This window comes from Stegodyphus dumicola, chromosome 4 (genome assembly GCF_044657685.1).
Source record: "Stegodyphus dumicola isolate Sdum_Otavi_A_Nest chromosome 4, ASM4465768v1".
In the NCBI taxonomy this organism is placed as follows: domain Eukaryota; kingdom Metazoa; phylum Arthropoda; class Arachnida; order Araneae; family Eresidae; genus Stegodyphus; species Stegodyphus dumicola.
In genome coordinates, this window is record NC_140771.1 from 117,847,023 (window position 1) to 118,078,753 (window position 231,731).

General features: G+C 32.4%; 4 protein-coding genes and 3 long non-coding RNA genes across 11 annotated transcripts; 2 read left to right on the forward strand and 5 right to left on the reverse strand.

The window, feature by feature from the left end:
* Positions 1-23,023: 23,023 nt before the first annotated feature.
* On the reverse strand, positions 23,024-82,217 carry LOC118195822 (uncharacterized). The gene is made up of 3 exons (XM_035367158.2): positions 82,053-82,217; positions 57,112-57,281; positions 23,024-44,606 (listed from the first exon to the last, which is right to left on the reverse strand). The coding sequence occupies exon 3, from the start codon at positions 44,536-44,538 to the stop codon at positions 39,553-39,555; it is 4,986 nt and encodes a 1,661-aa protein (XP_035223049.1). The 5' UTR covers positions 44,539-44,606; positions 57,112-57,281; positions 82,053-82,217; the 3' UTR covers positions 23,024-39,552.
* A 21,903-nt stretch (positions 82,218-104,120) lies between these two features.
* On the forward strand, positions 104,121-120,877 carry LOC118198126 (uncharacterized). Of its 4 annotated transcripts, none has more exons than XR_015040752.1 (2): positions 104,121-104,237; positions 119,775-120,877. It is a non-coding gene; the product is annotated as an uncharacterized LOC118198126 (long non-coding RNA). The 4 variants fall into 4 exon arrangements; XR_015040753.1 differs by having other exon boundaries at positions 104,208-104,231; XR_015040751.1 differs by having other exon boundaries at positions 104,225-104,361.
* Positions 120,878-128,129: 7,252 nt separating this feature from the next.
* On the reverse strand, positions 128,130-141,070 carry LOC118185862 (uncharacterized). 2 transcript variants are annotated; one of them, XM_085815370.1, is made up of 3 exons: positions 140,590-141,070; positions 140,027-140,188; positions 136,314-139,744 (listed from the first exon to the last, which is right to left on the reverse strand). In XM_085815370.1, the coding sequence occupies exons 1-3, from the start codon at positions 140,602-140,604 to the stop codon at positions 137,198-137,200; spliced, it is 2,724 nt and encodes a 907-aa protein (XP_085671496.1). In that variant the 5' UTR covers positions 140,605-141,070; the 3' UTR covers positions 136,314-137,197. The 2 variants fall into 2 exon arrangements, 1 of the variants encoding a protein (XP_085671496.1); XR_015040754.1 differs by lacking the exon at positions 136,314-139,744 and adding an exon at positions 128,130-128,262 and having other exon boundaries at positions 140,027-141,070.
* A 2,011-nt stretch (positions 141,071-143,081) lies between these two features.
* On the reverse strand, positions 143,082-148,299 carry LOC146997655 (uncharacterized). The gene has a single exon (XM_085815372.1). The coding sequence runs from the start codon at positions 148,297-148,299 to the stop codon at positions 147,592-147,594; it is 708 nt and encodes a 235-aa protein (XP_085671498.1). The 3' UTR covers positions 143,082-147,591.
* A 1,071-nt stretch (positions 148,300-149,370) lies between these two features.
* Positions 149,371-152,608, reverse strand: LOC146997656 (uncharacterized). The gene is made up of 4 exons (XM_085815371.1): positions 152,178-152,608; positions 151,692-151,799; positions 150,996-151,183; positions 149,371-149,903 (listed from the first exon to the last, which is right to left on the reverse strand). Exons 1-4 carry the CDS (start codon positions 152,270-152,272, stop codon positions 149,371-149,373), a joined length of 924 nt encoding a protein of 307 aa, XP_085671497.1. The 5' UTR covers positions 152,273-152,608.
* Positions 152,609-177,569: 24,961 nt separating this feature from the next.
* On the forward strand, positions 177,570-179,629 carry LOC146997657 (uncharacterized). Its single transcript, XR_015040755.1, has 2 exons — positions 177,570-177,855; positions 178,714-179,629. It is a non-coding gene; the product is annotated as an uncharacterized LOC146997657 (long non-coding RNA).
* Positions 179,630-183,080: 3,451 nt separating this feature from the next.
* On the reverse strand, positions 183,081-184,351 carry LOC146997658 (uncharacterized). Its single transcript, XR_015040512.1, has 2 exons — positions 184,112-184,351; positions 183,081-183,253 (listed from the first exon to the last, which is right to left on the reverse strand). It is a non-coding gene; the product is annotated as an uncharacterized LOC146997658 (long non-coding RNA).
* Positions 184,352-231,731: the final 47,380 nt, after the last annotated feature.

Sequence of the window (231,731 nt, forward strand, 5' to 3'; positions counted from 1 at the left end):
TGAATTCTTCTGTATTTCCTTCACTCTGTTCTGAACGAATGGCTTCCACCTTTTCACATCACTTCTAATCCAGTGTAACGTTATACTAGAATCGGTCCACATATATACAATTAAATCAATGTCCCGAAGTTTCTTTTGAATGTAATTTGACAAGCGCGAGCCTATCAAAGCACCCATCAATTCCAATCTGGGAAGTGATAATTTTTTTCAAAGGTGCTACTCGTGATTTTGATGTAATGAAAATTGTATGAATGACTCCATTTTTCGAATAACGAAAATACAGAACAGCCCCATAGGCCTTCTGACTCGCATCTGTGAAACAGTGTAACTGTAAACCATCCTTTATATCCCTTTTCCCAGCACCTGCAAACTGATGTCTTGGTATTTCTTAACTAGAAATATGAGCTAATTCATCACACCAGCTTTGCCAATTCTTTCTGAGATTTTCTGGTATTTCAGTGTCCCATGCTATCTTTTGTTCCCATAAATCTTGTAATAAAATCCTAGCTTGAATGGTGTATGGATTTAAAAACCCCAGTGGATCAAAGAAACGTCCTACAAATCTCAAGATTTCCCTTTTAGTTGGTATGTTATCTATCCTTTTGGCATCTTTTACCAACTCTTCAATTTCTATCAAAAATGTATCATTTGACCTATTCCATATGTATCCCAATACTTTAGAACAAGTCGAATCGTGTGAAAAATCTTCTTCATTCCATACCCTTTGTAAATTCGTTTCATTCGTTTTCCACTTCCGCATGTTAAATCCACCTTCTTTCAGTATGCGTTTAATATGTTTCGATTCCTCGAATGTTTCTGATTCTTCATCTGCTCTAGCGATTAAATCGTCAACATACATATTTTCAGTTAGCATGGAAAATACGTTCGGATACTGTAACTTGTATTTGTCAGCGAGCACATTAAGAGTTGTTCTGAGAAGAAACGGACTAGATGTTGCTCCAAAAATTACCCTTGTCATACGAAGAGCCTTTATTTTGGTTCCATTTAATTCACCATCGTTCCATAGAAACTTGACTGCGTTTCTGTCTTCATCAGCAAGAGAAATCTGCAAAAATGCTTGTTCGATGTCAGCTGTAAACGCAATTCGATTTTGACGGAACTTAAGGAGCAATTCCAGTATGTCTGGACACATCTTGGGATCTGAATGTAAACAGTCATTTAATGACAAACAATTCTCCGCATGTGACGAAGCGTCAAAAACCACACGGAGTTTTGTAGTTTCCTTGTTTTCTCTTATAACGGCTTGATGCGGCATAAAATACGTTTTTGGTCCAATTTCAATGTTAGTCTCTTCGGCGATTCCTTCTTTTAAGTACCTATCAATTACTTCGCGATATCTGTCATAGAACTGTTGATTATTCTGAAATCTACGACTTAAACTCTTAAATCTAATTTTAGCAATCTCCAGATTATCTCCTAGCTCATTTGAATTATGATTCCAAGGAAGGCGCACCATATAACGATTGTTTTCAAATTTCACAGATTTTTTGAAATTATCGAAAACTAAACTATCGTCTAATTCGAGTTCCTTATCCGAATCATAATTTATCCCCATAGAATCGAGCTCCCAGAGATTCTTCAGCAAACTAGACAGTGATTCGTTCTGTGTATCTTTATTATTATGAACCACAACCATCGTATTCACATTAGTTTGTGAAACTCTGTAAGCCCTTTCGGTTCCACTAATGGTCCACCCCAATTTTGTTTCAACCGCTACTAAGGAATTAGACAATCTGTGAACCTTACCCGTAACTATCTTCCAATAAAAATACGCTCCTATCAACAAAGAAATTTTCGGCGGTTTATTCCCTGGTCCCCATTCATCGGAAAGTTGCATGCCCTGTTTTTAATAAGATTAACTATTTCATTTCTAGGGGAATGAATATGTGATCCATTAATGACAGGAATAATTAAAGCTTCTATTTTGATTTCATATCGATTCTTCGAATTACGCAAAATGAGCCTGGTTTTTTTAACATTCTGCGCTTCAGACGTCGTGCAGCCGAAAGAGAATATTTTTATTTTTTCTTCTCCAATAACGGAAAGTTTTAATTTCTTACAGATGTCCTCTCTAATAAATGTTCGCTGCGATCCTAAATCAAACAACAAGCGAACACTTTGCTGGCGCCAATAGCCTGTGTTTATAATTTCAGCTCGTGCTGTCAGAAGAAATGAGTTATTTGCTGTTGCGCAATCGGAAACAGAAGAGACTACTGCCCCTTGGACGGGACTCTTGTCTGACGCATCCATTTCGTCTGAATGTATCAATGTATGATGTCGCCGATCGCAAATACCACAAGTTAGTTTCGATTTGCACATCCTAGCTAAATGGCGTCTTTTGAGGCACCTGAAACAAGAACCCCTTCGCCTTAACGCATCCTTTTTCTCTGGCACAGTTCTTTGACATGATTCTGACGTATGATTTTCAGAACAGAATAAACAGCTATTAGATAGTGATGCGTTTAACGCTACCGCTGAAGAAATTCTACCCTTATTATAATCCCGATTTCTTTCGCTGTCTCGAAAACGTTCTCCAAACTGCCGCTTCTTTTCAAAATGGGATTTCTTTTCAGGGACTTCAGAATCTGTTCGCTTAATTAAAAATCCTGTACGTTCTCGACTTTCTATTTCTTTTCTTAGAAAATTGAGCAAATTCGTAATTTTTGTCTGATTATTATCTTCATATTTCCTATTAAATTCTAGTGCTAAATCATTCGGAATCACCTTTATTAATATCGGATACAATAAGGTACTGTACGAATCCGGTAAAATATTACACGATTCTAATTCTCTAATTTGTACTTCACAACGATCATATAATTTTCGAAGTGCTGTCACATCGCAAGACCTTTTAACCGGAGTCAGAGTTAATAAATTGTTCATATGGGTATCGATTATGAGTTCTTTGCGTCCGAAACGATCTTTTAATATTTTCACAGCCTTTTCGTAATTCTCTGCTGTTAACGTCAACCCTTGTATTGCAGTTTCTGCATCGGAAGTAAGAATTGACTTTAAATAGTTAAATTTATCTACTGCATGCAGACTTTCGTTTTCGTCTACAGCTGTCTCAAATCGTGCCCAAAACCCGGGCCAACTGCACACGTCTTTTCCCGAAAATGTTTCCAGGGCCAATTTCGGGAGTTTTTGTTTTGCGATTCAGTGACATTTCCACATGAAGTAGAATTAACGCTATGTGGATTAGTATCTAAATATCTTTTCGCGCGTAATTTCCAAATAATAATTTTACTTTTATACTCTTCTCTACACATTATTTCATCTTCTAAATTTGCTACATCAATTAAAGTTTCAATACCATTATCCGATAAGATTAGTTCTTCTTCTTTACTAAGTAACTGAGCAACCGTTTCTTCAATTACATTTTTATCCCCCTCATTAGCAATTTCTGTTTCTATCTTATTTATTAGCCTCGTAACTACTGTTCTTATAGCAGATCGTTTCTTTTTTAATTTGTCTAAATCCATGTTTTTGCTTAAGCAAAATCTATGAATCAATTCAGTTCAAATTCAACCCAATGGCCCCACGTTGGGCGCCACAATATTATTATTTTATATTCTTTATCTTACTTCTAACTAATTAATCAAGGTAAAACAAAACTGCTTACCTTGTTCCAATGGGTTCGGCCAGGGCCACTGGATGAATTCTTCTCTGTGTTGTGCATCTGCAAAATCTTGAGAGGGATAATCCATAAATGATAAACTTTCTTAACACAAACATATTTAATGAAGACGCAAACGGTTACAGAATATTTACATAATGAAAGGTTTAAATGTTCGCACGACGCAGCGTGCGACTTCTCAGTTCCGAGTTCTCGTGATCTCTAGCGAGAGTTCATAGTTCGAGATGACGTCACTCAGCCATCGGATCTCAGAGTTGAGTTGCAACACACCCATGCAGCCAGCCCGTTCGCGGGACTCGAACCTCGGACCGAACTACCAGTGTTCAGTGACTTTACCGCTCGGCCGCTGGTGGGCTACAAACACTTAAGACATTATCATATAAGGGCACAGTCCCGCACCTTCTAGCCAGCCATATGACCAAAAACTAGGACTGGCCAATATAACAATGAACGAAGACCAGCGGTCCGACCGTGCTCGTCGTTTAAAAGAAAAAACAGCTGAAATCCAAAATCTGAGTCTCAGGGCCTAATTCCAGTTGTATTCTTTGTTCGTATTTATAATATTCATTATTGTCTTTGCAAAATCTTTCAAATTTTGAATAGCTCCTTTTAAAATCTTCCTTATTCTTTCTATATTTCTCTCTTGCACTCTGGGTAAGCGTACATTTACTCATAGCAGCACTCAAGACATACTACACCTCAACGAAAAACCTTCCATACGTAAATGTTCTAGACTTAGCCGTCCAGCCGGTATAGTGGTTGGTGACACTGACTGTCGTAGCAATAGGCTCAGATTCGAATACCGGAGAAGGCGTAGTTATAACTGTTCGTCCTCTCATATGACGCAATGGTGGCCACCTCATGGACCTTATAAGAAATAGACTAACCCAGTGGGCGGGGCGTGCGTCACACACATGTCGGGAAGCGAGAGTAGGGACGATTTAGTTTATCGTAACATTGAAACATATGGCGTTTGTATCACATAACTCTTTTTAATTATTAAATGTGATACGTTGTATAAATGATGAGATAATAAAAATCACAGTTTTTGCTAATAAGATTTTATATATCTCATGAAACCACTTTTTAGTGCATTTTGAGTATCTTTTTACTGCATTTTGAGCATAAGCGTAATTCTTGTCTAAACATCATTACTTTGATAAAACGGTAAAAACTCTAAACAAAAAATTTATGAATTTACTTTTGCCTACAAATAAAGTAAACTTAAGTAAGATTGATAGTACATGATGCTATGAAACAAATAAGGTAAAATTAAACAAGATTTGGTAATTTTTTTTTAATTTTGTGAACATTTTCAGGCAGTAGTAGCAAATATTTATCATTTCAAATGTTTATAAAAACCAAGGATTGTTTTATTTATTTTTTCTGTTTTCAAAATTATTATGGTATTAAAAGATGATCATTTATGACAATATTAATAACTCATAAAATTCGGAGCATAAACTTTTCTGAGTGTAATGAAAATTTTTTTAAAAATTCGCAGTAAATAAAAAAATCTTATGCGGAACTAGAAATAAATTTTTAAAAATAATTACTATAAAATACAAGATATTATATGTCCAATCTTAAATTTTTATTAATGCGCCTAAAGTAACCTTGTAATTTTATATATCTGTAAATACTTTAAGCAGAATGACTATACATCCATAAATACATATGTATGAAAGTAAACAATTTAGGATATTTGTTGCATTGAAAAATTCGCTTACTTCGTTTTTTATTTCAAATATTTGTGAAAACAAGATTATATCTATTTATCTATTAATGTAAATACACACACCTATATATATATATTTAGAGAGAGAAAGGAAGAGAAACAGATAATATGGTTTATTGATGCTTAAATAAAATTAATTTAGTAAATCTGCTTCGAATATTTTTTCTCTGTTTAGATTCATTGTAACATGCAACTGCATGATGCATTCTGATTTTTAAATATTGAAATATCACTGCTTTAATTAATTTAATCAGGTGGTTTTTATCTGGCTCATTATCATAAATATGGTCTTGAAGAGAAGGAAATATATGTGTTCCTACGTTTTTAAGACTTTTAGAGTCATGAAATTTATAATATTTTTTTATTTAATTTAAACTCCTTTTCAGTCAAAATTATTTCTGCATTTTTGCAGATCATTCGGACATCACTGGAAGGAGAAGTCAAACCTTTACATTTATAATATTTGAAACCTAGCAAACCATCATATGGTTCTGTTGAAACTAAAGCTGAGAAACAGATATTACATTTTACTTTATAAGCTAAGCTTTTAATAACAAAACCAGCTATATAAGATGTATACTTTTCGTTCTGAAATATTCTTATTTTTGACTAGTTATAATGTTAGGAATTAAAATTTGCCTATAATTTAAAAAAGCAGCAACAAATTATAAATTTTAAAGAGAAACTTTCAAAAATTCATTTTTAGGCATTTTAGTATTTAGCTATAGTTTAGTATTAGTTATAGTTTTAGTAATTGTAAGAGAAAATCACTTGGTTGAATTTTTCTGTTAGTTCAGATTTAAAATATTATTTTCTAAAAGAAGAAGTTATAAATTCGCTTACATCAAAGGAATAGCTAAAAATATATACAAGCCTGAAAGCATGCAACAGCTTTATAATTATTTAGAACGTTAATTATCCTTGAAAAACATGCTAAGTATTTAAAAAGCAATCTCAGTGTCAAAAATAAAAATATTTAAAAATTCTTACTTGTGAAATGAGGCACTACCACCAGCTTTTTCGTGACAATTGTAGGCGCTGCAATAGCCAACCATTGCTAATTTCTGGAAGTCGTCCCTACTCCTCCGGATGTGATCAAGGTGACAGCCGGGAACGCGCCAGACAAGGGAGGAAACGCAATTGGGTTAGTCTATTTCTTATAAGGTCCATGGGCCACCTAGACTAACCCAATGGGAGGAGCGCGCGTCACCCACATGTCCGCAAGAAGGAGTAGGGACGATCTGGCTTACCTTAACATTGAAACCTATGGCGTTTGTATCACATAACTGTTTTTAATTATTAAATGTTATGCGTTGTATAAGTGAAGAGATTTTGAAAATCACAGTTTTTTCAAATAAAGATTCAGTATATCTCTTTAAAGCACTTTTTTACTACATTTTGCGCATTTTTTTCACGCTTAATTCTTGTATAAACATCTTTATGTTGATAAATTGGTAAAAACCCTAAACACAAAATTTATGAACTTACTTACAAATAAAGTAAAATTAGATAAGATTGATAGTAAATGATGCTTTGAAACAAATATGGTAAAATTAAAGACGATCTGGTATATTGTGGAATACCCCCCTGGTGGGACCGGGAACAACGAGCATAGACCATGCGTAAATGTCAATTTCCTCGTCGGATGAGTCACGATTTCTCCTTCATTACGTCGATGGTCGTGTCAAGCTACGCTTTCCAGGCGAATGGTTGCTCCTCCTTGTACAGCAGGTAGGTACACAGGCTGGTAGTGGCGGCATTATGTTTTCATGGGCGGCTCTAAGACTCTTAGTTGTGGTGCAGGCATGAAAGCTACGGACTATCTGAATATAACTGCGGATTAGTTGCATCCTTACCTGACGTCTATCTTCCCAACTGGAAATGGATTCTTCGAGCAGGATAGCGCCCCATATCACAAGGCTCGAATTGTGTCGGAGTGGTTCGAGAAACAAAGGGATGAATTCCAGTTAATGTCCTGGCCACCTGATTCGCTGAATTTTAACGTGATAGAGCGCATTTGGGATGTCATGGAGCGGCAGCTCATAGCTCAACCACCACCATGTCGGAATATCTCGACTTTGCGTGACCGCTGCTTACACATTTGGTATAACCTGTCTCCCGTACTTTCCGCACTGGAGATAAAACTGTTATTTTGCGTACAGTGCTCTCTCTGAACTCGTTGAGTTTGTTAATCAAAAATTCGTTAAAGTTTTACAAAATATGAAATAGATTAAAACAAATTCGAAATTCAGCCGTCCAGATGCCCATGTTCGGGTGGAGGATTACATTATTCAAAATTTGATGGCTCTAGATACTGTCGTTTTTGTCACAGTGCGAGAAACATACAGATTCTTCATTATTTAATTTCTTTAAATATAATACAGGGCGATAATATTTGGTAACAACAATTTGCAAGGAGATACGGACATTTACAGTAAAACATCGCAAAATGCAGCTTCGAAACTAACAGCCTTTCTAGGCTACCGCCCCTTTGGGCTAATCAATTAAATTAACAGTAAATAAAAAAAAATCTTATGCAGAACTAAAAATAAATTAGAAAAATAATCACTATAAAATACAAACAAAATTAATTATTACGGTTAAATACAATTTTAATATTAGAATTAAATGCATAAAAATTATTAAGGAGTCAAAAGTGTTTATCACTATGATGTATTATGAAATATAATTGAAATAAAATTCCTTTATAGAAATTGTGCTATAATATTCATCTATAATTTTAAAAAAGCAGCACAATTTAGAATTTTAAACAAAACTTTCAAAAATTCGTTTTTAAATATTTTAGTATTTTTTACTTATTTACACCAATAAAAAGCATAAAAATTGCAAAAGAAAATTGCTTGTTTGAAATTTTCTATTAGTTCAGATTTAAAATATTATTTTCTAATAGAAATAGTTACAAATTTCCTTACAGCATAGGAAAAGCTAAAAAAAATCTCCAGCCCTGAAAGCATGCAATAGCTTTATAATTATTTGGAACGTTAGTTATGCTTCATAAATATGCTAATTTTTTTAAATGAATCTCAATTTGAAAAATAAAAATATGGAGAAATTCTAATTTGTGAAATGAGGCGCTACAACCAGCTTTTTCTTGACAATTATACACGCTGCAACAGGCACTGTTAAATTTCACTGTTAAATTTCTGCAAGTCGTCCCTACTCCTTCGGATGTGATCAAGGTGACAGCCGTGAACGCCTCAGATGAGGGAGAAAACCCATTTGGGTTAGTCTATTTCTTATAAGGTGCATGGGCACGTATCTCTGACGTCATCTGCCTTGTTTGTTTACATTATAGTTATACATAATTCACGTGATCTCCGAGGTCACCGGAATGTATTTCATTTCACGTAATATGTATGTGCGTGTAAGTATTTACATTTTAATGAATAGGCATTCAGCCAAAAAGCAGAAAAATGAATTTTTGTTTAAAGCTGCTCAGAGATTTTTTTTATCAAGGTTTTTAACTAATTAAGTTTCCAAATATTATTCACTCCAATGCAACGTTCTGCGAACAACTATTTTTTTTTAACGGTCATAAACTAGTAGTAGGTGCTATATCAAGATGCAAATTTCAAGAAGATCCGATTTCCAGGGCTGTTCCTAGACGCGGGCGGCCCGGATTCTCGCGACAGCACGCCTAAATATTTTTTAATTCATTTTACGTACTTCTTATACAATTTGGCTTATGTAAGTACTTAGTCAGTACGAAATAAAAATTTTATTAATCTTTGAGCTTTTTTTTTTAATTTGGCGGGCGGCAATCAGAAAAGTACGCGGGCAGCCAATTGCCTAGGAACGGCCCTGCCGATTTCAGCACAGGTCTCACATGACTATGTATTTATATGCATGCTGATCTTTTTTTATATTTGTAAGCAAAATTCTGATCATATGTTACCTTTATTAAAGATACACGACATAACACAAAACATATCGGAATATGTACATTAGCTCACTCTCATTACTTCATGCACAGAAAATTATAATTAGTCAAAAAGCATGAAAAGATATAATCAAGAAAGCTAAACGTATATTAAAATACAAAATAAATATTCCATTGCAAAACAGACATATAAGAGAGAAAAATTAAACACGTAATGTAAAAAATTAATAACTACGGCAGTAATTTTTCGCAAAAATAAAAGACCAAAATTAAGAGCACTATCACGAGGAAATCGCTAAATGTTCATACGGAATTCATTTATTTCTACCATTTCACAGCCTAGCAACATACAATAACATTCCTGGGGGGGGCGAAGAATCTAGGAGATAAGAAGCAAATAATTTATCCATATTTAATTTTGAAGGGGGGGGGGAATACGACTTCCTCAGAGTAATGTTCATATATTCATCCTCCCCCGCCAAAGAAGTAAATGTTTCTTTTAGCATAAAATAACCATAAATAAGATTGATAATGGATTCAAATGTACAGAATAAAAAATGTAGGTTCTTAGTTTTGGCCTGGTACCGAATATTTACAAAGCAGTCAAATTTTGGAAATTTACTAATGTCGTTATATGAGATCAAGATTGGCATAACAGACAACCTTTTGATGTACTTACTATATTGCACATAACAGATTTTCTTCATTGAGAAACAACATTCTCTCTTATTCCGGAATTCTTACAAAATTTGAGGGACTCAGGTTCGAAATTCTGATATAAAGTATGGAAAAAATTATTTTCCAATATATTTTTTTCGCATGCAATCATGCATGGATGATATTACTGAATGTATTTAAATACACAAAATAATTCAGAAATTTGCAAGAAAAATTTAAAAATACTAGGAAAAAATCTGAAATTCACGCCGCGATAAACAAATTGTTTGACAGTAATTAAATTACTTTCAGCAGCACAGTATAACTAAGGATTCCTGGTACTTAGATGATACCAGAACCACCTTAATAGAACTATCAGTTACTAAAATATAGAATAGTTACTAGAAACAGCAAATTTTTAGAATGTGCCAAACTCTGGAAACTATGCGCATAATGATACTTCAGTTAAGCAACGTCGTCATTTTTGTATGCGTTAAATTTTGCAGTATTCCAAGTTTCAACAGTTTATATAAACAAATCGATTTTTTTGGGAGGGGTCGTCCTAAACTTAATTTTAAAATGCGTGCTTCTGGATTTTGCCAGCAATGGAACAAACTTCGGCAAAATTTTTGCGGTAATACAGAACTTTGCTGCAAAATTTACAAAGGGAACAACGAAGAGATGCATTTGGTAGATAGCCGATTTACTAAATATACTGTTCATAAGGAATAGTTTTATTCCTACAGAGGCCATATATGTATAGTTACTGCAAGTTAAATTTCGTTCATACAAATAGTAAGGTTTTTTTTTTTTTTTTTTTTTTTTTTACCACCAAAGGGAAACATATATATCCAAAGGTAGAAATTCTTGCTTATGGCTTGTGGTGTAGTGTTAATGCTTCAACGGTATGGTGTTGAACTCCAATGAAAACGATAATGACGGAACACCACATGAAAATGTTATTGATCGCCCCCAAAAAATGGCTACATACAATTCAGAAGAAATCATAAAGATCCTCTCATAAAGAAATTTTTCTTGACTATGGAAGGAAAAATTCTAAATACATTTCACTGCTTTCAAAACACAAGTGGTAACCATTTAAGTGATAATAGAGAAGCCAGTTACATTACCCTGCACTTATTTTTAGATAACATAATCGCACAAATACAACAAAAATAATTTAAACTACTCCTAATGTGTGCCTTATACAAAGCATATTCCTCAAATTTTACACAATGCTAATACTTAAGATAAAACATTTAATTCTAAAAATTTTTTTCAAAATGAAACACACAATGCAAACAATTTTGAATCTACACAAATATAATTCCAAAACTCTACAAAAATCATTTCCCCCCATTTTCATTACTTTTTACCTTATTTGTATCCACTAGTGATATTCAGTCACTAGACTAGGGCACGACTCAAGCCGTCTGCATTACCGTGTAGTTTGTCTGGCCTATGAACAATTTCAAAGTTGAACTGTTGAAGACACAATGGCCAGCGAGTCAAACGAGAATTTGATCCCTTCATTTTGTTCAAAAAAGTCAAAGGATTATGATCCGTCTGGATATGAATTTTTGTCCGTTTAAGTAATGACTTAGTTTCTTCAGTCCATAAATAATGACCGCTAGTTCTCTTTCAATGGTGCTACACTGTCTACCAATAAGTATTTGGACACCTGTGATAGAAAAGAAAAACTAACTTTATTCAAAATCAATAGTTGGTAGGACCTCCACGAGAGGTAATTACAGCGTGGACCCTCCGCGGCATACTTTCCACAAGTCATTGTATGACAGCTAGTGGTATTTTCTTCCACTCGGCTTCGATAAGACATAGAAGTTCCTTCACCGATTTTGCACGGGTAGTGCACCCCTGAATTCGGCGATGCAACTCGTCCCAGAGGTTCTCGATAGGATTCAGGTCTGGACTCTGGGCAGGCCACTCCATTCGATGAACTCCATTGGCACCATACCAAGCCTTGGTTAACGTCGAAACATGACAACTGGCATTGTCGTCCTGAAAGTAACAGGGGTCCATCCCGTAAAACTGCCACAACGTAGGAAGCACATTGTCATCCAAAATAGTGCCAAAATAGTGCAGTAGGCATCGGAGTTGAGCTTACCATGAATGGGAACCAAGGGCCCCAGCCCATACCAGGAGAAACACCCCCAGACCATAATTCCACCTTCGCCGAACTTGACTGTTGGCACAATGCATTCTGGTAGGAGACGTTTTCCAGGTAGACGCCAGACCCTGCCATCCGAGCGGTAAAGGGTGAACCTTGATTCGTCACTCCAAAGAACCCCTTTCCACTGATCTACGGTCCAATTTCAATGTGCTTTGCACCACATTAACCGAGCAGCGCGGTTGGACTTTCTGATCAATGGCTTATCGGCAGCAGCACGACGATGGAAAACAAGCAGATGTGCTTCCTTTCGGATGGTATTCATTGAAACAATACTCCCGGATACCTGTTGAAACTCCTCGCGGATGAGGGCTATCGGTTGGGTGCGGTTCTTCCGAATTTCTCTGAACAGCACTCGTTGGTATCTAACCCCCAGTTTCGTTGGTCTGCCGACTCGGGGCATATTCCGACAATCACCCCTCACCTTCCAATTCTTAATCACATAGGCCACTGTCGATATTGGGTACTTCAGATCGCTAGATATGTCCCTTAAGGATCGGCCACATTTGTGATACCCGATAATTATACCTTTCTCGAAATCAGAGAGCTCCGAACTGCGAGGCATCTTGCATGCGACTAAAGCCGATGCTGTTTCCTACACGATATATACCGGCGGAGTCTGTGGCGTACCTTGGGACCGCAGATATCGTCATTTGCATAGGTGTCCAAATACTTATTGGTAGTCAGTGTATAATTTCGCTCCGCTTTAGTAAACTTTTTGCTAAGATACAGTATAGGGTGTTCCTTCATATCCTGAATTTGAGACAACACAATACCCGCACCATATAAGCTGGCATCTGTCTGCACAATAAATTCTTTAGAATAATCTGGTGCAAATAAAACCTTTTTACTAGTTTGGTCTTCAGTTTATTGAAAGCCTCGTCGCACTCTTTTGCCCAAATCACTTTTTTGCTTTTCCCCTTCAAAGCATCTGTCAAAGGTGCCGCAATACGGGCGTAGTCTTTTATGTACCTTGCATAGTAGCCCACAGTACCAAGGTAGCTACGTATCTGTGTTTTAGTAGTGGGGATCAGAAAATCTCTGATTGTTTGAATCTTGGCCTCACTAGGCCACCTTTTCCCAGACCCTACTTCATGACCCAGAAATTTCACATGGTCTTGTGCGAATTTGCATTTCGAGGGCTTAACAGTCAATTTAGCCTCCTGAAGGCGACCTAAAACCACATCCAAATCCTTCATATGCCTGTCTCAAGTCGGCGAAAAGACTGCGATGTCGTCAATATATGGTAGAACAAAATTGTCCAGCCCTCCTAAAACTTGAGCGATCAATTTACAAAAATAGAAAGGCGCATTTAAAAGCCCAAACATCATTTTCTTCGGGATGAAAGATCTAAAAGGCGTCACAAATGCGGCATACCTCCGTGCACGCTCTGTGAGTGGTATCTGGAAGTATCCTTTGGTTAGATCCATGATTGTGATAAATGGAGCTGCGCTGACTTTTTCTACCACTTCTTCAATATTGGGAAGAGGGTGTGTGTGTGTGTGATTACGGCAAAGCCTCGAGGGCTATCTGCCTAAGGGGAGGGATGCCTTCGTGGAGGACTTTCTAAGGGAAACTGGCTCGTATACACGTTACACATGGGGAAAACCACGAAAACGCCCATGCAGCCAGCCCGTTCGCGGGATTCGAACCTCGGACCGAACTACCAGTGTTCAGCGACTTTACCGCTCGGCCGCTGATGGGCCTATTGGGAAGAGGGAAAAATTCGGTCATAGTTTTTGAATTTAATTTTCTGTAGTCTATACAAGGACGAGGATCCTTACCTGGGACCTCTACTAAGATCATAGGTGAAGCATAATCAGATTGTCCGACTTCTATGACTCCTAACTCAAGCAACCGCCTAATTTCTTCTTTTAGGATGTCGGTTTGTCTCGCCGACATTCGGTAAGGCCTGACTCTAACCGGAGTCTCATCCAACAATTTAATATCCATTTCGACCAAAAACGTACAGCCGGGGTCGGACGAAAACACCGCTCAATACTTCCTTATAACTTCTTGGAATTTTCCTATTTCCTCTGCCGAAGCTCTTTCTTCTAGCTTACTATCTCCAACTATTTTCCAAAAATCTACCTGAGTTGGATCAGCCAAGGGATAAGGAATATACAGTTCTCCCTCAATATCTTCCATTACCTCCTCCATCACAAGATTCACTCGGGGCGGTGATAATAAGGTTTCATCAAATTTACGTGATAAATGGTGTCACTGCTACGCTTACCCGGAATCTCTACCGTATAACTGGTTTCGGAAATCACACTAGTTACTTTACCTGGCTCTATCCAGTTCAGAGCCATTTTGTATGGTTTAGACGTGGCTAAAACAAGCACGAGATCTCCGACCTTAAACCTTCTCGTAACAGCGTTGCGATCATACCAGAGTTTCCTTTACTCCGACACTCTATTTCATCCTCTCTACAGCCAGCTCCTGACACTTCTTTAATCTGTCTATTAAGTCTAGAACATACTCGACCACAGTGGGGTCAAAACTTTCTTCCTCTAGCCAGTTTTCATACACAATCGTTTGAGGCATTCTCAAATTTTTTGCATGTACTAACTCGCAGGGACTAAAACCTGTGCTCTCATGGCTAACAGTTCTGAGGGCGCATGGCAAACATTCTTCCCAGTCCTTCCCGCTTTCCAAGCACAAAGCCTTCAATACCCTTTTCAAGGTGGAATGCAACCTTTCATCGGAATTGCTTTGAGGGTGATACACAGAGGAATGATACATCTTAATTACGAACTTGCTAAAAAACTCAGATGTAAGTTCACTGGTAAACGATCTACCCAAATCACACTGAATTTCCTTAGGGTAACCTGATCTACAAAAGATTTGTATCAAGGCTTGATCACACATTTAGAGTTTAAATTCTGTACAGGAATGGCATCTGGAAGCAACACAAATAGACGTAATTAAGTATTTATTTTCACGCGAACTAGGGATCAGAGGTCCTACTGCATCAATATTTAATCTGCTAAACACTTCTGATATAACAGGCACAATCTTCACAGGGGCTTTCTTTTTATCCTTATTGTGACCTACACGCTGACAAATATCGCACCTCCTCACAAATTCTTCAATTTCCTGGTAGCAATTAGGCCAAAAATAGTGTGTAAAAACTCTATCCTTGGTTTTTGTTACCCCTAAATGACCAGAGATTTCCTCGTGGCATAACTTCAAGATCCCTTTCCTAAAAACGAGAGGCACACACAGCTGACGCTTATCTTCCCTTTTTTTAGAACCTGCCACTCTGAATAGTCTTTCCTTGACTATTATAAACTCTTTTTTCATTTTCACTTTCCCCTTTCTTCCACAGGATCGCTAAACTAGCGCAAGTTTTTTGTGCTTCCAAGAATTCTGCTGGCGAAACATCCGCAAGGATAGACCTTTCTTCTAAACTGATGTCTGCAATTTTAATTGCCTCCTCCGTATTACTGGTTAACTTCCTTTCTTCCGAATGCTCGCTCTCTCTTAAACTCCTGCGCGCATGCACCTGACTACGAGTCTCCACAGCATTCAAGAGAACCGGTCGTTCCCTAATTTCCTCAATAAACTGTGCAGTTTTATTCCCTAACAAATAGTACTCTTTATCTAACTCTACCGGAGTAACCGCTGCCTTTGTGGTGACCACACCAAAATCACCTTCAATGGTGACTTTCGCCAAAGGTAAACATTTACATTCTGTGCCCAAAGGCTGTTTCACCCATACAGTTTCCCCTACTAAGTCACTAGTATTAATCCAAGTACTATTACACAGATCTATACCAGCTCCACTATCTCTCAGATATTCTCTCTCTATCCCATTAATTACTGCTTTCTTGAAATACGGCTCAAAACATTTTCCTCAACTCTCCGTTCCTATATTATTCACCAGATTAGCCTTATTCTTTTCCAGCGACGGACAGTTAGGTCGGATATGTCCTTCCTTTCCACATTGGTAACACCTTATTTTCCGCTGTTTCTCGAAGCCTGCTTCATTGAAAACTTGCTTTTTTTAAGGAGCCTCCACTTTTCTATGCTCCTCTGATGTAATTCTTTGATGACCACTACTTTTCTGATTATAGCTACAGTTAGAATTTATATACCGCTCTCTATCTTTCTCAAATGGTTTCTTTAACCCCGCTCTCTGTTCTAACTTCCTCGTATCTCTTCGCAAAGCTTCATACTTGTCGCATTTCTCTGCTAAAATAAAAGCTGTTTTAAATTCTTCCCAATTGTCTAAGTAGTGCTCTCTTATTTCTAGAGGGACTCGCCGCCTAATTTGCTCAGTGAGCATAAGTTCCTTAAGACTTTCAAAATCTTGAACTTCTACTGAATCCAACCAATTCTCTAAATACACTCTCAATTCATACACTAAATCCACCCATAACATTCCGTTTTTTCTAGAATGTTCTTCAAATTTTGTTTTTAGTGCCCAAGAACTAAGCTTGAATCTCTATATGAGTAATTTCTTAACATGCTGATAATCATTCCCTTTATCCGCTGGTTCTTTCACTATTAACAGGGCTACATCGTGAGGTAATAAAGGAATTATTTGCGAGACCCAATCAATCTCATTAACGTTCTCTTTTTGAGCTTGTTTCTCAAATAGCATAAAGAATAATGAAATATCTATATTATTCGGTTCAAAACGCGGTACTAGATCTTTCAAATTAACCTTTTTTTTCTCTAGATTGTTCAACTTTCGAAACCGTGGAAGCTAGGCTATTAGTCTGAACCACATTCATCAGTTTTAACCTTTCCAATTCAAAAACTAGCTCCCGTTCCCGTTCCGCTCTCTCTTGTTCACGTTCCCGCTCTGCTCTCTCTTGTTCACGTTCCCGTTCTGCTCTCTCTTGTTCACGTTCCCGATTTGCTCTCTCTTGTTCACGTTCCCGCTTTGCTCTCTCTTGTTCACGTTCCCGTTCTGCTCTCTCTTGTTCGGCTATTTCTTCTGCTTTTCTCTGCTCAGCCGCAGCCCAAATTCTTGCCGCGTATTCTTTCGCAGCTTCTTCTTCATAGTCCTCGGCATTTAGAATAGCCTGCCTAATTTCTCTTACTCTATTTGCCTGAGATACATTTGTTTCAAACTCCTCCGCTAACTCCAATAGCAGAGCTTTAGTAAATTTCCTCATAAACTCACCCATTATGGAAAATTAAAGAAAAATAACCTACCCCAAAATACAATAACACAAAAACAACAACAGGTCTATCTCTCCAAAACTGAATAATTCCCTAACAATTCTGAACACAAATTGCCTTACAACACTTAATGATAATACCTATGCCTACATACAAAGCGTATATAAAAAAATGCTAATGCAACCTTTTCCTGCTCTATATCAACTATATAAATATTGTCCTCTAACTCTGGACTGATTTAAAAACTTAATTTTTCTAAAGCACACCGCTACAATACTTCATACAATTTAAACAGTTACTAAAACAATAGAACAAACAATTTAATTTCAATTAGCAACAGTAACCACAAGCTTAACTTTCAATAACCACCAGAAAACTTTTGATCCCCAAGAACAGAAATATATCCAAAATAAACCTAGTCTCGAATAACTGGCATAACTTCTCCAAAATCACAAAAATGGTACTCACCAATTTTGAAGACGCCTTCAATTGACTCTCCTGGCACTACTCGGATATTCTTCCGGGAAATTTCACTATTTTGCGGCACTAGATCACGCTTCCTCCAGCGTTCCCTTCTGACACACTGTCACTTGTCAATGAAGAGGCTTCACCACGCGAACTGTCCTTGCACGCAAAATTAGATCGCTCTTGAAGAGAAGAAAGTCTTGACTGTTCACATAAAACTCCAGTTCACAGGCGAAAATGTCCGTTCCTAAATTTACTCTCAGGAACAATCCTTAAAACTGTCACCAACTTTTAATATTTACTGCTGTGGTGTAGTGTTAATGCTTCAACGGTATGGTGTTGAACTCCATTGAAAACGCTAAGGACGGAACACCACATGAAAATTTTATTGAACGCCCCCCTCCCCCAAAAAGGCTACATACAATTCAGAAGAGAAAAACCTAAATCTTTTTTCTTAAAATCAAATTCTATACATTTTACGTGCGAGAGCAATTCGTGGCTCTCGAGCTTGCGTTTTTAACATTGCCAACGATTTAATTATTTTAATAAAGACTATTTTAACAACTACTGAAAACGTATTTGTAAGTTAAAAAACAATAATTTTCAGCTTATGCTCACGAGACATCCTTGTCCATATTAATCTTCAGTCTCTTCTTCTTTTATGTGACCTTATCACAGGCTTTTTCTGGAGTTAATTTATGGATATTTTCGTTTGATGATCCAACAATAGTCAGTTATCATATGTACATGCCATTTACCTTGCTACGGGTGCCTCTATAACCTTCAAATGGAACCGCTCACCCTGCTCATCTTTGACTGCACCAAAATTTTCCGGGAACGCGAGGTTCAAGTCCCTGCAGTTCTTGTTCAGTTTTTAAAAAATCTAAAAACAAATTAAGAATTAAGTATTTTATTTCTTTAATTGTCATGCAATCCTTATCTAATAATTAAAATTCGTATTTTAAATTGATAAAATGCGTTTTCTTTTCATGTGTTGATAATGTTTGCCGACTTGTTTGTTTCTTAACTATCAGTATTTATCATATTACATACTTGCCAACCTACGACACTAAAAAATCAGAAGAATTTTTTAAGAAATCAGGAGATTTTTCACAATGTTAAAAAGACTTTTTAAATGATAAAAATATAGTTTTTAATAACGAATTAACTTTAAATAGTTACTAATTCTTAAATGCAAGCAACACAAAAATACCTTACATATAAAAAACATTTTTATTACTTGCATCGTTTAAGGGAAAAAAAAAAAAAAAAAAAATCTGAAATGTTTCAGATTTTAAATTACGTCCAAAGGGGCGTTTTTTAACATTTTGTGTGTTATCTTTCTTTATTAAATATCATGTTCCTCGCACTTAAACCATAAGATCCAGTGCAACAGCAATATCGCAAAATAGTTTTAAAACGAGCATATCTTTAGAATTTCCGATACAGAGACTCACGCGCTGGAGATAAAAATGTTTTTTCTGCACAACGTTGCCATTGCTCGCTTTGAAATCCTTGAGTTTGTTAATCAAAAATTCGTCAAAGTTTTAAAAAATAGGAAATCGATCATAAAACAAATTTCAAATTTGGTCTTCCATATGCTCATATTCGTTGGAGGATTACGTTATTTCAAATTTCAAATTTGGTCTTCCACATGCTCATATTCGTTGGAGGATTACGTTATTCAAAATTCGATGACTCTGTGTACCGTTGTTTTATCACAATACGAGAAATATACATACATTTATGCAGATTTTTCATTATTTAATTTCTTCAAATATAATGCAGGACTCTAACATTTTGTGGCAACAGTTTGAAAAGTGAACCGACATTTATGAGTCCGACGCAAAATGCCAAAACGAAACTAATAGTCCTTCGGGATTCAAATCCCTTTGGACTAAAAAGACACTTTAATCAGTTTTCGTACAAATGTTATGAACAGTGGCAGATTTTGCTTTTGTTAAGAGAGAAACTTCATAATTTTGTTCATAGCAATTGCCACGCAGGCCTGCTTTCGCTAATAAAAGTTTTTCTAATGCGTCATCACTAATATTAGTTATGCAGCTGTTGGAACTATATCAATTTTTCCTTCCTTTTAGAACTCCTTTCAAGATAATAATAAATATCAACAATCTGTTTATCCACATTTATTGGTAAAGATGCTGCCCCCTTTTCACCTTTTCAGCTGCTGAATTTAAGAGGTGACAGGTGCACCTCATAATCTGCAAATCTGAATTTTCCTTTCTTAAGATGCCTGCAACAACAGTTTTCAAGCCTATTATTACTGGTGCATTATCGGCACCAAGTGATAAGCAAATTATCCAGAGGGACTGCATTTTCTTTTAAAGTTTTAATAATTAGCTGCGCTATATTAAAGTCTGTCGAATGTCCTTCTAAAGTGGGGACAGAAAGTAAACTTCACTTAATTTCTGAAGACTCTGGATTAAAAAAAAGAAACAACAATTGGATAGTTTTAAATCGGTATTATTGCTTCCATTCGTAGAGGCAGGACGGAGCTGTTTTAATGCAATGAATAACTAAAGATTTATTTTTCAAACCCATTTCTTTAACAATTGCACCTGTTTTGGTCCTTGCACTTGAGTATTTCTTAGCGATTTCGCTATCGGGAAACATTTTTCTAAATAAAGCTGCAGCGTGATCCGATGCATTCAGTGGCAGGTTGTGCTCCAGTAAAAAGGAAGGGAACAGACATTCTGCAATAATAACTTTTCGGTTCTTCGTTTCCGAAGAAAAATTTAATTTTTCGTTTTTTTCAAAACAACTCATGTTGTCTTTGTGTTTTTGTGTACGCACATGTTTGAGAACATCCGCCCTTCCACCACGCGAAATCGAAAAACCGCAACGACAGACGGTACACAACGCAAATTTATTACATTTCCTTGAGGAAATAATGGAAGGAAAGTCAACTGTGTACGAGTTTTGAAACGTACACGAGTATTTCAGCTTTCTCACAGACATAACAAAGATGATCATTTCTAAAACTATTTTCCGAAGGCACGTGTACTCACACAACTCTGGACAAGATGAACGAAATAGCTAAAGAACATACAACTAACAGCTTTGAGCTTGCTTTGTGCTCATTGACCGATATATGCCAGATGACACGCAGTGGAGCTCGATGCCCATTGGAGAACTGGAGAACGACGTTTCTGGATACGTATGCTCTCACTCACAAAGCAGAAATTCTCATCTGATTCGCAAGGTTTTGCTTTAGTTATAATCTAGATAAAATTCAATTGCTTTCAGACGTCAAAAATCACTTTTTTTTTTTTTTTTGTTGTTGTTCATATAACGAAGTATTAAGGAGACGTAGACGATGATTTTAGCAAAAATCGACCAAAAATTGGGAAATAAAAACTTTATATGATAATATTCTTCGGTTTTAACTCTATCGTCTACAAAAACCCGCTTTTGTGTAAAATTATTTTTAAAGAAGTTATTAGCGTTTGAATACGCTTGTTTACCATTTTTGTGATGTCAATAAAAGGGTAAACAAGCATTTCAGAAACATTATTTTAATTTACACGACAATATTTTTACTGTTAGTAAGATATAAATATGTAAGGTTATGAAGACTGCAATTTCGTTTCGCGGATGAGTTACCCAGACATTCTAAATACCCAACAGATATCGTATCATTTTTTTTTTTTTTGAAAGTGTAGCATTGCTAAAAATATGAAACCTAAATCTCATTCAATGATGAAAAACAAATCAACAGTAACTGTTTTATCCAAAATATTGTAGGTGTATCAATGACTAGCCAGTAATCAGCTTTTAGCATGATCCATATCTGAAAAAATACAAAACACTAACGAGAGTTCACAAAGCGACATTTGGAAGAACTGCCCGAAGGAAACATTTGTATTGAAAACAGACTCAGCTGTTATCACAGCAATTAGTGACTTCAATTTTGAGTGTTTAAATATTTTGGGTATGGAACATAAAGATATAAATTCATGTTCAATATCTATTGGACAGAGGCAAGATAAATGTCGTATACATCAAAGCAAAAAGAGGAGTTCGACTGGATACAAGAAAAGATGAATTACCAAAAAAACTATGTAAGCTAGGTAAACATAATAAAAACGTAAATGAGGAAGGTGAAACATATGGTGCAGGACGTTTTTAAAGTGATTCTTAGTTTTAAAAAAAAGTATTTGGATGAATTTAGTGAAAGTGTCCGAGAAAATTTCTAAAATAATATTAAGTATTTCTTGCCATTCTACGATTTTATTAGTAAAAACATTCTTTATGCATACGTAAAATAATGTTAAAATATTTTATATTAAATAAAATTATATATTAGGACATGTTAAGAAGTAAATATTATAAGTAAGCGTAAAAAAATTTAAAAATGCATTTTTCTCACAATGAAATTTTCGCGATTATTACATCTTCAAAATGCTCCATGCGCTTTATTTTATGTTCAAAATGACTATAATTTCTAATTTAGATTCCCATTTATACATGTAACAAAAATTAGTATGCATTTTTGAATGCGATTTCATTGAGAGGATAAAAGTCCAATTAAAGTGTATTAAAGTGGGAAAGTTTGTCCAAAATTCAGGTATATGTGAAAGAAATATTAATTAAAAACTAACATTTTATGAAAATTCACTAATTGATACCAAGTTGTGTTTGCAATGCATTTTTAATAAAAATAAAGCAAAAATAACAAGAAACGGAAAAAAATTAAGTCGCGTGGAGCATTTTGAAAAAATTCAAAAGAAATTTGAAAAAAAAATTAAATTGCAATGATCCAGAAACTTTTTTCAAAGATATTTGATATAATTATTGTAAAATATACATGCATGCAAAATTTCATAATTCTATGACAATAATTTTAAAAAAAAGTATTTGAACGTCCACTGTCCCCTTAAGCCAAGTTCCATAAAAATCGTGACAAATTTTAAGAATAAAAAAAGTCGGGAAAAATATATTGTAAATCGGGTTGGCGGGTGATTGGTTGAAAATCGGTAGTCTCCAGCCTAAATCGGGAGAGTTGGCAACTCTACATATATAAATACCGATAGTTAAGAAACCTCTTTAAAAAAATTCGGGAAAACCACCAACTTGCAAACGGGAAGTAACTTTTACCTTTTCATCTGTAAAAAATTTCCAAACTGCGCCAAGGTGGTTCTTAAATACATAAGTATTGGGTTCCTTATCCCTCCTTTTTTGAGATACTTATATTTAGAACTTTCAGCAATAATGTATAAATAATACAGCATAATACTATATATACAGTAAACAATGAAATACGGTGAAAGTGATATTAACAGTTTATTTTACAAACAAAAATTGTGAAGTATGAAGTATTTACACTGCAATGCTGTTATTTAAGCACATAACATATTTTGGCATCTTCAACATAAAAAAGCTGATTCTAATCACATCAAAGTTCTAGGATTTCAAATAATCACACATGCAATTAAAATGTAGTATGAAAAAATTAAATCTAACACTCATTGCAAACATATAATCTCCATCCAAATCAACATATATGTAACATTTCTTAAATATTTTACAATGCGAGGAGAATAACAGATTGAAGTATATTGAGTAAAATACAAACACGAATATTTAACAATACCAGGCGCTTTTACGCATAATTTTATACTAAAAGGTATTCCTGAGAAACATACAGTATATTATTAGAAGTTAGCTCAACAGTTATTTACAATCCAAACGTAAGGGAATAAAATTAGCAGTTCACTATTAGAAAAAAGCAAGGTTAAACATTACAGTACATTAGTTCTGAACATCTTTGAACAGAGATAAGGACATTCCTCCGTTATAAACTTAAAGGAATCTTCATGAGGTCTAACACTTGTTACATCAGACCATATAACTGACCATACGAGATAGGTTACACTTAAGAAAAATCAAGACAATAATAAATGATTAAGAATTATCTAAACTCTCTATTAGTTTCGATAACGGTTCTAAAAAACCCCAAAATACATATATTTTTGAGGTTCCAAAACACATATATTCATTAGCTCCGAAAACCCAGCTTAGGACACATTTCCTGAATCCCTCAACTCTTGAATTACACACGACAATGTAATTCGACTTCCGATAGCGGACAAGAAAAACTGTCGATTTAGAAATTTTCCTCGAGATCGATCACTTGAAAGATTACAAGAAAGCATGAACTGTTTCCCTTTTCTGAAAAGAAAGTATGGAATTCTGGAAAATAAAGGTACGCCGGGCAAACGAGCACTTGGAGATTTGCATGATCAGAATGGCAATGAAAAGAATTCCTAAAACATAAAAAATGGAATTTCATCATTAATCGCTTCAATCTCCAATACTGAACAGCATAATACCATCGAAGAAAATTTTTTCGCAGATTTAGCTACGTTTAGACTAATCACTAGACAAAAAAAAGACTAATGCATTATATTCTATGATGTATTTGTTCTGAATAGAAAATGTATTAGGAAGATAGAGACAGGAATTCTAAGAAATTTGAGACATGAATCTGGTTTCAAACGATTGATACTATGAATAATATCAACACTATAGTAAAAGATTGCGTTGGTAATGCAGATGTGAAATTTCAACTCTTTCTCTATAATCTGTGAAAAGAATGCATATGGCGATGACTAGCTTTTTGCGTTTTTACTTAATTTTGGACAATTTGTATTGAGGTTCCAGTCTATCCCAAGATCATATCATGTGCTTCTTAACGCGTAACACATATTCTTTTTCTTTTGTTAACGTTTATGTGAATAATTGAGTCTAGTTTTACAATTTGATTATATACAATAGTATCTAAATGCAAAAGAATGAAATTAAAATGAACAATTGAAATAATCGATGCTGCAGGGAAGAAAACGAAGCCCTGTGGAAAAAAAATATTCAGGACAATTTTTAATCCATCTTTCTCAGAAAAAAATGGTTACATAATTAACTTTATTTATTAATATCAAAATAAGCCAAGAGGATCACCCTTCTTTTTAATATTTAATTCGCGATACAAGTCAAAATTCTGATGCTTTCATATGCAATGACAACAAACATACATCTGAAGATCTGCTTGAAAGATCATTTATAGAATCACAAACCAATAAGGTCATTTATTTTGAGTCTGGATAGATTCCTCCATTCAAGAATACGTGCAGTGTGACACGGAAATTGTATTAAGTGTTCATGCTCTAGAGATCTGTTAATTTTTTAGTATTTTAATCCATTTGTCGGGTTTAAATGTAATCATTTGAAAATACGTAATATACCCAAAAATTTATTTTAAAAAAAATTTAAAGAAAAATGGAGAGAACATACAGTTGAAACTTCTAAGCAAAGGAACAGTTAGGTTAGGCTAGGTTATCTGAATATGGCAAAGCACACAAGGCCTATCTGCCTAAAAGGCTTGATGCCTTCGTGGAGGGCTTTCTACGGCAAACTGGCTTGCATTCTCGTAACACATGCAGAAAACTACAAATATCAATGATGCAACTAACTCTTTCGCCCGAATTCAAACCCAGCCTGAGCTACCAGCACTCAGCAGTCTTACTGCTCAGTCAATGGAGGGGTTAAAGGAACAGAAAAATGTAAAATCAAATAAAACTCATTTTGAAGCAATTTAAACTTATTATTATTGGCCATGTTTAAACACTGCAGCAAATGCATTAAACATTGTTCAGAAATATGTTACAGAAGAAACCATTTCTCTAATTTGACTACAGAATTCAAATGTTGCCAGCATAGAAAGTAATATACAAAAATATTTAGTACCTATATTTGTTTGATAACTACATTTGTACAATAAAACAAACAGCAGCAGATACTGCAAAGAATTTTACTGCAATTTCAAATGCTTAGTGATCTAAATGTATAACTGAAGTTGAACAAAATTCAGTTCTTGACTTTTTATGTAAAATTAGAGTTAAAAATGCGTTTAGAAATTTTTCAGTATAAAAAAAAAAATTACTTGTGCCGATATATTAATGACTACTTTGAGTTACCAGAAATCTTTTTACAAGCTAAAGAGTAATAATGCTTAAATAGCATTTTATAAAATCACCTACCATTCAGTGATGTCAATAGTTTTTATTAACGACAGTTAAACCTCCAATTTTCCACTTACAAAACTGTTTAAATATGCAAGACTGCGCATTAATTTTTTATGCCTGCATTATACATGGTAGGATCCAGAATTTCAGGGGATCGATGTATAGAATGCAATGTATGGCAGACCTATTCACTGAATGAATTAACAGCCTAATTGCCCGATACTGCCAAAAAATTTTAGCATGTTATGCCATATAGTTCTTCAGCATTCTGAGCTAAGTGTTTGTGGTGATTCATGAAAAAATACATTTGTAAAGCAGCACATGATCATTATGCTCTTCATATGCTTGGACCCTAATGGAAATCTACAAATGTTGAAGTAAGTTTATATATAAATATACTCTTGCCTCATTGCTTAGAATTACAGCAGTCTCACATTTTGTTTAGATACACAGAAGACAAAAAATATAATGACTATTCAGTGGTATGAAATGGTAAAATAAGCAATGGATGCTAAGAACACTACAAAAACATACAACTAACACATACATAATAATCCCACAAAATAATCATACTCTGAAAAAAAATGCATATATTTATTCAAAATGCCTTTTTATTTTACATAATAGGTTATTCAAAATGTTTAACCAAATGTCAAAACATTAAATTGCACAATAACAGTGACAATATATGAATGAAAAACTGCCCACTTTTACATCTGAGTATTCTGTGTGAACACGTTTAGTTACTTAAACAATGTCAAAACAATAATCATAATAATTCATGCATATCCTCCATTGCTGTTTCCATACAGCATCCTTTAATTTGTTATCTTTATGCCATTTGGATGTTATCCTTCACCTATGTTTTGTAACAATGATATTTTAAAGTCACACTGACTTATGGGCAAAAATACAAGAATGACAAGAACGCAACACTTTTAACACCCCAAAAAGAAAAAGCTCCATGCTATAAAGATCTGATAAATAGGAGGGCCAGCTAATAAATATCTAATATTTAGATCTATTGAGACTTATCCAGCAGAAGAAGCAATGTGCTAAGAAAACACGAAAATGTATAAAATTTTGGCAATATTTTGAAACCTTAAAATTCCTTTTGGTCCGATGTATATATCAAACAAAAAAATGGGGGGGGGAGGGTGGATTGATACACAGTTAAATGATATAGAATTACACTCATCAGATACCAGATCCAATTTTGTTAACAACTTTATACTGCGCTTTAATAACTTAGCACTTTGTTTTAACAACCTTGACCCTGAAAGAGTAGTAAAAAGAGGATGATCATACAAAGAAACTTTATAACATTTAGCATGAAGTGTAATTTAAGTATCCCAGCAGATCAAGGATAATTTTATCAAACATTTCATAAACATTTGTAAATGAGTGAAGTAATTACACAGTTATATGTTTAATCTCATTATCTTCTACATTACATAGATTTCAGGATATAAAATTAAACTAGCGGCAAGCCTGCCAGATGAGCAGGCTACGGCAAAAGCAATATTTATAAGTTTTATGTACTGAAAAACTAAAAATAAAATGAACTATTAATTTAATGTAGGGGTCTTCGGGTAGCCAGCTGAAGGCATTTTAGTGACCCCACATTTAAATTTGATGAAGACTTGAAGAATTTGAACAAATTTTAATTTCAAGAAATTGCCTTTTCAGCTTTTTGTAGTATAAAAACTTTTTTCTCTTATTCTTGATATTTACAACATTTTATTGACATGCTTAATATTATTTGAGATAAAATTTTCTGAAAATGACGAATTTTTCAAAAGTTTCACTTTATCTCATGTAATTTATCTTATGTAACATGTGTTCCAACTGAAATTCAATTAGAATTTATAGATTTACAGTGCGACTCTGCAGCAAGTTTCTTGAAAATCCTACATTAATTGCTTTTTATTCGAAGTACGTGACCGAAGACAAGTATCCAGGAATTCCTAAACATGGACTTTTCAAGTCTTCTGTCTTTGGCAGTACCTACATATGTGAACAGCTTTTTAGTAAAACGAAAATCCTAAAATGAAAAACAAGAACATGGCTAATAGACAGACATTTGGAGGAAACTTTATGAATTGCAACAATGCAGATTAAACCGGATATCGAAGCTTTAGTCAGGCAAAACAATGCCAAATTTCACATTAAAACTAAAGTAACTTCCATATCCTGCCAGTAATGTAAGTTTTTTTCTTCTTTTTTCTATTGTAAATGCATTTTGTAACATTTGTTCTGTACAATCATCTTTATACTTTTTTTATAGTTTAAAAATGTTTTAAAACATTTTGTTTTCCATTTAACTTTTAGGAAATGTATATGCATGCAAATCTGTAACACTATCTCTTCACTTAGAATCAATTGTAGTCTTGCAAAGCAAACTTCCCTTTTTTATTTAAATTTGCTGACTACACTATTTTTTGACACAATGTGGCCTACGGATCTTTGCGAATTTATTGATGTGGCCCTCGGGCGTGAAAGGTTGAAGACCCCTACTTTAATGCATTGTATAAAAGGTTGCTAGCTGAGACTAAAGCAAAATTTATGAGTTCTATGTATACCTGAAAAAGAAAGTCCATAAAAACATTTCAATATGAATGAAGATAGTTCATTTTTTATAAGCAACAACTAATTCATAAATAATTTTTTGTTGCCAAACCAGAAAACAAAAGCTTTGGATACTGCAGGTTAATTAATATGTATATGTTTTACATCATGATTTAAATTTAATGCAATATAAAAACTTTTTCTCAATACCAATAAAAGAATTAACGTGGCAATAACACAACTTGTCAGTTATCTTGATCTGAAACAAAAAAGTTATCAAAAGCAGCTATTTATTTAAAATGCTGATGCTGACAAAACATTTTCGACATACAATGATGTCACGTGAAATCGCATGCTTTTTTCAAAGGCAGAACATGACCTTATATAATAATAATATTGGGTCAGTCCATAAATTAATGTGCATTTTTTGTTAAATTTTTAAATAATATAAAAAAAAAACACAATTTAACATTTTAATATCAATTATATATTTTCCTCCATTATCTACAAAGTCTTGCCATCTTACAGGCAGCTTTTTTATGCTATTGCTGTAGAAAGACTCTGGTTTAGATGCAAAAAATACTTGAAAGTTCATTGTGTACATCCTGTTTAGAATTTAATTTTTTTCCCAGTAAAAAATTTTGTAAGGCATGAAATAAGTGAAAATCACTTGGGGCAATATCTGGGGGGAGAGTAAACAGGATGAGGCAAAAGCTCCCAATTAAATTCACTAATTCTTTGCAGCGTAGTTCGAGCCGTATGGGGTCGAGCATTATCATGATGAAACAACACTTTCTTGATATTCACCAATCATGGGTATTTTTTGATCAATTCTGGGTTTAGATGGCAAAGTTATTCACTATAAACTCCTGAATTAATCGTTTGATTTGGTTCTAACAGTTCAAAATGTCCTGAACGGGGTCCATCATCAATGCTGCTTTTTCCAACTTTAAATTCTTTAAACCATTTCTGGGAAGTCCTTACATTAATAGTGTGTTCACCATGTACACTATTAATTTCTATCGCTGCAAACCTGGCAGATTCACTACACGAAAATAAAAAATGTAGCACAGCACATTTGTACTGATTATCTATATCAGTGTGTCTTAACCTTTCTAGCGAGTCGCACCCCATTGAATCAGAAAATATATCTCCCGCACCCCATTGAAAAATGTGTTTTAATTTTTTTAGTCTAGAAAAATACACTTTTTGCGAAACTTATTGTTTACTGAAAAACATTGTACATTTTATATAAGTACAAAACAATATTATTTTTATTAATGACTAGTCTGTTGTTGTTTGTTCATTATTATACTGGCGAAGCAAGGTTCCTTTTTTGAAAAACATACGCGTAAGTCATCACTTGCATTTAAGCGATTTCTCGCTTTAGATTTTATATGCAAAAGCGATGAAAATCCCATTTCACACAAGTAGGCGGTAGCAAAGGGTAAGAGTAACTGCAGTGCTCCGTTTGCCAACTCTGGGTAACGTTGTAACTGTGAACACCAGAATTGTTGCAATTCTAATTGTTCGAATTCCATTTGAACATGTCCACTTCCTTGCATATCAATAAGTTGATCTTTTTTCAGATCACTATCATCCATCAAATTTAAGTCAAATAGAAATGGATCCAGTAACCATCTCTGAGTTTTGGTAATATTTCCGGTAGAAAAGTATCCCTTGAATGATTCGCTCAATCGTCACAAATGTATTACAATGTCGGGTAAAATTGTATTCTTTTCATTTTTCGCAATAACAGAATCAAGCAAGGGAAAGTTTGCAAAATTCCCCTTTTCTACTCGACGTATCCAAATTTCTAATTTTGCGATAAATGAAGATAATTTTTCACTAGATATTATTATATTTATACCAAATCCTTGCATTGATAGACTCAATTCATTTAAATGGCTAAATATGTCTGCTAAGTAGGCCAGTCTCAGCATTGCATCATTACTCTCAAAATCATTTACTAAATAACAGTTTTGACTAGTCAGTAATTGAATAATTTCCTCACGCAATTCAAAAACTCTGTTAAGCATGCGACCCTTAGATAACCATCGTATTCCGGTGTGATATAGGAGCACAGATCAGCACCGATTTCTTCGCAAAATGCACGAAATATGCGATGATTAAGCGCTCGCCCTCGGATGTATTATACTACATTTACTGCTGTAGTTAGATGTTTTTTTAAACTTTCTGGCAATGCTTTCGACGCAAGTGCATGCCGTGCAATGCGTTATTATAACTTCCGGTAATACTCTTTTCATGTGTGAAAAAAATCCTGAATTTTTGCCTAACATTGCTGGGGCTCCATCAGTGCATATTGAGCCAATCACATTCATTGGTAATTGATACTTAGTAAAAAAATCTTTGATGCGATTGAAAATATCAATTCCTCAAGTATTCACCACCAGTGGCTCACAAAATAGAAATTCTTCTATCACCTCTTTTTCCTTCACATATCTGACAAATACCAAAAGTTGGCTACAATTATCAACATCAGTTGACTCATCCAGTTGCATGCTTATTTTTAGTGGACTGATTTTTATGTCTTCAATTACTTGCATTAAAACATCTTCACTGAGATCTTGTATTCGCGATCGTATAATATCATTCGATAATGGAATCTGTTGAATTTTTTTATGTGCTTCTGAATCTAAATCTGTTTTAGCAATAATTAAAGCAGAAGGTTTAATCAACTCTTCTGCGATCGTGTGAGGTTTCTTTCTTTTCTTTTCTTTTTTTTTTTTTTTTGTGCACATAAATACGCCACATGATATGACGCTTCTAATAAAGGTTTTTGAATTGCTGGTCTGCACAATTTTAGGATATTTCCACTGGTATCAAACCAAGCCTTCTTTGACTGCAAGCTGTTCATGCTATGTGCTTTTTCGCCACCATGCACATTGTTGAAATGCTGTAATAACTTTGATGGTTTGAGATTGCTGTTTGAAAATATTTTGGAACACAAGATGCATTGCGGTCGTTGCATGCCATCTTTTTTGGTTGTGCAGGTAAATCCATTACCGGCATACTTATCGTTCCATTGTCGTTTTGTTGACATAGTGGGGTTCACTATAATAGATTTAATTATTTAGAAATAATGTAATATAATATATATAATGGTCTTATGTTTGTAATATCACTGAATTCTATTCGGCTTGAACGAGCAATTAAGAATGTATTAGTCTCAAGAGGTTTCTGGACAAGTCAGAATACACAATACACATGTCGCAGACACCATAGTTGACTCAACCTAACACAGGCGCAGTAGATGCAGATACAAATCTGTGAATCCGTAGATTTCATTGGAGTAGCACATGTTGAACTCAGCGCAAGCGCAAGCTGGGATAACGTTCTTCGCTTGTATCGTGGCTTCGTGGTTTCTCGAAGGTCACGCTTGTATTCCCACAAAGTTTTTCTTTTACTTTTCTCCGTCACCTAGCTGCCTGTTCGCGTTCGTTTGTAGCGTTTCATGCCTTTTCATCGTGTAGTGTATACACCCATCGGCACCGGCTCTTTCCTGTGTCTTTTGCCGATAAGTGAGCTAGGTGCTACCAATTTTTACGAGCTTCAGTATTGGGGACACTATTGCAGTTTTCAAATATTTTATTATAAGAAATTTAATAAATGATATTTAATAATTTTTATGGTTAGGTAGGGGCTTCTCCCGCACCCCCAAAAATACATTCCCGCACCCCCGGTCAAGAACCACTGATCTATATACATCTTCTATGGTACTAAAATGCGTTCGATATTTACGAAAGTTGGTAATGAACTGAATAACATGTTAGTCAAACGGTGACAGTTAGTCAAACGAGGACAGTTTCAACAGGTTCAAAATTGTATTGTTTTAGTAAATGCGTCATAGTGAATTCCACGCATATTCTTAATGCGCACAAACTTATGGACTGATCCGTTATATTTAATATTTGGCATTGCTATTTTTATTTCATATTTTGCAAAACTTACAATTTTTTTTATTTACAATCTCTATGATTTGAAAGCAAGCAGTGGCAAGACTTTTCGAAATAAAACAATTTTTATCTCCAGCATGCAAGACTATTGCCACTCGAAAAATGAGGGTGAAAATTAGTGTTTTCAGAGTTTTTAATTAATATCTCAGCTGATTAAAATCATATGAAGATGAAAATGGTCAAAATGGCTTCCCACAAATCTTTGGAATCCAAGAGCAGCTCTCTTCAAACCCAACTCCCTACCATTCCGGAGAAGATAATGCCACAAACAGAGAGACAGACGCACACAGATTTTAATAGTACAGACTACCAGGCTACAGTCAAAGCAAAATTTGTAAATTCTATGTACCTCTGAAAAGCAAATGTATGAAAACATTTCAGTATGAAAGAAATTAGTTCATTCTTTCCAAGCAACAACCAATTCGTAAATAATTTGTTCACTGCCGAAACAGGAAACAAAAACTTTTGACACTTCAGGTTAATATGTATGATGTCATTTTATTACTTACTCGCTTAGTGCTTGTTTTACCTGTACCGAGCATGTCTGTATGAATCAACTCATAGTGGGCTTCTGCAAAGAGCTTTGTCTAACAAAAGCCACTACAAGATAATTCGTAAGACCCTTTTTTCTTTAAAAAAAAAAAAAAAAAAAAAAAAAAAAACTGTAAACATTTTAATGCTTTTTATGAATCATAATTAGTATTTTTAATAATATAATATGATTAAATCAATTTGGTGTCTCGGACCGGAATTCGTGGCAGTCAACATGTTAAAGTCGTACGAAGAAGAAGAAGAAAAGTGGCAGTCAACGTGTTAAAGTCGTACGAAGATGAAAATGGTCGAAATGGCGTCCCGCGAGTTTTTGGAATCCGAGGGTAATTCTCTCAGTGGACAGTGGGGAGTAAACTGAACTCCCCACTGTTCCGGAGGAGATGATGCCATAAACAAACAGACGCACACAGATTTTAATAGTATAGATCAGTATTCTAATTTTATTTCATGAAAAGCATCTACACTTTTTATTATGCGCACAAATGTAATAAATTCAATATATTTAAAGCACAAAACTAAATGTACATGAAAATACCTTCTATTTAATATTGAACATTATACTTACTGATCCTGATCTTAATAAGAGTTGTTTTTTGTAACAAATAAGTGTGCCCTACTTTTCAGCAGTATGCTCTTTAAACACTCTTCATCTATAACAAAGTTTTCAAGGCGTACTTTGCTGTCATAAACTATTTTGTTATATTTATTTTATTTATTATTTAATTATTATATTTACTTTATTTCTGGATAAATTTAGTTTCCACGTGCACTTGCAAGTATTATATATAAAGTATGTTTTTACCAACTAAAAGGCATTTACAGATTTATAAAACATTTGTTGTGCATTTAAATAGTTTAAAATGTTTATCACAGCTCTGATTCTCAAACTGTGAAATTTGTAGAGTACAGGTATTTTACCTTTGAGATGAAAATATAATAAACATCTCTCCTGCTAACAGCCATCAAAAATGAAGTACTCTCATGCATTTTAGATGTGAGGATCATAATTTTCAAATCATTATACCAACTGCTTACTGGAAAAATCAACATTTAGAATATCTTGACAGACCTTGTTTGTTATATTAAAACTAAAGTTAAATCCTTTTAATTCTCCTAATGCATTTAGAACAAATATTACAGACTCTCAATATATATAAAACTCTTACCTAAAATAAGTTATTTTCTTCTGAAAATATTTTGATGCCCATATTCAAAATAATGAATCATTTCCTTACCTCTGTTATACTTAAAATTAATTAAAATAATAGCTAGGTTAGAAATGAATGACTTCTGAACATATTACAATAAATTTACGATGTGCTGATGTTTTGTAACCCATAATATGTTTTAGTTAATATTTAAAAACACACATTGGAAATATTAAATGGGTGTTGCAAAACACTAGTTATATTTGTTTCAAGTTATCTTTGTAAAACATTTAGCAAACACCAAGGTCAAATATAAGATTAAGTACTTACGGAAAATCTCGTCGACCATGTTTGCCTATTAAAGAAAAGAAGCCAAACTACGTGATTTTTCACCAAAAAAATGTCGTCTTCAAACACGCTGGGCTTGGTGTAGCCTTGATTACACATGTTATTATTCTTGAGTAAAGACTCCTTTTCCCCCTCTATCACGCACTTTCAAACGAAAAAAAAAAAAAAAATGAGTAAAATTTGGGACCTCTCTACTTACAGAAGAGCATGCTGTTGAACATTTCCAAAGTTATGGAATCTCACAGGCCTCAAAAAATTCTGTTAATAGCCACGAAATGGCACTTTATTTAAAAACTGAGAAGCAATGGCGTTGGAACATTAAGGCTCGTGCAAAGCGAGTGTCAATTCGAAAGGGAACGTGATTTGAGGGAAAACCTAGCGAAAATAACTGCTTTTACAGTATATCTCCTTAATAAAAAATAATGGATATTTTTAATAAAAAATTAAATATAAATAAATGATAATATAATAAATTTGAAAGAAAAATAGGAATAGAACGTTTTTTCTTGTATTTAGAAAATGAGTTTTTTTTGGGGGGGAGGGTTGGCAACATTTCTTATGGTCGACAGGATTTTTCTTAAGTACCTAAGATTACACACATTAGAAATATTGTTTTTGGTATGTATTTTTAAAAATGTCAGTCAAGTTAATAAAAATACAGTGGGTTTCATATAAAGCAGCAAGTTCAAAAAGCAATAAGTTTTCAATGATATCACTGACATTTTCAGCACATTCTAAAGATGGTCTTATCACAGTCAAAGGAATACATAAACATGTAAAAAAGACTAGTTAACAAAAATGATTAATAATAAAAGTAAATTTTGTTAATTTTGCCATAGGCTTCGAAAAAGAACCTCATGATTCCTTACTCTCTATTGTCACTAGATGGACAACACTAGATAAAATTACCATCTGCAAGGTAAAATGAACACTGTGCTAAAAGATGGCAAGGACAGCTTTATTACCTCCCATTCTAGCTGTTGATTAACAAAATTTAACTTGAATTTTTTTATACTTCAGATGAATAACTTGTGTGCGATAATTAGGTTTATATATAACACAGTACTAACTAACGTTCTTTGACAAAAATCAGATTTTTCTAAATGGCATGCATTGATTAGTTACTGTAATTAAATTGTATACCTGAAGTTGTACTTTAACACCAAGTTATGTCATATTTACATATACAGGGTAAACTCTGCATATGTAGGACTCAAAATTTTGGATCTGTAATGTTAACAAATATGACTGAAATTCAACAATATTTCCCTTTTAATTAAATTTTCCTACCTTCATTCTTTAGGCTTTAAGAAAATCACAGATAATTTATCTAATTTGTTTTGGAAAACTTTAAAGCAATTCTTGCCAATTTTTTTGGAAAAAAAAAAAAAAAAATCTTTGAATCATAATTTATAAAAACTCACACAGCAATGAAAGATGCTGTGTGATATAGTAGATAAGTAGATATTTTTCTAGATATACTAAAAAACATTTTTATTTAAAAGTTTTGGAAATATACTGAGAAGTTTTTGAAATATAAATATAGATTTAAGCATTAAAAACAAATGACAAAATATTAAAATTTAATGGAAAATAAAAATGCTGAAACACCAAAAGTGAACCATGTGCTACTTTGCTATACCTGAGATTTACCTTTCCACACTACTTTAATTCAACTCCATTAGTTATTGCAATCTCAATGGATTGAATTTTGCAAATCCCCCCTTTATTTAAAATGGGGATTATCATACACTTATTTATTTGGATTCTTTTAACTTAAAGAAGATGCTACAAATTATCTTGGAAAATTAGAGCATTACTAATAATTTTTTTTTAACTTTACTTGAGGAAATATGTAAATTATGCTTCCACTAATATATCACCTGCATTTTACTTATCTTTTCAACTAAAATAAGAATGTCCCCCTTTTCTCACTTGTATGAATTTTTAAATATAAGTCTTCAAATAAATACTTCATTTTTTTCCTTTACCATGTTTTGTGAGTTTTGAATGAGTACTGTTGCTCCAGGCACTTGATTCTGAAACCATTTGCAGTTTAAAAACATACAACAGAAAAAACATCTTGTGCATATATTTGCTTGCTTTATACTGTCAAATAAAAAGACAAATAAATATTTTGCAAAAAAAACAACAACCAAACTAAAAATTTAAGAAAAAAAAAAAAAAAAAAAAGACAGAGAAAATAGCAATAAGTAAGCCAACAAAGCATTAAAAACTGCTTTCGTAAAGCTGAGCCACGTACTAATCATGGTAATCAAGTAATGGTAATGAAAAAGCAATGATGAATTTTGCCAAAACTGAGTAGTGTGGAGAATCAAGAAATCTCATTTTAGTGGATCGCCATAAAGCAAAACTGATACTAAAAAAGTTAAAAATTTCTGAGAAACATTAGGATCCATCAAGAATGCAGATGATGAAAATGGGAAAAAAAAAAAAAAAAAAAAAAAAAAAGGAAAGTACCAAGCTTTACTGGGATATACAGAGCTTTATAAAAAAACTAAGTTTTTTCCCAAGGTGAGGTTTCCCAAGGTTCCATCAATTGAGAAGAACTGTGATACTTTTTTGTCTCGAAAATTCTTTTTGAACTGAGTAAAATTCAGCTAAAAAGTAAGGATAATGTTATTATTATTATTATTACTATTATTATTTGTTTGTTAAAAAGTAATTCTTTTAATGTAGGATATTCATGTTGACAGTAATAAGTGATATTTGTGTATGATATATAACAGACTCCCTGATTAATTATTTCCCTGCATTCATCTTCTTTGCCCATCTATTTGAAAAACAATAAAAGGATATAACAATAAGACTATGATGGAATATGAAATCAAATACAGAGTTTATGAATATTTAAAGCATGAAATTTGATTTCAGACATATTAATTTACATTTCACACATAATTATTGATTAAATATTGTCACTGCTAAACACATATGCAGTCTAAACTGTAAAAGTTAACTGATAATGTTCCTATTCATAAAGTATAAAAAGAACAAATAATTATTCTGTAGATAACTATTACATAAGGAAATGCATATAATATAAAATCTTAAACAAATATTTGTTTGTTTTGGTGATTGCTTTTACTTACTTGAAAGCTACATATATTTTAAAAAGTTTCCTTTTCCATCGACTCACTTTCATTAAACATTAAATTCTAATTCTGTCTTTCACAGATCAGCATGATTTTAAGTATCACATTTTTTTAAATAAATAAATGATTTTCAGTTAATTTCTTTTCAGTGCAAAATAAATATTTCTTCAGCATTTTAAAAATGTGCAAATTAAAAAAAAAAAAAAAAAAACACTAAATTTCCCCTAAATAACAGAAATGCTGCAATTAAAATGCACAATAATTAAACCAATTTACTTAACATAACATATACTCAACCACTGAAAAAGAGGTGGAAATGTGAGGACTAACATTAATTAGAAATTCAACTGAAATTATTTTCATCAAAACAAAAATAACCGAAAATTTGCTCACGATTTTATAAAAGTTGATACATAACCATAATTTGAAATGTAGACTCAATCTATTGGGTGGCTGGGTAGAGGTAATTGGCATGTCTTTTCAGAAAATCTGATTCAGTGTCAAAATATACCTATTATCAAAGTGATACATATAAATCTAATGTACTCGACCCTTCCAGACATGAAATAATGCATTTAAATGTGTTTTTTTATCAGTCAACTAGAATTGGAGAAAAGTGTTCGTTTTTCATTTTACTTACATATTTCTTTCAGCAGAGTACATAAGCATGTAATTATTAAACATTTTTGCAATTTTTACACAAGCACATTTTTAGCTCTGTTACACTTTTTTGAACACATCATTCCTACGAAAAGCTTCTCCCTCAATTTTATATAAAATACTACATGCTAAGATTAAAAAAATAATTTTCATACTAAAAGCAGATGCATAAAATAAAAATTTAAAATCATTTAAGACCAGGTAATTTCACAATAGAATATACATATAGTCAGCTATGTAAATGCTTTTACGTTATCCTTACAACAGTTTTTCAAAGAGCATGAACAAATTTTACAAATAACAAAATGATACTTACAATGCAAAATATAATACAGTCAAAAGTCTTTAATCCAGATGTCCATAATCCAGAATAATCAATAGTTCAGACCTCACAGCTACAACCTTTCTGCACATGCGTTGATGCATGCGCATAATACCTTTACGCATGGGCATATGCGTCTACGCATGCGCATTTAATGTATAACGGATGGTATAAGCTAAACTAAAATTATCTATTTCAGTTAATGTTGCAGATTGCGTTATTCCTTAATCTTCTAATTGAATCCGACTTATTATTTTTTGTAGACAGAGCTATTTTATAAAAGTAAGCTTGAGCTTTCGATTATGTCAAAAAGAATTTCCAATTCTGGAGCTACCAAAGGATATACAAAGCGAAAGCATGTTTTGATGTCCATCAAACAAAAAATGAATAAAGGCATATCCTTTGTTTCTCTAACCATTCCGAAATTTGTTTATCAATTTCACGCTGCTCTGCGGGGGAGGGGGAGGAATGAACTGGAAGTTGATCTGTCAGCACTATCCTTATCTTCAGCGCAGATATTTTTATATTATTCGGCTTATAATTCCTTACTAAATGTACATCTCGATGTACTCAGTCTTTGATATGATTTAAATCAAATTCCTCGTCATTATAAATATCACGAATACACATCAAATAGTTTTCTGGTTGCAATTTTCTAATTTCGACTATGTGTAATGTATGCTTTACGCATGCGCGCGTTGAAAGAAATGTTTAATAAAGTAAACAAATAAATATTAAGCTTTTTTTTGTAAATTTTGATACTCTTTAGATCATAATTGCTCTTTTTTCATAAATTACGGTTTCATATTTTTAATTTTATATTTTCTGCATGCCATCTTACCAGATTTAAATTGATGATCTATAATCTGGAAAAACCGATAATCCGGAATCGCCAAAGTCCCGACGAGTTCGGATTAAAGACTTTTAACTGTAATATATTTATTTTGACAATCATTACGGACAAAGGTTAAAAAATTGCACATCTGCAATTAAGTATTTATAAAATATCTTTAAAAATAGTTGTAATACTATACATATAGATAAAGGATTTAATATGAATAATCACATCAATTTTATCATCTTTTATGAATACGCTTATGCCGTTCCAGCTCCTTTAGAGATAAATATATTCTCTCACAAAAGTAACACAGATAGCCTATTGCCCTTTTACCAGGACATGTATGGTAAAATAATCCTTTTGCACTATGTACATATTTACCACACTGAAAGCAGGTAAATTTTTCCCTCCTACATAAAACTTCATGATAATCATTTTCAGGTGGAGATAATAAAGCTGAATTATCAGCTTTTGTCTTATATGTATTATAATCAATAATCCTGTTATTTTCATGCTTGCTTCTAAAATGATTATCAACATTTCCCTGGATGTTTCCTCTCACTGTTTGTTTATCAAAGTTTACTGGCATATTTTTATCATGTACAAATAGTGTTTTATTCATCCTGCTTGAATTTCTCTTAATGATGTTGTTTCTGGCTGAAGTTTCTAGGACACTATCACAATCTCTACTAAAAAATAAACTATGTGGTTTCAGTTCTTCCATTTCAAAAGAATTAAAAGGTTTATGGTACTCTGCCATAAAATTATTCATTGAACAAGTCCTACTTTTTTTTGTATTTTGTACTGAAGATGTAATCCTTAATCTTTTATATTTTGTTTGAAAAGGACCTGGTTTTGCATCAGAAAGACTAGTACTCTCGCTTTCTTCAGTCTTTTTGATGTTGGTCTTTAAACTCTTGTTATGTGCTGTTTTTGACTGATTCATATGAACAGGTACAAAAGTTTTCCGATAACCACGTTCATACTGATTTTTATCATATTCATTTTTAAAATGGTTTTCTTTAACCCTTTCCTTTACATTCCTGAGGATGTCACTACTACTGTTATACTCAATGTCATTTGTCCTAGACTTACATTTTGCATCTACAGAAATTGTTTCTCTTCCATCTCTTCTGTCCAAGACAGAACTTTCAAGGTGCGCAGAGCATTTTCCAGTTTTTTCCTCCAAAGTAAAGAGATTGACATTATCACTTATTGCCATACCATTTTTTCTCAATTCTCCTCTTGTATTTAAATTTTGCTCTTTTAAGTCTTCACATATGCTTTCATTGCACATCAAAGTCTTTTTGCAATTTTTTTTATTTTCATGATATGTTTCATTGCATTCACTTTTAAATTGATATTTTTTGCATCGTTCCCAGTTCTTCATGGAAGAATCACAATTATTAATTTTATTTGGATTACAGTTTGTCCTGGTAGAAATATCTTTATTTAAACCTACTTCCAACAAAGGTTCTTCACGGTACTCCAAACCCTGTTTGATTTCTCTCCCTGCCTTATACTGTTCAATATTATCAATCATATCATTTTTGCTCAAATCTTCTCCAGTGTTTGCAATATTCATAGTTTCCTTTTCTTCACAGATGGTTTTAACAAATGGTAAAGCCTTTTTGAATTTATTTTTATAGTTTGTTTCAGCATACTCAGATTGGCACTTTCTGCTTTCTCCAGATGCCTTATTATTATATTTAACTCTTCTTTGACTAGGTTTCAATTTATTTGAAAATAGTTTACTTATATTAGTTTTTATTACATGTTTTGAATGGCATTTCATATCTTCTCCTCCAGGTTTGCAATTCGAACTGTAAATACCTAGTTTTAACATGTTCTTATTTTCTTTATCTATCATATCTTTATGGCTCATTCTTTTCTTATCTTCCACAGTAGCTAATGAAGTATTACAAGTTGAATGAGCTTTTTTGAAAATACTCAGCTGATTAGTATTATTGATATTTGATTTAAGACTTTTCATTACTTTCTTTTCAGTTTTACTTTTATGTTTATCCTCAAAATTGTTTTGACATTCTTCAAGTTTCATTTTCTCAAGAACTACAACACAAGGTTTTATAGAATATCTTTTTAATAAAGATGATACATATTTTTCATCTAGCTCTTCTAATGAAACATGCTTATTGTATTTATCACTATCACATTCAACTACCATGAAAGAATCAGAACTGATTTCATGTACCTTATCTTCACCACATACTTTTGATGAAATTTTATTAAACTTAACAATATCATTCTGCACAATTTCTTTATTATCATTGCCTTCACATTTAGCTGACATGAAAGAATTTATTTCATGTACATTGTCATCTCCCCTTACTTCAGTTAAAATTGCATTACATCTAGGAGTGCAATTCTGTTTAAGTTCTTTGGACTGATTAGCTTTCAAACTATTAAAACAAACACCCTTAGCTGATGTTTTCTTTTTCAGTTTCCCATTTTTCACATCACATCTTTCTTTTTTTTCTAAAAATGATTTCCTAATTTTTAACTTTTCATCCTTACTTAAAGGAAAAGTATGAATTCTGTATTTGTTACAAGTCTGTTTTTGTGACACTTTTTCCTCATTAAATTTTCTGGATTCTTTGCCATACACTTTTCTTCCCAAGATTTTATCACTTTGACATTTTTTAATATCATTATCACAGTCACTAATATCAGAAATATTTTCTGAGGTTTTATCATAATGACATTCTTTAACATCACTATCACATTCACTAGTCTCACTTATTTCAATGATTTCAATATCACCTCTAAAACCTCTTTTTCTAAGTTGAAATCTAAATGGTGCTTCTTGCATTACAGGTTCATATTTTTTCTTATCTAAGTTTCTTCTATTTTGTTTCTTTCTGGACTTTAAAATGCTACATTCTGCATTCTTTTTAAATTTGCCACTTTCTGGAGCACTAATTTGAAGTTTCTTTTTATATCTAGGATACCCTATCTCAGCTTTACATTCACTTCCATTCTTATTGCATTCAGTTATGTCCACATCTGACTCACTACAAGATTCAATGACTTCAGTGCTTTTACGAAGAACTTCTGGTTTTAATTTAAAACATCCTTTTGTAGAAACAAACATATTACATTTTTTTCTTGCTCCTACTGGCAGAGTATGTTTTTTTCTCATTTGCTTTCTTTTGAATTCGTAATTAGATTTTGCATTATTTGTCTTAATTTTTGTCTTTAAATAATGCATATTATTTTTATTTTTCTCACCATTTGCTTTGCAACAAGAGCTAAAATTATCTTGATATTCTGATACCTGCATGGTATATAATGATAATGGAAGTTTAAGCAGGGGTACACTACAAGGTTTCAAACCATATTTATTTTCCATTATCTGCAGCTCTTTATCATTTTCATATGAGATAGAAATTTTAGCATTATCTAATGCATAATTATTAATTTTTTTATTTCCCAAAACAGTAGAACCTGAATACAAATTAAAGCCAGTTTTGTTGAATCTTATCTTATCATTACGAACATTTTTGGAAATTAAATTTGAAGTGAAGTTTAAAACTTTTTTACTATTATTAGGTATAAACTTATCTTTTGTTTCTTTTCTAATGCAGTTAATCTTGATCATTCCTTCACTTTCGTATTTTCTGAAATAAGGTTCATATTCTTGGTATTCTGTAGTTTTATTACTTTCCAGAGATAATTTATTTCCTTTTGCATGTGTGTTACTTAATATTATCATATCAGTTTTTTCTTTATGTTTTAAAATATTTTGTTTTTCAAGATGTGTGCCATCAGAAGGCACATGAACATCATTAAATCTCAATTTAGTTTCAGTAATGAAAGCTGATTGTTTAGCACTCAAAATATCTTTTTCAAATTCTAAAATTTTATTATGTTTTCTTTGGGAAAAATTCCTATATTTTTTAGAACTGCTTATCCTCATTCTTTGCTTCTGATTAGTTGTTTTGTCTCCTTTGGTATGGTTTTGTCTCCTTTGCTCACTTTCAGAAATTTCACAAAGGCTAAATGAATTATCTCCATTTTTGATATTTTTAGTATGACATTTCTTTTTTAGCACCATTTTTGACATTTCTATTTGTTTTCTTCTTGCAGAGTTCACAAACAAAGCATCTCTGTTTCCTTCTGATTCACTGTTTTCAGAATATATTTCTTTCTCATGTTCATTTTGCAGACTATCAAAATCAATTACATTAGATGGTTTTGAAGAACAAGAAAATGCTTTCCCCTTTATTGAAAATGAACTGATTTCTGAATGACACTCACTGAAACAATTATTATTTTGAAACTTTTTATATCCCCCTTTGATGTTAGCATTCTTTGTATCATCAAATGAATTTCCAGTCTGTATAGAGGACAAATTATCATGTTCAATACAATTTGAATTATCCGATATTAGCGCTTTTTTCCCTCTATTCAGACATTCTGAAATAAGGCAACCATCTACATTCATTTTGTTCACAACTACACTACACTGCTTCAAACTATAATATTTTGAAGGATTTTTAAAATGTTCACGGAAAATTCTATTTTTGGTAGATATATTCAATGTGTCTGGAGTATTTAAGTAATCACTTTCTGATGAGACTGAAGTAAAACATGCATTACTATTTCTCTCAATGGCTGAAGAATTATCTACATTATTCTGTTTTGTAAATGAGAATGGCCTGCAATCCTCTTCACTGTCTAGATCAAATGGCTTCCTATTTTCACTAATCTCTGAAGACTCCTTGTCATAAAGAAATGATACTTGATTTTCGTTTTCAACAGCAAAATTTGTAGCACAATTATCTAAATAACGCTCAATCATTTCAAGCTTCATTCCATCCATATCTGTCCTTGTATCAAAGCTTGAGCATGATGATGAATTTAATGGATCTGAAATGTTCTCGTTGAAGTCTACTGTATCTCTCTGGTAGACATACTTTTCCAGATCAATTCTAGGTATAGAAACAGAGCATGGCTGAATAAATGAAGAATTTTCATGTGTTTCTATATTTGCCAGCACAGTTTTCTGTTGTACATCTGTATTCCAAGACATTGCCTTACTTACACTAGATGAGTGGTCAGACACTTCACATCTCTCATTTTCTTTGCTTGTAATTGGAACTACACATTCAGGATTTAAAGAGTATTCTTTGTAAATGGATAACTCAGAACATCCAGAATCACTTTTCAGTAATGAATAAAACTTTGCTTCTGAAATCTTCATATTTATTTTCTTTTAATCTCAGTTTCTTATTTTTGTGGATAATATGTATCCAGAACTGCATTAAAACCCTAGGAATAATAAAAATAATTAAAATTCTGATGATTTAATAAAATATTTTTGCAATAAAACTTTACTTAACAAAAGCAAAGTGTCATTAGTTTAGTATATGTGATTACAGCAAAGCCTACAGGGCTATCTGCCAAAGGGAAGGAATGCCTTCATGGGGGACTTTTTAAGGGAAACTGGCTCATATTCACATTACACATGGAGAAAATCACGAAAACACCCATGCAGCCAGCCTGTTCACGGGATTTCAACCTTGGACTGAACTACCAGTATCCAGTGACTTTACCGCTCAGCTGCTGGTGGGTCTCAAAGTCTCATTGAAAGAAAAAGGTAAATATTTAACATTTTTTTCAATATGTGTTTGAACAAATGGTTATTAGTTTATTTATTACTACCTTACACTTATTAACATGAAATTTATTTAATTAATATGAAAAAGACTTCAAAGGAAAATTTCTAATTTATACTTTTTTAGACATTTTACAATATCAAACTGAAATTTAAAAAATTTTTAATGATCACAAACAGCCATTAGATACATAATCCTCTAATTGACCATTAGACATGCTTAGCATCCATTGTTTTTTATTTATGAAATTTAACTAAAAATTATTCATGATAAGAAATATTTCAATGATTTGCATAAAAGTTGTATTTAATAGATTTGACACAATTTCCATTAGAACATATATCATAACATATATTTAAGAATCCATTTCAGGCGTTTAATAGTCCAAAATTAAACCAACATGAAATAGACAGAGTACCATCATAGTAATATATTGGTTGTAAAGCATCACAGAAAATTTAAGCAAGAATTAACAGACAAAATAAAATTTACGTAATGATTAGAAGTCATTAAAAATCCCTTTGCTTAACTGCATACAATTTTATATTTGCTTATAATTTGTGGCAGAACAAATATTTCACTTTTATTCTAAAATAGTGGTGGGTGTACTCCAACTGCCGAATGAAAAATCCCCCCTTGTTGTCTCATAGTCCAACTGCGCGAATAAAAATTTCTTCCCCCCGTTTCCTACAGGGTTACAATTTTACTTTTCAAAGCCAATAGTAGCCAAGAGGAAAATAAAAATAAAGAAATAGAATTACATGTCACAATCACAAGAACAAGTAAAGAATATTTAACAAGCAGACTAATTACTTGAATAACAGTAATAAATACGAGAGCTAACAAAAAAATAAATAAATAAAATAAAAGGTATTAGTAAAACATACATATTAGCATAACAAACATCTTTCATTAATTACAATACTAAAGCAAGGAGTATTATAATAATATCATAAATTAAATAATTATAAAGCATACCAATTATATTTTTTATAAATGACATCAATAATAGTCATGATGTCTGAACTAGACTGGAAAATTTAGTATAGCTCACTGGCGTGCAAAAGATTATTCCGTATCGAAGTGTGCTAGAAATATTTTTTGTTAATTAAAGTAATCATGTAAATGTTTGCAGAAATTAATAGTTAAATTAAAAAAAAAAAAAAGCTTAGCATGAAATCTATTATAACAACATTAGTATGCATCTGGAACTCTAATGTATAAATTGTAAATAAATTTAAATTATTATAAGAAGCTTTTTCTAAAATTTATCTAGAAGAAAGAATTAGATAAACGGTACTGCAAATTAATATAATCAATCAGGCCTCAATAAATAAAAACTTATTTTTTAAACAAAAATTTAAAATTTTGATGCAAAAGTTTGTGTAATATACTTTGAAATATCTGATTAACATTAGCGGGTCGTTTTAATTTATACTTTTTACTTCCTTGTAAATGAAGTATTGGTAATCACGAAAAATTTTGGGTACCATATTTCAACGAAAATATCCATTTTTGACCGCTATCAAATGCAATTTAATGATGTTTTTGCGTGACATCTGTATGTAAGGACAGAATAAAGTACTCTATTTCCCCAAATGAATTATAAAACTGATTTACAATGGATTTAGAATAAATTATTAGAATAGATTTTCCCATGGTGTCTGTACGTATGTATGTATCTCTCATAACTCAAAAACGAGCAGCCTCAAAATGCTGAAATTTTGTAGCATTGCTATAACATGTAGATGTGCACCTCCCTATTTTTGGTTGCAATCGGCCACACCAAAAGTATATGAATATATATATATATATATGTAAAATATGAAAAAATAGGATGGCTTTGCTCTATGCGAATCAGCAACCTTTAATTAACTTTCTGCAATTCAGGATCTTTCCCTTAGACCAGTACTTTCCAGAATATTCAAGCTTATTATATAACTGGGAGATTTCTGGGATTAAGAAACTCGGGTTGAACTACGAATGTTTAGTGTCTTTTCCGCTTGATTATAAGACCTTTTGAAATTAGGCTGAACAATATATTAAAGAAAATAGAAGATACAGCACACGTAAGAACAAAAGTGGGCTGAATTAGAGATTTACATGTTTGGTGAATGAGTTAAACTTATCTGTATGTCATTACGAAATATTAGGAATGTAGCATAAAAGCATCAGCTAAGAAGGCAATGACAATCTAAATAATTGTAATCTAAATGTATAACATTATCAATATCTGCTATTAATTTCAATATTGCTGAAAAAAATATAAATGAATTCTATTAGAAATTACATGAACTCCTCGTATTATAAATTACAACAGTTAGAAATATTATTAGCATAATTTAGCGACCATCTTTGTTAACAAATAATTTCAAATAATTAATTTTACAAATAATTCAGCACAAAACCAGGTTGGAAAATGAGCTGCGTGCTGAAGATTAAACTTTACCAAGGTGTTAGAAACATCTTCTGTTAACTAGAGTTATGATACAAGAATTTGCAAAAATGATCATTTAAATATAAATTGGCACAAATGCAATACAAAATATATAAATTCTACATACATGAAAACTTGAATACAGTGCAATAATATGTGGAAAAGGAATGGATTAAATGGGAACTGAAAATCTCAAGATATGAATATAAGGGAGTTCGATTTTTTTGGTTAATTTTGAAAATTCTGCAGCCGCTCATAATTATGAATTTATTAACTAAATATGCATTATAAATTAAATGTATGCCAAAGTACATCAGGTAGAGTAACTGGAAAACAGAATAAATATTTAAACGTTTTTAGTATTAAAATATGAAATTTGTAAGAAAGTTAAAAATGACTAAAATCGAAAGCCTACCAAGGCAATATATTGCAATAATATTACTGTGAATTTAGAACCACTTAAGAAATCCAATTTTTAGATTTAATAAAGAGAGTTGTTTAAATTAAATTAGAACTGTTTACCTAAAATGGTAAATTTGAAAGTTAAAACCATTCTGCTATCTAAGAAGATTTGTTAATATTTATCTAGACAAGAAACTTATTTAAGGTGCGCTACAAATCCGATATTTGATAGGTTGATTATGTATCAGTTTTGTGTATGTCATTAATTATCAATTTTATTATTCGAAACTGATATATGTACAGCGACTAAAATCTACAACTTGGAAAGTTTTTAATTCTTACAGGGAATAAAATAGATCTGGCTCATCATTCTTTTAAGCATCATAAAACTTTAAAATGAGTGTAAAAGAAATTCATTTTTACTTTAGCACATGCTTGACTTTAAATTAATATTTGTTTTGTACGCACAATTATTACAATATTGATAAACGAAAATAGAGGCTTGCAGTCTCAATAAAATGTCTCATTGATGGCGATAAATGATTTTTTGTAGCGCCCAATCTTCTTGGTAAAGAAACAGGGGACAGAAAAGATCGCATAGTTCTTGGATTAGATAAGAGGGGGGATGGGATCTTTGATCAAATTTTCTGCAGTTCGTACCCTACCATAGTGGTCAATCTGCTGAAAGAAAAATTTTCTTTAATAAAATAAAAACAGATTAACTTTTTTGAAACCTTAGAAATTAAGACACAGAAAAATGTCAGTAATATTTATTAGAAATACCCTGTTATGCAAACTAACTGGAATCAAACTGCTATTACATAATGATAAAGTAAAATTACATGGTGGGAAATAATGCACATCAGTATTTATCATAAAACCAGGCTTTGAGACTGCTAAGGCTTGCACTGTCTTTTTGAAATATTAAAGAAATTATTAAAGCTTCAGAGCAATCACTGTGTTTCTCTGGTTGAATTTTATTAATAAATATTTCTCCCAACAAGAATGTCTTTTCAATTTTTTCTTCGTAATAACTGAGTTTAGACCATGAGCTCAATCAAGGGAACTCAATACTGCAAAATGAAAATCGAATGCTCTAAAATGCCCTTGCCAATTAAATTTATCACTAGTAGTAAGCAGTTTTATCAGATAATTATTAATCACTTGTTTATTTTGCTCTCAAATGCCGAGACACCAAAAAAAATGAATAAAAGATTTAGTATGGTCATAAAACTTTAATGCATCATTCAACCTTTAATAATTCAACGGAAGAAGCAGAAAAGCCATGGGAGCAGATTTGAAATGCAGTTTCTTGATTTTTACTACATATGGAGTTAGCTCTATGCACAATTTATTATTTTCTATTTTTTTCTGATTTATGGCCTTCTTTTAAGCTTATTATGGCCCCACTATGATTTGGGTAACTCAAGTAAGCAATAGAAGTCATTTTTAATTAATACCGATATTCATTAATACATAGATTTTTTTTCTTTTTTCCCCTTTCAACCAGCGCTAACCTAACAAAATTGCATGAAAAGCTGAACACAATTAAATGACTCTGAAAAGTATGCTCTCTGATGTTTATCAATCATTAAGTCTCTCTGGGAATCAATGAAATTTTAAAAGGATATCAGGGAGTCGATAGCTGAACGTGCACTGAAAAATGATTGGAATAATGAAAATCCCATTGATTACAAAACAAATTTATGAATAAAATTGAGAATTAATTGTTTATTGATATAAAGCTGTATTACATAATAAGGAAGAAGTCATATAAAATAAACATTTGAAAAAACACGCAAAAAAATAATTTAACACATTTAAAAATCAATATTTTTAATGCATAAATTTATGGAAAAATTACAATATAAAAAAGTAAAATGCAGGGACACAAGAAAACATACACCCCCCCTCCAAATATATATAAAGAATGCAAAACTTCCTCAGAAAATATATTTCTATATACAAACTGCTTGCAAATTAGGTAGGAGAAAAATTATTTTTGTTTCCAAGACACAGAAAACTTGAATGCACTAATATGGCTCATAAAATTGCTGAACTACATCTGACCTTGATATTATAACATAAAAAGAGTTGACTGCACTAAAGGAGGATGTTCAAGCAGAAGTCTCATTCAAAATGTTAAGTTTTGGAATTTAAAAGTACATTTTAGATAAACACAAAATTTACTATTCTAAATACAGACATAAAAATTAAATCAGCACTACAAAATTTTTCATACACTTCTATAAATCATAAATTTGTGGCTTAGAACTCTCCTTTAATTTGTTGCATTTTGTAAAGGGCAATTTTAAAACTTATTAGCAATAGAGCCATTTTTGGAACTTACGAGTATTATTCTATTGAGGGAGAACACCTATCTTAAATATTTTGTGAAAAATTATTTCATTCACCTGTAACTTTAACATGAATAACACTCAGTTTAGACTCTTTCTACACTGTGAGATGCAGAGACTTTAAAGTCATAAATCATTAAATTCAGACAAATTTTATCATTAGCTGTATGGAAATAAAAATATGTGAACATTTACTAAGCCATGAATAACTACATTTATAAACACTGTTTGTTCTTAACCTGCAGCTGGAATGTTCAGATATATTTTAACTGCAGCAGTGAATAATACACTAGTATTGCAAACCTTCTCTTACCTCTGTAACTGTGACTTTAACAGACTATAAGTTTTGATTTCAAAATGTAGCCATATCTTTGAGTAAGTAACATATTTTGTAAAATGTTCTAAAACGTGCTTCAAAATTAGATCACTGTTGTAAATTCTGATGGATTTTAGATTTAAACAAAGAAGATATTTGCCATCTACAAACTCATTTACAGATAATGGAAGAAGAAACTTGAAGGTGAGTATTTGCGATTCCTTTATTGGACATTTTAGAATAACCAATGTATCTACTGCACCAAGTGTACCATGTACAGAAGATTATTCCTACACTTTCATTTATTATTGTTACATTATGCAAAATAAACTGATGCTTTATTTTTCCTCATAACTATTCTTTCATTCATTACAGAAGTTTTAGGAATAATAAAAATTTTGAAATTTAAGAATAAACTGCTCAGGGCACATTAATCATTGTTAAATAAAGATATAATATGCTCTGTAATTATATACACAATATTTTTTTATATTTGTAAACTGTAAGGCTTTAACCCACCAGTGCACGTGTTTGGTCTGTGAGACCAACACAAATGCGCTTTTTATTATTTCAGACAGATGACAGCATTCTGTACTGATGATGTTCCATCTACCTACCTATCTTTAGTACATCATTTAGCATGTGCATTGCCAACAAAGCTCATTATTTCATGCAGGAGTTATTTCATCGTATTAATAGTTTTGGGTCTGTGAGACCGAATCCGCCCAAATATGTTTTTTCAAAATTTTATTTTATTTTACTAAATTTTAGAATTTAAACAATTGTTTAGTATTCAATTCTGTTTTATGTAATTGGAGAACTTCACGAAAATTTAAATCTGAATAAGCCTTATGATCTGGCCACAGCACTACCTTTGTTTGAGGAGTTTGTTCGAATTCCAAGATGATATGACTTTAGTTTCATATGTACCACAGCAGGGTACAACAGTGATCCTCTTGTCATCCATGCATCATGGTGACACAATTGACAAAAGTATGGATGACAAGAAGAAACCTGAAATCATAACTTTTTGTAATGAAACAAAAGGTGGTGTTGAAGTGGCATTTTATTATGTTGTTCAAAACACGAAAAATTGATCAATGGTCATTTTTATGCCCTTGCAGCTTAGCCTTTATGCCTAGCCTTAGCCCTAGTCTATGCAGCAGCTTATAATTAGTATTTAATTTTTTAAATCAAATGCACCTGATAAGGCTGAAGCCAAAAACAGAAGAACATTTTTAAAAAACTTACGTTCAATTTGACAGAAGACCATGTAAAAGAAAGAGCAATGTCAAAAAATATTCCAAGGAACATACATATTGCTGCACAAAAATTGTCAGGAATAGTTATAGAGTTGGAACATTGAAATGAAACCATAAAAAGGCGATAATGTGCCCACTATAAGGACAGAAAACTCAATACATGTGTTAGCAGTGCAAAATATACCTTTGTTTAAAGCACACTGGTTTTTTTATAATTAATGTAAAAATTGAATATGAATCATCATTTTGAGTCAGCTATTCATCAACAATAGAAAATACCTTTATCCAAATGCTCATCTTATTTTAAATATCTTGTTTTGTGTTAAAGTTCACTATAACGGCTAAAAAAATACCTTTGTTGAGAAAAAAGTTTACAAAAATATAAAAATTTATTTTCTTGATCTATTTTAGGATTTTAGTGTCATAAATATGTGTAACTAAGATAAAGTTGCTTTAACTTAAAAATGATGTGAGTACAATATATCTGATGTAAAGTATATTGGGTCTTACAGACCCAACCCGTACACTTACAGCATTTTTTCCTACCTACGCCACTCACGGGTTAAAGGCAGATGTTTAGATCAGAGTTTCCCAAACTTTTTCAGTATGTGGCACACTTACAGCTTGATTATTTTTTCATACCGTCCCTGTTACAATATTTCTACCATAAAGTTAATTAGGCACAGAAATAAAAACAACATTTTAGTGAAAAAGTGTGTCAATTTTAATTGATAAGAAACCATACAAATAAAAGAAACCTTCAATAACAAGAAAATTAAGCTTTGCATAAACAGAATGTTGCAAAGGGAATGAGGATCCTTAAAGTTGAATATTCAATTTTAATAGAAATCCAAAACCTCTAATTAAACTCTCTTCATCTTGAGAATGAAAAGGATCTTTGATCAACATAAATTTCTCTAATATTCTCTTCAGCAAAGTATTTAGCAAAGTAATATTCTCTTCAGCAAAGTATCAGATTTTAATGAGTTTCCCCACTATCACAAATATTGTCTGCGCAATACAGTTTGCATTACCGTGTTTAATCATATTTTGTTAAACAATTTTTGGCATTTGAATGAAACAGACTTGCTTTAGAACACTGTGTTGTGAAATTTGAAAAAAAATATTGTTATCATTAAGTACAACGTGGCTGAAACGGAATTATCTCGCTACCAGATTAGAACAATTATTTACTTCCAGTTCTGTTACAAAAAGTCAGCTACAGAATTTTCCCAAATCATGCATATAGCTTCAGTAACTGAAAATTCAAAAATAAGGACTATAACATTCAAGAAGCAGAGAGCTCTAGCCATCCTAATGATGTTGATGAGGCCCGCCTGCGAGAACCTGTGGAAGAAGATCAGTATGCATCCACTCGAGAGCTTGCTAAGGAGCTAGACATTAGTGCCATGTGTATTAAGGTGTGTTCAGACATGGGCGTAAAGCGCATAGAGACATAGTCATAAGGGCATAAAATACGGGAGACCTGTTCACACCTGCGAGAACGAGGTGTAAGCAGTGGCCAATGAGAGAAGCTAAATTTGCACATGCTTGGAATGTCTACAACTTTCCTGCGCTGTTCTCCTGCTCAATTGATTTCCCGCGTTCGCTCTGCTTGTTTTTTTCATTGTGTCATGGCTTTTTCAGCTCGCCACAAAGTTTTACTGGCTCAACAGAATGATCTTTTATCTGCCCTTCTCATTAGCCAAGAGACAACGGAAGAAGGTAAAAAACTAAAATGAACAAAATGGTCGAGAGAGATTTTTTTGAAAGACCAATACTTGGTTGGCACATATATTTCTGTGCAAAGCAGTATGGAATATTTCTGCATTGTACTGTAGTACTCTCTATACTATAAACATACACATGCATAATTATATATATAAAACAACCTTCTTCAAATTTTATATATAATTTCTCTTAGGAGAAATATGATATTCTAAATATGCCTAATTAAAAAAAATCTTGAGGATAACTAACAGATAGCCTGTATATAATATTTTTCCATTTCGCAGGTGTGAAAGCAGTTAAGCTAAAAACAGTACTTACCATACATTATTATTATTATTATTAATTTTCAATCAAAAGGAACATGTTTCTATGACAGTGAAACATGTGTGCTTAGCACTCCTTATTCACTGTCCCTGTCGATCACTTATAGTAGTTTGCTCCACTACTAGTATCAATTATCACTAGTACTAGTATCCCACAAATGGTCACAATAACCAGCAACCACAACTAGTACAATACTAGGAAACGTTCACCCAACAATGTATTTTATGCTCAATCATTAAATACATTTTGCAGTGTTGCCAGCTGTTTGTATACACTTATTTCTAATAATTTGCATGTATAAGCCGCACCCCTGAATTTAATTTCAACATATGCTGTCATTTCTATTTACGACCAAATCTCAAAAGTAATTTCACATTGACAAATTTTAGGTACCCAAGTCTTCAAATACATCAAAATTATAAAGATTCATACCTTATCCAGAAATTTCTACCAGAGAAATAGCATGACTTTAATGATCAAAATTCCATTCAAATGATAGTAATAAAGAGTGGATAATAATAACAAATACTATTCATTAAATTATAGTCCATGTTATGAATTATGTGTGCTATTTAGTTTCATTAAAAGTAAATTCCTTTCATGGAGAACATAATTAAAAAACAGAACAGAACTTCAACAGGAGAGAAAACTGTCTAGACTCTTGACTGTTTTAAGGATACTTCACTACATTTTTTCTTTCTTGGAATTCATAAGAGCATTTTCTCAAAAGATTAATCTTTTATTATTTATACAAAGCTTACACCATTGAATTGACTATTGTGACTATTCTTAAATAAGTGAAAATAATTTTTTTTCTTTTTTTTTAAGTAATATTTTTACTGTTTAAGAAAAACAGCAGATTCTTGATATTGATTTGATGTTTTAGTAAAATTAATTCATGAAGTTTGTTTGGAAAGAAAATCAGCATTTGAAGCAAATAGCAGTACAATATTTCCAGCTTTTTTAATAAATTTATTCTTAAATACAAAAATAATTAAACAGGAAAAAAATATTTAAAATTATAGACAGAAAGAAAGTAATATTAATAATTTACACAGAAAAAATAAAATTTTTGCAAGCATGCATTTTTTAAAGAATTTTCATAATAAAATGAAAAATATTGGATGGGATCAATCACCTACAGGATCATACACAGCATGCATAATCCTGAGCTTAACTTTCGCTTTACAAGTTTCATCTATATTTTTCAATATAAATTGAAAAACTCATTAAAAAATGCATGTCATCATCGTAGATTTCTTGCGAGATCAACCCTTTATTTCGTTCGGATACGATGAACCTTACCATATTAAAAAAAAACTTCGCCTTCGATGTGACAGGGAAATCGCCTAAAGAAAGCCGCTTTGTTTTAGCTTCGCTCTGATTGGTCAACGCTTATCCCAAACTCAGCGTAAAGTTGAAAACTTGGAACCCTATGCCACGAACCTTAAACCAGATTCTGTGACGTAGCAGTGACTGGTTGCCTTGGCAACAGAGGTCGGCTTTAACCACTTATGCCCTTTACGCCCTCGTCTGAACGGGGCCTTAGTTGCACTATGCATCATATAAACTTGATGTACAAGTTCAATCACTGGGTGCCGGATGAGCTGACTCAAGCAGATAAGGACAGACACGTTCAGGCCTGCACTAATCTGCTCGAATATACAATGCAAGAACAAAATTTTTAACTGGATTGTCACTTGTAATGAAAAGTGTATTTACCTTTAACAATACAGGCCAAAAAGGGGCTTGGTCGGCACCCAGTGAGCTCATCAGCACCATCGCAAAGCACAATTCGACTAATAAAAAGATCATGCATTGTATCTGGTGGCATTGCCGAGGTATTATCTACAAAAAGTATCTGGAAACAAAGAAAACCCTCGACAGTAAGATGTACAGCGAGATGCTAGTCCGGGTTGAAGCTGCTATCAAGGAAAAACTTTGAACTTACATTTTTCCTTGATACTGAAATTTTTTCCTCTACTGACATCCTGCCAGTGCAAAAATGTAATGTTCCATCAAGATATGCAAAACCACATGTGTCTGCATTCACTGGCTGGACTCTGTATGGACTCAAATGGGATCTTTTGTCACACCCAACATACAGCCTCGATAATGCTCCTTTGGACTTCTACCTTTTTTCACACCAGCAGCAACGTCTTGCTGGTGCTATCTTTAAGGATTTTCAGATATGGAAGAAGGACAAGGTCAAAAAATTAAACGTGAATGATGAATGAAGGCTTGGATGATCTGATAACATCAGTGGACACTGAAAGCAGTGATAATGAAAAAGATAAAGCACCTTTAATTTAGAGGATGTAAAAAAAAAAAGAGAACACAAATTGTCTGATTTTGCAATGGAAATCAAACCAAACAAAAAGCAGAAGCTGTAGTGTGATAACTATCTTGGAAACATTCACACATGATTGCAGACTTATCTTTTAATGACATTCAAATATCGCCAATTAAAGATTTGCTTTTCCCTAGTTCAGTAAAAGGACACATGCCACTGCAATAACAGCTAGACCAAGAATATTAAACCATGACTGACCAAGAATTATATGGGTGACCTTGTATCTTTCTTTACCCCCTCCTTTTTTTTTTTTTTTTTTTTCTATTATTTTAACCCACACTAAAATTATCTTTTTAATATATACTCATAAGAATAGGAAGATAACATAGTTTTTATTTTTATATCATACTTTTAACAATTTATTAAATTTTAGAAAACAGTTTCATTCTTATTACCTTTCACTTATTAACTCTCATGCTTTAGGAAATACGTTATGAAACCAGCTTCAGTTGTCACATACTATAAAATATTCTTAACTGTATAAAAATTATTCCTGAAACTTTGGTTATAATGAAACATTTACCATTAATTATTTAGAAATTGCTGGCTTAACCTTTTGAGGCCGGGGCTTTGGTAGCAGTAAAAGCTACCAAAAGACGGGAAATCTTGAACCGAACGCTTTCCCCCCTTTAAGAAATCACCTCCTATTTGCAACAAAGATTCTTGTGTAGTTTAATGGATTCTCAGAGGGGTGCATCTATGTTGCAAAAGGGAGATCTTTGAAAGAGATAAGTGGTTGAAAACCCAGAGACGTCAAATTTGACATTTCACCCCACTTTTCGGCCTGTAAAATGGGGGAAAAAGACATGGCCATTAAAGTGGACAACCCCGTCCATTCAAACAGGGAATACAACTGCCAATATATTGGCCATCCGTATACAAAAGGTTAAATAAAATATGACATTTTAAGCAGTTTATTTTTAAAAACAGGAATATGATATAAATATGTTTTAATTTTCAGCAGAATGACTGTTACCTGTTCCAGCTACATAGTAAAGATTTGAGCTTATCCTAGAAAGAACATCAGCAGATAGCAGTCCGATGAGAGAATATCAGCCCATCACAATTCTGTGCTTTCATACATGATTACTTTCATCTTTTCAGATATTTTTATCTCAAAAAGAAAATTTTTCAATTCTCGACTGCCTGAAAAAAAATTTAAATAATTAATTCACAATTTACTAATTTATAGCTGAAATAAAAATATATTAAAAGAAATTCAAAGCATTATGAAAAAGGCTAAAACGTGTAACATTCTTTAGAAGTATACTCACATCAAAAATGAATTGAATTTTGGTACAATAAAATAAAAGCAATCCTAGTAAATGATTCATACTCCTTTATCTTAAGTTATATTCTTCTTAACTCTCAAATTATAATTCTTATTCAAAAAACTTACAAAACTTCAGATGTGAGCAAAATAATACATTCTTAACTGAAAAATGATAAACAAGCTCTGAAAAATAATCATAAAATGAATCTAACTACTTTACACTTTTGACCAAAGCAGACAAGCATTTATCATATAAACCAAAAGGGGAAAAAAAAAAAAATTAGGAACATTGGATAACAAAATTTAAGTTAAAAAATAATTTTAAAAAAATTATAAATTTAAAATCTACAATATCCAAAACAGAAAACACTTTACAGACAACTCACATTTTTTGTACCTCCAATTTACAAACTAGAGTGGTACCTTTGAATAAGTTGCAAAGGATCCTAGGATGTGTTCGAGATCCTATGATGTATACTGAACAAACTTTTTCAATAAGAAATAAATGGAAACTAATTAATACATTAAATAAAAAAACTATTATAATTATTATATGTTGTTTAATGCTAAAAGAAAAATGATCTGTTGTTTAATACTAAAATACAAATGCAGTGAGTGAAATGTATGCTTACATACGAGGGCAGTCCGATAAGTACTTAGCCTACAAAAGATAGACGAAAATTTTGGAAAAGTGGCAATTTATTTCTCGACATAGTCTCCTTTCAACTCGATACACTTGACCCAGCAATGCTCCAACTTCTTTAACCCGTCTGAAAAATACGTTTTCTGGAGGTCTGCAAAGTAGGTATCCGTGTCGGCAATAACCTCCTCATTCGACTCTAATTTCTCCCGGCGAGTGACTTTTTCAAGTTTGGAAACTAAAAGAAGTCACACGGGGCCAAATCTGGAGAATACGGTGGATGGGGCAGCTGTTCGTAGCCTAATGCAACCAATTTGGCCGCGGCGATGGCGGAGGTGTGAGCTGGTGCGTTGTCATGATGGAAGAGCACTTTTTTCTTTGCCAAATGGGGCATTTTTTCTGCAATTCGAGGTCGAATCGGCCCAATAGTTCTGCATAGTAGAGCCCTGTGACCGTTTTGGCCTTCTCCAGGTAGTCGATGTAGATCACACCTTGTGAATCCCAGAAAACGGTGGCCATCACCTCTTCGGCCGATAGGACAGTCTTCGCCTTCTTCGGAGCACATTCGCCAGGTAAAGTCCACTGTTTCGACTGTTCCTTGGTCTCTGGTGAGTACCCGTGAACCTATGTTTTGTCAACGGTCACGAAACGACGCAGAAACTCCTTTGGATTGCGTTTAAACAGTATCAAACATTGCTCTGAAGTGGTCTCAAGGATGCGCTTGTTGTCGGGAGTGAGCAAACGCGACACCTATCGAGCTGACAGCTTTCTCATGCCCAATATTTCATGCAGGATATGACCCACGCGGTCTTTTGAGATGCCTACTGTCTCAGCTATCTCGCGCACCTTCAATCGGCAGTCTGCCAATGAGATCAAGGACTTTTGTCACGTTATCCTCCGTGGTAGTCGTTTTTGGGGCACCTGGGCATGGCTCATCAAAAACTGTCGTGCGACCACGTTGAAACTCGTTAAACCAATTTTTGACGGTCGCCATTGAAGGAGAAGAGTCACCGTACACAGCATCCAAGCGCTCTTTGATTTCACTGCGCGATTTCCCTTCCAAAAACAAGAATGGAATCACTGACCGATATTGCTCTTTTTCCATTTTCTAAAACCCGCGGACACGCCCGCTTCTACATGCGGTCAAAGCAAAACTGCAAATCCAATATGGCTGAAATTTTGACAGTAGCCATCTACAAGGATGTACTCCTCAAATTAATGAATTAAAAAAAAAAGTCTGTGAAAAAATGCAAAATCACTAGAAAAATTCAGAGTTATAGTGTAGGTTATTTACAAAATAGTAGCAACAGGCAAACTGAAACTCATGAGGAATTGTAGCATTATCTCAAGAAGTAAACAAGTGTAGTGTGCATAGTCATGACTCATCAAACTTGAGTTATATTCCAAACAAATATTATATACCAAAAAAAAAAAATTTTTTTTTGCGTCATAACAAGATGTATGCCAAGTTAAACATATTTCAAAGTAGACATATACCAAGGTCTACAGTACAGTGTTAATCCCATTATGTATTCTACAGAACCAATTTCCATACTTTTTTGTAAATTAAAATTAAATTTTATCATTATATAATTATTCATCTCATTTTATTATTTCTTTTTGAACACCAAAAATTAAGGTATGGAAAAACGAGACTTCTCACATTTAAGTGATAAAATTAAATTTCTTAAATCTTTAGATTCTTAAGATGATGAAGAAAGTTGGCCAGAGTTTACCTCCACATTCAAAACGGATATGGTTTTTAGCTATTAAGGTAGTTTAAAATGGATTTATTTTTTGAAAAATGATTGCATTAGCAGATAGAATACTATAGAAATAGTATGTATTAGCATCTAAGCAATAGAGTAAGGAGCATGTACTATACTCCAACAATGAATGCATTAAGAGATCATAGAATGCATTAGCATCTAAGTAATACAGTATAAAGTATGCACTATACTCTAGCAAGGAATTTTTATTTGTATGAAAATTCAGAAGTATATTCTTTCTTTACTTCGAATATTTTGAATTTCTAACTGCATTAAGTAAAAGAGAGGAGCAAGTGCTTTCCAGTGAATGATAAGAAAAGTGTAAAATACGTGGATGCTTATATCTTGAGTAAGACTAAAATTGTCAAAAATTATGAGATGGATCAGCATGGAATTTCACTGACAAACAAAAGTTTTTTTTTCCCCTTTTTAATTACTAGTAAATGAAACTGAATGCAAAGTGCATTTTTAATGTTATTTCTATACAAGCTATCGGTTTTAAATTTCTTAGCAGTCTGTAAAAGTTAATGAATTTCACAAGCTACTGTACAAGGCTGCTACAAAAGATAATAAAATCAAAAATGACCAAGAGGGTAATTTAATGACAAAATATCATAACGATTTGTCATTTTTCTAAATAATTACTATTTTTCTTATGCATTTCTTCCACTTCTACAGCAAATTCTTGATTCCATCGGAAAAACATTTCTTTGATTTTTACTTAAATCAGTATCATTTCTCAGAATCCCTCAGCTGTTAGATACATTTTAATTTGTCGAATTAGTTTGGACAGTGCAGAACATGCCATAGAGTTCTAAGGCTCAGGTGCGGTGCAAGTTGTGTCAGGCTTCTGGGCTAAAAAGCCTCATCCTGCGTATAATGCCGTAAGACATGGCTTCCTTAACATAACATGGCAAAGTTCTTAAATGAGAATAAATCTCGTGAAAAGCATTGATGAGCCCTGCGCATATACGTATCTTCGAGTCAGTTACTTCCCATGTCTGGAGATATTTCAAGCAATAATGTCATTGCAATGGTCGCAATAGTGCATATCTTAGATGTCCCAGGCTACCTTTATGGCTGCAGGGCAAAGGAGGATGATGGTAGAAGTTCTCCGGTGACTTGGGTGGAGCTACTGGGTCACGTGGTCCAACTGTGTACCTGGAAAATGAGTGCTTAATCTTGCTAATCAAGAATTGGTCAGAGGGCGGGGCAAGTGCAAATTTTACGTATCATAGTAGGTTGATTTAATAACAAGAACAAAATATTAAATATTACAATAAAATATCTGCAGTAAAAAGATCTAGGAGTGAAATAATTTGGCTGGCCTAAACATCTATTGAGATATATATATATGTATATATATATATATATATATATATATATATTAACTAAGAGTAAAAAAAAAGGCAAGTTAACTGGGAAAAGTAAAGTGATTCAGGGCTAAAAGAGATCACAATTCTATCTGATGATTCAAACAATAAATTAATTTAAGTGCCGGAGTCTGTTCTGGATCTTTTTCTATTTCCGTCGTCTGCATAGTCATAATTCATACTTGGGATAGAACGGTTATCAACTTTCTCAATATTTCTAAAAAAATTTTCGGCAATTTTGGCTATGCATACATTAATTTTTTCTACATTAAGTTCTTCATATATAGCATTATTTCTAATATACCAGGGGCAATTCGCCATTCTTCTCAGCGTGACATTCTGATTCTGCTGAATTTTTTTCATTTTTGAATCACAAACAAAACCCTAGACCGGGCAGGCGTAAGTTATGATGGGACGTAGCAAGGATTAGTATACATGAATTTTATTTTGAAGAGATAAAACGGAGTTTCGGGCAATTAAGGAGTTGAGTAATGCTTTAGTACCCCGAAACTTACTCAAAGTATATGTTAAGCGTGGGGTCCAAGTGAGTCTTTGGTCTAAAATGACACCAAGGTATTTTACTTGCTTGGCCCAGGGGATGCTGATATCATACATTTTTACCATGATGTCTAGGTCTATGTTTCTTCGGATGATGAAATAGACAGCTTCAGATTTTTCGACGTTGATCTTAATTTTGCATTTAATCATCCAGGACTCTAGTGCATGGATGTGTAGTGTTTGTACGACTGCGACCATAGACGCGTTTTGGTGGAGGATCGCAGTATCATCTGCATATAATGATTGCTAGTGTAGTGAGTGAGTTGTGTGGGATGTCATTCGTATAAATTTAAAATAAGGTAGGCAAAAGCAAGCTTCCTTGTGGCAAGCCAGCAAGAGTTACTTTCCGTGTAGAGTGGATATTATAATGAACGACAAATGTTCTATCACTGAGATAGGAATTAATGAGGTTTGTGATGTAATCTGGGAAACCCAGAGTGATTAATTTACATGTGAGCCTCTGTAACCAAACATAGTCAAAAGCTTTCAAAATATCGATAAAGAGGGCTCCAGTAATGAGTTTATTCTTTAAGCCTTCGGCGATCATCTCTGTCACTCCGTAGAGTTCGTGTGTGGTAGAATGTTTCTGTCTGAAATCATATTGTTCTCGGATGAGGATGTTGTTGTCCTGAAGAAAATTTTGAATTCTTTTTAGGATCACAGCTTCAGCAATCTTACTGAGCACGGAGAGAAGACTTATTGGCCTATATGATGCGCCGAGGGTGGGATCTTTTCCCGGCTTCAGTATCGTCGAGCCATAGAGTTCTAAATGAATATCCTCTCAGAACTACTATAACTGTTTCACCACACATGAGATAATTTATACGGTGCCCAGTTCATAAATAAAGGGACAATTTTGTTGATATTTTAAAATTCCATTAGAAAATTTTAGCCACTGAAATTACTGGTGCTAGTTTTGATAAATTTATTTGTCAAATAATCTAAAAGTTTGAGTTCAAATTTACATTTTTTATGTTATATTTGTAACATGCATCTGTTGATTATATAATTAAATAAAGAGCGATCTGTAATTATCTAATTAAACAGGGAGCAATTTGTGCATTCAAATTTCTGTTGTAGTGGTTGATTGGAAGTTTGGCAGGATCTCTGCAACTTTTGCAGTAGATGGGAATATATGCAAGCACTGAATTTTGTATCTTGAATTGCAAATGGATATGGATTCAGACATGCATTTTTTAAACAACAGCACAATAGTAAAATACAGTCAAAAGTCGTTAATCCGGACTCGTAGGGACTTCGGCAATTCCGGATTACAGATCATCAGTTTAAATCTGGTAAGATGGTATGCAGAAATTATACAATTAAAAATATGAAACCGTAATTTATGAAATAAAGAACAATTATGATCTAAAGAGTATCAAAATTTACAAAAAAAAAAAAAAAAAAAAAAAAAATATTAATATTTATTTGTTTACTTTATTAAATATTTCTTTCAATGTAAGTTGTTTAAGTTGCTTCGTTTTTTATGTGATAATACTTTCTCTTTAATTCTCTAAACAGATATAATTTCTTGTTCAGTTACAAAAATCCGCCGTTCAAGTCCTATAATTGCTGTGTCGAGAATACCAACTAATTTGTCAATCGAAATTTTTTCGTTTTCAATAACCTCTGTGTCACTTTCTTCGCTATCAGAAGCGAATTATAAGATGAGGAATTTGATTTAAATCATATCAAAGACGGAGTACATCGAGATGAAATACTACATTTAGTAAGGAATTATAAGCCAAATAAAATAAAAACATCTGCGCTGAAGATAAGGATAGTGCTGACAGATCAACTTCCAATTCATTGCGCGCCGCGTCGTTTCCCTCCCCCCGCAGAGCAGCGTGAAATTGATAAACATATTTCGGAATGATTAGATAATCAAAGGATATGCCTTTATCCATTTTTTTGCAGCAATTCCACTTTTTGTTTAATAGACTTCGAAACATACTTTCACTTTGTAGATCCTTTACATATTAGTAAATATATATCAAAATTCTATTTGACATAATCGAAAGTTCAAGCTTACTTTTATAAAATTACTCTAACAGTCTGCAAAAAATAATAAGCTGGATCCAATTTGAAGATTAAGGAACAACGCAATCTGCAACATTAACTGAATTAGATAATTTTAACTTAGCTTATACTTGTTGGCTTTAGTTTTCCACATGCAAATTTTGATCGGAGGTCAATCGGCGGTAAGCTAACGTGGTTGCCGCTGATTGGCCGATGACGTCAAGATCGGCGGGTTGGCCAAGTATTATATATATGTACGCCAGTATCGACGAATGTTCTTGTTCTCTTGTCTTATTATGAGTTAGCATAATGCTAGTTTTCTTTCACTCAATGATTTTAAATGTAAAGGCTACAGTGTTAGCTTATTTTATTTACGGAATAAAGCATGAATTTTATTTAGATTAGTCTTAGCTTTATCTAAGGGAAGCAAAATATGCTTTGCCTTTTATCACCACTGCCAACAATACTGTCCGTTATATATTATACGCGCATTCCTAAACGTATTTTGCGCACACGCATATTTTCAGCCGTAAAGGTCTTACGCGCATGCGTCAACACGACGCATGCGCAGAAAGTTTGTAGCTTTGAGGTCCGGATTATGGGTATCCGAATTAACGACTTTTGACTGTATAAAGGCATGAAATTAAGCCTGCCATTACCAACTCATCAGGAACTAATAAAATTTCTATTGAGTAGTGCATAACTCCTCTATAGCTCAAGCTTCTTATTGTTAACACATTAACACATTAAGCAGCATTTGTATCCGAATATGCACAGCAGTATTAGCTAACAGGTTACTTGCATTAGTTTGGATACTGTGACATGCATTCAAATTTGGATGAATGTATCCAAATAGAAACAAATTCTATGTATTAATGAATTAAGTAATGGTTTTAGGTGGCCCCCAGTGGTACATAAAACTTCAGTGAACAATAGTTGCTTCTCTCCTCACTGACATAAATAAAGGGAAAATTACTACATCTATGATTGAATCATGATATTGCTTTGAAATTGATGGAATGGGCAATTTATGTTGTAACACAATCATCTTAGTAAAAGTTACAAAATTTTCAGAATGTGCCAAACTCTAGCAACTAAACATTCTTCTGGCAACCATGCTCATAATAATTCTTCATTCAAGCAATGCCACCATTTTCATATGCATTCCTTTTTGTTGTTAGTGTTTTATTTTTTTAATGTATCGTGATACATATTTAATAATTAAAATATGTTGATAAGGTTTACCGACTTACAATAAGTGTCGATAATCTTTCTTAAAAAAAAATGGGCACTTTCAAAACTCACTGAATAACAAGACTTTAACACACCAAATAAAAAATGACAACGGTTATCATTTTATGAGTGGAATAGCCAAACATCATTACTAGATAAACATTCTAACAAGTTCAAATAAGTCTACACTCATATTCAAGGAAATACAATACTCCAATAGAATTTTTTGTCCATACTTACTTATCTACACATACTAATATAAACTAATTATAGTCTAAATAACAGACATAAAAATAATATGATTTTACAATTATATTTTAAAGAATATTTATTAAATGTTTATTAAAAAAATAATACAGTACGAAGTTTGAAACCCAGATTTCCAATATCCTGAATGATCTAATAAATAAATAAATAAAATATAACAAACTTCCTATCCCCTTACATGCACAAGTCTAGGAATGAAGAAAATAATAACAGAAGGAAGCAGCTGTGTGTAAATGGGAATTTTGTCCCTAACTGAGATTCCTGCCTGTCACTTTCAAACATTTGCTGGCTAGGGAGTTACATGGAAGTCAACAGAAATGAATTGATTGACTTGTACTAATGTTAGATAGTACCACACTTTTGGCCTTAGAGTGGCTGGGGGTGGTAAGGACTAGGTTATGTTTTTTAACCATCTGGTGCAATCTATGGAAGTCTTTAAATTCTAAAAATTTTGCTACCCCTGAACTCTACTGCCCACTGCCTCTCTTAAACTGCAAAAATTCTGCCATCACTAATTTTTGCTGCTTGATACCTCTCTCAGTTTTAAAACTTTTGCCACTGCCCCTCAATTCTGATGCCTGGGGCAGACTACTAGTTGCACTTGCTTCAGTGCTGGCCATGTAGGAGAGCTGGTATTCTACCTGATCTAAACAATAAGCCCTAATGTTGCCATGTCTACAGGTCATCTTACTAAATTTAAATTGATGATCTAAAAATGCAGAACTGTTGAAGTCAGTACACTTTGTATCACAGAGGCCAAAAACCAACCATTTTTTTCATATGGTGGCACTCAGTGTGTTAAATCTTTCTCAGTTTAGAGAATGGCAATACAATCTGCTGAAAAATAAGATGGAAGTTCAAAAAAATAAAATCACTGAACATATTTTTTTTAATTTACACTAAACCTACTTTTGTAATTTACATTATGAGATATTTTATTCTCTATATAAAACTGCTGAAAAAATGATTAAATTCTTAGAAACATTTTTCTATTAATTATAATATTGACTTCTTCTGTTTCTAACTGCCTTTAGTTAGAAACACAAGGGTTTGTACACATTTCTGCACACAGAAATTAAGTACTTTTAAGGACCATTAATGAAAAAAATTAAGGACCTATAAGCAGATGGGAACTGAATAAGTTCAATTAAAAATATCTATGCGGAAGTTCAGTTTTGTAATACCATCCTGAAAATAAAATAGATCCATAAGTAGGATGCATTATTATTAAACATAATTATTAATAACTGAGAATAATATAAACTTAATGAAATTTATCAAGTAGCATTAAATATTTTACATTCATAATAATTGAACATATTTGAAAGATGATAAGTGACATTTTATTTAGGTTTTACTAACGGTTAGCTTTACGTTGACTTTTTTTAATGTCTCATTTTGTCACATACTTGCTCAGTCAGGTTTAGTAAATAGTAAGTAGATTTCATGTCAAATGGCATAGCTTAAAATGGAAAGTAAAATCACAATCAGCATGATTCAAAACAAAAGACTGACTGTTGTTGCCGTTTCTGTTTGCCTAGAGAGCAACCAGCTGATCAGAACAAACCTGAAAGGGCTGATATAAGCACAGTTCGCAAGTTTTGAAAGTTAGCTGGGCTCTGTCAGACACAGTTTATGTTGTAGCTTCTTTAGAGTTCCAGGGGTTGTATCTCAGTTAATATACTTTAAGGTCCTAATAATCCACTAAAGCACCAGAGGTGATAAGTTGCTTTCATTATTTTAAGTCTCATTAGATGCGAAGAATAGGTTTTACATGAATTGTAACATTTTGGTGTTTTATCTTAGTGACCATGATAAGCATTAATGAAAGGCAATAACTCTCTTTAAAATACAGAGATAATTTTTAAGGGTAACCAGTTAGTTATAAGTAATTAAATTAGGTATTAAATAACCTTAGTCATTATGCATTTACATGGGCACTATTAAATTTTATTTACTTTTAACAATATTTGTTAAAAATCCCTATTAAAATCACAATCTAATAAAGTTTAGCAGTTTAAATACATGTAACTTATGACATTGATTCTTAAACGATATTAGGATAATTAAGCATTAAAAGATACAAAATATTTATCTTTTGTACGAAACAACATTCGACAAAATATTTATGCGTCTTTTTAATTTGAAGCCTTCCCAGACATTCTGGCTAATTTATTTCAATTTCCTTTTCTTTAAGTAACTTTTATAACAGTTAGAACTTACTCTCAATACGCAAGACAATGTTCTCACTAGTTTCTGCGTGTTTTATCTCCTAACCTGTCAATTTCTCCAAAATGTACCTCTATGAGGGTTTACTTGATCTGGTAAAAGCTAAACAATCCAAAACCCTCCAGACAGACGTGAAGCAAATTATGTCTGAAAGCAACTACAACAAAGTGAAGCAAACTATGTCTGAAAGTAACTACAGTGTCAGACAAAGGTTTAACTACTAAGCTTCTTATTTAAAAAGAACTTGGAACATAAAGGCGTGTTTTTATGCTAACAAAATCAATTACAGCTCATGGTAATGTAATTAAACAAGAAGTATCAAATTCAAACTAAAAATATGGACTAGTGATCAAAGTACAATTTAATTTAATTTTAAGCAGGCTCAGTAACTCTATCGTCATAAAAAATTCAAATGTTGGCAGCGATAATGTAAAAAAGAATACCGTATTTGACGGCATATAAGACGCACCCTTATTTAGACGGGCACACACAAGGAAAAAGAGTTTCAATAGCGTGGTTTCTTTTAGTTCTCGCGTTTTGTAAAAGCCAAATAAACAATTATTGAATGCAATTACCTTCACGTATAAGACGCAGGTAACATTTTTTAGACCAAATTTAGGAAAAAAAGTGCGTCTTATATGCCATCAAATATGGTAATTACAAATTATCAGAGCTGCTGGCAGGAACTAATGCAGGGAGCAAGTGGAGGTCAGAAGCACACTCTTGTCTTACACTCCAAAAACTTCAATTTAAAACCTGTCTAATTAACTTGCATTCTGGTGAGAAAATATGGGAAATTATAGTAAAGGTTGAAATTAAAAACAACTGGATAATTTACATAATAATATCTGTACATATCTTTGAAGAATAATTTCCCTTTCTCTTAATGTATTCAGTTTCTTTCTTCCATGTTTCCTTTTCATTTTAGAATTTTTGGATTTAATTAAAGATTTCTGTTATTCTAGAAACACTAAATGCATTTAGAATGCATAGAGAAAGCTTCTAATTTCATTTCTATAGTAATATGAACATTCAGAAGAAATATGAAATATATATGGTAAGGTCGGGTTGCAGAGCTGATGCGGCAGAATTTTTAGAATTTAGTGACACATCGAGTAACAAAATCTAGAAATGTCAAAAATTTAGAATAGGCATTGGAAGCAGAATTTAGAAAGGCACCAGGCAGCAGAATTTAGGATCACAGAGATTGCATCAGGTGGGAAAATACCTAGTGCCATCCCTGTGTATGATGCATTAAGACATACAGTCGAAAGTCCATAATCCGGAATGATCTATAATCCGGACCTCAATGCTATAAACTTTCTGCACATATGTCAATGCATAATGCGTTAACGCATGTGCATAATATCTTTATGCATGCGCATATGTGTCTACACATGCGCACAATACGTTTATGCATGCACATTTAATGTATAACAGATGGTATAAGCTACACTAAAATTATCTATTTCAGTTAATGTTGCAGATTGCGTTATTCCTTAATTTTCTAATTGAATCCGGCTTATTATTTTCTGCAGACTGTTAGAGCAATTTTATAAAAATAAGCTTGAGCTTTCGATTATGTCAAAAAGAATTTCTGATTCTGGAGCTACCAAAGGATATACAAAGCGAAAGCATGTTTCAATGTCCATCAAACAAAAAGTGGAATTGCTGCAAAAAATGGATAAAGGCATATCCTTTGTTTCTCTAACCATTCTGAAATTTGTTTATCAATTTCACGCTGCTATGCCGGGGGGGGGGGATGATGCAACGTGCAATGAACTGGAAGTTGATCTGTCAGCACTATCCTTATCTTCAGGGCAGATGTTTTTATTTTATTCGGCTTATATCTCCTTACCAAATGTAGTATTTCATCTTGACGTACTCCGTCTTTGATATAATGTTAATCAAATTCCTCGTCATTATAAATATCACGAATACACATCAAATAGTTTTCTGGTTGCAATTTTCTAATTTTGACTATGCGTAATGTATGCTTTACGCATGCGCGCGTTTAAAGAAATGTTTAAATAAAGTAAACAAATAAAGGGTAGAGTAGACTTTAAGGTACCCCTTGTATTATGGCGAAGTTGTCGTTTGATTTGTCTCCAAGTTGTTGTTTCATTTATGGTAGCCTGAGTAGTTGAATGTTGTGGAAACCCTATTGTGACGTAATCGGGTGCAAGATTCTGAGAAATTTTGAATCATGGGATGTTTTGTAAGCGTTTTTGTGGTGTGTGTTGGTTTGATTCTTTAGACAGTAGAATGGCCGAATGTAGTAAGATTAATTTGAAGTTTCTGTACAATTTGGAGCGAAAAGGAACAAGAGCTTTAATCGACTGGTGTGTAAATGAAGGTTTACTTAGTAGCAATTATAAGTGTCCTGTATATAGGAAGGATATGCGTCTAGTAGAACGTAAAAACCGTTTAGATGGATTTGAATGGGTTTGTAGGAAGAAAAGTTCAGATGGTCACTATGTGAAGCATTCGATCAGAAAGAGTACCTGGTTTGAAAAATGACATTTGAGTATGATTGGTATTTTGATTTTTACGTGGTTCTGGGTGTACGAAGCGAACTTGAAAATCATGGTAAGTGAATATTTGCTTTTGGTATTGCTTAAATGTATAACATGTTTTTCCTTTTTTATGTTATTTTATTGTTTGGTTTAAAATGTATTTTACTGAGATTATGTATTTTTTGTTTGCCTATATTGTAGAATTTGGTGCTCCTTTGACTTTTTAAGTGAAAATATATCGATGTGTACATGGACAAAGTAAAGGGAGTGCGCAATTTAAGTTTGTGCAATTCTGGGATTTTTTTTTAAGTGAAAATAAGTCGATGTGTACGTGGATAAAGTTAAAAGAGTGTGCCATGCCTTTTTTGTGCAATTCGGGGATTTTTTTAAAAGTGAAAATAGGTCGACATGTACATGGATAAAGTCAAAGGAGTGCGCAATGCCATTTTTGTGCAATTCGAGGATTTTTTTTAACGTGAAAATAAGTCGATGTGTACATGGATACCGAGTTTGTGCAATTATTTGTCTTGTTATTTTGGCTTTGTGTAGCGCCGATTTTTGATGCAAAAATCGCCGCTTCGCAAGCCAAAATAACGAGTCAAAGAATTGCAGAAAATCGGTGTCCATGTACCGCCCCAAATCACCAAGTTTAGCCAAGGGGTACCCTAAACTATACTTTTACTCAAATAAATATTAAGCTTTTTTTTTTTTTTTTTTTTTTTTTTAATTTTGATACTCTTTAGATCATAATTGCTTTTTATTTCATAAATTACGGTTTCATATTTTTAATTTTATAATTTCTGCATGCCATCTTACCAGATATAAACTGATGATCTATAATCCAGAAAAACCTTAAATCCAGAACCTTAAGTCCCGACGAGTCCGGATTAAAGACTTTTGACTGTATTAGATGAATCATTTAAATTGTCAGTTTTCAATTTCTTTATTAAAAAAAAATTATTTTCTATAAGGCCCGTCCATATGATAAGATTAGAAGCATTTTTGAAATTTTCCATGCCTGTGTCTAGTGAAAAGTAGAGAAAATAAAGGGAAGATAAAAAAGTTAAGAGAAAGTTTCTAGTATCAGAAGTAAAACATTCAACTATTATGTTTTCATTGTTCTTCCAGACACTCTCTAAAAAGTACGAAATTATGTATTGATACCATGGAGACATTTTTCATTTTGTCACATTTTTCTGGAATCTTCTAGAATCGTGGATCTATAAATCTTGCCTTCAAATCTTTCTAAACTTTCCAAGCTGCAATGCCTAAAATCCTAAACAAAAATTACCCCTACCATTTCGGTAACAGCAAAAAGCCAGAAATATTTTGAGGAAAAAAAAAAAAAAAAATCAGAGTAAAGGAGTGTAAAATTAATTTTATAGAGAAAACTGACGCATAGTCTGAGACAATTACATGGGAACACTCTTAGCATGAAAAAATAAAAAAAGACATTTTTAATTAATTACATAGCTATTTTGCTAAGAACTTCGTAAATTGTGCTTTATAAGCATTATACCTTGCTTATTTTTCAAATACAAAATATTGTATGATAAGTGGCCAAAATGGACCTTTATTATATGACAGCAAAACAATAAAAATGCTTGTAGAGACATTAGGTATTTTTTTAGAAGCAGGCAAGATGAAAAATTAGCAATGCCTTCACCGGGAATTGAACCACGGACCTCTGAAATACTGGCCCTGCATGCAGAACCACTACACCACGAAGGCATGCTAGGAAGGCGGGAGAAATACCTTATATACTTTATTTTAATGTTATTTTTTAAATATAATTACAACATATTACCATTACTTTAATGAAATTTATCAATGTTACAATGTTCTGGTAAAATCGTCAAAAAATTCCCAAATCTCGGAATTAAAATTTTTTTATAGGAACTGATCTTAAAATCGCCAAAATGTTGATAAGTCACCAAATTTAGAGCATTTTAATAAAAGAATTCACATCCCCAAAAGCAAAAAGTTGCTTAAGAGCTCTTCACTAAAAAAAATTAAATAATTTCGAAATGCTTGTTTCACTTCTTACTCAGAAACTATATCCTACCATTTATAGGAACACATAGGAACAAATTATAACCCATGAATGCATTCACCCATTCAAAATATAATGATATTTGTCAGCAAATGGCCAGAAATATTCCTCCAGAATGCTAATTCACACTCAAAATGGCAGTCATAAAAACAGACTGAAATTTCAGATGATTAAAATTAAGGACCTTCTGCCGATTTCGGCCGAAATTAAGGACTTTTAAGGAACAAAAATTGATTCCAAAAAACTTAAGGACTTTTAAGGACTCTTAAGCACCGTACGAACACTGCTTTAGATTAAGAGTAATACTGGACCATGGATGTCATTTTCAGATTAATCAGAAAACTGTTATATTTTAATTTACTGCATCTTATTGTAAACTTTGAAAAAACTAATGCGTAGCTTTCTCTATAACAGACAGTAAAATGAAGTGCTACACTACCATGTAAAAATAGATTTGAAAATGCTATGATTGAAAAACACAATACAACCGAAAATAATACCTGCACTGCATTACTGGTGTTAAATCTGTGACATGTTTTCATAAATTTAACAGAGTATCTTGATCACCAAGTTTGTTCAGTTTTACTGCGCAAAAAAAGAAAATAATAATAATAATAATAATATAACCTGTTTATGAACAATTACACCGAAGTGACAAAAATCATGGGATAGCAATATGCAAATATATAGATGGCAGTAGTATCGCGTAGAAAATGTATAAACGCAAAGTGCTTTGGCAGGGCTTTCATTTGTGTTCAAGTTATTCATGTGAAGAGGCTTTGACGTGATTATGGCCGCATGACGAGAATTAACAGACTTTGAACGTGGAATGGTAGTTGGAGCTAGACGCATGGGTCATTCCATTTCAGATATCGTTAGGGAATTCAACATTCCGAGATCCACAGTGTCAAGAGTGTGCCGAGAGTATCTAATTTCAGGCATAACATCCCACCATGGACAGCGCAGTGGCCGACCACCTGCACTTAACGACCGAGACCAGCGACGTCTGCGTAGAGTTGTCAATGTTCACAAAAAGCAACACTGCGTCAAATAACCGCAGAAATCAATGTGGGACGTACGAGGGAAGTGTCCGATAGGACTGCGGCAAAATTTGTCTTCCTTGGGCTATGCCAGCAGAAGACCGACTCGAGTGCCTTTACTGACATCACGACATCGTCTGCAGTGACTCTCGTGGGCTCGTGAGCATATCGGTTGGTTCCTAAACGAATGGAAAACCGTGGCTTGGTCCTTGGTCAGATGAGTTACGATTTCAGTTGGTCTATAGAATGGACGTCTATAGAGGCAGCATGGCTCAATATTCCTGCAGCGGACTTCCAACGACTTGTTGAGTCCATGCCACGTCGAGTTGCTGCACTTCGCCGGGCAAAAGGAGGACCGACAAAATATTAGGAGGTATCCCATGACTTTTGTCACTTCAGTGTATATCTTCTGTTAAATGATGGTGCCAATGTGAAAAGTTACAAAAGGATACGCCTTACATGGCCTAGGAATTTTCCTTCCATTTTTCAGCTCTACTTTTAAAACTACACACACATGCTGAGTCTTAAAAATGGATAAAAAGAGATGGAGTACTAAAATAGCAAATGTAAAGTGAAGGCAAGGAGAAACGGAAAAGAAAGAAAATTTTAAAAATATCTTTACAGACAACAATATAATTTTGCACAAGAAGAAAATAATCTAGATAATTCATTTACAGTTTTGATGACACTAAAACATGAATTACACTCAAAGGAGAAATCTACAGTTTTGATGACACTAAATAATGAATTACACTCAAAGGAGAAATCTACAATTCACATGGAGTATAGCTTATTCAGAATCTGATTATTCTGCTAATGTATTTTTAAAAGAATCTGATTTAGTAAATTTGAATGACCAAACAATTTAGTGTCTCATAAAATTTTGGTACTTTTCTTCTTCAACATGCTTGGCAAGAAATGAACAGCTCTGATGGCTTAACAAAATGTGACTCGTTGCCAAATATCGCAAACATTCACATAAGAGTGATGAAACCATCTTACAACCATAATTTACTTTCAGTTCTGTTGCAAAACGTCAGCTACAGAATGTTACCAATCATGTGTATAGCTTTAGGTACTAACGCTGTATCACACGACACCGTGAAGGTTTAGTACCGAAAGTTCAAAAACAAGAACTATGACATTCAAGAAGCAGAACACTCTGGCCGGCCTACTGATGTTTATGAGGCTCAACCTGAAAGAACTTGTGGAAGAAGATCAGTATGCAACCACTCGAGAGCTTGCTTGGGCCGGAGCCTACAGGTGCCCGGCACCGGTACTTCTTAGTTTTTGGGACATATTCTAATTCTAATCGGAGTGCACGGGAGCCCTAAATAAGAAGGCTACAGCACTTTTTTTATGTAACTGAACAATTACTGCAGTAAAAATTTGATCTAGAAAATTTTATTTTTTGCAATAAAATTATATAAAAAAATTCTTATTTTATTTTATCTTTTTACATGTTATTTAATTTTAATTACTTTAATCTTTAATTATTAGATATGTAAATAACAATAAATTAATTATGAATTAATTAAATACTAATTTACAAGTATTAATTATTAATATCAATTAATTAATTTGATGCTCATTAAAAATTTAATTTTTAAATTGTTAATGATTTTAATAGTTATTTTATTTATTTTTTTACTCTTTCCTGACGGTCTACCACAGAGCTCAAGCACTTCTACTTTTAGAACTTGAGCCCTGACGTAAACGTTAATGTCATGACCATTAGTCGCGCTATGCATCACATAACCTTGACATACAAGTTGCTGCATGAGCTGACTCAAGTAGATAAGAACAGATGTGTTAGGGCTTGCATCAGCACAAAAATGGGCTGATCTTTGGAATATGGTAACAGGTAGTTTGGCGACATTTTGGAGGCAATAAATATTACTACCTAGGACTTTGGGAATAATGTGAGAAGTACTCAGTTCCGATTATGCATTATTTTGTGTGAGGGAAATGAGAGATCATGAGATATGTCATGTGACATTAATGGACGAATCACTGTTCTTTAATCGGAAAAGGGGGTAAATTCGTAAAAATATCTGCTGTACAGCATTAGTTTCATTCTATGTTCTGTGAAACAGTGTTGTTTAATATTTGGATCCCATGGCCATATATAAAGTAAATCCGAAATTTTTATTGCGTTTATGTGTAATTGAAAAGAACTGCTTAATTGTGGATAAGTATGAATGTCCAACATGTGGGTATGAAATGAGATTGTGTGAAAGGAAGGATATTACCGATAAGTTTGAATGGCGGTGCAAGAAATCTGGTGAAAATGGACATTTTGTGATCCCCCATGCACTCAAGATTCTGTAGAAGATTAGATGAGTTAGTATTTTTAATTATTTGAGGATATTATTTTTATGCATTGTTCTAAATGTAAAGAGTAAATAAATTAATATGGTATTATTGGAAAATTGTTATTAGCAATGATTTAGTTTAAAGTTATTAGGATTGTAAGCTAATTTTTATTAATTTAATGTATGTGCTTATTTATATTTTAAGTAGTGTTTTTTAATTTAATTATATTTTAATTTAATGATCGTGAATTTGAGAGTTATATGTTTGTAGTATTTTGGAATACGTTTGAGTAGAAGTAAATGTGCATGGAAAGAATTTAAGTATTTGACACTAAGTATTTGAAACCGTTTTTAATGTTTCCGTTAGAAATTGGTAGGTGAGGTTTATAATAGATAATTTAGTGGGAAAAGTTTTGGGATATTTTATTTATTTTATACGTGCAAATGTTCATCCTTGGAAAGGGTATATACTTTTTCGCGATCAGGTAATTTCATATATGTCCTTTTTACCGAATTTAAAGATTCACAAAATTTTCATGCATTTTCGTGAAATTTTTCTAATTTATGAGAAAAAAGCAGTATACATGGATATAGTGAAGAGTGTGCGCGATGCCATTTTTGTGCAATTCTGGGATTTTTTTTAAGTAAAAATAAGTCGACGCATACATGGTTTAATTATATTTTAATTAAATTATAGTTATTTTGTGAATTATATGTTTGTAGCAATTTTGTATACGTTTCAGTGGAAGTAAACGTGCATGGAAATAATTTAAATATTTGAGACTAAGTATTTGTAACCATTTTTAATGTTTTGTTATAGATTCGTTGGTGACGTTTATAATAGATAATTTAGAGGTAAAAGTTTTTGGATATTTTATTTATTTTATACGTGCAAATGTTCATCTTTGGAACGGGTATATACTTTTTCGCGATCAGGTAATTTCATGTATGTCCTTTTTACCGAATTTAAAGATTCACAAAATTTTCATGCATTTTCGTGAAATTTTTCTAATTTATGAGAAAAAAGCAGTGTACATGGATATAGTGAAGAGTGTGCACAATGCCATTTTTGTGCAATTCTGGGATTTTTTTAAGTAAAAATAAGTCAACGTGTACATGGTTGAATTATATTTTAATTAAATGATAGTTATTTTGTGAATTATATGTTTGTAGCAATTTGGTATACGTTTGAGTGGAAGTAAACGTGCATGGAAATAATTTAAATATTTGACACTAAGTATTTATAACCATTTTTAATGTTTTGTTATGAATTCGTTGGCGACGTTTATAATAGATAATTTAGAGGTAAAAGTTTTTGGATATTTTATTTATATTATACGTGGAAATGTTCATCCTTGGATAGGGTATATAATTTTTCGCTATCAGGTAATTTCATATATGTGCTTTTTCCGAGTTTAAAGATTCACAAAATTTTCCTGTATTTTCGTGCAAATTTTTGTAATTTACGAGAAAATAGTAGTTTAGATGGATAAAGTCAAGAGAGTGTGCAATGCCATTTTTGTGCAATTCTGGGATGTTTTTTTTTAAGTAAAAATAAGTCGACATGTACATGGTTACTGTGTATGTGCCATTTTGGAAAACGCGGCAAGGAGTTTGCGATTCTGCACTTTTTCCCAATTTTGCAGTTAATATTTGTCATGATTAAGCAGTTTTGTTCCATAAAATTTCTAGCATAAGTGTAATTCGGCTAGTAGATTGTTGGAAAAAGTGTTGAGTAAATAAAAAGAAAAGAAACATGTATTTACTTCGTGAAGACAAAATGGCGGTGAAAAAAAAAACAGAGGGTTACTGTAGCAGAGCTGGTCGCCAAATTTTCGCCAAGTTACCATAATCCAAAGATAAACCCAAAAATGAATATCTGCTCGTATATCAACGCAAGTACAAAATTCTGGACTGGATTGCAGCTTGCTATGAAAAGTGGATTTACTTCAACAACACAGGCCGAAAAGAGGGTTGCTTTGTGCCTAGTGAGCCCATCAGCAGCAACTCAAAGTGCAATTTGACTAAAAAAAAACCTCGACATTAAAATGTACAGCGAGATACTAGTCTGTGTTGACACTATCAAAGAAAAACTTCGAACTGAGTTCTGGCACAAAAAGATAATGTTTCATCAAGATAATACAAGACCACAAGTGTCCACATTCACTGGCTGGACTCTGTATGAACTTGAATACATGTATGCATATGCAAACACTCATATACAGGGTGTTTCAAAACTTATTATTTAAACATCGTGGGTAGGTAGGAAAGACATTAGGGAACTGATTTCACATAGGAATTCGGTCCACAAATGTACACTGTGTGTACCCAAACAGTATACAGCTCACCTGACCACTTCCGCTGTCATTAGTGGTCAAGCTGACTTACTAGTGATAAGATGAACCGTTTTACGCATCAAGAACTAGCAGATATGCATCTTGCATATGGGGCAGCTGGCGAAAGCGGCCACCGAGCTAGACAAGATTACGAAGACCTACACCCCAACAGAAGAATACGGCAGTATCAAATGTTTGCGTGTGTGCCTCGCAATGCAAACATGGGTTCACTGCACAGCAACACGCAGGGTACAGGAAGAAGACGACTGAAGCGGACTGTCTACATCGCAAAACAAGTCCTACAGTCCATCGAAGACAATCAAAATACCAGCACACGAGTTTTGCTCAGCAGCTGGGGGCCTCTCACTCAGCAGTGTGGTGAATACTGCATGAGGAACATGTGCATCCTAACCATCTACAAAGGGTGCAGTTACTGCACAGCATCCTAATAATTATCCGAAGCATGCGAAATTTGCACAATGGTTCATGCAGAAAGGTGCCACGAACCCCAGTTTTCCAGCTTCTGTCCTTTTTACAAATGAAGCTTCATTCACTCATGAAGGTGTGTTCAATACACACAGTTCACATGTGTGGACTTACAACAACCCACATGGTATGAGAATGTGCAACATCATTTTGCCATAAAGGTGTTGGCTGGAATCATTGGTGACCTTACTTGCTATTGTTTGTTAGGACCTTACTTGCTACTCCCCGATTTGAATGGCAGGAAATACCCAGTCTCTCTTGCGATAGTGTAACCGACAATTTAGGGCGCATATCTGCCGAGATATGTGGTATCAACATGACAGGGCTTCAGCCCATAGCATAACTGATGTGCATGAATACCTGAACCGAACATTTGAAGCTTAATGGATAGGTAGAGGTGGACTGAATACTTGGCACCCAGGTCACTTGATTTATCGCCCATGGATTTCTTTTCATGGGGGGGGACATGAAAGAACATGTGTACGAGACTCCCATCGGTAGTGAAATGGACCTTGTTCCACGAACAGTGTCCACCACAGAAACTGTCCGTGATATGCCCGGTGTTTTTGAAAATGTTCAGAGGTCAATGCAACGGCACTGTGAATCCAGTGTTTGTGTAAATGGTCACAATTTTGAGCACCTACCTGTGAACCTTTACTTTACCTTATTGGAATAAAGGTCACACTGTTACCACTCAACTGTAGTGTTTCCTTGTGTTAACATTACTTGTCCATTTTGTTCATGTAGATGGCATTTGCAGACAAACATTCCTTTGTGAAATCGATTTCCTGATGTCTTACTTACCTCCTCACAACATTTGAAGGACAAGTTTTGAAACATCCGGTATGCATACACATATATAAATGCACACATGAATTTCTGAAGAACAGAAACTGAAAAATACCAAAACAGAGCAGTACTTGACAGAAACAGTAAACAGAAATAACTACAAAATTTGATAATAGAAAAGAACCAAAAAATGTTCCTTCTTGTTTTAGTATATAACTAGAACAAAAAGGAACATTTTTGGAAGAAAAAGCTGAAACACATGTTGAAATTTACTATAAATGAAGAATAGAAACTTGATTTAAAAAATAAAACCCTTGATGAAAAAAATTTTCGGTACTTTTCCGTTTCGCCGACGCAAATCTCGCCAAGCAGACTTTATTGGCGACAACATACATTATACACACAAAAAATATTAAAAAAATGTTAGTCCTAAGAATTCTTTTTTTGAAGGCATAAACATTTTAATATCGCTTAAAATTTTATAAAAAGTCAATGAATAAAGACAATAAATTTGTAAAAAGACATTAATTTAAGAATTTATTATGCTTTCATGGTTCAACATCCTGTTTCGCCGGTTCATATCACGTGACCCCAAGCGATCTCATCTCACGTATACTACTCTACAAAAATATAATGCTCTCAGTAATTATCTACATTAATTTCAAGTTAAATCTTAATTTGGAACACAAGTTTAAATGCAAGAAATACTTCAATTCGTACGAATAGCTTACTCAGAAATTATATAAAACTGTAGTGCTTTACTTCGCTAATGCATTCTCATTAGAATTGATGAATTTAACCCTTGACTTTACCTTTTCTATATTTTCGGCTTCGGGTAAGCGCTGTGATTGCATCCTAATTGATTTAATTGCCGAAAATGGCCTTAGACATAAAACTGAACTATCTGAATGAGGCGTAAAAGGTTACCAGCGAGAATATTCCATTTGGCATCGGTTGTACCATTATTGGCGACTTTATCGCTTGCGCCGGCAAAACGGAAAAGTACCAAATTTTCTACTGATTAGGAGAGGAAATTAAATATTTTCCTACGGATATTGACTGCAAGCATTAGATGTATTGCATTAGTTCAGGAGTAGCTATAAACATTAGAGAAGTAAATAAAACAGTTTTCACATGGCCATTTCAAATTATTTCCTTGGACCTACAGATAAATTAATTATTTCTATGAATAAATGAAAAAGAAACCTAAGCATATCATCTTGAAAAAGATACTCATAAATAAAAGTTAAATGGAAATCTTTACCAGTACTATGAAAGAAATGAAAATTTAATATGCAAGTGCCAAAAACATTATCCATAATTATGCCTATATGGTCAAAATTGCACACAGGATACTAATGAGCAAGATTTCATTTCACGTATATCAATATTGTTACTCATTTTACACAAAAGAGTATCAGGGTAACAGGAAAATTTAACACATTTGATTGGATAATGCGAATCAAATGTGAAATTATTCCCTAATTTCCATTATTTGTGAAAAAATAATGTGCTTGATAAGCTTAATAAATAAGTGAGAGGAAATATGCAAAATAAACAAAAAATAAACTTTAATTTTAAAAACTGCAGTCAAACATTTCTGAAGAAAATAAAGGGCATATTTCTTTAATAATCTGCAATTTCTTTAGGCACTGATTGAAGATGTATAAAATAGTAACAACAATTAAGCTATTAAAATTTTTACCAATAGTACCACTGTAATAATATATTATGCAAAATATAAATAAATAATACAAAATCAAAAGATTTTGATGTAATTGCATGTCTGTTTATTTTAGCATAAACAAAACAAAATGAATAGTTGCAACATGCCTACAAAAAGGTTCATAGCAATGACATTTACGAGTAATTATAGCATTTTAGGCATTGTTTACACTTACTGACTTCTTCACCAGCTATGGGTTTACTAGATTACGACAAAGCATTTTAGCGCTCTGGCGTCCGTAGAGGAATGCTTATAATGAAGACTTTCTAAAGGGAAATGGTTTGTACTGACATTACACTTGGGATTAATCATGAAAACTGCTATGTTGCCAGTGGGACTTGGTCTAATTTACACCACACATGAGAAAAATTCTGAAAATACTCATGTACCCAAAAAATTAAAAATTAAAATTGCTATCCAAATCACAAGCAAACATGCAAAACAGGAGTCAGACATATCAGCCACTTGTATTGCAAAGTAAACATCTATATTTTGCCAACAATATTCTAAAATCAATAAAATAGCATTGCTAAAAGTTTACAATTGGGTGCCCCTTGTTTTTTGGCGCCAGAATGGCGTAATTTCAAGATGGCCGCTACACAAAACCACACAAACTCTGTGTCCATGTACACATCGATCTGTTTTCACTTAAAAAAAAATCGCAGAATTACACAACTTAAGCATTGGGTTTATTCCTAGTATCCGGTGCACACGGGATTTGGCTACTTTTGGCGACTTTATGATGAGCAGTAAAAACGGGACATGTACGATGAGTAATAAACAGGTCATTCAAAGAATATATATAGTTATATATAGTATATATTATGTATGTACACACATAGTATATAGTGTATAGTATATAGACGTTCTTTGCATCATTTTTGGTGTTGGCGATAATTTTCAAAATCGCGACGTTCTTTGAATCATTTTTGGTGTTGGCAATAATTTTCAAAATCACGCCAAGGCTGCACCGTATACTAGGATTTTACCAAGCATTGCACACTGCCTTAAATTTGTCCATGTACACATCAATCTATTTCCATTTAAAAAAAAAAATCAGGAAGCTAAAACAAAGTTAAAACTATTATGGTAACCAGAAATGAAGTTTATTTAAAAAAAAATGTCGCTAATCGAAGGCGAACCCAATTCTACACTACAGCTATAACATTTTTTACTATAATATAAATAATATTTAGAATATAGATAACAATAAAATGCAAAATATAATTAACATATAGGTGAATAGTTTACATTTAAACTTCAGTCTCTAAGACAAGAAACATAAGAAATCCTACCGTTTTCAACATGCATAGAGGTTTTTTCCAAAAAATACGCGTATATTTTATAGGAAGTCTGAGACTTTGTTAATGTTGTAAACAGAGAAATTTATCAACACACGTTCTAACACATAAAAAATAATAATATCAAAATTCGCACGACTACGACATCCCAATTCAAGGAATTCGTTGTTGACAGGTTATCTTCACGAGAAAAAAGGGGAGGAAAATGGGAGGAGTTACGAGATTCTCTGGGTTGCATGAAGATCTACTAATAACTTTCTCGCCAAGTAATTTGGCGTCATCGGCTCATTCTCATTTCTGGAACTGTGGGTGAAGAGTGGTCTGTTTTTGATCCGTAAGTATGCTAAAATTCTACTATAAATTTTTAATACCTTGTTTTCCAAATTTACACATTTTGCTTGATTAATTTGAAGTTGTTTGTTTTTAGATGTGCGCAATGGCAAATTTCAGGTTATTCGTCAAATAACCAAAGTTTCTATTTCTCTGGTAAGTGTTTGCTTTAATCTTATATTTATTATTAAATATTAAAAGTAATTTTTGCATGCGTATATTTTTTCATGCTCATTTTCTGTTTTATGTGCTGGTAGATTTCTGGCCGATTACCGTGTTTTTAGATAAATGCGCCATTTTCATTTAGGTCGTGTAGAGATTACTGTTTCCATTTTTTTTAAGTAACCACGAAAATTCTAACACATGTAAAAGCTTTACTAGTAAACTTTTGATTGAGGATATTTCAAGTAAATGTGCCATTTTTACTGAATTTGTGTAGAAGTTGCTCGTTATGCCTTTTTTGAGCCAATATGTTAATTAGTTGTATTCTTTTAATGTGTTGTTTTGCAGATTAATGCAGTTTATTTGACAGATGTGTAATGCTCTTTGTTGAAAAATGCATTAGAACCAATGATGGTAAGATCTTGGCCTAGGAAATTGGTAAAATATTACCTGCTCTTAATTACTGAATCATATTGTAGGATAAAATCTGCTGTTTATGTATGAAAATTTGTACTTTATCTCTGATTATGTGGCCCAGAATTTCATTATTAATGATCGATTCATTAAAATTACTATTTTTAATTGTCTACTTTGTTTTGTGTTGCTGCTGCTCATTCTGCATTTTTTTTTTTTGAGTAGATATAAAAAATTAATTCTTGTTTTTTATTTTTTTTCCCTCAATGTCTCTTTTTATTGTGCTGGTAAATTTTTGAGAAAGTTTTTAGTAAATGCACCGTTTTTACTTAGTTTGCGTAAAAATTGTTCTTCTTTATGCCTCTTTTGAATAAATATGTCAATTCTTGTTTGTATTATTTAATATCTTGGTTTGCATATTAACACAGTTTATTTGACAGATTGAGATGCGATTTGTTGAGAATATTCATTAAAACTAATGCGGGTAAGATCTTGGCCTAACAGATTGGTAAAAGATTTTCTGATTACTGAATTTTTTATTATATTCTAGGTTAAAATTCTGCCTTTTACGTGTAAAAATTTTTATTTTATCTGATTATGTGCCAAATTTAATGATCCAAGAAAAATGCCATTTCTGTGTGTAGCTGGTTCGTTGTTGCTGTTCGTCATGCAGTTCTGTATAGGTTTGAAAATTTATTCTTACATGTGTATTTTTCTCATCCATTTTTGCTGGGCTCTTTTCCTGTGAATATTATTTTTATTTAGTCTATATAGAATTTGCTCTTTCTACCTTTTTTGAATAAGTATGATAATTAGTTCTTGTTTGTGTTATTTTAATGCCCAACAATTCACTTTCGAATGTTTGTTAATTATAGAAGCTAATTTTACTTTTTGCTTGCAGTTTTTAACTCTGTACCTTTTATCCAGACATAAGTAACATCTGCCTTTTCATTTCTAAACTTAAAATATCGCAGTCGGGAAAAGGTTTCAATTCAAAAGGTAGTGGCTTTTCTAATTGCAAGAATTTCTCTTCAGAATTATAATTAACATAGGCTGTGCATTCTCTGCTAAGTATTTCATTTCTCGAAAAGTCTGGTAGACCTTTTAAATCTCAATTTTAATCTTTAATTTTTTGGATATAATTAAGAACGAATTCATTTGGAAGAAATTTAAAAAATAAAGCCATTAAAATATTTCTGTATAAATCAGTATGGTACTTTTCTGTTTCGCCAGCGCAAATCTCGCCAAGCGCACTTTATTGGCGACAACACATAATACACAAAAATTGTCAAAAAATGTTGGTTCTAAGATTTTTTTTATTTTAAAGGCATAAACATTTTAATATTGTTTAAAGTTTTGTAAAAAGACAATAAATTTTTTAAAAAACATTAAGAATTTACTATGCTTTCATGGTACAACATCCTGATTCGCAGGTTCGTATCACGTGAACCCAAGTGATCTCATTTCACGTAATTCTTTGCTCAAACTACGCTACAAAAATCTAATTCTCTCAATGATTCAGTAATTATCTACAATAATTTCAAGTTACATTTTAATATGGAATACAAGTTTAAATGCAAGTATTATTTCAGTTCGTATGAAGCTTACTTAAGAATTATGTAAAACCCAGTACTTTACTTCGCTAGTGCATTCTCATTAGAATTGATGAATTTAACTTTTCTATATTTTCGCCTTTGCTGAGCTGTGTGATTGCATCCTAATTGACTTAAATACCGCGAATGGCATTAGGGCATAAAATTGAACTTTCTGGTAAAAATTCTATGTAATTGTATGCCAGTATTGAAAGAAACAGTGGCGTAGCTAGGGTGGGGCAAGAAGGGACATCTGTCCCCGGGCGCAGCATCCAGGGGGCACCAAATTAATGCTACGAAATTTTTTAATGAATGTTTTGCATTCTTGACACATAGAAAAGGGCGTAAATTCTTCAGTTGTCCCCGGGCGCTGGAATCCTAGCTACGCCACTGGAAAGAAACAATCAATCTGATAAAAAAAATGGCTGCAATGTGTTTTGAAGATGAGCGTAAAAAGTTACCAGCGGAGATATTCCGTTTGGCATCTGTTGTACCATTTTTGGCGAAGCATCTTTACTTTCTCCCAAAAGTCTTGCTATTTTTCAGATTTCAAATTTGACTTCTGTTTCTTATTTTGCAGGTTAACATGCTTTATTTGATTGCATAGAAGTTAACTTTTCGTAAAAAGGCCTTAATTATAGTATCATTATTGGTAAATTCAAGGCTTAAACAGATTGGTGAAATGTTTGACCTTAACTACTGAATTCTGCTAATTATATGGGATATGTCCATAATTTAAATTTTTTCGTAGTAAATCGATCAATTGGAACAAAATGTGAAATGAATTTATTAAAGAATATGTCACTTGCTGTATTCATAAATTTCCAGCCATGTGTATCATTTAATAATTATTTGTTTTTAGTATAAAAAAAGTAGTAGCAGATGGTCCTACCAATTTGAATAAATATGGAATTTAGTTTTTAATAGTTTTATTTATTTCATGTAATTTATTATATTAAAGTATAAAGGCTATGCTCGTAGATTTTCTAGTAAAGGCAAGTTTCCAATAAATACCAGTTTTTATTTGAGTATGGTGGTTGAGCTATTTATCCAGCATTTTTTTAGTATGAAGACTAATCATACTAAAAAAATTTGAGCATTTCTTTCAAGTAAAAATCAGTGTGTTGTAGCTGTGCCAGTATCATTCTGCATAATGACGAAAGTTCATTAAATATGTTAGTGACGTTTAAGTGTTGGTTTTGATTATCATGCAATACTGAAACTAAATTCAGAATTTCATTATTGACAAAATTTTTTTTTTTTTTTTTTAATTCTGGGTATGAATTTCTGAGCATGTGTGTAAATTTTAAGTCATTCTGGATTTTCTTTCATTTGATTAATTCGTTAAACTTGCTGTTATTTATAAAAAATTTTCCTATTGAACTTTACCTTTCGTTTTAGTGGCACAGGTGATAATAGATTTTTAACCCCCCCAAAGTGAAAATTTCCAAGTGTGGCTATAGAGAGTATGCTCAAGTTCATAAAATAACTTAGTTTTTCTTTATCATCACCTTTCTGTTCGAGAAGCTTTTCTGCAGCATACAGTGACCATCCCTTTTCTATTATAAGAATGCAGTCAAAAGTCTTTAATCTGGACGTCCATAATCCGAAATGATCTGGACCTCAAAGCTACAAACTTTCTGCGCATGCGCGTTTAATGTATAACGGACGGTATAAGCTAAGCTAAAATTATCTAATTATCTATTTCAGTTAATGTTGCAGATTGCGTTGTTCCTTAATCTTCTATATGGATCCGGCTTATTATTTTTTGTGGACTGTTAGAGCAATTTTATAAAAGTAAGCTTGAACTTTAGATTATGTCAAAAAGAATTTCTGATTCTGGAGCTGCCAAAGAATCTACAAAGTGAAAGCATGTTTTGATGTCCATCAAACAAAAAGTGGAATTGCTGCAAAAAAAATTATAAATGCCTTTGTTTCTCTAACCATTCCAAAATCTGTTTATCAATTTTACATCTCTCTGCGGGGGGGGGGGGGGGGACATCACAGCGCACAATGAACTGGAAGTTGATCTGTCAGCACTATCCTTATATTCAGGGCCGATGTTTTTATTTTATTTGGCTTATAATTCCTTACTAAATGTAGTATTTCATCTCAATGTACTCAGTTTTTGATTATGATTTAATCAAATTTCTCGTCATTATATTACGGATACACATCAAATAGTTTTCTAATTTCGATTATGCGTAATGTATTCTTTACGCATGCGCTTTGAAAGAAATGTTTAATAAAGTAAACAAATAAATAATTTTTTATTGTATATTTTAATACCCTTTAGATCATAATTGCTCTTTTTTTCATAAATTAAGTTTTCATATTTTTAATTTTGTTTTCTTCATGCCATCTTACCAGATTTAAATTGATGATCTGTAGTACGGAATCGCCGAAGTCCCGACGAGTCCGGATTAAAGACTTTTGAGTGTAGTAATTTTAGAAATTTATCTGAATGTCTCCTGTGGACTTTCATTTAATAGATAACTAAAGCCAGTATGGAAATTAGGACATTTTGATATTGAAGAACAATTCATTGCTGTCTACTCTCCTTTTTTTAATTTTTAGTCTTAACAAAGGAAAATGTTTCTCAGAAATAAATGGAATGTATTTAATTAATTAAACTTAAATTAGGCAAATTCCATTCCCTCAATCTCTAATGATTTTCAGAATTTTTAAATTCTTTTTCGTTTGGTCAGAGTTGTCTTAATCTGTAGTCATTTCTAAATTTTTATATGAAGATTTAAAAAATGGAATTAGCCAAATAATATAAGAATTAAATGCTAATATATTTTACAACAGAATTGAATTTCAAATAGTTCAAAAATCTAGTCCATGTAAATTTGAACTGAATTTTAATTTGATTTTTCTATTAAATCATTACATTTATTTAGGCGCCTAGAATGTGAACATGGTAAATAAAATGGCAAGTACCCATTCCTCAGTATATTTTGGTGGGGGAAAACTTCTGAAATTTATGTCCAGTTTGTAGTACTATTATTCAGTTAACTTCGTATTTGTTTAGGAATTTCACAGGGTGGGTGATCTTCTGTGCAAGATACTGAGAAAATTTTGATATTCTTTATGCTAAGAATAATTTCAAGAATTAATACATTTCAGTTTTTTTTTATATGATAGACTGATTATTCAAAGTAATATACACCAAGGTCACCTTGGATGATCAAGAGCTTGTATCATACATGCATATTAACTGTTATAGGATAGCTATGGACTTTGGTCCTTCAAATTGTTTTATTAATATATATACAGTATTTAAAGAATGACAAAAGGGTGGAATGTAGTAAATAAAACATTTTTGCTTCTGATAGAAGTGTACAACTGTCTGAAAAATGTAACAGCCATCATTAAAATTCAACATCATTTGAAAGATCTTTCTTAAGTATAGTACATACTTTTAAAAAATGAAACTGTATATATGAATTTTTGAAATAATGTAACATATTAAAAGAAGATAAATTATGTATTGAAATGAATTATGCATTCAGTATTCCAATAAATTTTCCATTTTATACATTCTTAAATCAATATAAGAATTATCAGTATTTTTAAAATCATTAGTGTATGTGTTTTAGGAAAACTTTGGTTTAAATTCAGGCTTAGATACTAAGAGTTCTGTTTTATGAAGCATAAGTATCTAATATTTGTTTTGCAATTAAGTTGAACTCAAATCATTAAATGTGAATGACATAATAGAAAAAAATCAGTTATTTTAATGACTGTAATGATGATATGTTATCTCTTATCACAAGAAAATACTTGGTATTTTATTTCAAGAAAAAAAAAAACCAGCTGGGATGTTCTGTGGAGCAAGGTTTTTAAATTTTTAAATCCTGTTCCTAGAGCAGACTTGCTAGTTCTTGGTTGTAGGTAAAGTTCAAATGGTATTTTAAGAACCTGAGGTTTAAAAAAAGGGGGGAATAAATAAAGGTTTATTTTTTATAGAAAAATTCATTTATATTTCAGTAGTAGTTATATTTTGTGGCTATTCATTGAAAGAAATGTAAGCTTTTTTTTCTAAATTTTGATACGGATTAGATCATAATTGCTCTTTATTCCATAAATTACGGTTTCATATTTTTAATTGTATATTTTCTGCATGCCATCATACCAGATTTAAACTGATGATCTATAATCCGGAATCGCCAAAGTCCCGACGAGTCCGGATTACGGACTTTATACTGTATAACAGACTTATAAAGGGCCCCATATCTCAAATAGCTTAGGACCTTATTAAATCTAAATATGGTTCTGCATACTGTTAAGCACGAAGTTGGAAGCAAAGTGGTTTGTATATTTCTCGCTGCTTCTGGAATGGGAAATTTACCTTTGTAGGTTTTTTTTTTATTTTAAACAGCTTTCCTGTTTTTTTGTCTTTGCTTTTTGTTTCCCACCTACAACTCCCTACCAAAATGAATTTTCAAAATCCCGTTTTATATAAACGAGGTGGAACCAGTATTTAATAAGAAGTCTCGGGGAAAAATAATGACCACGTCAATTTTTTTTCTTCTACGGAAGTTACTTCCGTGGAAGAGCTTAGTAATGCATGTCTTCCTTTCTGGCCATGTCATTGCTTTAAGCTAAATCTTACTACGTTCAGCCGTATTGTTATGTGGCTGTTAATATTTGCCAGTGAGGTTTAATTAAGGGCCAACTCTGTTAGTTATTTCTGTACAGCTTTTTCTAGTTTTTAGTTAGTTAGCATTAGTTTCTTATTTTCTATCTTAAGTTAAAGCCCAAGTGGAGACTTCATGTAAGCCCAGGATTGGCCAACTATAAATGGTCTCAAGTTAAATAAAAGGATATTTAAACCCTACTTTTGACTTGTCGCTTTAGACTTTTAAGAAGTCAATGAATAGTCGCTACACAATTCTCAAGTATTCTAGATACCAAAGGCAGCCAATTTTATTAGAATCTTGTATCATTTATAGTGGAAAATTATATAGATCAGTATATAACTATTATGAAAATTTGAAAGCATCTGCAAGAAAATTGGAATGCAAAATACATTCATGTTTTATCAGGATAATGATTCTAAACATGCAGCCCTAAATGTTCACATGTGGTTTTCATACAACTGTCCGGAAGTTATCACAACTTCTTCCTTCATTTAGTCTTCAGACTTAAATCAATTTGAACATGTATGAATGGAACAACAGTTACTCAAAAAATATAGATAAATGCATGTGAAAAGTGTAACTTTAGCTAAAAGATATCTAACCATTATGAGTATTGAATGTCCCGTTATTTTATTTATTTATTTATTTATTTATTTTTTTTTTTTTTGACTCTTTCGTCAAAGTATTCGAATACTTATATGTTTCATTTTGAAAACATTTTGAATATCTTTTTTTAACCAAAAACGATTAGACTATTTTTTTTTTCAAAATAATGAACAATAGTACATGTGAAAGAAAAGTCATTCTACTGATTATTATTAACTGATATTTGGAAATAAAATCAAAGAATGCAAGTGTTACAAAATTAATTTCATAGGTTTTTTTATAATTTCATGAGTTAAAACTGATATTTTAAATTTAAAAATACAAAAACATGAATATTTGTCTTATTCAAAACATGTTTGTAAGTGCAAGTATATATCTTTAAATGGCTGGCAGTTACATAAGGCATAAGAACTTTTAAAGACATACGATATGTTAGACTTCATATCTTAAAATAATTTACATTAATGTCATAGTAGAAAAACAATTTGACTGCATTATATGTGATTTCTTTATGGTAATTAAAGAAAATTACACCACATGTGCTCTTTCCCACCTTTCCACCTTATTTTGCAAATAAATTGAGCAGAACGTAATTTTTTTTTTTTTTTTTTTTTTTTGCCACATGATACCTTCGGCTCTATCTAGTAATGCTGAAGTGGCACTTGTAGTAGTTCATTCAGGAGAAGGAAAATCTCGTAGAAGATTGAAGGGGGAAAATTGATCGCAATCAGGCATACTGGTGGTCCTGGTACGTACGATGAGACAACAGTTCAGTGATTTTTAACACAAGTTGATTTTTATGTTATAATGTAACCTGCTTGTAAACAAGATTTTTCTGGAGCACAAAATAAATATAACAGTACAGAAGGGCTATTAAGTCCCAGAAGTATGTTTTTCATTCAATCTTAGCCATTTGGTTAGGTGAACGGATCAACAGATTATCATGGAGAGAGAGGAGGCCTTTCAGAAGGACCGAGGAATGGTGTTTAAATCATACTATAGAATTACGTCCATCTAATCTTATGCTTATTATGCAAAAACTAGAGGAAGAATATTACTCCCTTAGAGATGTTCCCAATCAGTCCGAGGAATAATTAGCTTATCTTAATGATCTCAAAAATCAAATCGCAGCACTAAGCCAGTACATTATTGAACTCAAACTGAGGATGAACCCACTAATTACTCCCAGCTACTATGGAAACTAATAAATCTACCGAATCTACTAACGCTAAAATTAAGCGTAAGAAAAACATAACGGATAAAGAAGGTTTTACACCACCTCGCATAACACATAAACGCACTCTTTCAAACGCAGAGGTTAATGAGCCAGCACAGAAAAACAAATTCCAGGAATTAAATCTCGAAGACAATATCGATTCTACTAACGAGCAGGGTGATTTTATCCACCCTCCCACTGTCCTAGCCGACTTTGCAGGCGACTGGGACAAATTAAAAGATGCTATTGAAGAAAAGTTACAAATCAAAAAATTCCGCGTAAATTTATCCGGTGGAACTCTTACCATCAGAGTTTACGACTCTGAACATTACAGAATGCTCACTGATTTTTTAGATAAACTTGAACTTCCCTACCATACTTTTAAAATGAACATCGAGAAACTGCCAAAGACTGCTGATATTGAACGTATCAAATCTGAAATAAAAGAAATGGAAATACCCATTCAAAAAAACCGTTAAATCACTCATGTTATTGAGAGGAAAATTATCCATTTACCTGTATACTTAGCTGAATGCACCCGCAATAAAGAAGGTAAAGCTATATATGACATAAAGAAATTAAGAGGACTCGACGTGTTCGTGGAAATCTTACAAATCTCGCCCTGGCCCCATGCAATGCCATAAGTGCCAGCGGTACGGGCATACACGGGATCGCCGCAAATACAAAGCATGCTGTTTAAAATGTGAAAACCTCACGAGACCTATACTTGCTCCCAAACAAAAAATGATAAAGATAAACCTCCAGTCTGTGCCCTCTGCGGAGCAGATCACATTTCTTCTTTTAAAGGTTGCCCTGAGCACCCATTTAATATACAGAAACAGATTGAAGAAATTAAAGCCAAAATAGAAGCGACGAAGAATCAATTCCATTACGACAAAAACGAATTCCAGGCGCTCAATCCGAAGGACATCCTTAAACGTAGTCCTGCCTGGCAACAATCATCCAGAGATGAAAACCAACCGAAAGGATCAAAAACTAGCCAATTAGGATTTTATAAGAGGTTAAAGTTACAAATTACAGATTTCTTCTAAAAATTTAAAAATGCTAAAGGAATATTTGAAAAATTAGAGGTCGGCATGGCCGTTTTTGATTATCTGTCAAATATTGATTATGAATTTTAAGCCGATTCATAATATTCCTAATCTTATTTTAGCTACCAAAAGCTTTATAAAAATTAATTTCTTCAATGCTAACGGTATCCGTAAGCAACAACCTCAGCTCATCTCTTACCTCCAAAAATAACTTTTACAGGTCCTTAGGGAATAAATAAACATGTAGTGGTAAAGGCCTTTGGGTTGAACACCACTTAACGAATGATGATCTCCGATCTCCAAAAACATGACACTGATGTCATGTTAGTCAATGAAACACATCTTCGAGCTTGTGACAGATTCAGAATTCATGGCTATCAGAGAGGATAGACCCCACAACAGAGGAGGCGAAAATGCTATCATAATTAAAAGCCATAATAAAGCCTCTAAATTATCAAAAAACGTAAAGCCAAGGCTTTGATAATATCTCAAATGAAGGGTTACAGGCACTGCCTAACAGATGTATAGTACTTATCACCAATATTTTCAACGCATGCATTCGTCACTGCTATTTTCCCTCTCAGTAGAAGCATTCAATAATTATTAACATCTTGAAACCTGGAAAAGACCTTAAATATGCCAAAAATTATAGACCTATCAGCCTGGTACCGGCTCTCTGCAAAGTTTTTGAACGTGTCATCAGTACAAGACTTACCAAATTGGCATTGATAGGAACCAATTTGGTTTCCTAAAGGGACACTGTACTACTCATCAGATACTCCACCCGGTAGAATTTATCGCCCAAGAATTTAGAAAAAAGAATGGTGTAGCAGCATGCTTTCTCGATTTTGAGAAGGCATTTGACCGAGTCTGGCATGCTTGGCTTACTCCACAAATTGTCAAATTTCCTTCTGCCTAATAGCTTCATTAAACTTACCTACTCTTATCTCTACTGTCGCACGTTTTAAGTAAAGATGTGGAGAAATTCTCTCATCAAGAAAGAGATTTTCCGAGGCGTCCCTCAAGGGTCTGTTTTAGGACCGAAATATTTTAATATTTTTATAAATGACATGCCTGTACCACTACACTCAAGTATTTATAAATATGCGGACAATACAGTTATCTTAACCAGCTCTAGAAATCCACAAAATGGTCTTGACAAACTCCAAATGCAAGCTAATCTAATCAACAAATACTGTGAAATTTGGAAAATTAAACTTAACGCAGATAAATGTTGGGTTGTTTTATATCGCAGATACAGAAAAAATTTTCCAGTTAATTCCAATATTAAAATAGATAATTCACCTGTTCCAGTAGCAAGCTCATATAAATACCTAAGAGTGTACGTCGACAAAGCTTTAAATTTCAAGGACCATATCCAGTATACCATCAATAAAGCTAATGCAGCATTTATGTCTCTTTATTACCTGCTTGGAAGGAAATCTAAATTAAATCTGAATACTAAGAGAAATCTTTATATCACTCTCATCAGACCAATTCTACTCTATGCAGTTCCTGCAGGGGCAACTGCCAGATAAACTGAACGCTAAAAAAAAAAAAAAAAAAAGTCTTACCTAATAAGATTCTTCGTAGCATAACAAGTGCCCCTTGGTTTGTGCGGAACGCACAAATCCATAAGAATTTAAATATTCTCCCGATTATGATCAAATACTAACTACAGCACAAAACTTCTTTGAAAAACTGAAAAACTCACAATACCTAGCCATTAAAGAACCCACAGATAAAACACCGCGAACTATACATCATAATGCATTATGGTGGTAGTGTACAGTGTATATCTTTTATTTCTACTTATTTTACGTATCTTATTACTCTTTATTAATCAAGATCAGTTTACGTTATGCACAAAGCTTATGGACTTTGATTGCAACTTATATTTCTTACTTATTATTTTCATTTAACCAAGAATTTATTTAGTACTGTGTAGTGTTTTAAAGCAAAGACTTTGCTTTCAGAGAAAATTTTAGTTTTCGGTCTTATGACTCCTTCACTCGCTATTGGCCACCTCGCATCACGTGGTGTTTACTGTGCAACTTTAAAGAAATTAATTTTCTAACATGATTATTTAATTTTACTGTAACCAAATTGTGTTTCTGAAGAATAAGGACATTATTAAATCTTCAAATTCACCTTTTTTTTGGAACTCTACAGACTTATTTGGGCTACAATGAACCTCTGGTTGAGGCGATACCCCCATTTTAATGGATAATAAAGAGCGAAATAATGATATATTTCATTGGGGACTCGCATGCCATGGCTGAAGCCATGGCAGCGGTATTATAAATATAACAAACTTGCTAATACTTCACGGACATAATTGATGTTTTCTAAAATCAAAGTTTTTTAGGGTACTTAAAAAGAATCTTTATTTAACACGTGGGTGTGTAATCTTTATTTACCACAGTGCCACAGCAAAATCTGGTAAAATAGTCTGTCGGATCATTTTTTTTAATTCTAGTGGTTTCGTGTCTCCTTTATCCTAAAAATCAGTTCAGTACTTAATCCAAATATATTTTTATGAATATTTAATAAAAAGATAAACAGATAACAGGTTTTAAACCATAAATTTATTACATTTCAGTTCATTGTAAATTAACACTAGAGTTCTATGTCTCAATAGGAAAAATTGGTAAAATTAGACAAATACTGTATTACAATACAAATAATAAAACATAATACATAACTAAAAATAAATAACTTAGTGAAAGTGTAAACATCTTAAAAAATATCGCTAGTCTTGTATTCTTTCAATAAACAACACAATCCCATTTAATTATAACTTTGTTGTTTTACTTCATAAATAATGATTACTTATTGCAGCAAAATCTATATTAAAATCAGATAATAATCTATGAAAAAAAGCTTCCAGAAGCCGAAACCAAGAATACGAACAACTTTCTGAATGTAGAAATAATTTTAACCATATAAATTGATCCATTTGTGAAGCACCGATGACTCACACAGCTTTAAACAATACAAAATTTGAGTCACACTCGATGAGCATGGCTCCCAAAAAGTAAGGCCGCTTTGAATCATCGATGATGTACATGGCAGTCAATGTGTTAAAGTGCATGTAAAAACTCAATTACTAAAATAAAATAATTTTATAGCTAATCGTGCATAGTTTAATATCTGTACAGCTTAAAAAGAACTGTGTAAACTGTTTCATTTGACTTATGAATAATTTAGTGGGCAGTTTTTTTATTACGCACATCGGTGCTACATAAACTGCCATAAAAAATCAGCTAGAATAAGCTAATGTTTGGTCTTCATGACAGCTGGACGTGCTAGTCATGAGAACAGGCAAAGGCCAAATGCGATAATTCTTTATATCATGACCTGCATTCTCAAATATAATTTTTTAAAACTGTTTTCGATAATTCGAATAATGTTATATACCAAGTTCGCAATGCCAAAAATGAAAAAAGTGGCAAGCATATTAAAAAAATGTGTTTAAATTATAGCGATTTAAAAATCTAGTTAACTGATAAATGTACGAATTATTTAAAATTTATAAAAAGTATTGTCAGTCTGTTATTGAACAGTTACATTATTTATTATATTTGTGAGACGAAAATGCATAGTTTCTAGAGATTCTTAGATTCAATAACGGTAACTGTTAAAAGTTAGCTTTAAAAAAAAATGTGGATATTGTCTTTAAATATGATTAAAAAAATGGCATAACATTTGCATCATATTCAAATATCCCACGAAATAATTTTAAAAAAGTTTCCCTTTATTTAATTAACAGGGCATAACATGAAATCATTCACAAATATTCAAACGTGATGAAATCGTTCATCACCTTATTTGTGACGGAATAAAACAAAATGCAGTAAACTCTCTAGTTGCGTCCATCTCTGAAAAGAACAAAATATGTCTAAGACTAATATCGGTACTGAAAATCACTTTCGCACGAGATCGAAATCATATGGAACCTTGAGAAGTAGAGAGGATCACCTCAAAAACAGGTAAGGTCCTGAATACTGTTAATTTTTAAAAAAGTTGAAATAACTTAATTTTTTAGAACTATCCTGAAACTGAAAGCGAAACTAACGATATATTATTTCAGTTAGGTGTTGCGTTGTTTAGAATAAAGACATAAATATAGGAGAACTTCATTAATGTTTCTTAAACTTTTTATTTACACAGGAGTTCATCTGTCAAATTTATTGTAAATCACTTAAAATTGCTGAATATGAATTATTTTAAAATTACGCTTTGAATATACATTTATAACAGAGAAAGGAATGTGACATTCCAAGTCATTTTATGTCTCATGATTATCAATAAAGCTCTAAATAAACATCGGTAAAATAAATTAACATCTCTTTAAGATCTAATATGAGGTACGGTCTTTTCTACAGCCAGACAGGTCGTGTATCGTGACGGCATACTAGACAGGACGCAGATGAAGAGCCCCTATGGCAGTCGGTCTCATTCCTGCAACAAGACAGTTTTCAACTCCAGGATAGTTCTTGGAGGGGGGAAAATTGCCCTCTTAAGAGCGTCCCAGACATGCTTTATAGGGATATATTATTTCAGTTAGGTGTTGCGTTGTTTAGCCAGGTGGCAAATATCCTCACTTTCCAGGTTACTGTTGACCAGCTGAGCCCTATGTGGACGAGCTTTGTCATCCATTAACAGGAACACCGGACCAACTGCGCTCCTGAAACATACGATCTAAGATTGCCTCACTATACCTCATAGAAATCAGAAAGCCTTTGTCAAACACATGAAGAGGGTGTGGGGCTGTTCAGCATAATACCTACCCAACTATTACACCTCCACCACCGTAATGATCCTTTCCCGTGATGAGGGGAGGGATGGTATCGTGTTCCAGGCTCTTTCCAGATGCAGACACAATAAGAATCAATGGCCAGGCATATCTCGGCTCGTATAAAAAGCACGCACTGAAGTCTGTGTATTGAAGTGAGCGGAACGCAAATAGCAGGTCTTTTGGCATACAGCCCTATCTCATGAAGCCTTCAGACAACTGTAAACCGTGAAACTCGGATTTCACCGGCAGCATATAGCTCAGGTGAGAGTTGTGAATCTGTAGCAGTTCTGTGTCGCAGCGCTGAAAGAGGCAAATAGTGAGCTTCAATTGTCGTGGATTTTGGTCAGCTTTGGACCTTGGTTGTGGATCTTGGTCGAACTTTTCAAAGTCCTGAAACTGTTTCCATAAATTGCTGACGACACTGGGTGTCACATTGAGCTCTTTAACTACCTGCGCTTCTGATTGATCTGGCGACAATCTACCGTTAATCGCCGAGCGTGGCTTTGAAACAGACATGCAACTAACTGGCTTTTACCCGAATCTGGGCGAACTCTTCTAGGCCATTGGCTTTATACATACACACCGTAATCGGCAGAACTCTATAGCAAATTACTGTGGCTACCATTGCATTTAACTCTTTGATTCCATCGCAGAAGTGGACGCTAGTACGAACTGGTGATAAAAAATTTTCCAACATGTAGATAGGTGATTTACTGTAAAGTGGTGCCAACTAGTGGTTATAGAACACATGAAATGGAGGGATGAAAAAATCCTCGAAGTCTCTGATATACACAGCAAAGGGGCAATGAAATAAGAATACAAATGAAGTGTAACATAATTTAGATATTGAAAAAGGAGATTTCAAATATACACAAATATATACAGGTGCAATCACAATGCAGAATAATATCCAGTATTGTAATGAATTGTTGAAAACCCCTCGTGCGCTGACATTCTTTTCATGATCATAGCTCCGCAGATACGCACATGTACGATTACGTATTCGACTCTGAATATTTGCATAATTCTTTGGCGGCATAATTAGTACCTTAGATTCAAAACCTTTCTTAAAAATAAACATAATTTGCAAATTCTCTTAATTTTGCCCACGAGTGACTTAATGAAAAGTTCATTGAATTAAATTCAGTAATTTTTTTAAATTCCCTGTGCTATAGTCATTAAGTTTGTCAATTAAAGATGCAAAAATATCATTTCAAACAATTAATAGTAATCAAAGTGTGACATAATTCATGAAATTTTTCATTAAATCAGGATATTGTCAAGTCGAGCTTATTTTTACTTAATCATATTTTAGGAAAATGCTGAAACTTTAGTGTATGTTTCCAAACTGCCCAGGTCTTTTATGCATGCAAATAAAAATATTGTTTTTCTTTTTTTTATTTTAATATAAGATAAATTTTCCCTATTTCATACACTTCAGATCAAATTAATAAAATAAATTGTTAATTCAAAGTCTGGAGCTTAATCAAATGACAATTCTCTTTCAGTATTGTCAGTGTATGGTGTCTAAAACACAGGACTAGTCACCTGGTGAAGTACAGGTGACATAATTTTTAGAATTCAGAAAGTTACTTGATGGCAAAATCTTGAAGATATATAGATTATATTGGGAAGCCAGCCAAAACATTCTCTTCCTTTTTTAAACCTCTTGCTACTGAACAAGGACCAAAATTCTTATGCATATATGACATGTTCTTGTATTGCCTTCTTTATAGAACTTAATAAATTTTAAAACAAATTGCAGTTATATTCCTTTGAAGAATTCTATCTCTTAATTATTATAAAAATCAAAATTAAATAAAGATATAAAAAAGGATGCTCATTATTTTTGAAGTTTTAATGTGAAAGATAAAATAAATATTACACTACACTGAATTATAACTTCTGAAAACTGGCAATTACAGTCAAAAGTTCTTAATTCGGACACCCATAAACGGACCTCAAAACTAAAAACTTTCTGCGCATGCGTCGCGTTTACGCATGCGCATAGGCGTTTACGCGTGCGCGTAAGACCTTTACGGCTGCGAATATACATGTGCGCATGCGCATAATACGTTTACGCATGCCCGTTTAATGTATAAAGGACGGTAGAAGCTAAAATTATCTAATTATCTATTTCAGTTAATGTTGCAGATTGCGTTGTTCTTTAATCTTCGAATTGTATCCGGCTTATGATTTTTTGCAGACTGTTAGAGCAATTTTATAAAAGTAAGCTTAAACTTCCGATTATGTCTGATATATATTTACTAATATGTAAAGGATCTACAAAGTGAAAGTATGTTTCGAAGTCCATTAAACAGAAAGTGGAATTGCTGCAAAAAATGGATAAAGACATATCCTTTGATTATCTAATCATTCCGAAATATGTTTATCAATTTCACGCTGCGCTGCGGGGGAAGGGAAACGACACGGCGCGCAATGAATTGAAAGTTGATTTGTCAGCACTATCCTTATCTTCAGGGCAGATGTTTTTATTTTATTTGGCTTATAATTCTTTACTAAATGTAGTATTTCATCTCGATGTACTCGGTCTTTGATATGATTTAAATCAAGTTCCTAGTCATTATAATTCGCTTCCGATAGTGAAGAAAGTGACTCAGAGGTTATTGATTTGATATTTGAAACGAAAAAATTTCGATTGACAAATTAGTCGGTATTCTAGACACAGCAATTGTAGGACTTGAACAGCGGAACTTTGTAACTAAACAAGAAATTATGTCTGTTTAATAGAATTAAAGAGAAAGTATTATCACATGAAACGAAGCAAATTAAACAACTTACATTGAAAGAAATGTTTAATAAAATAAACAAATAAATATTTAGCTTTTTCGTTTTGTAAATTTTGATACCCTTTAGATCATAATTCCTCTTTATTTCATAAATTATTTCATAAATTCAAAATTTCATATTTTTAATTTTATAATTTCTGCATGCCATCTTACCAGATTTAAACTGATGATCTATAATCCGGAAAAATCGATAATCCGGAATCGCCGAAGTCCCGACGAGTCCGGATTAACGATTTTTGACTGTATTATGCAGCAAGGATGATAAATACTTCAATAGAATAACAAAATGTAGCCCAATGAAGATTCAAGAAAAGATTAAGAAATGCTCATGTTTTTTATTACATTGCTCCTTAAGCTAAAAAAAATTTAGAACTACCGCGAGTGATTTGTTTTCTCATAAGCTCAAGATTTGATTATCTCTGAAAACAATCATCTTGCAGAGGTAAAATGGCAGTATCGAATAATTCTAGTGAATCTAAAGTAAAATTAAATAAGTTTTGTACACACACTGCAGTTAAAAAAAAAAGTTGTGGTTGGATAAAAATGCACTTGAGTTACATATGCGGCATTAAACTGACATTTCAAGTTTAATAATTAAACGCAAAAACAAATTTAGATGGAAAAATCAAAATTTTATGCATGCACACACACACACAGGAGGGAGGGTAAAGATGAAACTTATTTGTTTATTTTTATTAACAACAATTTATCCTTGCACTGTAATACATAAAAATTATAACTATCTCTGCCATATTCACTAAATGGAAAAAATGAATAAAAGTTTAGATTAGGATATTTGAATACAGCAAAGAACATGAGGGCTATCTGCCTCCCCTAAGGAAAAATGGCTCACATTTACGTTACACACAGGAAAAAACTATACAGCCAGTACTTTCACCTATGATCAAACTTCCAGCATTCAGCAGTCTTAACTACTCAGCTACATGTGGGACTAAGTCAATAATCAGAATTAATATTTAGATATTCTATGACTTGAACCTAAGTATAATATATAGTGTTCATTAAAATGTTTTAGGTAAATCTAATAAAAAAAAAAAAAAATTTTAAATGTTTCATTTACTGATATTTTATGTATAAAATATATGTCTTCTAGAAAAATTTTAATTGCTTAGATAAGGAGAAGTCTTTTGAGTAAAAAAAATCAGTATGTTGGGGTTCTCCATCCACACATTAATAGTTCAAAGCACATTGAAATCATTAGAAATGGGCTAGCCGTAAAGGTGGTTTTTGGTTTTTCTGGATCTTAAATAGAATACCAGCCATAAAGGTAATTTTTATCTTTAGATAGTTAAGTCGCTTTTTCATAATCATTAAATGCTATGTTACAGAAATTTAGGTCAGTTATCTAATTTGTGATTATATTGCTCAAATGTGTAAAACTTAGTTAAAATTTTGATGTAAGCACAACATCAAGATACCACACTATCTTGAACTTTTAATTATATCAGTCTTTGGAAGTTTTAAGGTATTTAATTTTTAAATGTGTGAGTAGTAAACTAATACATATCCATGTCATAATACATTTTAAGCTAATAATGAAATGCAAGATCATCACAAAGAAATTGGATTATTTTTATAATTTAACTCAGAAACATTAAATCATTATTTAGCATTTTAATGTACATTTTTGAATAAGAAACTTGATTATACACAGATCTAATGCTTTTTTAGAATGAATTATAAATAATTGAGGACATCAGCATCTCCTCAGCTGGAAATGTAACCAAAATTAACGAAACCACAGCACTAACAATTCTGTTATTAAATCAGCTATTAAATAACAAATATAATTACTAATTTTTCAATAATTTAAAGTGATTATAAAAATATTTCACATTATAATATAAATGTTTCTTCCTACAAAATGGTAAAAGCATTAAAATTATTGACTAGCTTTTGAACAATTAAGTACTATGTGACGTTATTAGATTATTTTGAAGCAGGAGGTGTGAAAAATATGCAATGTTCTCACAGGAACCCTGGAACTCTCGACTATGCATCGAGTCTGTTTTCAATTACACCATGAAGACATGTGGAAGGACAGGAGAAAATACTTTATAACTATCTTACAAGTAAATGATCAACAAACATTTTGAAAGGAACAGAATACATCTACAAAGACAAACTATTAGGACAAACTGGTAATATTTGAGTTGATCTTCATTACTAAAACAACCTTAAAATACAAGTTCTAGTAACCCAGTACAAACATTAAATCATTATTTACCATCTTAATGTACATTTTTTAAAAAGAAAATTAACTATACAGAGATCTAATGCTTCCTTAGAATGAATTATAAATAGCTAAGGATGTCAGCATTTTCTCGCCTAGCAGAGGAACCTATAAATTCAAGAAATCAGTGTTACCTACTCTGCTATTAAATCAGTTGCATGTTAAAGTTTTAATCTTTAATTTGCACAGATTTAATCAATATATATACTAATTTTTCAATAACTGGAATAAAATCTTTAAATCTGTTTATTTTTATGGAGTCAATCAACAGTTTATTTTTGTATTTCTTATATCAAGTGCTCAGAAAATATCCAGTACGATCATTATGTATTAGTTTCTATACTATATTAACTTATCAGTTGTATTTTGCTGTTTAACTTGAAGCGAAAAATTAAAATCAATGATAATTAGCTTTTAGTTGCCTTTCATTTTTTAATTAATCTCAAATCAAACATAGCTCAGTTTGCTTTATAAATGAAGCTAGCTATTCAACAGAAAATTCTTCAGCAAAGCATGTGAGTGCTATTTGTCAAAAGGGAGGAGTACTTTTGTGGAGGACTTTATAGAGGAAACTGGTTGGTATCCAAGTTACACATTGGAAATTTGCAAAAATGCTCATGTAGCCAACCCTTTCGATTGGAATCCAACTCAGGTCAAACTATTAGTATTCAGTAACTTTACTGCTTGGCCACTGATGGGATCCAAATCAAACATATGTTTAGTTATTAAAATGAGCTATTGAACAGAAAATTCTAAAAGAAACGATAATTACTTATCCAAACAAAAGTAACATAAATTTATCCAAACCATTTTAATTTGCTAATTAAAGGATATTTAAACAGTTTATTTATAATTTGAAACCATGCAATATGATTTCTTAATTTTTTACAAGGTTTAACCATATACAACATGATACACCATTTACTTATTATTAACTAATTGTATGAGGTGCATAGAAATTTGATGAAAATCTCAATTATAAAGTATAATTTACATATCACAATGACAAGTTTACATAAGTAGTTGAATCAAGGATATTTTGTTGTTGCATATCTGTTACAATATAAAAACAGGATCAAATTAAATTAAGATAAATTAAAATTATTAAACATTTATTTTTATACTTGTTTTGTGTTATAAAAACCTGCTGAAATCGGTGTAGAGTAATAGCTATTTTGATTATTCACAATTTACGAATTTTATTTGAGAAAAGATAACGTAAGTTCAAAATTATAAAAGAACAATCTAACTATGAGATGATAGAAAATAAAATTAGGACTAATATTTTGAAACTACATTTGTTCAAAGATTAATAAACCATGCTTCATATCGAAAGACATTTGATGATCCTGATAAAATCTTAATTCAGGAAATACTGAAAAATTATTTCAGTGATACGAATTATTGTTATAGTATTAAGTGATTAAAAAATATTTCAGAGTATACTGTAAATGCTTCTCCTTATAAAATAGCGTTTAATACGTTAAAGCATTAAAATTAGTGATTAGCTTATGGAAAATTTCTGTCTGCATACGAACAACAAAGAACAAAAAATTTCAGTAAAGAACAAAGAAAATGCGCGAAGATCCCAAAATCACGACAAATTGGCGACATTTCAGTTGCTCTTCATTACTATGACAAACATAAAGTTCTTCTTCTAGTAACCCGGAGACAAAACTCTTCATCTGAACGTCATGCGTGATTGACATTCATTATAACCAATGAGAGGGTGCCATTTAGTAGGAGGAGCGAGAAGAGGTCCGGTTAATAACGTGTCCCCAATTCAAAGCATCAATACCGTTGCTTGATTATTTAACCAAAATGAATCTAACTCCGAGCCACGAATGTGACTGCCTAGGGCAGGAGTCGGCAACCTTTTGAGTTGGAAGAGTCAGAAATTACAATTTACAAAATTTCAAAGGTTTTAAAGACCCACAAAATTTTTTTATTGCCAACAATAAATAGTACTCGCATAAGTAAAGTTTTTGATAAAAAAACTAATCTATTTATTCATAAGAAAAAATATCTATTTATTCATATATAAATAGTGTTTTTCACAACAAATTAGATAATATATATAGGGCATTATTAGATAATTACTTATTATTTAAGTAAAAAATTAAAACAATTAAACATTTACTTAACCAACACTAACTTGTACTTCAATAACAAACAATTGGAGAACAGCAGTGGTTGCGAATCTGTCTGATATCTGAAGGAGGCTTACCCGGATATTTACCGGCCTCAGGGCAAATACTCTCGACACACGAGTGCTATTGACGAATGAAGGGTTATTGTAATTGGCTATTTATCGCCGTACTGGTTATTTTTTGTTATCATACTTTTACGTATGTTGTAATTGCCATGTGAATGGGTTTGGGGAAGTTTTTATAAAATGTTTACGACTCTTCTCTTTAGTGGTATAGTTTGTAGCAAGAACTTAAGATTATCATTATTACTAATCAGTAATTGCATTAAAACTAATCAGTCTGCTCAAAAAATGCATTAGATATGTGATTTTACTCATGCATTATTTCTTCGTACATACACAAATAGAAATATATATTTCTGGCATATATGTATATAATATTTGGAGTCTGCAGTAGTTTTTAAATGCATGAAATTTATGAAATCAGATTGAAATCTGTGTTATATTTTATTATCTATTTAATGGAGAGATACTTATTTATTACTGATTTAATGGAGAGATACGTTTTATTATATTACGTTTTTATTGTCAAGTGGAGTAATCTTTGAAATATTATAAAAACTGTATAATGGATTGTTTTGCTAAGCAAGTTTTTTCCGAACGCTCTGTTAACTCTTTGTTGAATATGTCCACTGTATTATGAAAAGAAACCTGACATTGTATTAAAAACATATTTCCCTAAAAGATTTAAGGAAGGCAATTATTATTCATTTTCTCAAATATTTGTTTTTATATATTATGTAATGAATGTGGAATATTTATGATTGCAACCTTTGAAATCAATCAAAAATAAATATTTAGGTCAAAAGAATTGTGTATGTAAAAAAACTTGTCCACATATATATTTTCATGTTAACAGAATTTGTTTTTATATATAATGAACAATTATGTGAGTTCATCAATGCAGGGATTCCTTATTGATTTCTACAATATTTGTCCTTGCAATCGTAAAACTGCATATTTGCAAAAAGTATAGATATATTTTCTTTGAAAATAAAAGTAAGACTGTTAAGTAGTGTCTTAGATATCAATTGTTTTATCTTTATTTAAAAATTAAGGCGTAATCGGCAAATTACTGAGAAAATTTAGATGACTAAAAACTAAAGAATTTTGAATGCAAGAATGTTAGATAATTTTAGATATAGATTTTATTGCTTATTACTATATTTAACTACACTTATTAATGCAGCTTATGTAAAATTTACTGTTTCTGTTTAAAAAGTTGTTCTTTTTTACATCCTTTCACTTTTATGAAGAAAGTTGGAAAGCAGAATTATGGTGCAACATTTATTTCATATAATGCCTGCTGAAAAGTAGGACCAATTATGATGTAACAGGAAAAACAAGGAAACCAACAGTTTTAAGGAAGTATCTGCAGATATCAATTTTAACAGCTAGTATCCTAAACATTAGTCAAAGTGTAACAAATTTTTAACTTTTTGACCCATTTGGGCACCTAAATTATAGACATAGTGATCTTATAGATTCAAATAATTAGATATTAATAAGTGGTCTTCAACCTGTCTCCTATATCTTGCACAACCAGATATTTCACAACTCACTTTACATTTTCACTGCCATCTCCTTTACAGTTTCCAATGGACTCATTTTTTTACACGGAATATACATGTACTTCTATCTACATAATCTATGTATTCATCATATGATTGTTTCTTTTATTTATGTTTTATTTCTTAAGAAATTGATATGATTTTAAAAAAGGACAACATTTATATTATAAGAAAATGATTTAATGAAGGTGACCCTTTTCTTTTTACAATGAAAAAGAGGACAAAAAGCGAACAAAGCAGGACATTTGCGTCTTTACAAAATTTTTTTAAAGCAGTCACACGAACCGTAAAACGACTAAAATACAAATAAATTGTTGTTATTATTACTTCTACATCAATTGGCATGGCAGATGATACCATGTTTATTGCATTTGACAAAATATATGTATTACAACCTATGCCTAGTGTTTTCTTTTAGAGTAAATCTGGTAATTTTTCATAGACATTATTTACTCCTTTTGCATCTTTTCCCACCAAAATTTGTATTTGTATTATCTGCTGTTAGTGCAACAACTTTATATTTCAAATTGTTTTCATTTATTACTCTGTATAGATGGTTCACCAAAATTTCTTCGCCCTCAATAGACTTTAAATTAAAAATTTTTATGTGAGTGCCATTGTTAACATTATAATATCTTACTATTATTGGATACAATTTTGTTTCATTATGATTCGATGCCTCAGATAAAACTGTTACAAATACTGCATTTTTCAAGTCTTCTGCAAGTATATTGTCACAATTATTATACTCAGAGTATAATAATTATACAGTGAAAGGAAATTTGTATTTGCATCAGATGTAAATGCGAACTATAATATTATAGACACATTAAAATAAACAAAGTAAAGTGCGCAAAAGTGTGAGGTGCATGACAAGTGTGGCTGCGTGACGTTTTGATATGCCCAGAATGTGTTGTCTGTGCATTTTATAATCATGTTTCTTTGAATTGCACCATCACATGACCATTGACGTGTAACATTTCGAAGCAGCATCTTTAACTAATACAGAGATAAACAGATTAGTTGTAAAATATTGAAAAGGAAGACAGTTGGGAGGACACTTCTTGAAGAAGGACAGAGTCTACCAAATGAGGACAATTGGTCTCCTTGCATGGTGGTTCACATGTAACATTCTTTTCATTGTTACCTCCTGGGGCATAGCTAGAGGGGAGTGAGGGTGGACATCTGTCCCTTGCCCCCCCCCAAGGGGAGCCAAACTGATGTTACTAAATTTTAAAATTAAATATTTTCCGTTCTTAGCAAACAAAAGGGCATGCGAAAACTTCAGCTGGGCACTGAAAACCTTACCTATGACTTTGGTTACATTATCAGCTTTAAGATTTTCCCCAGGCAGATTATTATAATTCTCATACTGTCTTCGGACTAGTTGTAAGACATTTTAGCTCTGCGTATTCCTAAACATTCATGATTTCATTTGGATAAAATTTTCGCGGTGAATCATTTCCATAAGTTTCTTCAGAGTATCAGGTATGAGTCAACATTTCAGACATTAGCATCATATTCTGAAACATAAGCACAGAAGCTAACCATACAGAAATAAATGCCAATGATGATTTAATAGTTGTCCTTTTTAAAAAAAAAAAAAAAAAAAGTATTCTATATAATATCCTTTAATAAAGGTTAGTTTTTCTATATAAATTCACCTTAGCTGCTTCATTACGTTTTACCATTTTGTCTTATTAAAGATTTTACAGCAGTGCTGTTCTTTTGCAAAGTGGAGATCTGTATTAAATTTCTATTTTTTTAGATATGTACTGTTAAATATAATTTAACAGAAATTCAATTATCCTTCATCCTCTCAACATCAGTTTTTACTATTCACTTATATATTCTGATGGACAGAATGAAACCCCTAAAAGGCGAAAAATAAAAATAAGTAATAATAATAAAAAAAGGATTTACAATAAACCATATTGTGATAAATATGATTATTTTGTCATTTTATTTATAATAGAGGAATAAATTACTATTTTAAAAACAAAACAGTACTATGGAGTAAAATTACATAGAAAAAAATTTCCATAAAAAATGACAAATGGTCAAATCAATAGTCATGTTTTTCCTGAATATATATAAACCTTCATATCCAGCATGTAAAATTTTAATAGAAATGTCTATCCAGCAGTAAGAAATAGTATTGACCTAAAATGGCAAGGATGAGTCATGTTAAAGATGTTTGATATTTATTGTATTTTGTGTAACGATTGTAAGTTATATATTTCTTAAATGCAACTGACTTATATCATAAGAGCTTGCTTTTATTTGCATAAAGGCACAAATCCACATACTATTGGAATTTCACTTTGCCAAACAAATTCAAATTTTACACGTACATCCATTTTGATGTTTTCAATGAAAGCAAAAATACCAATCTGCAGTTTGAAAAATTAATCTGGAAATTTAATTATGATCTGTACATTACTTATAATAAGTATAACAAAAGTTAACATATAACACATATGAAATTTTATTATTGTACAAAATCTTTGGTAAAACAATTTTGGAAACTTCTGAAAGTTAATAGTAATTCTGAGAACATAAAAAAGCTTTATTATTGGGCATTAGTAATAGTTATTTTCTTGTTTGAGCAATCTAAAAGCTATTAAAAGAAACAGAAATTGAAAAATCATCAGGAATCATGTATGGTCATCTTAGGGAGATTTTATTACATTTAATATAACTTATGTAATAGTTTACTATTTATATATGTATATGTGCTATTTCATCACTGTGTGCTAACATAAGTTGTCAATAACAATTATTAAATGCAGTGGTTTGTGAAATGGGCAGAAGTTTTGATTTTACTGCTTACTTATTTATAATTATTGATCATTTTTAACAGTTACAGTGAAATCATTGGGGCAACCACTTCCTGAAAATGAGTAATGTTTCTGAGATCATAAATCAAACTTCACAGAATTCGTTTTTAAATATTAAGCTTTAAATATCTCTATAAGATGATGGATTCCATGAAAGATAAGAGCCATGGATGCCCTTCTTGCAGAGATTTCACTGTGTAGATATTTAGTTATTGCTATTTCATTACTCATTATTTGCTTCTGCTCTCTCACATAAACTATATGCATGATGCTTAAAAGATTTTCAGAAATATGTTTAATAAAAATTTATAATTTTAATCCAATACAGTCAAAAGTCGTTAATCCGGACTCGTCGGGACTTCGGCGATTCCGGATTATAGATCGTAAGTTTAAATCTCGTAAGATGGCATGCAGAAATTATAAAATTAAAAATATGAAACCGTAATTTATGAAATAAAGAACAATTATGATCTAAAGGGTATCAAAATTTGCAAAAAGAAAAAGCTTAATATTTATTTGTTTACTTTATTAAACATTTCTTTCAATGTAAGTTGTTTAAGTTTTGCTTCGTTTCATGTGATAATACTTTCTCTTTAATTCTATTAAACAGACATAATTTCAGTTACAAAGTTCCGCCGTTCAAGTCCTATAATTGCTGTGTCAAGAATACCGACTAATTTGTCAATCGAAATTTTTTTGTTTTCAATAACCTCTGTCACTTTTCTTCGCTATCGGAAGCGAATTATAATGACGAGGAACTTGTTTTAAATCATATCAAAGACGAAGCATATCGAGATGAAATACTACATTTGGTAAGGAATTATAAGCCAAATAAAATAAAAACATCTGCGCTGAAGATAAGGATAGTGCTGACAAATCAACTTCCAATTCATTACGCGCCCGCCGCCGAGCAGCATGAAATTGATAAACAGATTTTCGATTTCAAAACATACTTTCGCTTTAGATCCTTTACATATTAACAAATATATATCGGAAATTCTATTTGATATAATCGAAAGTTTAAGCTTACTTTTATAAAATTGCTCTTACAGTCTGCAAAAAATAATAAGCCGGATGCAATTCGAAAATTAAGGAACAACGCAATTATCAACATTAACTGAAATAGATAATTATTTAGCTTATACGTCCATTATACATAAAATGCGCGCGCGAAAACGTATTCTGCACTTGCGCACACTCATATGCGCAGTCGTAAAAGGTCTTACGCGCACGCGTGAACGCCTCTGCGCATGTGTCAACGCGGCGCATGCGCAGAAAGTTTTTAGTTTTGATGTCCGGATTATAGATCATTCCGAATTAACGACTTTTGACTGTAGTATATATTATTACATTTTTTTTCACATTTCAGAAATGTTTAATATGGAATTTTTATTTACTTTCTCAAGGGGGAAAAAAAAAACTTAGCATCATGATGTGTTAATGAAATAAACATCCTGAATTTTTTATTCATACATAATTTGTCAATGCATGATCTCATAAAAAAGTTCTCAGATTTAATATTTAAAAATTATGGAAATTTTTAACTTTTTTTAAAATAAAAATTCTTGTTTTTAATGTAATGAATCTCATTGCTAATGTTGGAAATAAAGATAAAATTGTACCTAACAGATGGGAGATTTCACTGATATGAAGTTATGGCATTAAAAAATTATTCCTGTTAGCATAGAGCTTCTGATAATAGTATTCAGACTTACTAATACTATTTCTAATATCTAATAGTTTGAAAAGACAATAGAACTTTGTTAATTCAAAATTTGTGATAATTTAAATTTAGATATCTCTTTCCCTGATGAGTTGTTTTAAAAATGTATACTAACTTTTCTTCATAAATCAAACATAACTTTGATAATTCAAAATTTGTGATAATTTAAATTCCTCTTTCCCTGATGAGTTTGTAGAGCCATTAAGTTATTTTAAAACAAGAGACATGAAAAATTAGCAATGCCCTCTCCGGGAATCGAACCACGGACCTCTCGAAGACCCGCCAAGCATGCAGACCAATACACCACGAAGGCACGCTAAGAAGGTGGGAGAAATATGTTATATACTCCCCCTTTTAAAGGGCACTGTTGATTAATCACCAAACTCTAGTGGTGGAGAATCGTCATCAACCATCATTTTTAGTTCAGGCGGCACTATAGAGATATTGTTTCTTTCTTTTTTTTTTTCTTTTCTTTTCTTTTCTTTTTTTTTTTTTAATGCAGTAGAAGTAAAAAATTAGCGACGCCTTCACAGGGAATCAAACCACGGACCTCTGGAATACGCGCCCAGCGTGCTGACCACTACACTACGAAAGCATGCTAAGAAGCTGGGAGAATTACCTTATACACTTCCCCTTTTAAAAGGTGACTGAGGTTTTATGGGACCCACTCGCCAAATCCTGGGTGTGGAGAATCATCATCCACCACTCTTTTAGTTTGAGTGCCACTTTAGAGACATTATGTATTTTTTTGGAAGCAGAAAAGATGAAAAATGAGCAATGCTCTCGCCGGGAATCCAACAACGGACCTCTGGAATACGCGCCTAGTGTGTACATCATGAAGGCATGCCAAGAAAGTCGGAGAAATACCTTAAAAGTTTTATCAAAAATGGATACTAACTTTTCTTAATAAGTCAAATTTCCTTGGGTGCTGTAATCAAAATTTCAATCAAATTTTCAATTTACTCAAAATTCAGAATTTTGAGTAAGTTTATTTTTCCCCCTACTTTTTCCTATTTATCCTAAATTCATAGAAGTTGTTCAAACTTCTCAGGAGATTCTAATCAATTGAAACCTGGAATGTTAACAAATATGTAGAAGTCTTCGGTAAAAAATGAACTTCCCCTTTTCGTCCTGACAAGCAAATGAAATATTGTAACATGAATACAAGTCTGTATCTCAAAAATCGTCCAGAAAAGCATCCGTTCTCTTAGCAGATGTTCCTTACACACTTTGCTTTAAGTTAATTGAAACAAAATCTACCGTGGTATGTAATTTAAGTTCTTCGAAGGCAGTGTTTTGTCAATATTCAAATTTTTTACACATAACAGTAATATTTGTAATAAATATTTAGAGATATCATGTATCATACAGCATTATTTATTAGGAAAGAACACAATTCTTGGTTTAAGGATGCTAGCATATGAGAACACTGCAGCTTGGTTTCTTGATCAATGCTATATCTTTTGGTACCTCTAAATTTTAATAATAAATTATTAGTGCTATGTAACTCTTGATTACCTTGGCATTAATTAAATCACACTGTTTCCTTTGCTTGGTCCTAATACTTATATAATGTGCCGTATGTGACTTCAGAAAAAAACCCAAGCTGTTGTCAAACTAAAATGAGAAGCAATGATATAAGAAGCATGATTGCCAGTGCCCAACTTAGCCTAAATGGGGACTTTACCAAAAACTTTTTTGGGACCCTCCTATGCTTTACTGCTTCAAACACGCGAACTTTTTAGATATATTTAAATTTTTATAGTAATAAACTTTCTAGTCGATTAAGGGCCCTTCTGTGATGTGGGGGCCTGGGGCAACTGCCCCGTATGCCCTTGCCTTAGTCAGGATCTGATGATTACATAACCTACAAAGTACATATTTGAGGACTATATTTCCCACCTATTTGAGTCCCTACTGTCATACTTTGCTTTCTTCCTTGAAATTGGTATTATACTGCTAGCTGCTAAACTTGCTATACCATGACTGCGGCAAAATGTCAAATTTGCCTAAAGTACTACATGGTGGGATGTGCAAATAGTTAATGATGAGCATTCTAGCGCATGCACACAAAGCAGGTATGAATAACATCTGTATTGTGTATAATTGTAAAGTCACACCGCGATTTTCATTTAGAAATCACAACTGAACATCGGTCGTTTGAGTATTACGCCTACATATTATAAACGAAAAACTCCTACCAGCACCTGTCAGAAATCGACTGCTCGAGGATTGGAGGGTTTATCGGTCCACTAGCGCCTAGAGGACAGCCATTTTGTCTCGGCTTTTGCGGGATTGTACAATGACTTCACGTGCCCTGAGTCAGGAATTTGGCTCCTCATGTTCAGGACTACGAGTGTCTGCACAGACCGCGCTATGACGTCTGCAGCACCACGAACTGTTAGGACTGCGACCGTTATTGCGGTTTTCAATTGATGATGCAGCAGAGACAGACGTACGTACCAGTAGATTGACGAACGACAATATTGGACACAAGAGTACCACCACATCCTCTTTGTAGAGGTTCTGCTTCAACATCATGATGAAACTCGGTTCTGCGTCAGCCATCATGATGGACGTATCCATATATGGAAGTGTAGCAATTTTAACGCCCAAAAGCAGAGTACTTTAACCATCAGCTGTGTGCATTTAGAAAAATTATATGATCATCATGAAACATGCAAGAGGAATGAGAATACAGAAATGAAAATACGATGGAAGCCTATGAGTCTACGCTTAGTCACCATGCATAATTGGTCTCAAATTGATTGAAGAGCATACTTCGGAACACAAACTACACTCTTTTGCAAAAAATCCAAGCACCATGAAGGAAGTGGTTGTTTTTGATGAAATTGAATATATGTATAACTCATACACAGGTAATAAACTGATTAAAAGGTAAAAGTTATAGTACCTGTTCATGGCTCACAATCACCCATTGAGTGTTCAAGTTAGTAGTTGGTCGAACCGCCTCTGGCGGCAATGCATGCTTTAATTCGTCGAGGCAAGGAATGGTAGAGGTTCCTAATGTCATCCTGCGACACATTCTGCCAAGCATTCATCAGTTGTCGCTACAGATCTGCAATATTTTGTTCTGCCCGAATCTGGCGGCCTACCATGCCATAAAGATTAAAATAGTTCAGACCCGGCAATAAGCCATACAGCATTGAATGCGGTGACACCAAAGGGTGTCTAAAAACTATTTAGCGATCACTCAGCCCGAGTCAGACCTTGGTAGTATCATTACGAATCCCTACCGCGCCTGAGCGCGCACTGAACAGAACGGTGCTTGTAGTTCTGTGAAGGCCGCTAATTTTCTCCATATTCCACTCCCAACGTATGCGCAGAATAAGTGAGCAGCGTGGGGGAGGTCAGGTCCGATTAACTCGCATAAGTAGAGCAGCCAACTCATGCATTGCCGTCTCTTCCCTACGTCGACGAAGGACCCACGGAGAGGGACTGATAAACATGGCCCAAGATCCCTAAAAGTGAACTCCTGACGATTGAAAAAAAGACAACTGTAAAAGAGACAACTATTCACTGACGGCAATGAAATTATGCTCTCAGAAAACAGCTATTAGCACTACAGCTTACCACAATATCGCTGCCGATCACATTCACTCAGGACCAGGTTCGGAGCCTGTGCAGCCGTACCGGGCGGTAGCACTTAGAGAAGACAAATTTTTTAGAATTTAGGGAGGCACTGGGCGGCAGAAGTTAAGACAGCAAAGACTGCACCGTGGGGCAAAGAACCTACCATTGGCCCTGCATACACTCCTTCATTGATGCTATTCCACCAGATGCTAATGTTAACTTTCAAGAGAACGATAGTCACCGTGCATAATTGATCTCATATTGGCTGAAGAGCATATTTCCAAACATAAATAGTGCCAACTCAATTCTTTGGTTTCAATCCTATAAGCACTTTCAGAAACAAAATTGAAACATAATTTCGAAACTTGATGACAAGAGTTTTTAATTGTTGATCAGGTTTATGCGCGTTGTCAAATGGTTGCAACTGTCGTCCTAACACGCCTCATGCATATCACTTTTGGGAAAAAACTGAAGATCTGGCAAGCAAAAGGGACGTTGTAATATTAAACAGACATTCCTTGGAGGCGTTGGCCGCATGCAGCTGGCTATTATCTTGCTCAAGGATGATCGCTGACAAATGCCATAGTTTTGGCAATACAGAAGTTGGCAGGATCTTGTCCATAAATCATTGGGCTCTTAAAGTGCTGCGAAAGTTCAGTACAAATTTGGTTATTATAGAATTTGGCTGCCTAGATAATAATGCCAGTATATACAGAGGTATGGTTGTTTTACGGTGACAAAGGGTACACAGCTCACTGGGACTTCTATGCTGAATTAAGGTAAGCCAATCTTCTTTCACGTATGAATCCCAAGCTAACGAAAATCATAATTCATCGCAGAACATGATCCAGTTCTAACCCGATACATTCGAAAATTATCAGCCGCAACACCAGAATAAACGTTGCTCTCAATGCCCCCTCTCCGGGGATCTACGTCGGAAAATCGGGAAGCTACTGTCTAAGATCTATACATAAGCAGTTTCGGCCACGTATAATCAGTCTTTACAGGACTAGAACCTACGTTCATTCAGAGAATGTTTCAGGACCATATGGCATCATTCAGGACCTGCAGGGACCATATGGCACCATTCAGAACCTGCAGGGACCATATGGCACTGTCTTGTCTGCCTATTGACTGTAGGTCGCAACATGATTAGATATGAGGCGTTTTCATTGGGTCATTGGCTCTTCGGTCCTCTGGTGCACTTAGTAGATGGAACAACATATCAAATATAATCATTGAAACAGGACTGGTACCCAGCTGGAACTATTATTGACTGAGCGTTATCTTTCGTCCAATGTTATACATATAAAGTCCGTAGGAGACCGCGTGAGTTACGTCTGCCTGAATGGTCTCCTGCAGATCTGAGGATTTTTTCTGAAAGTTAATCCAGGGCAGGAGCTCGTCTCCAGTGTTCTATTCTGCTCTCCATGCCTAGGAGTTATGGATATTGCAACAGACGCCAAAAATTCAAACCACCTTTCCTTACAACACTGTTTTTTAAAACTACACGTCTAGAGTATGTAGGTAAGTGATGCTGAATGGTAGAAGCTTTCAACTAATTTGCAGTAACTCTTGCTATCCCACGATCCTTCCCAGAAACTGCCATTCTAGCTCTGCGTCTGTCCTTTTGGTGATTCTGAATGCCTTATTGTAATACTTAGTAACAATACAGTTCTAACTGTATTACACTCTTGTCAGAATTCTGGTTCTCAGGTCAGACGATGCATCAGTAAGATCAGTCCGTTCCCATGAAAGTGGTAATGCAGTCACTGTCGAATTTATTCATTTGGATTATATTGAGTATTCGGATACATTCTCATTAGCTAATGCAAACAAAACTGTTAAATAAGTAGTCAAAGTCATAGAACGTTGACACGTTAGTCGATATGCTTAACTGAATAAACCTTGCTCAGGCAGTTTTAAGTAAGACAAGAGAAGGCTTATATAAGCACACTGTTTTTTCGGGAAATGAGCTTGTCCTCACCTACACTGCTGGCCATTAAAATTGCAACACCAGGAAGGAATGATGCGACGAACGGTAAAAGCACGTGAAAGGAAGAAGAGATTTGGTATGCAAATGGATTAGAATTTAAGCGCATGCAAGGAGGGAGAAAAGACATCTGACGTATTGCATAAAAAAAGTTGTATAGTGGATTTCTCATTCGGAACGCGCTTTGTACGGCCAGAGTTTTCTCAGAATATCGTGTTATGCCTCAAATATTAAGACGAAATTCTTACCAGCAAGAGTCGGAATATGGTAGAGGCAGGATTGTTTCCCATAGAGAGTGTGGATTATCGTTCCGCGATATCGCCCGTCGCACTGCTCGACATCCAATCACTGTCATGCGAATATATAATCAATGGGTTGCTGAGGGTCATACTGAACGGCATGCAGGATCTCAACGCCGTCTCCTGACTAACGCTCGAGAGGACAGACATATTGTGAGGTTAGCCTTGAAAAAAACCGCACAAACACATAACGAACCATTAGTTAGGAAATGGGTATGTTTGCAGTACGCCGAGTATCCGCTCGTACGGTGCTTCGACATTTGCAGCAGAGCAGTGCTTAAATTGCACCGGAGCCCAGTTCTGGTACTTCTCAGTTTTCAAGATAAATTACAATTCTAGCCGGAGTGCACCGGAGCCCTAAATAAGAAGGCTGCGGCAATTCTTTTATGTAACTGAATAACAATTTCCGTAGAAATTTTAACTCGAAAATTTTATTTTTAGCAATAAAATTATATTAAAAATCGCTTATGACATTTTAATTTGTCGCTTTACAATTATTTTAGTTTTAATTATTTCAATAAATAATAATTAATTATCTAATAATTATCAATTAAATTATAATGAATTATATAATAATTGTTAATTGAATAAAATCTATAAACTTTAATTAAATAGCTATTAATTAATTTGATTATAATTAACTGTTTAATTTTAAAATTATTAATGAGTTTAATAGTCATTTAATTTATTTATTTACTTTTATTGCTCTTTGCTGGTGGTCTTCCATAGGGCTCCGGCACTTATAATTTTAAAATTTAAGCCCTGCAGCGGAGTGAACTATCAACACGATGACCGCTACTTTGGCTTCCCTTGAAAATGCAGCATAGAGAGAGACAGTGATTCTGGTGCACCAAACGACAAAGCTGGATAAAAGAATGTCACAATGTTGTCTTTTCAGACATGTCCTTGTTCAGCGTGTGATATTCTGATGGCCGTATATGTGTCTGGAGGCAGCGAGGAGACTGCACGTCGTATGCCATACATATCTTTTTGCAATAAATATCTTTTTTGTATTTGCTTTTCTTCACAGTGTTGCTATTTTAATGGCCAACAGTGTACTACTGAAGTGTTCCTAACTGAAACATGTTTCGTTGAAAACTGCGTCTCGCCTAGCTAGCGAGATAATTTTATACTTAAACGAAAATGTTTCGTTTGAAGCACTGTTTCTCGTTTGATTTCTATAAAGAACCGGTTTTCGCATAAGTCAACTGATCAAACAAAGATTATATATTCGACGTTGTATGCATAGACGTTCTTTCTGCACCTTCCCACGCATTGACTGTATTCTCAAATTGCACATAAATTCTTCTAACACTACATTTCCTGAATGTTTACGCCAGCCCAGAAATTTTACGAGTCATTCATTTTAAGTAATATAGTCTGCTTCTTATTCGATCTATTATTTTTCTTCCAGTCTTTTTTAAATTGCTAATTCTTCATCGATTTAATACATAGCACTGTTGATTTATGTCATAGTGAATGAACTTCATTGCGTTTTTCTGTGATTACATTTCGCTTATTTTGTGACATTGCATCCCCTTTTTTTTACCAGAAACAATGAACTGTTTGTGTTTTCTGAAATATTAATGCTAGATAATTCATTGCTATGCAGCAACTTGATCAATATGGTTCAGAAGAACCGACTCACTTGTGCCAAGATTCGAACTTCAAATAAGCTATTTTTTTACTGTTATGCTTAAGTACATTAAGGACACTTGAAATCTGTCAGTCCAAAAGTGCTCTGATGTGGATGATAGAAAGCAAACAAAAGGTGTAAACCACAGGAATCTGTCTTTTCGGGTTTTATGTATCGAATCTAAGAAATAATTACCTATACTGCTGCAACATAAACACCACAAGTAACAGGTATAAAGTTGCACTATTATGAATATTCAAGATCTTTCCGCATGTAAAGACTCAGAATAAGTTAACACCACACTTATTGATATGTATAATGTATAATATAGGCAAATGATAATCTCCTTTTCATTGAGTTAGAATGTCATACAATAAAGAGTCCATGTTTAAAAGCATCTAGCTAATTTCCTGGTCTTAATCCCATATCAAGTAGAGTTATACCTGACTTACCTCGATATTTCATCTCGATATGCTCCGTCTTTGATATGATTTAAAACAAGTTCCTCGTCATTATAATTCGCTTCCGATAGCGAAGAAAAGTGACAGAGGTTATTGAAAACAAAAAAATTTCGATTGACAAATTAGTCGGTGTTCTTGACACAGCAATTATAGGACTTGAACGGCGGAACTTTGTAACTGAACAAGAAATTATGTCTGTTTAATAGAATTAAAGAGAAAGTATTATCACATGAAACGAAGCAAAACTTAAACAACTTACATTGAAAGAAATGTTTAATAAAGTAAACAAATAAATATTAAGCTTTTTCTTTTTGCAAATTTTGATACCCTTTAGATCATAATTGTTCTTTATTTCATAAATTACGGTTTCATATTTTTAATTTTAGAATATCTGCATGCCATCTTACGAGATTTAAACTGATGATCTATAATCTGGAAAAATCGATAATCCGGAATCGCCGAAGTCCCGACGAGTCCGGATTAACGACTTTTGACTGTACTCAGTTACTTCTCAAGTTCCCAAAGTTTCTATTTTGTATTTCAATTGTGTTTCTTAAAATGTTCATCATTATTTAAGATTTTGTATCCTGCAATTACATGGCATAGTGTAGTAGTGTAGAAAGAACATATTACATGGCATAGTGTAGTAGTGTAGAAAAAAGACAAATTCCATAATGTCTTCTTTCTGCACAATCTAACTCTAATATTTCTATTTATGCAATAATTGTATGGACTCTTTCTGGATAGTACTACATGTTCAGCTCAAGTAATATTTGCTCTTCACATTATTCACAGTGAATAAGCACAAATCAATCTACTAATATACCCGTGTGGTGACCGGGTGTGAAAGAATAGTCCCAATGTAGCTCATACATGTCGTAAAAGGCGACTAAAATGGGTACCCAGCGTCTGGGGGTATAGCCGGGCACCCTGCCCCTGGGGATTATATCAGGGAACTGGTCCTCCAGGTTGGGGGTTGGGTGTGGGGCTAACTACCCCACCCCATAAAAAATCTCACTGTTAAGAAATCCAAAGATAGAATTAGCCGGACTGCTTCTACTGGAAAACGACTTGGAAATGGCCTAGGGACTTTTCGTTTTGGAACATGAAAAATAAGCAAACAGACTAAAAGTTTGAAATGTTATTGAAATAATTAAATAAAGAATGATGAAGTGTGACTGCAAGGGACGTCCGGTATCCTTTTCTGTCATTGCACTTTTCCTGACATGATAAGGCTCTACCACGTACACTTTGGTAACGAGGCTTGGAAACCTCGGCTAACACCTTGTTGTTTATTAAAAAGAAAAAGAGACATACAGCAATAACTATATTTCATAATAATAATTTTGACCCAAGCTCTATAAATATATTATGATATTAATTTATAAGTCTTTACAAAGTTATATACATAGGTCTTTATAACATTTCACCTGTATAATAGTTATATGATATATGATTTTAAAGACTAAAAAATAAATTTGTTCTGTTTTTTCTTTCTTTGTTTCAGGTATTCATAACGAAGAAAGGAGTGTTTTTATCATGAAATGGCTCTCAGGTGTAAAAATGCATAGGATATATCTTAGTTTATTGAAGTTAAAAATTGGTGCTTTGTGGACTAAAAAATATGTGCAATATCCATTGTCACACCACTCTGTTCAAGAATATCGATCAGTCCTGAATGATAAAGAAAATGATTAACAAAGGAATATCTAGAACTTGATTGTGTGCATGATTTAATTCCAAATATAAGTATTGGAATAATTCATCCTCCTTATTTTCAACAAAAACTCTTCATTTGGTAATATACATTTGTGCTTATCAGTGTGGTGTCTTGTGTAACAAATCGTCAGTATTATAAAATAGATGGAAAGATCTTTGATTATTGCAAGAGCTTTATGTGCTGAAGAAGTAAAAAAATGTCCCAGATAATTGTGGATATTATGAAACTGAGTATCATAAGAATGGAAAAATATTTCTTAAACAAATTACCTTGTGATGCATGTAATGGGTATGTTTATTTTATTTCATATAACTGTAAATTTAATTATTGATAATAAGCAAACTTTTTTTTTTTTTCTTCCCTAAAATGCCATTGGTGTATTGTCATTATTCTATATTGACATGTATTCTCTTACATTTATCATTGAAACCAGAGATTTTATAATAGAATATGGGAAACTTGTGTTGAAGGCCTGTTGATTGAAATACAAGTGACCATTACATCTTTGGAATTTGCATTCTCATTGCCAATTTTGAAAAGACATTCTTTTACATTTTCTTAAAAAAGTTAACATTCTAATGACTTTAGAAGTAAACATTGGCGACTTCATATGAACCAGTCTCTTGGCGAGTTTAGCAAAAAATTTGCCGATGGCTTCCCCATAACAGAACTGTACTGGATTCTATACCTGAATATTGCATTAAAAGGAGAGAAAACCATTTATTATGAAGATAATAAATGATTCATATTACGAATGTTCATTTCTTATAATGATCGAGTTTTATGTTCTTGCATTGTATTTCTTTTGTGTCAACGCAGAATAAATTGTGTCGGATTTCAGTTATAATGATATGTGTAAAGATGCTGTAATAAAATTTGTTATAAATGTACTGTTGTGTATTTTTCTTTAGCAGTTGAATTTATGAAAATTTGTATTATTTTCTAACAAATAAAATTTTATATTTTAATATAAATCCATCTATGGACATTACAACAGATATTATATTCTGGAAAATAATTTATTATGCCTTTTCAAAACTAAGTTTAAAATGAAAACAAACTTGAATGCATAATAATTTTTAATGAATAAATAAAATGGGAAATATGAAAAGTGTTCTGACATGTCACATTAAGACTGCAATCAAATAAAGAATTCTTTATACGTGCATTGGTTTTTGTTTACAATTTGCATAGTCTTGATCTAAATTCATTTTAAAAAATTTGGTGTCATGATGAGTAGTGATTTTAGGTAAAAGTTTACAGTTGGGTGTCCATTGTATTTTGGCGATTCTTTTTTGACACTAAGATTGGCGTCAGGAAGGCACAATTTCAAAATGGCCGCTATACAAAACCAAAATAAGAAGTCAAAGAATCGCACAAGTCCACCAGTGGGCAAGCGGTAAAAGCCGCTAAACACTGGTAGTTCGGTCCAGGGTTTGAATCCCGGCAAATGGGCTGGCTGCATGGGCGTTTTCGTGGCTTTCCCCATGTGTAACTTGGATATGAGCCAGTTTACCTTAAAAAGACCTCGGTTTAATCCTAGTATCCGGTGCACACAGGATTTGGCTACTTTTGGCGACTTTATGATGAGCAGTAAAAACTATATGTCCATATAGTTTTTACTGCTCATCATGGGACATATAGTATCATCATGGGACATATAGTATAAGTAGTAAACGCGTCATTCAAAGAATATATATAGTTATACATAGCATATACTATGTATATAGTGTATAGTATATACATAGACGTTCTTTGGGTCATTTTTGGTGTTGGCGATAAGTTTCAAAATCGCACCAAGGCTGCACCGTATACTAGGATTTTAAAAGTTTAATCCTAGTATCTGGTGCACAAGGGATTTGGCTACTTTTGCCCACTTTATGATGAGCAGTAAACGGGACATATACGATGAGTAGTTAAACAGGTCATTTTGATGTTGGCGATAATTTTCAAAATTGCACCAAGGCTGCACCGTATACTAGGATTTTAGCAAGACCTCCACGGGGCATTCCTCCTTTTCCTGTAGTGCCTAAAGGCGGAGCATGTAATAAGTAAAAGGAAAAAAAAGAATTGCACGAACTCTGTGTCCATGTACACATCGATATGTTTTCACTTAAAAAAGCATCCTAGAATTGCACAAACTAGGCATTGTGCACTGCCTTAAATTTGTCCATGTACACATCAATCTATTTTCATTTAAATAAGGAAGCTAAAACAAAGTTAAAACTATCATGGTAACCTGAAGAAAGGTTTCACTGCCAAAATTTAAAAAAAAAAATGTCGCTAATCAAAGGGGCACCCAATTCTACACTAGAGCCTGATTTTATTTTCTTAATATATATATATAATGTTTAAAAACTGATATCATTTTTACTTTAAACAATATTCCCGAAAATATATGCTCTCTTTTGTGAAATGTTTACTTTATAATCTGTGCAAAATATTACCATAAATAAAAAAAACTTAATTATTTCTTAAATATAAAGTAATTAAATATTTTTATTATCCCTATGATTATAAGAATTATAACTGAAAGGGCATAAACAAAAACACAATTAAAGGAAATGCAGTACTGAAAGTTTCTGGTTAGCGAATAATTTGCAACAGAGCAAGCCATTACAATACTATAAGAATTGATTAGTAAGGTAAACATTAGTTGAGCATTCTTCCACAGTAGCAATAAATTTTTCATTTATAATTCTTAAAACACGCCAAAACAGATTCACGATTGGTGCCTCTGATTTAAGGTCACACAAAAGTAAATTTGATTTAGCAGACCAAGAGATATTCCATGTCAAATTTACGAGAAAGATCTTCACCAATGTTAAGCTTATTATCTAATATTCATAACAGTTTGGTTAGCTGACTATCACAAAGCTCAAAAGTGCTATCTGCTCATGGTGAAGGACTTTCTAATGAGAACTGGCTTGTATTCACTTTATACGCAAAAAAAAACCAACCATGCAGACAGCATGTTCAGAAAAAGAACAGAAAATGTACTCTTAGTAACCTTAACCATTCAGCTACTCGTGGGTATAACTATTGTTCTAAGAGATAAGCAACAATTTTTCAGCAATAACTAATGTACTTTTTCACAGACAGAACTGAACAGTAAAAACTTCTTAAACTGTCGATTCAGATTCTAATTTAGTTTCTTCCTTTTAAAAGCAGGAGCTTCAAAACTTTCCTCATGCTGCTTTTTATTTTGAATAAGCCTCTTGAAAAAAAAAAAAAAATTCCATGTACAATCAAACATTTTATGATCTTTGTTTTGATATTGTAACAGGAGGGAATATTTACCTCATCTGATTTTGCATATTTATAAATTCTTCGTCCATAGTTATATTTCCACATATTATTTTGTCTTGAAAATTTTGAATTATTTTTTCACATAGAAAGCATAATTTAAAAATTTCAGGAGGACTTTTAAATCCCCCCTAAATTTGCAAAATTAATTAATTAATACTGCTAATTAAAACATATTTCCTGTTCACACATTGAAAATAAATTTAAAGTAACTATAGTTAGAAATACAACATGAAGGTTTACTATAACATAAAAGCATGATAATAGGATCAAAATGATGCATAGAATATTTAAATTAATACTTCTTCAAAATGCCTAGACAAATACACAATTTATTTATCTTAATATAACGAAAAACCTAAATAATTTATAATTTAGATCATAACTATGTATCCAATTTTTAACAAAGGTGCAAACCAACAGGTTTGGTGACAATACATCAAAATATAGCATGCGACTTTAAATTACCAATCGTAGAGTAAAATTGAAACACGAAAAGTCATATCACATTTCTAACCAAGCACAAAATTTACATGAAATGTAGTGTACAATTTTACAAACGATAATAAAAGAAACATCACAAACAGTATCGGCTATAATTTACTGCACAAACACACACACATTCCGCAGTTTATTTTGTATTTATAAAATCATTTGATCATTAATAAATGATAGTTAAACGAAAATGCACGTTTTAAAGAAATACGAAGAGTAATTTATTCTAACATTCTATGAGAAAATTCGATGCTGAACTTACCTCAAAAACATGCTTCTGAGACCGGAATCCATTGATTTTGACGAGAATTAATTATCCATTTTCTTCATCTTTCTTCATTTTTGGCGAAACGTCCTAAACTTATTTTTTGAATGATTGGAACAATTTGATGCAACACATCCACCCATATTTGTCAAAATTAAGTCGGAATCGACCAACAAATATGTCAACAAAAGGACACTGTAAAATAGCGATAGCAACAAGCACGCTTCGTTCGTTACAACGGACGACGCATCAAATCCCCGATGACCACAACTTGTGACGTCACAAAACCGCCATTTGGCTTGTAGTAGAGTCGGTGTTGACCAAACACACTATTCAGCAGCACAATTCTTTCTAAGGCTCCTATATACCAGGCTGAATCATCAGGCATTCGCTATCCCAAGTGGGAGATCAAATGGCGGCTGTGTAGTTACGGTGCAACAATTTTTTGTGTTTTTTTTTGTGTAAAATAGGCGGATGTGCAGCTATTAATTGTTCAAATCATTCACGGAAAGGTCATACATTGGTAAAATTTCCTAAAAATGAAGAAAGAAGAAAAATATGGGTAAATAATTGCCGAAGAGACAATTGGAAACCTGGTCCAAGCGCTGAAATTTGCTTAGTAAGTATAATGTTAATTACGCCTTGATTTACAGTTTATATCTTCTCTGATGTTTATAATGTGTAAGTAAAGTGAAATTCTTGTGTACAATAACCTAAGTATCTGCTAATTTCTGTAATAATAGCTATAATTAAATTAGTCTAGGGTTAATGTACCCGTCGCCAAACATCGCCAATGTGGATGTTTTGAATGTGGAAAAGAAATTTCTCTTCTAATATAAAGCGCAAATTTTGTTTTCCTGTGCTAATTGTGGAAATTATACTAATGTAACATGAAAATCATTAGCATATTGAAATTTATTAAAAAACAAATCATAATTTGGAAAGTCAAGATAAAATCTGAATGTTTGCTAAAGATATATGTAACATTATACTATAGTTGCAATATCGTTGGAATGATATATAATTTTTTTCTTTATTTTATAATCACTATTGTTAAAAAGTTAGATGAGTTTTTTATGCACGGTGCCCACTAATGTTTCTTGGTTAAAATAACTTCCAGAATTTTGACATTGACATCTGAAGTCAATAGAATAAATTGAATAGTATGAGACAAAATATATATAATCTGACTTCAATAATTGCAAGTACCATATATTTATAATCACAGTATTATACAATTTGGCAATGGAGTAAAGATTTAGAAATGAATGCAGAACATTCAAATAAGCACAGAAAACTTGTGAAACTGCATGTGTATTTTTCAAAAATAATTGTAGTGTTTTTAATGCATGTGTAGTGTTTAATGCATGCATAACAATCAAATAAATCTGCCTATAATGATGAATTTCAAAGGCCAAGCCAAAATCCTTTCATGAATTTGATACTTCTAAAGAATGTGATCTCGTCAAATTAAATCCTCATGACATTGATAAACAGTTATTACTGATATGTGTTACAAAGCAGATTTTTATACATGATAAATAATATTTTCTGAAGCGTTATTTTGTGTTGTCATCTCTAAATAAGAAATTGCCTACAAATTCAGAAAGCTACTGAACTACGTTCTAGAGTTTTTAATAACTTTAATTGGATATGTCTGTGGGGATGTAATTTAAAAAATTGTCGTTTAAACTGGCCTTGATGCTTTTTAAAATGCATGTTGGCACTGTGCTTCGAAATTAGGCCTATGTTTTGAATGATTAGAGAATTAAAAATTAAATATTTCAATTAAAGCAATAAACATTACTACAATTATAACAAGAATCATAGTCTGCTCTAATTATAAATGTATTTATCGGCCTAGTATCTTAAAAGTTGGGTGAAGTGAACTCATATTTTCTTATCTATTGTAAGAGCACTATAGCAAGAAATATAAAGTTTTATTTTAGTTGTTTTTAATTTTATAGCAAAACACTACTTCATTTAATTTTTGGATAATGTTCTAAAGAACACTTTAAATTATAGGCAAAAAATAAATATTGGATAATTAAATTCTGCCCAAGCTTACAAGGTGCTGCTGCTGATATGTTAGACATGGTTTGTTTATTGTTTCAGTTTTTTATAATACTGGGCCTAATTTAATTACCTGCATATTTATTTATTGCCTATACTTACTTACAGTTCATGCTTGCTGCCTTTGGCACAACCTCACTGTGTGAAACACTTTTCTCACATTTCTTTCGTGTGGTTTGTTTTTTGTACTTTTATTTATTTTGTATACTTTTTTTTATTACTTTATGTATTTACAGGATCATTTTGAGGAATCTCAATTTGAGTCACTATGCAAAGATAGTTAAAAACTAAGAAAAACTGCAGTACCAACACTCTTTAGCATTCCAAATCCACCACCATCTGTAACTGACAAGAGGATAAGAGAAGTAAGATGTCCTAAGCCAAATACTGAAGTGGTAAATTATTTAATATTCTCCAAAAAAATTGTTGAAAAAATCATTGTTATTACAAATATATTAATTCAGTCAACCATTGTTTAAAAAAATAATCACAGCATAACATGTTTACTATTTCTTTTTGAATTTAGGAAACTCTACCTGCTTCAAATGAAGAGTTGTTAAAAAAAAATAGAATTCCTTGAGCAACAGCTTCAAGAAAAAGATGCAAAATTGACATCATTTTTGTCCGATAAGCAAGTAGGAACCCTTGCTGTGCAGTCAAAAAGGAACTGGTCAGAAAAGTCCATTATAAAAGGACTGAAGATGCGATTTGCTTTGAGCAAACATGGATATAATTACCTCAGAAGTACTGGATATCCAGCACCATCGTACAGTACCTTGAACAGGAGGATTAGGGACATAAAAATTAATTTCGGCATTTTAGAAAATTTGTTTTTTTTCCTCAAGACAAAAGTTCATTCATTGGATGCTCTTGATAGGAACTGCTGCCTTTTAGTTGACGAAATGGAAATAGCTTCATATCAAGATTTTGATACATCGTCTAAGTCATTCATTGGAAATGTTACGTTAGGAAGCTAACGTAACATTTCCAATGAATTAACAGGGCATTACACTATTGTAATGCTTAGAGGCCTTAAAACATCATGGAAACAGATTGTTGCCAATGAATTAACAGGGCCTTCAACATCAGGTTCTGACATGAAAGATCTAATTCATAGAACTGTAGTAGCAGCTACAGAAATAGGTTTAACTGTAAGAGCCTCTGTTTCAGATATGGGAAGCAATAACAGAGCAATGTGGTCGTCATTGGATGTGTCTGTCTCTAGGAGAGATAGGAAGACAAATTACAACATTGGAGGACCTGATGTTTTCATTCACAGTATTGCAGATGTACCACATCTCATTAAAAATATGAGAAATACATTTCTTTCAAGTATTATAATATTACCAGAGGAATTTCGCCACCAGCATGCCTTGCCATCGAGGATAGTATCTTCAGTGTATGTGAAACGACTCTGGTCAAGTGAGATAGAAGCAGATGCTGCCCTGAGATCTCTACATCACTTGAACAGAGTTCATCTCTTCCCAACACACTTTTCCTCGATGAATGGGGCATCTGCTGTGCAATTGTTTTCTGTAAAAACAGCTGCTGCTATTGAAAAAGCAGGTATTTTACACCAAGTTGCAAAAGAAGCATTAACTTCTGCAAGGTGGCTGAGACTTGTAGCAGAATGGTTTACAATTATGACTACAAGGCATCCAAAAAAAGGCATCACTATCAAAAATCAAGATGAGAAATTTAATATTTTATTGAAATTCATTCATGTGACTGAAACTTTTCAGTTTGGGAAAGCATGGAAGCCATTTCAAACTGGCATTATTATGAGCACATTGAGTGTTGTGAAACTCTCAAAAGAATTATTTTCCGAGGGGTTTACATTTTTCTTACCAGGCAGGTTGACACAAGATGCGCTGGAAAATGCCTTTTCACAGATTAGACGAAAGTTGGGTGCAAAGCCTACTGCTTTGCAAGCCAAGAGAGCACTGAAATTAGTGTGCCTATCACAGTTCATTTCAGATATCAATAATCCAAATTATTATTCTGAAAGTGACCACAGCCTCTTTGATGCTTCTGAATTAGAGGTTGCTATCAGAAAGGAGGTCTTGCATCCTATCTCCAATTCTGTAGTGCCATCTACCTCTTCTGCAGTGGCAGTGAAACGTCGCTTGCCCCCAGCTGTGGAAGAAAATGATATACATTACATCGCAGGAGCCATATATAATAAGTTGTTGAAAAAAAAAAGCATATGTGAAAATTGTAAAACAGCTATGACCATTTCAGAGGACATGCTGGAACCTGACATACCCGAGCATCGCACAATTCTTACAAAACATAGCAATAAAGGTGGACTGAAGGTCATCTCTTCAGGAATGTATCAAATATGTAGGGAAGCTGAACGAGAATTTCAAAAATGTAAAGATGTACTCCTTCGTTTACAATCAGCCATCACAAAAGAATTAGTTGAAAGAATAATTGATAAATGTACGCATGTGGCCATGCCAGAATGCTGTAATCTTAAGAAAGTAATTATTGATAATTTTTTTATTACTAGATGCAAAGGCCTTACACAGCATCTTATCAACAAAAGAGCCCATAACGTTTCATATTCATCAGCATCGGCCAATAAGAAACAAAAAGTAAAATAATTTTAGAAGGTATGTATGTTTTATATTAAATAATTTATGTGTTTTATGTAATATGTATTACTTTTTCCTAGGCTACGAGTATATAAATTTCTGTGTTTGATGTTATATATGTTACTTTCTGCTAGGCTATGAGTATATTATTATGGTATTATTTCTTGTTTCTAATATATAGAAATATAGCATATTTTCCAGTATAAAATTTCAGTTCAGTTTTACTTAAAAGTATGGGAAAGCAGATTTGTTTCATGCATGATCTTTATAATACTGGTATGAAATGAATGAATTTTAATCTGTAAACAATTTTTTGTTAATATTGAAATGTGTTTCCTTGGGTACATTTTTAGGCACTTGTGGATCATGTCAGACAACATGCAATAGAAAAAAGATGTCCGTGTGCATAAATTTTTCATTGTGTTACTTCATTTTATCTAAATTTCAAGGATAATTCTTTTCATTTTTATATGGCATGTTATTAGTATAAAGGCTAGTGAAAATAAATTGGTATGTGTATCTTTTTTTGAAGTGTAATGCTTAAATAAAAAGATGGTGTGTGTTTCTTCATTTAAATAAAATTTCAAAGATAGTATTTTTCAGCGTTGTACTGTTTGTTATTTCTCAATGTAAAGGGTAACAAGGGGAAAAAAACTGGTATGGTACATCTGTTTTTTAAGCATGATAATTTTATTTATTTCTTTATTGATGCATATATATAGAGAGAGAGAAGGTATTTGGTCCAACTGAAGTTATAATAAATCTAATTTTACTAGATCTCTCCCTCCCCTCAGGTGTAGAAAATTTTCAAGTGCAGAAAGTTTATTTGCAGAATTAATTCATTTCTGATAAACTTATTATCATTAATTTTTTATATACCATGTTATTAAGTTACACGTACCACTACTGTGTAATAAACTTGTATTTAGGGCAAAAAATTAACTGTTTTGCAGCTGGTGACTAATATCATATGCTTCTAAGAATATTACTTTAACTTTTTCCATAATTTTTGTATTTCAGGAACATGAAACTGTTATTTTGATATACTTAAATAATAAAAGTGTGTATCTGAATCAATTAATGGATACAAATATTTTACAGTTATTTTTAGAAGATATTTGCCATATCGCTTCTAATAATTCATAAAGTATGTTAAAATATAGGTAAATAATTTGGTGCAGAATTCAAATTTAAGGTTTAAAATATAGTGAATCATAAGACTAAATGATTTTTATTGTCATGATTTGCCTGGGCTTAAGAATGTACTTTTCGCCCGGTGGAAATTGTCATCAAACTGTCCTGAACAGGCTTTTTGTTGATAATAACTTCCAGGCTTATCAGTACCTCCTTTTGAGTGGAGGGTATACAAATATAGTACCCAATTTAAATTACATTGTGATTGTAATAATATTGTGGTATTAAATAAGTGATTATAATTACAATTTAGATAATTGCTTTGTAATTATATTACATTGTATCTGTGAACTCTTAATTTCATTACTTTATGCAATTATGTTGTAAGTGCATAATCTAATTGCAATAATATAATCTATTCACAATTACAAAATAATTATAAATGCAGTTACATCTTAAATAGAGGCCATTTTAATACTTTTAAATTTTTGCAAGATAACTTCCCATTAAGGTTCATTTGGAGGAAACTATGCAAATACTAAAAAAGAAGTTATGTTAAATTTACATATTTTGTACAGTAGTTTCTTGTTATAATGCTGTTCAATATATCTTCAATACTTTTGTAAATTTAACGACATTCTTTGCAATTACTGTGGGGCTTTAAAAAGAAGTTTCTTAGTTATGCTTTCTAATAAGAATGTGTTAAAAATTAAGTATTATGTATAATAACTAACAATTAAAAAAACTTGACTGCATGAAAATGCTGTTGCTGTGTAAAATAAAAAATAAGCTTTCTTTTATGCTTTGAAATGAATTACATGTGGTTAAGTCGTCCTTTTACAATTTAAGAATGTGGTTAACACACATTCTTAAATTGGACAGGTTTTATCTAAATTATTAGTATAAAATATATAAACTATGAATTATTTTGTAACATAACTCAAATTACAAAATTCATTCTATATACGTTCAAATTTATTATCTTTTATGGAATAACTGTTTTTTAATTTAGGTAAAAATTGGATTTTTAGAAGTATTACAAATACAATGCAACACAAAGGTGATCTGATTGGAGAGGAAGGACTTTTTGTTACGGTTTCTAGTTCGTATTTATATTACATTTGGTGAAAGTCATCCAAAACACAGAATGCTGTACTTTCTTCTTCCATATATGTTATGAAATATTTCACACATTTAAAAGAAAGTGTTTCTTCAGAGTCTTGCACAATTATTTCCATATACCTCAGACTAAAATGACAACATATTCTTAAGTTATTTTTTTAGTATGAATTTACAGTGTTTTTATGGAAATTTTTGTTAAAATGTCATTAAGATAAATTTATTTGCACACTCTACGCTTTAACTATTTCCCCATTTGACACTATTGAAAGTTTTTATTCATATCTTATTTATTTTAGTCTGCTAACGAAACTGAAACATCTAAAGAATAAGTTATTTTGAATATGTTTACAAAATATATGCGAAATTTTTATTTAAGTGAAAACGTCTATATACTATTCGAGAATTAATTAATTATCCGAAAAGTTTATGTGCGCTGAATGCAGCGCGTCTATAAAATAAATCTTTAAAAAAAAAAACAGCAGACATTCAGCCAGCGTGTGCGATAAACGCGCCAAAATTGGTAGCGCGTTCCCTCCCTCGCCAAGAGAGAAAAGTTGGTGATTCAGCCTGGTTTAGAGGAGCCTTAATTCTTTCGAAAGCGCGCCGTAGTAGCAAAAGGCGTCTTGCCAGGTGAAACTAGTCGATATTTCCGTGACGTCAAAAATTCGAAAAGTGGGGTAGGGTTTGGAACACAGCCAACTCTATAATGGCCTTGAAGCGTAAAAGTCACGTGATCGAGATGGTCGATGTGTTTTTGTGGTAGTGTGTGGTTGTGAACTCGTGGTCGTAGATTTTTTGGATGTATATTTTGCTGTTAAGTGATTTTAAATCACTAACGCTAAGGTAAATAATATTTTTATCTATACTTCGTTTTATACTTTTTTAATTTTTAGATTTATTTGGGAAAATTTGTAGCTGTTCTCAATCCTATTCAAGTATTTCGTTTTAACATAACATCGAATACATTAGTTTGGACGTTTCGCATAGTGTTGTTTTGAATATTTGTTTGGAATAGTACATTAGGAATTCCTTATTTTGATTATTTCTTTCTAATAGCATATTTAACATTCTGTTCCAATAAAAGAAACTTTATCACCACAAACATTTCAGGCATTAATAACAACTACAGATGCATTCATTCAATTGATTCCATGTTTGTTTCAAAAGTATGAAGCTGAATACATATTGTTAGGAAAATTTCAAACTGATGCTCCTGAATCACGTTTTGAAATGTATCGGCAAATGTCAGGTTCAGATTATTAAGTAAATGACCTACAACTATTAGAAAATGAGAAGAAACTTCGTTTTATAATTTAGTCATCAAATATGACTGTCCCTTTTACTAGATTATGATAAGGATTCTATCTTTACTTTTGCGAATATTAATTGATTATTCAAATTTACTAATTAATGATTTTTTTTATAGAAAATGTTTCTTCTGATATTTTAGCAGTGCTAGTTTATGTTTCAGGTTATGATGCCATGAAAAAATTAAGGGTGATAAAATGCAATGTTTGCCAGGACTTGTTGTAAAGTATTCATTCAGTAGATACAGCAGATGATATTTTTGGTTTTCTTAAAGAATTAGATAAGGGGGAAATTAAAAATTTTACATCTGAAGTTACTCTATTAAAATCTTCAATTGTCTATTTCTTATTTGGTGAAATTCTTAAAAACATGGAAAATGCATTTCTTATGCCAGGAAAGCAAATGGATATTTTATATAAGTTATCTTGCATACAGTTATTACACTATACAGTTACTTTAATTTAACAGCTTCTTGCACTTGTGGAATGAATTTACAAACTCGGTTAGAAAACATGTTTGATAATTTGCAAAATAATGTTAAATAATTATACAAAATATAAAAATGACAAAATTAATATAAAATGTTCATATAAAAATGTTAAAAAAATTAATTAATTTCAGTTAATAACTCAATTGTTTATTTTGATTTATGCTTTGTTTCTGCATAGATATGTAGCATGTATGTATATGATACAGCTCCAAATTTTATGAATTTATTTTTAATAGTGGAATAGGCCTGTAATTTGGGGAAATACTTAAAAATAAAAACCAAGCCTAATCACTTATCTCTTGGATAGTTTGGAAAAAGTGATTCAACATAAAATTGGAACTGGTACAAATAGATGGTTGTCCTTTTTTATGAATGCAATTAGCATTTAGCTCTTTGAAATTATCTTGAAAGATTTATTTATAGTATAACGTGCATGTAATTTCATCTTTATATTCAAATTTTCTAGCATTTAAGGAATTTTAATTCATTTCCCTGTTTCAATAAAATTGAGATATGCAGATTTTATTAGTGAATGGAGTGAAGAGAGATGACTATGGGTATTTGACTTCTAAAAATTTATATAGCTGATGCGATGGTAGCGGCATGGAGTTTTACAAAATAATTTTTCCCTTAATATTTGTTGGCTTAATCCTAGTATACGGTGCACATGAGAGTTAAGAGACTAATAAGCGCGCCAATTGTGGTAACCAAGCCGATTTTGCCTGCTCTGGAGGAGAGTGCATTTGGGAGCATTTTCGCGCATGCTCATTAAATATTTTAAAATGAGAAGTTTTGATTGGTGCAGATGGAAGAGAAGAATTATTTCAAACCATTGTTTGAAGTTCCGTTAATCTGTCTTCCGCTGAACTGAATGAGAAAGGATAACGTATGTTCAGGTAAAATTTATTTATCTTTTATTTTTTGTATTTTTTAAAATAACAGTAGTGGTTCCGCCCAGTTTCTGATTGGTTAATATTTTTTAATTAATCGGTTTTTGGTCAGATACTGAATATGATTTTAGTTTGATAACGTCTTCTATTCTACAGTTCGAGTTTCTAGTATGAAAATCTAAAATTTGCATCCATAAATCTATTGAATTCCCCCCTTATGTGGATTTTATATTATTTTGGCAATAAATTTGATTCAAATTACATAAATGAATTTCATTTTTATCAAAATTACATAAATAAAGTTCGCATGTGGTGATTCTCAATGATATTTTTAGTTACATAAACGAAGTACAAATTGTTAAAAAAATTATTGAAGATATACATTTTTACCGCCTGTAAAAATATTGCACTGTGAAAAATTTAATGTAAATCATACGACCTACTCACGTTTATTAATTTTACTTATATTTATTTTAAGACAAACTACTATTTTCGGTAAAATTTAACTCTGGGATTATGGTAAAGCGAAAGAGATCGACTATTTTGATCACGTGACCTTCCGAAACTGATTTCGCTTCAAGGTCATGATACAGTCGGCTGTGTGCTAATTTCTGGAAGACGTCCCTACTCCTCCGGATGTAATCAATGTGACAGCCTTGGATCTTGGATCATATCTTTACTGCTGGCTTTAGCTACTAGGAGCTCTTACCAGTATATTATCATTTTACCATAGGCCATAAAGTTAAAAATTTAAGAGGTGTATTTAAAATACACCGTGCCCGAAGGCGAGATCAATAAATGAGAGAACTCATAAAATAAGTTTTGCTAAATTGCATAGCATGGGTGATTATATCCGTAAATGGTGGCGAGAAGCCAAATGAAAGTCTAAGCTTCTGCGTGAGTCAAGAAGAGCAGGAACACGTGATCAGCGTCCGGCATTTAGATTGGTCGAGGAGTCAGAGTTCGAAAAATGAAGTTTTTGTAGTTTTTGGCAATAAATAAAGTTCGAACATAGTAAAAGCAACATCTATTTGTGAATTTAAGAGTCTTATGTCTTTTGAAACACTTGAAAATCTTCTAAACTTGCGATATAATCATTAAATGAATAGGAAACTGTAAAAGGCGAAAATGAGGTCATGTAGCTCACTAGGGCTAATGAGTGAGAGTAAGCACTTGGTGTTACCACGAACTTTGATTTTAAAACACACGATACGAAATAGTAAAAATAAAAAGTAAAAATCTTGGTTAAATAAGTAGTAAAACGAAGAATTCATCGATGAAAAATAAAGTCCTAATTTTGCAAAGTTCATCTTTCTTGAATAGTAACTGCAAAGGAATAGTAAATTTTTTTTTTAATATACATTATATACACTACCACCACTTAGAATTGTGGTGGATCGTTCGAGGTCTTTTCACTACGTTCTCAATAGTAGGGTCATAGTCTGTAAGCGATTTAATAGCTTCATAAGGAGAATTTCTCATATCTTCAAAGAAGTTGTGTGCATAAATTAGGATTTGGTCGTGAATTGGATTGATATCCAGGTCTTTGTGAATTTGAGAATTTCGCACGAACCAGGATGCGTTCACTATGCTACGTAAGATTTTGTTTTGAAGTACATTTAATTTTTGTCTGTCTATTTTTCGGGCAGTAGCCCAGGCTGGAACTGCATAGAGGATTATTGGTCGAATAAGTGAGATGTAGATATTTTTCTTGGTACGGAGGTTTAACTTAGAGTTTCTTCCAATTAATGAGTAGAGAGCAATGAAAGCAGCGTTAGCCTTATTTGTAACATATTGAATATGATCTTTGAAATTTAGGGTTTTGTCAATATAGACACCTAAATATTTATAGGAGTTGGCAACAGGAATATCTTGGTTATTGAGTTGGATATTTATATTCACTGGGATATTTTTTCTGTATCTGCGAAAGAGAACTACGCAGCATTTATCAGTATTTAGTTTGATTTTCCAGTCTTGACAAAATTTGTTAATAATGTTGACTTGGAGCTGAAGTTTCTCTAAAGCATTATTTGGACTTCGTGAACTATGTGACAGCCGCGAACTCGCCAGACAAGGGACAGACAGACAAAGTAGACAGATGTCTTGTTTTACACCCGCTAAGTCTTTCTGCACCGATGGGCGAAAAATCAAGCATAAGTGCGAAGGAAAGGTATATAGAAAGAGGGGCAATTTCGTATTTGAGGAGAGTAAAAAGGAACTTCGTACATTTTGTACGAGTTCAAAAGGCCAGAAAGAAAAGATGGGACAAAATAAAATTTAAATTAAATGGCCCAAAAATAATAGAGGGGAAAAAAAAGGGCCTATAGAAAGAAAAGGAAAAGAAGTAGAAAATACCCTAAAATACGATTGTGTCCATGAGTGTAGTTAAGGAGTTCATCTTCAAAAATTTTCGTGTCTTTAAGAAGCAAACTTTAGCTAAGTTAAAAAAATAAATAAATGAATGAATGAATGAATTCCTACATGGTAATGTGTATGCCGTTATCTTGAGACCTAACAAGAAAAGACATATATCATCACAGAGATGTACATAATATTTTAACTAAAGTAACATTAAATATTACCGTTCCCAAAAAATTCATGTATATTTCATAAAAACAGTAATTGACAAAATCATAAATCCATACACAGTGTGAGAGCATTTCAGCAAAAATAAATTACACAGTTTATTTTTCTTAAATATTAGTTAAATATAAAATTAATTTATTAATTTAACCATTGTAATTTATTATAGGACAACTTTAACAAATTCCGTCACACTGTATTTTTATTTGCTCATAATTCTAAGTTTGAGACCTGAAAAAAAAAAAAAAAGTCGGGGATCTTAGTTACAAAAATCACAATCTATACTCATCGATGGTCAAGAGATCCCCATTTTTTCCCTCTCAAGAAATGCCTAAGCACGAAGAGGTAAGACTTTTGACTGTATAAAGAAAATTTTAAATAATATAAAATCTTCAGTAATGCCAAAAACTTGGTTAAATAACTAAATAAGCAAATAATATCTACAAGTCCAGAATAAATTATGATATTTAGCATTTAAATGTATAATAAATGTGCTTCTTAAATCTCAGCTGCTCAGCAACGATGACACGTAGATATTTAGCAAAGGCACTTGTAAATACAATATAGAAATTTCAGGACCTTGAGAAGTAACTTAGTATAAAGCAAATTAAAAATTATATAAAATCTTGAGTAATATTAAAAACTTGGTTAAATAAGCAAAGAATAATATATACAAGTCCAAAATAAATTTTTGCATAAAGCAATTTAAATGTATAACAAACATGCTTCTTAAATCTCAGCTGCTCACCAAAGATGACACGTAGATATTTAGCAAAGATGCAGTTTGAGAGAACTTTAAAATTTACTTTTAAAGACAGCATCAATGTTACTTTGCAAGTGTCTGAAGTTTTCTTTTTTTTTTTCTTTATTGGACTTAATATCGTCATTTTTCCTATTGCAAAGATTCTTGAGCATGATATTTGTTGATATCCAAATTATCAGTTTGCTTATACTTTCACTTGTATGACCATTATCACAAATAATATCATTTCTTTTAATTCTAAAATTTTAAAAGTCAAATTTGCAACAATTTTCCTCTGATTTTGTTCCAACAAAAAATCTTCATATTCTTCACTACACAGCTTATTTACAATTAAATAATTATACATAATTATATTTACAATAAATGGTTTTGGCCACCTGAGTCCACCACGATCAAGATTCTTTATAAGATCATACGTTTGATCATGATTAACTGTGGAATTTATTGTAATGTTTTGTTTGCAGGTACAGCATTTTACTTTCTTTAAAACTGCATGACAACAGTAACCACCCAAATAAGTCAGAACTGGCAGATGGCTACTAATGCCCTTCACATCACTCTCCGTAATATTTAATGATGGGTAATATACTGTATTATCTAATTCTATAATATCATGAAGATTATCATCATATTCAAATGATGTTAAAGGGACAGTAGTATTTTTAATAATCAATTCTAACTTAATACTTGATTGTATTCTTAATTTTTTTTCACATTCTAATAACTGTCTCATTGAAATATGATACTGAGAACCAGAAAGTTGTCTGTATTTACCAAACCGGGCTTCAAGAGCATCAGTCTGAATTTTTCCTGGAAGTATATATTTCATTCCAAGCTCTTCAACACAATATCTAGTCAACTCCAGTATACCATAAGTAGTTTGTTTGAGAGCTGCATGAGTTTCTTTTGTAAGCATGCCTGTTGAACATTTCATTGATTCCCATGCATCTAACCAGTTAAGAAACTGATTGAGGAAAATAACTTTTGGATCAGAATCATCTGCTGTTAATGTCTTCATAAATTCACTCTTTTGATGTATACCTTTAAACATAGTTTTAACATTCATAATATCCCACCATTTGCATATTATGGATATAAACTCAGATGTATCTGAATAGTGTGGTATTTCATGCAAAGGACCCAAATGAATCAGACCTTCAATAGTAAATTTATTGAAAATCTTAAGAACCAGTTTAATGTTTTGTTTCTCTAAATTAGAAGGTGAAAGACTTTTTAGAGTTAAACCATTAGAAAATGTAATCAGTTGGTCATTTTCAATTTCATGTAGCTTTCTCAAAGACATAAACGAAGCAGTTTTGAAGTGCTTCTTTGAAAGATCTTCAATATTTGGAAAAAACATACATGTACCAGGATTTTTCTGGTTCAGCCAATTGTTCCTTATATTTTTAAATAAATAAACTGCATCTATTATGTAGAAAAGAGGCTTATTCCCATTCAATGGATGTTTGTAAACAAATGAATTACGTGGTGGATTTGAAAACAAACTCATGGCTTTTCTATTTATTGCATTGTTGTCTGTAATAACACAAATAACAATAATTCCCATATTTTCAAGACCTCTAATCACTTTTTTAATTACATAATGTAATGTTTCAAAATTTATTGTGTTAACAGGCATAATATGTACTACCTCTTTGAATGAAGATTCCAAACTGGATATCATAAAAGCAAATGCACTGGTTGCCGGACTGGAAGAATCAAATGCAGCCCCAACGACAGAGCCTCCTTTGTAATCAAAATATGGCTGAACATAAATTTCATCTACCAAAAGAATCACTTTTCTTTCTCGATCCTCAAGGAAAGTTACACGATTTTTTATATATTTTAAAAAATTTTCATCAATTGTTTCATTACATGGTGACAATACTAAATTGCTACAAATTTTTTTTAAAGTTGAAGGATGAGGCATAATAATACTGCCACTATCCCTTAAAAATTTATATGCATGTGGTGATATAGTATTTAACAAGCATGCTAACACTAGTACATCAGGATTGTATCTAAAATTATTTTTAGGGCAAAGTAAAAGATTCATCTGGTCTTGCAAAAATTTAATAATGCTCTCATTTTTGTCGTTAGAGATAGTTTGCAGTAATTCATTAATTATATCAATTGTTATGGTTAATTTTGAATTTAACTCTTTGGTTTGAAGATTAGCCAATTTATCTAAAACAGTCCTAATTTCATTAAAATTTGTAACTTTATGTGGGAATGTGTAAGGAGATAATTGCATAATAGATTTTTCTTTAATAAATACAGACATTTCTTGATTGTCATTCACAACTACAGAATAATCAATTGATGGCCCAGGACTAAAAACAATATGAATAAAGCAAACAGTTGAGGTATCTGGAACTGTGTATACATGCCAAAATGCTGATATTCCATAGCGATCAATACATGACAAAATATCATTAGAACAATTAATTTTCAAATCATTATTATACATTTCATATTCTTTAAGGCTTTCACGCAATGCTTTCTGTAAATTATGGCACTCGCGGGCAGTTTTTTTTGCATCAGGATCTTCACGTACAATGTTGCTACTTTTTGAACTGTATACAGATGGATAGTCCTTAGATATTGATGGCACTGTATTTTCTTTTAATCTACACACCTGAAGTGGAGCAGAAATTAAAATTCCATTCTTAGAATCAAATGCTGAAGCTTCAACTTTAAAATCACTTTCCTTGAAATGCAATTCACAAACCTTTAGAGAAAATTATATATTAAAAAAAAAAAAAAAAAAAAAACATTATGTTAATAGTAATAGTTTAAAAATCAGAGGGTTCATTCTGAGCATTTGTAGTAAAGAATATTCATTTCACAGATAGAACCAGAGAATATTTGCAGTGATTAAAGCTCTATTTCAATTCTTTATTTCTGTATATCCTGGTTTATGTAACAAAATATTATCATTTAAAAATTTCTGAATGAACCCTTATATGTAATTAGAATCTACACTATTAATTAATAACTCTACTTTACTTACCTTTGAACTCTTTTTGGGTGAAAAGTCTTTCCGTTGGATTGCAGAAAGCCACTCTCTCTTCAAATCTTCATTTTTTAGGAAAGGGGAATACAGACACTTTTGGTCCTGTTGGGTAGTTTCCCTTACATAATGGCACACAGCATCTACCCGGCATTTTAATAACTGAAATGTTTTTATTTAAATTAATATATAAAAGGGAGTAAATAGTTATGTATAAAATATAAATTAATTATTTTTAAATATAAAAGGGAGTAAATAGTTATAGTGTATAGCTAATGGCATGTAAAATTTTAAGAATAAGCTGTGTTAGCTTATATTATAACATCAAATTTATACAGGTCCATAAAAAAATGTTTTATTCTGAAACAGATCAGGTAATATAACTATGCGAAGCCCGTTTATTCTACGATGGGCTGACACAACATTATTCAAAAAGAAATTATACATAGCACAGCAGCCTTGTCTCTACCAGAAATAACACATGTATACTAGAACATACGCCTAAAAACGTTGATATAATTAGAAAAATATAACTTTACAGAAGTAAAGTAATGTATTCTTACCTCTCTAAAATACATCCAACATTAAAACCATAAAAATATCAAAGTATTCTGCTTCAGCGTTCGCACAACGTAAGAAGCTTCAGCAATCAGCAAAGAGCCACTGCATGTGTTCCGAAGTTTATTATGACCAGAAGTCGTGACGTCACACGAATTTTCGAACCGCGCGCTTAGGCTTGAAGTAGAGTCGGTGTTGGTTTGGTGCTAATTGTGAGATTTTCGCAATTTAAATTATTATGAGTGGGAGTTTACGCAAAATCTTTAGTGAATAGTTATTGTTTATCGCCGTAGTGTATTTGAGGAAAGAGGGGAATAATTCACTGCTGATGTATACATTAACAGTATGAAAAATCTGGAAGGTGATACTCGGTAATAAATGTGCTGCATTTCATCGCAAAATTCAGCGACGCCAGTAAAACAAACGAAAGGGTTCGAAAAACTTATCGATATCTGAAGCCACTATACAAAAATTGTATGTGTGCCAATACAGCAATTTAAATTTAAAAAAAAAAATAATAATAAATTGCAGAAAACTTCAGATCAAGGAATAAGAAAGAATTGCAGTGCCTCTATGTGCTTAAAAACTACGAAGCATTCTGCAGACTTTCGTGCCAAAATCAAGGTTGACAAATAGATTAATACATTTTATTGTTTCTTTTAGTGTTTATATTTCAAAATTATTAAAATAAGTTGAACAGTTGTTTAATTGTTTAAAACAGCAATAAAGTTCATTTATAAAGATATACAAGGAACTTCATAATTCATTGCTTTGGTGAACAACTGAAATTTACTAAATTACCTAACTTTATAACATTAAATATCTTCGTAACTGTGGTATTATGCTCTGTTTTATCAGAGTCGTAGCTAGGGTTTTCAGCGCCCAGGGACAACTAAAGATTTCGCGCCCCCTACTGCTTTCCAAGGATGGAAAACATTTAATTCTAAAATGTCGTAACATCAGTTTGGCGCCCCTTGGATTCTGCGCCCGGGGACAGATCCCCCCTCTAGCTACGCCCCTGTGTTTTATAAAAGCTTAAGTACTTCTAAAAGCTAACTACTAACTAAAAGCTTAGCTACTTACTATTCATTTGTTATACATTAAAATATTTTCTGATTTATTTACTAAATGCGTAATCAGTTATCAGGATTACTAAATGTATTAAGAATTTCCATACATGCTTGTGCAGTGTGAATGCATGTTTGTGTAATGAACTTTGATTTTCATGAACGAAAAAGAAATACAATCTCCGAATAAGTACTTTTTTGTTTTCCAGTTCCTGTGTTTAGCTGTAAAAGTAAATTCACTTCAAATATGTGTCTGTGCAATTTTGACGATGTAAATACTGAAATGTATGTATAGTAAAAACTCAACAAAAAAAAAAAAAAAAAAAAATATCAGAAAGCTCTTGAAATTTTGGATAGCCGAGCATATAAAAAGTGAAATATTGTAATAAGTGAATGGAAGAATAAACTACTAGTCTAAAATCATAAAAACAGTTCATCTTATTTGTATCAACTTGACTATCAAAAGCCAATATTTAATATTACGCACGATTTTGAAAAAAAAAAAAAAAAATGTGTGCTGCTGATCTTTGGAATATGATAACGGGTGATTTTTACAATGGTTGTTATGTGGATTAAGACTGCAAGTTGAGACTTTAAATATGAACAATAGTAATCTGAAAATTTGAAGTAGTAATTTTATATCCAACAATCTCTGCCAAATAACTTCATGTTTTAAGTAATTAAAAAATATATTTTTAACCACTTATTATTAATTTTATAAAGTACATTCTATAATTTAAATTTTATTTACTTTCATCTATTTTTAATGTTTCCATTATAAATTTCATACTATGTACTTTTTTAAGATTTCATAGTTGCTAATTAAACCAAAGAAACTCTAGGGGAAAAGAAGGCAAGCTCTCGTAGACACAATGTAAACCAGTTGGCTCGCCCTCAGGCAAATTTCGAATCCAAGTCAGTATGCGGTGAAGCAAACACGCAGGGTGTAGTCGAGGCGGAAAATCGATCTTACTTTAAACGCTCGTGAAGCAGAAAGCGTAAATCTTTTATTTGATAATTAGCTTTTACTATTTTTTTTTTTTTTTTTTTTTGAAAATTTTGCTTTGCAGTATATGATTTTTTTATTTTACATCCACTTTTTTCGTTTCATAATTATTCATATTAATACTTAAATATTTCATAAATGGTTACTATTAGTTTAATACTCGTTTAATTACGGCTTTAAAATGATTTAATTTTAAATGCCATGTAGTACGTATGTACGCAATTTAATAAATGTAATGTTTGTTATTGCACATGACAGAATTACTGAGATATGGCAAAGCACACAAAGGCTATATATTTAATAGTCTGAAATACATATCAACCGTTAGCAATTTTAAAATAAATAAATGATGCACTCTTCAATACAATTTTATTAAAGATTTTTGCTTATTCAGCTTGAAAGAAATAAAGACAACACATATAAATTAAGATATTAAAAAATTTATTTACACAAAATTTCATACTAAGATACACAATTATCAAATCACTATGACATAATATATAACAAGCAAATGTATGATTTTTCATACAATCGCTGATAAAATCTTTTTCCCTCTTTTGTTTCAAATAAGTTTTCTCTGAGCTAACTTTTAAAGATATATCAATTAACACAGTATAACAATAATTAGATGACATTATTTTCGTGTTTTTTAAGAATAATACATTTTAAAATTTTATTGTAATTTATGTGTTTTATTAGAAATTCTTTTTTCTACTATTTAAACAAAAAATTTGGTAAAATATTCATAAATTTTTGTTTTAGAGATATATAAAATTTTAGATTTACCATACAGAAAAAATAGCAAAGACAAAAAAAGGAGAGAAACCATTAAAGCTATGCTAAGAATGTATACTAACATACATTCTTAGCATAGCTTTAATGGCAGAAACTACAACAATAATATATCTTTTAGAAATCAAATTATTCTGAAATTTAAATACTTAGATCTCACACAGGTCATATTTCTGTAAATTAGTAATTTTCATAAAATAATAAACTCTGTAATACCCAATGTTTAGGAGCACATATTAGAGATTAAGAGATAATAGTTAAAAAATAACTTCTATATAATAACAAACAATCTATGTTAGTTCTTTAAGAAACATTCAATATCTGACTGAAAATTTTAGATTCAGTCAATATTGTTTTGGAAACAATCTGAATTTGTCACTTATGGCTACTAAAAACAGTTTTGAGAGAATGTGAAAATTTTGGGATTATTTTCCATATTAAATTCATTGTTTGCTTTCCCCCCAAAAAAGGAGGGGGTGGCAAATTTGAAAAGAAAATATATTTTACAAAAAGAAAAGCAAACTAAATCATTCTGTACCAATGATAATAATGCATGATGTTAAAGCACCATTATTCAATGCTTACAGCAATGCTGCAAATTTTCATAAAAATGTCAATAAATATATCTTTTAACGTGCTGAATGCAGGAATCTTAAAACTGCACATTTGTAAGAGTATGAGAAAAATCATCAACTGAGGGGTCTGAGCAGTATAATGCATTTCCATTCATCAAATCACAAATAAAAGCATCTACATGGAAAACAATATCTTAATATATTATCCATAAAAAATGGCTTGGTATGCATTTTGTATTAAGATAATTTTCAAATGATTTGCATAACTAGTAAAAGAAGGAAATTTTTATTATAAAATCTCAAATAATGGAATCTTTTTGTATAGAATGAGATACTGTAGCAATAAATTTCCTATTATGCACTTCACAAAGTATTTCATATTGAAAGGAAAAGAAGTAAGATATGTGATAAGATTATTCTTTGTTTACCAATCCTAAAATGTAACTTAAAAACTATCTGAAAACCTCTGCACATTTTTATATTAGTTCAAAGACTTTCCTGTTCATCATGCTTTAGAATTTGTGAGAAATACTGCTTAAGATAATTCTAACTTTATAAGGTAATAAGCAAATGGTTATTTATAATTTATTCAGTGATTAATTTAGCAGTTTTAAAAGAACACATGAAGCGGTGTAACAATAATTAAAATACTACATTTCCAAAGAAGACATACAAATATTACTTTCAAATCACTGCATAGTAGGTGCCACTTAATGTGATCATGTTTTTTCATATCTATTTTCATAATATTAGCAAAATAATAACATTAATTTTAAAAAAGCACTTCAGAATGAAAATGGAATTTAACTAATTTAATTAAAAAATATCAAGAACACAAGTATTTTCACAGCATTTTAATTAGAAAATGCAAAAATGTGTTTGTGAACTGCTCATAATGTTCTTGGATATTATTTTACTGCTTCTGTACACGTAATCTTAAAATTAAAAATGCATCTTTTGTTTGAAGACTGCCAGTGTAAAATTAAGCAAAAATGCAACCATTATTTGCCATCAGTGTTTTCAGGATTTTTTTTGGGGGGGGGGGGGGAGTGGCTTCTGAAAAAGAAAGGATTTATGTGTGATTGTTCTTAAAATCAATAGAGTTTCTCATAGGATACATCAAACTAAAGTTGTTGTTTTTTTAAACCTGATTTTAAATAAATGACTAAAGTTGAAATCAAGGTGTTTGGAAACCTAATCTCACACTTCGCAACATTTCCGTGTCACCAGACAATTTTTTAAAATCTATTTTAATCTAATTTGGCAATGTTAAATTTTAAAAATCCATTCTGTATGAATCTGGACATATTAACTAAATTGTTGATCACAATAAACAATATTAACTGAATTGTTGATCACGATAAACAAAGTATTTTCCAAGTTTTCATATACAAATGAGTGAGACTTCACCACATCGATGACAATATCCAATTAATAACATTAACCATGACCACAATAAGCAGCGTCTACTGTATTCTTTTAAGTTACATAATGCACTTTTTTATCTCTCTATACTTTGTATATAGCTATAAATTACATGTCTAAATACGTTGAAAAAAAAACTTGAGAAGAAAATACAGAGCAGGATGCAATGTTAGCAAATACAGCATTCAGAATTTTTTTCACATGTAAATTTAAAAAAAATAAATAAATAAATAAACATTGTTATTGTCAAAATTTATTAGCATAACACAGCTCAATACATAGTGGAACCTCAGGTTACAAATATGTTTCACGATGAACAAATTTCCTAACCAAAAAAAAGAACTGTCTCGAAAGACAAACATACAAGCTATCAATAAATGAATTTCCTACATGTTTTGAGGTCACTTCTAACAAAAATGAGCAGTTTTAATATTCTCTATTATTCAATTTTCATGGACAAAGCCTTGTAATACATAACTAATGAAACAACGAATTCAATCTAGAAGAAATTATTACCAGAGATTTTGAAGAAGTTGACAGTTAAGGATTTTACTGTTTCTATATAATGCCTAAATCCTTTGACGCGCGGTGGTCGTGCCCTGAAACCACCAATTTTGGAATTTTTTTTTTTCTTCTTTCCGAAATTTTTGAATGAAAATTGATTTATTACTGATCTTTTACCAGAGAGTTTTCTCTGACCTCAACACACTTGCTCCCCAAGCTAGTATTGTGATTTTATAAATTATTTCCTGTGGTTTAAATTTAATGTAAATATACTTTGCTATAATAAAAATTGAAATCGCTTAAAGTTTTATTTAAATTAAAAATATTTTCTGAATATTTTGGGATGAAATATGAATAAAATAAGTATGAATGGGAAACGAATGATCCGTACCAAAGCCAAAAAGACCAAGCCCTCCCCATTAACATAAAAAACCACAAACGTCATCTGATGAAAAGAAACTAAATAACACTGGACATATACCAGTGAAATTTAGATCCAGGCAGTGTATACTTTGCAGCACAAGGAAGAAACCTCATAGAAGATACATGTGTGAAACATGGAATGTGAGTCTATGCATGTACCAAAAAGACAAAACATGCTTTGAACAGTGTCACAATTTTTTTTTTCTTTGAAATTTAACAACAAAAACACTGATTATTTTTTTAATCCTTATTTTACTGAGTTTTTTTACTCATTTAGCCAAACGTCCTTATTATGTAGGTACTTATATTTTCACTGCTACAGAAAAATTACATAAATGTTTATTTTTTAAATTTTTCTGACGATTTACCTTGTAAAATAATGTTAAAAAATTATATATAATGCAATTCTTACATACATTTTTTTTTTTTTTTAAATTCGTAATTTTCTATTAATTCAGGATATTTGTTAAGTTTGCGGGAGTATAATGGAAAAGTAACCCTTTTTTCTATCAGCAAGATTTATTTCTATTTCATTTTAAAGATTAATAACAATATTTCTTCCCTTTTCATTTCTCATTATCTTGTAATTATATCACCAACTCTTTTTAATACATGTATATTTCTCTACTACTGAACTAGTTTCTTTCTAGTTTAGATTTAATGATTTGCACTGGTTTTTCAATTGTAAACTGGTGCAAATGTTACCAATGCAAAAGTTTAAAATCTGCAATCATCTGAGGCGAAGGAATGAATCAATAATATATTTTACAGAAGTTCCTAAAGGAGAATTAGGTTTGGTTTACAAAGATTTCAGATGACCTCTAGGAACAAACTATATCCGTTAACTGAGGTTTCACTGTACTTACAGACAATTTAGATACTGAAGTTACATTTGAAGATACACACATAAATCCAAATTTCATATATATACATAAATAGAAATTTCATATATATACAGAGAGAGAGAGAATTAAATTACATGAACTTTTGTAAAATTCAACAAATTACATTACATTACAAAAACATTAAAATCCAACAAATAGTAATATAGCAAAAATACAAAATCAAAAACTTCTCACACATACTCCTTACATTAATATATTTTTCTTACAAATAATACATATAATATATACAAATAAGACTTTTTAGTGTAATTTAATAATTTTTTTCTTTCCTCTACGTCTGTTTTTCAAGCTGTTATTTATACTTTTCAGCTTATAATATAAGCTGAGCATATGAACTGACAATATATTCCCACATTTTTACTGCATGATAATGGCATGTAAGCCATTCATGATCAATTAGTTTCAGTTGGGATATAATTTTGGATTTCACATCTTTTTGGCTACATATTTTATCAAACAAAGTTACAAATTTTTCACCCATCTCACAAACAGTAAATGTAAACTGTTGTGAGGGATAACACAATCCATTTTTCACTACATCAAATTCTTTAAAATACAAAAAGTAAGTGTGTTCACCCAAAGATTTATCAACAAGAAGAATATTCTTACATAAAGTGCAAGGAAATTGCTTCAATGCCCTTCCAGCAATATATCCAGCAACATAAGCTGCTGAATTTTGTGAAAATACATTATATGATGTACTTGCAATACAAGTACTAGTATCAGAATTTTCATTTGCTACCAATAAGGGATCATCAAAGTCAATTTCCATATCATTTACATCACTGCCATTTCCAGGCTCAGTGTTATCGATAACTGTCAGCAACTCTGTAGGTATCAAAACTGTATCGTTATCAGGTTCACAGTTTGATAGCTTACTTGTGCTTATGATATTCTGTGCCATTAGTATTCTCATCCTCTGTTGAAAATCATATGCAGTTGGATGGTCATTATTTCCACCTCTGCGTCTAACAACAGAGAAAAAATTTTCCAAGGCATCTTGGGTGAAACGACACATTAATACAAATGGTACATCTTCCAACAGAACTGGAATTAACTGCTGAACTGCTGATAGTGTTAATTTCCAGCCAAATATACTTGGGAAAGATATTTTTTTTCTGTTTGAAATTCAATGCCTTTGATGAAATCCATCTTTTCCTTCCAGGTTTTTAAGTGAATCGATGACTTGGTAACTCCTGCAAGAAAAGGATTAGAGTGCTTAAGTGTTCTACTGTTCAAACTGTCAAATAAATGTCAAACTGTCAAATAAAATATTTATGTTTGAACAGAAATCTGCTGTAAGACTAGCCGATGCGGGTAAGCCATTTAGTGCACTAAGGTAACACAGGCCTGAAGCCACAGAATGACTGAAGACCTGAGCTGCTAATTTTACACTCATAGCACTAAGGCAATCCACATTTACATGGCAGTCTGTTAATTTCGGAACACATCTGTGAGGCATTTTACGATCAAATTCCCACAAAGATACAATGTGGTTCCAACTAGCAATTTTGCCACCCTGAAATTTAACATCATACTTTCTAAAATTATTTCGCAAGCACTTCAAAAGGTGAGGCACATCAAAAAGTGTGAATACCTTTTTGTCTTGACATATAATATATGGTCTTTCTTCTGTGACTTTCATAAATTTTTTGTAACAAACTACATTGTTTGCACCACCATCACAAACAACAGCCACAGGTATCAAACCACAATCAAATAATTTTGATAGGGCTTCCATGACCAAAGTACACAACATAAAACATGGAGTAGTGTGAGAAGAAAAAAAATAGCCAATGACCTGTTTCCACTTTTTACACAGCCCACGGACCATAAAAACAAGACCATGAGTTGCATATTCGGGAAACATTTTTAGTTCAGTGTAGGAACCATAATTTTCAAATCCAACAATGTAATCACTTTTCTTATCATAAGATAAGCTTTGCTTTAAAGTGATTTCATCGAAGGATAAGATGCAATACCTGTCATGGATTTTCAGTTTGCTAGCAACTAATTTTATGGCATTGAGCACAGCAACTGAAAATCCAGGTTCCATTTTTATACCAGATACAGCTTTCAATAATGTAGGCTAGCTGGGCAAATGCAAAAAAGCCTTCAGTGTATTATATGATTTTGGACTACTAAGATAGATCTGAAGGCACAAATTTTTATCCATCAGTGACCATCTTCGTCCGTATTTTGACACATTTGATGCTTTTATTTGTGATTTTATAAAAGTGAAAACTGCAGAACTAACTAATGAGCTAATCAGCTGGAGTGCCTTTTCGACTCCAGCTTTGTTTGCTTTCCTTTTTGCTGAATGTTTTCGTTTTAAATATGCCAGCTTATGACTTAACTGCCTTATTTTTAAAGATTTTGGTGTTAAATTTTTGTTGCATTTTAATCTTTTTGGTGTCTCGGTGATATTATTTAGTTCTAGGGAGTGCTGGTGTGAACCAAGTTCTAGAGAGCCAGAATCTGTTTGTGAAGTGCCAGAATCTGTTTCTGCCAAAGGACTTGAATTATCATCGATATTGATTGCATGCTGCTGCAATTTCGAGCACAACTTCATAGACAGCTGATGAACATTTACAACTCTGTCGTTTCTGGACAGCTCATCAGCTAGGAAGGAAAAAGAAAATTTATATATATATAACAAGACTAATGCATAATAATTCATAATATAATCATTATCAATTAATTATTTTATGAATATTTCATCTCTAAACAAATAAATATTTAACTAACCTTTAACACGGTTTGACATTTAGTTTTAAGAAAAGAAGTTTTGGTTAATCTTCGGATTATGGTAACTTGGCGATTTTTTGGCGAACAACCCTGCTAGTTTTTTTTTTTTTTTTTTGGACGCCATTTTGTTTTGACAAAGTAAAGGTTTTTTTTTTTTTTTTTTTCTTTTTTTTTACTACTCAACATTTTTTTCCAACAATTTGCTAGCCGAATTACGCTTATGCTAGAACTTTTATGGAACAAAAGTGCTTAATCATCACGAAGATTAGGTGCGAAATTGGGAGAAAGTGCAGAATCGCCCACTGCTTGCAGCGTTAAGAATTGCACATACATGGTATCATCCATGTATACGTCGATCTATTTTGACTTAAAAAAACATCCCAGAATTGCACAAAAATGGCATTGCGTACACTCTTGACTTTATCCATTTACACTGCTAAAGTCCTAGCTAGTAAACTTTATCGCTTTACCAAAATGTCGCCAAACTACCAGTTACCATATTCCAAAGATTAGCCGAAATTTTAATTTTATTTTTAATTATTGTTAATTTCATTTATCCTGAGTTTGTAAATCTGATTCAAAGCCTAAAATTATACTTTGCGTAAATATATTCTGCTATATCATATTCTAAGAACATTCTGCTATATCCATAAAGGATTTACTAAGGAAAATTTAATGGATTTTAAAAAAGGGTTACTTTACATTCTCTCATACCAAAATTGACTATGTAAGAAACAGCAGAAGAGTCCTTTCATAATAAATAAGTTATATTATTTATGTAAACAAATGAAATTTCTGTGGGAGATTAAACTAAATTATCCTTCAGAAAAAGATTTATCACTCTTTTTAAAGACAGCAGACTACTCTCTTTCTAAGATAACATAGTAAGTTGTTGATCAGTACAATATATAAGAGGTTAAATTTTTAAAAATTTTTTAAATATATAAACTTGAAATTAATGCATACCTGTTTCACCAAATTTTGTTGGTTTAGCACTCGAATGCAAAAAATGCTTCTTAGTTGTGGAATATGCATTGTCTTCAAAATGTGCGGAACAAAGACGACTTCGATATAAAAGAGAAGGTGGCTTCTTTAATATTTCCTTGTCACGTCCAATCAAGTAAATTCTACATGCTTCAAGCCATTGTGCTGATCTATTAAAGTTAAAACAACATGAAATTTACACCTACTTTACACAGGGAACACTAGTTTTAAGCATTCATTTAAAATGTAACTTATTACTGTGCAAAACAAATACATATTTTAGTTTTTCCAGAAATTTGACATGTAGATAACATTTAAGTACTAATTTATGTACAAAAAAATTAATATTTATGCATTTTACTCAAACTAATGTTAAATTTTTAAGCATTCTGCTTAGGAAAAAATTCATTTTACCTGATGCATATATTCAACTAATGCTTCTACGATTTTGTAATATTTACATAAATATTTTATTACTATTGTATATATAATTAGGCTAAACAGATAAGGTAACATTGAATATCACACAAAGTATGTTAATGAATATAACGTTTTCATTTGAAAAGGAATAATTTTTTTAAATAACAGAAAGTTAAAAAAATTTCTTCATCTGTCATACTGTACTTATTTTCATGCATTTTAAATACTTATAACTTAAAATAAAAATAAAATTTTTACCTCTCTGGATTTTTAGGAAACCGAAAGAATTTTCTTTCAGGAAAATACCAAGAATTGGCATTACACACCACAGAACGCACATAAGCCTTTGGTGAAGGATCATTTAACCTAAATGAATTATTATTATAAAGATTTAAATCACATCAGTACAGAATATATAAAAATTGAATATAAAAATAAAATATGGATATTTAATAATTAATTTACAGAATACATTTAAGTTACAAGGTTGAAATAAAATAAAAAAGAGCCAATGAATATCATGACACCAGAATTATGCAGCTAATTTACTTTAATAATTTTATTTTTAAAACTGGAAAAATTATTAAAAAATTAATTTAAAAAATAATTAAAAATTGGGATAATATTGCAGTTCTTAGTAGCAAAAAAATGCTATCTGTGAATAGTTTATTATAAAGATTCTTTGATTATAAATAATGCTCAATGTATAGAATTAGAAAATATCATGAACTAAAAAATTGATACCTGGTTAAACGAAAATAGAAGTTGCAATATACATTACATATAACTGCAGGAAAGATCGGATATGAAGAACTGAAATAATTTTCATTAGCAATCATAGTAAATCATCCATGATTGCTTGATTTTATCCTCGCAATTATATACAAATATACTAATTTGCGTAAAAAGCTTTGATAGAGATTTTTCGAAATACTTCTGATTTCTTTAACAGTAGGAATTATAATTTTTCAATAAAATGTTCCAATGAAACTTTTAACTTTTTTAATGCCAACTTAATTAATAATTGTTCATTACATGATATTTGATTACCATCCCAAGTTATGGAATGGATTTGAACATAACTCTGGTAATTAAAAAATAATTCTACTATGAAAAGGTATAAGAATTAAATATTTTGGTAAAAGCGCAGAATAGGCTGCATCAAGTTCAGTATGAGGAGCTGGGTGACGTCATTAAATGGGTGGGACTAAGCTTATGACGTCACAATGTAGTCTCGCATTTACACTACGTGTACTTTCTATTTTCTCTTAAAAATAACAATAATAAATTGTTTATTATTGTAAATTAATATCAAATTCTTTACTTTTAATTTACATTTATAACATTTAAGTTTAGGCGTTACTGATAATAAGTATAATAAATCGTTTATAAAATTACCATGATACAGTGAGCGAATTCTAGGAAGTGTCTACCCGTACGACGTCGGACGGCTAGCTCAAACATGGTAAAAATTCTAAACGTACGACTGGTTGCGCAGAGACCATCTGCGCATGAACATGCCTCCAATGTGCCATGCAATCGAGCGCCATTTTGTTCTCGAACGTGGTGGGATGTTGTTTGTAGTGGTGAGTATACAAGTGTTATCTATTGTTCCAAATTTTAAGTTGAAATTCAAATAAATTAAAATTCTAATGCTTTTTACACTTAAATGAATAGTATTTTTTAAATTTAATTGTCTTTTTGATTAATTTTAATCATTATTTTTTTTCTTGCACAGACCGCAATTATAGGCATAATTCGTTTTCTGCTGAATGTATAGGTAAGAATTATTTTTGATTTTGTAAATATTTAATTAACTTTGAATACAAAATTATTTATGAATTGTATATAGTTTATTGGTTTGTGTGTGCAGTTAAAAGGAAGAAAAAAATTCGTGTCGTTTATGTACTTATTCACCCATTTTTCTTTAAATACTGCGAAATGTAATATATTCTTGTATTTCTGTGTTCTTTTGAACAAATATACTCATTTTTTCATGTTCTCTTTGATATCGTATTAATAGTAATGTTAAATATCTGGCTGAGCAAATATTTTGGTTATCTGCGCTCAACTTTCCAGACGTTATTGGAAATCAGCTTTAATAATGCATCTAGTTGAACATGCTTAGCCAGAAACATTAACATATTAACTTCAGCCGAGCTAGAGCGTGTAATATTAATACCAAAAGCCTAACATTCTATGTACACTTATTGTAAGCAATTCTAGTATTATTCTGTTATTTGTAGCGAAATTAAAAATTGCAGCAAGAAGCAGTAGCTTTTGCTGTGATGGTTGTTTTGTTATTCAGCCCAGTTAATGTTCTCTTGCCTGTATGCAGCGTGGTGTGGGTGTGATGTGACTATTCTCATTCTTGATTGTAAGGTAAAATTAAAATTTATAATCCATTATTTGCTTAAATGAATAGGTTTTCAATTGTAATTATTTATGTTAATTCATTTTTTTAAAGCAAACTGGTAAATGCGATCTTTTCCCCTGAATTTCTGCATGTATAGGTTAGTAAAAACTACATTTGTAATTATTTAATTTCGGTACAAAATGTGTATTAAATGTATATAATTTGTGTGTATTATTAAATTTCAAAATGTAGTTGCAGATTAAATAATTACATGGTTCTGCTCGATTCAGGATAAGAAATGAATATGGTGTACTTCAAAGGTATTCTTTCAATGCTGTGCGCATAACTCTGTTTTCTTATTCAACCGTAATTGTATGGTGTGGCAGTGATATTGATGTGCCTTTTGTTGTTGTTGTTGCTTATGTACTTATTTATACAAATTTCTTATTACATTCTGTGAACAAATTTATAATTTTGTTGTTGTTATTGGATGAGCATTGGTGCTAAATGTCTAGCTGAACAAATTAATATTTTTCTTAATATCAGCAAATATTTCAGTTATGTGTTCATTTGGCAGCATTTACTGCAAACCAGTTTTAATGTTGCTTCTACTTAACCAGAAACATTAACATCGAAGTTGAGCCAAAGTATGTTTTGCCAAGAAGCTAATGTGTGCTATTTTTTATGAGATTCTGGCCATGTCTAACCATATGCTTTTGCAGTGCCTTTCTTATTTTTTTGTCTGCCATGGTCCATATGATTTGTTTTTAGGATTACAGTATTTTTAAATTGTTAAACTTGTACTCATCTTCAAACATGTCTTTTCACAACAGCAATATAATAAAACTAGATATTACGGTCCAGATTGGCGAGTTTTAAAAAAATTGCCAAGTCGCCAAATCGGTTGTTTTCATGTGTTTTAGAAAATCGCTAACTCATCGCCGGTTACAAATTTGAATTAATTTTGTAAACATGCAAAAATATCTAGAACAGGACTTTAAGGAAAACAATGAAAAATCACCGACTGCTTGGTGCGTTTTTAAGAATTACACATCCTCGGTATCCATGTACACATCGACCAATTTTTTACTTGAAGAAACATCTTAGAATTGCACAACTGTAGAGTCGTAGGCGAGAAGTTGAGTATGCAGCTAAAATCATAGAATGAATGTCAGTTTGTGTTTGCTTCACTGTGTTTCAACAGGTCTTGTGTTAAGTTGGCATTAAGGTAAAAAATTACAAGAAGAAAGGTTCAATGTAACCTTTGTATGTATTTATGGGATTTTGTCTTTGTAAGACAATGATTACCACATCAACAAATACATTTTAAACTATAGGAAAGCTCGTTCTAATTAATTTATTGAAAAAAGTGGAAAATGAGGGAAATATTTTTAATAAATTTCAGCACTGTAAAGTGGGGTGGAAATATAGTAGTAATCCATCATTGGCAGGTCTTCGATAAAGCAACATGCATCATAATAATCATCTTTATGACTAAAGGTAAGAATCAGCCACAGTGCAAAAAAAAAAAAAAATCCCTATTCTGATTTGACATTCAAAGTTAAAATATGCATCAGATGATTGTATAGTTCATTAATGCCATATATTTTGTTAATTTCACAAAACTGGATCAAATTATTTCGTAACAGTAGTATATAAATTTCATAAAGTTGCCAGCTGGAATGTCCTCTGGAGCAGGATTTTAAATTTTCTTTTCTGTTTCAAGGGCAAACTTGCTAGCAAATTCCAATCTGTGTAATTATGGCATATATTAACCCATTAAATGCTGTGGTGCTCATTTGGTTATTATAACCAGTCAAAAGTCTTTAATTTGGACTCTTCAGCGATTTCGGATTATCGGTTTTTTTTGTATTATAGCTCATCAGTTTAAATCTTTTAAGATGGCATGCAGAAATTATAAAATTAAAAATATGAAATAAAGAGCAATTATGATCTAAAGGGTATCAAAATTTACAAAAAAAAAAGTTTAATATTTATTTGTTTACTTTAATAAACTTTTCTTTCAACGTGCGCATGTGTAAAGCATACATTACACATGGTTGAAATTAGAAAATTGCAACCAGAAAACTATTTCATGTGTGTTTGTGATATTTATAATGATGAATTTGATTTAAATCATATCAAATACGGAGTACATCGAGATGAAATACTGCATTTAGTGAGGAATTATAAGCCAAATAAAATAAAAACATCTGCCCTGAAGATGAGGATAGTGCTGACAGATCAACTTCCAGTTCATTGTGCGCTGCAACGTACCCCCTCCTCTCCCGCAGAGCAGCGCGAAATTGATAAACGGATTTCGGAATGGTTAGAGAAACAAATCACCTCTCTGTCACTTTCTTCATGCCTTTAACCATTTTTTGCAGCAATTCCACTTTTTGTTTCATGGACATCAAAACATGCTTTCGCTTGTAAATCCTTTGATATCTCCACAATCGGAAACTCTTTTTGACATAATCGAAAGTTCAAGCTTACTTTTTATAAAATTGCTCTAACAGTCTGCAAAAAATAATAAGCCGGATCCAATTAGAAGAATAAGGAACAACGCGATCTGCAACATTAACTGAAATAGATAATTTTAGCTTAGCTTATACCGTCCATTATACATTAAACGCATATGCGCATGCGTTTAAGCATGTGCAGAAAGTTTGTAGCTTTGAGGTCCGGATTATAGATCATTCCAGATTAAAGACTTTTGACTGTACTTTAAGCCACCTAGTAACACCATCTAGCTATCTCGGAGGGGAAAAAAGGCAACATTCAACTCATCCACTGAATGTCATTTGTAGAAAACCTAAAGTGATCACTACCTATACGCTCTTATGCTGAGCTCATGTTCATTTCCACATTCCACTCTCCTCTTATCACAAAAGTGAAACGTGTGTTTTGAAAACGGATTAGACATAGTGGATTGAGGCTAATTTTGGTCATTGTGATTTTACTATATTATTAGTGAGTGTTGATTAAAGCGGTTATTTACTTCTATCAACAGTCCCTGCTAGACGGGACTTTCCTGAGAAACAAGTTTTTGGTAGCACTGGTTTAAATGGGAGGATTCTTAGAAAAAAAAGAATCCCACCTAGCTACAGAAACAATGTAGCGGCTATGTGATATTTCTTCAAACCTCGCCAAAAATGTTTCAGCTGAAATTCTGTCCAGGGTAGAAATGAACCAATCAGATGAAAGTTCTGCTTCTGAAGGATCACGTGGTCCCAATCTGAGCGATAATCAATTATTGTTTGGCGTTGTCTTTGTAGTAAGTGAAAATGGTAACCTAGCTACACGGGTTTTCTGGAAATGTGCGGGTTCTGAGAATTGCCCCTTTCGTCATCCAGTTCAGCGATAATGTAATTTTAAAAATTAGATAATGCTTTTTTTTTTTTTTTTTTGGTCAGTGTAATTTGTATAGATGATGGACACAAATTCATAAAGCCGCATTTGGAGATTACAGTTGATACTGAGTAGAATTTCAACAAGCATTTTATGATTGCATTGTACAAGAAAAGGCTTGAGAAAAGCTTTGAAAGAATTTAAAGATAATATGGGATTCCCAGAACCTCTGTAATTCTGCCTTTGAAGATGATGGCAATGATTTTATAAACGTGGAGCTTCCTCTACAGCAGGTTGATGGAGTTTTCTGATGATGGACTAGAGGCAGAATGAGGCATTGCTAGGAGTGACAAGTGTTATTTAAGATTCTGTGCTTAGCAATGAATCATTATGGGCATTTCAATAGAGATTAAAAATTGTCTTCAGTTAGTCATTTATCTTCAGTAACATACGAGAGGATGCTGTAGACACACTAATGTTTGTGAAAAATGCAACACCGTAAAGGAATTGTCGGAAATGAATGAAATTTATTCCGCATATTACCGATAGTGATACAAGTAAACGATCACATTTAAAAAAAAAAAAAAAAAACGAAAGTTGGAAAATCAGTACTTTGGGTTTCTGTCATGCTGAGCGAGAGCCTGTACACATCGTGGCATTGAATCGTATAGGTTCTGAATGTAATCCTGGGGAATGGCTTTGACTTGATGTGAAAGTTCAGTTTCAGTGTGTGGCCCACTAGTTGTACGTGTGAGTCGCTGCCCGATGAAATCCTAGGCATGCTGATTGAGCAACATATCTGGGGAAGATGCAAAACCTGTTGTACCTTAAAGAAGGCTTGTGCACGGGCATTTTTTTCCCCTAAAATATAGTGCCTGGAATGCATCAAATAATGCATACTCTGTCATCATTATACTCCAGATTGTAGCAAGATTTGTTGGAGAAAGCAACTTGTTGCCACAGAGCACGCCACGCACTGAGTTGCAGTGCTCACTGAAGTCGGAGGCATATGTTACTCAGCGACAGGGCAATCCTGCGTAGAGGAACCCTTGCATGCAGTTCATGTTGCAGCAGACAGCGACGAACACTTGTAACCGTGCTCCAATATTGTACTAACATACGAGAGGATGCTCTACAATCCATCACAGCCATGCAGATGAGGTGTTTGTCATCCTGTGCTGTTGTGTGCCCCATTGCCAGGATTTCACCTTGTTTGGTTCTCGCTGTCCATTTCTTCCAAACATGCATCACTGTTGTGGCATTGTGCTGCGTGCGGGCTGTGATTGTTTGATATGAAAGTCCACCCTCTTGCATACAGACGATGTGGCCTCGTTCAAACTTGTTGGTATGGCATCCTCTGCTGTTGACGAGGCATACTGAGCACAAATTAAATGTTCACTGCAGACGGAGGATGATAAACAGATTTCATCACAACTTTACAGTCCTTTACAACTGCTAGTTCTCGTTTCATGCGTGTATAATCCCTTTGTAATTCTAATCATTTGTATGTCTTAACTCACATTACATTTCATGTAAGTTTGGTTCAAAGTGCATAATTCCTTCATGGTTGTGATTTTCACAAACATTAGTGTATATTAGGTAGTCCTAACTAAAAAAGCATCTTGAAATAAAAGTATGCAGTTGTCCAGATCAAATGTTTATTTTACAGAAAAATATAAACAGCTAATGCATACATGCATTGTTTTTATAGGATTCTGATCATACCTGAATAATAATTTTTCACTAAGTTGTATTTTACAATAATTCTTTCAAATAAGTAACAGTTACTTATCCATTATTTTAATTAAAAGAATTTTGTATATATTTTTGTTCTTATCAACTAATGAAAGGGATGTATATGTATTAATTTTATAAAATTCATGTGAATGTATGCAAATAAATTGTTTATAAATGTCACATAAGTTTATACCTCCTTAAACCACTTTCATGTGAAACAGAAGCCTTATTCATAACAATATAATTAAACATACCAAGGTATAATTTTATTAAGACCCTGAGTTACATCAGTATGAACTTATGATGGAACTATTGGAACAATACTCATCATGAGTTGAGGATTACTTATAATTTGTCAGTAGGCATGTATGAAAATGGGTTTTGTAATTAATATTGAATGTATAACTTTTTCTTTTCATATAAATACAGAAGGATATCATGTCTTCAGATAATGTATTACAAGAGGCTGTTGTGTGCCAGTGGACAAGCTGGTGAGAAGCTGAACACTAATAGCTTGAATCCTGGTGAATGGACTGCCTGCATAAGCATCGTCATGATTTTTCCACGTGTAATATGAATGCAAGCCAGTTTGCCTTAAAGCATTCCTTCTTGGAAAATATCTTCTAATGTTTCATCACAAAAATCAGCCAAAAACTGTTTCTCATGATTTGAAAAATACGTATAAAGGAAGTCAAATTTAATTGATAAATTGTGCATGCTGAGATTGTATACTATATCATATACATTTTTTTAATATATTTTCTGTATCTCTAATGTTGAGAATTTTGATGTTTTAATTTAACCCTGAATAAAATGTTAAGTACTATAAGCAAAGTAAGCAGTTTTGTATTTGATGTCAGAACAATAATTTTTTTATTTTATACTTGTATATTTTTGCTTATGATTGGAATTTTAGTACAAATTATTTTGGCATGATGTGGCCTGTTCTCATTTAAAATGCATTTTGTATTTTTTTTTTTCTTCTGTTATTTGCATTATAATAGTTTGGCCATAACAACTATGGATGCTAAATCAACATGTATGGGAATAACTGTATTAAATTTTGAGAAAACCTTTAGGTGTCATTTATTATAAAGGTTGAGATGATTGTTTTTATAAATTCATTCATTCTTATCTATTTAAGAATTATCATTTAACATAAAAATATGAAAAAGAATAATATATTATAATACTAAATAAAATATACTTTTATATATATATATATCCAAGCTCACTATATGCGCACTCAAAGAGATACATTTCTTTTTTGTGATGTATGTGATGATAATTTACTGTTAAGTATCTTAAGTTGTTCATAAATAGTGCTCATTTTTCATAATGCACCAAACAAACCTCACATAATTAATTTAATAAAATATTATTGCAGAGACATATTTTTGAAACTGACATTAGTCCTCTATCCGTCCGTCCCATAGGGATAACTATGGGGCAGATTCCTACTGTCATCTACAATATGCCCAAGCCCTTTCCCAATGACAGTTGCTTCTCAATACCCGTATTTTACAATTAAATTCATGAACCTGATCTGGCTTAGTTTCATATCAGGGGAATTAAAAAAGCAAACTAATTCATTACTTAAAACCATTTTTCTCCAACTAGCTGGATGATTATGTGATTGGTGTGCATGGATGGTAATGTGAAAGGATATGATTAGATTTCTTCTAGGTCATAACAGTTTTTAATAATGAAAAGCTCTTGTTCTTTTTTCTTTAAATTCTTGTTTTTTTTTTTTTTATATCAATGCACACTTTTTTAAAAGCAAACTGAATTAACTGGATGATCACTACAAGTTTCTTGACATATTTAAAAGTAAAATATTGTATCTACATTCATTTTGAATAAATTGTTATTACTATAGTCTGCAATCATTGAGTTCATTTTAAGATTATTTGTCCTTTTTTTGTTTGTGGAATAGGCGGCTGTATTTTTTAGATTTTCTGTTTATTTAGCCAGTTTTCTATATAATGGCTATTATAAAATATAATTTATGTTAGCCATTATATAGAAATTTATGTGCCCTGTTTTAAAAATTATGTATATCTTAATTTAAGTTTGTCTCATGTCAGATGAACAATGCTGCTAGTCTGGTTGAGAAATTAAGAAAGTCTGACCATTCCATGAAAAATCTTTTAGAACAGCTCACTGATTAAAATACATATACACACCAATTAACTGTGCTCATCAAAAGTGCTGTATTATTTAATGCTTCTTCTGATGAGCAAAATTCAAAGCATTATTTCTCTTGTTTCCTGTGTATGAAGTTTGTAGCAAAATGGAATTATTATTTTTTTAAATTTCATTCAATGATATCACTATTTTTATATGTCTGATAATGATCTACTGCATAAGTAATATCTATATGCAAACATAAACCAAAATCTTGCTTTAGAAGAATACCCACCGGTGTCGGTTCTCGAATAGATAAGACACAGAATACTGGTGATACAATTTAGGTTTGAATTCTATCAAATGGGTTAGCTACATCTCTGTTTTTACAGTTTTCCCTATGTTTAATATGAATACAAGTCAGTTTCATTCAAAAAGTGCTCAAAGAAGGGCATCTCTTCTTTTAAGCAGATGCCCCTCAGGACCTTTGCCATAAAAATTCAACAGCTGAGCATGTACTAAAAGATAACATAGTATACAAAAGTCCATTTTATAACTTTCAAATGAAGTGGTCGATTTAAATTTAACATCTGGTGCTATAGCAATATATGAGACTTGGGTAAACAGCCAGTTGATATGGTCTAAGGAACAGGGTTTTTAATTTTATTTTCTTTTCGTATAGCAAACTAGCTTGCCTATGCATATATGCAAGTCTAATTTATTTTTTACAAAAGATTCATATTAAAATACATACACATATGACAAAGAAATGTATGCACATAAGCTATAACTAATAAATCAATTGAGCAATATGTGAACATAGATGCTAATGAATAAAGTGTCGTGTAGCAGGGTATGACTGCAAACCCTATAGTGGTGCTGCAAACAAAAATTAGTGTCTGATTCAAAGCAGGCATAAAAACTAGTATACAGTTTGTCCCCATATGACACAAAACAAAAAGTATGTAATCAGAAAAATATCATGTAGACATTGATTTACCCAACTTATAAGCTTCGGTAAAGGCCTTATCATTCGCCTTAAATCTGTAGAATGATCAGCCCCCTTCTGCTTTGGAAACAGCTCCAGAAAGACATGTTAACCTAATCCACACTACAGTAGAACATGTGCCTCTGAACCATTACCATCGAAACTGCAATTTCAGAGTCACTATGTACACTAATCTCGATATTAAAGCACTGGTAGCTCTATTTGAGATTGTGCTATTGTAGATGAGTGTAGAGCACCATAGAACGGTGATGTATAATATTAGGTTTATTTAGGAGCCAAAAAAAAAAAAAAAAAAATTAGAAATGACCTATCCTGGATCCTAATCTGGGCTTAAAGACTGCCATCCAGAAGTGCTTCTAATTACATCATGAAAGCATGCGTTGAGAAAAAAGAAAATTCCGTACATTCTTCCCCATTTAAAAGGCAGTTGGAGAGGTGGGAACCTAATCGCCACCTGCAGGTGGTGAAGAATTATCGTCTACCACATTTTAGTTTGGGAACCACTTGGTTAGTTGGTTGAGCCTTTAGGTATTTATTTGAAATAGAAAATATCAGCGAATGACCGCCCCAGGATTTGCATTCTGGATTTCCCTATTGCCAGCCGAACGTGCTTCTAATTAGAACACGAAGCCAAGCGGTAAGGAAAGAGAAAATTAGTGACTTAGTATCTTATTTTATTTTGGCTGCACACAGTTCCTATATGTAGCTAAGCGAATTTCCCGGTCAGTAGCATAAATCCCAACCTTCCTAGTGGACAGCGTGCTTCCGCTCCTGTAAAATATTGCGATTTAAGAAGTCATCCACGATAGCTGATCAGTTCTGCAATTATATAAATAATAAAATTTAAGAATGAAAGAGAGAAATTAATGTAACGTTAGTACAAAAAGAAGATGCAACAAAAAGATCAATTAGGAGATCACTTAGGGTCCGGTATTGTACAGCATGCACATATACGTAGCATGACATCTATGGGGTGTAGGAGAGGGTGTAAAGCATGGTGTATGCTCAAAACATGAACGGAAGCTACTGCACGGTACATTCGGTTTTAACAACATCGATTTGTAGTCTCAGCGTGACAGTTCTATAGACAATATCTGGACGACTTTGTCTGGAAGTTTGAAAGAAGGCCAAAGTGCGACTATACACATCATGTCAGTAGTTTGGATTACATTTCGAACAAAGGGAGCAGCTATCTGAATGTTTAGTAATGCTCATTGCCAAATTAGACTTTTATATGCCCGTAGCACTTCAAAGATTTTGCTGCCTCCACATACATCTATAGTATAACGCCTCTTTCTCATCATTCCCTCTTTCTCGGGCTTGGATTAAGTGCACTAGGTATCTTCTAAAATCTGCAGTGAGAATTTTATTTTTGTGGACCTTTTGCACTCTTTCTTTGAATCTTTAAGCACCTTTTAGTAACGCCGCCTTTACCTGATGCCCTAAGCACGTGCTTACTTTCCTTAATGGCTAATCCAACTCTGGTAGTGGTTTTTCACAAACAACCATGCCAGGATATGAAGAACTGATATCTTCTCTTACAGATGATGAGTTGGGTTCAGTTTATTTAGTTATGGTGAAACATTCGAGGGCTACCTGTCTAAGGGAAGGGATGGCTTCGTGAAAGACTTTCTAAGGGAAATTGGACTGTATATAGGTTACACATATGGAAACCATGAAAACGCTTAGTTAGCAGCCAATCTGCTCGCCGGGATTCGAGCCCCGGCCCGAGTTTATCGGCTTTACTGCTCGGCCACTCGAGAGCTGTCTTTAGATGATGCGATATCTATGCTAATGACTCCCATCATCTGGTGGTGGTGACAGTGGGTGACATCCTAAGATGCATGCAATCTATTACTGGACATCCAATATGGCTAAAGACTTGGCTATAGTTTTCAGCGCCTAAAGACAACTGCAGATTTCATACACCCTTCTGTTTTCTAAGTATGGAAACTGTTTCATTCTAAAACTTCGTCAGTTTGGCATTTTTCGTGACACTACGCCCAGGGACAGTTGTCCACCCTCGCCCGTCTCTAGCTATAACACTGATATCACTACGAAACAATCTCATGGTGTTTTGATCGCTTTGCGGACTTTCATGCCTTCTCGTCGGAGGCAGTGTCTTCTGTAGTGTTGCAAACAAAAGATCTGAGTAGCTCCAGTGGAGTGGCGAGCATAACTGGCGCCCGGGGCAAAATACCTTTTTGGCGCCCCCCTTCCCGAATAAAACACAGTGATATGATGAAAATCTTGTTTGGAGACCATTTGGCGCCCCTCTGCGACGGCGCATCATACACCCCCTTTACGCCACTGAGTAGCTCAGCAATGGAGTTTAGCTTTAAGGATAGCAGCAGTCGCTGGCAAGACTAAACAGGGAAAGGGGGTGTCATCCAGTTTTCTAGGACAATAGATCAGCTGCTGCAATATTATATGAGGCGTTATCATCCCGGTTTAAGAATAAGATAACAGCTTTAATCTTCCGATATTTAGATTATCTAGCCATTCTGGAAGTCTAAATATCTAGATAAAGCAGAGATTACGCAGTTGTCCCTCTGAGATCATCGAAAGGAAACAGTTTGCAAGTGCTCAAATTTTCGTTTGTGGAACTGAAATGCTTGGTCGCTATATGAAGCTCCATACATCTGAAGAAGATTAATTCACTACTGACTGCAGTTGTGCTAATGTTCTACTCCTCACGTGCATCTTTTCCAAGATTCTTCGCGAACAATAATGCTACACTTCATGGTATACCAACTATCGCTAGCTTGTTAAGGAGTGAAGATATAGCACCTGTCTTAGCGTAGGCATTCTGAAGGCTGTCGTATGCTCCAACTTAATATATGGTGTATGGTCTGGGGACTTTTGACAGCCCGTCGCTAGTGCCTTTCAATGCTTTCATAGCTGTAATCAGCCCTGCAAGAAGAATTGAACATAATTTCTCAGAAATTCGTGGACGATCTCGTACAGAGCATGAATATACAGTAGAGAGACTGCATCACAATTAAGTAGGATTATATCCCCTAGTGATAATTGCGTTTGTGTTACCCTTATCATATGGGCATTCACCTTCTGATTTGAGTAGAATACAGATGTATTTCGAATCTGCTTTTGTATCTTTTGCATTCCTTTCTTAGTCAGTGTTGTCACATTTCTCACTGTCTAATACGTTGACGATGTTATACTATGCTTTGCACCATTCTAATTACTGCTTGCACATGAGACATAACATGCGAAAATCTATCTGTCTCAACCAATATACACCAATACCTGACAAAGAATCCAAGCACGATATTTCAGTAGGATAAAGAACGCCACTCATAGCTTATTGCCCAAGACTGGCTATGTCATTTACTGACACTTACACTACCTACCTGCTCCAAAAATATGTCCCTTGTTGAGTATAAACCTACCAGTAAATTTGGTGAATACTGTTAGTTCGACTGGTTTGAAATTCCAGCGAACGGACTGGTCGCATGGGAGTTTTTGATGTTTTCTCTTGCGGAATGTGAATGCCAGCTAGTTTTCTTCGAAAAGTCCATCATGAAGCCATCAAGAATCTTTGCTCTTCTTTAGACAAATAGCCCTCAAGTGCTTTTCTAAAATCAAACAAACCAAATCGAACCTTTAAAAAGTGCTCCACAAAAGCATCCCTGTTCTTAGGCATAAAGCCCTTGCGTGTTTTGCAGTGATCAAAATAATGTGACTTAAGCTCTATCTGGCCTGCGTAGGCTCAGTGCTTCGATGTCCTCAATATGAAACACATTATCTAGCAAGTGTGGAATGTTTGTCATAGGATTATACGAGTGCCTGTTCAATTTCATGCCTCAATGCATTGTGGTCAGTACTTAATTTCTAAAAGAAGAAGGACTATGAAAGGTCGTCAACAAAGATAAAAATAAAGAAAAAATAAAAATAAAATGTAAATTAATAAATAAAATTAGATAATTCAATTTAATTAATGAAAATAGTTCAGTAGAAAATTGAAATACCGGAGCTCATCTTAATTTAGACTCCAACAGGAATTATACTTTTGCTCAAATAGTGAGAAGTACTGGGACTGGATTTTAGGTGGATTAAAGACGTGACTATGACTTGAGATCGTACTGAAGATGATTGCACTGCATGCATATCCTTCTTTAATTGACCTGCTGCTCTGTTTTGATGAGCAGATCTCAAAACAAGAGAATAGATAAACAAGAGCTAAGTTCAGAATACAGAAAGCAAACGGAATTAACATTTTTTATGAAGAGCATTGCTTATAGATTATAGGTCACATAATATCATGATAAAAGGTGTTTATTACGCTAACCTGTTGACTCAACTTGTACTAGGCCCACCAGCGGCCGAGAGGTAAATCCACTGAATGCTAGTAATTCGCTCAGAGTTTTATCTTGATGAATAGGCTGGCTCCAGAGGAGATTTTGCTGTTTTCCTCATGTATAAAGTGAATCAGAGCCAGTTTTCCTTATATTGTTCCTTTGAAAAGGCATATCTTCTCTTAGACAGATAGTTCTCACATTTTTTTGACGTAATAATCCAATACAATTCCTATTAACTATAAAACTGTGTAGCAAACTCAGCAGTAAAATTCCGCTATGCATAAAAACGCTGCAGCACACAAGACTAAAATTTGCCAGATTGCTGTTCCAGGAATAATAATTTCAGCTTATACCCTATGCACAATGTTCACTAGACCTTGTCATCATTCTTTTTTGTTTCAAAAACAGAAGAAGTATTTGTATATTTCATACTGCAGTCTGATGATGATTTGAATGATGTTCAGGAATGATCTGAAGGCTGTGATAAAAAATATTTTTATATTGGAATTCAATGCGTAATTGATTGCTGTACTAAATGCAAATGTAAAAGTCTACATAGGAAACTGAAAATGGAATTTTAGACATTTATCTTCTACAAATTTATTATGCTTAAACTTACTGAATATCTCTATATATGGAATAAAATTAAGCAGAGAGAAGGAATATTTCACAAATGGCATGACATGACAAAACTAAAATGTACATAGGCTGTACAATGAAATTTTCTACCATTATGAAGATGTAAGACACAGAGCTCTTAAGTTGTCTGAATAATTTAAAAATAATACACTTGTTATGAATCCAGGTAAACATTGAAATTTAAAATGGAAGTTAGATTTTGAATGTTGATCATAAGTTTCAAGGCTATTAAGTTAAAATGCAGAAAACTTTTCAAAAGAGAAATTAAAAAACTGAAAACAACAAATTACAGAATAAATGTATTCAAAAAAAAAAAAAAAAAATCACAGGAGTTCACCAGACAAACCAATGAAGAAAAATAATAATTGAACTAAGGAAGTAGCTGTTATTTTGGAAACAAATGAACAAAAACTTTTCATTTGAAAAATAATAAAAAAATATAGAGAGATTTTAAATCATTAGTGAAAAGATCATTAAAAATGCCAGTGTGGTAACTGTATTAGAAATCTCAGCTCTTCTACATAAAAATCCATTAGTAACTTTAAATAAATAAATAAAGGTAATACAAGACATTCTGATGGTTCTGATGAAGTCATACATGTGTGCTGATTCATTGCAGTTAGCAATATTTCTTGAAATGTGTTGGTCCTGAAATCAGTTTCTCATTTATTTCAAGGTTTTGAAAAAAAGTAAGAAAAGTATCAAATTGGTTAAAATTTATTCAAAGGGGTTAAAACAAAAAGAGCGGCATTTATCTCATGTACATATTTTAATTCTTTTAGAACTTGTATTTTAGAACCATCAAAAATTGTTTTCAGATTTTTTCATTAAATAGCTTCACAAAACTCACTTCATTCTCTGACAACTGAAAGTATTAAATTATATTGCTTGTATTATTTGTTACTGTACTAAAAATGGTCTGCCTTAATAGATGTTGTGTATCATTTATTTTTAGATTATTATATTAGATTAAGTTTATTCTTATAGGAAAAAAAAAGTAATAATGTATATATGTGCAAGATAAGTTGATAAAAAGGTTAATTTTTTTGATTGTTTACTTAAAACATCCAACAGAAGTCATACACTTAAAATTTATATGTATAAATTGATTCACATATTTGCATTAAACTGAATATTTTTATTACATTATCTTAGAATAATAATGTACTTATGTAGAATTTACTAATATTTTACTCTATATACATACAAATATATTGCATTATTTCAGACTTCCATATTTACATATTTAGATAAAAAAGGCCAAGCATTTTTAGATGTCACATCTGTAAATAGTATAAAGCAAAACTCTTACAGGAAAAAAAAAAAAAAAAAAAAAAAGGAAAAGAAAAGGACATTTGAAGTACAGTTCTTATACTAGAAATTCGGTGCTTTAAACCTATAAGTTCTTTTGATAAAGTTAATGATAAGACATAGTGCTGCCATTTATTTTTAAATAGAATATATAAATATGTCATCTATTACTTGAATATAATATATATATATTAATATATAAATATCCTTGAATATAATGTATAATTATCTTCAGGAAAATATTCATAACATAATAATTTTTCTAACCAAAATAATCATCTGTTAACATACTTCAATACCATAAAATATATTTGGAGGTAAAATGACTTTCCTGTATAAAGTTTTATTTTTGAGCTTATGAGGACAGGATATGATAATAAAACAAATACTGCATAAGTCATTTGCAAGCGATTATTTTCTATATTCAGAAGTCACATATATTTATAAAAAATACCTTAGAATTATCTTTATTATAATTTTGTACATATCACCCTCCTTCTTTTCAATATTAAATATAAGAGAGTCAATTGTGTTTTTAATAAATCATCAGGTACACTATCAAAAGGTAAAAAATTTTCACGTCTTTATATTAAAATTTGAGTTCTTCTAAGAGTTTAAAACAAACTCACACACAAAAGTTTGCTGTAGAAACCAAAATTATGATAAAAAATTTCTAAACTTTTCTTTTAAGGAGCTAGGTGGTTTGTTTACATTCTTTTTCAGCAAGACATTTTTCGAGACCAGACTCAAAAATGTATGTATGCATGTATATCTGTGCACACACACACAAACGTATGTACACACATATACATATGCTACATGAACACCTACATCGGTACATACAAGCATATGCACATACATTTCTAATTCATCTCCTGAACACACTCTTTATGCATATAAATGCTTCTGTATGCAATTTTATAGAAATATTTAGCTACGCATGACAGAAAAATTACACAAGGTTTTAAGACGATTTTTCAATTTCCTTTCGTAAGAATGTGATTTTACTGCTTGCATGCGTGATTTATTTAAATCTGTTGATAAGAATTTCAAGAAATTTTGATTATTTGTGTAAACTCCGCATCAGTATAAAATGATCAAACATTAGCAATTTAAAACAAGAATAATATTCAGATATATTCAAAGTTCTTTATTTTATATAATGTTTTAGATATCTATCAAAGAATGATAGTAATTAGTCATCAAACGAAATAAAAAATAACTTTTTCTTGACATTCTAGCACTACACGGAAAAGCAATTCACCCTTCCGATAATCAACACAAATGTAAATAAACATCTCTTTACGACTGGTCGGAATGCGCAGAAATCACGAAAGTGTCTCTGCGCAACTAGTCGTACGTTTAGCATTTTTACCATGTTTCAGCTAAACGTCCGACGTCGTACGGGTAGACACAGCCGCTATCTACCAATTATTAAAACGATAAACAACGTCGCAGTCTCTAATAGTTGTATAGCTTCAATATTAAATTATTATTTTTTTTATTAATTTTTTTTATTTATACAAATAAACTATTTTTTTAATTTAAATTCATATTGTGGAACATTTCAATTTTATCATTTTTACAAATTACCTTCTTGCTACGTAACGACATAATTCCTTACATACCAATAATTAGACAATTTTCATTATTTCTAAAAATTTTAAACTTTACGTTAATAAAAAAAGAATATTTTTTATTGCATATGAACATCATTACACAGCTTTCATATCAGTTTCTAAAATTCCTAAATTACGCTATATTCTGTGCAGGCATGCTAGAATTCTACGCATTAATAAATAAAAAAATCTAATTTCTCAGAATGAAAGAAAATAATATAATAAAATAAATACTACAAACTTGGAACACTAAGCAATGCTTCACATACGCACACACACACATATTATTTGCAATTACGATACCAAACACTACGTATTAAAATATGAGGTAAACGTTACTTCAAGCGTTAAAGTTTACAGTTTGCTACTGTTGAGTCGATCGTCGGACTATCCATATATATCGTAAATCGGAAAGCGTTATAAACATATCAAAAAACAAAAAATTAAAAATACAATTTAAATGAAAAATTATGTCTTAAATATAATTCACAATTAAAACAACAATACAAATTTAAAATACACAAACGATATGTTAAACATTGCACATAAATAAAGTCACATTACTCCTCGACATCACGCACAACCTCGTTTTCCCTTTTACACAACGATCAGTATTCGCTCGAAAAACATTAAAGAATTCCACAAACTCGGTGTCCTTGTGCTCATTTATCTATTTTCACTTAAAGAAAAATCGGACAATTGCTCAAACTCGGCATTGCGCACCACATTGGCTTTGCCCATGTGCACATCGATCTATTTTCACTTAAAAAAACATTCCAGAGCTGCACAAACTCGGCATTGCGCACCACATTGGATTTGCCCATGTGCACATCGACCTATTTTCACTTAAAAAAACATCCCAGAATTGCACAAACTCGGCACTGCGCACCACATTGGCTTTTCCCATGTGCACATCGACCTATTTTCACTTAAAAAAACATCCCAGAATTGCAGAAACTCGGCATCGCGCACCACATTGGCTTTGCCCATGTGCACATCGATCTATTTTCACTTAAAAAAACATCCCAGAATTGCACAAACTCGGCATTGCGCACCACATTGGCTTTTCCCATGTGCACATCGATCTATTTTCACTTAAAAAAACATCCCAGAGTTGCACAAACTCGGCATTGCGCATCACATTTGATTTGCCCATGTGCACATCGACCTATTTTCACTTAAAAAAACATCCCAGAATTGCACAAACTCGGCATTGCGCACCACATTGGCTTTTCCCATGTGCACATCGATCTATTTTCACTTAAAAAAACATCCCAGAGTTGCACAAACTCGGCATTGCGCACCACATTGGATTTGCCCATGTGCACATCGACCTATTTTCACTTAAAAAACATCCCAGAGTTGCACAAACTCGGCATTGCGCACCACATTGGATTTGCCCATGTGCACATCCATCTATTTTCACTTAAAAAAACATCCCAGAGTTGCACAAACTCGGCATTGCGCACCACATTGGATTTGCCCATGTGCACATCGACCTATTTTCACTTAAAAAAACATCCCAGAATTGCACAAACTCGGCATTGCGCACCACATTGGCTTTTCCCATGTGCACATCGATCTATTTTCACTTAAAAAAACATCCCAGAGTTGCACAAACTCGGCATTGCGCACCACATTGGATTTGCCCATGTGCACATCGACCTATTTTCACTTAAAAAACATCCCAGAATTGCACAAACTCGGCATCGCGCACAAACTCGGCATTGCGCACCACATTGGCTTTTCCCATGTGCACATCGATCTATTTTCACTTAAAAAAACATCCCAGAGTTGCACAAACTCGGCATTGCGCACCACATTGGATTTGCCCATGTGCACATCGACCTATTTTAACTTTAAAAAAATCACAGAATTGCACAAACTCGGCATCGCGCACCACATTGGCTTTGCCCATGTGCACATCGATGTATTTTCACTTAAAAAAACATCCCAGAGTTTCACAAACTCGGCATTGCGCACCACATTGGATTTGCCCATGTGCACATCGACCTATTTTCACTTAAAAAACATCTCAGAATTGCACAAACTTGGCATCGCGCACAAACTCGGCATTGCGCACCACACTGGCTTTACCTAAGGCTCCTCTAAACCAGGCTGAATCACCAACTTTTCTCTCTTGGCGAGGGAGTGAACGCGCTGCCAATTTTGCCGCGTTTATCGCACACGCTGGCTGAATGTCTGCTGTTTTGTTTTTTAAGATTTATTTTATAGACGCGCGGCATTCAGCGCATATAAACTTTTCGGATAATTTATTAATTCTCGAATAGTATATAGACGTTTTCACTTAAATAAAATTTCGCGTATATTTTGTAAACATATTCAAAATAACTTATTCTTTAGATGTTTCAGTTTCGTTAGCAGACTAAAATAAATAAGATATGAATAAAAACTTTCAATAGTGTCAAATGGGGAAATAGTTAAAGCGCTGAGTGTGCAAATAAATTTATCTTAATGACATTTTAACAAAAATTTCAATAAAAACACTGTAAATTCATACTAAAAAAATAACTTAAGAATATGTTGTCATTTAAGTCTGAGGTATATGGAAATAATTGTGCAAGATTCTGAAGAAACACTTTCTTTTAAATGTGTGAAATATTTCATAACATATATGGAAGAAGAAAGTACAGCATTCTGTGTTTTGGATGCACGTTATTCAAATGTAATATAAATACGAACTAGAAACCCTAATAAAAAGTCCTTCCTCTTCAATCAGATCACCTTTGTGTTGCATTGTATTTGTAATACTTCTAAAAATCCAATTTTTACCTAAATTAAAAAACAGTTATTCCATAAAAGATAATAACTTTGAACGTATATAGAATGAATTTTAATTGTAAAAGGACGACTTAACCACATGTAATTCATTTCAAAGCATAAAAGAAAGCTTATTTTTTATTTTACACAGCAACAGCATTTTCATGCAGTCAAGTTTTTTTAACTGCTAGTTATTATACATAATACTTAATTTTAAACCCATTCCTATTAGAAAGCATAACTAAGAAACTTCTTTTTAAAGCACCACAGTGATTGCAAAGAATGTCGTTAAATTTACAAAAGTATTGAAGATATATTGAACAGCATTATAACAAGAAAGTACTGTACAAAATATGTAAATTTAGCATAACTTCTTTTTTAGTATTTGCATAGTTTCCTCCAAATGAACCTTAATGGGAAGTTATCTTGCGAAAATTTAAAAGTATTAAAATGGCCTCTATTTAAGATGTAACTGCATTTATAATTATTTTGTAATTGCGAATAGATTATATTACTGCAATTAGATTATGCACTTACAACATAATTGCATAAAGTAATGAAATTAAGAGTTCACAGATACAATGTAATATAATTACAATGCAATTACCTAAATTGTAATTATAATCACTTATTTAATACCACAATATTATTACAATCACAATGTAATTTAAATTGGGTACTATATTTGCATACCCTCCACTCAAAAGGAGGTACTGATAAGCCTGGAAGTTATTATCAACAAAAAGCCTGTTCAGGACAGTTTGATAACAATTTCCACCGGGCGAAAAGTACATTCTTAAGCCCAGGCAAATCATGACAATAAAAATCATTTAGTCTTATGATTCACTATATTTTAAACCTAAACTTCAATTCTGCACCAAATTATTTACCTATATTTTAACATACTTTATGAATTATTAGAAGCGATATGGCAAATATCTTCTAAAAATAACTGTAAAATATTTGTATCCATTAATTGATTCAGATACACACTTTTATTATTTAAGTATATCAAAATAACAGTTTCATGTTCCTGAAATACAAAAATTATGGAAAAAGTTAAAGTAATATTCTTAGAAGCATATGATATTAGTCACCAGATGCAAAATTATAGTTAATTTTTTGCCCTAAATACAATTTTATTACACAGTAGTCAAATGTGTAACTTAATAGCATGTTATATAAAAAATTAATGATAATAAGTTTATCAGAAATGAATTAATTCTGCATAACTTTCTGCACTTGAAAATTTTCTACACCTGAGGGGAGGGAGAGATCTAGTAAAATTAGATTTATTATAACTTCAGTTGGACCAAACACCTTCTCTCTCTATATATATGCATCACTAAAGAAATAAATAAAATTATCATCCTTAAAAAACAGATATACCATACCAGTTTTTTCTCCCCTTTACATTGAGAAATAACAAACAGTACAACACTAAAAATTCTATCCTTGAAATGTTGTTTAAATGAAGAAACACACACCATCTTTTTATTTAAGCATTACACTTCAAAAACAGATACACATACCAATTTATTTTCACTAGCCTTTATACCTATAACATGCCATATAAAAATGAAAAGAATTATCCTTGAAATTTAGATAAAATGAAGTGACACATTGGGAAAATTTATGCACACGGACATCTTTTTTCTATTGCATGTTGCCTGACATAATCCAGAAGTGCCTAAAAATGTACCCAAAGAAACGCATTTCAATATTAACAAAAAATTGTTTACAGATTAAAATTCATTCATTTCATACCAGTATTATAAAGATCATGCATGAAACAAATCTGCTTTCCCATACTTTTAAGTAAAACTTTTATACTGGAAAATAGACTATATTTCTATATATTAGAAACAAGAAAATACTAATTTGAATGTTCTGCATTCATTTTTAAATCTTTACTCCATTGCCAAATTGTATAATACTGTGATTATAAATAAACTTGCACAATCCTTGCAATTATTGAAGTCAGATTATATATATTGTCTCACACTATTCAATTTATTGACTTCAGATGTCAATGTCAAAATTCTGGAAGTTATTTTAACCAAGAAACAGTAGTGGGCACCGTGCATAAACAACTCATCTAACTTTTTAACAATAGTGATTATAAAATAAAGAAAAAATTATATATCATTCCAACGATATTGCAACTATAGTATAATGTTACATATATCTTTAGCAAACATTCAGATTTTATCTTGACTTTCCAAATTATTATTTATTTTTTAATAAATTTCAATATGCTAATGATTTTCATGTTACATCAGTATAAATTCCACAATTAGCACAGGAAAACAAAATCCGCGCTTTATATTAGAAGAGAAATTTCTTTTCCACATTCAAAACATCTACATTGGCGATGTTTGGCGACGGGTACATTAACCCTAGACTAATTTAATTATAGCTATTATTACAGAAATTAGCAGATACTCAGGTTATTGTACACAAGAATTTCACTTTACTTGCACATTATAAACATCAGAGAAGATATAAACTCTAAATGAAGGCGTAATTAACATTATACTTACTAAGCAAAGTTCAGCGCCTGGATCAGGTTTCCAATTGTCTCTTCGGCAATTATTTACCCATATTTTTCTTCATTCTTCATTTTTAGGAAATTTTACCAATGTATGACCTTTCCGTGAATGATTTGAACAATTAATAGCTGTACATCCGCCCATTTTACACAAAAAAAACACACAAAATTGTTGCACCGTAACTACACAGCCGCCATTAAATCTCCCACTTGGGAGCGCGAATGCCTGATGATTCAGCCTGGTATATAGGAGCCTTAGCTTTGCCCATGTGCACATCGATCTATTTTCACTTAAAAAAAGATCCCAGAGTTGCACAAACTCTGCATTGCGCACCACATGGCTTTGCATATGTGCACATCGATCTATTTTCAGTTAAAAAAACATCCCAGAATTGCACAAACTCGGCATAGCGCACCACATTGGCTTTGCCCATGTGCACATCAACCTATTTTCACTTAAAAAAACATCCCAGAATTGCACAAACTCGGCATTGCGCACCACATTTCTGGATCTTTAAAACTCAAGCTACGATTGACTTTCAGGTGTGCATACCCTTCGAACTCGAGACAGTCGTACGCTTTCCAACAATCGGATATAATAATCGATCCTGGTAGAACATTCTCTTTAATGATTTCCAGCAATGTTTCGGCACCTCTGTTTTCAACAACTCTAAAGACGCATTTATCTGTTCCTCTCTCAACCAAACCAAAAACCCATTTTCCTTCGACTCTTTTCCCTCTATGATACTTTTGCTTGCCAAACTTGCTTTCGTCGATTTCGACAATGACACCTTCCCCACCCAACTTAACATTCTCCTTCAAACATAACTCCATGCATACTTCTCTAGAAAAACTTTTCCAATCTGTCACCGTATTTTTAGCAATACGTAATTCCGTTCGTATAAAATCATTCCCGCACTTACCCAACCACATATAGGTAACTCGCAAAACATCACACATGCTCAATTTACTCTTCGCAAACCAGGAGTTCTTTCGAATTGATCTTGAAATTCGATGCCTACATTCGCCTCCAGTAACTCTGCACATCCACTCAAAACCGTCTATACGGTTTTTTCGCTCTACTAGTTTCATATTTGTTCCACAAATCGGGCATTTATACGATATTGCAATCAAACCTTTCTCCATACACCACTCAATAACACATTTTTTTATCTCTTCGCTCCAACTGATAAAAGAAATCCAGATTCAAATACTCATCCATTGTGCAAGTAAGCACCGAATTAAACACACTCATGAATAATCAAAACATTCTTTAAGCAAAAGACAGACAGACAGACAAAGTAGACAGATGTCTTTTGTTGCACCCGCTAAGTCTTTCTGCACCGATGGGCGAAAAATCAAGCATAGGTGCGAAGGAAAGGTATATAGAAAGGGGGGCAATTTCGTATTTCAGAGGAGAGTAAAAAGGAACTTCGTATATTTTATACGAGTTCGAAAAGCCAGGAAGAAAAGATGGGACAAAATAAAGTAAAAAATAAATGGCCCAAAAGTAATGGAGAGGAAAAAAAAATTATTTATAATTAAAAAAAAGGGCCTATAGAAAGAAAAGGAAAGGAAGTAAGAGAATTTTGTTAAAAAAAAAAAAAAAAAAAAAAAAAAAAAAAAAAAACACGATTGTGTTCATGAGTGTAGTCAAAGTTGTTATCATTTACATTAAATACAGTCTTCCAGGTGTATGTAATGAGTGTGTTTTGTAAAGCTGAATAGAGGTAAAGATGGGGAAAATTAATAATAAAATAATAAATTTTGGGGGTCCAGTCACATAGCAGTATAAGTCAAGTTTAGAAGCTAACTTTTGCTATAACAAGGAAACTAAAATTTAAAATTTTTTAAATTTAAACTTTTATTTTTTTTACATGGAAACCAATATTAGCCTCTACCTTGAGACACAGTAACAGAAGACACATAAGATCAAGATACATATAATATCATGCAAAGTTATACATTAAACTAAGTAACATCATCTATTGCGGTTTCCAACATATTTATATATTCAGAAAACACCATCAGATAAAATCATAAATCCAAAACAAGGCGAGAACATATAAGCAAAAATAAATAAGTAAATAAATTACGGAGTTTTTTTATTATTATTATTAATTAATTTTTTAAAAAAAATAAGCATTTTATTTATTTATTAAGTTAATGGTCATAATTTATTATATGTGTACTATTTTATCAATTTGAGGCGCACTGTATTAATATATGCTTTTAATTTAAATAGATAGGAAATTAGATTAAAGGAGCAAAACTACAACTCTGTACATTCATTGAGGCCCGAGATCGTGTTTTTAGCTCTCGAGACATTCCTCAAAGGGGCCAAAATGGGTAGGGCTAAGGCTCCTATAAACCAGGCTGAATCATCAGGCATTCGCGCTCCCAAGTGGGAGATTTAATGGCGGCTGACTGGTTAAGGTGCAACAATTTTTTGTGTTTTTTTTGTGTAAAATGGGCGGATGTACAGCTATTAATTGTTCAAATCATTCACGGAAAGGTCATACATTGGTAAAATTTCCTAAAAATGAAGAAAGAAGAAAAATATGGGTAAATAATTGCCGAAGAGACAATTGGAAACCTGGTCCAGGCGCTGAACTTTGCTTAGTAAGTATAATGTTAATTACGCCTTCATTTAGAGTTTATATCTTCTCTGATGTTTATAATGTGCAAGTAAAGTGAAATTCTTGTGTACAATAACCTGAGTATCTGCTAATTTCTGTAATAATAGCTATAATTAAATTAGTCTAGGGTTAATGTACCCGTCGCCAAACATCGCCAATGTAGATGTTTTGAATATGGAAAAGAAATTTCTCTTCTAATATAAAGCGCGGATTTTGTTTTCCTGTGCTAATTGTGGAATTTATACTAATGTAACATGAAAATCATTAGCATATTGAAATTTATTAAAAAATAAATAATAATTTGGAAAGTCAAGATAAAATCTGAATGTTTGCTAAAGATATATGTAACATTATACTATAGTTGCAATATCGTTGGAATGATATATAATTTTTTCTTTATTTTATAATCACTATTGTTAAAAAGTTAGATGAGTTGTTTATGCACGGTGCCCACTACTGTTTCTTGGTTAAAATAACTTCCAGAATTTTGACATTGACATCTGAAGTCAATAGAATAAATAGAATAGTGTGAGACAAAATATATATAATCTGACTTCAATAATTGCAAGGATTGTGCAAGTTTATTTATAATCACAGTATTATACAATTTGGCAATGGAGTAAAGATTTAGAAATGAATGCAAAAATTCAAATTAGTATTTTCTTGTTTCTAATTATAGAAATATAGTCTATTTTCCAGTATAAAAGTTTTACTTAAAAGTATGGGAAAGCAGATTTGTTTCATGCATGATCTTTATAATACTGGTATGAAATGAATGAATTTTAATCTGTAAACAATTTTTTGTTAATATTGAAATGCGTTTCTTTGGGTACATTTTTAGGCACTTGTGGATCATGTCAGACAACATGCAATAGAAAAAAGATGTCCGTGTGCATAAATTTTCCCATTGTGTTACTTCATTTTATCTAAATTTCAAGGATAATTCTTTTCATTTTTATATGGCATGTTATAGGTATAAAGGCTAGTGAAAATAAATTGGTATGTGTATCTGTTTTTGAAGTGTAATGCTTAAATAAAAAGATGGTGTGTGTTTCTTCATTTAAACAAAATTTCAAGGATAGTATTTTTCAGTGTTGTACTGTTTGTTATTTCTCAATGTAAAGGGGAAAAAAAACTGGTATGGTATATCTGTTTTTTAAGCATGATAATTTTATTTATTTCTTTAGTGATGCATATATATAGAGAGAGAAGGTGTTTGGTCCAACTGAAGTTATAATAAATTAATTTTACTAGATCTCTCCCTCCCCTCAGGTGTAGAAAATTTTCAAGTGCAGAAAGTTTATTTGCAGAATTAATTCATTTCTGATAAACTTATTATCATTAATTTTTTATATAACATGTTATTAAGTTATACATTTGACTACTGTGTAATAAAATTGCATTTAGGGCAAAAAATTAACTATAATTTTGCATCTGGTGACTAATATCATATGCTTCTAAGAATATTACTTTAACTTTTTCCATAATTTTTGTATTTCAGGAACATGAAACTGTTATTTTGATATACTTAAATAATAAAAGTGTGTATCTGAATCAATTAATGGATACAAATATTTTACAGTTATTTTTAGAAGATATTTGCCATATCGCTTCTAATAATTCATAAAGTATGTTAAAATATAGGTAAATAATTTGGTGCAGAATTCAAATTTAGGGTTTAAAATATAGTGAATCATAAGACTAAATGATTTTTATTGTCATGATTTGCCTGGGCTTAAGAATGTACTTTTCGCCCGGTGGAAATTGTCATCAAACTGTCCTGAACAGGCTTTTTGTTGATAATAACTTCCAGGCTTATCAGTACCTCCTTTTGAGTGGAGGGTATGCAAATATAGTACCCAATTTAAATTACATTGTGATTGTAATAATATTGTGGTATGAAATAAGTGATTATAATTACAATTTAGGTAATTGCATTGTAATTATATTACATTGTATCTGTGAACTCTTAATTTCATTACTTTATGCAATTATGTTGTAAGTGCATAATCTAATTGCAATAATATAATCTATTCGCAATTACAAAATAATTATAAATGCAGTTACATCTTAAATAGAGGCCATTTTAATACTTTTAAATTTTCGCAAGATAACTTCCCATTAAGGTTCATTTGGAGGAAACTATGCAAATATTAAAAAAGAAGTTATGCTAAATTTACATATTTTGTACAGTACTTTCTTGTTATAATGCTGTTCAATATATCTTCAATACTTTTGTAAATTTAACGACATTCTTTGCAATCACTGTGGTGCTTTAAAAAGAAGTTTCTTAGTTATGCTTTCTAATAAGAATGGGTTTAAAATTAAGTATTATGTATAATAACTAGCAGTTAAAAAAACTTGACTGCATGAAAATGCTGTTGCTGTGTAAAATAAAAAATAAGCTTTCTTTTATGCTTTGAAATGAATTACATGTGGTTAAGTCGTCCTTTTACAATTTAAGAATGTGGTTAACACACATTCTTAAATTGGACAGGTTTTATCTAAATTATTAGTATAAAATATATAAACTATGAATTATTTTGTAACATAACTCAAATTACAAAATTCATTCTATATACGTTCAAAGTTATTATCTTTTATGGAATAACTGTTTTTTTAATTTAGGTAAAAATTGGATTTTTAGAAGTATTACAAATACAATGCAACACAAAGGTGATCTGATTGAAGAGGAAGGACTTTTTATTACGGTTTCTAGTTCGTATTTATATTACATTTGATGAAAAGCATCCAAAACACAGAATGCTGTACTTTCTTCTTCCATATTATGTTATGAAATATTTCACACATTTAAAAGAAAGTGTTTCTTCAGAATCTTGCACAATTATTTCCATGTACCTCAGACTTAAATGACAAAATATTCTTAAGTTATTTTTTTAGTATGAATTTACAGTGTTTTTATGGAAATTTTTGTTAAAATGTCATTAAGATAAATTTATTTGCACACTCTACGCTTTAACTATTTCCCCATTTGACACTATTGAAAGTTTTCATTCATATCTTATTTATTATAGTCTGCTAAGGCTCCTCTAAACCAGGCTGAATCACCAACTTTTCTCTCTTGGCGAGGGAGTGAACGCACTTCACTTAAATAAAAATTTCGCGTATATTTTGTAAACATATTCAAAATAACTTATTCTTCGGATGTTTTAGTTTCGTTAGCAGACTATAATAAATAAGATATGAATGAAAACTTTCAATAGTGTCAAATGGGGAAATAGTTAAAGCGTAGAGTGTGCAAATAAATTTATCTTAATGACATTTTAACAAAAATTTCCATAAAAACACTGTAAATTCATACTAAAAAAATAACTTAAGAATATGTTGTCATTTAAGTCTGAGGTACATGGAAATAATTGTGCAAGATTCTGAAGAAACACTTTCTTTTAAATGTGTGAAATATTTCATAACATAATATGGAAGAAGAAAGTACAGCATTCTGTGTTTTGGATGCTTTTCATCAAATGTAATATAAATACGAACTAGAAACCGTAATAAAAAGTCCTTCCTCTTCAATCAGATCACCTTTGTGTTGCATTGTATTTGTAATACTTCTAAAAATCCAATTTTTACCTAAATTAAAAAAACAGTTATTCCATAAAAGATAATAACTTTGAACGTATATAGAATGAATTTTGTAATTTGAGTTATGTTACAAAATAATTCATAGTTTATATATTTTATACTAATAATTTAGATAAAACCTGTCCAATTTAAGAATGTGTGTTAACCACATTCTTAAATTGTAAAAGGACGACTTAACCACATGTAATTCATTTCAAAGCATAAAAGAAAGCTTATTTTTTATTTTACACAGCAACAGCATTTTCATGCAGTCAAGTTTTTTTAACTGCTAGTTATTATACATAATACTTAATTTTAAACCCATTCTTATTAGAAAGCATAACTAAGAAACTTCTTTTTAAAGCACCACAGTGATTGCAAAGAATGTCGTTAAATTTACAAAAGTATTGAAGATATATTGAACAGCATTATAACAAGAAAGTACTGTACAAAATATGTAAATTTAGCATAACTTCTTTTTTAATATTTGCATAGTTTCCTCCAAATGAACCTTAATGGGAAGTTATCTTGCGAAAATTTAAAAGTATTAAAATGGCCTCTATTTAAGATGTAACTGCATTTATAATTATTTTGTAATTGCGAATAGATTATATTATTGCAATTAGATTATGCACTTACAACATAATTGCATAAAGTAATGAAATTAAGAGTTCACAGATACAATGTAATATAATTACAATGCAATTACCTAAATTGTAATTATAATCACTTATTTCATACCACAATATTATTACAATCACAATGTAATTTAAATTGGGTACTATATTTGCATACCCTCCACTCAAAAGGAGGTACTGATAAGCCTGGAAGTTATTATCAACAAAAAGCCTGTTCAGGACAGTTTGATGACAATTTCCACCGGGCGAAAAGTACATTCTTAAGCCCAGGCAAATCATGACAATAAAAATCATTTAGTCTTATGATTCACTATATTTTAAACCTTAAATTTGAATTCTGCACCAAATTATTTACCTATATTTTAACATACTTTATGAATTATTAGAAGCGATATGGCAAATATCTTCTAAAAATAACTGTAAAATATTTGTATCCATTAATTGATTCAGATACACACTTTTATTATTTAAGTATATCAAAATAACAGTTTCATGTTCCTGAAATACAAAAATTATGGAAAAAGTTAAAGTAATATTCTTAGAAGCATATGATATTAGTCACCAGATGCAAAATTATAGTTAATTTTTTGCCCTAAATGCAATTTTATTACACAGTAGTCAAATGTATAACTTAATAACATGTTATATAAAAAATTAATGATAATAAGTTTATCAGAAATGAATTAATTCTGCAAATAAACTTTCTGCACTTGAAAATTTTCTACACCTGAGGGGAGGGAGAGATCTAGTAAAATTAATTTATTATAACTTCAGTTGGACCAAACACCTTCTCTCTCTATATATATGCATCACTAAAGAAATAAATAAAATTATCATGCTTAAAAAACAGATATACCATACCAGTTTTTTTTCCCCTTTACATTGAGAAATAACAAACAGTACAACACTGAAAAATACTATCCTTGAAATTTTGTTTAAATGAAGAAACACACACCATCTTTTTATTTAAGCATTACACTTCAAAAACAGATACACATACCAATTTATTTTCACTAGCCTTTATACCTATAACATGCCATATAAAAATGAAAAGAATTATCCTTGAAATTTAGATAAAATGAAGTAACACAATGGGAAAATTTATGCACACGGACATCTTTTTTCTATTGCATGTTGTCTGACATGATCCACAAGTGCCTAAAAATGTACCCAAAGAAACGCATTTCAATATTAACAAAAAATTGTTTACAGATTAAAATTCATTCATTTCATACCAGTATTATAAAGATCATGCATGAAACAAATCTGCTTTCCCATACTTTTAAGTAAAACTTTTATACTGGAAAATAGACTATATTTCTATAATTAGAAACAAGAAAATACTAATTTGAATTTTTGCATTCATTTCTAAATCTTTACTCCATTGCCAAATTGTATAATACTGTGATTATAAATAAACTTGCACAATCCTTGCAATTATTGAAGTCAGATTATATATATTTTGTCTCACACTATTCAATTTATTCTATTGACTTCAGATGTCAATGTCAAAATTCTGGAAGTTATTTTAACCAAGAAACAGTAGTGGGCACCGTGCATGAACAACTCATCTAACTTTTTAACAATAGTGATTATAAAATAAAGAAAAAAATTATATATCATTCCAACGATATTGCAACTATAGTATAATGTTACATATATCTTTAGCAAACATTCAGATTTTATCTTGACTTTCCAAATTATTATTTATTTTTTAATAAATTTCAATATGCTAATTATTTTCATGTTACATTAGTATAAATTCCACAATTAGGACAGGAAAACAAAATCCGTACTTTATATTAGAAGAGAAATTTCTTTCCACATTCAAAACATCTACATTGGCGATGTTTGGCGACGGGTACATTAACCCTAGACTAATTTAATTATAGCTATTATTACAGAAATTAGCAGATACTCAGGTTATTGTACACAAGAATTTCACTTTACTTGCACATTATAAACATCAGAAAAGATATAAACTCTAAATGAAGGCGTAATTAACATTATACTTACTAAGCAAAGTTCAGCGCCTGGACCAGGTTTCCAATTGTCTCTTCGGCAATTATTTACCCATATTTTTCTTCTTTCTTCATTTTTAGGAAATTTTACCAATGTATGACCTTTCCGTGAATGATTTGAACAATTAATAGCTGTACATCCGCCCATTTTACACAAAAAAAAACACAAAAAATTGTTGCACCGTAACTATACAGCCGCCATTAAATCTCCCACTTGGGAGCGCGAATGCCTGATGATTCAGCCTGGTATATAGGAGCCTTAGGTAGGGCTAACACTACTGATAAGGGCTACTGATAAGGATAGCGTCCCTACGAGATGGTAACCAAAAAAGAACCACATGATTTAAAGCAATTACTAAGTATTTAATGCCAAAACATAATAAAATGAGCATAATAATAATAATGATCATAATAAATGAATGAATTTAAAGGTACTTTAGTGACAGATATTTGATTTAGCTTAGAGAAAAGAAGTTCTACTTATCTGAACGCTCCGTCTTAGTGCTGCAAAAGATTGCAAGGAAGACAAGACCCCCCAGGTACAGGAGAACTCCCAGCTTTGAGAAAGAGACAATGCAGAGGATATTCGGGAAAATTTTCTGAAATAAATGAAGATTTTCCGGAAAACACCTTTGAAAATTCAGGAGCTCTTCCAAGATCCTGCCTCCATCGTACGTGATCACAGCGCCCCTCTTTAAGCAAAAGAATTCTTTTCTGTATTTTCAGAAGTTATGGTTATAATTTTTAATTCATGCATTCAATATTTTCAATCGTTTGCTAATGATCGTTTTCAATCGTTTGGTATCTTAATAATACATTTGTGAGAGATAATTCGTTGCGCTAAATGCTAACAATACCACACAACACACAAAAGTAGATTTACAATTTAAAAAATCTCGCACAGAACATTATAAACCTACTATTTCAACTCAGTTAAAATATAATATAAGTTTTCTTTAAATACGAAGCTATAGCATACTTATAACTTGTTTTGAAGAAGAGGCGTAACCAATATTACGTCATAAAAAGGCGTGTCCAAGCATAAGAGAAGTAAACACAGCATCGACTGATGCAGCCTATTCTGCGATTTAGCCAATATTTTTACGTACCTTTCACACGCAGGATCACTAGAGCGTGATTCATTATTTTTTTCCATTTCCAAATGTTCAAAATTGCTGAAATCCTCGTGCTTAGCGTTCAATATGGCGCGCTATGACGACTTCTACGATGTTGTTGACAACCTCTCTGGCTCTAGCGCGCATGCGTGAATAAATTTCAGGGAACCTGAATTTACGCCTGTAAAGTTGTCAAGAAAGACACATTTTAGACTCAGTTTTTCTCCGTGGCGTTGCTGTGCAGTCGAAGCTTGACTTCTTCTCACTATAGATTCTTTGATTAAACTTCCTTTACAATTTATTTAGTTATTCTATACATACATTTATATTTTATGTAAGAAAGGGATTTATGTGCAACAGATATACAGTGAAAATCATTTAACACAAAATTGAGGGGAAATATTTTTTCGTGTTAAAGAATATTGAAAAGAAAAAAAAAAAAAAAAAAAAAAAAAAAAAAGCATATATTCAACAAAATTAAGCTTATTAGAGTACATTTTATTTACATAGATATGTATATATGCATGTATTTAATACAAAATTTTCAAGTTTTTGAAAAACAAAACATTTATTGAGTTTTGGGAAAATAATCTGATATATTTCTTTGCATTGTCTTTTTTAGCACCAAATTGTTCAATGTCAAACATTTTGTTATTCATTTCACCATTGGAATGTGCGTCTAAATAACTGTCCATACTTTGGTTTAATCCTAGTATCCGGTGCACACAGAATTTGGCGACTTTATAATGAGCAGTAAAGGCGGGACATTTACGATGAGTAGTTAACGACAGTAAAAGCGGGACATTTACGATGAGTATTCAAAGAAAATGTACAGTTAAACATAGTATATACTATCTATATAGTATACAGTCAAAAGTCGTTAATTCGGACACCCATAATTCGGAATGATCTATAATCCGGACCTCAAAACTAAAAACTTTCTGCGCATGCGCCGCGTTGACACATGCGCATAGGCGTTTACGCGTGCGCGTAAGACCTTTTACGACTGCGCATATGAGTGTGCGCAAGTGCAGAATACGTTTTCGCGTGCGCGTTTTATGTATAATGGACGTATAAGCTAAAATTATCTAATTATCTCTTTCAGTTAATGTTGATGATTGCGTTGTTCCTTAATTTTCGAATTGGATCCGGCTTATTATTTTTTGCAGACTGCAAGAGCAATTTTATAAAAGTAAGCTTAAACTTTCGATTATACCAAATAGAATTTCCGATATATATTTGCTAATATGTAAAGGATCTAAAGCGAAAGTATGTTTTGAAATCCGAAATCTGTTTATCAATTTCACGCTGCTCGGCGGGGGGAACGCCGCGGCGGGCGCGTAATGAATTGGAAGTTGATCTGTCAGCACTATCCTTATCTTCAGCGCAGATGTTTTTATTTTATTTGGCTTATAATTCCTTACCAAATGTAGTATTTCATCTCGATATGCTCCGTCTTTGATATGATTTAAAACATGTTCCTCGTCATTATAATTCGCTTCCGATAGCGAAGAAAGTAACAGAGGTTATTGAAAACGAAAAAATTTCGATTGACAAATTAGTCGGTGTTCTCGACACAGCAATTATAGGACTTGAACAGCGGAACTTTGTAACTGAACAAGAAATTATGTCTGTTTTAACAGAATTAAAGAGAAAGTATTATCACATGAAACGAAGCAAAACTTAAACAACTTACATTGAAAGAAATGTTTAACAAAGTAAACAAATAAATATTAAGCTTTTTCTTTTTGCAAATTTTGATACCCTTTAGATCATAATTGTTCTTTATTTCATAAATTACGGTTTCATATTTTTAATTTTAGAATTTCTGCATGCCATCTTACGAGATTTAAACTGATGATCTATAATCCGGAATCGCCGAAGTCCCGACGAGTCCGGATTAACGACTTTTGACTGTATATACTATGTGTGTATAGTATACATATAGACGTTCTTTGAATCATTTTTGGTGTTGGCGATAATTTTCAAAGTCGCGCCAAGGTTACACCGTATACTAGGATTTTACCCATACTTTTTATGATATTCCTCATTTCGGATGACGTGGAAACAGGAACTGCATTCATTTTATTTTTGTCATCAGAATCTGCATCAATGATATCTTTTTAGCTTTGAACAAACTCCAAAATAACTTTGTCAGCCATAATTGGGGCTGTACACACATTATCATTAATTACTGCAATGAATTCTTCCGATAGTACAGTAGGACAGTTCATTAATACAGAAACTTTCTCAAACATTTCATTAAGTGTCAGCTCAGTTTCAATATCCTACTTCTCCATTTCTTTCGGCGCCGAAGAATCTGATACTTTTGAGAATCGTGTGTAATGAAAATAATTTTCATTCATCCTTGGAGCCACTGAATTCTATGCAGTGCAACATATGAGCCAAACTCACTAATTTTTACTCACTCTGCCATGTACTCATCACTGAATTCCAAAGCTAACTGATGAGAGATGAGATGTTTGTGTGGCGTTTGTATACGTGGAAGGCGAAAGTACCGTAGATAAACAAAACTGGCTCATGTCACACTCTATTCCGAGAGTATTTCAAAGCCAAATTAGCCTCTTTTCTACGAATGTGAAACCACCTCTCTTTCATTTCACACCCCGCTTAAATCTCGCCAGCGATGACAGTGTTTTCTGTATTTTGTTCATTTCCAGAAAGGATATCTTTTCGTGTTAAGCGATTTTTGTTTTGTGTTAAGAGAAACAAAATGCATGAAAATACATAGTAGTTTGTCGGGACTGTTGCATTATTTTGTGTTAACCGATATTTCACGTTAAACCTATTCCACTGTATACAGATGTGTTTGGACTATGTATATACAAATAATTTTTTTAAAAGGAAAATTTATAATCCTTCCAAAAAATGTTTTGCATTATGCTGCTAAAAATTGATCAGTAAATATATAAAGAAAGAAATTTAGAACCAATTTTTCAGAATTGAAATTCAAATTAACTTGATAAAATCCTGTTTAGACTAGTAAAATATTTTTAAATTGGAAGATATTTTTAATGATTTTACTCCCCTGTCATTTTCCTTTGCTACTGCTGTTTGATAAGAGGTTCTAGTAAAGTTTTGTGTTAAAATTATTTTGAACTTTCAAAGATTTTCCACTGCAGGATTTTAATTTTTTCTACATTTTTAAGGGGATGTTTTCTGTCTTTCTTGTCTTTAAGGAATGATTTTTTAGATTAGAAAAATATTTTTAAATCGGAAGATATTTTCAATGTTTTTCCTTCGCTTCTAGGAGGACTAGAATTTTTTGGTGAACTATTAAGATAAAAAATATATTGAAATGGTTCATCAGCTGATTCTGGATACAGAAAAGCAAGGATTTTGTTTTAGAAGGGAAAATGTAATTAAATTCGACATACCTCCTCTTGACGACATTATGTTAAAGTTGGTTGGATTCCTCACCTTTCTTGTTCTTTTATACTACTTTTTTGGTTTTTCTTGTGATGGTTTATTTTAACATGTTGACTGCCGTGGGGGTCACCAGTGACCTGCACTCGACTTGGCTACAGCGCCGTGGGTGCCACTGTCAATGCGACCAATAGTAAAATACATAATTAGAATAAAGATTGATACTGATAAATTTTTAAATAGTACCATTGTTATTATAATGGTTTGAAGAATAATAAATCGTAAAAATTTAAATTATAAATCACAAAAATGGTCTACAGATGGTTGGAGGTCACTGGTGACCCCCAGCATGAAGCACAATTATATAACATTATGTTCTGTAGATAATATTTCGACATAATATATATCGCATAATAAAAATTCAAGTTGGCGTCATGCGCAAATCACGTAAAATGCACGCGGCAGTCAAGGTGTTAATTTTTACATTTTAAATTATTCTTGTTCCACCTTTATAGGATTTTATTTTATGAAGATCATTTGAACTTCAATTTTTTAGTCTTTGTGAAAAGTTGTTTCTAAATTTCGTTATATACTATATATAAGAACTCCTACACTCCTAGAAAAAACTAATTTATATATTTATTTATCCCAAATTTTCATTTTGAAACATTTTAGTACATGCTTTTTCTCAATATTTTAAAAGTTGATTTTTTGTTGAACTGAAATATGTAATATGGAAAAATTCTATCCAAAAAACATAACTCAGAATCAAAACAGGAGATAAATAGAGATAATAATAATGTAGGATATTTGATTTTCTTCGCCTAATAGTCATTTGAAACATTTTAGCGTGTTTTTCCATTCAGCTGAAACAGTAAAAATATAGAAAAATTCCCACAAAAACATAATTCGGCTGAGAAACAAAACAGGCAAAAAAATGGATTGGCGTCAGGAAACGGATTGGTTTAAAACAGGGCTTCTTAAATTTTTTTTCTGTCGTAACCCTTTTTTATCATAGATTTTTTTTCACGACCCTAAAATATTTATGAAAATTTTGTGGGACCCCATAAGCATTGCGAAAATCTGACACATGCACGAGTGAAACTCAATTTTTTCACTTGTATTGTAAGATAGTATTGCAGTTTTAGGTCATTATCCTTAATTTCCCATTTTAAGACATAGAGCAATGTGAAAATTTTAATTAATTAACAGACGAAATGACAGCGTCACGTGCAAAGCAAGTAAAATGAACATTTATATTATAAACAGAATGCGTTGAAACATTTTTGTTTTTCCCTTTGTCTGTATTGTCTTATCTTTATCTATTTTCAGATACATTGTGAAAAAATATTGGGTAATTGTAAAATTATTATATTAAGTTTAAGAAATACCAAAACTACTAACATTTTTTGCGACCCCCTGCTGCAGATGGGGGTTGCGATCTAGTGCAAATTTTGGAATTTACAGAAATATCAAGTAGCAAAATTTTTGGAATTTAGGAGTGGGAAAGTTTTTAGAATTTAGGACCTACCGAGATTGCATATCACAACAAAATGTACCTGTTGAAGCTGGGACTCCAGAGCAGGGTTATATTCTTATAAGGAGTGTATGCCTGAAATGCAAAGATGCATTTTGAGTCATCACTAGGTCACCAGCCTACACAGCATTGTGTGATACATCATTCATGTAAATAAGAAATAAAATTGACTGCACTTTAGTTAAATAACCTAACTCATTCCTTGTAAGTATTATGCAAGAGTATTGTAATTGTTGAATAAGAATAGAACACTTGCTTTCTGTTCATCTGAAATGGGATAGATATTCTAGCAGTTATTCCAGCAGAAGTTTGCAAGAACGGATCATTCTGTATTTAGTTAGGTAATCAAAATACACAAGCTATGAACATAATATATTAAACCGTAATTCACTTTTCACATTGGACAGCCAATGTTTATCAGTTTTCACATAAGTCGTACTTTCCCGTAAATTTGAAAATACTTTATTGTATACTGTTCTGTTGAAGACAAGCCTAAAATAATTTTTTATTTTTTTCAAAATGCAATTGATAACTTGTTTTTTTAAAAACTTTTAACCAGGGAGTCATGAACAAATTTGTGAGGTGTCACCAAATTCAAAGAAATTTTTTTGACAATAAAAGATATACGGAATTTGAAGAGAATTTTGGATGTTTTTTAACATTTGATAGGAATTTTAAATTAAACATTTCCATATTTTAATTCTGATTTTATTGCTTTCCACTTGATTCATGTGTTATGTTTGATGATTTCCAAACAACTCGAATCAAATTTCAAAGCAACTGCATACGCGCAGCTAAGATTTAGTTTTTTCGGCTATCTTAGTAATGTCTTGCATGCAATTTGTAATTGTAATACGCATCATTTACAAACTATGTTTCTTATTTCTAATCAAATTTGTTGTCAAGTAAGCGCATAACATTTCCTAAGCATTGGAAAATTCAGTAGTGTCTCAAAGGATAATAAAAACAATTTTGCTTTCGTTGTAATTTTGTTCATGATGGTTAAATGGCCCAAAATCTCTTGTAAGAGAAATGGGATGGATGCATAAACATCAAATAAACTTAGAGAAAAACTATTAATGAAAATGCAAACAAAAATGTAACCATTGGCTCTCTTTCTACTTCTAAAAAAAAATTGAGTAAATATCAAGAAGAGTTTATTTTATACTGTTTTACATGTTGCATTATCAGTGGAAAAAGAATATCCATTGTGTGTTAAATGCAGTGAAAACTTGGCACATGGAAAGCATGAAACCTGCGAAATTAAAAATACATTTAGAAACGGTACTTTTCCCGTTTTGATGCCGCAAACAATAAAGTCGGCAACAACTGTACTACTGATGCCAAAACGGAATATCTTCACTGCCAACGTTTTACGCCTCATTTTCGAAACAAGTCGCAGCCATTTCTTATCAGATTGTTTCTTTCAATACTGGCATAGAATTTTTATAAGATAATTAAAATTTATGCCCCAAGACCATTCACGGTAATTAAGACAATTAGACTGCAATCACACCACTCACCCGAAGGCAAAATGAAGGGTTAAATTCATCAATTCTAATGAGAATGCAGTAGCGAAGTAAAGCACTGCGGTTTTACATAATTTCTGAGTAAGCTATTTGTACGAATTGAAATAATTTTTGAATTTAAACTTGTATTCCAAATTAAGATTTAACTTGAAATTAATGTAGATAATTACTGAGAGAATAAGATTTTTGTAGCGTAGTTTATGTGAGATGAGATCACGTGGTGTTATGTGGTACGAACCGGCGAATGTATTATCTTTATTTATTGGCTTTTTACAAAATTTTTAAAGATATTAAAATGTTTGTGCCTTCAAAATAAAAAATTTTTAGAACTAACGTTTGTTAACATTTTTTATGTGTATATTGTATGTTGTCGTCAACAAAGTCTGCTTGGCAAGATTTGCGCCAGTGAAACTGAAAAGTACCTCAGAAACTAAACATAAAGATTAAGTAAATAAATCTGAAGAATTATTTTAAGGAATGAGCTGAGAGCATGAAAAATTAAAATGTATTTTTGAAAAAATATACAACGGTTATTGAGAAGGATTTACACGCATCCTTAAAAGTTTCATATTTAATTGCAAAATATTTAAAACCTCATACAATTGGAGAATCGCTCATTCTTCCTTCAGCAATTAAAATGACAACATTTATGCATGCAGAAAAATACAGTAACGATTTAAAAACAATAGCATTAAAAAAGATAGTTTCTCACCAAATTTTTGTCATATTAGACACTATAGAATACAAAATCCGGTCTTTACTATAAAACTTCATGAAACTACCGACATTAGTAAAATGTTTCAATTCATCGTTTATGTAAGATATGTTTTTGAAAACGACGCAGTTGAATATATTTTATGTTGTAATATGTGGGAAGGAAAAGCAACTGGAGAGAAAATATTTTAAATTATTAACAGACATTTTGAAACAAATAATCTTACCTAGACACACTGTGTCGCAGTTTGTACTAATGTAAGCTTTTAAAACTAAGCCAATACTTTGGCAAGGAGACTTGAACCAAAAAAAAAAAAAAAAAAAAAAAAAAAAAAAAAACAGAAGCATGCTTTTTACAATTTACTAAAGAAAATAATACAGATTTCTTGTTTAAAACAACATATGATAAAATTGACAGAAATTTTATTGAAAAATTTCCAAATAAGGAATTAGGTTGGATCTGTGACCCATTTTGCCTTTGGTATTTTCAATTCCAATTTATCTCTATATGAAAAAGAACAATTAATTGATATTTTAAATGACGAAATACTGTGTGTTAAGTTAAGTATCTAACTTGCCAAAAATTTTAGTTGATTGGAAACTAATATGCCGATTTAAAAGGAATGAAAGTAAATTATTCCCTTTATTACATAAAATTGTACAGTAAACCTTTAGCTTCTATTTAAAACTTCTAAAATGCTCATGTTACATTTTTCTGTTATATAAGCATTGAAAGTGGATTTCTCACCGAAATAGAAATAATTTTGCTATTGAATTAACATGGAGAACTTTTTTATTGAAATATTTTTTCTCTGTGGCATTAGTTGCATCTACTACAAAATAAAGATTAAAGAACTGTTTTTAAAACATTTTGAATTCGTTGTCATATTGATCTATGAAGCAATAGATTAGTGAGTTTTTATTACATTATTGACAAATATAGTTTTTAAACTATCAAAAAAATTTTTAGCGGAGATAATTATTTGTCAAATATGAATGTGTTTTCAAAGAGGAAATAAATAATAAGTGATAAAAAGAAAATTCAGTTAGAACATTCACATCTCTAACAAAGTAATTTTCTTGGATTTAATCTTTATAATACAATATATTTTAAAATGATAAGGCAAAATACAATGTGAAAGGTTATGCGAAGATTACGATAGTACCTAGAGTATTCAGCATTTCGTATAATCCTATAACCAGATAATAATAATATTAAAATAAATTTTATCTGAATGAAGTTTTCTTATTACAGAAACAGTAAAATTATGCAATTACATAAACGAATACACTTTCAGACAATATGCTTAATACTGTTTACAAGCGCAAGCGAAAGTTCTGTTTATGTTACTTCTTGCCCTTCAGCGCATGATTCAGCGCATCCTTACAGATTCTTTGGCGCATGCTCAAGAATTACCATCCAGGCGAAACTAGTCGATTTGTCCATGACGTCAAAAATTCGAAAAGTGGGGTAGGGTTTGGAAATACGCATCCGGGGGGGGACTCCTTCAGTTGAGCATGAGCTCATATGATATGATAGCAATGTAGGTAGAAGTGCTTTTTTTTCGGTTTATGGAATGTTACAGTTGTACGTACCATGTCTCAGCACCTGTGTTATTACATCTTTCCTGTAAATTTTTGGGATTTAGTAAACCATGATATTTAATAATGATTATATTTGGTTGAAAGTGGACAATAAAATAATAATAATTCTTTCTAATTTAATAATGACTATTTTTAATTTAGCCTATATAGTTCAGTATTAATAACTCTTAACTATAACATGTATTGTGTATATTTACTTATTGAATAATTCTGTTAAGATATTTATTGTTTCTTATAAAATATCAAGTGGATGTATAAAAGTTAATAATTTATTAATTTTAAAAGTTTCTTTTTAACTTATTTCATCTTCTTTTGCTTCCGTTGTCTAATTTGTAACATATACAAACACTTACCAAGTGTGATATATTTTCCTTTATATATACACAAAAGGAAAATATATCACACTTGGCATATATATATATATATATCATGAGTGGCATTATATTCAAAATTTGTATTTAAGTTTTAAATGAAAATTCAATCTGAGAAATATTTTATCATGTAAGAAATGTTAATCAGAAGTAACATAGTTAGGTAATATATATTGAAAGATCATCTTAAGTAATTATCACATTTATAAGCGTTAGGTTTATTTTAGATTTTAACATATACTTGAGTAATTGATTATTACTTTCCCTTTAATAACAGATTTAAATAAATTATATCTTTTCTTACTTAGACGTGAGTAATTATCATTTCTGCAATTTTTTCTTCATTAAGAGACTGTTAATATATCACACTTGGCATATATATATATATCATGAGTGGCATTATATTCAAAATTTGTATTTAAGTTTTAAATGAAAATTCAATCTGAGAAATATTTTATCATGTAAGAAATGTTAATCAGAAGTAACATAGTTAGGTAATATATATTGAAAGATCATCTTAAGTAATTATCACATTTATAAACGTTAGGTTTATTTTAGATTTTAACATATACTTGAGTAATTGATTATTACTTTCCCTTTAATAACAGATTTAAATAAATTATATCTTTTCTTACTTAGACGTGAGTAATTATCATTTCTGCAATTTTTTCTTCATTAAGAGACTGTTAATATATCACACTTGGCATATATATATATATCATGAGTGGCATTATATTCAAAATTTGTATTTAAGTTTTAAATGAAAATTCAATCTGAGAAATATTTTATCATGTAAGAAATGTTAATCAGAAGTAACATAGTTAGGTAATATATATTGAAAGATCATCTTAAGTAATTATCACATTTATAAGCGTTAGGTTTATTTTAGATTTTAACATATACTTGAGTAATTGATTATTACTTTCCCTTTAATAACAGATTTAAATAAATTATATCTTTTCTTACTTAGACGTGAGTAATTATCATTTCTGCAATTTTTTCTTCATTAAGAGACTGTTAGTTTTCAGCATAATAAACAAACAACACATGAATATTTGGCTCAATTCATTCATAAAACCAAGATGAGTTAGCTGATCACATTGTTGCTATCTTCAGCAAGTCATGACATGTTTTAACACTGTTTTTTTGCAGTGCCCATATAACAGAAAAAAGTGCCTACATTTCTAATAACAGTTTTCAAATGGAACACTATCGTTATGAGTTACAAAATATACTTTTTATGTCTTATTAGGGCAAGTTATTAAATTATAAATTATAGAATTTTTTTAAAGTGTGAAAACTAACAGTCTCTAACATGCCGTACAGCTTGGGCTGTGCATTTTCCCAATACTAACCGTAGTCTTTGTGCATTGGATTGCAATAAATAAAGCATTTGTAATGAAATCTAGAAATTGTTCCTTTTGATGTCATTTCAAAACAGAAGATGTATTTTATTTCCCAATCCTCTATGAAAGCATGCAGTACCTATATCGGGCCCTGTTTGATATTCTCATCCTGAGCATATGCCACAGAAATTTAAAAAATTATGCACGATGTTCCATCCATCGATTTAATTTAATGTCTGCTGGGCTTGTTTTTGGCTGTGCTAAGCAGCATTTCCGAAACAATAAAATGTTGTTCAGACCATGAACATCCTTGAAAAAGAAACTGTCACTGCAATTTTTTATATCCTGTATAGCATGGCTTTATACTGACTGCTGTTAGAGATATAGCACAAAGTCAAAGATCTAGAATATTCGTGACATTGACAATTTCAGATTTGGAATTTTGCTGCATATTAGATCTTAAGTTTAAATCCAGTAAGATGTTAATTATAAAATTAAAAATATGAAATGGGGATTTATGAAATAACAAAGTATGTATGAGACCTAAAGGGAATCAAAATGTACAAAAAAGAAAAGTTCAATATTTATTTGTTTGCTTTATTAAGCATTTATTTCAATGTAACTTGTTTAATTTTTTGTGCTAACACTTTCTCTTTAATTCTATAGATAGAAATTCTTCTTCAATAGCAAATTTGCCTGAGATTTAAAAAAAAAAAAAAAAAAAAAAAAAAAGAGAGAGAGAGAGAGAGACAGGAGGAAGCAGTGAAATTACTACAGAAACAAAAGGGATTCCTCATAGCTGAAAATTTTGTAAAAATAATCCTAAAATGATGTGTTTTACCAATTACGATACACCAAAATAATGTTTCAATCTTAGATCTTGCCCAGAAAAAGTCTCAGATCTCCCACTTGGTTTGAAGGATCGCATCTAAATTTCCTTAGAACTGTAAAAATTATGTACCATTGGTACCATGGACTGACCTCAGTTGAGTTTTGTAATATGCAATACAGTTGTTGATTGGAACAATTATATGCGAAAATTTTTAACCATTTTATGTCTAGGTATGTCTCATGCTTGTTTCTGAAGTCTGTTAATAAATGTTATTTTATCAAATCCTGGTTGATTTCTCATTTAAACTACAACAGTGCACAATCCTAAATGTTCTTACAAATTTTAATTTTTATGAAAATTGTTAAAAAATATATAGAAGCTTTTAGCATGCCAGCAAATTGGAGTTAATGGCAATCGTATGGACATTGAACAGGTTAAAAGAATTCGTAATCGACATAAGATTTACAATATAGAAGCATTTACTGCAAGAGAAAAATTATTTCTAGTGTGTCAGCTAAGTAATTTGACAATTGTAGCGTTTAAATATGAATTATATTAGCAAAATCACAATTTTATGTGCTACCTCTCTTGCAAGAAATATATCTCATTTTAAAAACATGAAAATATTTTAAGACTTGCTTTTAATATTTTCCCCCCTGTTATCGTACTGCAAGAATTATATACACCATAAGTTTGGCATATTGTTGCTATTTTAGGTTATGTGCTATGTTGCGTAGAGAATTTGTCTGATAGCGTTATAAAAACTAGATGAATGATTTTCTGATTTATGGAAATCTTAATTTTATTTGATTCTGAATTATTTATTTTAATGCTTTAATTTTGGGGAAAAACAGATGCTTCTGGGAATATTATTTAGTTTAAAAGAATATTATTTATTTTTCTTTTATTTGCAATTTTGTACAAGCTTTGATTCATTGTGAAAAGAAGCAGGGAAAGGGAAGCAATTTTTGCCAAGTCATGATTTCGCGCGCTTTGTCCTTTAGAATGTTCTAGAAGGATTTTCATTGTGTAGTTGACCTTAAGAGAGGAAGTACGTGACAAAAGGGTCAAAGGTTGCTACTTGACTTTCAATGTAAGTCATTCAGGTTTTTGGCGATTGAGGGTCCAGTTGTTGGCTAAGTGAAGAAGGGCGCGCATGCGCGATCACCCTTATTTCCGCATTCTGGGGTTGAAAACGCAAATTTTGCCAAAATTAAGAAGGCGATAAGTGAAGCCATAGTGGGAGCCCGCGTTTGTGAAGGAGACGAAGGAAATTCGAGTTAGAATGACTTACTTATGGGCTTGCTGGACTTTTGGACGTTACTCTTGAAACTTGCTTGAAAGCGATAGAAGGGATGTAATTTACGGAGAGAGATGTTTTCCGGCGGGGAGCGGCAAATATGCTCCCCGGCCGCGTTTTGGTTAAGAGGCGAGACTTACTGACTGGCTTGTGGAACTTACTTTGGACGTTACTCGTGAAGCTTGCTCTTGGGATGAGCAAGAACAGGCGAGCCGTAATTGCCTAGAAAAACGTTTCTGGCCGGGAGCTGCAAACATGCTCCCTTGCCGCGTTCTGGTAAAAAGGCGAAATTGAACCGGAGGAGGGACTTAAGACTTTCAAGACCAGGCGGATAGCCGTGCTGGGCAGCAGTGCTCCTGTTTCTGTTTTACAGAGGAAAAATAATTTCGTTCTTATGAAAACCAGTTACCTGCGTGTTGACTTAAGACTTTCAAGACCAAGCGGATAGCCGTGCTGGGCAGCAGTGCTCCTGTTTCTGTTTTCCAGACTTAAAAATAGCTTCATCATTATGAAAACCAGTTACCTGCGTGTGTGTTTTCGCAAATAGTGCCCGGACAGGACAATGACTTCTGAAACTTCCATTTTGTGACCGTAAAGATGAGCCCCGCCGACGTCAGCGCTTATTAGGATACGAGTCCTCCACTTCAAGATGTCCACCCAAGATAAGTTTTATTTTTTTTTGTGTTTGAACTTTAAGTAAGTTAAAAAACAACGTCGAATCTTAAATTAATTCTCAGGCCTTCAATTGTTTCCCTTTCCCCTTTTAAATTACCAAGACAAACCTTAAGGTTTTTTATATGAATTTAAATGAAAAAAAAAGTAAATGACAAATTGAAGAATTCTCCTTAGACTCTCTGATGAGGATAAGATTTTTTTTTTATTGTGATGAAATTGAATAAACTGATATTTAATCTGGAAACCTATTACAGTATGTTTTCTTTATATATTTAATATGTTTTTCCTATATATCTTGTATATGTTTTTCTTATGTTTTCGATCCTCTCACGGCGCGGTCCCGGGATGCAATTTTTACAACACAAATGCATTAAAAAATTCACTATACGATCACTAAAAGTTTGGTAATTAGCAAATTCTTAAGAGTTTAGTTTCCTCCCTAAGAGGAAGTAGAAACCTTTCACGGCAAGTAGTTTCTTATTCAACAGGAAACATATGAAGAAACATATATAACATTGGTGCCGTGACCTCTGCTTAGTGAAGGATCGAATCAGTAACTTATTTTTTTGAATTTATTTATTTTGTATAACTTACTGTTTTCAGAAAGTGTTAAATTTTATGTGTGAGGACTAATTTAGGTTTTGATTTGAATTATGTTTGCTTACTGGTTACTGCAGGATATTAATTCTCTAAATTAATTTAAGAATTAAATTTAAGGTTAGGTAAACTGTTTTGGTATAATATTAACCAAAAAGATAGTGTTTTAGTACGTGTGATTCAATGATTTCATACTGTGCATGTTAGGTTGTTTACTAGTACAAAAGTATTAGGTTTTAAGAAGGTTTGTGAATTTCAAATTTTGAGGCTTTCGAAATACTCAGTATGTTTTAGATGTAATGATCGATACTTATGTTTTCTGTAAAAGTACCGGAGTTGTCAATGAGTGAAGGTTTTTTTTTTAAGTTTTGCGCGTAACTGGCAGCTGATTAAATTAGCTTGACAATTTGGAAACTTTTTGAATGATTCAAAACTATTAGAGGGCGTTATGTCGAAGAAAACGCGCCGTTCTGCTAGACAGCCTGACCCATCAGTAGAGATGTTGGAAGAGACAGCCCCGGGCGTAAAGGGTACTTCAGTTTTTGGCTTAGACCCACTGGAGTCAGTTCCTATTTTTACGGGAGGAGAAAATAGCATTAGCCTAGCTAATTTTTTAGATAGACTCGAACTGATAGCATCACATGTAGGATGGACGGAGTCAGATAAAGTTACGGTAATTCGGGTTAAACTTGGGGGGGGGGAAGCCGCGGAATTTGTTAGGAATAATCCGCGTTTGAGGAGCGAAGCTGGTTTTTCCTACCTGGTAGGTGCCTTGAAGGACAGGTTTACAACAGTCAAATTCAAAGTCTACATTCCCATATTCGCTCCCTTATACAGGCATTTCAAAAGCCGCGGGAGTCAGTCAGACAATTCGCTGCGCGTATCGAGGCTTTATCTTATAAAACGGTGCCAGTAGAAAGGATGGGCGATCCGGCAGCAGAGACTCAGAGACAGGAATTGCTATTATCTGTTTTTCTAGAAGGATTGCATTTGCACCTTAGACGTCTGCTTTTGCCCCATAATCATAAATCATTTGTAGCAGCGAAAAACCACGCAGTTTTGGAAGAAGAGATGTGGATAAAAAACCATGCTGAGGCAGATTTTCAGTCAGCTGAAGTTAAGGCGGTCCATACTACGGGTACGGTAAATTCCAAGGACACTCTTTGCGTTTCGGGTGAAAATGTAGAGCTTGTAGAGGCTATTAGATTGCAACAACAGAACTTAACCCAGTTGACACAGATGATGAATATTTTGCAGAGCCAAATGCAATCTTTGATGGTGCATAATCCTCGGTCGAGATCCTTACAGCCTAGATGTTTCCGTTGTAACCGGGTAGGACACATAAGCAGAAATGGCAGGTCTAATAACGAGCAGGGCAGATCAGATCACAAATTTTGACAAAGAGAGGCAGGAACGGAGAATACACTTAATTCTCATATGGCACCCGAACATTTGGCGGTAGCATCTCAGGATCGAGGTGCAACTGGTAGCAAATTGAATCACCAAGCTCAGACATTTAATTTAAACTAGAAAAGGGTGGGGAGAAACACACTTCCATTTCTTCCTCGAATGCCCTTTTGGAGGTGCCATCCGTCTTTGTAGTCACTACAGGAGAATCTTCATTACCAATAGTAGAGGGTTCTATATTACAGACAGAAATTAAATTTTTGATAGATTCGGGGGCAACGGTTAATATTATAGACGAAAAAATTATTGCAGAGTTAGGAGATAAAGTTTCATTTTCTCCTTGTAAACTTTATTTAAAAGGAATTTCTAATCAGAATGTTCTAATCACACGAAAAGTTTCACTTCCGGTAGTATTGCAAGGCAGGATTTTTCCTGTTGAATTTTTCATTAAGGACAAGGATTTTTCTTTGCACTATGGTGCCATTTTAGGAACACAGTTTTTACTTGATAATGCACTCATTCTGGATTTTAGCACTAAACAATTACTTGGGCAAAATTTTGCTTTACGTTGGTGTGACAGTTCAAATTGTCTCTTTCCGAGACCGATAGATTCCTTGGATTATTGCTATGCAGTTCGTAAACATAAACTTTTGCCGTTTTCTGAGAATATAGTAAAGGTAATTGCTCCTACATTTAATGATTCGCATGACACAGTCCTATTAGAGCCGATTGATAAAAACTCTCATAGTAAATTCTCTGTGGCAAGATCAGTTAATTTAAATAATGATTCTAAGACTTTTAACGTTAAGATAGCAAATTTTACTCCACAGACTATTCACATTAACAAAAGAACTAAGTTAGCATCTATTCTCCCTGTTACTGTGTCTTCAATAGAAACTGCTTGCGTGAATAACACGACGACCATGGAGAGAGGAGAGGATTTTGAGTCGTGGTGGTGGTGGGGGAATTTGACCTTTCTCACTTGTCACCGGATCAGCAGCAGCACCTGACTAAGCTTTTAAGCCATTACAATGACATTTTCGCTTCTTCTGTAACTCAGCTAACGGGGTGCGATACAATTCTACACAATATTAACCTTAAGGATAGTATTCCGGTTCGACAAAAGCCATACAAAGTGCCTTTTCATCTTCGCGAGGAATTAGATAGGCAAATAACAGAATTATTGGATTCCAATATTATTCAAGAAAGCGATAGTCCATATAGTGCGCCGGTTCTTTTTGTAAAGAAAGCTGATAATACTTATAGATTAGTGACGGATTTTCGGAAACTTAATGAAAAAACTGTTGAAGATTCATTTCCTCTTCCTAATATGCTCGAGCTTGTGGAACAATTGGGTGATGCGAATTTGTTTTCTACGTTGGACTTAACTTCGGGATTTTTCCAAATGAAGATCCACCCGGATGACACATTTAAAAGTGGTTTTTCGACCCCTTCCGGGCATTACGAATGGCTTCGGACACCTTTCGGTATGCGCAATGCACCCAGTTCTTTCCAAAGGCTCATGTCTGTTGTCTTAGCCAATCTGTCCCCGTTAAAAATAGGCATATACATAGATGACATTGTGATAGCTTCGAGTACTTTTGACGAACACCTTGAAAAGCTTAAAATAGTTTTTGACAGACTCAGAAATCATAATCTTAAGTTGAAACCGTCCAAGTGTCATTTTCTCAAAAGCCAAATAACTTATCTAGGATTTAAGGTATCAAAAGGTATCTTACAACCAGATGACAGAAATTTAAAAGTTGTACAAGCATTTGTTTCTCCTCGGAATAGAAAAGAAGTTAGAAGGTTTCTCGGGCTTGTAGGTTTTTATAGAAGATTTATACCTAATTTCGCACAGAAGGCTCTTCCTCTTACACAGCTAACAAAAGAAAAAGTTGTATTTAAATGGACCAATGAAGCTCAAAATTCCTTTGACACTCTTAAAAATGAACTTTTAAAGGAACCTATTATAACTCTACCCAATTTTTCCAAACCGTTTCGCTTTGTACGGACGCTTCCAATTTAGCCTTAGGAGCTGTTCTTTGTCAGGAGGATGATACTGGGTTCTTGCAACCAATTTGTTACGCAAGCCGGAAGTTAAAAGATCCGGAGACCAGATACAGTACAGTTGAAAGGGAAGTTTTAGCAGTAGTTTGGGCAACTGCCTTTTTTCGCCAGTACCTTTTAGGGAAAAGGTTCACAATTTATTCAGATCAAGCGTCGCTGTCCCACGTACTAAAATTGAAGGATCCCACTTCTCGGATAGCTAGGTGGATTATGGGCTTGTCCCAATTTGACTATACAATAATACATAAACCAGGGAAATTGAACGTAACAGCTGATTTCTTGTCTAGAGCAGTAAATGTAACGCATCTTGTTCAAAATTCTGTCAGTCCAGACTTATTACAGACGTTCAAAGAAGAGCAGGGTTCAGATATGCATTGTAAGCAGATTATTTCAGATATAAAAAAAATTGACTCCTTGTCCTCGTTTTTTGAAATTTTTTATGCGTAATGGCATTTTATATTGTGAATATGCTAAGCAACGTACCCGTTGGCAAAAACTGCACAGGTTGGTTGTTCCACGATCTCTAGTTTCACGTATTCTGCAAGAGCACCACGATTCGCCGGTGGCGGCGCATTCCGGGTTCCATCGCACACTGCAACGTATTCAAAAATCCTTTTATTGGAAAGGCATGTATAGGGACATTCATAATTATGTAAAATCTTGTCATTCCTATATCGGAAGGAGGGGTCACCGGCCTTCTCACAAGACTCCTCTTCTGAGAATGCCTGTGGCTTCTCGTCCGATAGAAAGAATAGCCATGGACATTGTTGGTCCCTTACCCATTACTTTACAGGGAAATAAATACATCTTAGTTATCACTGATTATTTTACGAGGTGGCCCGAGGCTTATCCTTTGAAAGACTTTACTTCTGAATCTATCATAGAAAAACTGGAACTTTTTATTTCGGCTCACGGTGTGCCTTTACACGTAGTTACTGACAGGGGCTCGAATTTTATTTCACATGCAATAAAAGAAGTATATCAGAAATTAGGCATCACTAAGCACACCACCACCAGTTACCACCCGCAGTCTGACGGAGTCGTTGAACGCTTAAATGCTACTCTAATTAATTCTCTCAGCCACCTTGTGAGTGAGACGCAGGAAGATTGGGACAGACATTTGCCTTTCGCACTTTTAGCGCATAGAACTGGACGGCATAGCGCATTACTGGACTGCCCAGCATTTTTTCTTTATGGAAGAGATTTAAATTTACCTATTGATTTGTTGAGACAAACAGACTTTAAGACTTATCGTGACACAGACACTTATTCAAGGGATTTAATTTTAAGACTCCGCAGGGTTTTCTCTTTAGTAAATAAAAACTTAACGGAGGCGGCTGAAAGACAGGAAAAGATTAGAGACAAGGTTGTTTTTTCAAAAAATATTAAAATAGGGGATATGGTGTATCTTTATACTCCTGTGTTGCGGCCTGGATTGACTAAGAAATTTGCGAAGTTTAATAAGGGTCCATTTAGAGTGGTCGAACAGGTCACCAAAGTGAATTTTAAAATTCAGTTACGAGCCCACAGCAGTCGCAGGTAGTACATGTGGATAGATTGACAAAGGTACCTGAACGTATAAACTTTCCTTCATTGCAGGCGTGCAACTCTGATGCTCCAGAGAGAATTCATAATCAATGTGCTGATATTCCTTATAACCTGAGACGTAGGGATTCGCAGGGTTTTGCTTCTTACTAATGTAGGGCTTTGCAAACATTTATTTTTGGACTCAGTAAATCAGAATTTAGCGAAATATATACATATAGCTCTCTCTCTCTCTCTCTATATATATATATATTCTTTTTTTTGTATATAGTTTGACTTTTTCAGTTTGGACAAACGTTATTTTGTATATGCATTAGGATGTATTATTATTATTATTTTTGTGTGTGTATTGGATAAAATTCTAATTGGTATTTGCACAGCGTATTCGTTATGTTAATTCTCGGAATTGATTTTGGTTGGATTGAATTTTTGGACAATCACGTTTTCTTTCTTTCTGATATTTTTGTGTGGGGTATTTTCGGCTGGTTCCGAGGTTCCTTGTGTTGTAACGTTCTTTTCTTTTCTAATGCTTGGCCCTGATCAGGCCGTTTCTGTTCTTAGACGTGATTGTTTGGGATTCATTCCTGGAAGTTATTCAATTTCGTAGTACTTAGGGGGGTCTTTAGTCTTTGTTTGAATACGTTCATGTGACATATTTTATTTGGAATTGTTTGAATTATTAGTGTGTTTATTTTCTCAGGAATGTATTTTATGTATCTGCGGCGCTTTAATTATCTTATTTTTATTTATTTATTTTTTTTGTGTGTGAACAATTGGATTAGATTATTTCTTTCTTCGGGTGTGAGTATCCGAACACATTCAGTGGCTTATCTATCGTCAGGAAAAATTGACAGATAAGTCTTCTTCAACTTTGAAAGAGTGATTGTTCTTCCTTGGTCGAAGGTGAGACGTAGGGGGGTGAAATCTGGTTTCTTTTTAGGTCAAGTTTCTTGGCTTGTATTCTACTAAACGGTCAGTCAGCTGTTTGTTTTTCGAGCATTGTGATCCTCTACTAAGGGGTATTGTGCTGAGTTCACATTACGGGGTTGTTGCTTTCACTTTCTCGCGTTGAAGGCTGCAGGGGGGGAGTTGCTAACACAATGATTTCTAACTACAGGGTTTTTCCTCGCTTGCATTGACAACTCCGTACTCATTTATTGTACTCCATGATTGTGCTCAGCGGAAATTGTCACAATAGTAGAATGTGTTTGACCTCAGGTGAAATTGTTTACATTAATGGACTTACAAAAAAAAAAAAAAAAAAAAAAAAAAAGAGAATGAATAGATAAATAAATGTTCAGAATTGTGACCACACAGAGACTGCAACACTAGTGTGATGTAATGAACTAAAAAAAAAAAAAAAAAAAAAAAAAAAAAAGGAGAAATTCTTTTTGTCATAAAATTATATTGATTGACCTTAGGCATATTTTGTTTGTGATTAACGCCTTATTTTTTATTTTTATTTTTGTATGTGTTCTGAGTATTTCTAGGTTTAATTAATTAAGTGATTTAATTGATGTTTTTGATTAATTGTTTTTGATGATCTTCCTTGAGTATTTTAATTAGTAATTGCTTTGATTAATCTTGTTGTTTTACTTGCACATTTTGGACTTGAAATTTAATATGTCAGTAACGTCACTGTTACCAAGGAGTCGTGTGAAATATTGTTGCATTATGTTATCCTTTAGTCTTATTGCACAGTATGAGTGTCATGGTATATCAAGAAGTGTCTGTCTTCTAAATTTTGGTACACCAAAATTTAATTCCTTAGGGGAAAGGAATGTTGCGTAGAGAATTTGTCTGATAGCGATATAAAAACTAGATGAATGATTTTCTGATTTATGGAAATCTTAATTTTATTGGATTCTGAATTATTTATTTTAATGCTTTAATTTTGGGGAAAAACAGATGCTTCTGGGAATATTATTTAGTTTAAAAGAATATTATTTATTTTTCTTTTATTTGCAATTTTGTACAAGCTTTGATTCATTGTGAAAAGAAGCAGGGAAAGGGAAGCAATTTTTGCCAAGTCATGATTTCACGCGCTTTGTCCTTTAGAATGTTCTAGAAGGATTTTCATTGTGTAGTTGACCTTAAGAGAGGAAGTACGTGACAAAAGGGTCAAAGGTTGCTACTTGACTTTCAATGTAAGTCATTCAGGTTTTTGGCGATTGAGGGTCCGGTTGTTGGCTAAGTGAAGAAGGGCGCGCATTCGCGATCACCCTTATTTCCGCATTCTGGGGTTGAAAACGCAAATTTTGCCAAAATTAAGGGGGCGATAAGTGAAGCCATAGTGGGAGCCCGCGTTTGTGAAGGAGACGAAGGAAATTCGAGTTAGAATGACTTACTTATGGGCTTGCTGGACTTTTGGACGTTACTCTTGAAACTTGCTTGAAAGCGATAGAAGGGATGTAATTTACGGAGAGAGATGTTTTCCGGCGGGGAGCGGCAAATATGCTCCCCGGCCGCGTTTTGGTTAAGAGGCGAGACTTACTGACTGGCTTGTGGAACTTACTTTGGACGTTACTCGTGAAGCTTGCTCTTGGGATGAGCAAGAACAGGCGAGCCGTAATTGCCTAGAAAAACGTTTCTGGCCGGGAGCTGCAAACATGCTCCCTTGCCGCGTTCTGGTAAAAAGGCGAAATTGAACCGGAGGAGGGACTTAAGACTTTCAAGACCAGGCGGATAGCCGTGCTGGGCAGCAGTGCTCCTGTTTCTGTTTTACAGAGGAAAAATAATTTCGTTATTATGAAAACCAGTAACCTGGCGTGTTGACTTAAGACTTTCAAGACCAAGCGGATAGCCGTGCTGGGCAGCAGTGCTCCTCTGTTTTCCAGACTTAAAAATAGCTTCATCATTATGAAAACCAGTTACCTGCGTGTGTGTTTTCGCAAATAGTGGCCGGACAGGACGATGTCTTCTGAAACTTCCATTTTGTGACCGTAAAGATGAGCCCCGCCGACGTCAACGCTTATTAGGATAAGAGTCCTCCATTTCAAGATGTCCACCCAAGATAAGTTTTTTTTTTTTTTTTTTTTTTTTTTTTGTGTTTGAACTTTAAGTAAGTTAAAAAACAACGTCGAATCTTAAATTAATTCTCAGGCCTTCAATTGTTTCCCTTTCCCCTTTTAAATTACCAAGACATACCTTAAGGTTTTTTATATGAATTTAAATGAAAAAAAAAAGTAAATGACAAATTGAAGAATTCTCCTTAGACTCTCTGATGAGGATAAGATTTTTTTTTTTATTGTGATGAAATTGAATAAACTGATATTTAATCTGGAAACCTATTACAATATGTTTTCTTTATATATTTAATATGTTTTTCCTATATATCTTGAATATGTTTTTCTTATGTTTTCGATCCTCTCACGGCGCGGTCCCGGGATGCAATTTTTACAACACAAATGCATTAAAAAATTCACTATACGATCACTAAAAGTTTGGTAATTAGCAAATTCTTAAGAGTTTAGTTTCCTCCCTAAGAGGAAGTAGAAACCTTTCACGGCAAGTAGTTTCTTATTCAACAGGAAACATATGAAGAAACATATATAACAGCTAATAATATGCACTACGCACTTACAAGAAATAACTATCTTGAACTTTAAAGTTTGAAAATTATGGCAATTATTTTAATTAGTAGTGTCAAGCTGATATAATTACAGAACAATTTTCAAATTTTAATTAAAATCAGATTTTTTAATACATAATAAAAGTAATCTTTCATTGAACATTTTTATAAACAAAATGGTATATATCAAAGAACTATTTACCATTAATTTAAATGGAAAAAGGTTCTCGGATTAGAAAAAAAAACCTTTCAAATTATATTTAAACAAATTAAAATTACTAAAATATAAAATGATGTAATATAGTCTAATTAATAATGTATATATTATTATGTATATGTAATATATATATATCATTAATTAATAATTAATAATTATATTATTATTAATTAATAATATATATATTATTATGTATATGTAATATATATATATATTATTATTAATTAGCATTTAAAAGTCCAGCAAGTGCATTATAATTACAGGTGCTTGAGTAATGATTATGTTTGGTATCCTGAATTGTCAAAGATCTGATAGTAAGAGATGTAATTTGTTTTATGTAGAAAGACGAACGAGGATCATTTAGTAGTATCTTAACCATTGCTTGCGTGAGTATTGTTCCTATGATTTCTATGCCTGTTTGCTCACGGCACTGGCAATTCAGGTTTATATTGTGTTATGGTTAGCATAAAATATTAAAATTAATATATTCAATAAACAAAAATTTATTTTATAAATGATCAAAGCATTTTGAAAAGACTGTGTTAGATCAGTATACTTTCTTAAAATTAAGGCGTACATTTTTGCAGTCATTACATTAAATAAAAATATTAAATAATAATTTCACTTTTGCATTCTAGAAAAATGAAAATCCATGCTTTCTTTTATAACCCTTAGTTCTTTCTGAGAGTAAATTTAAGACCTTTGTAAAAGAGAAGTGGCATAAAGGATTTAATTATTATAGTCATATAATTCGGGAACAATAAATTTCCAAATATTAAAAATATTTATTTTTAATATTTAGCGATTGAGTGGGCTTTCTACTAAAATACAGAACTTGCCATTGTTCAGATATAATTTCATTTTTTTTTTCAAATTATTGAGGTCACATAAGAGATTTTTGAAAAATGAACAGAAAGAAAAAAATTGTGTACCACATATATTTTTGTTTTGATGCACTGTATTCATATGATAAATCTGTATTTATTTTGAAAAGTTTAGAATGAGAATTAAAGGCTGCAGGTTGGTGGCATTTAAATTTCTCTTCACTTTGTGGCATTTGTGTATATAGCAGAGCTTAAATTGCTCCGGTACTTCTCAGTTTTCGAGATAAATTATAATTTTAGCCGGAGCCCTAAATAAAAGATGAACCACCAAGTGAACCACAATTTTAACACAGAAATTTTGTTTTAATAGTAAACATGTCTTAAAAATCCAATTCTAACTTCTGAATGCAAGCCTGTCTTTCCATCGCACTCAAGCTTTGCACAGAGGTTGAGACTTTTGAGGAAAGAAAAGCCCCCAATCATATGTCAAATGCTTATTCTCCAGGATATGCAAAGAATTTATGAAAGCGAGTAAATTTTGTATTCCTCAAAGAACTAAAAGTGACACCCTGGTCGTGCACGTTCCATGCTAGTGACTTCCTTCTGCAGAGCTGTAGACTTTCTGAATGATGTAACCAAACGGGGGCGGGGACCACTGCTGCCACTTGTACCGAGAAGTCTTATATTTATTCTCACGTTGTATTCAGGAAACGTAATCAGGGAAAATTTCTGCTTGACGGCTAGAATTATATCGACAGGGTATCGCGATCAGGCAGTCGTAAACTCTTCCCTCTTTATCTTCAAAGCTACAGTTTTCAGTTAAATTTCTTTCCGTACCCTCCTACTCTTTCTAGAATTCTCACTATTTTCCTTAGAGGAGCTTTAATCGTTTTATCTTTTTCCTTGATGTGCTGCAAAAAAGACTGATACTTGTCATGTCTTGAAATAGTACATTTTATGTATAATCAGGGCTTAAACTCAGACGGAGATTGGCTGAGCTGCTTCTAAGTGGAATTGTAATTCCGGACAATGCCTCAAATAAGACGAAGTTCGATACTTTTTTTTTCCTATTTAACTATTCAAAATTAATTTAATACCTAATTTACTAAATTTCTTTTTATCTTTACATTTTTCTTAATTTATTTAATCAAATTAATTAATATTAATTTAAATTTATTATTTAATTATTTATTTAATTTTTCTTTCCTTCCTCATAGTCTTCCATAGGGCTCTGATTTAGAAATTAAGCCCTGGTATATAGCATGGAACATTAAGTCCTCAAGTATGTACAAAGTTTAAACTAATAACAGACATAACCAAGTCCACTCTTGGTCAATGATTTCGTAGTCGTTTTTGATGTTACTATCAGAGGAGTCTGTGATTATATTTAGAATTTAATTAAATCAAAAGTTACTATGCGTCAGTAATTGCTTCAACATTCAATTAATTTATTATTAAATAGTCAATTAGTTAAGTGATTTTTCCTTCTATCGTGTCTGAGTAATTTTATATTCTGAAGCTGTCATTTCAATATACATATAGAAACTATAAATTTATTCATTATTCCATAATGTAATGGATGAATTAATATGCAATCTAATGCACTTTCAGCTGTTGCAAAAAAATGCCTTCAAAGCTTCTTAACTAGGGCAATTAAAATAATGCCGATGTTTTAAGTAAAATTCATTGTACGAAATATGAGGTACTGAATATCACGAAAAGTAATAAAACATATTGCCCATTGGGTAAAACAATTCTATGTTCAGATACATGTTTATGAGACTGCCTTTATCGTCACCATTTTGACGGTATTTACTAACAGTGAATTCTGTGGATGTATAGCAGATTAAAAATATTATATTATTAATTGTTATTTTACAGGCACGAAAGTAGTTGACGAACACCTGTTTCACCAAATCAGTTGGGCGTAAGCAATTCCACTCTTCAACAACATCACATCGATGTGTATGCCGAAATGAAACTTTAATCAAAGTGCACAGATTCATTTTTACATACTCATCACAACATCTTGCATACTTATTATTTTTTTTAAAATTCTGACATGCAAAGCAGCTAAACATTCTTTATTTCTGAAACTAGCCTCTTTCTTATTTAGTCTTGAATATTGACACACATAATCTTTCTCAAAAATAAATTTTGCCGTTTCCTATTTGCATTGTTTTGTTTTGGAAGATACTCGTACAATCCAATGCACGTGGGAAACAGCTTCAAAATGTATTTCCCAATTCCCCCATCTATCTTCACTATTAAGAACACATCTGATCTCAAAGTTGAAATCCTCTTTTCCTCCGAACTTGGAAGACACTACTTTGTAGAAATATAAATCAAATAAAATTTTATAAAATTCCTTTTCCACTTGACATACTCGCAGCCATCACAAATTTGAAACATAAACTGACAGTGTTATTTCCTTTTGAGCATGCGCTGGCTGTCACGAATTCGCCAATACCTGACAAATCGCCAAATTCAGTTGGAAGTTGCGTTTCCTAGGGAGGAAGTTAAAATACACGGGCCAATGCTATTCGCACCAGCGGTGCGATTAGCCGTTTAAGCTATTCGCATCAACATCAACTACGCATGCGCATTGAGTTGTCAGATCCGTTATTTAAACCCAATCGAAATGAACGGATTCTACGTACGCGAACTGCCTAAGTGTTGTAGTGAATAGTTTTTTTAAAGGCGGGTTACTAACTTGGTGTAGTTTATCATTTTTTAAGCGTTGGCGACTTTCAAAAGTGTAGAAAAGTAAATGGGTTGTTTTTCTTATGAAAAGAAGGAACACATTTCCTTTTATTAAAGTATATATAAAAAAGGGCATATTTTTATGTTCGCAATATTTATCGTCTTCCTGAACGGTTGGAATAGTTTAAATGACTGATTTGGGGGGGGGACAAAATCTTGTTTACATTTTTTTTACTTCTCAGAATACATTTAGCTTCAAAGATGTGTTTTGCGCAATCAAGACTTTAATTCATCATCTTTAAAAATTTTCGTCTAAGAAAAGATAATAAAAATTAGGCAGAGGATTTATGTGTAGAAAATTTAGACATGAAATAAGTTAAAAGCCATTAAATCAACCATTAAATGGATCATAATAATATAATACTGGTAGGCCCACCAGCGGCCGAGCGGTAAACTCTCTGAACACTGGTAGTTCGAATCACGCGAACGGGCTGGCTGCATGGGTGTTTTCGTGGTTTTCCCCATGTGTAACGTGTATACGAGCCAGTTTCCCTTACCAAGTCCTCTACGAAGACATCCCTCCCCTTAGGCAGATAACCCTCGAGGCTTTGCCATAATTAAAATACATACATTATATAATACTGGTTATTAACAATTCTGTATGCCTGTTTAGTTTTTTTATTGAAACACTTGGCATTTTCAGGACACAAAAAGTACTTCAAAGAACTTTGAAATATTAGTACAAACACATTAATAAATTAAATTGAAATAAATAATGGGATGTAATTTAAAAGACAGAAATTATTTACTGTAAGAGATTTAGATTTAAAAATTTTCACATACAAATGATTTATCAGATTTTATAAGGTTTTATTTCATACATATGTTTGATTTTGAAATATGGTATTTGAACCTATAACATGTGTGGATACTGGAAAAGTGATGAATATATAAGAATATTATAATTTTCAGTAAGTTTTCTTATTGAATAATAAATTCTAACATTCCTATGCTATAAGACTAGGGTCTAAGTTTGCATAAAAATTCCTCTGTTAAATAAAAGAATTTAAGTAATTTCTGTAGCCTTTTTGTCAATACATTAAAGATTTTTAACTAATTACCCTTTCTCGCTTGCAATTAGAACCATCATTAAATCCCTATTTTATCTAATCATTTTCTGCACATTATTATGTATATAGATTGAACTCGTCTTTGTAACTGATAATTATTACTTACATATTATTATCTTGCTGGTGAGCTATTAACAACCCTTACTATTACTGAGTTAGGGTTAACAACCTTCGCTCTCGCTACCGCCTGCCTTACGGAAATCGGCGTAAAACAAGGAAGTTAGAATAGAACGGAAGTAAATTTCCTTGGAGTAAAATGCTGGTACCTGGGCTGATTGTGCGCATGCGCGAATGTAGGTGGTGTGAATATCCTCTTAGCTAATCGCACCGTCGGTGCCATTAGCCACTCGAGCACTAATCGAAACCATTTCGTGCGACGTAGCTATCGACTATGGAGGACTACTGGTTCATTTAATGCAGGTCACTGGAGTATATGCTATAATCACTTCCCCGTTCCAATGAATTTCGCCTTATCAGTTAAGAGGTTATCACACATGGCTACAGTCCTGCTAGACGGAACTTTTCTGAGAAAGGAGATTCTAGTAGCACTGGTTTAAAGGGGAGGATTCCTAGAAAAAAGAGCCCCGCCTGAAGCGAAGTCCCGCCTAGCTACGTAAACAAAGTTGCGGCTAAGCGGGATTTTTCAAACCTCACCGAAAATGTCTCGGGTCCTGGGTAGAGACAACCAATCAGATGAAAGTTCTTCTTCTGAAGGATCACGTGATCGCGATTTGAGCGATAATCGATTACTGTTTGGCGTTTAAGTCTTTGTAGTAAGTGAGAATGGTAAGTTAGCTACGTGTTTTCCTGGAATTGTGCGGCTTCTGAGAATTGTCCCTTTTGAAGTCAAGTCCCGCCTAACCGAAACATAATGTGATTGAGACCTTACTGGGCCGTTATTGTTCTTGGGATATTCCACAATGTCGTGCGGAAGATTTCTTTTTCAGCCGTACATCCACGAAGTTAAAAATTCTTTTCTTTCTGGTACTGTGATGCCGTCTTGAAATATTGTACCCTAGTCAGGACACCGTCGAGATGGAAGAACGGGTCGTTTTTTGCGATTTACCAGACAAAGAACGAGTTTCATGTCCTCTTCTCCATCATTACAGAGATTTTTCCGTCAGCTGTGTAGCTGCCGTTTAACTTTCTGACTGTCGTTTCAGAGCTAAACTGAATACGGCGGAGGTCACGGATAGTTTTTGGAAGCGTATGTAATGAATATTTTAATTTTTTAAGTTTTGCGAAAAACTCGAGTGTTTCGCGATAGAAATAACGTATTTGATGCTGATGATTCTACCTTTATTGGATTATTTCAAACTACCAAACTTATAGCATGGATCCTTATCAATAAATTAAGGCCATACTTTACTGGAGCATCCACATCAAAGACAGTAATAACTCCTGAAATAAAGGTAAGGAATAATTGCTTGTTTTCATATCTGTATGATATATGCTTCTGGCTATTGATCTATCAGATAAGCAATTCCTTAATTTAATTTTAAGGAAGGACCTTCGTCGAGGACTTTTTAAGAGAAACTAGCTCGTATACACGTTACACATGGGGAAAACCACGAAAACACCCATGCAGCCAGCCCGTTCGCGGGATTATTATCATACATATGTATGCATGCATATACATATATATGTAAATAAAAATGTATGGCATGATACTTCATAAAGACTACAGTTTAATTTCTTTCTAAAGACAGCACTTTACATTACATTTACACATGTCTTTAGAAAGAATTTAAATTGTAGTCTTTATGAAATATCGTGCCATACATTTTTATTTGATGAAATGCAGTATATGATAAGAAAGTAATATTTATCGTTCGTCGTTTATAGACAGTTTTGAATAGTTCTGAATTGACTGCAAAGACAATTTCGATGATTTTCTTCTTTCTCTTCTTTTCCTCTGTTTGGAACAATCCTTCCTCTTTGAGTTGACTTAATTGAAAATAAGCATGTACATATTATCTAAAGTATTTCTGTATTAATTGTTTAGAATTGTAATGTATAATTTAGTGCATCCTAAGGATATGTTAGTGGTTTTATTCGACAGTAATAATGCAATGATAATTGTCTTTTTCATTTCTTGTGTTCAATATCACAGTTTAGGATTTGTTACACTTGCATTCCACATAATACTGCTAAATCATGTTATAAAATTTCCCTGTAGAGATCAGAGGTTTGCTATTTAGATCTATATCAGACCTCTGTCAGAGGTTTGATATTTGCCATTTAGAATGTAAAATAATATATAATTATCTCTGTGCAACTAATGTCTCATAATTATGAAAACTTATTTAAATCGTTGCAAGCTTAGTGTTATTTTATCAAACATGAGTATTTATTATTATTATTATTATTCGGCAACATATGTCAAAAATAAGATATATTACTTATACTTATCAAAGATGTTTTATTAGTTAAGGCATAAATCGTTGTAAGTATAATTACTGCGAGCCTTGACCAATAAACATCTTTCATTTTGATATTTGTTTTCAATTAATGATTTTATGTTGCTACTTGATTCCAAGTAAAATAGTAGCATAATTTAAATCAGTTAGGATTTATCTTAATTTTCTAGGATCTATATCCTGCCTTCAAGTCTTAAATCGTCTTTCTGTTTAATTATTGCGTACAAATAAAATTCAGATTCATTAAGTGTGAATTTCTTTCTTTAACAAGAGTTTCTCAGCGATTAAATTTGGTAAAATCAGTAATAACTTTTAATGGAGTTAAAAATTCTAGTTATTCATATCGAAAACATTCTAAAAACAAAAATCTGGGTTCTTCACATTCTAATGAAAGCAAGGTATTTTCAAGATTTTAAACGATGAGAATTAAATATAAAAATTTAAGTTTATTTTAATTATAACCCTGTCAAATGGATATTTAAGAAGGCATCCTTAAAGTTAGCGAGGACGAACGTATCCGTACTGCAGTGGCGTCACAAACTACTCTCCGTGGCCTTGAGTTAGTTCTAGCGGGTGGTGAGACTCGGCGTATCGGAAATTCTAAAGCTATGCTCAATTTAAAACTATTTTGTGAATTGATCTTGAACTGAATTTTGTGGTTTAAGTGCGAAGAACGTGATATTTTATAAATAAAGGTAACAGACAAAATGTTAAAAAAAAAGCGCCCCTTTGAACGTAATTTAAAATCTGAAACCTTTCAGATTTTATTTTTTCTTTTTAGTCCACAGGGGTTTTATTCCTGAAGGACTATTGTTTTCGTTTTTCGATTTTGCGTCGGTTCACTATAAATGTCCGTTTCACTTTTCAAACTGTTGCCATCAAATCACTTTTCAAACCAGAAAAATGAGTCCTGCATTATATTTGAGGAAATTAAATAATGAAAAATCTGCATAAATGTATGTGCATTTCTCGCATTGTGAATAAAACAACGATACATAGAGTCTTCGAATTTTAAATGGCGTAATCCTCCTACGAATATGGGCATTTGGAGGCCCAAATTTGAAATTTGGATTTCTTTTTTTTTCTTTCTTTCTTTTCTTTTCTTTTTTCTTTTTTTTTTTTTTTTTAAATGAGCAATGCTCTCGCCGCGACTCAAACCTGGACCTCTCGAATACGCACCGAGTGCATTATTGCTGCGAACTGATTTACAATATCATTTATCTTCTGAGAGCATATGTTAATTAAGTGCAAGTATCTAAAACCATAAATGAATATATAATATTCCAAAACTTAATCCTAAAAAATTTAAAAAAATTTAAGACTAAATTAATTTGCATTAGTGAATAATTGTTGAGCAGGTAGAAGACAGATTCTTCAATTACTCAAATCGTGTTTCGTCATCCATATAGGCATGGGTATACTAATATTCAAAACCAAATGTAAATCAATGTAGTGAATTACTAAAAAATTTAAACAAAAAGAATTTTGCTAAATTTAGAAAGCAAATTGACTAAGAATCAAAATAATAATTAAATGTAAATTTCCAATGCAAAAAGGGTAAAAAAAACAAAGTTTTCTAGAAAAACAAAGTAATTTAGAAACTTTTGACTATTTGAAAACTTCCCCGACACGAATTATGCATGCTAATCAAAAATTAACTATATACAATCTACAAAAATACATAAATAATATTAAATTTAATATGCTAATATATATTAGCACAGAAGAGGAAAGTAAAAATTTTTTTGTTAATGACTTAAAGTAAATATGATATTGCAGTTCCAGAGTACACTAGTAACATCAAGTAAAAACAATTATACAATACTAAAGCAGTTAAAGTTTACGCGAAAAAACTTCCTGTAATAACTACCAAACAATTTAATCAACAAAAACTAATTAGAAATAAGAAAAGACTAAAAAAATTTTTAAAGAAAACCTAAAAAACAGCAATTTTGTTCGTAAACAATCAAAAACTTTTTAAAGAGAAAGAAATACTATACAAGGAATGGAATAAATGGTCAATTATCCCAATTCGAGGTTTCATACAGACTTATCAAGGGAAAAGCAAGAGAAAACTACAATTCCAATTTGGCTAATACCATAAGCACATTTCGTCAAAGGAAACAATTGAGACCTAAAGCGGAAATTCATTAATAAAATTATTTAATTAAAAATTTATTATAGTAATGTCTCAATAGATTCGTCTCTTTCGCGACGTGCTTACAATTTAAATTAAAATGAACAAAAATAGAACACACACACACAAAAATTTCTTTTAAAGTTGAAACAGAGGAAAGAAAAACTAATACAAGGTAGCCTGTGTTGGCAAATGTACAATTAAAACAAATAGATAAAAAGCTATTAGTCAAGAATTACATTATTTTAAGGGTAAGCCCTATTAAATCGAAGAATAAAAACTTTGTTAAAACGAAATAAAGGAATATGATATGTATATGATAGGAAAATGAAATTGAAATTGAAAAGCTAATAAGTATTGTGCTGTAAAACCTATTTGGTCTTAAAAATGTTTTGCGCAATATGCTGCAAAAATTATGAAATAATAGGAAGAAATATTGTAGTGAGCTCGCCGAAAAGTTACCAGGAGCTGTGGCTCCAAGAAATAGTTCAACGCAGTATTTTGTAGAATAATAACATTGAAGGGTGAAAAATTAGCCTACACGCGAAATAAAATGCAGAATATAAAAAACTGTTAAAATCAATCATTGGAAACATGTGAATGGCAAAAAATACAGTAAAAACCTATCGATGTGGTTGGCTGCAGTCAGGGTTTAATTTTTTAAAGTGATGGACCCTACGGAAGGCCATCAGGAAAGATGGAAAATAAAATAAAATAAAATAAAATAAAATAAAATAAAAATAAAAAAGTTAAATAAAAAAAACTTGAAAAGTTTTAGATTTTAAATTACATCCAAAGGGGCGTTTTTTTAACGTTTTGCATGTTACCTTTATTTATTAAATATCACGTTCTATGTAATCAAACTATAAAATTCATTTCAACAGCAATATCGCGAAATAATTTTAAAATCAGCATATCTTTAGAATATCCGATACAAAGTTTCGCGCGCCAGAAATAATTTTTTTTTTTTTTCGTACAGTGGCGTTGAACTCATTAAGTTTGTTAATCAAAAATTCTCTGAAGTGTTACAAAATATTAAATCGATAGTATAACAAATTTCAAATTCAAATTAGGGCTTCCATGTGCACATATTCTGTGGAAGATTACGGTATTCAAATTTCGATGGCTCTAGGTACTGTTGTTTTATCATAATGCGAGAAACATACACATATTCATGCAGATTCTTCATTATTTAATTTCTTTAAATATAATACAGGGAGATAATATTTGGTGGCAACAATTTGAAAATTGAAACAACGCTTATCGTCAATCGACGCGAAATGCCAAAACGAAATTAATAGTTCCTCTGAGCAAGTTGGCGTATTGGACTAAAAAAAAAAAAAAAAAAATTATAAAAGAATCTGAAAGTTTTCAGATTTTAAATTACACTCATGTCCATAAATTAAGGATAATGCAAAATCAGGCAAAGGAAGAGTTAGAAGCAAAACAAAATTGACTTATTTGTAAAGCTTATTTATTAAACAAAAGGTAAAGAGAAAAAAAAAAAAAAAAAAAAAAAAGCTGCTATATGTTTGATATTATTAAAAAAAAATTAGCGATTTTTTCTCCCTGGAGCAAATTACAAAAAATCCTATTTACCAAAAACCAATATTACATGGTTGGTATGATTGTTAATACATTGTATGTCTCCCAGACCATGCAATACAGTCCGTACAACGCCTAGGCATACGGAGTATCAAATTATCGATCTGATCTTGGGGATATTACACCACTCAAAAAGCAATGCTCTCCGAAATTCCGATAGACATGTAGGAGGAGGTTGACGGGCTGCAACTCGTCGGCCAAGCATATCCCACACGTGCTCTCCTGGATTCAAGTCCGGTGAGAATGCTGGTCAGTCAATACGGGTGATATCCTCCGATTAAAGGCATTCGCTTACGATGTTTGCACGGTGAGGACGGGCGTTGTCATCCATAAACACAAATTGTGCGCCCATGGCGCCCCAAAACAAACGTACATGTTGTTCCAGAATGACGTCCCGATAGATTTGGCTTGTCATGGTTCCAATTTGAACATACAGGTCAGTTCTGCAACCCAGAATAATTCCACCCCAAACGAGCACTCCTGCACCACCGTAACGGTGTCGTTCAATGATGTTTTCTTGGTGGTAACGGGTACCTGGAGCTCTCCATATGAAAGTTCGGCGAGAATCAGACTGCAAGCTAAACCTGGACTCGTCGGAAAACATCACACAAGCACATTGTTGAGGTGTTCTCAATGCATGCTCTCTACTCCAGGCTAACCGCAGGCGATAGTGAGTTGCAGAAAGTGGAACGCATCTGACAGGTCTACGAGCATCTAGACCAATCTGCCCTAAGCGTCTGTACACGGTCTGCCTTGAAATTGTCGTACCAGTGGATGAAGAGAGCTGACGAGACAGGTCTGAGGCTGTGCTCCGCCTGTTTATTTTGGCAGTAACTGCCAAATAACAGTCCTTATTCGGCGTTGTTACTCTGGGGCGACCTGTGCTGTAACGTCTGCTCACGCCAAAGCCTGGAGATGATACTCTGGGCAATTCCAAGTTCGTCTGATACTTCCAGTTGGGTACGCACACATTCCAGACGACCGATAATTCTACCACGTAAAAAATCATCCAAATGCGTCCTTTGTGTCATAACTATTCGGTTATTGTACTGAAATGCTTATAAAGCGCCTGCGAACAATTTTACTTCTTTGCCTGTATTCCTTATATATCACTCTCTTACACTCTCGTCATTGTGACGTACCATCGGTGTCATCTGGTTACTTCCTGAAATTTGCATATGATTCTTGAAGATGTGTGCAGTGATTTTAGAGGTGATATATTTATTTTAGAGTTCGATTTCCGCGTGACTCCGAATTTCCTTAATTTATGGACATGAGTGTACTTCCAAAGGGCCGTTTTTTTAACATTTTGCGTGTTACCTTTATCCTGTTCTTCGCACTTAAACCATAAAATTCAATTCAAGAGCAATTTCGCTAAATAATTTTAAAATTTGCATATTTTTAGAATTTCCGATACACATTCTCGCGCACTGGAGATAAAATGTATTTTTTCTGTACATTGCTCGCTTTGAAATTCTTGAATTTGTTAATCAAAAATTCATTGAAGTTTTAACAAAATATAAAATCTATTAATAAAACAAATTCCAAATTTGCGCTTCCAGATTTCCGTATTTACAGGAGGATTATGTTATATTCAAAATTTGATGGCTTTAGATACTTATGTTTTATTACTACGCCAGAAACATACATGCAGATTCTTTATTATTTAATTTCTTTAATACAGGGCGATAATACTTGTATTTGGTGACAGCAATTTGAAGAGAGAAACAACGCATGTAGTGAATCAACGCAAAATACCAAAACGAAATTAATAGTCCTTCTGGCAAAATTGCCCCTTTGGACTAACAATAAAAAAAAAAAAAAAAAAAAAAAAAAAAAAAAAAAAAAAAAAATCTGAAATTTTTCAGATTTTAAATTACGTCCAAAGGGGCGTTTTTTTAACGTTTTGAGTGTTACCTTTATTTATTAAATATCATGTTCTTTGCACTTAAACCATAAAATTCAGTTCAAGAGCAATATCGCAAAATAATGTTAAATTAAGCATATTTTTAGAATTTCCGATATACACAGTCTCGCGAGCTGGAGATAAAAGTATTTTTTTTTATATATAACGTTGCCATTTCTCGCTTTTAAAGCATTGAGTTTGTAAATCAAAAATTCGTTAAAGTTTTACAAAATATAAAATCTATAATAAAACAAATTCCAAATTTGGGATTTCAGATGCCCATATTCGCAGTAGGATTTCGTCATTCAAAATTCGATGGCTTTATGTACCATTGTTTTATCACAATGCGAGAAATAGACAATCATTTATGCAGATTTTTCATTATTTAATTTCTTCAAATATAATGCAGGACTCTAACATTTTGTGGCAACAGTTTGAAAAGTGAACCGACGTTTATGAGTCCGACGCAAAATGCCAAAACGAAAGCAATAGTCCTTCGGGACTGAAATCCCTTTGGACTAAAAAAAAAAAAAATCTGTAAAGTTTTAGATTTTGAATTACGTCCAAAGGGGCGTTTTTTTTAAACATTTTGCGTGGTACTTTTACTTATTAAATATCACGTTCATCGCACTTAAACCGTAATATTCAGTTCAACAACAATATCGCAAAGTAATTTTAAAATGACCATATCTTTAGAAACTATTTCATCTTGGCATGCCTTCGTAATGCAGTGGTCAGCACGCTCGGCTCGTATTCCAGAGCTCCGTGGTTCGAGTCCCTGCGAAATAATTACAGCTCTCAAACCAGAAATTGACAAGGAAGTTCCGCTTTCCGCAGAAGTTGCAAAAAGGCTCCTCAAGACAGCATTTCAAGGGACATGGTCATCACGATGGCAGGAAGAAGAGACAGGAAGATTTACTTACAACATCTTCCCAATACCTTCTCTCAAGAGGCTGAAATGCAACCGACTCTTCCTCCAAGCCTGTACCAACCACGGGAAATTCCCAGCGTATTACAGACGTTTCATCAGACGGGACGTCAACTGTTCTTGCGGTTTTCGCGGGGAAGACGCGGACGCACTTCATTACCTGTTCTCCTGCCCTCTGACAGAGCACCTTCGACAGCAGTTCTTTCCTTCCGACTACATCACATATCCTGTGAATAGACTGTTCACGGACTATTACTGCAACAAGGCCATCTTAGAGATAATGAAGCAAGTGAATGAAAATAATTATATCCAAGAAACTACAGATTAAAGTAAAATGTAGAAAGGCGGCCTAACCGTCAGATTGCTAGCAATGACTAGGATGACTTCCTAACCCTGTAGTGCCATTAACTCAGTTTGGCGGAACACGTTAAGTAAAGTGACCATATCTCTCATGCTTCGAAACAACCTAATGTCTCTACAGTGGTGCCCAAACTTAAAAGTATGGTGGATGATGATTCTCCACCACCAGGATTTAGCAATTGGATCCTCTAATCGCCAGTCGCCCTTTAAAAGGGGGAATATATTATAAGGTATTTCTCCCGCCTGCATATTTCACAAGTGCACATCAGCGTAGCCACTGAGGGAGGGGTTTCGTAAACGGACCACTGAGCTTCTATTGCTCTTGTGACGCTAAATCTTCGAGCCTGTGAGCGTATATTGTTTACATTTTAATTTGTATTTGTTTCGCAGTTATAAATGTATGACGTAATAGTAGGAAATCTCGTAGTGCTTTCGTTTTATGAGTTTAATTAATCGCTGACTTTCACGATCACTTTCACGATTTTTATGACGCAATCGCTGACATCAATGAAAAGTTTCAGAAGAAATCGGCGATGCTTAAAATATTTTGTACAGAAAATTGCATGGCAGAATATTTTCAACCATTTTGCTTAAATCTTAAAGCACGCGAAAGGTCATGTGACATGACAGAAATATTACTGGATGCCCATTGGTGCATCCTGGAAACCACTACCTCGGTAGCTACACAGATGTGCACTTGTGAAATATGCCTCCCGCCTTCCTAGCGTGCCTTCGTGGTCTAGTGGTCAGCACACTGAGCCGGTATTTCAGACGTCCGTGGTTCGACTCCCGGCGAAAACGTAGCTAATTTTTCATCTCTTCTGTTTAAAAAAAAATACCTAATGTCTACAAGTGACGCCCGAATTAAAAGGGTGTTGGATGATGATTCTCCGCACCCAAGATTTGGCAATTGGGTACTCTAAAAACCAAAGTCGCCCTTTAAAAGGGGAGTATATAAGGTACTTCTCCAGCCTTCGTGGTACAGTGGTTCTGCACGCTGAGCCGGTATTCCAGAGGTCCGTGGTTCGATTCCCGGCGAAGGCGATTGCTAATTTTTCATCCTCTGGCTTCCAAAAAATATCTAATGTCTCTACAATATAAGGTATGCCTTCGTAGAGTAGTGGTCAGTACGCTCGGCGCGTATTCGAGAGGTCCGTGGTTCAATTTCCGGTGAGGTATTGCTTGTTTTTCACATCTCTTGCTTTGAAGTAACCCAATGTTTGTACATCTTTTAGAATTTCCGATTCAGAGTCTCGCGCGTTGGAGATAAAAATGTTTTTTTCACGTACAGTGTTGACATTGCTCGCTTTGAAATCGTTTAGTTTGTTAATCAAAAATTCGTTGAAGTGTTACAAAATATGAATTCGATAATAAAACAAATTTCAAATTCAAGTTAGAGCTTCCAATTGCCCATATTCTATGGAAGATTACGCTATTCAAATTTTGATGACTCTAGGTACCGTTGTTTTATCACAATGCGAGAAACATACATACATGTATGTAGATTTGTACATGTATACATGTATTCGAAAAAGAGAATTTTCATTTAAAATGGTTTTTCAAAAAGAGACAGCATATTCATTTCCAAAATAATTTAAATCTGGTGTGGTGAAATAAAAATGTAATAGAGAATATTCTTTGTATTTTTTTTATTTTAAATATAGGATTTACTATTATTATGTGTGTATGTGCCTGTCTCAAAGTAAATATTTCAGTTATGTACAATAAATGGTATAAGAAAACAATCAAGCTTACATAACAGCTAATTGCGAAAGAAACATTAGAGCCATAAATGTCTCTTAATATACAGATACATATTTAAAATTGCATTAATTCCATTATCTATTAAAAACAATTATAGCAGATCATCTATTAACGACATCTCGAAGATGTCACTTTTTAAAAGAAACCTGTATTTTTGAGAATATAAACAAACATCGGTAGTGAACATCACCTTTTTTAAGACTACCACATGTAAATGAATGGTTGCATTTAAAGAGAACCCATTACTTTTAATAAAGAATGTAACACGAATCTTAATTACACACTTTTTTTTTTGTGTGTGTGTCTGTGTCAAATAGTGATACTTTGGTTCTGCTGCTTTAGAAATGCGTGAAATTTAAAAAATGGATACTATATAACAAAAATATTATTATATTCACATACCCACCTTTTGAGCACGTCTGAAATTCATTATTCTGCTCAGCATAATTTGTTTGCATAAAATATTAAATAATATTAGAAATCAAAAGCTAAGTCAAAGTAGAAACAGTCATCTCCTCTAAACCATTTTAATTGAAGTAAATAGGTGTTCGCCTTATTGTAAAGTGAACACATGTTTTTCGAACAGCGGATGAAACAGGAAAGAGGGAATTGGTGGGGAAAGGCAGCGGACGAAAAGACACTTTTTCGAGCTGGGGATGAAACCATAAAGAACGAAACGGTACTAAGCCAGACGAGGTCTGGTATATTATTTTATTATTTAACTATTCATCATAAACTTAAGATTTAATTAAATTTTTATTTGTCATTACATTTTTATTGAATTTTAATTATGAGTATTTTATATTTCATTTGCTAATTATTATGTTACTTTAACTATTCATTATTTTAATCACTAATTTTTTATTATTTAAATTAACAATTATGTTATTATTGTAATATTTATTTTATTTCTTTCTTTATTTTTATTTTATTTTTTCCTACTTTCCTAACGGCTTTCTGTAGGGCTCCGCGCTTCTGATTCTAGAAATTAAGCCCTGATAGCAATAGAAAATTAAATATTTAATCATATCAGTGTACCACAAAATAAGTTACAAACAAAGTAAATTATTTCTACCCAAAAATGCAACGCAAAAATTAAAGCAGCATTGCGGGGCTCAATCGCTTACGTGATTCAATGCGATGCCACGCTTCATACTGTACTCGATTCTACCGAAAGTAACGAATAACGATACGATAGTAACAAGTACTGGTTCATTAAGTAACGAATACATAAGGGTACACAATTTCTCGTTACTTTTACAGCTCTACTAAACGATTGCCTTTTCAGATTAAAGAGAGCAAAAATCCCGAGAAAAGGTTGTCGGAATTAGATGAAGTCCGAAGTCCTAAGAAACGTTTCCAGAATTGTAAAACAGTCAAATTTTACCAATTGGGTGAGATGACGTAGAAGGAGAAGAAACGTAATAATGCAGTAGCCAATGGTACTAAACGGTCAATGGAGAAAAAAAAAAAAAAAAAAAAAAAAACGTAGGGACCAAAAGGGTTGGTAAGGATGGTAAAAGAAGAAGGCAACGATTACAAAATGGCTTCTTGTTCAAGACTAAATCGTTTTAAAAGTGAAGGCTAACAAAATGGCGACAATTAAAGAAAAAGCTAATCTGGCCAAAAGCAGGTAGAAATTGGAAAAAATCAGCAATATGTTAGTAAAAAGTCGTAATTCTTAGCGCTAGAGGGCTAACAAGCGAGTTCGAAATGAAATTGGTGTTTAAAATTAATGAAAGGATAGGGTTGGCTAGAAAATAGTGATATTAAATAATAAATTTAATAAATTAACTAAAATTCTGTGACAATTCAAGTGAAGAAAAATGTTGATGCAGTATAAAGAAACTATGTTACATTTTTACACTAGATCATTTGATTTAGCCTATGTATATACACCAATCTAAATTTTAAAATTTGGTACATTTCTAGCTTAGACTGTGGTTGCTTGTATGGTAAAGTTTTACGCATTTCGAGTAAAATCTTACAGCAATCCTTCTTTTCCAAGAATAAAAAACGTCTTTAAGCAAAACAAGTATCTCTAATTAAAAACTTTAAATACTGTACTTTAAGGTATTTTTTTGCTCTTATTTCAAATCCTGCTTCTAAAGCTTACTGTCGGGTTCAGTTTTTGAGTAATTAAAATTTTATTTTATAAAAAAATACCACCTCATTAGGAGCCGTTAGGGTTCAGTGTAAAATCGCTGAACACTAGTAGTTCGACCAGAGCTCAAATCCCAGCGAACGAGCTGGCCGTAAAGTCGTTAACGTAGACCGAATGTAAACCAATTTCCCTAAAGAATTCCTCTCGAAGACATTAGGCAGATAGCCCTAATGTACTTTGCCGTAATCAAAGTAATTCCAGTTGATAATTATTACTTTAAAATTAAAATTCTAGATCAGGGGTCTGCAACCTTTTGAGTTGGAAGAGTCAGAAATTACAATTTGCAAAATTTCAAAGTTTTTAAAGATCCACAAAATTTTTTATTGCCAACAATAAATAGTACTCGCATAAGTAAAGTTTTTTGATAAAAAAACTAATCTATTTATTCATAAGAAAAAATATCTATTTATTCATATATAAATAGTGTTTTTCACAACAAATTAGATAATATATATAGGGCATTATTAGATAATTACTTATTATTTAAGTAAAAAATTAAAACTATTAAACATAATTACTTATTATTTAAGTAAAAAATTAAAACTATTAAACATTTACTTACAACACTAACTTGTACTTCAATAACAAACAATTGAGCAAACAAATTCAATGGGAGCGATGGCTTTGCATGGTTATTCAAGTAGAAAATTTAAACTTTACTAAACAGTGTAACTTGTACTTAAAATAAGGAAAAACAATAACATACATTTGAGCAAACAAATTCAATGGGAGCGTTCGCTTTGCATGGTTTTAGAAAGTTTGTATAAATTTGTCTCATAACTTGTTGTTTTAAGTTGCTAACACGACTCTAAATTTTTATTTTTTAGTTGGCTTCTTACTGTACTTTTAATTATATTCATGCAAGAGAATGCTTGCTCACAATATATGTCTATCCGAAGATAGTCCGCACTCCAAATGCCAACTTCTTCACCTCACTGTAGCAATCTGGAAGACTATTCCATGCGTCGAATATAAGTACCTCAACTCGCGGCATTTCTTTGAAAGCTGTCTTTTAAAGCTTTTTGTTGCGTTACGTACATACATTTCTGGACTTTCAACTTTTCCAACTTGCTTTTCATCTCTGTAAATTTTCCACTCCACAAAGCTTTACTTTTTAAATCGATCAATTGCATTTCTAGACATCCAGTATCAATTCCAAATGGCTCAATGTGGATTTCGTTACTATTTGTGTTGAGAGGATTTAATATGAATGCTAGAGTGATTTTGTGGTTTTGAAATGCTCAAATCTGTCAGCAAATTCATCTTTAATTTTTTTATAACTCTGCTGAAGTAATTTGTGTCAACAGTTGCACTGGTTTTATGGCGATATTGCCTTAGAAATTGAAAATAATGTAATTTACCGCTCTGAATATCTTTTGTAAAAGAATTAATTTTTCTTCAAAACAAACCAATTATTCTACCAAAACATAGGCTAGGTTTCCCTTTCCTTGCAGTTTTAGATTCAGCTCATTTCATTTCGCTGTGACATCCACCATAAAGTAAAATTTTGCAATCATTTGTCGTTCTCTAATTCAGGGTGATTAATGCTTTTTTCATTTAGGAATGTATTTACTTCATTCAAGCACAAAGCAGAACGTTTCAACACCTTTCCTTTGGAAAGCCATCGATTTTTATTGTGAAGAAGGAGGTCGGAATATTGAGTCTCCATTTCGTTTAAGAATTCTTTAAACTGACGATGGTAGAGTGCTTTTGACAAGATGCTGTTAATAATCTTGATTATCAAATTCATGACCTCAACTAGTATTTCGGCCAGAAATGTTTGGGCACAAAACGCTTCTTGTTGTATTATGCTGTGAAACGTAAGAATTTCGTTGTTTATTTTGCTCTGAAGAATCGTTGTTACTCCTTTATTTTTTCCTGTCATACTTCTGGCTTCATCAGTTGCTATTGAAACTATTTTATTTAAATCGATTTTGTTGTCTTCAAGGCATTTTTGCACTGCATTCGCTATATCTTCCCCTCTATTTGTCCCGAGAGCGGTAGCAATACTGTAAGTTCTTCTTTTGGGTCTTGGGAAGACATATACCTGACAAAAAGGGCAACTTGTGCCGTGCCGCTAGACTCATCTATAGCAAGTTATAAGGCAGAAGAAAGTTGAATATCTTCCACCTGCAAATATGTTACATTTGAAGACATTTTAGCTATTCTATCTTGTACTGTTTTAGCGAATAGTGGCAAATCTTTGGTTTTTTTCAAGATTTCTGGTTTGCTTTTGAAATTACAAAACAGTTCTTCAGATGCACGTATGAAGCAATCTTTGACATACTCACCATCTGTGAATGGTTTTCCTTTTTTCGCAATTTCTAATGATACCGTGAAGCTTGCCAGATTAACATTACTTGTGGATTGCGTCCAATTACTTAATATGGAACTTGATTGCGGTTTTTGTGTTTGGAGCTCGTCGACAACTTTTTTTTTTCGTTCTTCGCCGGCTAGATATTTACTAGCAAACTGAGTATGTTTTTTAGTGAAGTGTCTCTCTAAATTTGATTTCTTATTGTGTGAGAGTTTTTCGTGACGAATGAGACAAGTCGGAAGGCCATCTGAGTTGCATATGAAAGCGAACGACTGCGTTCAATCCCGATTGAATTCTCGATGCTCTTCTTCAGTTCATTCTTTTTTTCTTTTTTCTTTTTCTTTTTTTTTTTTTTTTGATAAAATAAGTAATAGTTGCGTATGGAACTAAAGAGCCGCAGTTCACATCCAAAGAGCCGCATGTGGCTCCCGAGCCACAGGTTGCCGACCCCTATTCTAGATGATTCTCTTCGATACTTTATTTCTGTTGCATATCCTTAGTGGTCTTAGTTTTTAAAATATTAATTTGCTTATATTCTCATTCAGTAGTCTGCAAGCAATGCATGTTAAAGCATGTTTTTATTAATCACGCTCTATGAACGAAGCGTTCTTCTTGCTTGCTACTTAACAACTCGTAACCTCTTTGAGAAATATCAAGCTGATATAACATAACATAACATTAGTGGCGCTTTCTTCTTATGACCAGAAGGTAAAGAGCTTAGGCAATGTGTCCATTGCTCTTCCGCAATTTGATCCCTTAAGACAAAGATTTTAAATGGTAATTCCAGTGAAAGGTAATTAATAAATAAGTAGATAAGATTTCAAACTGATACCAAATATATAGTATCAGCAAAAGATCCCATCCCTAAATTCAGGGTGTCGGTTAAATCGTTAGAATTTCCCAATTTAATGAAGAGCCGATTCAATTCCTCCCAAACCACCAAACGCAAACTCTTGACCAAACAAGGGTGCGATAGCGAGTCTTAAAAAATTTCTTTTATTAAAAAAAATAAATAAATAAGGAGGGCAGAGGTACTTTCTTAAGCCAAGTGGCCAGGTGGTGTATAAGGATTTGATATCTATTTCGAAATTATATTCAAAACACAGCTATGAGAGGGAGATCCCTGCATAGTTTCTTTTACACACACACTCACGCACGCACACACACACACACACAAACAAACAAAAAAAAAACAAAAAAACAAAACAAAAAAAAAAGAACTCACAGGGCGTCACAATGCTTGTTTCTTGTGGTTTCAAATTCACCTTACCTGTAGGTGTTTAGTACACATCAGGAACCCTATTATGCCAGAGAGCCCTTTGAATAGAAGGGCCTGATCGAAGCTGATATAGAGAAACCCAAAGAATTTGTTTCTAGGGACAGAAAACACTGGACATCGTTCCAGGAAGTGGAAAGGTGTTTCCTATTCTTCTCCATAAGCTGGACAGAGAGGAGATTCGACAAGACCCCATTTGTTGAGATGCTTGGACAGATAAGCATGTCCGGTAAGCGTAATGGCAAACCGCACATTGAGTTGATCAGTGTTAACGAATTTCGCTTACTGCGTATGCTCAGTGTCGTACCGTCGGCGTGGGAGAAAATACTGGCGACTAAACATAAGCCAAAGAATATCTAAGGAGATTCTTTGCATCATGGAGGTAGGAAGTAAGATGGAGTCGCCCTAAACAAGTTTCTCCGTACCCTGCTCTGAAGCACCGGCGATCCCTACGTGGTGACCAAAACATTGAGTCATTTACCATTGAGTTCTATGGGATTTGACGCGTTCGGGTGTAAATATTTTGTAATTACGTCGCAAATATACATATAAATGTATATATTTTCTTTTTCTACAACACTTCAGAGTCCTAAGTACAGTAAGACCCCGCTTAACGCTGTTTCGTTTAGCGCTGTTCCGGTTTAGCGCTCTTTTATTTCAACCCGGGGATTCTCCGAAATTGTGCGCAGCGCTAGGTTTCCAAATAACATATCCGAAACAGTGTAGTTGTGTTTCTTGCTTTGTGGACGCATTTTTATCATTTGAAACATTTGTTGACATTATTGTAAGTTTAAATTTGTATAATACTATAACGATTAATACAGTGACAAATATTATGATCTTTAGTTTTTATCATGGGTGATAATAAAAAAACAAGAAAAGAAAGCAACCAGAAAAAGCATTTCACTGGAAACTCAAATGCAAGTGATTAGAAGATTAGATTCTGGTGAACGTCAATCTCAAATTAGTGCTGCATTGATTTTGGCAACTTCAACAATAAGGACAATTCTTAAGAATAAAGAAAAAATACTGTCATCGGCAACTGCAACTACGTCAAGCTCTGCAACTAGAAGTACCCGTTCGAGAAATAACATTATAGAGGAAATGGGAAAACGACTGTTTATACGGATTGACGACGAAATTGAACGCAATATGCCATCTATCATAATATAAAGTCAATCTATCATAATGCCTTCTTGACAAAAAGGCAGAAAATTGGAAACCCAGAATAGACTGAATGATCTGACTGAGAATTTTATTTGTTTTTAAAAGTATATGCGTTTATATTGTTTTTATTTTTGTAAGAAATAAATGTTTGATTTTATTTTTATTAAAAAAAACATTATTAAATTTAATGCCTAACCACTTTTTATCCGTCTTCCCCTAACCCCATTATTTACATGTTAAGATAGCCTCGCTTAGCGCTGTTTCGCATTACGCTCTACTTCGATGGAACCTATCCCCCGCGTTAAGCGGGGTCTTACTGTATGTGAAAACAACATATTTTTAAACATTTCATTCTGAACGGAATTAAATGCTATACTTTTCACAGGACAGTTTTCTCAGAATGGTTTAATTTGAATGAAATATTTTCAAAAGTTTTCATTAATTACATTAGAAAAAAAATTAAGGTAATTCGATTTTATTCGGTTAAGGTACAAAAATTAAGATGAAAGTTTATTGCATTATTAATATTAAAATTATGCATTATTTCTTTTCTATTTATAGAGCTTCTTCCTAAAATACTTTCTTAAATATTGTAAGGATCTTAAGTTTTACTAACGTTTATTTTATTTCAAATCTTTACTATCACTTCTTATTTTCTACTTCCGGCCAGAATTACAAGCGTTAAAGTATTTATGCAAAGTTTGTCTGGCGAACGCCAAGTATTTAAGTTGCGGCTTTTTGCCAAGCGAGAGAGAGGAAGCAGTGAGTCGAAGCAGGCCGCTTACCTTAGAAGTTTTACGCAGTTGCTGGTTGCCTTCCAGGCTAGAGGTTTTAATCCTCTTGATAAATTTTAAACGTATTGTAGTGTTCACAGTTCTCCGTACTACATACGGCTTCCTGTTAATATAAGGCCAATCTTACACGTTTATTATTTTAAAGTTAAATTAGAGTTTAGTTCTATTTTTATATTTTTACGTTAGACCCCAAATAGCGGGTCTGTGTATTCCGAAGTACGGAAGTTATTCTAAATAGAGAAAAATAAAGGTTTTTGTATACCCTTCTTGTGTATCCTGTTTACTTCCCACAGTTTTGAACA

Bases quoted from the DNA above. Each gene is read 5' to 3' on its own strand.
- LOC118195822 (XM_035367158.2), bottom strand. From the start codon at position 44,538: ATGAAGATTTCAGAAGCAAAGTTTTATTCATTACTGAAAAGTGATTCT.
- LOC118185862 (XM_085815370.1), bottom strand. The intron at 139,745-140,026 runs GTAAGTAAAGTA...TTTTCTCTAAAG, and splicing joins CACCCAAAAAGAGTTCAAAG to GTTTGTGAATTGCATTTCAA.
- LOC146997655 (XM_085815372.1), bottom strand. From the start codon at position 148,299: ATGTGTCGTTTCACCCAAGATGCCTTGGAAAATTTTTTCTCTGTTGTT.
- LOC146997656 (XM_085815371.1), bottom strand. From the start codon at position 152,272: ATGATTGCTAATGAAAATTATTTCAGTTCTTCATATCCGATCTTTCCT. The intron at 151,184-151,691 runs GTAAAAATTTTA...TAACTTTAATAG, and splicing joins TTTCCTAAAAATCCAGAGAG to ATCAGCACAATGGCTTGAAG. The intron at 149,904-150,995 runs GTATGCATTAAT...TTTCCTTCCTAG, and splicing joins AACAAAATTTGGTGAAACAG to CTGATGAGCTGTCCAGAAAC.